The 288,358-nt window shown below is 42.9% G+C and overlaps 1 protein-coding gene across 2 annotated transcripts; it reads right to left on the reverse strand.

Moving 5' to 3' along the window:
- Positions 1-26,399: 26,399 nt before the first annotated feature.
- On the reverse strand, positions 26,400-221,541 carry LOC121285910 (oxysterol-binding protein 2-like). Of its 2 annotated transcripts, XM_041202852.1 has the most exons (14): positions 221,331-221,541; positions 142,594-142,844; positions 99,380-99,578; positions 84,484-84,531; positions 73,335-73,452; positions 71,904-71,970; positions 69,787-69,951; positions 52,343-52,588; positions 44,262-44,382; positions 40,506-40,609; positions 40,138-40,233; positions 37,887-38,071; positions 35,356-35,576; positions 26,400-33,628 (listed from the first exon to the last, which is right to left on the reverse strand). In XM_041202852.1, exons 1-14 carry the CDS (start codon positions 221,407-221,409, stop codon positions 33,486-33,488), a joined length of 2,043 nt encoding a protein of 680 aa, XP_041058786.1. In that variant the 5' UTR covers positions 221,410-221,541; the 3' UTR covers positions 26,400-33,485. The 2 variants fall into 2 exon arrangements, with proteins under 2 accessions (XP_041058786.1, XP_041058785.1); XM_041202851.1 differs by lacking the exons at positions 84,484-84,531; positions 142,594-142,844; positions 221,331-221,541 and adding an exon at positions 120,700-120,820.
- Between the last annotated feature and the right edge of the window lie 66,817 nt (positions 221,542-288,358).

Here is a 288,358-nt window from a genome sequence, read left to right on the forward strand (position 1 = left end):
GCCTGAATAAAAACAGGAAAGCAGAGCAGAGGACAGACTTACCTAAAGGAAGGCATAAATGACAGAAAATAAATAGTTATAGAACAGGAGTATAAAAAGATAGCTTAAAATAAAGAAAGAGGAACTGCTATTAAGAATGAATTCGACGGTATGTACAGTAATGCACAGAATGTTTATAATAAAGTGGGAAAATGGAAGCAATGACATGAAGCATTGAAGCAGAGATAGTTAGGATTACTGAGGCATGACTACAGAAAAATCAGGACTGGGAATTAAATATGGCAGGGAGTAACATATTTAGAAAAGATAGAGTGGGAAAAAGTGGAGGTGCACTAGCTGTACTTAATAACAATATCATAATTGTAGCAGAAAAAGGTGACCCAGCCATCAGTAAGACAGAAATAGAATCCACTTGGATAGAGATAAAAGAATGAAGATCAGTCACATTAATAATCAATCATTCCACATAACAGTAGAAGGGAGATGAAGGAGGAAATATGCAAATAAAAGGGAAATAAGTAAAAAAGCATAGAATTATAATTGTGTAGAATAACAAAATACCCCAAGGTTACTTGCCCAGAAGGGATAAGTAAAGGGGATAAGGGAATGGAGTTTCTACAATGTGTACAGGACCCCTTCCTAACCTAATATGTAAGAAATCCAACAAGGTAGGTTGCACTATTGGATCTAGTAATGGGAATAACCCAGGCTAGATACAAAAGTAGAAGTAGGGGAACATTTAGGCAATATTGATCATAATATGTAAAATAGTATATTGGCATGGATGGAGGATTGGCTAACTAATAGAAGACAGAGAGTTGGAATAAGGGGACATTTTCAGGATGGAAACCTGTAACTAGTGGAGTGTCACAGGGGTCAGTGCTGAGGCCTCAATTATTTACAATATATTAGTGACTTAAATGAGGGAAGTGAATGTACTATCGTCAAGTTTGCAGATGACACAAAAATAGGTGGGAAGGCAAGTGGTGAAAATGATATAGTCAACAGAGGGATATAGACAGGTTAAGTGAGTGGGCAGAAACTTGGCAGATGGAATATAATGTGGGAAAATGTGAGGTTATGCACTTTGGCAGGAAGAGTAGAGGAGCTGAATATTATTTAAATGGAGAATGTCTGAAGAAAGCTGCAGCACAGAGGGATTTGGGAGTCCTTGTGCATGAATTACAAAAAGCTAGCATACAGATTCAGCAGATGATAGGGAAGGCAATGGAATGTTGGCCTTTATTTCAAAGGGAATGGAGTATAAAAATAGGGAAGTCTTGCAAAAACTATACAAGGCACTAGTTAGACCACATCTAGAATACTGAGATAAGGGGAACAAAATTGTTCAAAGGCTTTGGAGGCAGTCCAGAGAAGGTGTTCAATTGGTTGATCCCGAGGATGGAGGGATTTTCTTATGAGGAGAGGTTGAGTTGGTTGGGCCTGTACGCTTTGAAGTTTAGAAGAATGAGAGGCAGCCTTATTGAAACATATGAGATTCTTAGGGGGCTTTTCAGGGAAGATGCTGATAGGTTGTTTCCCCTTTTGGGGGAGTCTAGGACCAGAGGGCATAATTTCAGAGTAAGGGGGCACCCATTTAAAGCAGAGATGAGGAGGAATTTCTCCTCTCAGAGGGTAGTTAATCTGTGGAATTCTTTACCGCAGAGGGCTGTAGAGGTTGGGTCGTTAAGTACATTCAAAGCTGAGATAGACAGATTTTTAATCAATAAGGGAATCAAGGGTTATGGGGAAAAGGCAGGAAAGTGGAGTTGAGGATTATCAGATCAGCCATGATCTCATTGAATGGCGGAGTAGACTTAATGGTCCAAATGGCCTACTTCTGCTCCTACATCTTATGGTCTTATAATGGCTTTTAGATAATGATTGCAAAGGATGCAAGTATGACAGAGACCAGAACAGTGCAGGGTAGATTGGAGAAAAGCTGATTTTGTGGGGCTGAGAATAGAATGTTGGAAAATACAATGGTTAACAATATTAACAAGCAGTGATGTAGCATAGCAATGGGAAACATTGAAAACAGTGTTCAAAAGAGTCCAGGAAAAATATACTCTGCTAAAGAAACAAGGACAGACTGAACATGAATGAGACACCATGGATGAATAAAGACAAAAGGGAAAAATTGAGGGTAAGGAAAGAGGTGTATGCTAAATACATGGACTGTAGAGAGGGAGGAGATTAAAATAGAATTTGAAAGAAAACAGTGTGGAAGGCAAAAGGGAATTATAAAATTAAATGATCAAGGAAGATAAAACAAATAGTAAAACATTCCATGGACACATTAATCAGAAAAGGAAAATTGGGGTGTGAATGGGGCGTTAAAGGATGGACAGAATAAAATCACAGACAGCAATAGCTGTTAACTACTGCTAAGTACCTGCATGTAAATAATTATATTAGTTGTTGACAATAAATTAGCCACTATGAACCATATCAGTGTTGATCTCAAACTATTTGATCTTTCCTTCAAAAAGTGAGAAAGGACACTGGATGGGACAGGGAGATGTGAGCAATGGTTGGGAGGTTTGTGGTGGCTGGTGGGTGCTGTAGCTTGAGTCTACAATCTTCTGACTCAGAGGGAATGGGTAAAACTGAGCCACAGCTGACACCTAAAGCAGAAGTAATTTAACCCATGTTCCCTTCTAAAAATTAAGGTTCAAAAGACTTGTGTAACTTCTGATTATAAAGATCACTCCGAGCATTTCCCTTATGTTGAAGTTAATTGTCTGAAGGGATCACTGACATAAGCCTGCTGGCTGGTACTCTCACACTGTGTTCTGCAGCCATATTCTGCCATAGGGTGGCAAGTCAAGATCCTTCTTATTCTTACTGAATAACAGAGCAGGCTCAAGGGGCCGAATGGTCTACTCCTGCTCCTATTTTGTATGTTTGTATGTTCATATCCTCCGCATACACGGTCCCAGAATTTGCCGCGGAGTGAAATTGCTCAAGGTAGTAAAAACGTCCAGTAACGATTGGATGCATCCTCAGTCACTGTGGGAAGACTGGATAGAGTAAAGGCTTAAGCCAAAATCTTCCAAACTTCCTTGGAGTGGTCCAAAAGGACAAGAGGATTGCAAATGTTACACCCCTGCTCAAAAAAATGGTGGGGATAAACATGATAATTACAGGCAAATCAGCCTAACGGCAATGGTGAGCAAGCTTTCAGAAACAATAAACTGGGGTATAATTCATTGAGCACTTGGAAATATATGTGTTGACAAATCCATGCTGGCTGTCATTTATTACGGGGAAATCGTGTCCTACTAACTTGATTGGATTATTTGATTAAATAACAGAGGGGGCTGGGTGAAGGTAATGTGGTTGATGTAGTGTCTATGGACTTACAAAAGGTGTTTGATAAAATATCGCGTAATAAATGATTTAGCAAAATTGAAGTCTTTGAGACGAAAGAGGCAGCGGCAGTTTGGATACAAAACTGAGAAAGCGGAAAGTAGAGTTTGAACGATTGTTTTTTTGCACACTTGTAGGAAGTTTGGCGGTCTTCCCTCAAGAGTTAGTACCGGGTCCACTGCTCTTTTTCGGATATGCAATTCTGAGGCTATGATCCCAGAAAGGGAAGCATAAAAATAATTTACAGGATCGTATCTCAACATGTTGCCCTCTCCTCCCTCACCTAATTTGCCTGAGTTTCCTTAACCCTCCTGTAGCTCGCTCTTTGAACTGCCCCTGTAAATTCTCACAGCTCTACAGTGAAGGCGCTTTATGAAAGCGCCCTAATATGATCGGATATCAGGAACTCTAGAAAGTTTGACCATGTTAAAATCGGGCAGGTTTTACAACCCAGCAGGTTGTTAGGAATAACATGACTTGCGCCACAAAGACACCAAGCAAATGCTCACAAGGCTCTCGTAATTCAGATTAAAAGGGGATGCTAATTTGCAGAAAGTGCTTTCACCCACTTCCCAAATCATAGCCCAGCATCTCCACATACCCCCAGCCTCTGAAAGGCTCTTTCACCCACTTCTCCAACTGTGCGTCGTTGGACAAAAAAATCAACCTTTAATCCCAGGGATCGCAAAGCCACAGATATCGAAATCAGTGGGAAAAGCAGGGACTTTAAACCGCTCGAAGCTCTCGCCAGGGCATTTCCTGAAGCGATCGATCCCCTGACACAACTGCTGGCAACAAAACAACCTGCATTGGTATAGCGCCTTTAACCTAGTGAACACTTACGAAGCGTGAGGACTCATTGGTTCACAATCACTTTTTGCTGTAGGCTTTGGGAAGTCGAGTCAAACTGCAAAAAAATTCAAACTATTCAAACGGGGAAATGATACTTGTTCATTAATCTAGATCTGCTTTGCTTGTGGAACAATCAGTTTACACGCTTCTTATTAAAGGCCGAATAGCTGGAATTGGCTCCATTCATTTCTTTTTGGCAGAAACCGCCCTTTTCAAAATATTGCCAAGTATCTGCAATAATTCTTACTTTAAGCCCTTGCGCCACTCTGCTGCTCCTTTGCTGATCCCTCACACCAGCTGGGGTTGCTTGCGCGGATGATTGACAACTCCCAGCGGTTGCCGAGCAACCAGGCCACGCCGGAAGTCCCTTCCCCACCCCATTGATAGGCCCAGTCTCGGTTGCCTAGCGACAGGAGGACGCCGGAAGCAGCGGGCGGGAATTTTAGCGCCGAGTGAAGCTGAGCAAAGAGAGCATCACAAATGCAGCACCAGGGCTCAAACCAATTAGTCCCACTCCTCCCTGTTCTTACCTCATAGCCCCTCAATTTTTTTCTTTTTTTAACTCTATGTATTCAGTTCCCTTTTAAAGGTTCCTATTGAATCTGCTTCCATCTTCTGCGATAAAATATTATTCGCCCCTACCCCTAGTTTGTTTCGCCATTTTTCTTAAATCTATATTAAAAACAGAAAACGCTGGAAATACTGAGCCAGTGAGGCGAGAGAAAGAGTTAAGATTTCAGGTCAATAACCTTTGATTAGGGGTTCTGGTGCTACCTGACCTACAAATTCAAGATAATTTATACTGGAAAAATCCGATGGGCAAAAGTAGCCTAGACAAGGAGTTCATAGAATGTTTTCAGGATAGTTTCTTCAAACAGCACATTCTCAAGCCAACCAGGGAGTTGGCTGTATTAGATCTGGTATTGTGTAATGAGATAGGATCAATTAATGACCTCGTCGTGAAGGCGCCCCTAGGTAGCAGCGATCATAATATGATTGAATTTTACATTCAATTTGAGGGAGAGGAGTGGGTCCAAATCTAGTATTTTAAACTTAGAGATGTAGTGGCAAACATTTAAAGGGCTATTTCAGAATCCACAAAATAGATACATTCCAACAAGAAAGGAAAATTCCAAGGTGAGGACCCATCATCTGTGAATAACTAAAAAAGTTAAAGATAGTATCAAACTTAAAGAAAAAGCATATAATAGCACAAGGATGGTTGGCAGGTCAGAAGATTGGACAGAATATAAGAAACAGCAAAGAATGACTAAAAGATTAATAAGAGGGAAAAATTAGAATGCGAAAGAAAGCTAGCCAGAAATATAAAAACAGATAGTAAGAGTTTCTCTAGATATTTTAAAAAGAAAGTAGTTAACAAAGTGAGCGTTGGTCCAAAAGAAAGTGAGTCTGGGGAATTAATAATGGAAAAGGAGGCGATGGGGCATTGGTATTGTCACTGGACTAATAACCCAAAGACCCAGGGTAATGTCCTGGGGACAAGGGTTCGAAACCCACCATGGCAGATGGTGGAATTTGAATTCAATAAAAATCTGGAATTAAAAAATCTATTGATGACCATGAAACCATTGTCGATCGCTGTAAAAACCCATGTGGTTCACTAATGTTCTTTAGGGAAGGAAATCTGTCATCCTTACCTGGTCTGGTCTACATGTGACTCCAGACTCACAGCAATGTGCTTGAGTTTTAAATGGCCTAGCAAGCTGCTACAAAGCAGTAACAAACCGCTACAAAGACACAAAAAAGGAATGAAACCGGACAGATTACCCGGCATTGACATCGACCCAAACACCAGAAACAACAACGGCAATTGCAGCCCGGTCGACCCTGCAAAGTCCTCCTTACTAACATCTGGGGGCTAGTGCCAACATTGGGAGAGCTGTTTCACAGTCAAGCAACAGCCTGACATAGTCATCCTCACGGAATCATACCTTACAGATAATGTCTCAGAATCCTCCATCACCATCACCATCCCTGGCTATGTCCTATCCCATGGGCAGGACAGACCCAGCAGAGGTGCAGCACAGTGGTATACAGTCAGGAGGGAGTTATTGTGGGAACATGGACTCCATGAAGTCTCATGGCATCAGGTCAAACATGGGCAAGGAAACCTCCTGCTGATTACCATGTACCGTCCTCCCTCAGCTGATGAATCAGTGCTCCTCTGTGTTGAACACCTCTTGGAGGAAGCATTGAGGATGGAAAGGGTACAGAATGTACTCTGGTTGGGGGACTTCAATGTCCATCACCAAGAGTGGCTCGGTAGCACTACTACTGACCGAGCTGGCTGAGTCCTAAATGACATAGCTGCTAGACTGAGTCTGCAGCAGGTGGTGAGGGAACCAACAAGGGGGAAAAACATACTTGACCTCATCCTCACCAACCTGCCTGCTGCAGATGCACTTGTCCATGACAGTATCAGTAGGAGTAGTTACCGCACAGTCATTGTGGAGACAACGTCCTGCCTTCAGATTAAGGGTACCCTCCATCGTGTTGTGTGGCACTACCACCGTGCTAAATGGGATAGATTTTGAACAGATCTAGCAACTTAAGACTGGGCATCGATGAGGTGCTGTGGGCCATCAGCAGCAGCAGAATTGCGCTCGAACACAATCTGTAACCTCATGGCACGGCATATCCTCCACTCTACCATTACCATCATTGTAGCCTTAGTTCAAACATGGACAAAAGAGCTGAACTCCCGAGGTGAGATGAGAGTGACTGCCCTTGACATCAAGGCAGCATTTGACCGAGTATGGCATCAATGAGCCCTAACAAAACTGGAATCAATGGGAATTAGGGGAAAACTCTCCACTGGTTGGAGTCATACCTAGCACAAAGGAAGATGGTTGTGGTTGTTGGAGGTCAGTCATCTCAGCTCCAGGTTATCACTGCAGCAGTCCCTGAGGGTATTGTCCTAGGCCCAACCATCTTCAGCTGCTTCATCAATGACCTTCCTTCCATCATAAGGTTAGAAGTAGGGATGTTCGCTGATGATTGCACAATGTTCAGCGCCATTCGTGACTCCTCAGAAACTGAAGCAGTCCATGTCCAAATGCAGCTAGACCTGGCCAATATCCAGGCTTGGACAGACAAGTGGAAAGTAACATTCGTGCCACACAAGTGTCAGGCAATGACTATCTCCAATAAGAGAGAATCCAACCATTGCCCCTTGATGTTCAATGGCATTACCATCACTGAATCTCCCACTATCAACATCCTAGGGGTTACCATTGACCAGAAACTGGACTAGCCATATAAATACTGTGGCTACAAGAGCAGGTCAGAGGCTAGGAATTGTGAGACGAGTAACTCACCTGCTGACTCCCCAAAGCCTGTCCACCATCTACAAGGCACCAGTCAGGAGTGTGATGGAATACTCCCCACTTGTCTGGATGAGAACAGCTCCTACAACACTGAAGAAGCTGGACACCATCCCGAATAAAGCAGCCCGCTTGATTGGCATTACATCTACAAACAGTCACTCCTTCCACCACCAACGCACAGTATCAGCAGTGTGTATCATCTACAAGATGCACTGCAGAAATTCACCAAGGCTCTTTAGACAGCACCTTCTAAACCCACGACCAATACCATTTAGAAGGACAAGGGCAGCAGATAGATGGGAGCACCACCACCTGGAAGTCCCCCTCCAAGTCACTCACCAAGCTAACTTGGAAATATATTGCAGTTCCTTCACTGTCACTGGGTCAAAATCCTGGAACTCCCTTCCTAACAGCACTATGGTGTACCTACAAACATAGCCTGCAGTGGTTCGGGAAGGCAGTTCACCACCGCCTTCTCAAGGACAACTAGGGATGGGTAATAAATGCTGGCCCAGCCAGCAAAGCCCACATCCCATGAATGAATAAAAAAGTCAATTTAGTATCTAAGCTGTCAAAGCCCTTTACTCTAATAGGCTTCAGTTTTGCTAACCGGGCTGATATGTGGCACTTTATTAAACATAATGAAAGTCAATTTATGTGCCAGCTTCACTTCAATGTCTTAGAAGTATAAGACACTAGTTTGGCCTCAGCTTGAGTATTGCATCCAATTCTGAGTGCTGCACTTTAGGAAGATGTGAAGATATTGGAGAGAGTGAAGAAAAGATTCACAAGAATGGTTCTAGGGTTGAAGAACTTCAGTTATGAAGATAGTTTGGAGAAGGTGGGGCTGTTTTCCTTAGAGAAGTTTGAGAACAGATTTGATAGAGGTATCAAAATTATTTGGTTTCTGGACAGCATGGACAGGGAGAAACTATTCACACTCATGAAATAATCAAAAATGAGATTAAGATACAGATTTTAAGTAATTGGTAAAAGGAGCAAAAGCAACATAAGGAAAGCCTTTTCACACAGCAAGTGGTTAAGGTCTAGAATGCACTGCCTGAGAGTGTGGCGGAGGCAGGTTCAATCGAGGTATTTAAAAGGGAATTAGACAGTTATCTGAAAAGGAAGAATGTTAAGGGTTACAGGGAGATTTGGGGCAATGTCACAAGGTGATTGGCTCATTCGGACATATTGCAGACATATTGGGCCTAATGGCCTCCTTCTGCACTGTTACAAATTGGTGATTCTATAAAATTATATAGAATTTTCAGCACAGAAACAAACTATTGAGCCCAACTGGGCCCATGTTGGCTGTTATTTATTAGTTCATATTCAACCCAAGAGACAGCTAATTTTGTCGTGCACTATAGTCGTTAGAAGTTTCAACACAATATGCTTACTGGACTGTTATGACCAGGTTTATTTGTTTCTCTTTTATTTTTGAATAGGGTGTAACATTTGCAAATTTTTAGTCCTCTGGTGCCATTAACTACTGTAGTAATTATGGTTTTATTTAGTGTGTAATGCACCTTTAAGAATAACATGTGTTAAGGAAGGTCACATGATCTGTAGTAACCAATAGGAGAGTAGCATGGGCTACCTCAGCAGTGTAGAGACAGAGTTGGAGTTGAAAGCAAATGTGCAGTTGCTGCTGAGTATATTGTAAATAAACTTAATGTTTTCACCCAAGAAGTGTCTGCAGAATTACTCTATCATTAATAACAGAACTTGGCCACCCTATAATAAACTGGCAATGAAGATGGGATAGGATTGAACAGAAGAAATCAAGTTAGAAAGAAATCCGCACTGTACCTCACCCAGTGATTGTAAGTAGCAAGCTGTGTTAGAATTGAAGAAGTTATCCTCTCTCAAAATGCCACAATTTGGGAGAATTAATCCTCTCAAACCAGCCACAGACGATTGGTCTCAATACATAGAAAATCTCAAGTTCTTTTTTCAAACGGGGGAAGAGAAGAGGCGAGTGATCCTCTTGAGTACTTGTGGGAGCAAAACCTATAGCTTGATTCGAAGTTAGGTGGCACCCAGTGCCCCAGATTCTAAGAATTTCGATGAATTGGTGGACCTCGTGAAGTACATCTTCAACCAAAGCCCTCAGTCATGAAACAGATGTTCAGGTTTAATTTGTGAAATAGAGCTCTGGGTGAGACAGTTGCATTCTACGTGGCAAATTTGAAGCAGCTAAGGGAACATTGTGAGTTTGGTACGACACTGAACGATATGCTCAAAGAGCGTTTAGTGTGTGGTGTGAAAGAGGACTCTATCCAGAAAATATTATTGTCTGAAGTGAATCTGGGTTTCAAGAAGGCGCTAGAGATAGTGCTGGCCATGGAAAGCACAGTAAGAGATTCACAAGCAATACAGGGTGCACAAAATGGCACCATCCTCCACATCGGGTGGGAAATCTCAGACAAAAGAGGCGTGAAAAAGTGAGACTCTACTGAGAAGCAAGAAACAGCCCCCGCTAGCTGGAGAATAAAGAAAAATAACTTAGCAGCGAAATTGAAGAATAATTTTGATAGAGGTGGAAACAATCAATCCTTTAGCAATTGGCAGTTTAAAAAAGTCGAATGCTACTATTGCCATAGAAATGGACATATGATGAGGCAGTGCAAGGAAAGATTCAAGCAGGCTTGTAAACAAAAGAAGAAGCCCAATTAAATCTACAATGTCGAAGAGCCTGAAACAATAAATTCTGACATTTACTCATTGTTTAATCTGAAAGTTGGAAAGACAGAACCAATATTTGTCACAGTGAAAGTAAGTGGCAAACCTGTTAGAATGGAAGTGGATATGGGAGCATCCACTACAGTAACTGGGGAACATACCTTCAGATACTCGAATAATGGTGAACATCAATTAAGTTATTAAAAAACAGATGCCAAGCTAAAAACATATATGAGATAAAAACAAAAAAACAGCGGATGCTGGAAATCCAAAACAAAAACAGAATTACCTAGAAAAACTCAGCAGGTCTGGCAGCATCGGCGGAGAAGAAAAGAGTTGATGTTTCGAGTCCTCATGACCCTTCGACAGAACTTGAGTTCGAGTCCAAGAAAGAGTTGAAATATAAGCTGGTTTAAGGTGTGTGTGGGGGGGGCGGAGAGAGATAGAGAAGTGGGGGGGGGGGGTATGGTTGTAGGGACAAACAAGCAGTGATAGAAGCAGATCATCAAAAGATGTCAACAACAATAGAACAAAAGAACACATAGGTGTTAAAGTTGGTGATGTTATCTAAACGAATGTGCTAATTAAGAATGGATGGTAGGGCACTCAAGGTATAGCTCTAGTGGGGGTGGGGAGAGCATAAAAGATTTTAAGATATTTAAAAATACTGGAAATAGGTGGGAAAAGAAAAATCTATATAATTTATTGGAAAAAAAAGGAAGGGGGAAACAGAAAGGGGGTGGGGATGAGGGAGGGAGCTCACGACCTAAAGTTGTTGAATTCAATATTCAGTCTGGAAGGCTGTAAAGTGCCTAGTCGGAAGATGAGGTGTTGTTCCTCCAGTTTGCGTTGGGCTTCACTGGAACAATGCAGCAAGCCAAGGACAGACAAGTGGGCAAGAGAGCAGGGTGCAAAGAACTTAAGTTTCATACCCTTATGCCCTCACCTCAATGAATTTCGGGCTTGGCATGATGCTGAACACTTCTTCTGCCGTCTTTGTCTCCGGGCTCACTTCTTTGGGCGGAGTCCTCTCCCAGTTCAACGGATCCTCTTACCCATCTCCAATATTCTCCCTCCACCTGGACCCCTCCCTCTGGATTCTTACCTTCTCTTGATCTTTTCATTGAGAACTGTCGGCGCGACATTAGTCGTCTCAATTTCTCTGCTCCTCTCACCCATTCTAACCTGTCTCTCTCTGAACTTACTGCACTCCATTCTCTCAGGTCCAACCCTGACATTGTCATCAAACCCGCTGACAAGGGTGGTGCTGTTGTTGTCTGGCGCACTGACCTCTACCTCGCGGAGGCTGAGCGTCAACTCGCAGACACTTCCTCCTACCTCTCCCTGGACCATGACCCCACCACTGAACATCAAGCCATTGTTTCCAGGACTGTCACTGACCTCATCTCCTCTGGGGATCTTCCTCCCACAGCTTCCAACCTGATAGTCGCCCAACCTCGGACGGCCCGCTTCTATCTCCTACCCAAAATCCACAAACAGAACTGCCCCGGTAGACCGATCGTCTCAGCTTGCTCCTGCCCCACAGAACTCATTTCTCGTTATCTTGACTCCCTTCTCTCTCCCCTTGTCCGGTCCCTTCCCACCTACATCCGTGATTCCTCTGACACCTTACGTCACATCAACAATTTCCAGTTCCCTGGCCCCAACCGCTTCCTCTTCACCATGGACGTCCAATCCCTCTACACCTCCATCCCCCACCAGGATGGTCTGAGGGCCCTTAGCTTCTTCCTCGAACAGAGGCCCGAACAATCCCCATCCACCACTACTCTCCTCTGTCTGGCTGAACTTGTTCTCACGCTGAACAATTTCTCCTTCAACTCCTCTCACTTCCTCCAAATAAAAGGTGTGGCTATGGGTACCCACGTGGGCCCCAGCTATGCCTGTCTCTTTATGGGGTATGTGGAACATTCCTTGTTGCAGTCCTACTCCGGCCCCCTTCCACAACTCTTTCTCTGGTACATCGATGATTACTTCAGTGCCACTTCATGCTCTTGTCGGGACTTGGAAAAATTTATTAATTTTGCTTCCAATCTCCACCCCTCCATCATTTTCACGTGGTCCATCTCTGACACTTCCCTTCCCTTCCTTGACCTCTCTGTCTCAATCTCTGGTGATAGACTGTCCACCAATATCCATTACAAACCCACCGACTCCCACAGCTACCTCGACTACAGCTCCTCACACCACGCTTCCTGTAAGGACTCCATCCCGTTCTCTCAGTTCCTTCACCTCCGTCGCATCTGTTCTGATGATGCCACCTTAAAAAACAGTTCCTCTGACATGTCCACCTTCTTCCTTAACCGAGGTTTTCCACCCACGGTCGTTGACAGGGCCCTCAACCGTGTCCGGCCCATCTCCCGCGCATCCACCCTCACGCCTTCTCCTCCCTCCCAGAAACATGATAGGGTCCCCCTTGTCCTCACTTATCACCCCACCAGCCTCCGCATTCAAAGGATCATCCGCCGCCATTTCCGCCAACTCCAGCATGATGCCACCACCAAACACATCTTCCCTTCACCCCCCTTATCGGCATTCCGTAGGGATCGCTCCCTCTGGGACACCCTGGTCCACTCCTCCATCACCCCCTACTCCTCAACCCCCTCCTATGGCACCACCCCATGCCCACGCAAAAGATGCAACACCTGCCCCTTCACTTCCTCTCCTCACCGTCCAAGGGCCCAAACACTCCTTTCAAATGAAGTAGCATTTCACTTGCATTTCCCCCAACTTAGTCTACTGCATTCGTTGCTCCCAATGTGGTCTCCTCTACATTGGAGAGACCAAACGTAAACTGGGCGATCGCTTTGCAGAACACCTGCGGTCTGTCCTCAAGAATGACCCAAACCTCCCTGTTGCTTGCCATTTTAACACTCCACCCTGCTCTCTTGCCCACATGTCTGTCCTTGGCTTGCTGCATTGTTCCAGTGAAGCCCAACGCAAACTGGAGGAACAACACCTCATCTTCCGACTAGGCACTTTACAGCCATCCGGACTGAATATTGAATTCAACAACTTTAGGTCGTGAGCTCCCTCCCCCATCCCCACCCCCTTTCTGTTTCCCCCTTCCTTTTTTTTCCAATAAATTATATAGATTTTTCTTTTCCCACCTATTTCCAGTATTTTTAAATATCTTAAAATCTTTTATGCTCTCCCCACCCCCACTAGAGCTATACCTTGAGTGCCCTACCATCCATTCTTAATTAGCACATTCGTTTAGATAACATCACCAACTTTAACACCTATGTGTTCTTTTGTTCTATTGTTGTTGACATCTTTTGATGATCTGCTTCTATCACTGCTTGTTTGTCCCTACAACCACACCCCCCCTCCACTTTTCTCTCTCTCTCTCTCCGCCCCCCCCACACACCTTAAACCAGCTTATATTTCAACTCTTTCTTGGACTCGAACTCAAGTTCTGTCGAAGGGTCATGAGGACTCGAAACGTCAACTCTTTTCTTCTCCGCCGATGCTGCCAGACCTGCTGAGTTTTTCCAGGTAATTCTGTTTTTGTTTTTAAAAACATATATGGGTGCAGACATTCAAGTAAAAGGCATAAGCAGAGTAACTGTCCATTATGGAAGCCAATCCGCAAAGCTGTCAGTGTTGGTATTGAGAGGCAGGGGACCAAGCCTTCTAGGGTGAAATTGGCTAAGGGAAATCAACTTTGATTGGCCACTGTGATTCCAAAAGGAAGCTGGAAGTGTTCCTGTTTTGAAAAAGGAGTGTGTAATATCTCAACAACCTGAAGAAATGCAGTCAGTTTGTCCTAAGCCAAAACTTGGAAGAACAGCAGAAGAAACTTGAAGAGACCCTGATTGATGACAGAGTTCGAGACGAGGTGAGCAACCTTCACAGGGAAAAAGAAAACCTGTTGAAAGACCTTCACACACAACAAAATTCCCTCGGGTCAAAGTTTGTACCTCTGGAAAAGTGTGAAGAGAAACAGAAAGAATTCAGCACTTCTCTGAACAAACTGAAGAATGAGTTGGCAGAGAAGACACAACAATGTTTAATTTTCCAGGAGGCAGCAAACAAATACAAAAAAGAGACGGAAGCTGAAGAATCAGCTAACTGAAGCCAAAGAGACTTTGGGAGCAAAAATCGCAGAATTTTCCAAGAAGCAGACAGATAATGAAATTTTGGGAGACGCAGCCACTGAGCTCAGACAAGTTGAGCTTGCAACTGAGAGAAATCTGGCCAACAGTGAAGTCAAAAAGAAAGCTGAGATTAAAGTCTGTACTAGAAAAAAGAAAAGTGCACATTCCAAGCTGGGTGTGGGGGTGGGGGGGGGAAGTGGCTGGGAATGGTAATCTATTTGGGTCACTGGGTAGATTCACGTGGTTGAGGAGAAAGTGACAGCTATAAGAGAGGCGCCTACGCCAAAGAACACCTCCAAGCTCAAACCATTCCTAGGAATGATCAACTATCATGGGCGGTTCTTACCCAATTTGCCTACAGTGCTGGCTCCCTGCATTCTCTACTCAAAAAGAATCAACGTTAGTCTTGGAGGCATCCCAGAAAGAAGCTTTTATGAAGGTGAAACAATTGTTGCACTTGTCCAATCTGTTAGTGCATTATGACCAGACAAAAGAATTGATGCTGACATGTGACACATCTCCCTACAGAGTGGAAGCAGCACTCTCTCATGGGATGGACAACGGCACGGAACGGCCAATAGGTTACCTATGAAGAACATTCATCACAGCGGAAAAGGGTACTCACAGATAGAGAAAGAAGGCCTGTCCATTATCTTTGGTGTCAAGAAATTTCACCAGTACGTACATGGCCGTCATTTTACAATCATTTCAGACCACAAACTAGGATTGTTTAGTGAGGACAAAGCTATACCAGCCTCAGCAAGAATACAACAAAGGGCTTTAATTCTGGCAGCAAACGAATACACTTTCGTACATAGGCCTGGCAATCAAATCGCAAATGCCAATCCCTTACTCGTTTGTCTTTACAAGAAAATGATGAGCATGTCCCAGTTCCACAGGAACTTGTTTTACTATTAAATTTCTTAGATTCCTTGCCGGTTTGTGCTCGACAGATCAGAGACTGGACAAGTCAAGACACAGTCCTACCTCAAGTACGAGAACAAATGCTACATAGTTGGTCACAGGAGCCCATCTCTACATCAGAGTTTTGCCATACACGGACTACCAGAAGTTGTCATTTCCAATAATGGCACAACATTTACGAGTGCTGAGTTTCAATGGTTTATCTTATTGTGGGGAGCACGAGTGACAGTTTCTTCAAAGGGAAGGGAGCCACTTTGAATTGAACTACACAGTGCCCATCCAGGAATTTCCCGAATGAAGACCATAGCATGCAGCTATCTATGGTGGCCTGAGTTGGATGGTGAAATAGAGAGTTTAGTAAAGCACTGTGTGCAATGTCAGCAACTGCAAAGATTGCCACTGACAGCTCCATTACGTCCATGGGAGTGGCCAGGTAAACCCTGGATGCGGTTACATATTGAATACATTGACCATTCCTGGGAACAATGTTTCTGCTCATTGTCAATGCCCATTAAAAATGGTTGGACGTATATGAGGTGAAGTCACCAATGTCGGCTGCTACAACTGAGAAACTACGTCAGAGTTTTGCCATACACGGACTACCAGAAGTCGCCATTTCCAACAATGGCACAACATTTACGAGTGCTGAGTTTCAATGGTTTATCAGCCTCAACTTTATCACTCGTGAAAACTGCACCGTACCACCCTTCCTCAAATGGACTGGCCAACAGGGCAGTTCAAACGTTCAAGCAGGCATGAGAAAGCTAACTGGCGATTCCTTGGCAACCAAACTAGCATGCTTTCTATTTCATTACAGGACTAACCATCACACAACAACAGGTGCCACACTTGCGGAGTTATTTTTGAAACGTTGTCTCAGGGACGAGAATAAAAGTACATAAGGGAGGCATGTAAATGGTTGGCTGTGGTCATCGTAGAAAAGTTTCCTGGTCCAGATGAGATGCATGCTGGCTTGCTGAGGGAAGTAAGGGTGGAAATAACTAAAGGCTCTGACCACAACTTTCAAACCCCTTTGGATAAGGTAGTTGTTGGAGGCTGGCTGAGTTGTACTATTAGTGATAGGGTTGATCTGCAGACACTTCTTGGGTGGAAACATTAAGTTTATTTACAATATACTCAGCAGCAACTACTCGTGTGCTTTCAACTCCAACTCTATCTCTACACTGCTGAGGTAGCCCGTGTTACTCTGTTATTGGTTACTACAGATCATGTGATCTTCCTTAACAAGTATTATTCTAAAGGTACATTACACACTAAATAAAACCATAATTACTACATCCCCCCTACCTTTAACTCGGCTACATAAATTATATTTATAAGTACATATTTTTCCAGACAATATAATATTTACACTGGGTAAGGAATTTACAAGTTCAGTCTTTTAGATGGTTTTCTGATACATGTGGAATGTCGCAGCTCCACAACTTCAGATTCTTTGTCAGGAACCTCCTTTTCTGGAGTTGCCTGAACATCAGGTGCTTGGGTGGGCACTTGCAGTTCGGTATCCTCAACTCTTACAGGAACATCAGACATGTCAGTCCTGGGTTAAGTTTCCTCAGCAGGAAACACAGACCCGGTCATAGCCACTGGTGGAACCAAATCTTGGTGATTTGTCTCTCTCTTCCTTAAACGGTCCACATGTTTACAGATGATCCGGCTTTCCACCTCCACATGGTAAGATAGAGATCCAGTTACTGCATTTATTTCACCTGATAACCACTTTGGTCCTTCCCTGAAGTTCTTCACGTATACCGGCTCTCCCACGGTAAATTTTCTCTCGAGACTATGCCAGTCGTGTCTAGTTTTCTGGCTTCCCTGACTCCTTTCCACCTTCCCTTTTAAATTCGGCATTATTAAGTATAATGTAGAATATACAGTCGCCCTACAACAACTATCTTATCCAAGTGGGTTTGAAAGGTGTGGTCAGAGCCTTCAGCTATTTCCACCCTTACTTCTCTCAGCAAGCCAGCATGCATCTCATCTGGACCAGGAGACTTTTCTACGATGACCACAGCCAACCAATTACATGCCTCCCTTATGTACTTTTATCCAATTCTTTTCTTTAGTGAAAGAAGATGTAAAGTTCTCATTCAGCACCTCTGGCATGACCTCTGTCTCCACAACATTTTCTTTCTCTGGCTATCCTCTTACCCTTTATACATTTATAAAACACTTCAGTGTTTCTCTTTATGTTACCCACTGATCAATTCTCATACATTACGGCCAGGATTTTGCCCTTTTTGGGCAGGCTCGGCGGGGGTGAGTGGGAGCAGTCGGAAAGCCGACTGCAGCCCATGATCAAGGCTGGACTGCGATTTCATGCTGGTGAGCCAATTAAGGCCCGTTCAGCTATAACACGGGCTGGAGAACGTCCGAGAAGGGGCGGGCGGGGGCAGGGGCCAGTTGTCTGCCGGGTCCACTAGTGACCATCTCAAAAACGGCGCAAGCAGCCCCAGGGAGGCTGCCCACGTTGGAGTTGCAGCAGTGACATGGCTGCAAACAAGGATATAGAGACCAGGTGGGAGGGCAGGTCGGCTGGGCACTCGGACCCCCCCTGTTTTTCCGATGAGTGCCTCGCTGCCCTCCTGGAGGGGGTGGCTGCCAGGAGGGACACCCTTGTCCCCAGAGATGGGAGGAGGAGGCCACCACGCCTCACAAAGAGGGCATGAGAGGAGTTAGCAGCCTGGGTGAGCAGCCGCATCTTCATGCAGCGCACATGGGTGCAGTGCCGGAAGTGTTTCATTGACCTGTTCGTGGTGCTCAGGAAGGGTGAGTACCATCTTGGCATGGGTTAGTGTGTTGAATTGTTTTAGGCTGACCGACTCCCTGTGGAGCTCAGGGGTGTTAGAGTCTGAGTCAATCACGCTGGAGCTGGCCAAGGAGCTGAGCCCTGACTACTTGGACTGAGAGCCTTGCTGCTCGAGGGCCACGAATCTGTCCTGCAAGTTGGTCCTCAGGTGGGATTGGCTGGGCTGCAATAGTTTAAATTCAGAGTCACAGAATCACAGTGCAGAAGAGGCCCCCTCGGCCCATCGAGTCTGCACCGACACGTGAGAAACACCTGACCGACCTACCTAATCCCATTTACCAGCACTTGACCCATAGCCTTGAATGTTATGATGTGCCAAGTGCTCATCCAGGTACTTTATAAATATTGAGTTATTTTAGTTTGAAGGGGGTATATGCAGGCTGTAAAAAGGTGTAAGTAAGGTAAAGATAGGGTAAGTTTGTTTTTAATTAGTCTAAGAACAAGGGTAAAGAAACTAGTTTAGTCAATTCTGGGAAGAAAGCATTTCTGAAGGGACTGGTTGAAACAGCACAGAGATCAAAGGGAAGGAATGCATTGAAGGAAATACTGATGCCTAGGTGAGGTACCCAGAAGACAGCAGGGTAGCTGGTCAGGTCTCCTAGAAGACAGCAGGGTAGCTGGGCAGAACTCCCAGAAGACAGTGTGAACAAGGCCAGACAGGGAGAACCAGTTGCTGTCAGCCTCAGGGGTTGCCCCAAGGGAAAAAAGACACTGTGTGTAAAAATTACTGGAATTCTATAGATTTTGAAAACTATAAGGCTAGTTGCTGAACAGAAAAGGGGACGGTTAGCTGAGGGTAGTTAAAGTAAGATCTTGTGGAACTGTTTTAAAGTACTGTTTATTGGTGAAGCCATTCTTGAGTTGAAATGTAATTGTGATTTTTTTGTTTCACTCTTTTAATCAATGTTTACTCTGTTATAAAATCATCACAAGTAGTCGGAGACATCATTTCCTAATTTCAGAACCTCTTCTCATACTATCCAATTGCAAAAACCATTTTGGCAACTGTTTCAAGTTTCCCTCTGGGATTTGGGCAACTTGGTCTTTAACATCAGCCATGCCATAACATGGGTGAGAAACTACGTTGGGTAGAGAAGCAAAGAGATCTGAGAATACAGATACATCAACCACTAAAAGCAGCCACTCAAGTTGATAAATCCCTTTCAACCCAGTATAATTCTGCAGAACCTGCACTATACCTCATCCAAGGCACTGGAACATTTGCAGTCCTTCATTATTTAAGTTATCAATTTTAATGGTAGATAATGCCAATCTGCTGAGTGACTTTGGAAAGACATAAATAAAAGAGCAAAGATGATGATATGGTGCACTGGAGCACTAATGGGAAAGAAAATAATCTGAGTTCCCCCTTCTGAAGTTGCACTGTGATCCGTGCTGGGAGTAAACATGCACTGAAGTCAAATGAGGATGGGATCAGGATGTTTTGATGTCCATTGTAGTCAATTAGCTTTGTCAGTAGTAACTGATTAGACTTGAATATGAAGCATGACCACTTGATGGGTGTGATGTTGGTCTTACATCACACCTTCATCCACCATTCAGTTCTTAATCCCAACCATTTTCTTGCAGGGAAAGAAGGGAAAAGCTTAAAGGGGTCTTTTTTGGATACTTCCTTACACGTCCTGGCGGCAACAGGCAGATAGGCATATAGATAATCTGATCTGAACTGTGTAGAATGTATGCTGACTGGTTTTGTTGTGAGTGATGAAAAAGTTACATTTTCCACCTACCTGTTGAAGCAACAGTGCTTTCTGGTATGTCAGGAATGTTGCTGCTGTCACTGCTTTGGTATAAGGGTGGCGTTTTTTGTCCTTTGTCTGGTGCATGGGGAGTTTGTACCATGGCCTCATCCATTGCCTATTTTATCCACCGCTTTTTGCAAGATCTATAGTACTGCAGGTAGAGGTACTGCAGGAATAATCAATGTTCCTCTGTCCTTTCAGGAGAAGACATCCCATAATAATATTGAGAGGTTGCGGACTGGGTGAGGACCCCCACACCTCCTTATCCTCTCTCGGTATGAGCAGGAGGCCTTGGAGCTTGAGAGGCGCCATGGACAATAAATGGGCAATAAATGGTGGCCCAGCCAGCGATGGCCACATTCCATGAATGGAGTTTTAAAAATGCACCTCGGTCATTCGGCCGCAGTGAGCTGGGGTGTCAGACGAAGGTAAGAGTGCAGTGCACTGAGTTGAGAATTTTAGATGGTGCAAACATTCTTGTGTAGTCTCTTCGTTGATGGGAACCTTGAAACTGCATTCCCCATTGATCATTGAAAGACGATGGCACCATGATGCAGATCTCCATGGTCTCACCAGGGTGCCAGGCATGCACAGTGACAGTGTCATGATTTAAACTAATGACATGTCCTTCTTCGCCTTTAGATCTACCACCAAGCAGCAAAGCACAGGACCTCCAGGAGCAACCCCTGACCCCGGACGACAACCATGCTTCCCAAGCACCTGTAGCATGCCCACACTCTGAACCTCATTAGTTCAGTGGTTATTCGGTGCACATTGGTGAGGGTACTTCACATTCATTTGAGGTGCAGGCGAAGGCACAGAGTGCCCAGGATGCCAGCAGTCAGAGGACTACTGGAAACTAGGACGATGCTCAATTGAAGGCTGATGATGAGCCTTTGGAGTCCTCCATTAGGCAACAGATGCTGGATGTCCAGCGGGGTGTGCGGATGGATCTGGTGGAGATCCAAGAGTTTATACGTGCTATGGTCTCTGTTATGGAGGAGTTGGTGCGGAGCGTGAGCACTGTGTTGACCCTCATGGCCGAGCACAATGCCTCCTCCGTGGAGAGAGTGGTGACTGTCATGGAGGGGCAGCTCCAGGAACAGCGTCAGGGGTTCCTGGGGTTGCGCTTGGATCTGCAAGCCCTCACACAGGCACTGAGCTCAGGTGGTCAGTGTCCATGTGTGAGGTGGATGGGGCACCCAGTATCCCAGCTAAGTGCCTGTCCATCAAAGGTGAGCAGGGAGGTCCACAGTAACCTCACATTGTCAAACAAGCTGCTTGTCATCTCTGGGGGCTCCTCTCAGGGTGCTTTGGATGATGGCAGCATCCGCCCTTCCGTCAGTGATCGTGGCACCTGATGAGGCTGCGATAACTGGGGAGATGCCAGCAGTGGCACTGGCCACTCCCTCCTAGGCGGGGCCAGCACAGGCTCCACTGGCCAGAGGACGACCGCTAAGGTCATCAAGGCCAACAGGACACCAGAGTCAGCATGCTGTCTCCAATGCCGGTGCCAGTGAGGTGGGAAGAACCTCGACGTAGCACTCGTAAACATAAGGTTAAAGAACCTTAAGCTCTTGGTCACGGGTGATCTTTTGTTCCTCCATTTTGTTTTTCTTTTTTCAATGGTGTGACCACCAACACCAGACATTGTTCTGTTCAAGACTATGTGAGTTGCAACATAAAATTATGTTTTCTTTTGTGTTATTGGCCTGAGTATGCTTCATTTATTTTGTAGGTGCAGGATAAGCCAGTTTGTCATGCTGGACGTGCGTGGCTTGAAACCTTATCGCACTGAGTGTATCTTGGGGGCCAAGGAAAGGGTCATTTCTGTGATCCAGGATGGAGGCGGCAGCCCTGGCATGAGGCGGTACTCTTATTTGGCAGCCTGGCTGAAGAAGCATTGGTTCAAGGTGTCCCTGCCTCCTGGAGATTACCGAGGTCTGCCTCCACGCTCTCAGCGTTCTCCTCACCATGGTCCTCTTCTGACTCACTACTGGATTCATCCTCTGTGGCCTCTGGAGATACCTCAAGATCCTCTTCTTCCAATGGGACCACCCTTGCTGGTGCCAGATTGTGGAGAGCGCAACATGCAACCACAATCAGTGACACCCACTCTGGGGGGTATTGCAGTGCACCCCTTGAACGGCCCAGGCATTGGAGGCACATCCTGAGAAGGCCTATGGTTCTATCACTGCCCTTGTGCAGGCATGTATCCTATTGTACTGCTGCTCAGCCTCTGTTCTTGGCTGGCAGAGAGGGTTCATAAGCTACCTTTTCAATGGATGTCCCTTGTCATCCGGCAGCCTTCCATCCAGCCAGGCTGGAGCACTGAAGAACCTTAACATCTGGGAATATCTCAGGATGTAAGCATCATGGGAGCTGCCAGGGTACCTTGCACAGACTTGCAGAATCTGCATCCCGTGGTCACACATTATCTGCACGTTCATGAGTGGAATCCCTTCCTGTTGACAAAGGCACCCGGTTGTGGCCTTGTACAGTTGATGACATGCTGAATGCGGGGGAACCCAGGAATCACTGCAAAGCCTCTGGCTTGCTCAGCCTGGCTGGCCTCGTCCATAAGGAAATGAATGAAAGTCAATACCCGCCTGAACAGAGCTATTGAAGTAGCTGTATCGCCACCTGTAAACCCTGGTAGCAGGATACTGGCATTTTCTATGGCCCCTTTCGCCTTGGGCTACCTGCTGGTCCTGTGCCCCTTGCCCTGCACCTCTTCTCCCACAGGTCCTTCCCCTGGGAGCTGCAATGGGACACATGGCCTCCTCTCCCTTCTGTCCCTCTCTTCATCTTCAGAGGAGGTGCCTCCAGCAGAGACCACAATCCCCATTACCAGGGTAACAGGATGCTGTCTGATACCTGGAATTGTCCACATGGTCCAAATCCTCAGGGGGCCTGGAAGACACCAATGAGTCCTGAAACGCTAAGAATGAAGCCCCGATCAGAGATTAAGCTGACAAGTACCAATAAACCACCAGCAGCAAGTTATCTCCAAAACTCCTCACTACTCACACTGACAATGCCGCTGACCCTTCTTATCCCGCCTGTGGGTGAGGTTTTGAAAATTGTGAGCTGCCCGCCTGTCCATGTGATGGGTGAAGAATCACACACGCAACGTTAGATCACCGTCAATTGGGTTCTCGGGCCTTAACTGGCCTCTTAATTAATGGCAGGTGCAGCTCCAACTCCCATGCACACCCACTGAGTGAAACATAGCGTGAGTGCGCAATGGCATTGGGACACTTGCCTGACGTCATTGCGTGTCATTTTATACTTGTTCGGGTCAGGCATGTACCTGTCCAACGAGTGAAAAATTCTGCCCTAAGTTCCCTACTTTCATTCTCCTTTGCACTTTCTGTATTCTGCTTGAATCTCCATTGGACCTGACATTTACCATAAATCAATTCTGATGAAGGGTCATTGATCTGAATTGTTAACTGTTTCTCGCTCTACAGGTGCTGCCTGACCTAAGCCTTTCCAGCATCTGCGGTATTTTGCTTTTGTATTATTATTTCTAGCATTTTGTTTTTGTTTCAGATTTCCAGCATTTTTGCTTTTGGATTCATCTTAACACTTTTGTTCTTTTAAAATTTAATCTCCGTTTCTTCAGTCATCCAGGGGGTTTTGGATGACTGAAGATGACGCTCCTTTGCACCTCACAAGGTTGTGTCTATACTGTACCCAAACTCTCTCCTCCTTGATGGCATCACATTGCTCAATTGCTGATTTGTTACTTCTGTTAGTCTGTTAATAAATCTCAGATATGAATGGACAGATTTCAACAAAGCTTGGTACACAGATAAACTATGGACCAAGGAACAACTGATTAGTTTTTGGTGAAGGTGTGGATTCGGATCCTGAAATTTTTTTAAAGGATCTATTAACATTGGGAGATAGGATGAACTGACTTTTTCTTAGAATGTTGAGTTGTCTCAGCTGCTGTGGTGGAATTTGTCACAGCTGTCAAAATGTGAGCAGAGATTTCAGAACAGGTTGTTGGATGTGGATTGGCCTGAATCCTCTTCAGTGAGATGGAAGCTGTTAATGAAAATATTTTATCAGCTTTGTAGCTATAGATCATGAACCAGGCGGGGAAAAGCTTCAAGGAAGAGCTGTGTAATAATAACAATGGTGCTGTCAGACCGGCTGAGTTTTTCCAGCATTTTCTGTTTTTATTTCAGATTTCCAGTATCCGCAGTATTTTGCTTTTATAATAATAATGTTGAGTTAACACTGCATGGTGGAGGTATGTACTCTACTGAGTGCCCTCTTCACTTGTTAATCTTTGCTTCCACTCCAGATGGGCCATTTTCAACTCACTGAAATTAATCCTACTTCAGTTACCTTCACCTTAAATTGTTTCCATAACTTCTTTAAACCTAACAAGATTGTGATCCCAGAGAACTAACGAGAGGAGGGTATACAATTGTGTGGTAGTGAACACTCAGCAATAACTCTAGATCCCATGTCGCAGCTTCAAAGTAATAAAATGTCAAAATATCATGTTAATTACCTTAGCTATACTAACTTGGGCCACTGACAGATCTAGCTGTTTAAAACTGGCTATCCATGAGGTGATGTTTGGCACCAGTATTATTGTACGCCATCACAATCTGTAAGCTTGTGGTTTAGCCAATCCCTCATTCTTCCATCATCAAAGAGGGCAACCAAACCTGTTTGAATAGAACATGAAAGAGGGGTTGCCAGGGGCAGTATATGGTTTATTTTAGAATGAGGCACCAAGACCATGGATCTACTCCACAGAGCTACCTACATGGAAGGCATCAAACCAACAGGTACAGACAGAGCAAAGCACTCCTTAATGATTGCAGCAATCTTTGCCACTCCCAGTCAAGAATAGTGGTGGACAATCAGACAACTAATGGAAGGATTAGCCTCTATGAACATTGCCATCAGTCATGGGGGTGCCCAGCACTAGCCAATTTTGAAACAAGGATGAGGTGTTTGGAAGTATCGAGTGGATGATCTCACTAGGCCTCATCCCAAGGTCCACATCATATATACCAGTGTCTAGCCAATTTGGTTCACTCCATGTGACATTAAGAAGCAGCTCAATTACTGGAGGCAGCAAAGACTATGGGTTTTGGCAATGTTTGGCTGTAGTGCATCCCAGAACTAGTCACCCCCTAGGCAAGTTATTTGAGTGCAGCCATGCAATGGCATCTAACCACCAATGTGGAAAATCGCTCAGGTATTTCCTATAGACAAAAAGGACAAATCTAAACTGAGCAACTACTGTTGTATCAGCTTCCCTAATCAATCATCAACCAACTGACAGAAGGGACAATCAATAATGCCATCAAGAGACATCTGCTCAACAATACCAGCTTATTGATGCTCAGGTTCCCTCAGGTCACTCTGCTCCAAACCTCATCACAGGCTTCATCCATGAATATAAGAACTGAATGCCAGGAAACAGAGAGTAGACACCCTGGATATCAAGGTAATATTAAAATGGGTATGGCAGCTTGGGGCCTGAGCAAAAGTGATCAAATATGGAAAAGCCATCCAATGGCTGGAGTCATATCTGCCAAAAATGATACTGGTGTTGACAATGAGAATAAAATCAATTTTAAAAAATGGCACTACCTCCATATTACATACATGTCGTAAACTTACTGTTGCAGCCCAGGGCCTCATTGCAGAAATGGTTCTGCAATCAGGAGAATTTCTTCCTCAATGTCTAAACTCACACCATTAACAGTGGGCATTTGCTTTTGATAGCAGAGGGCAGCTTGGGCCCAAAATTAGTCAATACCTTCAGTACAGAAGATAACTAGACAAGAAAGTGAGCCCAAAACAAATAGGTAAAAGTGAAAAATGTTATTAGCCTCACTATATTCAGCATTCCATTGCACAAAGCACAACATGCATTGGTAGACACATTACACCTTTTCAGATGGGTTTTTGAGCTAAAGTACCAGGGCTAACACTGACAGATTTTTGTCAGTAACAGCAGTGTGCAGAGCTACCATTCGGTGACTCTATTTTAATGGTTTGAATGACTCAATAGGGCAATCCCGCCATCCTACAAAGCAAAGCTGCTCTGGATTGATATAAACCATAACTTATACTGCCACAGTAAAAGCCAGCTCCCAGGCTGCTCTGCTACTGGTAATAGGCAATGGGGCAGTAGGATAATTGCAAACCTGAGGGGTGTAATCTATTTAAAAAAAACCTAAAGCACAGCAGATGGTGATTAATCTAGAAACTGGGATGGCAATCAATCTAGAACACAGCGGTCAGAAAATCAATCTAGAACACAGCAGGGTGCTCTTACTGGATAATGTGGTGGCAGTCAATCATCATTGTTTGGATTTTCACAACTGTATTCTGAAGCATTCCACCAATGGGCTGAGATAGCATTACTTACTCAACCAATGTCCAAACACTGAAAATTCAGATTGCTGTAATTAGAAACTAAATTATGAGTGGAACATTACAAAGCACCAACATCACATGGATCTTTATTTCTGAATTTATTTTATTTCCACTTTTTTGGCATTTTCATCTTTAATCTCACAAGAAGGGTGTGTTCTGTTGTCCTGTCAGTTCAACATGGATTTTGATTGGTGCTGGTTAGATTAGAGATTGAACTGTGGTGGAATATGCAAATGGGCAGGTGAGTGCACCCAAAAGCTCAAATTTTATGCAAATAATTGATTAATGTATGTAAATATAATCCTTTAAGCAATTCAAATGTACATAGAAAATAAGGAGCTTTGGCTACTTGCATAATTAAGCAGGTTATACAAGTACATGGGAAGAACATGATTAACACATTGAGCACTGGACATACCTTTGCACCACTGAAAATACACACTATTCTGTTGTGTAGTCTCAGCAAGCTAGATTTGCTGCACATTTTCTATCATTGAATATTACAAAGTAGAATTAGAGAAAGGCATAACCATCACTGAGCTTTTCTGTACTAACAATGAGAATAAACTCAATTTCAAAAATTGCAGTCTCTCCATATTGCATACATGTCATAATATTTACTGTTATACTGTTGAGTTCAGCCCCTGGTGGTGATCTTCAGTAGGTGATCCAAGTGTTCCATAATAAAGGAACACTGGTAATTCTTGCACAGTCCACCAGAGATTGTGATTTTTGTCCCTTATTCAAGTCTTACCATGGTGGGAACAACTTCCCGATACTAGCCCACCGAAATGAGTCTTGAAATGCGAGTCAAGAGGGAGCTGGAAATTGCATCTATTCATCAAATGGTAGAATGTGGGCCCCACTGTATCCGTGCAGAGCGCAATCCAGTTGCTTGTACGTTCAACAAGTTGCCCAATTGACAAACATTTACAATGAGACTCGGGGACAGGTGTTGGATATACCAACATCCAGATAAAATGGTCAATTAGGTCCAGTATTGAGATTATGGCATCATGCTTTAGCACCTTTAGATAGTAGACTTTCATATCCTCTACAGGGTACCCACATCTAACCTCTTTTTTTACTACCAGGTCCTCTTGCTACATTTTATTTGTTATCAGAGGGGAAGTGAGCACACAATTAATGTATAGGTCCTCAATGCACAGTTTAAGTGAAACCATCCCCACCGAAATGGACTTCAAATCTAAAACAACAGTAGTAATGGGGGTAGTCTTAGCACTCATGAGAAGGCAAAAGTTCAAGGTACCTTTCATCAGTTCTCAGGGGGGATAAGAGGTAATCAGCATTGTCCCATGATATGGTCTACTTCATTTTAATGTGGCTCAATTGGCTTATTACAATATTTAGAGAACCAGACATCTCAATAGCCTGTCCATTTCTGTTTTGAGGAATTAGACAGCCCTAACACTGTGCTACTCAATCCAGGTACAGATAATTTAGCTGAAAGACCTGTGCTTAACCCTGAAGAGGAATCCAAACATCAACTTCAAAGTGAAGCAACAACCTATTGGATTGATTCAACCCTCTTCCCTCCTCCCAAGAAAAATATTTCCTGTGTTTGTGGTTCATAACCTTTGCTGACAGGAACTTTGAAGAGACAATGCTGAGGAGTAAGGCTCTAAACCATAAATGGTATCATCAGTGTCAATGTGCAAGTTTTCAGAGAGATATTGTCCCAGAAAAGCTTCTCAACTTTGCATGGTTTGGTTGAGGGGTTTACTGCATTTTCATATAAATCTACCAGAACTAACTCAGGTGTCAGCGTCCTGGTGTAAGTCCGCAGTTTGCCCCATTCAGTTTTGAAACAGCGTTTCATCCAAGGATGGATTGTTTACCATCTAGTGGGGCAAAAGTGGACTCTTCACAAAATGTATCTAAATAGGAAAGTGTGGTAAGCAATTCTGTAGAGGACTGTTCTCTGTCCTCAATATCAAAGGGTGTAAATTTAAAATATCAGTCTGAAATCATCTCAGCAAGGAGAAAATATTGGAGACATCTGTGCCATCCAAATGGGTTTGAGGGAAGGGTGCAGCGAATGAAAAAGCAGAGCTAAAAGATAATGGAGATAAACACACACACACCTACTGACCAATCATAGAGCAGCATGGATGGGATGTGGGGATTTTGCAGGTCAGACCATGCTGTCCTCCTAGCTGAAGGGTACAGTGAGAGGAATCATAAGGGAACTGAAAATGGAAGGGAATAAGAACAGGAGATCTGGGGGAGAGGGCACCCCGACATATTGCAGTTGTCAACGATCAAATGAATTCAAAAATTCAATTTCTTCCCAGAGATTCGAGTTGTCATCAGACTAAAAATCTTAGCTTTCTCTTCATCTCTCATTTCCCCTTAAAGTACTATGGATTCACTCAGGGCAGACCGTGTTGTTTTGACATTATTGATATGCAAATCTTAACAATATTATAAATATATGATATGATAATAGTCAATCTCTTAAATGTAAACTGCAGATCTCTACAACCTCAGTTTTATGTTCTAAACAGTTTAAATAATGTAAATATATATACATGATCTATTTGGGTATTTTTGTCCCCACAAGATATTCACAACTGCTGGTGGCAAGCTAATGCTTCCAACGTTCTACAAATCTATTGGAAGTAACAAGCTACGTTTGTGCTGTGGCAAGTTAGATTCAGAGTCAAATACTGTATAACAGAGAACAAATCCTACTACTCAAAGGGGTGTAGCGCTATGGTTACAGTGGAATCCATATATACATATTGGCCAATTACTGAATCTGGGTATGCTCCCGTCGGTAAACGACGGGATCATGAGACCTCACTTTTCACAAACCGAGGAAGGTTGATTCAGGGGGTTCATTTGTTTAAGGTTGGTGCTTCTGTGAAAACTTGCGGAAATGAGGAAGAGTTTTCCCAGTTACAAGGGCAGCCATGCAGTCCTCTGCCCCAGGCCTGCTACTGCCTCTGAATGAAGTTCTCAACAGTGACTGGGATGAGTGGGCTCAGGGGTGGAAGACCAATTCCCTTTCTGATTTCCTCTCTTCCCCCGGGTGGAAACATCTGGTCTCCGTTCAGCCCCTCTTCCTGTTAGCCCAGCTAATGGATTAGAGTTACTGTGTGGAAACCCACAAGTACATCAGGACATAAATGCATTGTGCATCTTTAAAAGGAAATGTTATTATGAAGAAGCGTTTTCATTGCATTTATACGTGAATGTAAGTGTATATCAGGATTCAACTGTATACATAATGCAGAGAGGGCACAAGCACCTGGTTCAATAGGGAAAACAGCCCTGGGAGTTGCTTCTCAGGGTCTTATTGCTCATTCTGATTCACTGAGGAACTGGTTCGTGAAAACTACCCAATTGTTGTCAGCAGGGATTACCAACGCATTAATACATGCTCTGAGCGGTCTGTTATTTCTTCCTCAGCTCGTTTCCATTACAAACCAGCAGGTAACTCTCCAATTATCCATCTTTATCTATCTCTAGTCTGTGCAAATTATGTCCAAAATCAAAGCATCAACTAAGTTACAGAGCTCCTTTGGATGTGTGTGGAGAGGTCAGGGTTAAGTTACTTCATAAGGAGTATTTGGAAGGACCTATAACTGCTCAAGTTCAAATGTCATACAATTGGACCAGGGGCTAACCTCTTGCTTCTGTTAAGTTAATTAAATTCTCCAGCTGAGAGCTTCCAATCAGAACGAACAACAAATTACCACTAATAAAGTGCCTTCAATGTAGAAAAACATGTCCTAAAGTGCTTCGAAGAGTACAACAAATGAATGCTAAGCAGGGGAGGCAGGGTGGTGGCATTTGGGGTTCAGGGACAGAGGGTGAGTTAGGTGCTCAAAGGCATAGTCAAGTAGCTAAGTTTATAGGTGCTTAAAGGAGAGGGAAGAGGTGGGAAGTGGGAAAAGTGTTGCAGAAGGTAGGGCCGAAACATTGAGATAGTGCCACCACTGATGGTAGAGTCCCACATATGTCTTTCTGGGTCTGAATTAGTCTTCAGTCATTGGCAGATTCTCAGCCTGCCTGATCTTTTAAATGTAGAAGGAAAATTAATGGTGGGACACATGATTAGAGATATAGATTTGCAATAATTAAATTTAAACTGTTCATCATTATTCTTCATTGAAGTCTGTTGCCCAGGACTCAATCCTAAATGTTACACAGAGGCAGTCACAGACTCATCAGTCACCCACTGTTGCTCCGTCAAAAGCTTCTGAACTGCTGGTTGCAAGGAGACATCTTATGTACACAGCTTTATGTGTGGCTTTATAATCAGGGATTTCATACCACAAGAACCCTGTTCATGATATCACTGCAGCAGCACTTCATGATGTCACCAGTGCTACTTCCCCCAAAAGTCCTAAAGTAAAAAACACAGCAACATTGGAATCACGAGATTAATTAGGGTAATTCAGGCAAGATCATCGGCTACAGGAATTTATGATTCAGTTCATACTCTTAATCTTCTCTATTTCTGGGTTCTTCCTGCATCCTATTCCCAGACTTCTCTCCACGGCTGCTCAGCCAGCTCCGAATAGGTACTCAACAGGATTTCTTCAAGCACCTTCCTGGGAAGATTCTGCCATCCCTGCACATGACGGAGATTAGGAGCTGAGCAGTGCAGGGGAGTTAATTTGCCACCTCTTGTCCTCTGGCCAATGTAATTGTGATCCAACAAGGACTCATTAGTAGGAGCTTTACAGGATTGTACCACTGTTTAATTATAAGATTCAGTAAGCAGGAACCTTCTCTAGGTTGATACTGCAGCATTGTAACATGCCATCCTTTAACTGAGATATTAGGCTGAGGGCCTCAGTGTGCCTATTTGGGTGAACATTAAGGGAGGGCAGTGGGGATGGCAATCTTGAAGGATGAGATCCAATGGGATGAAGAGAACTCTTCATCTGAACCTTATGTTATCTTTTCTAGTCACACGCTGTTGGATATCTTCAATAGCAGTACACACTACCCAGCTGGTATCTTCTGAATGGGTGCCAATCCAATGAGGCATGTGTACACAGCCTTACTCTCCACTGCCGGTCTTTGTATCATACTGTTTCCTCAGGAACAAACCATAGGCTATCCTGTTTGGGAGCTAAACAAATGCAGACATTCCATGTCTCCTGACAGTGATCCCTCCAACGCAACAGAGACCGCTTTCAGCTTCTGCTGCAGAACTCTTGTCTGACACTCAGTACCCCCCAGGTTTATGTAGCATTGGTGTTTTATTTAGTGGAGTTGGTTGTAAATTGGGAAATGTGCCAGGTGGGGGAACTGAGGAAATGATCCCTGCACTGGGACACTGGTGACTGCTCAGCATTCTGTGACGTCTGAGAATCAGTCACTCTCAGGAAATAAGAGCTCTACTTCCAATCCCACTTTGTGTCAGCACGACGCTCCACGGTTTTGGGTTTCCTCTAATCCTGTGGGATTATGGCACCAAAAGTCTGCAGCAGGTGGCAGTGGGAATTCTGTGTGACCCATAAGCAGTGACATCTAATGGCCAGAGGGTGCTATAGTCAGTTTTCATTCTTTTTTAAATATGCATCAGTTCTCCCCCTCCCTCCCGGCCTTGAACTGATAAATCTCATCAAACCGTAATATAAACATTGATTTTCAGAAAAATAACCCATGGCTGGGTCAGGCCTGCAAGTTCTACCACACCTCATGTTCATGCAGTAAAACCAGCAGCATAAGCTGATTTCCAAGATGATACTCAGTGATATCCACTCCACTGTACCGGGGGAAACATTTTCCCAAAAGGATAGCCTGATCAGCCTCATAACCATCCTGAGAACACTGTATGCACCATGCTACATAGCTGGCTTTTCAAAGGAGCTTGTCACTGCCGTTTTGATTTACGTGCCTGCTTTTGGTGGGCACATTCTTTGACTCTCGCTCAGGAACCATTTTGACAATTAAAGGGCAGGTATCACTAACAAGGTGCGAGACAGAAAGCCAACAGGTGTTCAGCGAACAAACCCAAGAGTGTGCTATGCTGTTCTGTAAATCTTGGCAGCCATGCCTGGTCCATCCATATAGATTAGAAAGGAGTGACAGAAAGTTGCCAGGCTGTACTACCCTCAAAAAAAAATCTGAATCAGCAATAGTTCAGCATAGCAGGAGCAGATAGCAACCTGTAGTGTCAGTGTTCTTGCAGATTGTGTTGGGGTGAGTGTGTGTGGCAGAAAGTGGGGCTAATCTGCTAAAGATGGTGAGTCAGAGAATAACATCGATGATGCATCATAAGTTAGGCCAAGTGATTTGGTGTAACAAACCATGCAAATCTCTACACTGTTTGGAATGTGATTTGCTACCTGGCTACTGTAATTATACAATGATGTCCCAGAAGCATGAAAATGTTAGGGTCTAAGGGGATCTAAAACATGACTTACTCAAACTAAACTAAGATATGGGACAGCATTCTTCAAACCCTGGCTGTCATGATCTACACTTCACCCTCCAGAAGCATAACTCACAGACTTTGTAAAGATAGCTTAAATTCTTATTTCAATTGCAGTAAAGCTTTGTTGAAGGCCCCTCCCTACTTGGCTGCTAGTTCTTTTGATGGCTGAGCCTTTTGATTCTGCAGCTTTACCATCTCTTGATTCCGAGACCATCAAGGACCCGGTGTCGACAGCCCATTTGATACTGAACAAACCCCACCTGCCTTCCAACACAGAATGACACTGGCAAACACCTCCGCCAGTAATCTGTGCTGTTCATTTTGATTAAATAATAAAATCTAAATCCAGCTATACTGAAAGAAAAAGCTCTGGTCAGGGAAACGTTGTGACAACTAATGATCATCTCGTTCATACCCAAAGATACGGATCACATGTAACATTTGGGATATGGGGTGGGGTGAGGGGGATTTGATTGTTAAAATACTGGTGCTCATGCCCAATCCCCAAGCAACCCACAGCTTTTACTTCCTGGACATCTCAGGCTAACTGTTCTTGGGCCTTCTGAGGTGTGTATCCTTGTCTAGGGTGATGGGGGCATGGTGTTCCTTCGCATTGACGTTGTCTGTACCAGAAAGCTGCCCAGTGTTTCCACTGTTTTGAGTTCCACAGTGGAGGCTCGCGGCACTCCTTTCCTCTCCCACAGGTGGCCAGGGAGACGCTCAAGTCCATCGGGCCAGAGTCAATGGCACTCAGAAGATATCTGGGCAGATCTTCCAGTCCTGTGTCTCCTTACATTCCCAGTAGCCACCTTTGTAAACGTACACCTCCTCTCCAGTGATGGGGTCCTCTTTCTTCTCAAACCATACTGGTTCGTAGGGTTCATATTCCCTGCCTGTAAAAAAAAATAACTTGTATTTTCATTGTGTCTTTCAGAAACTCAGGATGTTCAAAAGCTCTTCACAGCCAATGAAGTACTTTTGAAGTATTGGCATCATTGTAACATAGGAAACACAGCAGCCAACATGTGCACAACAAGGTCCCACAAACAGCAACAACCAGATTTTTTGCTAGTGTTGTTTAATGTATAAATATATATGGCTAGAACACCAGGTGGAACACCCATTGCTCACCATGGTGGTGAGATCTTTCATGACCGCCTGATGAGGCAGACAGGGCTTGGTTTAACATAGCTGATGTGATGGCACTCCAACAGTGCAGCACTCCCTCAGTACTGCATGAAAGTACCACCCAAGGCTATGTGATCAAGTCCCAGGAATGTGTCTTGAGTCCACAACCTCCCGACTCAAAGAGGCAAGAGGGCTACGAATTGAACCAGGGCTAATGCAACAAATCAAAGTTCCTTTGTGCACCTTTGGCAATAAGTCTGCTCCCAATTTCCATGTATCCAACTAATTTATTCTTAAAACTTAAGAGTGAGCCCGCATTTACCACGTCAGATGGTAGCTTGTTCCACACTCTCACTACTCTCTGAGTGAAGAAGTTCCCCCTAATGTTCCCCCTAAACCTTTCTCCTTTCATCCTAAAGTCATGTCCTCTCGTGTTTATTTCTCCTAATCTAAGTGGAGTCTACTCGCATTTACTCATAATTTTGTAAACTTCTATCATATCTCCCCTCATTCTTCTACGCTCCAAGGAATAAAGTCCTAACCTATTTAATCTTTCCCTGTAACTCAACTCCTTAAGATCCGGCAACATGCTAGTAAATCTTCTCTGTACTCTCTCAATCTTACTGATATCCTTCCTGTAGTTAGGCGACCAGAACTGCACACAATACTCCAAAGTTGGCCTCACCAATGTCTTATACAATCTCACCATACCATCCCAACTCTTATACTCAACACTTTGATTTATGAAGGCCAGTATGCCAAAAGCTTTCTTTACAACCTTGTCTACCTGTGACGTCACTTTCAGGGAACTATGTATCTGAACTCCCAGATCCCTTTGCTCCTCCGCACTCCTCAGTGCCCTAGCATTTACTGTGTATGTCCTACCTTGGTTTGACCTTCCAAAATGTAACACCTCACACTTTTCCACATTAAATTCCATCTGCCATTTTCTGGCCCATTTTTCCAGTTGGTCCAGATCTCTCTGCAAGCTTTGAAAGCCTTCCTCGCTGTCCACAATGCCTCCAATCTTAGTGTCCTCAGCAAACTTGCTGATCCAATTCACCACATTATCATCCAAATCCAAATCATTGATATCATTATGGGCTAGGTGCAGGTCAATGGGACTAGCGAATATTTCGGCACAGACTAGAAGGGCCGAATGGCCTGTTTTCTGTGCTGTAGTGTTCTATGGTTCTAATATTGTGAGCACACTCAATTTCCTCAGAGTGATTTTTCCCTTTTCCCAAACACTCTGTTCATCCCTGAGGTTTTACTGGGTTTATGAATTGTCTTCCTTGTCTGTAAGGCGTATTGCACTTTAAGCCTGAGGTGTGCTGGGAGATGTTAGTTTCATTAGAGAGGTTCACACATTAAGGTTAAACTGGGTTCAAGCCCTGGTGTCAGAGGTACAAGTTCAGAGTTCTGTGTCACCTCGCCACCCAGTTCCACTCCTAGTTGCAGCTGAGCCACAACAAGCGCAGTTGATGCTCACCTTCCTCTGCAGCTGTGGCTGCCTCCGCCTCCCTCAAGCGCCGCACGGCTCTCTGCTTCTCCTCCAGTCGCTGCTTTTCCACGTTCGCCTCCTCCCACTCGCCGTTCTCCATCAGACGTTGATCTGGTCGCAAGCGGCTGTCAGTCGGTGCCATTCCACTCTCCATTTCATTCAGGGTCAACGCTAGTTCAGAGAAGTAGTACATGTTTTCTGCATTGTCACTGCAACAAAAGAACAAGCTGTTACTGTACATTCTAGTAGAGTAAACAATATATTGGCCTTGGAAAGGGGTGAAGCATAGGGTCATTAGAACAGTACTAGGGCTTAAAGGGTTAAATCACGAGGGGAGGATCTTTAATTTGGCTCGCAGTTCTTTGAGTGTAGAAGGTTGAATGGTGATCTAACTGAGGTCTTTAAAATGATTAGCAGATTTGATAAATGTAGATTCAGAAAAGTACTCTTTCCTTGTGTGGAAGAAGTCCTCAAAATGAGGGCATGATCTTAAAATTTGAGCAAGGAAATTCAGGATTAAAAGCAGGAAACACTTCAAACAAGGGTAATGGAAATCTGGAACCCACTGGGTCAATTTTAAATTTTCAGGACTGAGCTCAATAGATTTTTTTTGGGTTCAATTATCAAGGGAGACAGAGGAAAGGTGGGTTAATGGAGTTGAAGTACAGATCAGAAGCGATCAAACTAAATGGCTGAACAAGCTTGGGGGGCTGAATGGCATATTCCGTTTCTATGTTCCAAGGGCCCATCTAGGCCTCAGGCCCCACGCAGTGCATGCTATTGATGTAGTTGGAGTTGTCTTGCATGTTCTTAAAAATAGCAATGACTTGGCTTGTGTATGAAGCACAGTGACACAAACAACTTGTACTGACTGTATATAGCATCTTTAATACAAAAAATGGTCCAGGGTGCTTTACAGAAGGGACGAAAGAATTAAAGGAATGAACAGCAAGCCATGTGTGAGAGATAGGTGGTGCAATTTAAAAGCTGGGTTGAAAATGGTATAGCAACGGTAAGATTTAGGGAGGGAATTCCGATATGCAGGTCAAGTAGGTAGAAACAGCTATGTAAAATCTGACAGCTCAGGAGGCAGCCATCATATCTGTATTGGCTCTCTGAAAGAGCACACCGTCATTAGTTAGGGGTTTGTCTGAGAATGGAGATCCTAGAAATGGTGCAGTCAGAACTTGATAAGATTGGTGGCTCTGCCACGAATGGCGGAGCCACAGGAGGGCAGGATGGACAGAGTTGAAGGAGTGAGGGTTGCTGGAGGGGACAGAAGATGGAGGAGGCTGTAAAAATAGGGAGGGCAAGGATATGGAGTGACAGTCAAATTCAATCCCTTAGGTACAGGGAGACAGTGAGAAAGGTTGAGCAGGACTTAGGGGATACTAGGGTAGAGCCAGCTGAGTTTTGAACAAGGTCACGGATAATGAAGGCTAGGAGGCTGGAAAGTAAGATACTGGAGAAAAGTAGGAATAAAAGTTTCATTGGCACTGTGGTGGCAGGAATAAGTGGTCCAAACGTTGAGTAGGACGTGGACTTTGAAGATTTGGGTGACTGCCTCACCCAGATGCACCGATTCACACTGCAATCCGTTTTCTCTGGACCCTCATCCACGTCCAGGTAGTGACCGGCCAGAGACCCCAGATTGGAATTATCACAGCCAGATCTGGTGGTGGGGTTGTGGGATGTGGTGGGGGATGCAAGGACAGCAATGGAGGTCAGTTTGTAGGGGTCTAGTTAGGGAGAGCAATCTGGAATGACTTTTCCCTCTTAGCAAAGGCTAAATGTTGTATTTCAACTATTATGTTGACTGAAATCATCTAATTCAGCATGAGAAATTGACTGTGGGATCATCTGATCTGCATGGCTCCTCACACACTGGATCTTTGTCCACAAGTCTGTTTGAGGATCCGACAAGAAAGCAGTTTCATATTGCTTTCCCTGTTCCTGTTGGATCCCTCATATAATTCTGTAACCAACAATGAGATTATCATTTCTTGTGTGGCTGAATACTGCACCAGGCATGACCAAGATGGTGACAACTAACTTTCACACCTCCACGGAAATGTAGCTGTACGTGAAAGGAATGTTATGAAAGGGCTAATTGTGTCTGCTGGGAAGAGGTTCTCTAGGGGCTAAGTAAAATTAGGAAAAAGTGAGACAAGGCCCCTTCAGATGGAAACAGGTTGCATAACGTCAAGTTGGAACTGGTTGGAAGCGAGTGCAGGGATTAATTCTCCCAAGTTGTAATGGATCGCTTTACAGTAATGAAAAGGGGATAAATCTCTGCTAGGAGCAGGTTGTCACTGTAAGTAGGTAGAAACAGGTGTGTAAAATCTGACAGCACAGGAGGTAGCCCATCATGTCTGGCACTTTGAAAGAGCACACCATCACTAGTTAGGGGTTGTCTGGGATTGGAATTAGTAGAAATGGTGCAGTCAGAACTTGATAAGATGATGGTTGGCAGATCTGCGCTGCGCAGTGCGTTTGCAAAGTCAGTGGCCGATACTCACGGAAGTGCATACTTCCTCCACAGCACTTTGGGAGGGAGAGTTTGGTAGACAGTTTTCTGTTTGCCCTCACAGCTGGTCCCGTCTTGACTGCTCTCCACAACCTTTGCAAACTCCATCTTTTCATCCCATGTTCCTGACAGGATGTAGCTGGCTTTGCTTTCGGAGTCTGTCACCACTCCTGTTACCTGATTGCACCAAGAAAAAAATGTCCTCTTATCATGTTACACAAGACTTCTTTAAACTTAGAGAGAGGATGCTTTCCCTGCATCAGTCTAGTCATCTCAACACTCCCTAATCATAAGGTTTCATCATATTTTGATGCTGGACCACCTATAGGATGAAAGCTGACGGCAGGTGGCAACTCCATAGGCCCAAATTACCACAAATTCTGCCTAACTTTATACATAGGGCTTACTCACCCAGTTCTAACTGTGCCACCACTGCATCGTATGCACAAATTTCCTTCTGTGCCACCTTGGATAGCAATTTGCTCATAGAGTTCCTCCCGTGCCATCACAATAAATGCCTAGGAACCTCAGTGAGCTTGAATTGTGACTAGGCCATTCGGCCCATTAAGCACATTTTAAGTTCAACATGGGCACTCTCTGAATCAAGAGTGATGAAGTGAAGTAGCTGAGGTGAATAAAATAATCTATTTAGGAGGAACCTAGATTAGTACATGAGAGAGAAAAGAATAAGATATTGCGATAAAGTTAGATTTTGTGTGGGAGGAGGTTCATGTGAAGCGTAAACACCAACACAGCCCAGTTAGGCTGAATGGCCTGTCTCCGTGCTGCAAATTCAATGTAATTCTATATTCAGTCTTAGTGTACCCTGCAGGCCCTGAAATTCTGTGGAGGTCATCCAGGGTCTCCTGGGATAACTCCACTGGCAGACTGAAGAAGTCATTGGGGAAATGGTGTAAACGACTGTCTTTATGGGGATGCACTGGTCTTCCCCCCGCAGAACACGCCTGAATTTTCAGGGCCCTGTTTTACTTGAGACTCAAAATTTTAAACCCCTGGTTGTGTGCACATGGCCCAAGTCAATTGGCAGTTAGAAACCTAACAACAATCGTAAGTGAATAGAGCTTTTCTTCCTTTTCATCAGTTAAGTTGCAGACAAGTGTAGCTCCCTTTCAGGACTAGCTACCCTCAGTACATCTGTAAGCAGAACCCACTTGAGCCAGGAATTGGGGCTTTTATATTATCCTCGAGTAAACAATTAAATATATAAGTAATTTGGATAACCATCGCCTGTTACTGAAACAAGTTCCCTTGTTTTCACTCAACTACCTCTAGGTATTTACACAGAACAGGTTGTGGAAATAGGTTCAACAGTGACTTTCAAAAGGAAATTTGGATAAAAATTTTAAAGGGAAAAAAATTTGCAGGGCTACAGGGGAAAGAGCAAGGGAGAGAGACTAATTATATAGCTCCTTCAAAGAGCCAGCACAGGCACGGTGGGCTGAATGGCCTCCTTTTGAGCTGTATGATTCTCTGAACAGTTTTCAGCTAGAGACTGAGCAAGATGATTGTAGAAACACACTCTGGGAGGCTTCTTAGTCACACAAAACTAACTTTATTCATACAAGAGCTTCCATGGTTGCTTGTATCCAGCCAGCCCCTCATACAGCCATTTTTCCCCCTAGGAAACCCCTCCCCAGAATTTCTTCCCGTGCGTTAGCCACACATTGGTTGAACAAAGCACGTGAGCCCCACTCAGCTGAACTGATGTTAAAGTGACAGTCATCACAATGATTTCCTAGGATCAGACATCCTCTCCATATTCAATCAAGAACACTTACTCACTCTCCCGGAAATAACAAACTGACTCCAAATGGAGTGGGGAGAGGCAGAGAAATTTACAATAGAATGAATAGCTGGAAGGAAGGTTAGAATCTACACAAAGAAAGCCCAAAGACCAGAAGTGAAAACCAAGCTTGCACAGAGACAACCATCCCTGTTCCCAGCAAGCACTGTGGCAGGATCACACGCACAAAGAAAACCTTTATACAGAAACATATGGTTCACAACATTCAGTAAGGCACCTTTAATGGTCACACATCATTTGTGGTGACAATCACCAAGACTCTTTGTGAACTTTGTACATGGGGAATGAATTATTCTAAAATAAGTTGGAACCAAGGGAAAGGACAAAAAAAGAAAACCGCTCTCAGTTACCATCAAAGTAAAGGCTCCCAGCTGTTAGCTGATGTTTCCCTAGGGGCAGAATATGAGGTGCCACTCACCTTCCTGGCGCATTCCCTTGAGAAGTAGCTGTAGGGACTGAATTTGAGTTGACACTTGTCCTTCGTTTTGTTATTTATGATTTCGATCTCTCCTGACTGAAGGACAGAGAGCACAATTATACATAGGATCTATGACAAACTTTTAACAAAAATATTAAGTATGGTTGATTGAAGTCCAGTAGTTGAGTGAGAACTGGATCTGATTTACAAAGCTGTCTGAGAGCATTTTTAATGATTAGCATTGCAGATTACAAAGAAAACTTGTACTAGTCCAGTCCATAATGAGGCGCCGCTTTGGGAGTCTCATTTACTTATTTAATAAACTGGACTAATGGTAGTCTAAGCATTGTACACAGCTCTATACTAACCTGGTCAATCCACAGCTTGCCCACGATGATGTTGTGCACTGTGGAAGTGACCTTCCTCCACACATAGTGGTTGCCCCCACTGTTGAATTGTAAGTGAATAGCACCTGTGGGACAAGAGGCAGTTGAAATCAGTGCAGACAGGACACAGGTTCTCATTTACTCGGGGTTAAGCCATGCATTCTGTACTCTTAGACTCTAACCTCTGTTATACCAGCTGGAATCAAGTAGCATGCAGATCATCATTTAAAAGAGAAGAGACAGGTTCACTTTATAGATGTAACTTCATCAGATATGGCACATTCGTAACTTCTACAGGAATACAAGTACAAGCCAGGATACAAGCACAGAAAAAGCCAGCTTGTCTATCAAACCTGCCCCACAGCCATGATGCTTGGAGCATTGTGACTAGACCCTTCCTCCCTACCCCTAATTTTTCCGCAGGTATGCAATATCCTGGAAGAGGCAAAACCCAAGGGCCAATGAAAAGTTAGGGCTTGTCCTTTCCAGCGTGAGGGACTTCTTAATGGAAAGGTAAGTCTTAATTACTACTAAGCAACCTTTCTGGCTCTGCAAATGAACTTTTACAAGTGTGGATGCTCATTCCTTCAGATTTTAATTATTGTTGGAAATTTAAAAATATAAACTAACTGAAATATTTCTCCAATACTTTCTTCAGTTTCTTTTGTATCTCTCTCTCAATGCAAACTTTCTTCCCCTCTCTTTATTTTGCTTTAATGATTTGACATTGAATTCACTATTATAATCTGAATATCGTTCAATCTGATTGGTTAATAAGATACACAGGTGCTTGCCCTATTCATAGAGGCCCTGTAGAGAGCACTGTGTCCTTTCAGTGGTTGGTTGAGGTGTACCTCCAGTGTAAATGCCCACGAAAAGCCGATGCACAAATGCAAATGTAACAAAGCGGCTGGCACTAGTTGTTCACTGTTGACCGCGTACAAAAGTTTTGGAAAAGACAGAGGGCAAGTCAGAAATGATTTCAAAATGGAAGGAATGTAAATGTTAGTGGGAGAACCCTGTAGGAACATGAAAAAGAAGATAAAAATTGCTGTAAATGCACAGCTAATCGTTCAGTGTCTGTATAGAGAAAAAAGTGCTTAACTTTTCAACTAGAATCTTCATTAGACATTGGTTCAGAATTCTGGTATTCACGCAAAATATTGGCCAGAATCAGTTTTTCCCTCCAAAGAGGCCACCTGATCTAGTGTTCCTGCAGCTTCTGTCTTTATTTCAGATTACCAGCATCCACTGTAGTTTGTACACCCCCAGGTTTTTTTTTAGCTTTGACTTTAAGTTTTCAACATATGGAGGTTTTTTTTCATCCCTACAGGCAAATGGAGGGAGTGAAATCTGTTTGCAATTGTAGAGTGTAATGTCCAGTGTATTCTGAACTTTCAGACAATACTTTTAAAAAACTTGACACAAACAAGCAATCAAAATGGCTGCTGAAAATCATGTGACCGTTGGCATTTAAGCTACAGTCAGTATATATACTCGGGCGAATATCTAATTGAATACAGACATTCATATACATCTGGAAAATTCACACATCTCTTTGTTTAAGGATGGGTCAACACAAAAACAACTGTGGAATTTCCAGGCTGCCTGACTCCATGCTTTACACTGAACAAAAGGGAACATTGAAATTCAATTCTTGGCAGATGGAAGTGTCATGAAGCTATTAATGTATATATTTTGGAAAATATTTTTCTTTTAAAATAGAGGTTTAGTCTGCGGGTGCGTCTTAGTTGGATTAAAGCCAGCTAGTCTGGGTGCTTTGATGTGTACTAGTTTTGATATGTAAGAGAGATAGCGTGCATCTGCATTTTTTGAATAAAGCATTCAAGAAGTGGGATGAAAACTGACGCCTTTCTAGTAGTCACCAAGCCATACGTTTATATTATTAATTAAATTGGTATTATGAAAGAGGTTTCATTGTTAAAAGGTGAAGTTCAAAGAGGCTGGTGAGGCAATGAGAAGTTGAATTCAATCAGTGGTGTTAGGTATAACTTCAGCAGGTTTTGGGCGTGTAAAGCAGAGGCAATGTGAGATCAAAAGGCAGCTGCAAGCCTCCAACTAGCACCACAGCAACCAAAGTGAAAGAACCTCATTTTGAACTCGTAAGGTGAAAATGCTTTTCCTGTTGTTTGGTTAAGTCTATGGGTTGCTGTTGCCTTAATGGAAATTAGTTTGGGAATTTGCTAAAAGTTATGATAGTAATAATTTGTAGCCATGTGTATATATATTTTAACCAGTGTAAATTAATAAAATGTTTAATTTAGTTTAATGTAAAACCTCGAGAACTGGGGGTCTGATTCCTGAATTTAGAGTCACATCTCAAGCATAACACTTAAAATTATAGGTTATGGCAGTTGTTTAAAGTTTCCCTCTGGGATTTTTAAATAACTCAGCTTTACCAACTGCATCAGTCATAACAGAAGTGAAGAATCAAAGAAACCACAGTCCTGCCACAGGAGGCCAAAGATTGTTAACCAGAGACTGAGACATCTGTAATCTGTAAAAGTGCATGACATTTATCCGTATCTAATCTTTGAGTGTGAGAGAACGAGTGTGTTTGATGTGGCTTTTAAGTCAGGGTAAGTGTGTGAGGATAAATAACCTTTTTCATTTTTTAAACTCACAAAAAGCTTTCTGCTGAAATTATTTAATCGGAACACACACTAAAAGGGGTGATAAAACGCACACCTCTTTCCATACAAAACATCACAGGAAGTAAGAATGGCATACATTCTCTCCGTGACAGGAGGAAATGAAATCTGTTTGGGAATCTGGAGGGAGTTAACAGATAAAGTCAACGCTCAGGTCAAAGGACTCAAGAGTGTTTGGGAGGAATAGGACATACCCAGAGAAATTCTATGCTCCACAGGAAGACCTGCATCCTGCTTATTATTACAAGAAGGATTTTTGACAAAGCAGTCATCCTATTTGTATTTCACTAATGCATGCGGTATGTGGGACTGAGAGTTTATCTGACTGGAGTTGCACTAAATCATTGCCTTGCATGGAAAGGATTTTCAGAGCCCTGAATGACAAGGATGGGAGGAAATGAAAGATCAGGATTCTATGTACTATGATTGTAGGTGAAAGTGTGGGACAAATGGAAGAGTGAGCGACAGCTTTGTGGAGATAGTAATCCCTCTGGAAAGCACAAAGGGCAAGGAGGAAGATGACTTGATACTCAGACCCCCATGTTGACTGCCAGAAAATGGCAGACAGCAATCTGCTGGTTGCAGAGGATGGAAACTGAATGCAGTGATGGATGCCTGGTGACTCAGAGGGTATTTTTGTAATTTTGTGACTATCCCTTTAAACCAAGTCCAATTTTCTGTGTTTCAAGAGAAGGGGTTTCCTTAGCAGGCTGTCACATGAATTGGGAACAGTGAAGATGATAGTAATGAGATAGAAATGTAACTATTTCATGGTAAAACTCAACACTTGACTGTCACATGCAGACAAGCACCATCCTACAGTGGGAATGTCGATCCCTGATTCACATTGCCTTTTCCAGGGGAAGAGCTATAACTGAGCAAAATATAGTCAGAAACACAGACCTCCCGTTGATGACCTCACATAGTCTAACGGAGCCTTGAGCTGTGCTTCTTTGAACGAGATGACTCTTTTTATGCTTTGTTGTTGTTAATGCAACATGTGCTCTCAGTGATCCCATTATTCTCAATTGCAGGAATATTACAGGTGAGGTAGTGAGAGCCTTACCTAGTGGCATGATGGAGAGGTACTTCCCACGAAATTTGCTGGCGATGGTGATTTCCTGCCACAGGGTCCAGCCGTATTTAGAATAGACGTGGTGGGCAGCAGCGGGCGGATGATGGCTGACCTGCAAAAGAAAGACAAATAACATAACCAGGTCCAGTCAGCACGATGTGCTACAGTACTGTAAGCAGGTCATTGAGAGTTACACAACTCATGTGGAATGTAACATGAGGCACTTGGCTGGGCATTGACTGTGGAGCAGTAAGCACGTTCTGATACGGCTATGCTGCTAAAAATTTTTAAATTTCTTTTATTCATTTACGGATTGTGAGCTTTGCTGGCTGGGCCAGCATTTTATTATCTAATCCTAGGTTGCGCTTGAGAAAGTGCGAAGAGCAGTGGGAAACCAGGGGATTGGGAAGCCTACAAAGACCAACAGAGGACAACTAAAAAAGAAATAAGGAGGGAGAAGATTAAATATGAGGATAAACTAGCCAGTAATTTAAAGGAGATTGCAAGAGTTTTTAGATATGTAAAGGGTAAGAGAGAGGCAAAATTGGACATTGGGCCGTTGGAAAATGACGCTGGAGAAGTAGTAGTGGGGAACAAAGAAATGGCGGAGGAACTGAATAGGTACTTCACGGTGGAAGACACGACTAACATCCCCAAACTTCAAGAGAGTCGGGGGGGCAGAGGTGAGTATGGTGGACATTACCAAGAAGGTGCTAGGAAAACTGAAAGGTCTGAAGGTGGATAAATCACCTGGACCAGATGGATTACATCCCAAAGTTCTGAAGGAGATAGCTGAAGAGATGGTGGAGGCGTTAGTGGTGATCTTTCAAGAATCACTCGAGTCAGGGAGGGTCCCAGAGGACTGGAAAATCGCTAATGTAACCCCCCTTTTTAAGAAGGGAGTGGGCAAAATACAGGAAATTACAGGCCGATTAGCCTGACCTCGGTCGTTGGTAAAATTTGAGAGTCCATTATCAAGGATGAGATTTCAGAATACTTGGAAGTGCATGATAAAATAGGGCAAAGTCAGCATGGTTGAATTCTTTGAGGAGGTAACGAGTAGGTTAGATAAAGGAGAGCCAATGGATGTTATCTACTTGGACTTCCAGAAGGCCTTTGACAAGGTGCCGCACAGGAGGCTGCTCAGTAAGATAAGAGCCCATGATGTTAGAGGCAAGGTACTAGCATGGATAGAAGATTGGTTGTCTGGCAGGAGGCAGAGAGTGGGGATAAGGGGGTCCTTCTCAGGATGACAGCCGGTGACTAGTGGAGTTCTGCAGGGGTCAGTGTTGGGACCACAACTTTGCACTTGATACATTCATGATCTAGCTGAAGGAACTGAGGGCATTCTGGCTAAGTTTGCAGATGATGCAAAGATAGGTGGAGAGACAGGTAGTATTGAGGAGGCGGGGAGGCTGCAGAATGATTTAGACAGGTTGGGAGAATGGGCAAAGAAGTGGCAGATGGAATACAACGTGGGGAAGTGTGAGGTCATGCACTTTGGTATGAAGAATAGAGGCATAGACTATTTTCTAAATGGGGAGAGAATTCAGAAATCTGGAGTGCAAAGGGACTCCTAGTCCAGGATTCTCTTAAGGTTAACATGCAGGTTGAGTCGGTAGTTGGGAAGGCAAATGCAATGTTGAGATTTATTTCGAAAGGACTAGAATATAAAAGCAGGGATGTGCTACTGAGGCTTTATAAGGCTCTGGTCAGACCACATTTAGAATATTGTGAGCAATTTTGGGCCCCGTATCTCAGGAAGAATGTTCTGGCCCTGGAGAGGGTCCAGAGGAGGTTCATGGGAATGATCCCAGGAATGAAAGGCTTAACATATGAGGAACGTTTGAGGACTCTGGGTCTATACTTGTTGGAGTTTAGAAGGATGAAGGGTGATCTGATTGAAACTTACAGAATACTGAAAGGCCTGGATAGAGTGGACGTGGAGAAGATGTTTCCATTGGCAGGAGAGACAAGGACCTGAGGGCACAGCCTCAGAGTAAAGGGAAGACCTTTTAGAACAGAGATGAGGAGAAACTTCTTTAGCCAGAGAGTGGTGAATCTATGGAATTCATTGCCACAGAGGGCTGTGGAGGCCAGGTCATTGAGTGTATTTAAGACTGAGATAGATAGGTTCTTGATTGGTCAGGGGATCAAAGGTTATGGGGAGAAGGCAGGAGAATGGGGTTGAGAAACTTATCAGCCACGATTGAATGGTTGAGCAGACTCGATGCGCCGAATGGCCTAATTTCTGCCCCTATGTCTTATGGTGTTGAGCTACCTTCTTGAATCGCTGCAGTCCATGTGGTGTAGTACTCACAATACTGTTAGGAGGAGAGTTCCAGGATTTTGACCCAACGACAGTGAAGGAACGGCAATATATTTCCAAGTCAGGGTGGTGAGTGACTTGAAGGGGAACTTCCAGGTGGTGGTGTTCCCATCTATCTGCTGCCCTTGTCCTTCTGGATGGCAGTGGAGCAATTTAAATCTAACCCATCCATCAGGAAACTGGTGAGATCGGCTGGAATGCCCAGCCCATTCTAACTTCCACTGCAGTCAGTGCAGTACAACATAGGGCAGGAGTGTAAAACTCTGTCCCACCCTCTCCTGTGGAATTCCTGTCCAGTGAGTTAGGTTGAAATGACCCCCCTAGGTTTGAAGGCAATTTGGACTTCGATAAGTAGGATCTTTGTGGTGAGAGCAGCCAATGCCAGGGAATGGGAAACCTTCAGTTTTTTACCAAGTCTCAGGATCAAACACTCCCAAGGTCAGGCACTGCCTGGGTCGGTGAACAGTAAAGCCTCTTCTCCCTACTGCTCAACTCCAATATTAGAAGATGATCCTCTTTCTGGTTTGTGGATAGTTCTGCGCTTTCACTGGAGTGTTGTCTGGATGGGTTGAACTCATTTCATGTCAAGGTTTACAGCCTTACTGGATACGTCTAAATGGCTCATGGCACTTCAACCAGAAACAACAAATACACCCTTGGAACATAGCTGCAATAGAATATAATGGTTCGGGGCATCAAAAAAACTGAGAAAGAAAAATGAAGCGCCAGGGATAGAAGGACTAAGAACCCAATTCATCAGAGATAGAGGGAGAGAAACATTGAGGGATTGAGAGATGGCGGAAGTAACACTGAGAGAGACTGGAAATAGAGAGATAGACACTGAGAAGGATTGGAGTTGGAGGGATAGGCACACTGAGGGACTGATGGAGGGAGAGGCACATAGGGATTGGAGCTGGAGGAATAGATAGTGAACTGGGGTTGGAGGGATGGACATATGGAATGCCTGAAGTCTGACGGACACAGAGGAGTGAATGTACCCTGATGGAATAGAGGGATAAACATGCTGACAATTCTCACAAGCTGGGGAGCTGGGTTCTTTCTCAGAATGGATGAAGTTGAAAATAACTTGCCCTAGTGAGTGAAAGAGATAGTTTGACATCCATGGGGTTAGAGCTAGATGTATTTTCAGATATATTAATCTAAAATAACCCAAAGTAGAAAATAGCATGATGGAATATTTTCCTAACATATTCTAATTTATGCATGAACAGACATTTAGAGTACTCTAAGATGCACATTCATTAGCTGTAGTCATTAGTGACAATAATTATATGCCTTCAATAGGTCTTATTTATAGATATGAAGATTCTGATTCCAATCTTCAGCATAATAGTGCAGTAGGGAATATGCAACATCAATTTCTTAATACTCAAGGGTCTAGCAGCCTTTTAAGTCTTGCTGATGTGTGTAATAGTGTTACAACTGGGTCAATAAATGATTAGAAACAGTCCCATTATTTTGGTTATTAAGTAACGAGTGGGACTATGAGCTAGATTTATTGATTATCCATTGTCAATGTTTGGAATATCTAACCTTAAGTCTCCCACTGAGTGGTGCAGTGGGTTAGTCACTGTTCTTTTACTTCAGGCCTATCTTCAATTGCAAATTCAAATAGTGCAAATTTCTCATAAGGATCTCATTTGTGAAATAATCCTGGACAGGCCCAATGCAGGACTTGGTAGGCAAGGACCTGCAGTGTAAAATTGCCCTAGGATTGAACACTGCTTCACAATATCACACATAGGTGCCATACTTCACAATATCACACAGAAGTATCATGCTCAGAAGACATGAAGGAAGTGCCTGACTAGCTACGACTCATGCAAAAGGTAATTTCTAGCCTTCAAAAAACTGCAAGGCTTTGTTATTTCTAAGAGGCGCCAATGCCCCCCGTGACTGCAGAAATCAAATTCCAAGGAAATGCACAAAGACCCTTCACACTTCTAAGGCAGAGCTCTGGTCAACGGAGACAATACATCTGCGAGGACAAAGGGGGCCCTGAAACTGCTGAAACTTACTAATGGACGCAACATTAACCATCTCAGGAATCCAGACCAGGAATATACATCCTTTACCCAAACCAAGGGGAAGAAGTGGGAGTTATGTCACATGACCTGACCCCCCTCACTCACCCACCCAGCTAGAACTTATAATATTGCCTTGTGGAGCTGAATCCAGGCAGTCTGCCACCTTCCATTAATAAAGCAGCAGCAGAAACAGAGCTCTGTCTAGGTTTAAATTGCCTGGCCCTCAGTAAGGCTGATTCATCTCTATGTGCTTCTCCCACTGTGGAAGTCAGCACTACTGGAAAAGTGGATTACCCCCACATCAGTTTTATCTGGTTAACTCTCTGAAGGAATACACCATTGGGCTTGATTCTGGACTCTGATGAAACAATAATTCTTATTCAGTATGTGGTCTTTGCCCTGTGCCTCTTTCTTTCCCTTATCCGTCTTTTATTGTGTGAATGTACCAGGGGCTACATAGCAAATTCTCTTCCCACATTTTGAGTTTGTGTGTAAAATAAACTAACCCTCTGATTTTACCCTATCTCGAGTTTGCTGTGGGATTATTAATAGTGGATTGAATCACTGAAAACTGAGGAAAAACTGGGGAAAGTGGCGAGGACAAAGGTGCCCTGAAACCGCTTTAACTTATTAATGGATGCAACATTAACTGTTTCAAGAATCCAGACCAGGAATACACATCCTTTATCCAGATCAAGGGTAAGAAGGCACATAACGACTCTCTCCCACCACCCTTCCAAAATTTAATAGGACCTGTAATATTGTCTTGTGCAGCTGAAAAGGGGGGAATAAAAAAAAACCTTTCTGTTTACGGATGGGTGGTGAGAGGAGAAATCAAATCAATTTTAAATTAAAACCCCTCTTCTCTGTAACAGAGGCCAGAGGATGGTTGCTGTGGACAACAGAAATAACTGTCTCAGAGTATGATAGGGGATGGTCTTTTAAGGCTGGGAGTGAATAGAGGGAGTTTTTTCTTTCGTCTCTGTCCAAACTATAACTAGTTTGAGAGTGCTTGGTGCGATACTGTATGCTTGAAATGGGATTGTCTCATGCCCTGAAAGTAAATTCCCTCAATTTGAGGATGATCAAAAACATTTTAAAATAAAAGTTAAACAAAAATATCCAAACATTTTGACAAGATCTGTCTCTTCCCTCGAGTGAATTTCAGACTGAATAGGTTGATGTTAAAAGCTCTGCTCGTACTTAAAAGGCTGCATTCAGAATCACTGAACTGATTAGTAATCAAGTTTTTTCTCCAACAATACTACAATTCACCTCATCACTTCTCTTAGACACATCACAAAATGCTTCATATACAAAGACTTCTAATGGAATAATTGGCTGTTGTTACAGGTAAATGTGACAGCCATTTTGCACAAAGCAAGATCCCACAAAAAGCAATGAGACGAATGGCGGCTTAATCAGATTTTGGTGATGTAAGCTGTTGGAGTAATGTTGACCAGGACACGAAGACAACTTTCTGCATTTTTTCAAATGCTAGCAGGGGTTTCTGCTTTCCACCTGACCCACTGGAATAGCACCTCAGTTTAATATCTAGGTCGATGGGTGGCACTTTCAAACAATGCACATTCCTCTGGATTCTGAACTTAGATTAGCTACTCAAGTTCTGGAGTATATCCTGAGCACACACCTCTCTGATTAGTAAGCAGCAGTGTTAGCAACTGAACCAGTGTAATAAGTCTGCAAGATTCAGGTGAAGGGTCAAGCTCATAGTCAAATGGTTAAAGAGCAGAAGAGATGTCGTGGTTTAGGGATACCCAGTCTGTGTTTTTAGATGCCTGCAGATGGCAAGAGGAGGGGAAGACTGAGGAAAGCAGGGAGATCCACAATTTTAGTTGCGAGAAAAAAAAGATAGAATAACAGAAGGTACAGTTTGCCAAAATCAGGAGTCATAAATATAAGAAATATAATAAATCCAATATGAAATTCAAGAGAAGAATTTTTACGCAGAGAGTGACGAGTGCGGAACTCACCACTACATGAAGTAGATGCATTTAAGAGGAAGATAGCTAAGTGCATGAGGGAGAAAGGAATAGAAGGCTATGCTGATAGGATTAGTGAAGTAGGCTGGGAGGAGGCTAGTATGCAGCATAAACACTGGACTAGCTGGGCTCTGTGGCCTGTTTCTGTGCTCTAAATTCAAGTAGTTCTTAATTCTGTCTGAAGCTCTTTATCAGTAGTATTTAATCCAGAAGAGTAGCCATTTAGGGGATTACTTTCTTCCTGGAACACGAAGTCTGTGTTAAATGAAAGTTGATCTTTAATCACTTTCTTTAGGACATTGACAGGTTTACACTTTACTCAGGGCCCTTTCTGTGAAGTTAGATAACTGAATGGCTGATCAGAACATACCTGTGACAATGCTGCAAAATCAGAGAATTACAACAATTATGAGGAAACGGAAACAGTCTTCACCCAATCCAACCTCTGCTTCTTCCTCCAGCCCTCCATCCCAGCCCGATTCCTACGGCCCTCTGAATCTGGCCACTCATGCATCCCCTCTCTTTTTGTGTATCCACAGAGGCCGAGACTACTGTTGCTTTGGCCCAACATGCTAGAACTCTACCTCTAAAGCTCTTCATGGAATTCTAACAGAATTACAACACAGAAAGACCACAGTGAAGCTAAGGGCTGACACAAAGGTACCCAGCAAGAGACTAAAGGAGGGGGTTCAAGTCATACATTGGCTGGTGCTGTTTCAAACAGGTGCCTGCTCAAGTTTGGGAGCAGCACACATACACTGGATCAGGAATGATTCATAGTGGTGGAGGCTGAAACACACCTCTACAACTGCCCTACATTTGGGCTCATTTCTCTCCTTTGTTTCCAACTCCCATTACATATTGTCTAAGGGTTACCGAATGAAATGGTCAAATCAGAGCCTACTCAATGGCTCCACACTGACAACATTTCAGAATGTTGTCACTGGATAGATGAGGAAAATTGGCCGATTTTCCCCCTGAACCCAAGGCTATCAAAGCCTCTAGTATAGTTTCTGACTGTGATCAAGTATCATGCATCTACCAGGATGGTAGGAAGTGTCCAGAAATTCCTATTTTATCCCAGACCAAGGGTTGGATCTGGAATCTCTGAGTCCTATGGTTTAGTGCCAGCCCAGGTGGCGCATCAAGGAGCCCTAGCAAAACTGGAGTTAAAGGGGAGCAATAATGTGTACCATCTACAAGATGTACTGCAGGAACTCACCAAGGCTACCATCTAGGAAGACAAAGGCAGCAGATCCATGGGAACACCACCACTTGGAAGTTCCCCTCCAAGCCACTCACCACCCTCATTTGGAAATATATCGCTGTTCCTTCAATGTCGCTGGGTCAAAATCCTGGAACTTCCTTTCTGACGGCACTGTGGATGTACTTACACCACATGGCTGTAGCGGTTCAGGAAGGCAGCTCACCACCACCTTCTCAAGGGCAATTAAGGATGGGCAATAAATACTGGCCTAGCCAGTGATGTCCACATCCCAGGCACAAATAAAAAAATCCTCTGAACCCCGAATGTCTTTCCCACAACTCAGTTTAGAATAGTGAGGCCATAACATGGAAACTTCCCATCACAAAGTTATAGGCTATATAACTGGTCAATGTTTATGATACATCATTTTAATTGTTGGACTGCGTGCGCAGACAATGACCAAAATCCCCTCTGAAACCCCTTACCTGCTCACACAGCGAGCGGAAGCCGCTCTCCTCTAGCCGGTCCAGCTCAAACGTCTCCCCAAGCAGAGGGTTAAAAGGCTTTGCTGTGCGATGGGTGGTTGTTGAATAAGAAGACACAGTGAATGCAGCCACATAGCACATCTGCTCTGCAGGATTGTCGCATCTAGCTGCCTTGTCCAATAATTCGTGATACTCTAAGTCCTCAGTTAGTCTCTGAAGCATTGATAAAGGTTCATTGAAGTTTACCTGGAATCAATGAGAGTATAAGCCAAGTTCAATAAAATTAGTGGTTGTTTAAACCTTTAGAAGATGAAATTGCACTGTGTGGTTATTGCTTTATCTCTTACTTTAATGGTATTGACAGTATTTAAAAGTATTAACTCTCGTAGGTCAGCTAAACTAGCAGCTAATGGAATTGTAATACCAACATGTTAAGCACTCATATGCTAACATTGCATCAGCATGGTTACACTGTATTAATGATGGAATCTCGCCAACAGAATTCCTTCAACAGGAAGGTCCTGAATTTCCTTGAGGATTCTCCTGATCATTGGCTGTAATTACAATGGAAGACTGGAGGAAACTCTGGAGAAAGGGTCTGTTTATAATCATTTCTGCCTGGGTTCCACTGATTTCCTGGAGGTCAAGATGACTTCCACATAAATTCTGGACCAGGACTCCACACCAGGACCAGCTATTCCAGTAGTGTATGGTTTCACATTTGCACTGAGACTGGAGAAGGTCCTCACATCCTGATAGGGATGTCCGCTTCCAGACTGATGCTAGCCTAGTCTGACGCCATAGAAGATATGAACCTTAGGTGAATGCTTCTCCCAAAGAGCGGCACCTCAGAGAGTACAACACTCCCTCAGTACTGCTTCAGGAATCAGCCTATATTACGTACTTCAGTCTTGGTGTGGATTCAGTCCAAAACTTTCTTACCCAAAGGTGAGAGTGCTACCAGCTGAGCCCAGACAGTGAGTGTTGATAGCTGTTCAGCTACGAAGGGACATCATAACAGATTCAGTTTGTCTACACATGATCTCTCCCATATAAGTTGAACAATAGAGGGAATCATGGTCAATTATTTTCTCTGCCTAGTCAATGGGCATTGTCACCAATTATATAGTCCCTTACTGCCAGCCAGCTGAGATCAACATTGCCAAGAACTGGACCTTCCTCATCTGCCTGGCTGTTTTACATTGGATAGAATGTTCATCAACCCATTTGACAAAAATAAAGTCACCAGCAGAGACACAAGAGTTGCTGATATTTGGGATGCTCATGCTTGGATAATATATCCCTTACTTCCATTTGTTCAGTTAAATGAAATCAGTGCAGTGGGAATCACCCTGGGTGCAGTGTCTCTCTTGTTTTGCTGAGGTTTCAGTCATAGGATCTACCTTTGGATATGGTGGTCAGTTTTCACACTGGGGCACTTACTGCTCAACCACAGCAGGCATTTTGCTTAGGCTTGTTCAGATATTTACTCTGGTTTAAGAAAATTCTAGGCTAATGCTTCTGAATCTTCTAGATAAATCTTCTCTGACTGGATCCCCGAATGATATTCCATGTGATATGAGATTACCACATATCAGCATAATATTATTCAAACTGAAAACATTATTTTCACAACTGGAACCAATTTACACTATTTGAATTAAGTGTTGCATACAATTTAATAAAGGCCAATTTCTGCCCTTAACCCGTTGGCACAGCATAAGAGGTCTCCCTTTTGAGAAAGAGTTGAGGAGTTTTTTCTCTCAGAGGGTCAATAGTCTGTGGAATTCTCTTCCTCAGAGAGTAGTGGAGGTTGGGTCATTGAATTTATTCAAGGCTGAGTTAGATTTTTGATAGACAAGGAAGTCAAGGGTTAGGGGGCGGACAGGAAAGCGGAGTTGAGACCACAACCAGATCAGCCATGATCTTACTGAATTACGGCGCATAAGTCTCATATTCCATGGGCGTGCAACCTAGAAAGTAGCTGAAGCTTTTAAATCTAGCTACTGAGGTTGATTTGACAGCTTTATGGAAAGGAAGAAAGGATTTGTATTTATATAGTACCTTTCAAGATCTCAAAGGGCTGTACAGTCAATGAAGTACTTAAGTGTAGTAATCTTGTAACATAGGAAAAATGCAGCCAATTTGTGCGCAGCAAGTTCCCACAGAAAGTAATGTGATAACGACCAGAGAATCTGTTTTAATGATGCTGGTTGTGGGATAAATATTGGCCAGGACATCAGAGATAACTCACTTCTTTTCAAGTAGTGCGATAGTATATTTTACATCCACCCGAGAGAGCAGACAGAGCCTCGGTTTAACATCTTATTCAAAAGGTGGCATCTCTAATGGTGCAGCACACCCTCAGTATTGCATTGGGTGTGTCAGACTAGATTATGTGCTTAAGTCTTCTATAATTAAATTTGATCTTGAACCCACGTGCTTCTAGACCCTTGTGTTTTATTTGATGACTTCCTGAATCTTACTGCACTATCCTATGCTGCTTTTTAATCTCCTTAAATCATTCCATTTTCTCTGAACTCCAGTGTCCTTTCTTTGCAAATGCAGCAGGTGGTGCTGTTCTATGCCTTGGACATTAATAGTAGTGAACAGGATGGGGCTAAACAATGATACCGACAGAAAATGCATCGATAACATGACAAACTCCTAATGAGACCAGCAAGATGGCTGGAGGCGACGTATTTTGTATTTTACCTAATAAGCATTTTCAAAGCTTCATGTCCTTCATTAAAGGCATGGTGGACACTGACCCACAGCAATGCTATTTATTAATATAACTGTCTCAGGATTATAAAAAAGGATCTGTAATCAAAAGGATCCATTGTATTCAAAGGTTAGTTTGTGTGGAAGTGTATATTTTACCATGCCTAGTGTCTGTGTGAGACTGCATATGAGGTCTGTGCATGAGGGCGTCAGTCTGCATGGGTATATGTATGTGTGAGGCTGCCTGACTGAGAATGCCCAGGGCTGAGAGAGTAAGGGGTGGTGCAAGGCTATGGGTTTGTGGCAGATTAATCCCATTTTACCTCCTTTTCCTAAAGTGAATGGTTCTTCTCTGCACAGCCTCCATTCCTGCCTGAGAACATTAACAGTTAAATTTCTTTCAGACTTCAGCACTATTGCTCGGAGACAGCCCGAGGTCTGTGGGGTTAGTAAACAGCAATACAATATCACAGTGTTGATGTTCCATTTGTTCATGCAAGTATTTAATTTGTACCTTTTAATTTTAAAAAAAGCTGCTGGTGATGAGGGGTACTGACAATGCTGTGGGTTATAATAGGCAGAGCTGACTGATCAAGGAGTCTGCAGATGGTTTCAAAGCCACACATCCAACTCATACATAAAGTTTAGCCAACATCATTGAAACAGATTCTCTGGTCATTATCACATTACTTTCTGTGGGAACTTGCTGCGCACAAATTGCCTGCATTTTTCCTACATTACAAAATTACTACACGTAAAAAGTACTTCATTGACTGTACAGCCCTTTGAGATCTTGAAAGGTACTATATAAATGCAAGTCCTTTCTTCCTTTCCATAAGGCTGTCAAATCAACCTCAGTAGCTAGATTTATGGCTATCATGGTTGAACGCCCATGGAATATGAGACTTATTGCTCCGCCATTCAGTAAGATCATGGCTGATGTCAGGTTCAGCATGTGCACTGAAGTTTTAATTACCCTAATTTTATATATTTTATTTTTTCCCCCGTTTTTGATTTGCCAGCCAAGAGGTAGATGGGCATTCTACGTCAGTAACTACTGACCCATGTTGTCCATTCCAGGTATTAACATGAGCGAGTGTGGGATAGCATCTAGAGAGTAGTGATTATAATATAAGATTTAAGATCCTGATTGAGATATGTATATATATATATATATATATATACATAATATATATATATAATATATATATATAATACAAGGACCTAAGTAGTTAATTGGAAAAAAGCTAACTATGAGGAATAAGGATGGAGGTAAGTGAGGTAAGCTGGAGAAAAATATTGACAAGGAGATAAATCAACATTTGGCAATATTTAAAGGGGAGATGAATAGTGCTCAAGAGAAATATATTCTACTAAATAATAAGGACAAACTGGCCAAAATGAGTTGCCATGGATAAATAGGGAGATGAGGATAACACTGAACCTAAAGAAAGAGGCATGAGCCAACACAGTGTTGTTAGAGAACTCCCTCCCGAACAGCAGCACTGTGGGTGTACCTACCTACACTACATGGACTGCAGCAGTTCACCTGCTCAAGGGCAGTTAGGGATGGGCAATAAAAATGCTGGCCTTGCCAGCAATGCCCACATCCTGTGAAAGAATAAAAAAAAACAATAAAAAGAGTGGTGGACAGAAGGGAATATGATGAGTTTAGAATGGAGATTAGAAAGAGAACTAATTAGGAAGGGGAAATAATGTGATGAAAATAAAGATATAAAAACAGTGACATATTCTACAGGTACATAAACAACATAAGGATAATTAAAGTAGAGAAATTGCCAATTAGCAAGATAAATTTTACAGGAAATGTTGCTGAAATGGCAGAGATATTTCGTCTAATTTTTCACTGAACAGCTACCAAAAAGCGAATGACAACAGCAAAAGGAGAGAGGCATTACAACAGCAATGGTAGAAAGAATGGAGATGCTAAATTTAATAGTATAAATCAAAAACAGAAAATGCTGAAACTGCTCAGCAGGTCAAGTAGCATCCATGGAGTGAGAAACAGATCCTGTAATTTTAGTTCTCCCACTCTGACCTCTCTATCCTCCTGCAGCATTTCAATGAAGCTCAGTCCAAGCTTGAGAAACAGCACCTCTTCTTTCAGTTAAGTAAAAAGACCAGCATAAAGTAGTCGGGCCAAGCAGCCTGTTTCTCTGCTGTAGATTCTATAAAACGGTAAAATAATGGAACTGGTTATCAGGAGTAAACTTGATTACCAGTACATCAATGACCTGGTAAACAGTGGTTTACATGGATTCACAAGAGGAATAAACATCAACTTCTTTCAGGGAGTGACAAATGGAGTGGACTGTGGAAAATCCTGTGCTTTGACAAAGTTCCAATAAAAGGCTCTAAGTCTCAAAAACTCAAAGCTTTGGGAAGAAATAAGGTTTAGGCTTTCTTTTTATTCTTTCGTTGGATGTGGGCATAGCTGGCAAAACCAGCATTTGTTTCCCAGCCCTAGATACCCTTGAGGTGGTGGTGAGCCATCTTCTTGAGACATTGCAGTCCATCTGGCGTAGGTATATCCACAATGCTGTCTGTCTCATTTATTCCTTTTTGCCTTTTCTGCAGTAGTTTGGTACAACTGAGTGGCTTGCTAGGCCATTTCAGAGGGTAGTTATGAATGTATCGCCCACATTGCTGCGGGTTTAGGGTCACATGTAGGCCAGACCAGGCAAGGACAGCATAATTCTGTGACGAACTTGGTACTTCGCAAAAAAATAAATTGTATTTGTGAGATATCTCTTTAAACAAACATGAAACTAAAGAGAGTTTGGGAAAGAGGGTTAATTGGATTTCCTGGCTATGGCATAGGTTCTGAGATGTCAGACTCTGGCTGACATTGCTATGGAGATGAAGCCATGTTAAAAAAACTAGAGAAACAGAAAGTAAGTGGGTTTTGGGTTACAGCTAGTGGTCACCAACAGAACACACAGGCTCTTGTGTGGAAAGAAAGCAAATCTCTCAGGAAGAGGTCAATTTTTCTGTGTGTAAGAAAAGGAGATAGGAGCTCTTGGAGGCACTTTGCAAGCTGGCTAAACAGGTATAAAACCTGGAAAGTTGTGTGAATACCTCAGACGCTAAAGAGCTCGGTATTTTGCCCTGAAGTGGCCAAACAAGTGGTTGGTTGGTTGGTTGAAAAGGGACTCTGGAAAGCTACATCATCAGGGCTGCCATGACCCAAGGAAACGAAGGTTCAGTGTGCCTCGCTGATGATAATCATACGTTTGAAACTTGGGGGTGAAAACTGTTATCGAATAGGACTTCTGGCATACCTTGCATGAATAAAGGACAGCATATTGTAGAACTGTGCAGCTACATAATGCCTTACATGCTGAAGGGAACTCCTCATACTTCTGAGAGATGTAGCTTTGTGGTCTTGAACATTTACAGTTAAATTTATTGTTTCTATTGAAATACCTTTTGTTTGTTAATACATGCTTAATTTTAGGTTGTTTTTGGGTTTGGCAATTACAGTAAAAGTTTTAATAAGTAAAATATTGCTCATTGGTTCTTTTTGTCAGAGTTATTTGGGGATTCCTTTCTTTTCAGGTTGTTGGTCTCTATGAGGATTTAACACTTTCCTCAAGGACAATAGTGAATCATATGGCTTTTTACAACAATCGATGATAGTTTCATGGTCACCATTACAGAAATTAGCTTTATATTCCAGATTTATTAATTTATTAATCCCATCTGCTGTGATGGGATAGAGTTTTCCTTCTGGAAAGGGCTGTTCTTACTCAGGGACATAAGATTGTTAAGGGTATAGAAAGTAACCTGTGATATTACTTTAAAGTAAACATGGGGGTATGGGCGTCACCAGCAATGCCAACATTTATTGCCCACCCCTAATTGGTCCTGAGAAATTTTAGTGAGCTGCATTCTTGAACTTCCGCACTTCTGCGGGCAAGGTACTCCCACTGTGCTGTTAGGTAGGGATTTCCAGAATTTTGGGACAACAACAATGACAAAAAAATGTGAGGAGAACAAGGGGACGCAGGAGACAACTTGCTAAAAGGTAACTTTGGCATTGATATCAAGAAATTCTTTACACACACAGTGAACAACATGTGAAGTGCATTTCCAGGTAGAGTAGTGGAGCCAACATCTAAGAATTATTTAAGAAATAGTCAGATGCTACAAGGGGTGCATGTTGGAATCTCTCTGGATGGACAAATTAAGGGGGTCTTTCCTCATCCTCAAAGATCTTATGATTCTACCTCTAGATTTCTGTTAGATCCTGTTCCTTGAGTTGACCAATAGAAAGTGCACGATTGGTAGCATTGATTCACTCGCTTTTTATCATAATCCATCATCCACAACGACTGCAGGCAAGATGATCGTTGATCTGATGTGAAGTTGAAATTATGGCTCAAAACTCCTCCTTCCATTCTGCCAATAACAGGTTAAATAACAACTGCACCCCCCCACCCCCAACCAAAGCATCCTATGGGACAGTGGACAGTGCAGTTTTAAGTGAAACCACATCTTGGAAGGCAAACCTGTCAAAGCTGAAGCTTTCTCTCCCAAACTGGCAGTATCCCAGGAGCTGAGACATTAATTATTCTATCGCTTCACGCTTGCTATAAATAGCTGCCCCACTTCACCTCAGTTTCCAGTACATTTTCACCTGCGCCTCTTCTGGAAGTGCGATAATACATACATTCCCATAAATACTTTGTTTTTTTTTCATCATTGTCACTGCAAGTCTTATCAAAGGAAGGCTTCATTAAGTACACAATATGCACATCACTCAGGAATAATAACAGCAGGTTAAGTTTTTTGTGACAGAGAAAAAACATACACAGGCTGCTCCTGCCTCCGTCCCAGAGTCTGATGCATTTGCCGAGGGATTCTCATTAACAGACGCCGCCAGCTGCTGCATCTCACTAAATTCCAAAGGATTGGGAGATTCTAGCAAATTATAGCAGAGGCACAATACAAAGTGACATTTTGCCTGCAACCATTGTATTGTCTGAGGCCGAACTGATTATTTTTAAACACTGACAAGCTGATTAAACACGTAAAATGAAACAGCAGGAGCTTAGGCCTGTGAGGTCTACACTGGACATCAGTTTGAGGGGCTGAATGAGGTGGATTTCCTTCAAGAAACCATGGCCATCCTTCAGTGAAAACTGCGGTGTTCAAGAGGTTTGAATGGAGAAGTGTGGATATTTGAGGTTTGCAGGGTTGGAGGAGCTTATATCAAATGGGGGTGGAGGGGAGGGGTGAGGCTACAGAGGATTTGAAAACAAGAATGATAATTTTATAACTGAGGCACTCTGCCAGATCAACGTACAGCTGTGAAGGAGGGATGATGGGTGAAAGTGACTTGCTGCAAGTTAGGATAGAGGCAGCAGAGTTCCAGAATAGTCGAATCTAGAGATAAAAGACACGCCTGAGGGTTTCAGCATCTGATCATTCAAGAATGCAGTATGGGATAGGCAAACAGATAGTCTTGGGTGAAGCCCCAGGTTTGCTTTTCACTGGGGAAAGGATGTGGTGTTTGTTTTCTGCCATAACTGGTAGAGAAAGAGTTGCTGAGTAGGCATTCCTGAAAAGGCCTTGAACATCATAGCTACATAATATTTTTAATGATTTGATTTCACTCTGATTCTTGACAGAAGACATTTTCCATAAGTTGTAGACTTAACCAATAAGCAGGAACAAAGCTGTGCTCAAAGCTCGAAGTATATTACCCCATTGTGAATGGAGTTAATGTGCTTCAAATCACAATTAGGATTGCTCTTTCAAGGACAATCAGTTGTGAAAAATCCTCCTGAGAACCTTCAACCCCTGAATATATAAAGATTAGAAAATCAAAGCAATTTTACTTTGATTTCTTTGACTGCCTTGTTCAGTCAGCAAATGACTATCTAGGGTCATGTTATGCTTTGATAATCACCAGCTTCTCCAATAATGGCACACAAAAAGCCATTAATTCATCAGTAATACTCCTGAAAATCTACCCAAAATGTTTCATGAGTTCTTTCAATGTTTGGCTCTCTTCAATACCCCTGCTTCTGGTGAAATCTGCTCTGCCATGGCTCATTCCCTTGTAGTGCCAGTGGTGCATGTCATGCTCGGTCCTTTTGGCCTTGTTTCATTGCCCTGGCTTCATTGCTCTGGCTTTGCCTACTGTGCATGCACCACCAACAATCAGCACCTACAAAAGACATCTGAATGTCTGGCTAGTTCGACATGTTTCTGTGATTTGCATTCCAACTCCATTACAGCCAAGATCTAAACATTCATTCATTGAAAAATAAGTGATTTTGCAGTGAAACATAATTTATTTCCACATTAAGATGGATGTGAGGAAAATTTTCCTTTGAGACTAAAGTGAACATGGGAGGAATGTAGTCTTCTCAGTACTGAGAAAGAAATGCTGCTAGAAAAGGCCACCCCATGTAATTATCATCTAATTACAGTATTCTAATTACAGTATTAAAGGAATACAGATCAGGGGAGAAAGGTAGACAGAGAAAGAGAGAGAAATGAAAGCCAACCAAGAGAAAGACAACGGGTGAAAGAGAATGGCCGGCAAAGAGAAAGAAAGAATATGAGGAAGAGATGGTGCGAAAAAATTGAGTGAGAGACATAGAAAGATAATAAGAGAAAGAAAATGAGGGATATAGATAGATGTTAGCAAAGTAGACAGAAACAAGAGGGTATCATTTAATCCAGGTCACAAGGGCTTTACCCGCTGACTGGAGAGACAGTGAGAGCCCCATGTAGCCTCCTTTGGTGTAGGCCTACATATTAAGTGCCATCAGGTACCTAAGTGGACAGTGGCAGGCTTCCTCAGGACCAAGAACTGGGATTCCTGCCCCCCACCCCAGGCACTGCACCCACCAGAGGCCCAGCGAGGGACCCCAGGCCACAGGTGAGTGAGGATGGGAAGCGGTTGCAGGAGTGGGAAGGAAAGGAGGCAACAGTAATGGCAGGAGATTGGATCTCAACAGGTTTGTCACACCAAGTAGTGGAAATCTGGAACTTGCTCCCTTAAAAGGTTGTAGATGCTGGGTCACTTTTTAAGACAGAAATGGATTGATTTTTTTTGGGTAAGGGTATAAAGGGATATGAAGAAGAGACAGGTACATGGAGTTGAGGTAATCATCACAGAAGAAGACAGAGCATTGCTGATATGGTGCTGAGCCACTGAACATCTGGGTTGGGGGCTGGGCCATTTCTAGCATTTGGAAAGAGCCCACAGAAAAAGTTGTGCTGGTGTCCCAAGTGGAGATTCATCTGTGCATATAGGTACATGTACTTAGAGCTATAATTTTTGTCTGAATGTACTGCAGTGTTATAACTTTGTGCTACTGGCTCACACTGATCTCAAGCATGCTTCAAAGTATAAAGGGTCCAGAAGAAATGTTATTGCACCAAATACGTCAACAACTGTGTAAATTGCAATTATTTTGAAACATATTTTTCCCTCCGCACATCTGACTCTAGCCTTCTTTAGCTGAGACAAGGATCTCGCCAATTTGGTAGACAACTCCAGTTTAAGGATTTGAATTTGCTGCTGAATGGATAAAAGGTGCCACATTTGGTGCAGAGCCCTTAAGACCAAGAAGGTTCTAGGTTCAATCTTTGATGAAGTGTTGGGTTAGCTGGGGCAACAGGAAGCACCACAATTATTTTTAGTATCAGAGGGTTGGGTGGTGGGGTAATTCAGCGAGGCTGCCTGTTCTTATCATCAAGTGACATCTTCTAGCGAATACATGTGTGGGGATATCGTATAAGGGCAGAATCAGACTTAGGTGCAATGTTAAAAAGACTTCTCAAACACATGGCTGGACTTTTAAATTAGTTCAGGGTCCAGGTTAGAGACAGACAGGGTGCAATTTGGCATCGACTTCCTCCGTGCCAGTTTCCCACATGATTCCGAACCCAAGCGATTTTCAGAGAGGGTGGCTCGGGGTCACATCCACTACTTGAGGCTAATTACGGTTAATTACAGGACCTAGGATCTAGGGCAGCATGTGGGTGGGGTTCCAATGAATCCCACGCCTCCTGAATAATGGTCGCAACTGTGGCTACTGGTCATTCCCTGGAAGGGATTGCCCCTCTGGGGTCATTGTCAGGCATTGCACCTTTTAAAACATACAAATAAACTTATCTTCGCTTATCCCTTGCAGGCCCCATCTTCAGTGGGGTTGCTGACCACTAAGTATTGGGGTGGGGGGGCTCCCGTTTACCTTCCAATGTTGGGAGCCCAGCTGCTGTCACTGATTTGATGGCAAGTCCATTTCCTGTCCTTTGATTAGCCAAAGATTTGAAAATCCTGGTGAGCGTGCATAAAGCGTACGGGGTCTGGACCTGGAACTAGTCCCCATCTCTGGTTCCCAAACCATGGCTGAAAATCCAGCCTGCAATATCCAAAGGTTCACACATAGAAATTGGCCACCTGAGCAAAATGCTGTCATGGAACCCCACCCTAGCAAGAATCAGTACCCTCCAGGAACAAGGGATCACAGTGAAAATGAGCAGATAAAAATCAGAATTTAAAATCCTCCCCTCAATGGTTCTGAAGGAGATAAATCAACTCAAGACCCCTGTCTCCACCCCATCCAATCAAACAATCCAACATTTCCTCTACTGAAGTTAATGAGAGGTTAGTCAGCATTCAACCAATATAGGAATGATGAGAAAGAGACAAGACATTCCTAACAACTCTGGGCTCTTCAGTCTGCATGTTATGTGAATTATGACTCACTAGGTCATCGTTTAGTTATAAATTTCATTCACAGACTCTTTAATTTGTAGAATTCTGCCTCAGGAAGTAAGAGAACTCAATGAATCTTGCTTTGATAAGACTCCAACAATTAATTTTTCAAGGTTATTTTGTTACTACAGACGCTGAAGTGTCAATCTCTGGTCTGCGACCAAAGTCTTAAATGGAGGTATAACAGAGCAGCTGTTCTGCTCAAAGATCACAAAAGCACTTTTACTTCCTCAGCCACCCTTTCACACTCACGCATGTCAGTCTGCCCATGCTAGCAAATACCTGATGCTGTAGAGAACATAATAAAGGGACCCTGTAAAAATGAGAAGGATTTACCAACACCACCTCAAAGGAATTAATACAAAAATAAATTGTCTTCACATTTCTTGAGAGTTTGTCTGGAAGCCTGGCCCCAAAAAGAGCAATGAGTCAATTGGTGCTCAATAATTAATGGTTGCTTTGTGCGGCTAAAGCTCTCTTAAAGGTGGCTGGAACAATGACAATACCCACTGCCTCCTGTCCATCTGTTACACTGCTGAGAGGTAGGACATTGTGATGAGTGATCTCCCACTGTGCCTTCACAGAGAGGTTTGGAGTGGAGATCGGGAACTTCCTTCATAGGAAGTTATGGAAACCTGGAGGAAAATTCAACTTAAAGAAAGAGTCTTGCGTTTACATAGTGCCTTTCAGAACTTCAGGATGCCCCAAATTGCTTTACAGCCAATTAAGTGCTTCTGAAGTATTGTCATGTAGGAAATGTGGTAGCCAATTTATGCACAGCAAAGTCCCACAAATAGTAATGAGATAAATGACCAGAAAATCTGCTATAGTGATGTTCATTGAGGACACCAGGGAGAGCTCCCATGTGACGTCTTTGATAGTTCCATGGGCACTTCAATGTCCACCTATGTAGAACATAAGAAATTAAGAGCAGGACTGGACCATGCTCTGCCATTCAATAAGATCATGGCTTACCTTCAGCCTCAATTCTAATTTCCTACATATTCCCCATATCTCTTGATTCTCTGAGACAACAATGTTTTATCTATAATTTTCTATTTATTCATTTATGGGATGTGGGCCAGCACTTATTGCCCATCCCTAATTTCCCTCAAGGTGGTGGGGAGCTGCGTTCTTGAACCATTGCAGTCCATTTCAGCCTTAAATATATTCAACGATGGGGTATCCACAACCCTCTGGTGTAGAAAGTTCCAAAGATTCACAACTCTCTGAATGAAGAAAATTTTCCTCATCTCAGTCTTAAATGATGTGCCCCCTATTCTAACACTGTGCCACCATGTTCTAGATTCTCCAGCCAGGGGAAACAATGTCTCAATATCTACCCTGTCGAGCCCCTTCAGAATTTTCTATATTTCAATGAGATCACCTCTCATTCTTTTAAACTCTAGAGAATATAGGCCCAATTTACACAGCCTCTATCATAGGACAACTTTCTCGTCCCAGGGATCAAACTAGTGAACCTTCACTGTAATGCCTCCAATGCATTTTATCCTTTCTTAAATATGGAGATCAAAACTGATGTGGAAGTCCTGCTGTTGTCTCACCAAAGCTCCATACCATTGCAGCTGACTCCTTATGCTTGTTCTCCAATCACCTTGCAATAAAGGCCAACATGCCATTTGACTTCCTAATTGCTTCCTGTACCTGCATGCTGACTATTTGTGCTCCTTGTATGAGGACACCCACGTCCCTCTGAGCATCAACATTTACAAGTTTCATACCTTTTAAAAAACATTCTACATCTCCTGATTCTCACAACCAAAGTGAATAATCTCTTATGTCCCCACATTGTACTCCATCTACTACCTTGTTGCCCACTCACTTAACAGCCAGAATTTCCTAGCCCCTCATGCTAGTGGGATCTTCTGGTCCCACCAATGTGAATCAGGATTTCAATGGCTCAGCAGCCCCGCCATGGGGGAACCCGCCGCATAGGGGCTGGAAAATTCCGGCCAGCCTGTCTATCTCTCTTTGCGGCTTCTTTGTGGCCTCCTCAGGGCTTGCTTCCCATATATCTTTGTGTTGTCAGCAAACTTAGATGCATTACTCTCAGTCTCTTCATCTAAGTCATTAATATAGATTGTAATATAGATGAGGCCACAGCACTGATCCTTCCAGCATTCCACTAGTTCCAACATCCCAACTTGTAAATGCCCTATTTATCCCTACTGTCTGCTTCCTATCAGTTAACCAATCCTCTATCCATGTTAATATATTACCTCCAACTCCATGAGCTCTTATCTTGTGTATTAACTTTTGTTTGGCACCTTACTGAATGCCTTTTTGAAATCCAAATGTTCTACTTCTACTAATTCCCCTTTATCTATCCTATATTCTCAAAAAAAACTCTCATAGTTGAACACGCTTTCTCTTTCGCAAAACCATGTTGACTTTGTCTGATCATACTATGATTCCCCAAGTGCAATGTTAAGACTTCCTTAATGATAAATTCCAGCATTTTCCAAATGACTGATTTAAAGCTAATTGGTCTGTAGTTCCTGGTTTTCTCTCTCTCCCTCCTTTCTTGAACAGCAGTGTTACATTTGCTAACTTCCAAGCTGTTGGGACCATTCCAGAACCTAAGGAATTTTGGAAAATCATAGCCAGCACATCCACTACCTTTGCAACTATTTCTCACTGAACCCTAGGGTGTAGGCCATCAGGTCCCAGGGATTTGTCAGCTTTTCGTCCCTTAAATTTCTCCAATACTTTTTCTCTGCTGATATCAATTACCTTAATTTCTTCACTCTTATTAACTCCTGGGTTACCCTCTATTTCTGGTATGTAACTGTATCTTTTGCTGTGAAGCAGGCAAAATAGTTCTTCAGTGAGTCTGCTATTTCCTCATTGCCCACGATAACTTCTCTTGTCTCTGTTTCTAAGGGACTAATGTTTACTTTAGCTACTTTCTGCCTTTTAATATACTTGTAAAAGCTCTTACAATCTTTTTCTATTCCAGGCTAGTTTACTCTCATAGTCTATTTTTTCCCTTTTTATCAACTTTTTGGAGTGGCCCTTTACTGGTTTCTAAACATTCCCAATCCTCAGAATGGCTATTATTCTTTGCAGCATTGTAAGTTGCTTCTTTCAATTCATTCTATCTTTAAGACTTGGGTTAGCCATGGATGGATCTTTCTTGCTGAATTTTTTTATCAGTGAAGTGTATTTATTTTGAATTGGTTCTTTAAATGTTTCCCACTGTTTATTTACCACAACTCCCTTTAGTCTATTTACCCAATCAACCTTAGCCAATGTTCATCTCATACCTATGTAATTGGCTTTCTTAAGTTTAAGACTCTTGTGATGGAAGTATGTCACTTTCAAACTTAATATGGAATTCAATTGTATTATGATCACTATTTCCCAGTGATCTTTTACTATGAGATCACTAATTAACCTTGCCTCATTACACAATAATAGATCTAAAATAGTTTTACCCCAAGTTGGTTCCATAACATATTCCTCCAGGAAACTGTCACAAAAGCTGTCTACAAACCTATCTTCCAGACCACCCTTGTCAATTTGATTCGCCCAATCCATATGAAGATTAAAGTCCCCCATAATTATTACATTGCCCTTGTTACAAGCTCCAATAATTTCTCATTTAATGCTTTGTTCAATGAGCCTATAAACTAACCCCACCAGCATTTGCTGACTCTTGCTATTTCTAATGTCCATCCATACTAATTCTACTTTCTGAACTTCTGAGCCAAGATGCTTTTTCACAACTGTGCTTTTATCACCCTTCTCTATCAAGGCTATCCCTCCTCAATTTCCATTCAGCTTGTCTTTCCAAAATGTTGTGTAACCTGGAGTGTTTATTTCCCAATCTTAGTCATCTTGTAACCATGTCTCTCTAATGGCGATTAGATCTAAACTATTTATCTCTATTTCTGCCATTGGTTAATCTACCTTATTGCGGATGCTTCGCACAGATAAGGAGCTTTTAATTTTATTACTACTATTCCCTGCATGGACCTTACTCGCTGATGCACTATTACTGTGAAACTCTCTGTCCCTTCCTGTCCCACTCTGCTTTTCTTTACCCACATTGCTACAATGTTCTGTTGCTTCAGCTCTTCTCTTTGGATTTCTGATTCTCCCAGTATCTGAACCCTCTCCCACCTTTGTTGGTTTAAAGCTCTATCCACTCTTGTAATATGCCTTTAAGGGGTAGCAGCATGACATCACTAGAAGAGAAATGTGTCATGTGATCAAGTCTTAGTTTTACTTCTGTCTTGAGCAGAACACCTACACACAGCTGATGTCTTCAAGCTTTATACCTAAGTATAACTGTTCTCATGTGCCTAGTCTTAATAAATGAACCCATATCATGTTTACCAAATCCCTTATGAGCGATTAGGTATATCATTATAACAAGACAACATCCTCAGCCCCACTTGTATGGTTCACCAGGGGACACTGGTCCCAGCCCGAGGTTGGGGGGGCAGTGGTGGTGTGTGGGGGTGTGTGTGCGTGTGCGTGTCAGGGTGAAGGGGTGCAGTTGGAGCCTTGGTTTTACATCCCATCCATAAGATGGCGCTCTGGCAGTGCTGTACTTCTTCAGCAACATACTCAAGTGTCGGCCTAAATTATATGCTCATATCTCTGGAGTAGGACTTGAAACCATCATTCAGATTCAGAACCCTGTTACACACCTCTCAGTGGCTGGGGTTAAATACTGAATGTTATTAGTGGAAGCCTAGGAGTTGGGGGATGGCCGAAGACTTGGAGAGGCCAAGGCAGAGGCAGGAATCCCTCCTCAAGCTCCTTTATAAGGACCGTAGAAAACAAGGACAACAACTTGCTTTTCTATAGCACCTTTAACATAGTTAAACATCCCAAGGTGCTTCACAGAATGTGAATTTGATACCAAGTCACATTAAAGATTATTAAGAAAGGTGATCAAAGGCTTGGGTCCAAAAGGTAGATTTTAAGGAATGTCTTAAAGGGGGAAAGAGTGAGAGAGGGACATAGAAAGGAGGAGAGGTTTAGGGATGGAATTCTAGAGCTCAGGATAAAAGGCAATTCAGAAATTGCTCAATTTCACAAGTGGCTTCCATGTAATGGCTGGTGTACAGTATATCATAGCAGCAGTGATGGCCTTTTCTCAGTTTTAATCCCTAGTGGGACTCTTTAATGAAACAGTCCACATATCATTTGAGGCTCTCTGAATTGCTGTCTGCTGCTGAACCAGAATTTAGATGCTTTATGCAGTAATGTAAAAAGTTGTTCCCATACACATACATCCTATGTATAACATCACATGTGGCATGTGGATAATTCTTCTTCCTTCACACAAGTCTTAATGATGAGTAAGCACAACACTAGTCGGTGTTGATAAACTGCAATCAGGTGGACAAATTCAAGAAGTTTAAGCTAATCAAGACAGTGCCAGACAGTCTTTACTATGATCTGTAGAACATTTTTTCTCCCCAATAGGTGCAGACTCATATCGGGACATAATTACACAGGTGCAGGCTGCCCTTGGGCTCTGTGGCTAAGAGACCATTGTTCAAGAGTCAGCCAAAGCAACAGGTGTCAGCAGACTACTTAACTGTGTAGGGCATCATGGCTGAGTCCAATTTGGTCCTCACCTGACATCCCAACAGTCAAACTTCCAAATATGAGTAATGAACACTGGTTAAGTCCATCTCACATAACAAAGTCGGAATTAATCTGGACCTTCTCCTCTGTATCACTTAGGCTGGGATTTTCCGGCCCTGTCACGGCGGAACCTGCCGCAGGTGAGGCGACTCCCCAGCCAGAAGTCCATTGACTTGCGGTAGGACCGGAAGATCCCGACGGCGGGTGGGTGCGGAAAATCCCACCGTTAGTGTTAATAGATGACGGTTCTACCCACTGGGCTACAAGCAGATACAAGGACAGAGAGCTGGGATTAAACTACACACAGGCAAAGGTATAAGTTACTTACAGGCATGGGAATCTTAGATAGCTCCTTCCCAATGCAGTTTTTCATAATGCTCCAGAGGTTAAGGCTGTAATTGGGCTTGTCTGGGATTTGAGTCCGTCTCTTTCTGTTTGGCTTTACCTCTCTGCTTGCTGCACTGAAGGAAGCTTGGTGTTGACACTCAAGAACCTGCAGGAAGGATAGCACAATGACCAATATGAGGTAAAGTATGTAGGTGGGAGTGCATCTGAGAAAGGAGAATTACTGCTAATTATAAGCAAAATGCTGGCTCAGGAATAGAAAGTAATATTCTGTGAGAAAATATAAGAGCAAGTAATTTTACGGATATAAGTACTGTTTTACAGAGAGCAGTGAATATCACATTATTACTTGTTAAACACAAAGTGACATTACCCACTACTGCGGGTTATGGGTCAAGGGGCTCGGCACTATAATGAAAGTAATGAGTTATATTTCAACTTATGAAGTTTTAACTATTTTAAAATTTGATCTGCTTATTTGGAGAGAGTCCTGATTATTAATAAAGATTATTGATTACAACTCAAACACCTAGAAGCCAACCAAAATCACTGAATAAAATTAATGAGATTAACACTACAGAGTCAGCAACTCACTGACATTTGTATCACAAGGGCCATAATTCCATGAGACAGTTACATTGGGATATATTACAGTGACAAGCATGTTAGGCTGCTGGGCCTGGTACACTGAGGACGTGGGCTGTGGAACAATGACTGCTATAGAAGTAAGGACATGTTACACTGAGGCTTGTGTTACTGTATATCCTGGCTCCGGGGAGTTTACTGATCATTCCCTGATCATTCCCTGATATTACTCTGCTGGTAAACCCAGGCATGTATCTCCTTGTCTGTTTGATGTGCTGGTAAATTCGGTGCTTATTGTGACCAACGGTTACAGCAACATCTGGTGTCACATTTTACAATGGCACTCAATTTACCAGCACATCAAACAGACTAGGACATACACTGATGTCATTTTAAATGGGAAGAACATTTTAAGACAAGCTTGATTGAGAGAAAATCAGGTCATAATTTTGTATTTCATTAATTTAAGGTAACTGTTACTGTAGTGCAATTTTAAATGGGAGTAACATAATTCTGAAGCTATGCTCACTGTACCGATTGATAAACATTTGGATTATAGAGATCCAGCTTCAGGGACTCAGACTCAAAGGTTCTGCAATCTAACCGATGACATTCAAGTTAAAAAATCCCTGTGGATTTCACACTGTGCAGCGTGCAGGGTGTAAAATGAATGGGAACTATCTAACCTCAAAGCCCCTTAATCAGAAGGATTTTGGAACAATTCTGCATCCTTTCTAGCGGATGAAGTGTGCTGGGTGTGAAATGCATAGAGATTTTAAAAAGGTGCAAATTGATATGAGAGAAGTCTGCTGTTAGTCATTGGGATCTCAAATGGGGAAATGGTTTCCGTACAATTGAATGGGGAAACCCGTACGGGAAAGGGGAAAAAAATGGTTAAGAAAGAAAAGGACAAAATTACCCAAATCCATGCCTGTGGCTTCATGGAGCTTCCTGGTTATGGAGTGAAAATAAATGATGGGAAGGTCACAGTGAGGAGTGTTTTCTGCAAGCAGTTGTTGAACTGACAGTGCACTAAAGACCTTGTTACAACTACATGATATCTTCTTGTTGTAAAGGGAACCACATTCAGTCAGGGTCATTTCCCTTGCCTGGCATTCAGAATTCCAATGAATGACACTAGTCTTATAATTTCACCGATTTGCAGTTCTTTAATCTCCATGCAGTTCATGCCCTAAACGATTCATCTGCCAGAGATCCACTGACCAAAGGCTCAAACCTGCCCTCATCTAATGTTTCACAACCAACTAAGGACCGCCCTCTTTTATCAATGTCAACGAAGGGTAAAATTGAATGAGGCTTAAAACCCTCCCCATTGATGCAGTATGCATGTTGGGAATCTGGAAGTATGCGCTAATATGATTTTATAGTTTTTCATTTCAATAAGCTCCCAGCTGGCGAAGTTTCCCACCCGAAGCGTGAAGTTGGAAGGTTTTCCCTTGTAATGTTTTCAGGCTGGCAGGGACTGTTGCAGTGAAGTGACACCCTGTTACTCACATGGTCCTCCAGGTTCCAGGTTTCAGTCTGATCGCTGCTGGTTCCGCTGATATTACTTCCTGTACGCCTGCACATAAACACAAAAGACGAGAGATCTAAACATGAAAACACCAGCAGTTCTACAAGGGCTGAGCTTTAAAAAGCCTTTGTTCTTGGCGTGTGGGTGATGCTGGCAAAGCAACATTTGCTGCCTATCACTAGTTGCACTGAAAGCATTAAAAATTGACACCATAGTGTGAAACTGGAATCACGTATTGACCAGACAGGTTAGGGGTGGCAAGTTCCCTTCCTCGATCAGTTGGGTTCTGGGGTCACTTCAGAGATTTGAGCCCTTCAGCTGACACTGAAGTGCCGTATGGAGGGTGCAACGTTAAACTGAGGCCCCATCTGTCCTCTCAGGTGAATATCCCATGGGGTTATTTCAACCATAAGAACAGATCAACCAGTCAGTATCTCATTGCTTTTTGTGGGATCTTGCTGTGCCTAAATTGGCTGCTGCATTTCCTGCATTACAAGAGTGCTTACACTTCAAGAGTGCTTTTTTGGCTGTAAAGTGCTTTGGGACACTCTGGGCTTGTGAAAAGTGCTAATATAAATGCAAGCTTTTCCTTTTAAAGTGAATGTTGAAAACATCCCCCCTGAAAGATGATTAAATCATGCAGCAGTCCCCCCCATTACTCAAATGAAAACCCATCAATAGATTCAAAACAGAACTAAGCTGCTCAAGTGGCCAAGTGCACAAAGGCATTGTCTGAGGCAGTTCTGGGTACATGGAACAAAAGGTTCAGAAGTTCCAATTTGAGTCAGTGCAGTATCTGGTCCAACTGGCTCTGGGTTTAGAATAAAACCAGCTGGCATCTCTGCTTTGAATCATATTGAAGGGTTTGGTTTGATTACTGGTGGGTGTAGTGTTGGTTTTGGCTGTGATGCCCTCCATGACCAAATAGCCTAGGGACACTCTCTATTTAAGTTTACCCAGGAAGAAGGGCCACTTGGGATGAGATTGTCGAGAAGAATTGCCACTGTGACCCTCAGGCATACAGCACATTATCCAACAGAATGTTGGGCCCAGTAGAGCAACTCATCCTGTTCCTGATGCTTTGGTTACCCTATGTCAGCTTAATACCATTGGAAGCCTTGAGTTTAGCAGAGTTTAGTGTCAAGCTTACCACACAGCCCTAGGAGGTGATCTAACCACTAAAGAGATTGGTCTGCATTCATTCTGGCATGTTTGTGTGTGTGTGGAATGGTGTGCGTGTGCGAGGAGGTGCGTGCGCGTGCATCGGGGTGTGCCTGGGCGTTTGCTCATGTGCGCATTTGCACGTGAGTGTGTGCACTGCTGTGCATGTTCACTCTTGACAGTGCAATGCTTCACTCATTTGCACTAGCCGACTCTACCCACTCCATCAGTTTCCCAATACGATCACTTGCCTGTGCTTTGTGGTATCCGTGGTTACTGTGATGAATTCTGGTGCATTCTCCATGGCGTCGAAATATTCAGTCTCCTCATCTTCATCACTTGTCTCCCCTTTCACGTGTCGTGCTCTTGCTGCATTTAAATACACTTACATTAGAACATTTTCATTGTGGTGGTAAACGCACACACTGCAGTTTTCTTTCTCCTTGTAAAGCAGGTGTGCTGCTTAAAGTGAGGGATGTCAGTGTCAGGAAGCAAACAGTTTAAAACTCCCTCCACACTGCTCCATCGATTGCTGCGCAGTAAAATTGAGCAGCTGCTACAAAACCCCTGGTTATATATACCCCTGGGTATATTTTCTCTGTGCAAAGTGAAACAAAAAGGTCCTGAAACCCTGCATCAGCGTGACATTTCAATCTCCCGCATTGCTCATCCTCACAGCCTTTCCGAATGGCAGTGCCAATTTATTGCCAAGCTGTGAGCAGTGGTTTTTTCCCTAATCTTGTGCCCTGTTAGTATCTCAACAGATCAGGAACAGCAGACATTTCTTATTAGTTCACAAGTAGGGCTGGAACATATGCTGGAATTAGGAGATTGTCACTTCAAATAAAAGTTAATGGTGTGGATTGAATGTGAGGGGCAATGCATCAGGTTGGTTAGCATAACAGCTACCCATTCTGTCTGATGAAAAGCAGTTCCAACTGATTAAAGTTGAGTTGTCACATAACGTTACAAGAACCTCATTATACTTAATGAGTTATATAACATCACCCACACAGCACTATCTACAGGAATGTTGTTAATGCTGTTTTAATTAAGTTATAAATACATTTGTATGTTATATACATCAGATGATTTCCAACATTACTAATACAGGTTAACTGGTCATTATCAGATTGCTCTTTTTGGGAGCTTGCTATATGCAAATTGGCTGTTGTAATTCACTACATTACACTTATTCAAAAAACTGTTACTGTTGCTGTATGTGCACAGGACTGGCCCATTCCTCACTCCTGCGTGGTGGCGATCGCCTGAGCCATCTTTCACTTTATCTGGAGGTCGAAAATGGATCATGTTTGCAGGGACACAATGAATAAGCCTCTACATAAAGGGGGGAAAAAAACGTGCCCAACATCGCCCTCATACTGATGGCCACCTTTGTGTGCGGCTGCATCAAGCTGTGCATAGATCCTTGGTACGCAAACACCAAGTGTCACTCCGTGCTGAGGTTCTACCTGTCCCAGGTGTTGCAAAGGATGGGTCTGGCCATGCTACCGTGGAACGCTCCAAGTAGTTGGACCATGCCATACCATCTGTCCCCTGTGGAAAGATTTATGCAGAGAAACACCTTTGACCACAAGTCCATCAGGCAGTGGTCAGCATGTAATGTCCTAATGGCCCTGTGGGAAAAGAAGATGGTGGATCCTATCGGATGGTTCCCCAGGCAGGCTGTCAAAACTTTCCAACAAGCACCAAGATGTAGCTTGGCTGGTGCCAAGAAAGGCTTTCCCTGTCAGATCCTTCCTACATGCGAGGAGTCTCATCCCCTCTATATGTTGCCCTTGAGGTGCCTGTGGTGGGGAGGAGACTGTTGTTCACCTCCTTGTGGAATGTGCCTTTGCAAAGAAGATCTGGAGAGAGACGCAGTGGTGTTTGCTGAGGTTCACCCCAGCCAGTTCCGTGACACAGGATTCTGTGCTCTACGGGCTGTTCCAAGGGACGCACACCAAGACAAACATCAACTCCAGCTGGAGGATCATCAACTTGGTGAAAGACGCCCTTTGGGCTGCCCGAAACTTGTTGGTCTTCTAGTGCAAAGAGTTGTCCCTGACCGAATGTTGCAGACTGGCACATTTCAAGGTCCAGGACCACGTGCTGAGGGATGCATTAAAGCTTGGGGCAGCCACCACAAAGACGCAATGGGAAAAGTCGCTGTCTGAGACCTTTCTGCCATAGTGCACCAAGGGGCTGGGAATTGTGCAGACCCCTCGGGCTGTATGACTCACAAGGAATGTATACAGTGAAAACTAAATGTATCATAATTGTATTGAAGCACCTCAGAGTGCAACATGATCTATGTAGATAACTGGAATTCCATTGCATTGTTTGACTGTCTATAATGACCATGTTGAAATGTCTGTAATATTCACTGATTGTATTGAAGCACCTCATGATCTAAGTGGAAAGGCTGAATATAATTGCACTTTTTGTGATGGCCATTTAGAAATTTTTTGTAATGTTCATTCAGATATTTTATGAATAAAGTGTATTTTTCAAAAAAAAAGCTCTTCCATTGATTGCGGCTCACCCGTGGATTCTACCACAGGGTACTTGGATATAGCCTGGAGAGTATCAGCAGCTACTGCATGATGGTATTCCAGTTGAGGTCTCCAAAGCTGGTATTTAAGTATACTTACATACACTTGTACACATCATTTGGGAGGAAAAAGAACTCCCCTCCCCCTCTCACCCCGCCCCCACAACCGGCTTCAGAAGTGCAACAATTTTTTAAAATTCATTCATGGGATGTGGGCAGTGCTGGCTAGGCCAGCATTTATGGCTCATCCCTAATTGCCCTTGAGAAGGTGGTGGCAAGCTGCCTTCTTGAACCATTGCAGTTCTGGTGTAGGTAATTGAAGCTATCTTCAAGAAGGAAGATAAATTATGCTGTGGAAGCTATTGAGCTATTTTCCTCATTGATAACAGGTGTGATGACCTTTGACCTGGAAATTCGTAATTTCTTTATAAGGTCTGTGGAATTTGTAATTGTTTTTAAAAATGTTTGAAAAGGCCTTTTAAGAGTTTGCATCAATTGTAAAAGAATCAATTGCAATTTTCTTGTATAATAAGAAATATTGGTCCATGTGTCCTGGCGGCACTTGACCTGGATGAGCTACCAATGGAGGTTAAGTTACAAAAACAGCCATGTAACCAGACACAGAAGACAAACAAAGAAGCTCCTGCAAAAAAAAGACAGGAGCTCTTTGAGGCACTGTGTGAGCTAGCTAAAAAGGTCTAAAACCTGGAAAGCTGAGATACCAGCTTGGAGGCATGAAAGAACTCCATTAGTTCAGCCACAATTTTCTGCACGAGCTTGGCACGTTTTTCTACCTGATTTTTTGGGGCCACACAGCTGTGCAATCCTTTGAATTGGATCGGGGAAATTGTTCCGGTGTTTCACCAGAAGTGGACAAACCGTGAACTGGTGTATTAATGGTCGATTGGTGGAAAAGGAATTAGGACTGTCATGATGCAAGGGAAAGAGGGTTCGTAGAAGAGTGCCTTGTTGATGATAATCGTAATAATGAGATGAAAGCTGTTGTTGGGTAGGACTCCTGACCCACCGTGCATGAATAAAGAACAGTATATTGTGGACCTGTTATCTACATAGTGACACATGTCTGCAAGGAGTGCATAAGACATATCCTTGTTATATCCATGATGTAAATTTACCTATTTATTTGAAGTATCATTCGCCTGATAATTCATGTCTAATTTGTGTTGTTCTGATTTGTGTTGAAGTAAAGTTGCAAGAAGTGGAATCTTGTTGGCAATTTCTTCATTGGGGAGTAACTTGGTAAATTTTGTTATTTTGGTTTATGGCTTCCCCATGGATATCATAACAGAGGGAAAATCCTGATAAGCATTCTCCTGAATCACCTACTTCCTTTAGTTGTGCAAATCCTCCCAGCGACAGTGAGGCTTCAGACCTTTCTGAGGAGCCTCCAACATGATCTTTGTTGCTGGACAAATCCAAGGAAAACAACAGAAACTCTTCATTGTATTTACTGACGTGACCAAAGATTTTGACTCAGTAAATTGCGACTCTGTGGATTGTGCTCCTAAGATTTGGATATCTAGGAAACTTCATCACAATCCTGCAAATTGCTCAATGATGATATGACTGCAACTGTCTTGAATGGGAAATCTGACGAGAAGCCTTCAAAATCCAGACTGGTGTTAAGCAAGGCTGTGTGATAGGCCCCATTCTATTTACAATCTACTCGGCAGTGGCTATTCACCTCACCAAATATCAACTGCCCTCTGGTGTCAGTATTAAATATTGTCTAGATGGAAAACTCTTTAACCTCAGCTTGAGGATGTGCTCAGCCAAATATTGCACCACCCACATATGTTGAAGGAGAGACTCAGGAATATGTTAGGCACTTTACTTATCTTGGCTGCCATCTCACTCAAAAGGTCATTGATGAGGAGATCTGACACCAGACCAGCTGTGCCAGCTCAGCCTTCTACAACCATGTCAGTGAGTGTTTGACAATAAAGACCTCCTCAAGTCAAAACAAATCCTTGTGTGCACAGCAGTTGTCGTCACTACACTTCTGTACTGAAGTGAGACCTGGACTATATGTGACACATAAGAGTGCTAGAGAAATCCCATCAGCAATGTCTCTGCTGCATCCTCTGGATTCAATGGGAGAAACAGAGAAAAGGCTTCAAAGTCACTCTGTAGCTCTCCTTGAAGCACGGCAGCATTGACATTAAGCTTGCTACCAACTGTTAAGAATGGTGCCAACTTGTTCATCAAGCTGCATCACACTTTCAGTCACAGCATTTTAATGTTGAGGCAGAGCGACAGAAGAGAGGGAATGAAAAGGAAGCAAATGCTGCATTCCAGATCCCACTGCCTCATGGGACATCCTTTTCCATTGCCCGAAGATATGTGGGCCAAGATTTAGCCTGTTCAGTCACACGATGATCCATGGCAGAAACTCACAACCATGAGCAGACGTCACCCTTGAATCGAGGGATTGCCAGCATGTGAGCATTCAACTTTGAAGCTAGCCCCTTCTTTTCTGTAGCCTCCTCCAGCCCCTACAACCCACATTAGTGCCACAAAATTGATGAATGTAAGGGTCATCTGAGGAGCCCTGGGGATTGTGACCCTCCAGGAAAGATATCTTGATTATCTAGGATTTGTGTTGGGGTGAGGACACCTGATTTTCACCACTTCCCATGCCACCCCAATTGGCCACTTTCCATGTAATGGCAATGGATTGGATCATGCCTTTGGAGGGTGGCCAAACCATCCTGTCCTTACCCAATGTTTATAAACACACACTTCCCAATATGGACGAATAAACTTTCACAGCACTCCAATGTAAAGGGCTTCCCATGCTGCTCTTCAAAGAGCAGACCTTTGTTTGAGACTTATCTAAAAGACAGCACCTCCAGCAGTATCGCATTGAAGCTCCAGCTTAGATGATGTGCTCAAATCAGGGAGTAGTTCTTGAACCCACAACCATCTGACTCAGGGACAAGAAAGCTCCAAATTGGTTAAGACTGCCTGGAAGTGACTTCTTGGGGAGTTGCATGACTTCCACTCTCAGTTTCCATTCAGTCCTCTACAAGGTGGGAGATTTCTTAAATGTTTCCCCCTCAAGCCATGAAAGGGTGGAAGGAAGGTTATATCTAGAGCATTTGTTGACTCCTCCAGTGAGCCATGCAGCTGGAGGAAGTGCAGACAACACAGACACACATGTGATCAAACTCCATCAGACCAAGAGGGCAATGAATAAAAGGAAGGATTAAGATAAATAACTAAACATATGAATAGGAGAACTCAAAGCAATGACAGCTTGTCTCAGCCTGTGATTTGTGATAAGGAGTCTGTCTCTCTACCACTTTCACTGTGAGTCTCTCTCTCACACACACACACGCACACACAATCTGTCTATTACACATTATATAATCATCATTTCACAGTGATAACTGATCATTAAGCATCAAGCACATTACAGACTACTCAGGTTGGAGCATGTTGCTAAGAAGGATATGAGAACATAAGAACACATGAAATAGGGTTAGGGGTAGGCAATGCAGCCCCTCTCTCGTGCTCTATTATTCAATAAAGTCACGGTTTATTTATCTCAACTCCACCTTCCTGTCTTATCCCCACATCCCTCAATTTGTCCAAAAATCTATCAATAGTGTTGAATACACTCAGTGGCTGAGCATCCACAGCCCTCTGGAGTACTGAATTTCAAACATTCACAACCCTTTGAGTGAAGAAATTTTCCTCATCTCCATCCAAAATGGCCAAACTCTTACCCTGAGACTACGACTCCTATTCACAGGCTCCCCAGCTAAGGGAAACAGCCTCTCAGCACCTACACCGTCAAGCCCTTTCAGGGTCTTAGGTGTTTCAATAAGATCACCTCTCAGCCTTCTAAGCTCCAGGGAATATTATTTGGAGTGATCAGGGTCAAACTGAACTGATTAAAATATGAGTTTTATATATAACATTTTCCTTAGGGCATTCAATTCCTGTCTGCAACGGATACTTTCTGTTGCCACAATTTTTGGTCACATTTTTGCATCAACATTCACTATTGTGAACTGCTATGTCAACAAGTCTCACTCAGTTTTGCTATGTGATGGAGATGTGGTGAGGTTTAGGGAGGGAATTTCAAAGCACAGTCCCTGAGCAGCTGGTGACATGGCTGCCAGTGCTGGGGTGAAAGGCAGTATGTGCACAAGAGGCAAGTCAGAGGGGTGGAAAGTCTTGGAGTGAGGATTGTAGGGGTGGCAAGATCATAGAAATAGAGGTAGGCTAGGCTATGGAGGGAGTTATTGAGGGGTCATGGGCCATTATTGGTCAGCCAAGATGAGGTGGTGTTACAGTGTGAGATACAGGCATCAAGTCTTACAGAGGGTGGATGATAGCAGGCCACCAGGAGAGCATTAGAGTAACTGTATCTGGAGGTGACAAAGGCAATAAGAGGCAAGGGTGGGTGATGTTCAGGGGATGGAACTGGACAGTGTTTACGAAGAGTATATGCGATTGGAAAGTCAGGGCAGAATAGGATGCTGAGATTGAGAACTGTCCAGTTCAGCCTGAGACAGTGACCAGCAATTAAAAATACTATCTAACCATTTCAACCTCACTTCTGATCTGCAGTCTGAAGTTTTCAAGAAATTTCCAGCCAACAAACTTCCATTACTAAATAATAATTAAACTCTGACTGACCCCACCATCTGCTTACATAATGACAATTAATTCCTGTGGACTTCAAGAGACATATCTTTACCTCAGTAGTAGATTTACAGAACATTCATGGGACAGCACATCATTCAAATTATAGCACATATTCTCAAAAATGATGCTACAAGTTGAGTATCCTTTATCCTTGGGACTGATTGTGTTTCAGTTTTCAGATATTTTCAGTTTTCGGATCTCCCGGTTAGCTTTAGTCTACAACTATTAGGTTTTTTCTCCATTTGCCAACTCTCACACACCCTATTTCTTATTTGTTAACACTTATTACACCTAACATATTACATTGCTTTGTTAACAATCAAATTAACTGCATAGCTGTTCAAAAAAAGTTCCATTTTTGGATGTACAGATAAACGATATTCGACCTGTACTGGATATATTATGTAATAAGACAACTAAGAGGGTAATTGTAATTTTTTTGGTGTGATTCAGGACAATGGAAATGAAAACTGGCAAAAGTGTACAGGGATGGTTGAACTGATGTCATATATTTTATACCAAAACAAAATTACCCTCTATAATGATATGATGCTCCTGAAAATAATATAAACATATGACAGGCTAATAAATTTTCCCATCAATAATTAACATGTAATTAATAAAATAAAGCTTTGATAATCTTATACTATTTCATAATAGTTCAGTAAAATCTCAATCGTGCAATATGTCTATTGGTTTGTAACTCTTGGATCAGATTTTGGATTGTGCATTTTCAAGTATATTAGAGACGGTCTGTGTAACACTGAAAATGTTTTGCTGTCACAACCCAAAGCTTCTGCCTCCATCCTGAATGATGATGAGTTACTCTGTATTCCAGACATGTATTGGCAACCTCCTGTAGGCAAGATGTGGAATCAGATGTCTTCGAGTCATTTAAAGCACAGTATTCCCAGAGGAGGGGGAAGGTCCTTCTGCAACATTTCACTGTCCACCTTCAATCTTTATGCCAACAAGGACATTTTCAACTGACTGTCAAATACCATTGACAAAGTTTGATCACCTGCCTCAGTGGATCCATACTCTTGCTCACAAGCAAAGAGACACCCAAGGATTTTCTAGAAAGTAAGTTGCTGATCACCATTTAGGCTCCTCCTTCTTTCACAGTCAGGCTCTTCAAAAACAGGTAATGCTTTGTTGACTGCTGCTCTGCGTTATGGACATGTTAAGACTCCTTGGTCACTTCCAATTTTATCCTTCCAATATCATTCACAGTTTGTGTCTGTCACCCATTTTTGCTTCTCATGTGTAGTAGTACATACCCATTAAATCCAGCCCCAACCTGTTGGGGGCCGGGGGGGGGGGGGGGGGGGGGGGGTGAGTGTTGAGGTGGGGGGGCATTTCTGATGCAAGTACTCCCCCACGCCAGGTGTGTGTGCAGTGCAACGCAGAAAATGATGTTCCCATCTCTTCCTAATGGGCTCCAAAGTCACAGAATGACTAATTTTAAGGATTCTACCCTTCTGAGCATCGGAAGAGGAGTAGGCTATTCGGCCATTCAATCCCTCAAGCTTGTTCTGCCAATCAGTTAGATCATGGCTGCTCTATATCTCAACTCCATTCACTCATCTTAAGCTTCATATCTCTTGATCGCTTGACCTAACAAGATCTAACAACCTCAGTTTTAAATTTTCAATTGACCTAGTTTCAGAAACTGTTTGGGGTGGGAAGGATGTGCAGAGTTCTAGATTTCCACTAAGAAATGCTTCCTGGAATCGGCCCAATTGGCCCAGTTCTAATTTTAAGGCTATGCTCTCTTGTTATGGACTATTTCTCTATAACTCCTCTACAATATTCTTTAATCACCTTAAATACCTCAATTAGAACAATCCTTAATCTTCTAAACTCAAGGAAATACAGCCTTTGTCTATACAACCTGTCCTCATAATTTAATGCCTTTAGCTCCGATATCATTCAGAATACTGAACAGTAGTGGCCAGCTCATTGGTTCTCCACGAGGTCGTAGTTGAAAACAAAACACAAGATTTACTAGCACTTACGTCAACATTCCTCAACTATGCCAAAGAAACAAGGTGTTGTTGTTGTACTTCAAGAGGCCAGTATAGAATGCAAACAGTGAAGTGTAATGCACCATTTCTTGTGTGAGAAAGTGAAAGAGAGAGAGACAGACAGACATATAGACAGAGGGAGAAAGAGACATACACAAAGATGAGAGGCAGAGAGAGAGAGAGAGAGAAAAAGAGAGAGAGAGACAGAGTCACGGAGACGGAAAGAGAGAGAAAGAGACAAGACGAGAGAGAAAGACAAGGGGCGAGAGAGAGAGAGAGAGACAGGGGGCGAGAGAGAGACAGGGGTGAGAGAGAGACGGGGGGAGAGAGAGAGACGGGGGGAGAGAGAGAGACGGGGGGAGAGAGAGAGACGGGGGGAGAGAGAGAGACGGGGGGAGAGAGAGAGACGGGGGAGAGAGAGACGGGGGAGAGAGAGACGGGGGAGAGAGAGACGGGGGAGAGAGAGACGGGGGAGAGAGAGACGGGGGAGAGAGAGACGGGGGAGAGAGAGACGGGGGAGAGAGAGACGGGGGAGAGAGAGACGGGGGAGAGAGAGACGGGGGAGAGAGAGACGGGGGAGAGAGAGACGGGGGGAGGGAGAGACGGGGGGAGGGAGAGACGGGGGGAGAGAGGGAGGGACGGGGGAGAGAGGGAGGGACGGGGGAGAGAGGGAGGGACGGGGGAGAGAGGGAGGGACGGGGGGAGAGAGGGAGGGACGGGGGAGAGAGGGAGGGACGGGGGAGAGAGGGAGGGACGGGGGGAGAGAGGGAGGGAGACATGGGGGAGGGAGAGACAGACAGGGGAGAGAGAGAGAGAGAGAGAGAGAGGGAGAGAGAGAGCAAGATATGAGATGGAGAGAGAGAGGCATGAGATAGTGTGTGCGTGCACGTGTGTGGGTCATTTCTCTCAAACAGTATCACCACACAGAGAGGAGTCTGCCCTTTTTACAATACATTAAACACAAAAGTTATTATTTGTTGTGGAGAATTTACCAACCACCTACTGTTACGTCATCAGGAAATCAAACGGCAGTAATCTAACAAGGAGTTTACATATCATTAAAAATCACAAGGCTATTTCTTTGCACTCAATCCACCCTCAAACCATCTGTAGCAAAGATATTCAAGTTGCTAAGAATCATCATTGCTGATTTCGAGAGATAATATGGTACTAATTACCACAAGGTTCTATGCCTGGCATATTTTAGAATTCAATTCAAGAGATATGAACTGAACTTCAGTAGTGTCAACCCGGGTGATGGAGAGGAGGATAAAAATTGTATTTTATAGTAATTATCAATGTCAAACACTGCTGCAAGGTGATCTACACAAAACTATCCCTAATGGGGTGTCAAACTGGCAGTCTAACTCAGAGAGAACTTAGTTGTTGGTCCAAAGTGTAACAACATCATATTTTAATCAAAAAGCATTTTGATTATTTACAGCCAAAATGTGACCCTGTAAATGTATCAAAATACATCAACTTGCACATGGCAAGAATGGAGTAAGGCTCAAAGCTTCAAACAAAAAGACTGGTCAAATATTTCATCATGACAATGCCCAGCTTTCTAAACTGATATGAAACGAATTATACATGAGCCACAGCCTCAACACTCCTGTAATTTGGCATAATTACTCGACTCCTTCCTTCACAGCAGAGCTGTCACCGTACATTCTGCTTACAGCATGACAGATATTCGAATAAATCTTGACGCATAGTGTGTTAAGTGGGAATCAATGTTTCCCACCCTGCAGACTGTAAGGAATGAGCAACTTCAGTTCCAGTTTTGTGTGTTACACGGTGCTGAAACTAATTACGAATTTACAACAGTGACAGAGGAAAAAACTGGCTGATCTATCAAGCCTCCCCAGTACTCATTTAAAATAAAAGCAAAATACTGCCGACACTGGAAATCTGAAATTACAGAAAATGCTGGAAAAGCTCAGCCAGTCTGGCAGCATCTGTGGAGAGAGAAACAGAGTTAATATTTCGAGACTGTATGGCTCTTCTTCATCCCCAATACTCATGCCTGCAGCGTCACGACTAGACACTTTCTAACTCCCCACCACCCACCAGGCAATCAAAACAAGTCCCGGAAATCACCCTAGCTATTTGTACATTAACTGTTAATCCACCTACCTTTAATATGGTGCGATCTCTGTCCCAGCCAAGAACTGGTCCAGCTCCCTTTTGAAGGCATACAAAAGAAATACTTTCATTTGTATCTTATCTTTCACAACCTTGAGACATCCTAAAGTGCTTCATAACCCATTAAGTACTTTTAAGCGTGTTAACTGTTTGGATATAGGAAACACAGCCACCAATGTGCACACGGCAAGCTTTCACAAGCAGGAATGTGATAACAATGGTCAAGGGATAAACATTGGCCACGACACCAGGAAAAACTCTCCTGCATTTGTTTGAAATAGTGCCATGGGATCTTTTACATCCACCTAAGAGGGCAGGTGTAGTCTTGGCTAGACATTGCATCTGAAATACAACACCTCTGTCAGGGCTCCCTCAGCACTGCACTGGAGAGTCAGCCTGGGTTATGTGCTCAAGCTTCTGAAATGGGACTTGAACCCACAGCTTCTGACTCAGGGGTAACTGAGCTGCCAATTGAGCTGCACCTACTTTAAAAAAAAGCAGCAACCTGAAGGCAAACAGGATTTTGCAGCCGGAACAGGTCAGAGGCACATGGGGACACAACACAGTAGGAGACCAGAAAATCGCAAGCAATCCATCAGGATCCTTTTAACACCTACTCCTTCCAATAATCATTAACCAGCGGTATTGTAATAACAACTTATATTTTATAGAACCTTTAGCATTGAAGAAAATGTCCCGACAGACACCAAATAAAGAGAAAGATATTAGGAAGGGCAACCAAAATGAACAAGTAGACAACATAAAGGCATGGTACAGTGGGACATTGTTTCAGTTATAGCGAATGTTAACAAAGTCACAACTTACCTCCTTCAATTTTGTCGTGTTTGTTTTCTTCCCAAAATTAAGTTTTTTTGGATAAACAACAATAATAAGGAATGACTCAAACAGTGATATCTGTGGAACATTTGGCTAATTTCTTTTTTACTTCCACTCCTCAGACTGACAGAATCCATATACAAATTGAACCAGTTCAGCTAGTCAGCTGTGACTACAGGATAGGAAAACAGATTAAACTGGTAAATAAGGAGTTATCTCTCTAAAGCTCATAGTCGTTCTCCCATTCTCTCAAAATCGGCTGTGGATGATACTCAGCAAATAACCCGAAGAATAACTATACCTGAGCCTTGGGTTTGTGGACTTAACTAATCAATAGGAGCATTTCTCTCAATCTGCTCACCGCTTGCACCATAGGTACATGTGGCTACTGCCTCTGATGAGAGAACAGCAGCACAGATGTGGCGGAAATGCTCTGGAGTGTTACTTCAACAGCGCAGGTGAAAGTGCACTAAGACCGGGACACATCTAAGCCTCTTCAACCCTCTGCAATGCCTCCAGGAACTCCCATCAGTGCCATGTTGAGGGTTGGAGCTTAGGCAATGGATTCTTGCCTTTTCTCGAATTCCTTAATTTTCTCTCTGTTACACAGTTAGCTCACAGTGAAGGACGTGGCTGATCACGTGAGGCTGATACCAATGGACAGGCACTGGCTGCTCGTCAATGTCAATATACCACCCGTGACATCCCTGTCCTTGCAGGAATCAGAAGGTGAGTCATGCAGATGCTTTCTAATGAACATCGTTACCATGTAACTCTTGTTGTCACTGAGAGCAACAACAGGACTCTGCCGAGCCATGACACTTCAATGTGCGAATTGTCCTCATCCAGTCTGCGTGTCAGATCAGCTAAACCAAGAGCTGCTGTCAGGGGTACTGAACCACACCTACAGCATTGCTCAAGAGCATAGAATTCATACTTCTCCTTAAAACAAAGTGGTGTGATGCTGAAAATCTGAAACCACCCCCCCGCCCACCCCAACGCAGGAAATGCTGGAGATACTCAGCAGGTCAGGCAGCTTCTGCAGATGGAGAAACGGACTTAACGTTTCAGGTCGATGGCCCTCCATTTAAGAAAGGCAACATTTTTGAGCAAAAGCGATAAACTTCCACACCATACAGCAATCCTTTTCCAGTGGCAGAAAAGCCATCTATGCCAACTGCATTCTGTATCCGTCCGCTATGAAATAGAGCGGGGCATCCCTGCGGCTGATTCTTCCTCTGTCTCCTCTTCATGCAGGGGCCATTGTCCGCTCCTATACCCATCTTCAATAGCATAGCTAAGACTATGTGGGGAAAAGCGGGTGGGAACTAACTGACATCCTACGCCTGTGGTATCATCAGTCCCCCCTCCAGCCCTACCCACCAGTAAATGGTATAGAATTACGCTGTATAGGAAAGTCACCGTTTACAGCCTGCTCTGTACTATTAGTTGATCTTACACAGGGTAGCAGTGGGGTTATCACTGATATCAGTTTGCCGGAACCAGGAAGGGCAAAAATCAGTCAGGGTTAGCACTCTTGGGGGTAGATTTTCTGATAGTCACTAATTTTACTGAAAAGGTAGATGTGCTTATAGGGATAGGTTTCCTACTTTAGGCCTGTGTCTACTACAATTAGCAAACAGTGGAAAATAAGCCTCTTGGTCACAAACCACTTACTCCTGCTGTAAAGGGTATTGGGGAGGACAAAGTGGAGAAAACTAGAAAGAGTTATTAGTAACGCTGGTCTGTGTTGATTCCCTAATGGCTTACTAGGCAAAGCAATGATTCCTGACCCGAGCCTCTGATAGTTTAGCAACTAGACAACAATACTGTGTACAAAATTTTCTTCATCAGCTGCTGGTGCCAGTTACCCCTTCTGGCAGCTTTGCTTTATATTGTTCTCAGGCAAAGTAGGCAAGTGAAGACCGATCTATTTTTAAGCTTGCACAGGAGAATTCAGTCCCACCCCTAGTTAACTGCTCATACGTCTCGGTACTATTGGTGGGATGCTGCCCACCAACGTTACTGCCTTCAAACCAACGCTTACCAACTCTGGTTGGACATATTCCTCTCCTGCCTTTGCTTACCTGACAGAACCCATGCTCACGGCACATCACCTTCCTACACCAATTGGAAAGTGAACAAATGCTTCATTAGTGCAATTAGATCATACTTGGCCTTTGATCAAACTGCCTTTTCTTCAACATCGCCAATCATTTTTATAATGAACCAAGTGTTCAAAGAACATGTTGAACAAAAACCCCAGTACTTTTTCTTCAGGTTTGCTTGCGGCAGTGTCAGGAGATTAATCTTCAATTGCTGGAGACTCCAGGACAATCCTGTGGGGTTGGCAACACCAAATTCACTGCATGAAGCACTTTGAGGTAATTCAGCTTGTAAGGCATTAGGTAAATGACATGGTTATTACACTTGGCAGAAAAAAAGACAATGTCTGGGGTTTTCCATGCCAGGCATGTTTGTTGGTGTGAGCAGACAATATGGCATGATTGGCTTCATGATGGCATGAAACCAGTTTGCGATCATCTGCTCAGCGTGCCGATGGTGGGCTGCATTTCCCGCCATTGGATGTCGGGAACCTCTCGGAATACACCTGCACATCCTATAAGGCCAGCCTGCCGGACTCATCCACCGATTCCCCCCCACCCCACTGAATCGTCTGCCCATGTAGGCAGGAAAACACACTGATGTGTTTCACAGTGGCGCATAAGCAACGTGCACCTGGTGGGCTGCACTTCGCTCGGGACTTCAAGATTTGTTTGTCTACCTTGCTTCGGTCAGCACTCGCAATCATCAGTGCCAGCCTTCACAGACAGCACCATATCATTTTTAGGGGGGCTCATGGGTAGGTTGCTACCTACCAGATCAGCCATGTACGGGTGGCTTTTCAATGGCCGCAGGGCAAGGTCTTGCTGGGGGAAAGGGGGAGAAGTGGCCTCAAGCAAGGGAAGAGGCTGCAGGATGAAAGCTGTACTGGGAAACGAAGGTATCCCAGGGTGTGTGGAGGGGGAAAGGTTGATCTGTGGCAAGTGGCCTCAAGGTGGTGAGGCTGAGGAGGCAGTCCAGAGGAGATGAGGACATGAGAGGGTACATGTGTGAGAATGGGTGGTGATGTCCATTGAGCTGACAGTTAATGTGTGATGGGCTTGAGTGTGTGAGTTTAGAGTGATGAGATGTTTGTCAAACCCTGGCTGCACGGATGAGATCATTCATCCTCTATCTGCATTGAATGGCCAACCTCTTCTGTGCAGCATTGGCACTGACCACCGTTGCCACCGCCTGCCATACTGGATTAGTCATGCTGCTGCCCGTCCTGCAGACAGAGCGAGGGTAGAGGACAATGCGTCGGACCTCCATGGTATCCAAATGGCATTCCAGGGACATATCATTAAACCTGGGGGCTACCGTCTTTTTGCCTTTCGTGGACATCTTCCCTGCAGTAGTCATGGGCTGGAAGCACTGAGATGTGTGCGCGCGGCTGAACTTTAAATGTGGAGCCTGGTGTGATGAAGCGGCAACATGATGATGTGGTGTGCAAATGAGAGCCCGCCCGCCATGGAAGCAGCGTATTTCCCAGGAACGCATAACTAATGAGGCACGTTTGGGACGATGCGGTATAGAAACCCGTCATCGCAGCCGGTGGGTAAAATATCGCTTTACCTGCCCCCTACTGCACTTAGTGCAAATCTGGGACGATTCCACCCAAAGTTACTATATTAAATGCCATACATTGAAAAGCGCTGAACCTAAGATTAACAGCTCTCTGAATGGGTCTATCATTAAATGGGTTCCATCTGTCCAAGGTGCTGCTGATTGTAATGGAGTCAATAGTAATACAGGAATAATAACACTCTAACCAACATGACATTGATCAAACAGCAAATTGATTATACAAAGTCTCCTCAGTGGTTTATGGGCCAATCTGCAATAGACGTTAGTGTGGCCTATTCAGGGAGAAGTCATGAGCGCCGGCGTAGTTTAAAGAGTGTGATTTATGGAATGAATGAATCAGACCAACAAGCTCACACAGTAACCGAAGGGAAAGAATTCTCTCATTCTCGGACACCCCTTTATTCTCCACCAAATGTTTCCCCCAGTTCCAAAGGTGTTGCTTCCATGTTTGAGTATGAGGGGAAAATTTCCTCACTGATGCACCCATCACAGGTTTGGCGAGGAGGGTGCCACTTCCTGATAAATTCCCCCATCCTGTGCTGAAAGGTGGAATCTTCCCTGTGGTTCCATGAGTACCAGTCACACTCCAGTTTTTCATTTTTGGCCTTTATCCACTAGGTGACCGGGTCAAGTCCTGACCAGTTGTTGCTGTGAGGGAACCAAAGATCAAACCCGATTCTTCCTTCACTGAACTTCTGAACACAGATACTTCCAACAGACGTGCCCTGGGTAGCAATCAGTTGGAGGAATCCTGGCTGCTCTTCCTCTCAGGAAAACAACACCAAGACCTATTGTAGCGTCCCATGTCATTGTCAAACGGAGCTCCACCAACTCAGCAGACCAAGGCTGCTTTGCTTCTGTGACTCATTGGCTAATCTAGCTAAGCATCCGATGAATGGTATTGAACAAGAGACAGACTTTAACCATGAGCTCAATACGAGGAGAAAGATGACAGTAGGAACCGTTCGCTGTGTCTGCTGATATCACTGCGTCAGCCAATAAGGTGGAAGCAGGGCAGGGCTTACAAAAGGACTTGGGGCAGTCAATTCTACAGCAAACAGTCTATTTAAAGCACGTAATCTATAGCAAATAGTCTATTTATCCCATGCATTACAGAGGAGTCTATTTAAACGGTGCATGACAGCAAACATAGTCTATTTAAGAAGAGTCTGTGTGAACTACAGCAAACAGAACTCATGAGTGAAACTGCAGCAACGTCTCCTGATAAAAATGCAGGTTTATTTCTTCAGTAAAGTGCAGTGAATGGAGGATATTTATTTAATACAAGTTATGTGCATAGAGTCAATGCCAGTCAGTTACAGCAGGCATATTGACAAGGGAATCTCCGAATCAAGTCCAATCTGGTCAAGAATAGTGGTGTCACGATAAACAGCCGAAAATATAATGATTTGATTTGCATGGTTATGTTGCATGAATTTGTAAGCTAACATTAGAATGTAACTATCCTGAGATTCTGGTGATGTGTGCAGTGGGGTCAGAAGTGTTTCAATTCTCCAAGGTTATCTGTTCTAGTTGCATGGATTTGAGGCGTATTTGACGCTAGGACCCTGGTTCTGCGTTATTAAAAACAGAAAATGCTGGAAGTACTCAGCAGGTCAGGCAACACCCGTGGAGAGAGAAAAACAGAGTTAAGACTTCAGATCGATGGCCTTTCATCAGAACAGGGAAAAGTTAGAGATGTGATAGGTTTTGAGCAAGGGGTGGGTGGGACAAGGACAAAAGGAAGGTCTGTGATAGGGTGGAAGACACGAGGAGATTGAATGATAAGTTTTTACATTTCTGTTGTTTCACCTCAGGCAGTCAACACGAGGTTTGAGTGTACCTAATCTATACAGGTATTGTAATAGCTCTAAGTGCTCTGGAAAGAATGCAGAGGAGGTTTACAAGAATGTTGCCAGGGTTAGGAAAGTGTAGCTACGAGGAGAGATTGGATAGGTTGGGGTTATTTTCCTTAGAACAAAGAAGGCTGAGGGGTGACTTGATTGAGGCGTACAAAATTATGAGGGGAATAGGTAGAGTGGACAGGATGAAATTGTTTCCCTTGATGGAGAATTCTAGAACCAAGGGATATAGATTCAAAATAAGTGGCAGAAGGTGTAGGGGGGACATGAGGAAGAACCTTTTTATGCAGAGGATAGTGGGTGTCTGGAATTCGCTGCCCAAGTTGGCGGTAGAGGCAGAAACTTTAAACTCTTTTAAAAAGTACCTGGATCTGCACCTAAAATGCTGTAAGCTGCAGGGCTATGGGCCGGGTGCAGGAAGGTGGGATTAGAAAGGGCACCTGGGTGTCCTGGCTAGCATGGACAAGATGGGCTGAATGGCCTCCTTCTGTGCTATAACTTTTCTATGGTTCCAAGGGTTAGTTCTACAGGGCTAAAGGGAATTGTGATAGGACAGGGAAATACAAAGATGTGCCTGGAGCAGGTGTTGCTGCTTTATGAAAGCTAAAATAAAAGAAAAACCTAAAAACACAAGAAAAGGTTGGGGGTGGGGGGGGGGAGGAGAAGGCCTTCTCAATTTCCCTGCTCCTTTTACTCACTCTAACCTGTCTCTCTCTGAACTTGCTGCACTCCGTTCTCTCAGGTTGAGCCTTGGCCCTGTAAGATTCATTTTTCTGTCATTTGATCTCTCCTTTCTTCCATCCTGTCATTGTCCCACAAACTCCTAGCTCAAAACCTATCACATCTGTAACTTTTCCTGATTCTGATGGAAGGTCACAGACCTGAAACGCTAACTCTGTTCATCTCTCCACAGATAGTGCCCAACCTGCTGCATTTTCTGTTTTTATTTCAGATTTCCAGCATCTGCAGTGTTCTGCTTTTCGTTTTCTGTGGATTCTTTCACAGGCCAGTTCTCTTATTTCCACTGCACACACCACAGGAATCTCAGAATAGTTACATTCTAACAATAGCATGCAAATTCATCTAAGATAACCATACACATCAAATCATTATATTCTCCAAAGCGCTATCTAATCAAGCATACTTGTATTACTGCAGCCTAAGTGTGGCTAAGTACTGGAAATATGACATAGATGGATACTATAGCTGAATCAAGCTGTTCCATGGCTTCCAAAGATGAAGTGATTTATGAAAATCTTTGGAACTGGAGATTATAGACAGACTGTGAACTAGTTTGTCATTCATTCTAACAGGTAACTTATAGTTTCTGTTCCAAAAATAGAATTTTTAAGAGGCTTTGAGAGTTAAGTGAAAAGTAAATGAGGACAGTGATGTAAGGGCTTGTGGGCAAATGGGATTGTGATGCTGTAATACCAGGGTTTGTATTCTAACCATAAGTGTGAATATTAAGTTCCTTATCAATTATATCATTCATCGCTGTCTCTTTCGCACTGTACAATGCCAGCGCCTGACACGCACTGTACAACGCCAGCACCTGATGCGCACTGTACAACGCCAGCACCTGGCATGCACTGTACAACGCCAGCAACTGGCATGCACTGTACAATATCGCTGTGTGACATGCTCTATACACACTCTGTTAATCATATGGTTCAATCATATGAGTCTCCTGACCACTTTATGCTGAACATGGGATTTCTGTGTCTGCACTAAAACAGCTGGGAACGTTTCTGTTCTGAATATATTACAGGAGTTTTGAGGCTGTGGCCCATACAAGGTTCAGATTAATGAAGCCAGTTTCATTTTCATACTCTTTTTCAATCACTACCGCAAACAGAATGCACTTGCAATGTTCAAGCAGATTTGGTGTTCAATTTTTAAATGTCAAGAATGCTTTGTATTGAATGTGGTATTTTTAAAGCCACTCACTATGGCAACGGCTGCAGTTGTTTTAATGCTCAGAGCTCAAATCCTAGGAAAGATCCACGGCTGTGGTAATGGAAGCCTCTCTTGGGGTCAGTGCAGCAATTGGAAAGAAGCAAAGATAAGCTAGCAATAAAATCAAAGCAAAACACCGCGGATGCTGGACATCTGAAATGTTTCCATTTAATGAAAAGTCATCGACCTGAAACACTAACTGTTTCTCTCCATAGATGCTGATAAGTTTACCAGAATTTTGTTTTTATTTCAGCTAGCACTTCTCCTTCTAAGTGTTAAAAGCAGGATTAAGGTAGGGGCTAGAAAAAGAAAATGTTAGCCTTTAAGTATTCCGTTAACCAGTGTAATTTACTTCACAGTGAGTTCCAAATTATGAATTTAACAGGGTTACCTATGTAATATTTTCAGTGGCAGATAATAGTTAGAGACTTGAAGTGACATGTGCAGAGGTACTGTTAGATATAATGACCATTTGCACTATTTCTAGTGAAATGAACAATCTGAATTTTTGTGATGCTTTTAAGGTGGAAAAATATCCTAAACATAATCAGACAAGTGTGTTACCTGAGTCATAGAAGAAGATATTAGGAGGTGACTAAAAACTTTGCCAAAGCTGTGAGTTTTAAGGACGATTTTAAAATGAGGTGGTAAAATGATGGGTTTGCAGGAAATTCCAGAGTGTGAGGCCTAGCCAGCTGAAGGCATGTCCAGCATGTGGGCAAAGGATGGGGGATACACTAGAGATCAGAATCAGAGGAACGCAGAGCTTTCAAAAGATTCTAGAGCTGGAGGAGAGTACAGAGATAGGGAAGAACAAGGCTATGAAAGGATGAAATAGGCAGTCTTGTAATGGGGAGATTATGGGGTTGGAAACTCAGTTTGGGATCAAAGAGAACAATAAGGTTGTGAATGGACTGGGTAAACCTGAAAAAGCTGCTGGGAAAGAAGATAGAATTAGCAGGGTAGGGGGCATGTGACGGGGAAAGACGACAGTGGCTTCAGTTTTCCAATGTTTCACTGAAGGAAACTGCAGCTCATTCAGGCTTGTTTATCAGGCAGACAGTTTGACACACAGAGACAGTGGAAGGGCCAAGAGAATTGCTGGAGAAGTACAGCAGGGTGTTATATAACCTGAATGCAGAAAATGTCTTTAGATTACGTCTCCAAGTGGTAGTACGTAAATGATGAAGAGGAGGATTCCGAAGATAGATTCAGGGGTGGGAACAGAAACCACTGCTGGAAATGCTCAAGAGCACGTACGTCGTTTGTGATTTTGGTGAGGGTTAGATCAGTCCGTCGCAGGGACAGAAATTCAATAGGTGTTGTTCTAACATGGGCGTTGCGTTGATCACTGGACTTGGGGTTAGGAAGCATCCATCTATTTCATGGTTTGACAAAGGAAAGGAAGGTGGGAGATAAAATGGAAGTTTACATGGACAAAGGGGTCAAGAATGGGTTTTTTGAGGAGGAAGGTGATGATGGGAGTTTTGAAAGTGACTGGGACAGTACCGGAAGAAAAGGAACCATTTACAATGCCAGCTAGCAATGGGACCTGGAACCGAAGTTAAATGGTCAGCAGTTTCGTGGGAGCATTTTTTTCCCACATGGTCAAGGGAACAGGAAATGGTTCTCAAGGACAAGATGAATTTGAAAAGGGCATGAAGGGAGATAAGAGTGAATTGAGTGAAAGATGTGATTTCAGGACGAGCACAGGGTGGAGCTTGCATGTGGCTTGTTCAGTTAGACAGGGGAAGGGTGGGATGCAGCAGGAAAAGTCAAGCACTGGATGTAAATTGCACTCATTTCCTCACAGAGATTTTATCCTTATCCTCCGCCTCCTTCAAATACCACACCGAAGAGGGCATTGGCAACCATGGACTTCCGTAGGATTGGTCCATGGTTGTGTTTGGTAAAGTACTACAGTGATTTGCCATTGCATTCTGCAGTATGGCTGACCAGGAAACTCTCCCACTCTTATCACCTGCCATCAGGATTTACAGGCTGATAATCAACCTTTTTGGCCACTTTTTGAATGCACCTTCCATGGCCATCAAGTCCTGACATGGGACTTGAACCCAGAGCTTCTGGCCCAGAGGTAGGGAAATAACCACTGCACCATAAGATCTCCTTTATCCTTATATAGTACATATCATAATTGACATGGATGATGATACATTATATTGCAAACTATAATTCCTTCCACAAGGGCAAACTTTAGTAATGCTACTGTTTCAATTCTGCTTCGACATTTGGCTCTAATCGCATGACTGTGATAAATGGTGGCACGATGTAATTTTGCTAATAATGGCCGAGTTGATACATCATATTCTGTCCACTATAAATGCAGATTTATCACTCATCAATGACTTTGACCAACTGAATCCGTGTGGAGTGTAGTAGCTACAGTTTCCAATTTGTCTTGATGCATCCAATGTTTTTTTGGTTTCTACACCTGGTATTTTCTCAGGAATAGCAATGCCAGCCACTCCTGTAATTCAAAATATACCTTCTCTTGCACAATACTTAGGTAAAGAACAATGAGTCCTCGGGTTTAGAATAGAGATGCAGATACTGGAAATCTGAAATAGAAGCAGAAAATGCTATGGCAACATGCAGAGAGAGGAACAGAGTTGATGGTTCAGGTTGACGGGTTCTGATGAATGGTCATTGACCTGAAACATTAACTGTGCCTCTCCAATCACAGGTGTTGCCAGATCTGCTGAAAATGTCAGGGTTTTAAAAAAATCTCTCACTCATGTCCTGGATGTTTCATGTGCCGCAATACAATTCTGCTTCATTTGGAAAGTGGATGGAGTAGATAACCCATCAGACCAAGAGTATGGCTTTAAACCAAAACAGATAAGGTGTTAGTAAAGGCCCCGCCACATATACTGTACACACTCATCGTGGCCAGTCATATATTGTGGGCAAGTAGCACTAACCATTTACCATTCTCACAGGAGTCAATGACAAAGTCAATTTTGGCATATTAAGGGCTCCAACTATTTTGGACAATTCAGTAAGTACTTCCTCTGTACTCACCAATTTGCTCTGATTTCAGGTTTTCAAGTAGTTACAATCAGCTGCTCACATCTCATTAAACCGTGATTACCCTAGTGTTGAGATGCTGAATGCAGCTGCTGACATTCAGAGGCAGTTACTAAGTGAAGACTTCCTGCTATTTTTAAAGAAATATTAGCTAGAATCATAGAATCCTACAACTCAGAATTAGGCCATTCAGGCCACCATTTTGTGCTGGCTCTTGGAAAGAACTATCCAACTAGCGCTACTCACCTACTGTTTCCACACAGCCCGAGACTCTGTTCCCGTTCAAGTAGTTATCCAATTCCCTTTTGAAAGTTATTATTGAATCTGTTTCCACCACACTTTCAGGAAGCACTTTCCAGGTTACAATAACTCACTGACAGAAACAACACTCTCCCATTTCACCTCTGGATCTTTTGACAATTATTTTAAACTGTGTCCTCAAGTTACTGACTTTTCTGGAAACAGTTTCTCATTTACTCTATAAAAACTCTTCATGATTTTGAATACTTCTATTCAGTCCCCCTTTACCTTCTGTGCTCTGAGAACAACACCAGCTCCTCTAGTCTCTTCACATGGCTGAAGTTTCTCATCCCTAGGAACAGTCTACTAAGTTTCCTCAGCAACCCCTCCAAAGCCTTGACATCCTCCCTGCAGCGTACAGCTAGAATTGGAGAAAACACTCCAGCTGAGGCCCACCCTGTGATTTATAAAGGTGCAACATAGCCTCCTTGTGCTTTGGTACTCCATGCCTTTATTTATTAAGCCAAAGATCCATCTAAATAATGCCAGCACACCTGGACGCAGTCTTTTGCTCTTCTTTTGAAATCTTTTATGCCCACCTCAGAGGGCAGACTTGGTTTAATATCTCCATGAAAGGAAGTGCTTGCAACAACGCAGCACTCATTCAGTGCCGCACTGGAGTGTCATCCTTGATTAGTGTGCTCACCTCTCTGGAGTTGAACCTGAACCCACAACTTTCTGACTCGGAGGTGAGAATGCCGCCCATGGTGCCACAGCTGACACCTCACCCGATTACTCTGGCTTTTGTTTTTACCAGTCGCTGTGTATAGTGGGTAAATTGTGTTAATAAAGATGCTTGCGCTCTAAGTGAAATTGTTAATCATACATAAGAAATGGAAACAGGAGTAGGTCATTCAGACCTTCAGGTCTGCTCAGCCATCCAGCAAGTTCATTGATGATCACCTATCTCAGCCATACCTTCCCACATCAACACCATATCTCTTGATTTCCTTAGTCTCCATCAGTTTCTAATCTGAATATACTCAAGGTCTGAGCATCACAGCTCTCTGCTGTTGAGAATACCAAGGGCTCACAACCTCACTATTCTTTTCAATATATAAAAAAGACATAACTCACTCTCTCTGTGAGTATAGGTATTAGAGTAGAACATTACTATCTAAATTGTGAAACTTGATGTTCCAAACTTGCCTAGTTCTTCTGCTGATGAAGAGTCATATGGACTCGAAACGTTAACTGTGTTCCTCTCCACAGATGCTGTCAGACCTGCTGAGTTTTTCCAGCTATTTTTGTTTTTGCCTGGTTCTAAGTTGCTGGCACAATGTTAAACACAAGAGCTTCTCTGCTAGCTACAAAGGAGGCAGCGAGGAGATTCCCTCTCGGGTACACAGGCTTCTCAAAGAAATACAATGCAAGCCCCTTCAAACTTATACTTAAACAAAGAGCTGAATTTCCCTCTTCAAGATTAAATGCAGGCAAACTTTGGCAAGAGCTTACAATGCTTGCCGCAGAATGTGAAATCTGGGGCTGCTTAGCTCCTGGAATTTTAACTTCTTTTCTCCAGCCTGATCTCTGAACTTGTGTGTTTCCCTGTATGTTTTCAACTTCTCACAGGCTGTTTCCACATAATAAAAAAAATCAATATAAACATGCCTTTTTTGGTACGGTGCAGGTACAGACAACACTACACCTAAGTCTGTGTAAAATCAGCTACAGTATCAGTTGTAGCTACAGCTCAGCTTCTCTGCACATTATGCTACAAGGGGTGGTAAGTTTTCTATCATAAAAGCAAAATACCATGGATGCTGGAGATCTGAAATAAAAAGAAATGTTGGAAAAACTCAGCAGATCTGGCAGCACCTGTGGAGAGAGAAACAGAGTTAACGGTTAGAGTCCAATATGACTCTTCTTTGGAACTGGTAGTTTTCTATGCTGGGGGCTGATCTATATTGTTGGGAGGAATGTACTCTGCACCTAATGCTACAACTAACTTGCGAGTCCTTGACAGTGCAGCAAGGAAACCTGATCATGGATGTAATCCATGCTGTATTTGATTTTGAACCACCTGAAGATAACATTTGGGGGAAAAAAATAAGTTAGAAACAATCTAGCTCCCTCTTAAATTGCCTCAAATTACGGTGGAGAATTGTTTGCTGATTCAGTTACAGAACACTCTAATCACAACATTGAGTTTGAATTGACCCTGAAATTCCGTAGGGATTCTCTTGGTCACCCAGCTCATCTTCGGCAGAAACCAAGAAACTGTATTCAAAGTCAGTGTTCAGTTGTTTACACCAACTCTCCAGTGGTTTCACAAGTTTCCTGGTACAGCCGGAGAATTCCCATCAAATTACAGGGTCGTAAACTCAGGAAGCCTTTAGTTGTTTGAAGGGCTTTAGCTAACTATCACATTCCAGAACTAATGGAAATAATGACCCAGATCAAACTACAACCACAATAACACAGTTAACAAATTTCCCTCACTGTTTAAATGATTCTTTATTAAGCCTGCATGTGAGATACTACAGTATGTCACCTGATGCCAATAGTCTTGATCAAACATGTTGTCGTGGCTGATGCAGGCAATCTGATTGATATCCTAGGAACTGCAGAAACTGTGTCTGGGAAGCGGCTTTATAAGATTTTTTAAACAAAAATCCCGGAAATGGAGATATTGTAAAGGCTAATGTTTAAATTAGTGGAAATATTTACAATAGCCACCCTGCTAATTACTGTACAAAACAAGACATCAAATTATTTGTGGATGTGGCCATAATAAAATGACTCATTGATTATCCATGAGAGTCAATCACCACAAATCTGAGAACCGATCATCAAGGAAGATTGCAGGATTGAAAAGTGGGGTTTGGCAGATATCAGGGTTTGACATATTGTGAAGGGAGCCATGTGTGAATAGGGCCCTCTCTTCAAGGCCTTGGTAATTAAACATCAATTTATAAGGTCCGTGGTGGATGGCTGGGGTCTCTTTGGCTGCCTTCTCTTCTGTGGTCTTGTTTGTGCCTGGGTTGTCCCATTAAAGGAGCATGCAGTGTCCACTGGTAACCTCAAGCCTTTCGCAACCAGTGGGCCTCACAGGGTATACAGGATACAATTGAGACTTTCAGTCACATTATGATTAAATTATCATTTGTGCAATATCCCTTTATTTAGGATTGTTACTTTATCACACTTGCGGCAGTGTCTACCTTATAGGCTTAACAACCATGGCTTACCTTTACTAGTGCTGGAAATCTCTGTGGAGCTTGTTGGCAATGCGGGTGCTCCACGGCAGGCACGTTCCAAGCTGTTGTGCTGCTTGGCTAGTTGCTCGATGGTCTCCTCCAGGCGGATGCGCTGTTCACGCTCATACTGCAAAGCACGCTGCCATTTGCGACTGTGTGTCTCTGCTAAATCCAGAAAGTCACGGCATGCCTGGAAACAAAGTACCAGAAACCAATAACAGATCAGCAAAGAGGAGGATAAATTCTGCACACCCTGCACCCATTTCCGAAGTCACCCCCCAGCTACTGAAGAGGTTTCACGCAGAGCCAGTGAACATCGCAAGTTAATAAGCATAGTGCCAATGGTTTTCTGTTTGTTGACTGCAATGGATGGGCCATCACAGGCCTGCAATTTGTCAACAGATGCTGGGTGCGTGTGAGACAGAACTGGCAGTGTGAGCTCTTGGCAAATATACCCTATTGTGCTTTCAGGTCCAAATGCGTATCTACACGAACAGGAACTCACCCATGTCCTTTAAGAATACAGAGGGGCACGGGAATTGGACAGCAGCGCTGGCCGTCTCCCACCATATATTTCACAGGAGATCATTTGAATCTCTAGAGCAATGGTGTGAATGTTTATTTACACGATTTCCTTGGGGATTCTACCAGTTTCCCACTAAAATTACAGTGTGAGATTGTGAGAATCTTGGCAAGTTGCCAGGCCTAGATACAGAGGGTTTATTTGTTTTCCGAATTTGCATAACATCACATTTACTGTCCATCCCCTAGTTGTTGAGAAGATAGTGCTGGGCCGACTCTTTCAACCGCTGTGGTCCTTGTAGCCATGCCGCTTGCACACTGCTGTTAGGTAAGGAATTCCAAGAGATTGATTTATGTCCAAGTCAGACTTATTTTAAAATTCACTCCTGGCAGCCCATCCCCTCCTAATGTATCCTTCTTTGCCTCAGTGATAATTCTTTTTGGTCTGTGAAGCACCTTGAGACATTTCTCTGCATTCAAAGATGAAGCTGAGCATCATCAGTCTACATGTAGAAGCTGACCTCAAGACTGTAGACGATGCTACAAAGGAACAAAATGTAATTGGGGAAGGGGAAAGGCCCGAAGCCAACAACAATACAATTTGCTCATCTCAGTATGCCCTCCCTCTGCATTGTTGTGTATCTCTAGTCACGGTGTGAAAAGAGAAGAAAATCACATTCCGGGTCAACTGCATGGGGCACCTTACAGCCCTGGAAAGAATTGAACTGACATCAGAGCACTTCAAGGACACTGCTAGACTGAGCTATCTGTTCAGTCATCAAATGGATGGTTAGTCACAGTCACAGTGGAGAAGGAAATCCATGAAAGCCTACTAATGTTCTGTCACCAGCTGTCAATAGCCAACCTAATAAGTATTGCACGAAAATTCTGAGGCATAGATCTGAACAGGTCTTGGATGTGGGGCAGAAACCTTTTCCAGTCACACTCTGCTCTAATTTTGTATTGGACCCTAAAGGCTTCAATCACCCTCACTTTCAGAAGGCATAATTTTTAAAAAATTCATTCATGGAATGCACGCATCGCTGGCTGGGCCAGCATTTATTCCCCATCCCTAATTGCCCTGGAGAAGGTGGTGGTGAGTTGGGTGGTGTAGGTACACCCACAGTGCTGTAAGGGAGGTAGTTCCAGTATTTTGACCCAGCAACAGTGAAGGAACGGCAATATAGTTCCAAGTCAGATGGTGAGTGGCCTGGAGGGAAACTTCCAGGTGGTGGTGGTGTTCCCATCTATCTGCTGCCCTTGTCATTCTAGATGGAAATGGTTGTGGGTATGGAAGGTGCTGTCCAAGGAGCCTTAGTGAATTCCTGCAGTGCGTCTTGTAGATGGTATGCACTGCTTCCACTGTGCATCGATGGTGGAGGGACAGAATGTTTGTGAACGGGATACCAATCATACGGGCTTCTTTGTCCTTGATGATGTTGAATTTCAAGTGTTGTTGGTGCTGCACTCATCCAAGCAAGTGGAGAGTATTCCAACACACTCTTGACTTGTGCCTTGTAGCTAGTGGACAGTATTTGTGGAGTCAGGTGGTGAGTTACTCATTGCAGGATTCCTAGCCTCTGACCTGCTCCTGTAGCCACAGTATTTATATGGCTAGTCCAGTTCCGTTTCTGGTCAATGGTAACTTGCAGGATGTTGATAGTGGGTGATTCGGTGATGGTAATGCCACTGAATGTCAAGTGATGGTTAGTTCTCTTTGTTGTAGATGGTCATTGCCTGGCACTTGTGTGGCATGAATGTTACTTGCCACTTGTCAGCCCAAGCTGGATATTGTCCAGGTCTTGCTGCATTTGGACATGGACTGCTGCAGTATCTGAGGCATCGCAAATGGTGCTGAACGTTGTGCAATCGTCAGCGAACATACCCATTTCCGACCTTATGATGGAAGGAAGGTCATTGATGAAGCAGCTGAAGATGGTTGGGCCGAGGACACTGCCCTGAGGAATAAGTTCTTTGCCTCGGCAATTTTAGAACATGATTCTGTCATTTTACTTATTCAAAATAACAGGCAATGTCATTGTAAGATGCAAAACGATCTAAAGTTAACTCATTCTCCCTCACTCCCCAGTGGAATCTGAAACAGCAGATCTGAATCTGAAACACAGGGCATCTCAAAGAGCTTTACAGCCAATTATTATTTTTTTGAACTGTAATCTCTGTTAGATAGACACAGCAGCTAATTTCCATGCAGCAAGATTCTACAGACAACAATGAGGTAAATACACAATTACAAAAACAAAGTACAGCGGTGGTTGGAAATATGAAATAAAAATACGAAATGGGGCAGTTCTGGCAGAATCTGTATGAGAAAGAAACAGAGTTAACATTCCATGATGAAAGGTCAAACTGAAATGTTAACTCTGTTTTCCTCTCCACAGATGCAGCCAGACCTGCTAAATATCCAATTAATCTGTTTGTCTTAGTGTTTCTTGAAAGACAGATGTTGCTAGAAAATCAGTAGAACAGTTCGTGTCCTTTTCCTGGAGTGTCTTCTAGTTCGTCCTGCCCATTTTCCTGGATTCACACCTGCTTCCTCCTCCCACCCTTTCCTTGATGGTTTCTTTCTCCACCCAGATGTCAAAGCCGAGACTGGGAACTTACTCTGCACACGTTCACTTGTGCAAACCTCCTTTCAACCATTCTGAAGGAATATTTTGAGACAATTGCCTCACCTTTGTTTGCACTCAGGAAAGTATATCCTTTTTTCTACATTGTATCCCTGTTCCTCACCCATGAATCACTACAGTTGGATAGGTAAAACCAACCATACAAACAAATGAATTAGGATCAGGAGTAGGCCATTCGGCCCCTCGAGCCTACTCTGCCATTCAATAAGCTCATGGCTGATCTGACTGTGGCCTCAACGCCACTATCCTGTCTGCCCCCTCGTTAGTGAAGAATCTATCTATCTCTGCCTTAAAAATATTCAATGACCCTGCCTCTGCCGCTCTCTGGGGAAGACCCTCAGAAAACATTTCTCCTCATCTCAGTTGCAAATGGGAGACCCCTTATTTTTAAATAGTGTCACCTGGCTCTAGTCTCTCCTACAAGGGGAAACATCCTTTAAGCATCCACCCTGTCAAGTCCTCTCAGGATCCTAAAAGTTTCAGTAAGATCACCTCTCAATCCTCTAAACTTCAATGAATATAGGCTCAACCTGTCCAACCTTTCCTCATAAGATACACTCCCCAATCCCAGAAATCAGTCGAGTAAACCTTCTCTGAACTGTCTCTAATGCAATTAAGTCCTTTCTTAAATAAGGAGGCCATGACTGTACACAGTACTCCAGGTGTGGTCTCAATGCCCTGTACAATTATAGCAAAACAGCCCTACTTTTATGTCCATTCCCCTTGTGATAAACAGCAACATTCTAATTGCTTTCCAAATCACTTGCCGCATCTGCATACTAACTTTTTTGATATTATCAAGTGAAGTTTTTTCTCCGGCTTTCTTTGTTTTGACAAGGTATTTTGTTCATTTATTTTTCCTCGAATATCCCTCTGCCAGAACAGCTGTGAAATCAGGCAACGCAAGGTAGGAAAAGAGCAGATCTTACAGATAACTCAACAACTGCCACTTCCACACCATGGGACAGCTACAACCAGTAATTCTACAGACCATGAATCAGGGTTAGTATAGCAGGTAGTGCCAGACATTGTGTCAGCCCTTCATAGCCAAGTTAAACTGTTACACAATACATTGAGGGGGGGCGTGGGGGGTTGGGAGACAGATGTTGAGTTAGAGTCAGCACACAATCCAAATGGCAGTAGTTTTTAAATTGTGTTCCTTAGTGTAGGTGTGGGTGAAGCTGCTTCATAAGCAAACAACTTGCATTTATATAGTGTTTTTAATGTAATAAAACATCCCATGGCACTTTACAAACAAAGTTGGACACCAAGCAGCATAAGCAGATACTATAGGCCATAAGCTTGGTCAAGGAGGTTTTGTTTTAAGGAGCGTCTCACTAATGAAAAGAGAGAGATGGGGGTTGAAATGTTTAAGGAGGGAATTTCCACAGGTTAGGGTCTTGGCAGCTGAAGGCATGATGCCATCAATGGTGGAGTGATTAAAATCAGGAATGCTCAAGAGGCGAGAACTGTTAGAGTGCAGAGATCTCAGATGATGCAAGGTGAGAGGAGGTTACACAGATAGAGGAAGATGAGGACATTGCTTAACCAGGAGCCAAAGCGCTAGGGAAATGGGTGAGCAGCAATGGTCCTACGAATTTCTTTTTTGGAGTGCGTGGGTGGTTTATTTAATTGCATGATCTCTTTAAAATTTATGCCTGGCTGTGCACATGTGTGCAGTGACTTTCAGGTTGCTGTGCAACTGCGCAGGAGACATTGGTGAGCAGGAGCTGATGCGAACTAGGACATGGGCAGCAGAGCTTTGGATAAGCTCAAGTTTGCAGAGCATGGAACAAGGGAGGCTGCAAAGAATGTCTTAGAATAGTCAAGTCTGGAGGTAACAAAGGCATGGATGAGGATTTCAGCAGCAGATTCAGGTGATGTTATGGAATTGGAAATAGGCAGTCTTAGTGATGGCATGTTTATATGGTTGAAAGCTTACCTTGGGGTTAAATAAAACACCAAGGTTGTGAACTCATTTAGCCTCATACAATGACCGGAAAGAGGGATTGAGGTGGTGGCTAGGAAGCAGAGTTCATGACAGGGATCAACGACAATGGTTTCTGACTTCTGAATATTTAGTTGGAGGGAATTAAGCTGTGGCTTAGTTGGCAGTACACCCACTTCTGAGTCAGCAAGTTGTGGGTTCAAGTCCTGCGCCAGGATTTGAGCACAAAATTAAAGCTGACACTCCACTGCAATACTGAGGGGAGTGCTACACTATTGGAGCTGCCAACTTTCAGATGAGACCATGAAAGCTGTCTGTCCTCTTGGGTGAATATAAAAGATCCCATGGCACTATTTTGAAGAGGATCAGAGGAGTTATCCCTGGTATCCCTCGATCAACATCACAAAAACGGACTACCTGGTCATCATCACACTGCTGTTTGCGGGAGTTTGCCATCAGCAAATTAGCTGCTGTGTTTCCCATGTTCCAACAGTAAGTACACTTCAAAATACTACAATTGGCTGTAATGAGCTTTGGGACAGTGTTTGTGAAACGTGCCATAAAGTGCAAACCTTTCCTTAAACCTCTGCTCACCCAGTATAGGGGGGTTCTCGTCTATGAAAAGGAACATGACCTTTTAAACACTTTCATTCTTATCAAAGGTCTAAAATGTAGTGGGTTCACCATAAAGAAGCAACTAAAAGAACACTTTTTTTGAAGGATTTGTTACTTTCAAAGTAGTTGCATTTAGAGGCCTGATTTTGAGCAGTATTCCACTCAAGACTCTTAACCTTTATGGTATACGTCCTGTTACTGTTCTTCATTGCAAAATGTATTATTTGACAGTTTCCTGCATTAAGCAGCAGCTGTCATCCATCTGCCAATTCCTTTAACTCATGACCTTTTTTAATCTCCTATATCAAGGGTCAGTGTAGGGACCACAACTTTTCACTTTATACATTAATGTTCTAGATGAAGGAACTGAGGACATTCTGGCTAAGTTTACAGATGATGCAAAGATAGGTGGAGGGACAGGTAGTATTGAGGAGGTGGGGAGGCTGCAGAAGGATTTAGACAGGTTAGGAGAACGGGCAAGGAAGTGGCAGATGGAATACAATGTGGGGAAGTGTGAGGTCATGCACTTTGGTAGGAAGAATAGAGGCATAGACTATTTTCTAAATGGGGAGAGAATTCAGAAATCTGGAGTGCAAAGGGACTTGGGAGTCCTAGTCCAGGATTCTCTGAAGGTTAACTTGCAGGTTGAGTTGGGAGTTAGGAAGGCAAATGCAATGTTGGCATTTATTTCGAGAGGACTAGAATATAAAAGCAGGAATTTGCTGCTGAGGCTTTATAAGGCTCTGGTCAGATCACGTTTAGAATATTGTGAGCAATTATGGGCTCCGTATCTCAGGAATGAAAGGCTTAACATATGAGGTACGTTTGAGGACTCTGGGTCTATACTTGATGGAGTTTCGAAGGATGAGGGGGGGGGATCTGATTGAAACTTACAGAATACTGAAAGGCCTGGATAGAGTGGACATGGGGAAGATGTTTCCATTAGTAGGAGAGACTAGGACCTGAGGGCACAGCCTCAGAGTAAAGGGAAGACCTTTTAGAACAGAGATGAGGAGAAACTTCTTTAGCCAGAGAGTGGAGAATGTATGGAATTCATTGCCACAGAAGGCTGTGGAGGCCAGGTCATTGATTGTATTTAAGATCAAGATAGATAGGTTCTTGATTGGTAAGGGGATCAAAGGTTATAGGGAGAAGGCGGGAGAATGGGGTTGAGAACCTTATCAGCCATGATTGAATGGTGGAGCAGACTCGATGGGCCAAATGGCCTAATTTCTGCTCCTATGTCTTATGGTCTTATTCTTCTTTGTCAAGCATCCTGACTTAATATCAACAAACTTCAACATAATTTCTCTAAATAATTGTATTACTTGGAAAAGATACTCCAGAACAGATTTGGAGTATCACAATCTGCTTTCTATTAACTCCCAATCTTTGCTTTCTATTCCTTAAACATTCTTCTATCCATGAGGCCACATCACCTTTAATACCAATGTGTCTTAATTTTTGTAACAAACTAAATGCCGCAACCTAAAAAAAAACTTTGCACAGCTTGCCTGGAACTAAACTCTGTACTGAGAGGCAGACAACCAGGTAGGAAGAGCTCTGAAATTTCACCAGTATCCAAAGTTGAACTTCAAACTCTATAATCCACACTATTCAACTTTGAACTAGTGTACCACACAGACAAGATTCCAACAGTCCTAAGAGCATAGGAATCATTGCGCTCCACGCAATTTTTGATAATCTACTTGTACCTTTAACCTGAAATCCCACCCTTGACATTTTTGTGTATCCTGTACACCCTTAAAAGGGTATAATTAATACTGATTCAACTACTTTAGCTGGGAGCCCTTTCTATAAACCCAAGACTGTTCAGAGATGGATCTTTGCAGCATCACTTGAGTTTTCTTTTCTTGAAAAACCCTGGTGAAAGATCAAGGCTCACTATCAGAGACTATCTAACAGAGTAGGAGAGGGGCAGATCAAGATCACTGGTTGGTAAAAATGGGTGTTAAAAACCCATAACCTGTGCAGAAAGGAAACAGGGAGGGAGGTAAAACGTTCCACAGTCTTGCAGTGCTGGGAAAGGATGAGTTAGAGCCAGAGACAATAAGGCTCAGCACATGGTTCAGCAAGCTTTCCCAGAGAGTGACTGCATTGCGCAGGCCAGGAAAGTCCTAGGATTGATTCCAAAATTTCAGTTAGCTAGTCTCAACTATGATAGTGGGAAATGATGGCAATGATCTTGGCATTCCTGCCTGTTAATAGAATCCAAGCCGGTTGATGAAGTCAAAGCCAAGAAGCAGAGCTTTCTTTACTGAGAGAGTTTATTTACTTTGTTCAGACTCACAGCTCTCCTATCATACCAGTGTCCCAGCTGTCCCCTATTTATATGTGCTCCCAATTAAACAATGCCCTTCATCTGTGAATCCTAACAATATATTCAACATATTGTTAACACTAGCTTTTGAAAATCACCAACTTTTCTGTTTCTGATCACCATTCAGAGACTCCTACAGGAAGCATTTATGTGGTAGATATCTGTTCATAAGCAATGCAATGACATTGACACATTCTTCAGCATTTATGCACACAGTATCATGTTACCATGGCAGTGTTATGCTCCAGCTGTCAGCATCTTTAGCTAGTGAAAATGGTTGCATAGGGCAGCTGGCAAGAAACTCCAATAGACTACTTGGCATCAGTCCGGCTGGTTCATGGAGAAACTATTGCTTGCTTTTTGCCCTTTTGGTTTTTATCAAACCACCCTTATGATATAGGTTAGCTGGGAAACTCAGAGCACCACAGTAGTAAATGAATTCTATTGGTTCTACTGGTATTGAAAGAGGAGTATACTTCCAGAAATGCTTTCAGTAAATGGTTGGGGAATTCACCTTTATCAGCAAGACTTGTGGAATTTTCAGCACCAGTGACAGTGCCATGTGAATCACAGTCTCTCTGGGATGGATTTCTTTGATTACAATTTGTAAAAGACTTGCAACCAGGTTTGTACAACGACAAACACTTCACCTTCTGCCTAAGAGGAATGCTGCAATTTTCTGTAAAAAGCTATTTAACATAGTTGTAATTATTATATCCAATTCCCTTAATGAATCAGAATGAGGGCTTTACAAATGCTAACATCACAAGCAGCTATGTCAAGCTGGGTCTGCATAAATTCTGGTCCTTGATAGAAGACAGAGAGACGTTAATTAGATTCAGATTGCAAAAATATTCCATCAGCAACAATAAACAAATCTTCCTCTACACGACCCAATAGCGTTCCCAAGTCAGCTGTGGTACTTTTTCAATTCGTTCATGTGGGTGTCATTGGCCAGCATTTAAGAGTCAACCATATTTTGTTGTGTGGTCTGGAGTTACATATAGGCCAGACCAAGTAAGGACAGCAGTTTACCTTCCCTAAAGGGCATTAGTGAACCAGATTATTTACAACAATTGACAATGGTTTCACTAGCATTAGACTTTTAATTCCAGATTTTAATTCCACCATCTGCTGTGGCGGGACTTGAACCCGGGTCCCCAGAGCAATACCGTGGATTACTAACCCAGCGGCAATATCACTACTTCATCGCCTCCCCTGCACGTGATTAATATGGAATAAAGTTCCCTCTATTCTTCCCAAAAAATCCAAGATTGCATCTAATCTGTGCTATAGCCAAAGGGACACCTCCTTCTAATCTGCCCTAACAATGTAACAAAATCGAATTTCTGAAGAGAATCCCTGTCTGCACTAGTATGCTATTTCCATTTCCTAAAGCCTTCTAAATGAAACTGGGCATTTAGCACAAATTCATGTTAAAATTATTAACAGTGATAACAAACTAGCTCACATCACTGTCTAACTTCCGTTGCAAATTAGAATTCATAGATAGGTCCTCTGATAAAAACCCGTGGTCACATTTCTACCTACCTTGGATCAGAATCTTGAGTAAGTTTTTCCCCTTTTTGTCTGTCTTCCATATAGTTGGGTCAGTATTTGTAACTATTTCACTCACTATGTTTAACATGTCATGGGTTGCCGACAAGCACAGTCTTATAATGTCAGGACTGTCAAACCACAAACTGACAGATAATATGCATGTGCTTTTGTGCCTAAATGGAACCACTTAAATGTCCTTCACCATAGGGAACAGGCAGAGGATAAACTGTGCACAAAAAAATCTCCAGGAACATCATGGATACTGTTAACCACTCCCACGTAACCTGGTTGAATGGAGCTAGCAACCTGAAGCTGGAATCCACGGGAGAAAACAATGTGCTGCATTCATGCCCAAACATACAAGGGCCTTTGACACTGTGTTGATGTCTGAATTTTCCGAGGCTAAATAAAGTCCTGATAACTGCTTTCTCAAGAGCTGTACATGCAATAACAGAAATGGCAAATTTCCACATATTTATAACAGAGTCCATTTAAATAATTAATTCAATAACATAACCTAAACAGGAAACATTGATCAAAACTATCGACTTAACATAAAATCAATCAGCTTTGCACAATACGCTACCATCTCTAGGCGATATGTAGTGGTATAAAAACAAAAATTGTTGAAAAAACTCAGCAGGTCTGACAGCATCTGTGAAGAGAAAGACAAAGTTAATGTTTCGAGTCCTTATGACTCTTCTTCAATGTTGTGGTAACTTGGTTGCAGTGAGTGCAATAAAGCAAGTGCACATTAAACTCAAATTAACTGAGCAATTTCATGCTCTTATCAGAAATTTCAAATGAAAGGAATGGAGGGGAAAGAGTCTGCTCCATCAGATGTCTACATAGTGAGGGGAAGTCAGCCACAATTTGCAGGGAGTAGTAAGGGGTATAGTTTATTGGAACGCTATATGATGTAAATGAAAGGGAAGGTGTTTAGTCCATTGGAATTGTGTGCCTGAATCACGTCTGCTTAGAGAAAGTCAGAATCTACACACGGGGTCAGCATTTTGCATCACAATGTGTGAATAACAATTTCAAATTGATTGACTGGCAAGCCAGTATCAGATCGCATTGAGAGTCATAGGACTCTCATTGAATTGCAGAGCACATCAATCGAGCTAGTCACAGTGTTACATCCTTGTACTGCTGCTTTGACCCTCAATAACAATACAGACAGTTTATGGATGTTTACCGAGGTCACTTTCATGCAAGCAAGTTTAAAAAACATAGCAACTTTGTTTGAACATGCAGTGGATGGTAGATTTTTCACTGGATTTATCACGGTACCACCCTACAGCCGAAGATGGTTAAAATCATATTGTGACACAGCCTTGCCTGCGACTGCACCCTTACTTTCTTGCTGAGCATTTATCAACTGTTGTCAAAATGGTTATTAAACAAGGAGACACAAACTCGTGTCGGGCTATTACCATGTCCCTGGTGTAACATAATTCTTGCCAATCTCTCATTTAGACCCAAATAATCACTAATTCATGATTTAATGAATTTAACCCCAGGCAACAGCTAACCTATCAAAATGGACCCCACTGTGTAATTGTAACTCAGCTCAGAAGGCATCATTCATGATATTCAGAAGCAAAAGCCCACAGTGGTGTCAGCAGTGACTGGAAGACCCACAGCATACTAATAAATCACCGTCCCCAATTCAGTGGCAGGAAACTCAGGGCTGCTGCGAGCTTCCCAAATTCTTAATGTAGATCATAACTTACATGCTCAGCTTGCATGTCATGCTACAGTACATGACAACTTGCATTTAGATATTGCTTTTCATGTAGTAAAAACATTCCAAGCTATTTCATTGAGATGTAATCAGAGAATAATGGACACAGAACCAAGGAGGAGTCATTAGGGCAGGCGACCAAATGCTTGGCCAAAAGTTTTAAGCAGTTTTAAAAGAAGGAGAAAGAGGTGGAGCGGCAAATGGGTTTGAGGGGGAACTTTCAGAACCTGGAATCATAGAACGGTTACACAGCACAGAAGGAGGCCATTCAGCTCATCGAGTCTGTGTCAGTTCTCTGCAAGAGAAATTCAGCTGGCTCCGACTCACCGTCTTTTCCCAATAGCCCTTAAGGTCTAGACCATTGAAGGTATGGCCATCAATGATCAGGCAAAGAAACTGGAGGGTGCAAATGAGTCAGAGGAATGTTGACAAATAACAGATTCTATATCCTCTCCCCAAGTGCAAATTGATGGCCCAAGTACAGCACTACTGCAGTTCAGGGATAATCAAACTGGCATGGCAACGATCTTGTGTATGTCCACATATACACAGTAGAATTAAGTTATCCAAAGTGAGTTTAGGAACAAATTAATTTTAATTTTTCTGCCTTGCACGTACAGCCTGGACAAATTATTGACAAGACAAACATGCACCAACTTTCACAACAAATCAGCAGATATCAGATCTTCAAAAATAAAACTCTTGCAATATTGAGCCAATTTACAACATCTATTACATATCTACAACCTGAATTCAAACTATGAAAATGTAAGGTTGGGTTGATCTTCACATAAAGTGATCAACACTTGGAGTTCTCAGAAAGAGTGGGACAAGAACCCTGGAATCACTTACGAAACTGAATACTGCAATGAAGGGGTTGTAGGGTCTGTTTGGATGGATGAATTAAGATAGGCTGAATGGCTTTTCCTATTGGTTAGATCTTGTGTATCTATATCTACATACACATGTATACTGTACACCTTGTGTATCTATATCTACATACACATGTATACTGTACACCTTGTATATCTATATCTACATACACATGTATACTGCACACCTAGGTACTAGCATAACTCCTAAATATACATAAATATGATGTACATCTAGGGCAAATGTGCTGTCTGGCGCTTTCACCATAATTTTAGCAAACTGCAATAACTGATATTTTATAGCTGGCTTGTGTAAACACCCTGCAGCCTCGAGTTGTGGGTGGGCTCTCTAACATGCAGGTGGAATTGCAACATGCCTGTTTTTTTACTACCTCTCTCTCCATTTTTAAAGAGACTCCAAGCTGACCATTTAGGATTGTTCCTTTGGCCACCTCCCCAACTTCTCATCAGGTTAAGTTTATGAATAAAAGTGCCCTAATTGGTCTCCCTCATGGTTTGGGACTCCGAGCTACTGTCCGCATGGAAGTCAGGGTGAAACAAGGGGATGGATGTATGTCAAAAAGAGGAAACAGTGGGCTCCAGCCTCCACCCATCTGTCACCTATGCCAGGATCTGACATTGATCAGGTGGGCAGCGCCAGACCCAAATGCAGGTGAAATTGCGTGAAAAACGTCAAGCGTGTGTCCCGACATCATCATGCACACAAGCAATACTGAGGTCAGTGGGCACGTGCGGGAGTTGGAGCCCTGCCCGCTGAGAATTAACGGGGCAATTAAGGCCATTAAAAACATTAATGTCTAGGATTTTAAGCTGCCCGTGTGATTTCACGCTTGGGCAAAATGGGCAGCCTTGCTTTAGATGAAACCTCATCCAAGGGCGGGATGAAATGCCCGGGGTGAAATATAATAAAAAGTGATGTCTGGTGACTGAGTTCTGCTGTCAGATACTTGAATGGGCTGTTTAGACACAGTTTGCTGCCTTTTTTTCTTCTCATTTAGTCTGTCCAGGTCTGCAGCTCCCTGAGGCAGCCTCGCAGCAGCTGTCTGCCTTCAAGGAGTTCGCTAGAAGTGCCCACCCACACCCTCACTTTTGATGGTGCCCACCCTCTTTCCCACCTGCCCACCCACCCCCCCACCACCACTGGCAGCGCTGGGGCATTCTTATTTGGCCAGTCAGCATGAAATTGTTTTCGGGGGCCGATCCCGGGCTGAAGCGCATTGTGAGTCTGCTTCCAGGCCCCACCGACTCGGCCAAGCGTGAAGTTCAGGCCCAAGTACTCTAGGAGGAGAGTCTGCATCACAATGGGAACAACATTTTGCCGAAGCCCCATAGCACAAGATTAAATGGTTGGTAATAAATAAACCACACCACGCATCAACCCCTCCCACCCAAGCCTCCCCACACCACGCATCCACCCCTCCCACCAAGCCTCCCCACACCACGCATCAACCCCTCCCACCCAAGCCTCCCCACACCACGCATCAACCCTTCCCACCAAGCCTCCCCACACCACGCATCAACCCCTCCCACCCAAGCCTCCCCACACCACGCATCAACCCCTCCCACCAAGCCTCCCCACACCACGCATCAACCCCTCCCACTCAAGCCTCCCCACACCACGCATCAACCCCTCCCACCCAAGCCTCCACACACCACGCATCAACGCCTCTCACCCAGGCCACCCCACACTATGCATCACCCCCAGGCCACCCCACACTATGCATTACCCCCAGGCTTCCCCACACTGCGCATCACCCCCAGGCTTCCCCAAACTGCGCATCACCCCTCAGGCTTCCCCACTCCATGCATTACTCCTAGACTTCCCCACACTGCGCATCACTCCCAGGCCAGCCCACACTGCGCATCATCCCCAGGCCACCCCACACTATGCATTACCCCTAGGCTTCCCCACACTGCGCATCACTCCCAGGCCACCCCACACTAAGCATTACCCCCAGGCCACCCCACACTATGCATTACCCCCAGGCCACCCCACACTATGCATTACCCCAAGGCCACCCCACTCCACGCATCACCCCCAGGCCACCCCACACTGTGCATTACCCCCAAGCTTCCCCACTCCATGCATTGCCCCCAGGCTTCCCCACACCATGCATTATCCCCAGCCTTCTCTATAATCACATGTCACCCATAACCCTCCCCATATCACATGTCACTCACACATTACTCCCAGATAATGCCTGCTAAACTGAAGGTGGCCCACTTAAAATCTTCCCAAACATGGGCTTTGCCGTCTCTGTAATAGGAAGCAAGAGCACCTGCAGTAGTGAAGGCAATTACAAGATCCTAAAATGGTTAGTTTGAACCTGCCTTGGAATACTATTGCAAAAGTAAAGCTGAAGTAACTATTAATCTCCAACCCAGAGGATAACTTATACACAAGGCGGGACAGGTCAATATAGATCTCACGTGAGATCACCAATACAAGACAGGGATCCGAGGCTTGCTGCAGTGCACAAATACAACTCATTTGTTATTTAGTTTCAAGAGTGGTGCCTAATGAAAAGATAGAGGTGCAGTCCCAGCCTGGTGACCTAACAGGAGCTTTGCTCACTCTGTTGAGGATCAACCAGGCACCTCACTACATGCAATCCTTCCATTTTTTTCCAGTCCAAGTGAAGGCTGAATTACAATCATTAGAGAGGCTGAAATATTGTGAGGATATCGCCCTTCCCCACAGCCTTGAAAAGCAGATATGCTCATCTAGTTCCCTTATGAATTCGATAATTAGACTCAATCCCTATATCATACTTGTGATTAAAAACAATGTCTAAATCATGCAAAGCAACAGTGGATTATGTCTTGGCCAGTATTTATCCCTCAACCAACATCACTAAGGCTGGTGATCTGGTCATTTAATTCATTGCTGTTCCTGGGACCTCACTGTGTGCAAATTGGCTGTCCCATTTCTTTTAACATTTCAAAAGTAATGGGTGGCTGTCAAACACTTTGGGACATCCTGAGGTCCTGAAAGCACCTTACAAATGCAGATCCTTCTTTCTATTACTGAGCATGATGTCAGTCACACCTTGAGACTCAGGACAAGAAAACGTAGAGAAGGGAAAGACCGTGAGGCCCATCAAGGTCTGTTCCTTTCACAGTCTACAATCCCACCTGTCACTGAGGGGGTTATTCTCAATGTCAGTGCCTGGGTGACAATGTGGTGGAGAGGAGTGGATGGACTGTCTGGTACTGAAACCAGTTCAGCTGGGCAGCCACTACACTGTAGCACGTACGTTGCCACCCAGGCATGAAGCTGATAATTACCCACCATTAATTCATTTGTTTGCCCTGGCCCTCATCCCATTGCCTAACAAAGTCTAAATCCAGCTCTTTTTTTTTTACACAATAAATTAGGGTTACTAATTCTGGTTTGACATATTCCTGGAGATTTCACCACATGACCTGCCTCCCCCAAAAGCTCTGCACAGTCAATCTGCATTTTTTCACATCTCCAATATTTTTATAACTCAAACAAAAGTATTCAAAGAAAACAAGAAGGAAAATCAGGTTTTAAACATCAATGATTTTTCTCCTGGGTTGCTTGCAGCAGTGTCCAGAAGATTAATCTTTAATCCCTGGAGACTCCAGAGCAATCCTGAAGAGTTGGTGACCCTAAGATGATGTTTACTCTGCTGCGGTTCTTTAACACGAGTCTCGCTCCTCCTTTCACCCATGCCTCACTTGTCTGCCAAGCTCCAGGCTTGTTAGTTAATTGGTGTACTGTGTTTCTGGCATTCCCATCACATCTGGGAGGTGTTAAACATCGACTTCACTGTAGCACTGCATGAAGCAAGGTAATGTAGGCATGAACCAGACGAGGTGCAAACATGTACTGCAAAACCTATACCACAATCTATTTGCTAAGGTGAGGCAGAATATAAAACAGCTGACAGAGGTAAAATCAAAAATAACAATATTTGAAGTCATAGAATTTTCCATAATGCTCCCCACAGATTCAATTTCTTTCACAGGTCTGATTACAGTACTGTCCAATTTTCCATAGCCTCTGACCATACAGACTCCCTCATTAACAGAAAAATCATATCAAATGTTCCCTATATCACCCAGTGCTTCACCAGGCTCTAAGCAGACAGCTGCACAGAGGGGGAGATTTGGGCATTGATGGACCTATCTGATCCACAGTACTTGACCAAAACACATTTCAACACACCCTCCCCACGCTGCGCTTTCAATAATGTTTACCTGAGACACGGAATCCTAAAGCCCACCTTACATACAGGGAGAACAGGGGCACACTGTACTCACCTTATCCTGTTGCTGCGTTCTCTGTCACTTCAAAGTGGGAAAGGCTGGCTCAAGATTCAGCGGCAGAAAAATCATGTGACCAAGTGCTCTAATTAAGCAGAAGTGCTGCCGTGTGACAGAGAGGAAGGATATTTCAGTCTCCTGTAAGCCATCTGTCGTGTCATTAGAAGTCTCTGGCTGTAGCAAACTGTCAGCGCGTGGGTGACGGCACCACAAGAGAGAGATGGAAAGAAAGAGAGATAGAGCATTTTCAGCCTGAGGCTCTACTACTAGTGGCGACTTCAATTGCCTTAAAGCCCCGTTGTTTCCAATAAGCTGCTGGAAACCCATTTGCTGATCCCCCTCGCTCTCACTCATGTATTCATCCCTCTAATTCCCCACTGCAGCAACAATACATGAACTTAAGTCTGATCTGCACTTGTGGGATCCAAAGGTGACATGTTCCTAGCTGCAATTAAACAAAGTAGAGTAAAATTACAGGTGCTTCATAGTTAAATACCAGAACAGTGTAAGATGCTCCCTTTTATATATCAAAAAGAGCCCAAAAGTTGGGCCCTTGCATTTAAGGGGGACAAGAACTTGTTCAAGGCTGTGACTCTCACATTGGATTTTTCTGAATAAACACATACCTCGTGATTTTTTTGCACTGAAAATATTAATTTTCTTTAAATGAAATTCTATAAAAATACAGAATATGTTCTATATCGGAAGGCATTGATTTAACTTAATCATGGAACAGCCACTTTTCTGCTCTCTGTGTTGCCAAAATACCTGCTTAACCCAACAGCACGACTGTTTAACCTGAATTCTGCTATCAGGGGAAGGGTGCTGGGTTTCGGCAGTCAGTGCAGGTCTGAGCTTTCCTACAGTCTAAAGCGGCAGCTTAAACGTTGCATCAGATTACGTGGAGTTTACAGATACCGAAAGGAAGGGCCTATTCTATTAATGTAACAAGAGAAATTACGTTTATATAGCACTTTTCATGAGCTCAGCTTGTCCCAAAGCACTGCACAATGAAGTACTTTTGAAGTGCAGTCACTCATGAAATATAAAGGACAGCCAATTTGTGCATAGCAAGCTCCCACAAACTGTTTCTGCTGCATATTCTATAATTCTAGGAATGTGAAAATGCCCAGATTTTACTGTTGTTGGTTGAGGCGTAAATATTGGCCAAAACACCAGGAAGAACTCCCTCACCCTGCTTCAAAATACTATTATGGAGTCCTTCACATCCAAAAAAAACAGCTTCTTCAGTGCTGCACTGGAGTGATGGCCTAAGCTTCGTGCTCAAGACTCTGGAGTGCAACTTGAACCCATAACCTTGTGACGCAGAGACAAGAAGTGCTACCAACTGAGCCTGAGTTGGCAGTTTTCAGTGCACTTAAGTGATATAATATCTTTCAAGCATTGAGGTCATTCCTTGCCAGGTGGTTTAAGTTGAGTAGCGGATACAGTGACCCTAGGTTTTTAGCAATCTTTGCTCCCGACAGATGCTCAGGGGGATCGTGGTACTGGGATCTGCCTGTGGGCCTTTCAGTCTGTGATCTTAACATCCAGGGAGACTCTGGTTGTTATGTAACATGGAGACAGAGGTTGTTCTTGTGTATGTGAATGTAGCAGCTAATTTGTGCACCAGCCCCACAAACAGCAATGAACTTTGCTAGTGGTTGGTTGTAGGATGAATATCAACCATAAGAAATAATCAAAAATCTGTCTGAAAAGGCAGTTTGGGTTCTTAATTTAATGACTCATCTGAAAAATAAGTCAGCACCAACAAAACAGTACTTCCTCAATATTTTAACATTAGTCTAGATTATGTGCTCAAATCCTGAAATTGGGCTTGAGCCCATGACCAAATGAGTGAAGAAATAAGAATGCTGATATTTGAGTCAAACTGACAACTAGTAATGTTTCAGATAGAAGGGCACAAATCCATCCATTCTCCCCTTCCAACCTCCCACTAGGTTTGAGAACTAATAACTATATATAGCCTTTCCTACCAGGAATCCACACAGTCATCTTTAAAACCTACCTGGGTTTTCAGTTCCACCACTCTTCCATAATTCCAGCATTCTTTAAAACAAAAATAATTTAAGTTCCCCATTTTATTTTGATGCCGTGAAGTTCCTTCAGTCTTTACTGAGTCAGTGGCACTCATGCCTAAGTCAGTAGGTTATGGGTTCAAATCCCAGACCACATTTTAGTGCAGGACAGGGGTAGTGCTGCACTGTCAGACCTGCCATCCTTTGGATGAGATGTTAAACTGAGGCTCCATATGCCCTCTCAAGCAGGCATAAAAAAGCCTATGGCACTGTTCAAAGAACAGCATGGGAGTTCACCTATTGCCCTGGTCAACACTTGTCCCTCAACCAACAACAATCACACTGCTGTTGGGAGGAGCTTGCTGTGCACAAAATTGGTGGCTGCATTTCCTACATTACAATATTGACTACACTTAAAAAGAACACTTTACTGGCTGTAAGTCGCTTTGGGACATCCTGAGGTTGTGAAAGAAACTATATCAAATGCAAGTTTTTCTTTTTCTTCTTTGTGGATCATGCACTGAAACTGCTGAGGTGACATAAATATTAATGCACAAAAGATTGCCCAGCAATGACATCACCAAGTCACCCTATATAAGATCACCAGCAATACTGACAGCCCAATTTGATGCAATGTAAGGGTCTGAATCTGAACCATTGATAACTCCAAGCTCATGTAAAAGACAGAATTGAGATTTGGCACGGATTGTGCGCCCCCCCCCTCTCTCTTGAAAACATTTAAGAATGCTTCAACATTCAGAGAAACAGAATTTGCCTTTTTAGTGAAAGACGCGATGGGTGAGCATCCAAGAGAGTAAGATTGAGTAACAATTTGTTCCAATGAAGGAACAAGCTTCAAACACGAACCTCAGATTTTTTCTCATTCAGATTCTGATCACTCTGTGTGTATTTCCAGCATTTTCCCTTTCCTGGTGGGTGGTTCTCTTTCTGATAAATAATGCCTTGTTGTATTTTTCTATATTTTGGAGGCACTCACACAGCTCCAAACAAATGACTACTTGTCACCTGAACTATTAGGTACAGCAGCTGAAAACGCAGACAGCTGTTAGATAATTGCCTCAGCTTCCAATAATGCTTAGAGAATTAACCCCATTTGACACACAATGGCAGACCTATCACCATCTAAGATTTACATCTTCAATCGGCCAATATAATGGGTGAATCTATTGATTTTTCAAAACAAATACTTTAATATAGTTGGTGCTCGGAAGGTACCACATATGGAGAGTCAGTGTGAGCTGATAGAAATACAGCAATTTAAACCACTGGGATCAGGGGTCAACTCTAGCATATGTTGCCATTCCTTGTGATAACCAATGAGGCAATACTAATCCCATACTACATCATTGCAGGGGATGCACACTCTGCCACTTTGCTGCTGTTCCTTCATCAATGCTGGATCAAAATCCTGCAACTTCCACTTAACAGTACTGTGGGAGCATCTTCACCACACAGACTGCAGCTGCTCCAGCAAGTAGCTAACCCTCTCAAGGCCAATTAGGGATGGGTAATAAATGCTGGCCTTGCTAGCGACACCACACATCCCATGTCTTCTGGGAGGCGGGGACTGAATTAGAATAGGGGGAATGAAAAATTGCACTAAAATCTTAACATTTTTATTAAATGTCATCACTTATTTCAGGCAAAGAGAGATGAAAACTTGCTGACAGACCTCAGCAACTGCTGTTCTACACCTGGCACCAAGGAGCTGGGTGTGAGTCACTTGCAGATCAATTCACCTCATTAACTTTCCTTACCTGATTGGAACGCCCACTCCTGCTTGCATCCATCCCCTTATGGGCAAGACCATGAATCACAGAATGCAGGGAATAGCAGTCTCAAACCTATATCCATTCTTTCTAGGATGCAGTACAACACACTCCAGCACTTTAATGTATATATACCCTCTTCATGATTAAAGAAATGGAGAGGAGCTTGTCTTATGTGCTATATCATGATCCCAATACGAAAGAGGGTGTAGCAGGTTTTCCTGTTTTGCTTACTTAAACATGATGTCACATAGCCCCTCCTGTTTCTGCCCGAGTAGGACTAACAGGCAGGCCAATGCCATTTACCCAGGGAAGCTAATATTCTGTATGCAGATAAAACAAATGCTTCCTATGTCAAGAGATTATCACGCAGTTGGTTATATTTCATTCCAAATTGAGTGCACGGATCTCATAATGCAACAAATTACAAATCTTCAGTCACCATCTCAAGCTCCGATTTCACTTTCAGTTCTGACAGTCTCCAGAATCATGTTTAGCTCTATTTATACAAGTTCACTACAATATTGCCTAATTATCAAATTTCTTTTCAAAGTTGCAATAGTCTTTGACACAATTAAAAAATTGTACTACTAAAGTGAAAAGCTCTCGATGTGTTGTGATACACATCTCATGAAGGAAAAACAAATCAATTCAATGATAAAATTTATTTCCTTAGTCATCAAATTGCAGTACTTCAGTGCTATGGAACTCAGTACTTCCCTCCATTCTCTGCCAACTGCCAGCATGAAGCAGGTTAGCAGGATAGGTCCCCTTCATAGTCCTTCTATAAGCATTAACACCTTAAATATAACATGGTTGGATCTCACTTACCTCTACTGTGCCCCAACAATACATTTTCACCATAATGACAAAAAAGCACCCTGAGAATGATGCTCCCAATTGCATATCACCCACCTGCATGGGCTCCAGAGTGAGATTACTGATCTGATGACATGCTGTAGGCTGATCTGTCCCATGCATTCCTTTGGGAGCTGGGTTGAAAGTGCCTTCAACTCATTTTAAATACGTACACTCCTTGCAGCTTTGCAATGTCCAAGTTGGATCTGGACCAAGAACGAGGAATGAAATGACAACTTTAATCCAACAAACAGAGAGCCTAGGGAAAACTAAAACTATAAACAAAGGCAGCTGCTGCCTGCAGTTGCTCTGAGTGTACAAAGACAGATGTTTCATTGAAGCGCTGCACAAAATGGATTCCAATACTATGTCAGTTACAGACTTTCCTTCACTAAAAGAGTTATGTCAAAACACAGAGCAGCAAAGTATGAAATACCAGCTAGAAACTTTCAGTGGGGGTGCAGTTAGTACAGCCATTCCACTGATGTCAAGTTAAGCTCAAATTTTACGTCAATCTCACTAGCATATGGCTGAACATAAAGTGGGTGTAAATCAACATAATTGGGCAGTGTGGTTTGAATATATTTGGAACATAACAATGGGGCCTCAAGGTGGATTATAAAAGGGATAAATAAATTTCCTTCAAGGGATTAAGAAGACATCAGCCATGCAGCAAGGCCTAAGCCTTATCACCAAGTATCCATCTTTCCACTTGAACCCTGTCCCTCAGCAGCGTACAATGAACTCATTGTGACATGAACCTGCGTGCTGCCCATTCATGGCTTTATTTTGTCAGGGACATTCTAAATCTGACAAGTTTACCAGCCCTATGTATAAGGGCATCAGTTATCTGCTAAGATTAGGCCCTTACTGCCCCTTAACTAATCCTGTACAGGTTCCCAATGGATACCTGGAAGGATCCAGGCCCATACAGATTGAGGTGCATGGTGACAACCATTTCTAGATTTAAAGGTCTGCCGTGTGTGAATTGGAGCTCCAAATCATCGTAAAATACTCAGGCATATTATAATTAGACACAAAAATGACTTGCACCCAATTTTCTTCTACAGATACCTCTGATCTCAGCAAGTAATTCAAATGAACCAAGCCCTTCTCATTCACTCTACTGTACTGAATTCCAATGCTACTACTTAAGTTACAAGGAAATTACAGAAAGGTGCGAGAATTATAGGGTAGTTATAATGGGGGACTTTAATTATCTAAATGTATACTGCAAAAGTAGTGGTGTAAAGGGCAGAGAAGGGCAGGAGATCACGGAAATTTTCTACAGCAGTATGTTTCCAGTCTAATAAGAGGGGGCATTTCGCTGGATCTGGTTCTTGGGAATGAGGTGGGCCAGGTGGATCAAATATCAGTCGGGGAGCATTCAGGGGACAGTGATCTTTGTATCATAAGGGTGAGGTTGGCTTCGGAAATGGACAAAGAACAATCTAGAGTAAGAATAATAACCAGGGGAAAGCTGACTTCAACGGGGTAAGAACAGATCTGGATCAGACAAATTGAATTCAGTGGTTGGCAGGAGAAACAGTAGCTGAACGTTCAAAGAAGAGATGGTTCAGGCACAGTCAAGGTATATTCCCTTGAAAGGGAAAGGTAGGGCAAACAAATCCGGGTCTCCCTGGATGTCAAAAGAGATCGAGATTAAGAAGAAGAAAATGTGTGCTTATGATAGATTTCAGGTGGATAGTAAATATTAGGTGAAGGCAGATTGTGGAGTTGAGGCCACAATCAGATCAGCAATGATCTTATTGACTGGCAGAGCAGGCTCAAGGGGCAAAATGGCCTACTTCTGCTCCTAATTCATGTACTCGTATGTAGAACCTGGCTGAATATAGAAGGTTCAGAGGGGAAGTGAAAAAGCAAATAAGAGAAGCAAAGAAGGAGTATGAAAAGAGATTAGTCACTAACATTACAGGGAATCCCAAAGTCTTCTACAGACATATGTATAGTGTAAGGGGTGGTAAAAGGAGGACCGGAGCCGATTAGGGATCAAAAAGGGGATTTACACATGGAGAAAGAGGGAATGAATACTTTGTATCTGTCTTTAACAAGAAAGAAGATGGAGCCCTGGCCACAGTGCCAGAGAAGGTAAGTAATACACTAGAAGGATTTAACATTGATAAGGAGGTGGTATTAGATAGGTTGCTTACACTTAAAAGTTGATAAAGCACCAGGACTGGAAGGGATGCATCCAAAGGTACTAAGGCACTGGCCATAATTTTTTGTCTTCCTTAGACTCAGGCATGCTGCCATAAGACTGGAGAATTGAAAATGTTACACACTTGTTCAAAAAAGGGTGTAAAGATAAGCCAAGCAACTCCAGGCCAGTCAGTTTAACTTTGGTGGTGGGGAAGCTTCTAGAAACAATGTTGAGGGACAAAATTGATAGTCACATGGACAAATGAGGGTTAATTAATTAAGGGGAGCCAGAATGGGTTTAAGGCAATTCTGCTCCAAGCAGACAAGTTCTTGGCGAATCAAAAAAAGTGTGATTAGAATTCGAGTGTGACTCAGACAGTGGGGTGTAAGTGCTGTTGGAATGGATACAGGATACAGCTTCAAATGGTTGGAATGGTTATTAGGTTGGGTGCTTTATAAGCAGGGCACAAAATAAAACAAAAAACAATATCTGGCTCAGATTGAAAGTGCATTATCAGCTCTCAGTTTCAAGATGTTTGAGAATCTTCACAGCCTGGGTTAACATATCAGTGTTTCACTTCCAAATACTGGCTTCAAACAACTCATTGAAAGCAATTCTCTGGTGACGACAGTGTAGCTACATTTTAATTAACCTCTGTTCTAAAATGTTATTCAGTAGAACACTGAATATCAAGCGATTTATTTACCACTGCGTGCTATCTTTAGAGCACAGGTTAACACAATAAGTTCCTATCTGTGCTATTTTAGCAAGGTCGTTAACTAATATATACAACAAAAAGGATTTGATTGGAAAAAAAACAGGTCAACAACTGGGTTAAATTGCACAGACAGGAATTTAATATGAATGCATCATCAGCTAGTCACCTCCAGTTCCTTCATCAGCTACCCTGTCCTTCAGAAACTGTATTCACAGGTCAAAATCTGCAGTATAAAGATACCACCAAGGTTAAAACAAGTAGAGTAGACAAACTAAAAATGGGAAGGTGCCAAGATTGGACATTAAAAGTTTGAAGATTGCCGGAGGAAAGATAATGGAGTTCCACAGCTTTGAGGCCTTGGGGAAGGAGCAGTTAGATCATGGGGCTGTGCCATGTTACCACACACTACCACTTGAAGATTTGATTATTCCCTCCAAACACCTCTGTTAAAATGGACCAACACTGACTCTTACTTAGCTGTCATAAGGGAATCCGTAAATCTTCTCCTTTCGTTTGTGGTCCCCCGACTTTCCTGTACAGGATCCCTGATAGTTAATCTCTCTGTAGCAATTCACAGTAACCATACAGAAGGGACAGAGTCTCAATGTCATCCAGCTCCCTGTTATTGACTATACCATGACCAAAATTAATCCACCTCTGTGTTAGGTTTGGTCCGTCCTCCCAGAAGTGGTCTGTGTTACCATCAGGGAAGAAATGTTTTGGTTGTTATATGTAGTGACATCATAAATGGATTCCAAAATGAACATTTTTATGATGTCATCACACATGGTGATCAGAATGACCCCTCCCCCTCTAAACCTCCACTAATGTAGATCCAACACCTCAGTGTCTAGCTCTGTGATTCTTCCCTTGATTATGCCATTAGCACTCACTGATAAAACAAAATACAAATCCTAACAGGTTGTTAATATCAATAATATCACTAACAGCAACTTATTTTAAAAAATACACGCTGATGTAATTTTATTCCACTTCAGGGCTAGGGAAAATTTGGAATCGCCTCACATGCGCCTCTACCCTCTCCTCTGAGATAAATCCTGCTGGGAGCTGCACAGTGTAAAAATTGACATGTTCTGCTGGAAACTGAAAGAGATCCTCACATTGAGACTGATAGATTAGGAAATGCCGTTTGCATGGTAGCCAATGACATCAGTGGTTTCATTCCCAATCCTCCTGTCTGATGTTTGACAATTATCAAGGGAGGAGCTGTTGAACAACACAAGGTAAATTTTCGTCTCCGAGCCTGACTGTATGACAGGGTGAATTGGAAGCTACAGGCACCAGCAATCAGGCCCGGATCAAAAAGGGCAGGGGCAGGAGTGGGGCTGTCAATTAGAAAACTAACTCATTAACACCAAGAGGAGCTTTAAGGTGGTCTCAGGACCCTTGTAGTCACAGTGCAGACTCCAATCGTCAGCTTCTTAGGCCCCCCCCATCAAATGCACATACAGATGACAGTGGGATGGGGAGTGCCAGGAGCAAACCCTTCCACTTCATCTGCCATCCTTAACACTAGGCCAGTTTGCACTTCTAGCTCAGACCCAGTTCCGTGCATCCAGGATCCCCCAAGCCAGGGTAGTGGGGATAGAAACCTGGCATAAACAGGCTCTTTCCCCCATTTCCCATTACTATGCAGAAATCTAAAAAGTAAACCAATTCTTACACTTTCTCAGTCAATGCATGAGACCCACAAACAAAGTAAGCTACATTTCTGCCTGTGCATTTATTAGTAGAAAACGATTCAACAGTTTGATGGGCCGAGGGGCTTAGATCAGACCCCTAATGTGTTTGTAAGACAGTAACCATGTCAGGGCTGGACTTCAAGTCGTTGAAGTATTGCAGGTCTGAGTCAGATTCACTTGCTTGTATACCAGGTCATTACTGGACACAGTAGGTAGCGGCTGTCTCTATGAGATGGCTTTTGATACCAATGGCCTTTGGAGGTCTCTTATGTAGGACAGCTTCAAACCTGGTAATCTCTCTCACTGTGCTTTCTAAAAGCAGCTCAGTTGTAGTCGGAAATTCCTCTGGTTCTTCTGATGTACAGTCCATTTAGAAATTAGTGACTGGATTTCCAAAATCCCATTGCATATAAAATGGTCACAAACAAAGCCAGGGCCGCAAAGACACTCATATTTAGTGTGTTTACAAACTGTCTGAATACAGTAAATTGAATAAATTACAGATTAGTCACACAGAGACAGCAGGCCCCACAAAATCCCACAACAAAACACAAAACTCAGTTGCAGAGGTCAATGAGGTAAAATAACCTGACAGCTGGAGTAAGCACATTCCATCTGTCCCCAGGAATCATTACTTCAAGTGTTTCCACTCACTGAAAAATAGTGAACGATTTAAAGGGGCAACCACTCCAACAAAATAATTAAAACACATATGAATGTCTTAATAAAATATGCTCCATAGAATTCACTTCACTTTAGCTCCTTTCTAAGCCATCCCGCAATGCCTCACCCTCTCTCAAATGCACCCCCAGTGAACCCTTCTCTCAAATGCACCCACAACGTCCACTGCTCTCAAACTTACACCCACCATCCCCTTCTCTCAAAGGCACCCACAGCACCTCGCTCGCTGGGGAACTTACCCACGGCCTAATTTCTGGAAACTCCGTCCCTATTGCCTCATCCTCCAGAAACTCCACGCCCATTGCCTCACCCATTCAAAAACCAACCCCACTACATCATCCACACTACAACCCACACGTCATTGCTGCACCCTCCTACAACCCACCCACCACTGTCGCGCCCTCTCTACAACCCACCCCCCACTACCGCACCCTCTCTATAACCCACCCCCCACTGCCGCACCCTCTCCATAACCCACCGCCCACTACTGCACTCTCTATATAACCCACCCCCCCAACTGCTGTACCCTCTTTATAACCCATCCTCACTGCTGCACCCTCTCTATAACCCATCCCCACTATTGCACCCTCTCTATAACCCACCCCCCACTGCTGCACCCTCTCTCTAACCCACCACCCCTGCTGCACCCTCGCTGTAACCCACCTCCCACTGCCGCACCCTCTCTCTAACCCACCCTCATTGCCGCACCCTCTCTCTAACCCACCCTCACAACTGCACCCTCTCTATTACCCACCCTCACTACTGCACCCTCTCTATTACCCACCCTCACTACTGCACCCTCTCCATAACCACCCCCCCGCTGCACCCTCTCTATAACCCACCCCCCACTGCTGCACCCTCCATATAACCCACTCCCCACTGCTGCACCGTCTATACAACCCACCTCCCCCCACTGCTTTAACCTATCTCCTACTGTCATACCACCTCTGTAACCTAATCTGCTGTAACCCCATCTCTGAACCGTTATTGTCACACCATTCCTATAAGCTTAAGATCATTTTGATAATCTGCACTTTATAACCTAACTGTCACTGTCCCCCCTCAACCAAGGAATTGGTAACTGGTTGTCTTTACCACCTGAGCATTAAATATTGTCCGGCTAGAGCTCAGAAAAAAAAACGAGCTCTGGAAGCTAATGGAAGCACACGCTTTGTCCGCCTCTTATGCCACTTGGCACGGGAAGAGAAAAGAAGAAAAAAGAAGAGCGGCTCAGTGAAGAAGACTTGGGATGGAAGATCAAATGCCCTCTTACAGAACCCTCTGGATTCTCCTTCAATTGTAACATCTCTATAACCTGTCTTCCATGATCACCCCTCTCCATTATCGACTCCTCACTGTAACAGTCTCACTATAATCTACCCCTCAGTGCAACACCCTCTCCATAAGATATAACCACTGCAATGCACTATAAAAACACGCTTACTGTAATCTATAACTTACACTCACTGTAACACCCCGTCTACAGCCCAGTTGCATAGACATACTGAATCCAGACCATAAATTCTCCATTACCCATTCCTCTCAGCAAGAATCTCTCTCAAACCATTTCTCACAAACTTATTCACTGAAATACAACATGTGGATTTCTTATGTTCTTATGTTAAGATAACAGACACTGTGGGCAAGATTTTTCCATGTGCTTTGTGGCCACGGATGATGGTACCAAATGAGGGTCCCCAGCTGCACGTGCCACAGCGAAACTGGTGGTACAATCTTCCAGGAGGCAGCCTCCTAATTAGCTTCCTCTGTTTTTGCCATCCTGTCAAGGATGATGGACCGGCTCCCCAGAGGGCCTGCAGCTCTGGAGACTTGGCAACCCTGATGGAGGAGGTAGGCGCCTCTGAGGCAGGTCAGGGACTGCGAGGGCACCTCAACATGGAGGCACATTCACTGGCCAAGACAGAAAGACTGCACTGAAGACGCCTGAACCTACTAGGGACAGCTGGATGGAGGGAAGACCTCTACACAGGATTAGACAGCAATAGCAGCCTTTCATCCACATGGCCCCGTCAGTGGGGTATTGAGCTGTTATTTATTTGCTCATGGGATGTGGGCATTGTTGGCTAGACCAGCATTTAGTGCCCAACCATAATAGCCCCTGAGAAGGTGGTGGTGCAATAAATGCACCACACCACCTTCACCATTCCATTACAATAACATTTGGATTCAATCACCATTTGTCATCAGTGTAAAGGTAACAAAAGCAGCCCGGTACACCAATCGGTATAAAAAAAGTGTATCCTGCAACTCTTCCAGCAGTGCCACAAGAGATCTGACATTGTCCGAGTCTGTTTCTCGGACAGGCTGAGACAATAATGAAGGTTAAAATAGTTCAACATGCCATATTGTGAGCTCATTTCAAAGTGTAGCATAATACACCAATGATATACAAACACCCAACTCAGTGGGAAGTTTTCCTACAGAGTGGAGGAAAAAAGTGTTTGCAGTAAAATGACTCCCCGCCCTTAGCCTGCAAGTTCCAGAAACAATTTTTAGAGGTTTCAATGAGAAAGAAGTCTTGCATCAGGTTGCCCACCCTCCTGCCGATTGTGTCACGAAACCAAAATTAAAGTCACAGGAGGGAAAATAAAGAATACCACCCAAAACAGGAAACTTCCCTCTATGGGTAAATCTATTAGAATCCCTGCATTATAAGTCAGGCTATACTCTCCAGTGCTCTTTATCCATGCTGTCTGCTGTGTCACCTTTGTGCTTCCTCTGACTCCAAACTTGACCTTAGGTATGAAATGAACGGCAAAAGCCTTTTACTAGTGGATATAATTCCAAAATAGAACCAGAAGAACAACATGGACTTAGAATGATGCTATCTGGCTCTGTTTTGATTGGTAGTCTACAACCAGATAGAGCCCAAGCCTGAATGCTGACACACCATGCATAGGCTAAATTATTAAGTAGGTTTATTAAGAATGATATAGAAACAAAACAGAACTACAGATTAGACTGCAATCAATTATTTAGCTTTCTTGCCAGTCATCTCTTCTCCAAGTCCAATTTAACAAATTGATATGAGGCCCCTAAGAGTCCTTTTATCAGAATTCTACATCTGGGTTTAGAAAGCGCGTAGTTTATACTGTAATGTGGGGCTGAACGTGTGAATCTTGGGAACGAAAGTAATTATCAGCATCTGCCACAACTAAACAAAGGCGATCATACAAGGGTTAAAGCAAAGGAGGAGGCCATTCAGCCTGTCATCTCCGTGCTGGCTATCTACAAGAGAAGCTCCACTCTCCTGCCCTTTAGGTGTAGCTCCACAAATATTTTCTCTTCGGATAATTCTCCAATTCCCTTTTGAAAGCCAGGATTGAAGCTGCCTCCAGCACACACCCAAGCAGCATATTCCAGACCCTAGCCACATACTGTGTTAAAAACGTTTCCCCTCATGTCACCTTTGGTTCTTTTGCCATTCGATTTAAATTGGTACCCTCTGATTCTTGACCCTCCCATCAATGGAAACAGTTTCTTCCTATCTATTCTCTCCAGATCCCTAAAGGTTTTAAGCATCTCTATCAAATCTTCTCTCAACCTTAAATAGAAATAGAAAATGCTGGAAATACACAGAAGGTCAGGTGGCATCTGTGGAAACAGAGCTAATTTAATGCTCTCCCTCATAGTGGGTTTGGTGGTGGGGGGCATTTAAACAGGAGTGAGGGTAGTGGGTGGAAATCCTGCTGCCTTCCCGCGTCCACCCAAATAAGTCTGTGGTGGGAAGGCCCATGGGTGGCCTTCCCATCCCATCGCCAATTGAGGTCCTAAAGTGGCCAATTTCTCATCATGCCCTAGGAACACAGGAACTGCCATCTTTAACAAATTTGCACATACACCCCCAAGATCCTGCACCTCTTTTAGAATTATACCCTTTATTTTATATTGCTTCACCTCATTCCTCCTGCCAATGTATTACTTCAAACTTCTCTGCATTAAAGTTCATTTTCTACGTGCCTGCCCATTCCACCAGCCTGTCTATGTCCACTTGAAGTCTATCACTATCTCCTCACATTACTTTCAAGTTTTGTGTCATCTGCAAATTTTGAATTGTACCCTGTACAGCAAAGTCTAGGTCATTAATATAGATCAAGGGAAGCAATACTCCGACATCCACCCCTGTGGAACACCAAAATGTGCTTTCCTCCAGTCTGAAAAACAATTGTTCACCATTAATCTCGGAGTCCTGTCATTCAGCCAACTTCACATCCAAGCTATCCATCCAATTGGAATCTTAGCCGCCAGTCTCTGCTCATACTCTCTCTTTGGCTTCTCATTACTTTTTTCACTTCCACTCTGAACTCTCTGTATTCAGCCTGGCTCTCACTTTTTCGGCTTCATCTTATTCTCCCTCATCATCTGGAATCTTCTGGCTTTTTTTGTCCTACCTTCCCCTCTCGAGGGAATATACCTCGATTGTCCCTGAACTATCTCTGCTTTAAAGGAAAGTTACAGTTTTGCCTGCCAATCTTTGATTCCAATTTATCTGGGCCTGATCCATTCTCACTCTCACTGAAATTAGCCCTCTCCCAAATATTTTTATTCTGATTTGCTCCATGTTCTTTTCCATAGTAAATCTACAACAAGAGAATCTACCCTTCACATCCAATGGCATTACCATTGTTGAATCCCCCACTATCAACTTCCTGAGGGTTACCATCGACCAGAAACTGAACTGGACTAGCCATATAAACACTGTAGCTACAAGAGCAGATCAGAGGCTGGGAATTCTGTGGAGAATAACTCACTCCCTACTTCCCAAAACCTGTCCACCATTTACAAGGCATAGAAAGGTGTATGATGGAATACCTCCACTTGCATAGATGACTGCAGCTCCAACAGCAGTCAAGAAGCTCCCCACCAACCAGAACAAAGCAGCTCACTTGATTGGCACCTCATCCACCACCTTCAACATTCACACCCTCCACTACCAATGCACAGTGGCAGTAGCGTGGTACAAGATGCACTGCAGAAACTCACCAAAGCTCCATCAATAGCACCTTCTAAACTGTGACCTCTACCACCTGGAAGGGCAAGGGCAGCAAATGCATGGGAACACCACCACCTGAAAGTTTCCCTCCAACGTCGTACCATCCTGACTTGGAACTATATTGCTGTTCCTTCACTGTTGCTGGGTTAAATCCTGGAACTCCCTTCTCAATAACTCTGTGGGTGTAACTACATCACATGGACTGCAGCCGTTCAAAATGGTGGCTCACCATCACCTTCTAAAGGGCAATTAGGGATGGGCAATAAATGCTGGCCTTGCCAACGACGCCCACATTCCACGAATGAATAAATAAAAAAAACCCTAAACTTTATGGAAGTATGATCACCGTCCCCTAAATGTTCTCCTGATTACTTGCGCACTTGATCCAACTCATTCCCTAAAACCAGATCCAGCAATGTCGTCTTCTTCATTGAGCTAGAAACATAGTGATCTAGAAAATTCTCCTGAACACACTTAGATAACACTTACCCATCTCTGACCTTTTCACAATTACTATCTCAGTCTACATTAGAATAATTCAAGTTCCCCATTATAGCTATTTTACGGTTTTTGCACCACACTGTAATTTCCTTGCAAATTTCTTCTTCTATATTTTCTCAATAGTTGGTGACACATAGAACACATCAAGTAATATAATGTTACCCTTTTGTTTCTTAGCTCTAACTAGATAGAAGGGTCAAGGACAGAATCTATGATGTCCTCTTTCTCTAGCACTGTAATATTCTCCTTAATCAATGCTGTCACCCCTCCTCCTTTCTTTCCTTCCCTATCTTTCCTAAACACCTTGTATCCAGCAATATTAGTGTCCAGCCCTGCACTTTTTTGAGCCAAATCTGTTATCGCCACAACATTATACTCTCCACTGGCTACCTGCTTACCACACTCTGCATACATTTCATATGCATGCACTCAAACCTAATTTAGGTATTACTGCATTCCCGCTTACTCTGACCCCACTTAATGCCTCATTATTTCTTATTCAAGTGCTTTGTCACTCCCAATCCTTTGTGCACCTTGCTTTTCCTTTCTAATGTCACATCCTGGTTCCCATCCCGTGCCAAGTTAGGTAAAACTTCCTCGATAGCACAGAAAACTGTCCAAGAAGGACATTGGTCCTGGCCCTGTTGAGGTGCAACCCATCTGGGCCGTACAGTTCCCATCTTCCCCGGAACCGGTCCCAATGGCTTAGGAACCTAAACCCTTTCAGGAGTAATCCAAATTTATTACCTTTGAGATCCTGCTTGCTAGATTCCTCTTAGCTCCCTAAATCCTGCCTACAGAACCTCATCACTCTTTCTAGCTATGATGGTGGTATTAATATGAATCATTACCTCTGGCTGTTTACAATTTCCCCTCAAAGTGCTCTGCTCAGCAATGACATCCTTGGCTCTGACACCAGGGATACAACATACCAGCCTGGATTCACACTTGCAGCCACCTGTCTGTTCCCCTATCGAACCCCCTATTACTATTGTCTTTCCAATCTTCTTCACGCCTCCTGTCCAGCTCAGCCAGCCATGGTGCTATGGACTTGGCTCTCGTTGCACTTCCCTGAGGAGCCGTCACTTTTACTAGTATTCAGAAACTGAACACTGGTTAGCGAGCAAGTTGCACTCAGGGGTCTCCTGCACTATCTATCTGGTCTTCCTTGACTGCCTGAATGGTGCCCATTTTCTCTCTCTGTCTCCACATCCTTAAACTGCAGGGTAATCACATCCAGAAAAGTGTTTTCCACAAAACTCTTTCTCACAGATGTACCACAGTGACTGTAGTTGCTGCTCAGACTCTGAAAGCTAGGCTTGAACTGCTGTGGCAGACAATAATTTTTGTGTAAGTGGCTGTTAAGTACATGAGAAGTGTTCTGGAGTTCCCACAGGGAACAGGATGTGCACTCCCCAGAACTGAGATGCCCTGCCATACCTCTATTTATTGGACTCCTAACAGGCTTAACAGAAATAAACTCAAGGCTTAAATAAATGCTCACCGATCAGTTGCATCCCTTGTGCTGAGGTCACTTTATTTTATACGAAGATTAGCTTAAAATGTTTTTATTTAGCTCTTATTATCTACATTCCTCAGAATTTGCTAGTTACTGAAAATCTAAGAACTCTTAAATTGTTATTTAATTTTTAACTTTATCCTGTAGATCTGATTAACTAATTGCGCACATAGTAGCTTTTATACTAATTAATTGGTCTAGGCTTAATTTTAACTTAATTTAAATTAATTAACTATAGAGTAAGTTAAAGGTTTACCAGTATACTCACCCAATACGACTCCTTGAGCTGCGCCGTCACTTTGCAATTCTTTTCCTCCCATTCGGATCAGGCTCAACAGTCAGAAAGACAGTCCTGGTCTTGCCTTTTACACTGCTCCAGTTTGCTCCAGCCTTCACTTTTTATGCTGCTCCACTCCAGGTCTCGTTTTACACTGCTCCATTCCGTGCTTGGCCTCAACTTTTATACTCCTCTGCTCCTAGTCTCGCCTTTTGTGTTTCATTCTTTTATAGGTGCATTTTATGTTCTGAGTATTGATGCATAGTGCTTGTAACAGCCACAGAATGCTAATGCTGACACAATTGACTGGATTTTGCTTCAAGAATAACAGTGAGGTTAATAGCACTCACCATTATTCTGGAGTAACTTGGACAGCAACTTCCAGAGTCTGCACCTGCACAGTCAAACATGGAAAATGGGAGTTGCAGTCCAACATACCCTGCTCACCCACAGGCTAAACTATAACAATATCTCACCTACAAACTCAGCATTCAAATCAATGTAAGAGCACAAAGTTGCTGCACTTTAGCCAATAAACACAACAAGAAAAGTTGGAGCTGGTGTATTCATATGTGAAATTTTAATAGTGTGAAAAATCATAGGCCAGGATTTTTCCCGCATCGGGCGGGCTCGGGAACCGGTTTAGGCCTGCCCAGTGTGAAACACGCATGGCAGTGCTCAGCGCTGCCGGGGGAGTGCTGGGGGGGGGGGGGGGGGGCTAGAGCACAAGTTCACCCATGCGTACGGGTGCATGCTGGAAAAGCTCCCTGTGGCACAGAGCTGCCTCAGGGATATGAAGAGTTTTGATCATTAAAAATAAAGGCTTTTAAAATGTTATAAAACATGTCCCCTTATGTGACGCTGTCACATGAGCAGGGACATGTTATTAATGAAATGTTAAGATTTTTTATTTTATTTATATTTGCTGTTGGAAACCTCATCCTGCCCTGGATGAAGTTTCCTAAAAAATGCAAAGGCTGCTTGGTCTTTTTGGCTGCCCATCAACCATAAGCTTGGACGGGCAGCGAAAAATTTCTTTCAATTGTAACTTTAATGGCCCTAATAGGCCTTTTAATTGCCAGTGGGCATGCTGCTGACTCCCGCACATGCCCGCCGACCGAAATATCACGCCAGTGCACAATGACTTCGGGATGCTTACCTAATGTCATCACACATCATTATACGCTCAGTTGGTACGGGCATGCACCCGCCCGAAGAGCGTTATATTCTGGCCATAATTACTTGCAAACAACCTCTCTGGCACTGAAATTTAATTTTTCATATGTGGAGTCTCATTCCTCCATAATTTTCTTAGTGTTGGAGATTTATAAAAATTTCTATTGTAAATATTCTTTACCTCTCTATTATGTTTTCTGTATATGATTTAAATCTAGCTTATACTTTCTGATTTAGCCACTGCATGTCTTAGCGAGGATTGCTTGAGGCATTGTGTTGTTCGCCATGGATTCCCTGTGTAGAGCATGGATCTAGATCAAATGCTCAATGATAATATGTTGCCATTGAATATCCTGTAAATAGTCTGCGGGCAGCTGTCAGTGTAGTGAATGGCAAATGTTGTTCCAAAATCCAGGCCAATGTGCTGTCATAAAAACACTCCTTATCAGATTGATAGCAAGATCAAACAATCTGGACTGCGCTCTCACAGACAGGATAACTTGCTTCTCAGCCAATGACCTCTGGTGTGTAAGTGTAATGATATAATACCTAATTGCCCATAAGGGATTTGGTAAACACATTGTGGGTTCATTTATTTAGACTAGGCACATGAGAACATTTATACATAGGTGTAAAGCTTGAAGTCATCAGAGTTATGTGTGTGCTCTGCTCAAAGCAAAAGTGAAGCTAAGACCGGTTACATGACACATTTCCCTTTTAGTGATGTCATGCTGCTATCCCTTAAAAGGCATATTACAACAACTGCAAGAGAACAAAACTTGCTTTGTAACACAAACCATTGCAGAAAATAATGCCTATTCCCTATTTCTGTAATCAAAAATAAAGAAATCATTAATGCCACAGTTTTGTAAATTAAAAGGATGAATCTCACTCTTTGCTAACCAAGATCCTAACTACATAAGTTTCTTCTGTGCCTTCCCTATTCCTAACTACTTTCTGCAACACCTTTCATTCAATTCTCATCCCTTTTATACTTCAAGTGGCTTTATTTTTCCATTGAGTGTAAGGTCACCATTCCCTGCTTTTTCCCACTGGGGACCTATGAATAGAGTCCTCAGTGGGCAATGGCAGTGACCATTTTGCCACTGTGTTGAAACCTTGTTATCCTTAATCATTTAATTCTTTCCTCAGCGATCACTTTACTGCCATTCCAATACTATTGCCCCCATCACTGTTCTGAAGCAGAACTGGCTAAACACATGAAGATCACACAGCACGTGGTGAAACGACATGCGAGAGAAAAGCCTGCATATATTTAAGTTATATCAGTGCCCACTTGAAACCACATTCTAAATAAGTGAGGGAGTTGAGTGTTTATTGTAAATGGTGTCTGGGAGTGGACCACTGTAGTATTGTTCTTGAATTGGCTGATCTAGACTTTCCTCAACATGTTACAGGCTTATAAGACATGGCAACATTGACTTAATGGGAGAGGAATATTTTCTAAGCTTAAAACCAAGACTGTAAACATTAAGGCATCACCAAGGAGACTGCGAATCTTGGACATCTCGTCCAAAGTATTTGGCTCCTCAAATACTGCCTTTTGCACTTATTAAGGTTGATTTTCGCTGAATCAGGGCACTTCACTTGCCCCTTACTGATTATATTCTTTATAACCTAGGCTCAGGCAGTAAAGCTCATTCCGCACCATCTAATTCAGTCTGCTGACAATTACTGTATAGTGTGCATGGTGAATCAATGATTTCTAACCATGGCAGCACACAGCATAGCTGAGTCTCATTAAAGGCTGATTCATGCCCAGGAGATCCATAAGGGCTGGCATTCATCCAACCTAATCAGTCTATTTTTAATATGCTCTGCCTGTACCTTCTAGCTATTTTTAATATGTTCTCAAAACCTTTGTTTCCTCCCGTTAACCTAGTGTTATCCTTTTTTATTGCCTTAGAGGATTTCAGGTGAACACGGCTCAGTAAATACAGGCCAGAGCAGCCCCAGTCTATAAAAAAGCAAAATACTGCTGGAAATCAGGAATAAAAACAGAAAATTCTGGAAACACTCACCAAGTCAAGCAGCATCTGTGGAGAGAGAAACAGTGAGTCTGTGACCTTCCATCAGAAATGCAAAAAGTTAGAAATACAATAGGTTTTGAGCAGGTGAAAGGATGACGGTGGGAAAAAGAACATAAGGGAAGGTCTGTGACAGGCCGGAAGACAGGAGAGATTAAATGGCAAAAGATTTGATGGTGCAATGCCAAAGGGAGTGGCTTTGGGATAAGTCAAGAAACAAAAGATGCGTCTAGAGGAGGCGTGAATGGCAGAATGAGGAACAGCGGTGTCCAAAAGCAAAGAAAAGGAAACGAAAGAAACAAGAGGGGATAAAAGTCAAAGCAGCAAAGAAACAAAAAAATGGGAGCAGCCCCAGTCTATGGTTGTCACCAAAGCACCCAGCAATCTTTGAGATATGGAGGGTCTTTTTTCAGTGAAACAACTGCAAATTTCTAAAATATAAACCTGATACCGGTAATCTGTTTCTTTCTGTTAAACAGAAGTCTAATTCCATTGGAATGCAGTATCTGTGGTGCCATGCTCATAGTGGTAATGAGCATCATCTCCCAACATCTCATGACCATACACCCTATGCCTGGCTGCTGTGAGCTTTAGTTCATCCAAAACTCTGCTGCCCATGTCTTAACTCACAGCAAGTCCCATTCCACTATCAACCTTGTGCTCACTGACCTACATTGGCTACCGGTCAAGCATAGCCTTGACTTTAAAATTCTCATCCATGTTTTCAAATCTGTCTATGGCCTTGCCCCTCCCCATCTCTATAATCTCCTCCAACCCCACAACCCTCAGATATCTGCACTCCTGCAATTCTGGCCTCTTGTTTTATGAAGAAAGTTTGAACAGGTTGGGCCTATATCCATTGGAGTTTAGAAGAACGAGAGGTGATCTTATTAAAACATATAAGATCCTGAGGGGACTGGATAGGGTGGATACCCAGAGGATGTTTCCTCTTGTGGGGGAGGCTAAAACTAGGGGACATAGTTTAAAAATAAGGAGATCTCCCTTTTAAGACCCCATTGGTGGCTGTGCCTTCAATTGTCCAAGCCCCAAGCTCTGGAATTCCCTCTTAACACCCTTCCACCCCTCTACTTAATTTTCCTCCTTTAAGACACTCCTTAAAACCTATCATTTTGATCAAATTTTTGGTCTTCTGGCCAAATATCTCCTTATGTGGCTCCTGCAAAATGCCTTGGGATATTCCATTACATTAAAGGTGCCATATAAATATAAGTTTTTATTGTTAAACTTTGTAGACTAAGCCACATTTGATGCTGTAGCCAAGTAAAAACCAACTCTACTCTTCCCTGGTGTCCATCTACCTAAAAGAAGTCTTCATTGAGACAAGGGATGCTAGGGTGAACCAGCTGAAATACCAATGTTGATTCCTCAATCTCAGGGAAAAGGGGTCACCCTTCTGTGCCCTCACAGAGGTGAAGGCTGGAGAAACTGACTTTACCAGATTCAGCGAGGTCATCTGATTTGATCAATGCAATTCCCCAGCCACATGCCTCCACAGTGTGCAGTACATGTGCAGATAGTGCTATGCCAGCACAAGGCTGGAATATGGAGTGTAGCAGCTCTTAAAGGGCTTCTGAGAAGGGTCACTGGACTTATTCCCAGGACGAAGGCGTTGTTTTATGAAGAAAGTTTGAACAGGTTGGGCCTATACCCATTGGAGTTTAGAAGAATGAGAGGTGATCTTATTGAAACATATAAGATGCCGAGGGGACTTGATAAAGTGGATACCTGAAGGATGTCTTCCTTCCTAGGAGACATAGTTTAAAAATAAGAGGTCTCTCTTTTAAGACAGGGATAAGGAGAAAATCAGAATGAAGACAGCAATGTTGAGACTCCTGCTACTACGGCCAATTTCATGATGAACTCATACAGAACGGGTTGGATGAGACTTCAAACCGAAGCTCCGTCTGTCCTCTCAAGTGGATATAAAAGATTTCCTGGCGCTCTTTTGTCGAAAAGCAGGGGAGTTATCCCAAGTGTCCTGGGCAACATTCATCATTCATTTGTGCACTCCCCAAGGACACAATCAACCCGGCCAACACAATGAAAAGAATCCAATAAAAAAGATTCACTTAGTTTGAACTCCAGCTCCAAATAAACCCGTTCTATTTTCAGACATCTCTCATGCTGCTGTGAGTAATCAGTAGCAATTCGTGGGTGAGATTAACAGCCGTGTAACACAGTGCACAAAATGTACGAAATGTCTACAAAACATTTCCACCTCAAAAAACACAAATATAATTAGATACGTATTTGCTGCAGGTTATCATTAAATATCACTGTATTAATCACACCAATCAAATCCTGGGAGATCAAACATCATTATATGGTTATTACAGTAATAAGCTCTAGGGCACTTACATCATTATGAAAGGCATAGTAAGTAGCATCTCAGTCATTAATAAGGGGCTAAACCATTGTAAATAGGGTCCAGGATGCTCCACTTGGGTTAGGGCAGTTCCCCAGTGGAACTCCCAGAAGTACTTATGTTGGGAATGAGCCACTAATCTCATGTTCGCGCAAATTCATCAACTTTCCCAGACTCACCAATTCCCTGAAATAAAAACAGAAAATGCTGGAAAAGCTCAGCAGGTCTGGCAGCAAATGTAGGGGGAGAAGCAGAGTTAACATTTCGAGTCCAATATAACTCATTTTTGGAAGAGCAGTGGCATAGTGGTATCGTCGTTGAAGTAGTAACCCAGAGACCCAGGGTAATGCTCTGGTGGGCCCAGGTTTGAATCTGGAATTAAAAGCCTAATCGATGATTGCTGTTAAAACCCATCTGGTTCACTAATCCCCTTTAGGGAAGGAAATCTGCCATCCTTACCTGGTCTGGCCTACATATGACTCCAGATCCACAGCAATATGGTTGGCTTTAAATGCCTCAGCAAGCCGCTAAGTTGTACCAAACCACTACAAAGTCAATAAGGAATTAAGCCAGGCGGACCACTTGGCATCGACTTAGGGACCGGAAATGACAACAGCAAACTCAGCCCTGTTGACCCTGCAAAGTCCTCCTTACTTTTGGGGGCTTGAGCCAAAATTGCGAGGGCTGTCTTACAGATTATAACCTATGTCAATAGTCTGACGTAGTCATACTCATGGAAGCGTACCTTACGGATAATGTCCCAGACACCACCATCACCATCTCTGGGTATGTTGTGTCCCACCGGACAGACCCAGCAGAGGTGTTGGCACAGTGGAATGCAGTCGGGAGGGAGTTGCGCTGCGAGTCCTCAACATTGACTCCAGACCCCGTTAAGTCTCATGGGCAAGGAAGCGTTCTGCTGATTACCACATACCGTCCTCCCTCACCTGATGAATCGGTGCTCTTCCGCATTGAACACCACTTGGAGAAAGCACTGAGGGTGGCAAGGGCACAGAATGTACTCTGGGCGGAGGGCTTCAACGTCCATCACCAAGAGTGGCTCAGTAGCACAACTACAGACCAAGCTGACCGAATCCTAAAGGGCATGGCTGATAGACTGGGTGGGTCTGTGGCAGGCGATGAGGGAACCAACAAAACAAAAAACATACATGACCTCATCCTCACCAATCTGCCTACCACAGATGCATCTGTACATGACAGTATCCGTAGGAATGACCACCACACAGTCCTTGTGGAGACGAAGTCCTGTCTTCACACTGGGAATACCCTCCATTGTGTTGTGCAGGCCACTGTGCTAAATGGGATGGATTTCAAACAGCTCTAGCAACACAAGACTGGGCATCCATGAGGCGCTGTGGGCCATCAGCAGCAGCAGAATTGTACTCAACTGCAATCTGTAACTTCATGGCCGGGCATGTCCCTCATTCTACCATTACCGTTCAACGAAGAGTGCAGGAGGGCATTCCAGGAGCAAGCAACAGGCATACCTAAAAATGAGGTTTCAACCTGGTGAAGCTACAACTCAGGACTAACTGCATGCTAAACAACATAAGCAGCAAGTGATAGACAGAGCTAAGCGATCCCACAACCAACAGATCAGATCTAAGCTCTGTAGTCCTGCCACATCCAGTTAGGAATGGTGGTGGACAACTAAACAACTCACTGGAGGAGGAGGCTTCACAAATATCCCCATCCTCAATGATGAGGGATCCCAGCTCATCAGTGAAAAATACAAAGCTGAAGCATTTGCAACAATCTTCAGCTGAGTGGATGATCCATCTTGGCCTCCTCTGGAGGTCCCCAGCATCACAGATGCCAGTCTACAGCCAATTTGATTCACTCCATGCAATATCAAGAAATAGCTGAAGGCACTGGATATTGCAAAGGCAACGGGGCCTGACAATATTCCAGCAAAAGTGCTGAAGACTTGTGCTCCAGAACTTCCCATAGCCCCAGCCAAGCTGTTCCAGTATAGCTACAGCACTGGCATCTACCTGACAATGTGGAAAATTGCCCAGATATGTCCTGTCCACAAAAAAACAGGACAAATCCAACCCGGCCCCATGAGTCTACTCTTCATCATCAGTAAAGTGGTGGAAGGGGTCATCAACAGTACTATTAAGTGTCACTTTCTTAGCAATAACCTACTCACTGACGCTCAGTTTGGGTTCCACCAGGGTCACTCAGCTCCTGACATCATTCCAGCCTTGGTTCAAAGATGTTCAAAAGAGCTGAACTCCAGAGGTGAGGTGAGAGTGACTGCCCTTGACAACAAGGCAGCATTTAACCAAGTGTGGCATCAAGGAGCCCAAGCAAAACTAGAGTCAGTGGGAATCAGCTGGTAAACTCTCCGTTGGTGTGAGTCACATCTAGCACAAAGGAAGATGGCAATGATTGTTGGACATCAATCATTTCAGTTCCAGGACATCACTGCAGGAGTTCCTCAGGGTAATTAATGTTCTAGGCCCAACCATCTTCAGCTGCTTCATCAATGACCTTCCTTCCATTGTAAGGTCAGAAGCGGGAGTATTCGCTGATGATTGCACAATGTTCAGCACCATTCACGACTTCTCAGATACTGAAGCAGTCCATGTCCAAATGCGACAAGACCTGGGCAATATCCAGACTTGGGCTGACAAGTAACATTCGCAGCACACAAGTGCCAGGCAATGACCATCTCCAACAAGAGGGAATTTAACCATATCCTCTTGACATTGAATGGCATTACCATTGCTGAATTCCCCATGATCAACATCCTGGGGGTTTCATTAGCCAGAAACTGAACTGGATTAATCAGATAAATATTGCGACTTCAAGATCAGGTCAGAGGCCAGGCATCCTGTGGTGAGTAACTTGCCTCCTGACTTTCCAAAGCCTGTCCACCATCTACAAGGCACAAGCCAGGATTGTGATGGAATATTCCCCACTTGCCCGGATGAGTGCAATTCCAGCAACACTCAAGAAGCTTGACACCATCCAGGACAAAGCAGCCGTTTAATTGGCACCCCATCCACAAACTTTCATTCCCTCCACCACCTATGCATAGTTGCAGCAGTGTGCACCATCTACAAGATGCACTGCAGGAACACACCAAGCGTCCTCAGACAGCACCTTACAAACCCATGAGCACTACCATCTAGAAGGACAAGGGCAGCAGATGCATGGGAACACCACCACCTGGGTGTTCCCCTCCAAGCCACTCACCACGCTGACTTGGAAATATAGAGCCGTTCCTTCACTGTCGCTGGGTCCAAATCCTGGAACTTCCTCCCTAACAGCACTGTGGGTGTGCACCACATGGACCTCAGCAGTTCAAGAAGTCAGCTCACCACCACTTTCTCAAGGGCAATTAGGGATTGGCAATAAGTACTGGCCTAGCCTGCAATGCCCACATCCCATGAATGAAGAAGTGTCATATTGGACTCGAAATGTTAACTCTGTTTCTCTCTCCACAGATGCTGCCAGGCCAGCTGAGTTTTCCAGCACTTTGTTGTTATTTCCAATTTCCAGCATCTACAGTATTTTGCTTTAATTTTAGTTATCACTTCCCCGTTTGCCCACTCACCCAAAACTGTGCACCCTCTTACCGTTTGTAATGTTCACAGTACAGGTTAAGGAGTATATTATCCCATTACACTTGACAATGTTTCCTTTATATAAATCAGTATTTCATCTGTGATCAACTGTGATTATGGGTTAAAAAAAAGTGTCTGAACTGGTAACATGCAAGCAATGCCTTTACTTACATTGATCATAGCATTGGAGGTGATGCGGAAAAGGGTCGCTCGCTCATTGACTGCTTTAATCTTTTCTCCACTTTCAGCTGATAATTTCAGGCTCTCGAGTTCACTCAGGGATCTCTGAAGGGCTGCCCCGTGCTTAGCGATGAGGTCATTGCACTGGCTCAAGTCATCAAGCTTGTTGGCCAGGGTCCTCAGGGTGGCATGCAGCTCACTCTTATCAGATTGCGAGGTTGGCTCCTCGTCACCAGAGTCATCTGTGGAAGGAGCAACAGTTTCCATGTTACAGCACCATCCTTACCACTCAAGACGAATGCAAAACAGCAACAAGAAAGACCAATCAGATAAGGTCAGAGCAGGAGTGCATTTGAGGGGCTGTTGATATCAAAGTCTCATTGCTACAGGCTTCACTCTTTTAAGTCACTACTAAGAAGCTTCTTCAAAAAGACACAGAAGCAAAATCACTGGCTGTTTTGTGGATCAGCTCCCAGGCTATCTACGGAGTGAAAGGCCAACTGCAATTCAAGGATAACATTTATTTTTTGACATTCTGTCCCTTTAAGGGTATTTGGAAAATCACTGAATCATGCAGCACAGAAGGTGGCCTTTTGGCTTATCATGCCTATGCTGGCTCTTCGAAGGAGCTATCCAATTAATCCCATTCCTTGCTCTTTCCCCCAAGTCCTGAATTTTTTTCCCCTTCTAATGTTAATCCAATTCCCTTTTGAAATTTACTATTGAATTTGCTTCCACAACCCTTTCTGCTTGTGACTTCCAAATCATTACCGTTAACTGGATACCAGTTGGGTTTAATTGAATGCAGCGAAGGTCATTAATTCGGGTTTTATTTGGGCACAGGTAAAGAGACACTCACTGAAACTGGGTGTGGTGGAATTAGTAGGTATAGGCTGAAGGTATTTCACTCTGTAAATAAATGCAAGACTGAGTAAAGATTGGTTCCAGTATCATCCTTCAACTGACTTTCTGAAATATAACAACAAAAATTTGCTGCGTAAAAGTTTTTTTCTCCTAATCTCCCCTGGCTCTTTAATTAACAAATTTAAATCTGTGTATCCGCTGGTTACTGACCCTGCTCCCAGTGCAAATAGTTTCTCCTTAATTACTTGATCAAAATTCTTCATGACTTTGAATTTCTCCATAACCTTCTCTGCTTGAAGCAGAACAAGTCCAGCTTCTCTAGTCTTTCCTAGCCACTGAACTCCTTCACTTCACCACCACCTACATCACCCCCCCACTCCCCGCCCCCACCCCATTCTAGTAAATCTCCTCTGCACCTTCTACTTTGTTTTGGCGGCAGAATGTGGTCTGCTGACTGAGGCTAAATGCTTTCCCAGTCTAGGTGCCTGGAACTCAGTTGGTTTGATTTATTTTCAGCTTGTAATGAAAAACAAAAATCTGAATTTACCCGACCTTTCTTCATCTTACAGTGGCTGGCCCCTATTGCAGATTGATCCAGACACTGTTGAAATGAGCATGTGTATGTATGCGTGTGCACACAGTACATTGAGGAACATGGAAACAATCACAAGGTGAGAGTGACTACACAAACCAGTTACAACACTGCTGCTAAACAGGACAAAGGCAAATTTACAGCTTTAACAGTGACATTAGGACTCTCAAAGAATTTCTGAAGCCCTGTCTGAAGCAGAGTCGGCAGATATTTACAGCTGCTTGTCACAGCCCACAGCTGGCTGTGCCATACACATATGTTTGTTTTGGCAACATCAGATACTCACTGCATTAGAGACCAGCTGCTCTACAATGAAGGTGGTCAGGTCAAGAGCTTTTCTTTTGGTTGCATTCAGAATTTAAATCACATTTACTGTGTTGGGTTTGTGTGTGAAAGAGAGGGGGAGAGGGAGGACTACTGTCTAGTAACAATTCACATCTACACACTAGGTTTACCTTCACCTTTGAACAAACCCATGACATTGTTTTAAAATAAATAGGCTAATCCAGAGAGCTGTAATATTCCATAGGCAAAAAATACCACAATGTTCTCCCATTCTGTAAAAAGGTGTGCATTTATATAGAGCTTGTCATGACTACTGGGCATCTCAAAGTGCTTTACAGCCAATGAAATATTTTGAAGTGTAGTCACTGTTGTAATGTAAGAAACACGGTAGCAAATTTATGCTCAGCAAATTCCCACAAAAAGCAATATCATAATGACCAGATAATCATTTTTGTGATATTGGTTGAGGGACAAATATTGGCCAGAACACAGGGATAACTACCAGCGATTCTTAAAAATAGTGTGATAGGATCTGTTGGATCCACCAGACAGGGCAGGCAGGTCTTCCCTTTAACGTCTCATCTGAAAGAAGGCACTTCCGACAGTGCAGCACTCCCTCAGTGCTACACTGGAACGTCAGCCTTGACTTTTGTGCTCAAGTCTCTGGAGTTGGACTTGAACCCACACTTCTTGATTCTGAGGCAAATGTGCTACCAACTGAGCCCAGTCCTGGCCTCCAGCCAGTAACAGAAAGGTCCCGCCTGTGCTAACCTGCAAGTCAACACGCAACTAATTCTCATGAGCTTCCATGCACCTTGGGTTGCCATTGCATCCAGCGACAGGCTATGCTGGGCACACAATAACACAACTGCTTTGATATGATTGTTGGGGAAGTTTGCGCTTCACTGGTGGGAATTTTCTGAGAATGCTGCAGTTTAAAAGTTAATTAAATGTTACTGATGGCGCATGTCTAGTCACAAGCCTACCATAGGGCCGGCAAACAATCTAGAACAACATTTGCATTTATATAGCACCTTTAATGTAATAAAGTATCCCAAGGCACTTATTACATCATTATGAATTTCATAACCCAGCAGTTCAGTAGTTGGGTAATCTTTCAGCACAAGTGTTAGTACCAGTCACTAACTTCATCAGAGTTTAAGTTTATAGAGAGAGAATACAGAATGCTGTGACACAGAGGGATCTGGGTGTCCTTGTATATGAATCACAAAACCTTAACGTGCAGCTACAGCAAATAATTAGGAAGGCAAATGGAAGGTTAGGCTTTATTGCAAAGGGGATAGAGTATAAAAGTAGGGAAGTCTTGCTACAACTGTACAGGGCATTGGTGAGATGACAATAATGCGTACAGTTTTGGTCTCCTTACCTGAGGAGGGATATACTTGCATTGGGGACAGTTCAGAGAAGGCTCACCAGGCTGATTCCTGGGATGAGGTGGTTGTCTTAAGAGGAAAGATTGAGCAAGTTGGGCCCATACTCTTTGTACTTTTGATGATTGAGGGGTGTTCTTACTGAAATACAAAATTCGGAGGGGGCTTGACAGGGTAGATGCCGAGACAATGTTTCACCCCCATGGGGGAATTTAGAACTTGGGGGCATAGTTTCAAAATAAGGCATCTCCCATTTAAGATGGAGATGAGGAGGAATTTCTTCCCTCAGAGGGTCATTAGTCTATGGAATTCTCGACCCTAGAGATTAGAGGAGGCTGGGTCATTGAATATAGTCAAGGCTGAGCTAGACAGATTTTTGATCTACAAGGGAATCAAGGGTTATGGGGACAGGCAGGAAAGTGGAGTTAAGGCCACAATCAGATTAGCCAAGGCCTCACTGAGTGGCAGAGCAGGCTTGTGGGGCCAAAGGGCCTACTCCTGCTCTGATTTCCTAAGTCATGTTCAATATAGCACTAATAAAGTGACACATCAGCCAACACAGCAACCTCAAACCACGGATATCAGCAATTACTCCAGCAACCTGTGGCTTTTATTGACCTGCAGGCTTCTCACTCCCTTCCTTTCCTAGCTTTGGAGTTTGCTGGTCCTGGACTGTTAGGTCCTGCTAAAGTTACACTATCCTTTGAGGAATGCAGGGCATGCAGCAGGTGGTCTGAGTGGACTCAGCCAATCTTCTCTCTCCCTTTGCTGAAATATCTGCCCTTCCCATGTTACCTCATGCTGTCCTAGAACAGGAACCTGCCACCTGAACAACTGCATTGGGTAAACCAGTGACCTATTTGTGCAATACAAGGCATGAAGGTATCGCACTCCATCAATATCTGTTAGCAACTTCCATACCATGGTTATAAAATTGATGAGATGTCAGCACATGCTCACTCATCCAGAAAAAATAATTCCACGAACCATGGTTTAATATATCAAGGCACCTGATTACTTGAAAGCTGAGTCTGTGGACATTAACACTTCAGTCATTTCAATATTTGCTGACAAAACTCATTTATATTTGCAACTTTCAAAATTATTACATAGAATTAAAAAAGACTTGCATTTACAAAGCACTTTTCATGACCACTGGATGTCTGAAAGCGGTCCACAACCAATGAAATACTTTTGCAGTATAGTCAATGTTTGTCATAACTTAGGAAGCATGGCAGCCAATTTGAGCACAGCAAACTCCCACAAGCAGCAATGCAGTAATCACCAGGTATTGTGTTTTTGTCATGTTGGTTGAAGGATAAATTTTGGCCGCGGGATCTTTTACATCTACCTGGGCAGGCAGCTGGGAGCTCGATTTAACATCTTGTTCAAAAGACAGCACCCCCAACAGTGCAGTACACCCTCAGTGCTACACTGGAATGTCAGCATGATTTCAGTGCTCAAGCCATGGAATAACCCTTGACATTGTGATTTAGAGGTGAGAGTGCTACCGACTGAACCATGGCTAACAGTCAATGACTTGGAATATACAGCACAGAAACAGGCCATTCAGCCCGGCAAGTCTGAGCTGGTACTTGCACTCCACGAGTTTCCTCTCATTCCATCTATCTCAATCTTTCAGCATATAATTCTATTCCATTTTCTCTCATGTACCTTTTGGAAGCATCCAAGCTATGTGCCTCAACCTCTTCTTGTGATAATGAACTCCACGTTCTAATGAAGAAATTTCTCCTTATTTCCCTTATTAAATATTTATCAATAAATACCTTGTATTTATGGCCCCTAGTTTTGGAGTCTCCCATGAGTGAAAACATTTTCTCCATATCTACCCTGCCCAACCCATTCAAAATTTTAAAGCCCCCTATCAGGTCACCTTTAAGTTCTAATTTTTTAAAGCAAGTCCCAACCCTGTTCAGCTTTTCCCCCAACAGCTGAAATCTTTCAGTTCTGTTATCATCCTTGTAAATTCTAATGGCACATTCTCCATTGCTTCGAGTTCTTTTTATAGTATGGAGGCCAGAGCTGTGCACTGGGGCCTGAACCAGTCCTATACAAGTTTAACATAACCTCAGTACTTTTGAATTCTATACTCCTAAATAAATCTCAGTGTTTTGTAAGCAGTTTAATTGCTTTGCTGACCTGCATTACTGCTTTTAATGATTTGACCAACCTTACCCCTTAATCCCTTCGCTTTCCGCCCTATTCATTTTCTTATTTTCCAGGGTGCAGATGATGTTTGTTTTTCCTACTAAAGTGCACTTCCTCAGCTTTACTGTGTTAAAGTTAATTTAACACTTAAGTCCCCAGTCTACAAGTGTGCTAAAGTTTTCTTGTATTATTGTGTTCTTCAGTGTTAGTTATACCACCACCACCACCAACCGGCAGCCGCCCCCCGTCCCACCAAAGTTAGTTTTTTAAAAATTTTTTCATGGGATGTTGGCATCACTGGCAAAGCCAGCATTTGTTGCCTAGTCCTAATTGCCCTTGAGAAGTTGATGGTGGGCTATGTTCTTGAATCGCTGTAGTCGATCTGGTGCGGGTACACCCACAATACTAATAGAAAGCGAGTTCCAGGATTTTGACCCAGCGGCAGTGAAGCTACAACGAGATAGTTCCAAGTCAGGATGGTGAGTGGCTTGGAGGAGAACTTGCAGATGTGGTGTTCCCATGCATCTGCTGCCCTTGTTCTTCTAGATGGTAGAGGTCACGGGATTAGAAGGTGCTGTCAAAGGAACTTTGGTGAGTTGCTGCAGTTGCTTACAGATAGTACAAACTGCTGCCACTGTGCATTAGTGGTGGAGAGATTGAATGTTCAAGTTGGTGGTTGGGGTGCCAAACTAGCAGACTGCTTTTTCCTGTATGGTTGGCAGCTTCTTCAGTGTTGTTGAAGCTGCACTCATCCAGGCAAACGGAGACTATTCCATCACACTTCTAACTTGAGCCTTGTAGATGGTGGAGAGGCTTAGGGGAGTCAGGAGGTGAGTTATTCACTGTAGAATTCCCAACCTCTGACCTGCTCTTGTAGCAAAAGTATTTACATGACTGGTCAAATTCAGTTTCTGGTCAATGTTAACTGCTAGGATGTTGATAGTAGGGGATTTAGCAATGGTAACCACTAGGATGTTGATAGTAGGGGATTTAGCAATGGTAATGCTATTGAATAGCAAGGGGGGGGGAATGATAAGTTTGTCTCTTGTTGCAGATGGTCATTGCCTGACATTTGTGTAGCTTCAAAGTTACTTGCTACTTGTCAGCCCAAGCCTGGATATTGTCCAAGTCTTGCTGCATTTGGACATGGACTGCCTCAGTATCTGAGTCCTCATGAATGGTGAACATTGTGCAGTCATCAACGAACATCCCCACTTCTTACCTTATGATGGAGGGAAGGTCATTGACGAAACAGCTGAAGGTGGTTTGGCCTAGGTATCATCTAGTTATTCCTAATTCCAAATCATTAATGTAAATTATGCATAGCAGTGGTCCCAGTACCAATTCTTGTCAAATGCTGCTTTTTACCTTCCTTCAACCTGAATACCTATTCTTTACCCTGGCTCTTTGCTTTTTTAAAGACAATTTGCTATCCACTCAACTATTTGTTCCCCTGACACCACATGACCTATTCTTTGTCATGACCTAACTATATGGCTCCTTTTCAAAGGCCTTTTGACTGGTGATTTTAAACAGCCATCTGTCATTCTAACATGGAGAAATTTAAGTTAACCAGTGCCAAATCTCTCTCTCCCTCTACACGCTGACACCCACTTGCATGAATTCACTGGCTGTTCCTGATAGATACCGGTAGTGGGTGCAGGCTAGGCATGTGCAATCATCAGGAAAAATTCACTCATCTCTGGTGCTCTACCGCTTGTGTGTTTCTCAAGTGAGCTGCTGTTCGAGGGTTGCCAATCCTCCAGGATTGTTCTAGCATCTCCAAAAATTAAAGGTTTATTTCTGTTGTCTATCACTGTTGTCAGATACATGGAAAAAAAATTGCCAAGACAATGCAAGCAAAAACGTCTGTTTTTGTCCATTTTTTTGAATGTTTCTTTCTTAGTTATAAAAAATATTCGAGATGGGAAGATGAGTGAGCTGGTTGCAAACAAGGGGTCTGTGATAAAACTTCAAAGAATATTTCTAACTAGAGTTGGCAAGTCCATGTTGCACAGACACTGTAAACATGGGGTCAAAAGAAATAACTCCCTGCCATCTGATATCATACAGCTTAGGAATGGCCCACCCATCAGCAGGCAATCATTCTGGGTGTAACCAGAAGAAGGGAATATTCACTGCTTAACAGGAAGCAGGAAAGAGTGAATGGTTTTGTCAATGTTCAGACAGGGGAATGTGCATTTTTTTGAGTTGTCTGCTACTTGTGTGACAGGCACAGTTTCATCTGTCAAGTTAATCAACAGAAGCAACATGAAAGCTCGTACTGCGACCTTGCCACGCTGCAACCAGGGTCAAGCATCTTGTCAAATGAAAATTCAGAAAGATTAAAATTTTCTTTTTTGAAAATTTCAAGAGGTCATGATGACAAATGACAGGCTGCAGAATCAATGAGTTCAAGTGGCTGGGAAAAATACAGTGGTCTGAATCTTAAAAGGCAAGAAATACATTCAACTGTCACTGTGGTAAATTGGAGTGCTATGTACTTTTAAGGGAATGTAGCTAACTGACTACGTGATGGTATCGACCAATCGCTATTCAACGCGGGCTACTTGGGTAGCAGGAAATCTAGAACTGGAGGTGAATGAAGCAGCACACATTGTGTTAGTGTCCTGTTCTTAGTTCCAATAAACTACCAGTGTTTGTTCAGTTAATTGGTCTCTGCCTATATTGTTTCAAATACCAACTAATGTGTTAATATCAAGGACGCAGCTCGTGTTCGTTTGACAAAGCAAACGTGATAACCTAAAACATAAAAGCCACCCTCGGTGAGCCAAGGTTTAGAAATGCAGTTGAAAAACAAAATACTGTGAATACTGGAAGTCAAAATCAAAAACCAGAAAACGCTGGAAATACTTGGCAGGTCAGGCATTCTGGTGAAGTGTCACGATCTGAAACATTAACTCTCGCTCAACAGATGCTGCCAGACCTGCCGAGTATTTCCATCATGTTCTGCTTTCATTTTCAAAAATACCAGAGATGATTGACACTGCAGTACAGAAATAGTTAGCGTCCCATACACACTGGTCCCTACTATTATTAAATAAATGTTACCCTGAACATGGGATCACTGTGTTTGTTGTTGAAAATTAGCACCTCGAAATCCAAGTAACCAGCAATGCAGTGATGACAGACAGTGACTCCATTCCAGCATTTACAACACTTACATTCTCAAGGCTTATTAGAACCTTTGATTGCTAAGTTAAGCCAGCTCGTTGCAAAATTTACTGAAAGAAACATGACAGTACGGTTCCTGCACAAGTCAACAGGGACATATTTAATTGCGGCTGCTGTGTTTCAGCACCAGTTCCACTTACTCAGTTATAGCTGGATCAGCTCCAGTCCATAGAGGAGCCAGGATTTCACATTCCTTCTTTCTTGGGGGGTGAGCAGCACAAGATGCATCTATCTGAAAACACTCACGTTCTGCTCTTTCTACCCAATAATCCTCTTAACATGGTCTAAAAGGTCATGGGATAGCTCATCGATACAGGATAAGGGAGGGATCCTGTTGCAAATTTGCATGTGTTTGCAAATTTACAACTTTAAAATGGACGTTTGCCAAGTGGTGACTGTGCTGGAACTAAAATTGAACGACAGGGGGAGTGAACTTCTTTCTGCTTGGAGGAAACTCCAAGCTCCACTCTAAGCACAGAAGTGTATGTTTGATATTTTTCTTCCCTTGCCATTTGTAAATCAATGCTGCATTGGCCACAGTCTGATAAAACCTTTCAATTACAAAAGAACTGGAGGCCGGAGTGTAAGGCACGCAGAGAACAAAAAGGGTAATCCACAGCCTGCAAGGGGCATTGAGATCAGGGCCAATCATCTTGTGGCATCAATATTCAGTATTTTTGGAACTCTCTCCAGCAGTGGATTGCATCACAAAGGCAACTCCCACACTCACGTTCAGGCTTTAAACAGAACCAAATCTGGACTGGATTTCATTTCATTATGTGTTATTGAGGATTATTGCTAGATAGCAGTGGACACAGAGCAGTGAGCTACAGGCTAGAACAATTGTTCTATAATTATGTAGGTACAACATGAAACCTATTTGTGTCACTCTGTGCACTATAGGCAGTTAGCAGGAACCCAATATCAGTGGAGAACTGAACCAAAATAACTTTATGAATTTGGTAAATTTTAAAATTTATTTTTTAGTGGCTATGGTTGGAAATTAACTCCTAATTCCTGATATTTATATGAATTTTACATCAATTTGCAGGAGTGAAGGGGGACCCAGAAGGGGATGAGCAAATCTAACATTATCTGAGGTCTTGAGGAACTCATCCAAAGCCTAATGCTTGTCTCACCCCCAGCTTAATTAGTGAACTTGACCAACCTGTCTCTAACCCAGAGTCTAAGTCTAAGGTTTACTAGACCAATACCTGGAATGGGCGGGATATCTTATGAGGAAAAGTTGGACAGGTTTGGCTTGTATCCACTGGAGTTTAGAAGAGTAAGAGGAAACTTTATTGAAACATATACTCTGAGGGGTCTTGATAGGGTGGATGTGGAGAGGGTATTTCCTCTGGTGGAAGAATCTAGAACTAGGGGTCACTGTTTAAAAATAAGAAATCGCCCATTTAAGACAGAGATAAGGAGAAACCTATTCTTTCAGAGCATCGTGGGTCTTTGGAACTCTCTTCCCTAAAAGGCAGGGGAACCCCAGACTCCAAGTATTTTTAAGGTAAAGGAAGAAAGATTCTTGAGAAGTAAGGGGTTGAAAGGTTATCAGGATTGGGAAGGAATGTGCAGTTGAGGTTACAATCAGATCAGCCATGATCTTATTGAATGACCCAGCAGGCTCGAGGGGCTGTATGGCCTGCTCTTGTTCCAAATTCACATGTTTGTATGTATGATAAGTAGCACGGGAATATCACCTGCAGGCTGCAGAGGTCAGATTCCAGGGAGATTAATGATTTTTCATGTAGGACGGTGCAGTGAATCTCCTAGGGAGGTCAAGACATGTTCTGTCATATTATAAGGATGAACAAGTGAATGTATGTGCTACTTCAACAGAAACAGATACCATAATAGTCCTCCACTACCTTTAAGTTATACCAAAAAGGCAGAAAATTCTTCCAACAAAATACTGGAAAGATCAAAGTCATTGGCTTCAGTCCCTGCCACAAACTCCATTCTCTAGCAATTGACTCCGCCTATTCTTCCGGCAAATGTCCAAGGCTGAATCTAACTGTTGACACCAGTACTCCAAGTCTGGTTTACCAAGGTTTGATACAGGTTTAGCATTGCTTTTCTACATGACAATTCTATCCCTCTTGAAATAAACCCCATTTTTGTGTTTACAGTTTTTTTTAAATGACCTTATTAACATACTGTTAGGAATTTGTGTATTTGTACTTCCAGATTCCTTTTCTCCTGAGGCTTTTATTTTCCAAGTACTATGTGACCTCTTTAATTTTCTTACCACAGTATAATACCTCATACCTGTGTTGAAATGAATTTGCCAATTAGATGCCCTTTCCACAAGTTTAATGTCTTCAAATAATTTGTTGCGATCTTCCGCAGTATTGACTATTCATCCCCATTTGGTGTCATTGGGAATTTTAGAAATTGTCTTTTTGATTCCAAAGTCTAAATCATTAATGAAAATTATGAACAACAATGATGGTTGTGGGGACTCAACTTTCAACCTGCTGGTATGTGGATTGACTCTTTATCTGCATAGATCCTTTATCTGCACTCAGCTTTCTGTCTTGCAGCCAACCAGCTATCCAATATTCTACTTGTCAACTGACTCTAACTCTGACCTTATTCATTAATCTATTATGTATTGAAGGACTATTAGAAATCTAGATCAATCACATCTGCTGCATTCCCCTAGTACACTCCTTCTGTTACCTCTTTAAATAATTCAGCAAGGCTGGTCAAGCACGACTTTCCCTTTTGAAATCCATGCTGACTCGTCATTATTATGAAGGAAGTTATGTTAAACCTGTATAAAACACTGGTTCAGCCTGAACTGGAGTATTGTGTCCAGTTCTGGGCACCGCACTTCAGAAAAGATGTGAAGGCCTTTAGAAGGGATACAGAAAAGATTCACAAGAATGGTTCCAGGGATAAGCAACTTCAGTTACGAAGATAGGTTGGAGAAGTTGGGGCTACTCTCCTTGGAGAAGAGAAGGTTGAAAGATTTTACAGAGTTATTCAAAATCATGAGGGGTCTGGACAAAGCAGATAGGGAGAAACTGTTCCCATTGGTGAAGGATCAAGAAGCAGAGGACACAAGATTTAAGATAATTGTCAAAAGAAGCAATTGTGACATGAGGAAAACATTTTTCAAGAAGCGAGTGGTTAGGATCTGAGACGCATTGCCTGAGAGTGTGGTGGGGGCACGGTCAATCATGGGGAGAAGGCAGGGATACGGCACTAGGTGAACTGCTCCTTCAGAGAGCCAGCACAGTCATGATAGGCCAAAAGGCCTCCTTCTGTCCTGTAACCATTCTGATTTGACAATTAAGTTTTTGGCTTTTAGATTTTTTTTTCATTTCCTCCTTTAGACAGAATTCCATTAATTTTCCTACCATCGATGTTAAGCTGACTGGTCCATAGCTCCCTGGGCATATTCTAACTCCCTTCTGAAATATAGGTATAGAGTTATCTATCCTCCAGTCCACTGGCACTATACCTTCAAACAAATTATATTCCAACGAATGTGTAAAGAGCACCTCTGCAATCTCTTCAAGATTCTTTTAATATGCACAGATGCAATCTACCCAGGCTAGGGCTGAGATTTTCTGGCCCAGCCTAATGTCCATTGATTTTCAGCAGGACCAGAAGATCCCGGTGCCGGGAAGGGCTGGAAAATCCCAGTCTAGGGGTTTCATCCTCCCCAAAAGATGGATTTAGGGGATTAATTGATTAGTTTATATAAAATGAAAAGAAATATTAAATTATAAATTATTAAATTAAATGTTTATACAATTTCTAATCTCATCATCATTTAGGGGGTTAACTAATTAGTTTATTTAAAATGAAAAGAAATATTAAATGTGTTTACGTAATTTCTAAACTCATTTTCCAATGTCTTGCCCGCCTGATCCATCTCCCTGGTAAATATTCATGCAAAGTAATTATTTAATATTTCTATCAGTTCACTGTCGCTGCTTGTGATTTTATCCTGCCCATCCCTATTCCCATCCTGACTTTCCTATTTTTATTAACTTGCGCGTAAAATATTTCACCGTTTTGCTTTGATGCCTTTGACAATTTAACTTCATAATTCCTCTTCGCCTTCTAAATTAATTTCTGATTTATAACCTCTTCATATTCTCCCTCATCATGTTCTCTCCTGTTCTCCAAATTCTTAGGGTATGCCTCTTTACATACCCTCAATCCTTTATGTCTTTATTCATTCATGGTGTCTCATGAGTGTAAAATTTGTTCTTGTTTTTTAGTGGAGCACTGTTTTAAATGATTCCCATTCCTTTTCTACGTACCAAAATTGTTGTCCATTTCATTTTTCCTAGTGTTACTTTCAGCTGCTCAATAACAACTTTTTTTCAATCCATTCCCTGGGTCTTTGACATTTTGATTAAGTGGTTGGGACATATATATTCAGCTAGAGACATTTCGAATTAGAACTACACAAGCTGTTAAATATGGATCCATTATTATCTCTTCCTAGAAGCCTCCCTATGCTGGTGCATGTGTGCATGGTAGCCTCAAGTGGACAAAGTGCACAATGCAATTTTAATACACTACATTTATGCTCTTTGCAATTATTATAATTGAAACTGCATTATATTATGATCACTAGTACCTAGATGTTCCCCTACTTGTACTTCTCTCATCTCCTCTGGTTCATTTCCCATTACTAGATGCAGCAGCAAATTCTTCCTCTTTGGGTTTGTTGCTGGGTTAGAAAGGAGTCCTGCATACATTGAAGGAATTCCATTCTCTATTTTTTAATCTTTCTCTTCTGACCAATTTATTTTGGGATATTTGTAATCCTCCACAGTTATCATTCTATGTTTTGTTTTACTGATTTCCCTGATTTGTTTGCATATTTCTTTCTCCACCTCCCTTCTATTATTAGGTGGGTTGATTGTTTATTTGTGTGACTGATCTTCATTCTTTTATCTCTCTCCACATAGGTTCTATTTCTGTTTTACTGAGGGCTGTGTAACTTTTCTCTATTATTATGTTATCGCATTAAGTACAGATGCTCCACCTCCACTTTTTCACTTTCTATCTTTCCTAAATATGTGTTGCAGTATTTCATTCCTAGTCTTGTTTTTTCCTGTAGCTGTGTTTCAGTAATTCCAGCTCTATTTAGTTCCTTGGATCAGGCTATTGCGTCTAGTTCCGTTGTGCAGTTTAACTCATTTTTAACAGCAATTCCTCTCACTATTCTTAACCATCATTTTACACCCTTCTTCTTAACTATTTATTTCCTGGCCATTTATGTTCTCCCTCAGTTTAATCTGCTCTCCTTTCCTGTATGGTTTATTTCATTTCTGGCAAATCATAGAATGGTTACAACGCAGAAGGAGGCCATTCAGTCCATTATGTCCATGCTGGGTCTTGGCAAGAATAATTCATCTAGTCCCATTTCTGCTCCTTTTCCCAAAGCCCCTGCAATTTTTTTTTCTTCAGGTAATTATCCAATTCCCTTTAGAAGGCCACAATTGAACCTGTCTCTACTACAATCTCAGGCAATGCATTTCAGATCCTAACCACTCACTGTCTAAAAAGGTCTTTCCTCATGTGCACGTTGGTTCTTTAGTCAATCACCTTAAATCAATGTCTTCTGGTTCTCCACCCTTCCGCCAGTGGGAACAATTTCTCCCTGTCTACTCTGTCTACATCCCTCAACACCTCAACCAAATCTCATCTTAGCCTTCTTTTCTCTAAGGAGAACAACCCCACTTGTCCAATCTATCCACATAACTGAAGTTCTTCCTCCCTGCAGCCATTCTGATAAATCTTTTCTGCACACTCATTCAAGTGTGGTGCTCAGGATTGGAAACAATACTCCAGTTGAGGCTCAATCTTTGTTTTATAAAGGTTCACCAGAACTGTGTTGCTTTCATACTCTATACCTCTATTTATAAAGCCCAGGATACTGTATGCCTATTAAAGGCTTTCTCAACCTGCCCTACAACCTTCAGATCCCTCTGCTCCTGCACCCGCTTTAAAATTGCACCCTTTATTTTACACTACCTTTCCTCATCCTCGTTCTTCCTACCAAAATGCATCACTTCACACTTCTTTTCATTAAATTTCATCTGCCATGCATCCACTCATTCCAGCAGCCTGTCTCTATCCTCTTGATGTCAGTCACTCTCCTCCGCACAGTTCACAATACTTCCAAGTTTTGTGTTAGGTGGAAACTTTGAAATTGTGCCTTGTATATTGAGTCTAGATCATTAATATATATTAGTGATCCTAATAATTCCATGGATGTTGGCAATTAAGTCAACCTGTGATGCTTCAAAAAATCCCTCCAAAAACATGGCTGACTTAAATGTCGAGTATAAAAGTAAACTGCTGATGTGGCTGTGTGTGGTCACCAGTTTGCAATGTCACCAACATCTGATGTAAAGAGAAGGCATGTGTTAAATTCCTGTGCAGCTTTGCAACATAGCACCTTAGCCTACTTGATCCCTTGCACCCAGCTATAAGGTGCCAGTTAGTAAAACATGCATTTGTGGGTTGAAAAATTGAGGCCAACTATTAATGCGAGTGTAGCATGTTGAGGCTGTAAAGGAGGTCAATACCGAATATATACAAAAATCATGATTTTTGGGGCTATAAAAATGGGGTCATCTTATCTGCTGGGTCGACTTATACACCATGATTTATGGTAGCCCTTGGGGAACCTCACTGTATAACTTTCTGCAGTCCAAAAAATAGCTATTCAGCACTGCTCTCTGTTTCCTGTCACTCAGTCAACTTCACATCCATGCTGCTATCGTTCCTTTTATTCCATGCGTTTCAACTGTCTGACAAGCCTTATATGTGGCACTTTAGTAAAAGGCTTTTGGAAATCCATATACACCGCATAAACCGCATCACCCTCATCAACCTTCTCTATTATCGCACCAAAAGAACTCAATCAAGTTAGCGAAACACAATTTGCTTTTAACACACACGTGCTGACTTTCCTTACTTAATTCACACTTGTCCAAGTGACCTTATTTTGTGTTGGATTATTACTTCAAAATGGTTTCCCAATACCGAGGTTAAAATGTCTGACCTGTAGTTGCTGGATTTATCCTTGAGCCTTTTTTGCACTTCTCCAGCCCATATCTAAGGAGAATTGGACGATCATGGACAGAACATCTGCATTTTCCACCCTCGTTTCCCTCAGCATCCTCAGAGATTCCTTGTAGATCCCTTCCAGCATCTTATTAGTTTAAGACCTTTACCTTCTCTCTATTTACTTTTCTGCTAGGACACAGGCACAATTGCAGTTCTTATGGAGCCCGCCCTATAGGTGCAACTCTAAGGCTGTCTATTTGCAACTCCATTAGATCATCTCAGCTCAACTGGTGCAGAAACCCTCATCCATGCCTTTGGTGCAAACAGATTTGACAATTCCGGTGGGCCTCCTAAGTTTTACTTTGTCGCACAAACAACTTGTCCAAATGGCATTGTGTAAGGCAGATGGCCTGTTGCCCTCTTCGTGTGCAGCCCAAGGCAGCAGTGAACCAAAAGCTAAGAGTAAAACAATAAAAGTAACCTTCTTTTGCAGCTTCCTCCAGCATCAAGGCACCAAACACAACCTGGTCAAAGATCAATATTAAAAAGATAAAAGACACTGGGTACAGACTGGGATTGGGGCCAGACTTGGCTGAAGTGTTGGCTCTTTATTCTCAGAAACCTCCCTAATCCACCTGATCTACTGCAGTATTTCAAGCATCTAAATACCTGAGAAAGATTTTCTGTTGTTTGACATTTCCGTTAGTCTCAATGGAGATGTCCTGGATGCAGAGCAAGATTATGGTGGATTAGTATGTCATTCATTCACATCTGGGTACCACAGCAAACTTAAGACTAGAACACTGCACAACTCCATTTATCAACAACTAACATTTACTTTCAATAACAAACTGGAGTATCTATAATCTGAAGAGTCTTTGAAAGAGTTTTTGAATTGATGGATACGACATTTGTCTGCAGGTGAAATGGTGCCAGGTAGCTGCTTCAGGAGAACTGATCAAACAGAATCAACATGGCTGAGAATTATTTATGGGATGGGGAGAAATGGAGTGGGGTTGGGCTGAGATAGGTGGGGATGGGCCAGAAGGACTCATAGGTGCAGGTTCTACCTAGAATGTTCTCAACGCTCATAGACTGTCTCTCCCTCTCTTGTTTTTCAATCAGATGCTTTTAATGATTTATTTTTGGTCTTAAGATGAAAGCTATCAGTATTACATGTCAACAGCAGGGCCTAGACAGATCAACAGCAAACGAGAAGTTGAGTATTACAAACTGCTCAGCTGGATGTAGCTGTCACAGCACAGAACCAATACCCCAATTAGTGTCCTTCTCTCAGATACGACTGAGCAGGTGCAACACGGCAGCCCCAGGAGAAGTTGCTCTGTTGTTGATGATAGGGGAATTCTAAATAATCTGATGCTGTTGAGCTTACTGCAGAGGCTTTTCTGATTTCAATTCGCTCAGTTCTCCTGACCTTTGAATTTGCCTATCAGGAACATACTGTCAGAGGTATTTGCGAATCCCTTCCACTGAACTGTGACTGCAGCATGCGCAGTTTACACTGGATCCACCGCAGCAACTCACCAAGGATATTTAATTAGCAGCACCTCCTAAACCTGGAACATCCACCATCTAGGGAAGCAGGTACATGGGATCACCATCACTTCCAAGCGCCATAATATCCTGATTTGCGGGTATCATCGCTGGGGTAAATTGTAGAAACTCCTGAACAAACAACATTGTGGCAGCACCTTCACCACAGACTTCAGCGGTTGTTAACCTGTACTCTAATTTATTTATCCTTTTTTTTGGCATTCCAACCTTGTTATCTGGATTAAAATTGTTGGTTGCTAAAAACAAAAAGGTTGCCAGAAATCAGGGAGTCAAATGGTTGCCATGGAAATGCAGACCTTGTAGAGGGAGGTTTATTTATAGAAAAGCGAAGCAGTGATCCATGCAGATTAAACTGCTCACTGTAAATAGGTTGCAATACAATTGTTGTAAGTCAGAGTGAGTGAAGACTATCATCTGAGCATTTTAGGGGTACCTCAGGGTTTGGCTGTGAGGGGCTGAAGTGGGGCTCACTTCAGCACTGATAGACAAGAGCTCTGTAGTAAGCTGCTCCAGTTATCTGACCATTACCGTGAGCAGTTAATCAGATCTGTCGACGCCCACTCACTTGGAGCAAGACTCATTTCTGCATAAAAATATGACCTAAAACTCTCAGTTCCATGGATTTACATTTTGTCTCACTCTCAAACCTTGTGATAAATAGTGTGCCAACAATCCCTTTCGCCACATATTTTGACAGAACGTATGCTGGCCACAACATTTTCCAGCAATCAAACTGCAAATACGTGTCAGCCTTGGCTCAGTTGGTAACACTCCCGACTTTGAGTCAGAGAAGTTATGGGTTCCAAGTCCCACTCCAGAGACCAAAGTACAAAATCTAGGCTGACTCTCCAGGGCCTTACTGAGAAAGGGCTGTGCTGTCAAAGGTGCTGTCTTTTGCATGAGACATTAAACTAAGTATACTCTCGCAATTAGATGTAAAAGTGCCAATGGCACTATTTGAAAATGAGCAGAGAAGCTCCTCCTGGTGTGCTGGCTGATGGTTACCCTTCAACCTACATCATTAAAAACAGATTACCTGGTCATCATCACATTGCTGTTTGTGGAAGCTAGATGCATGCAATTTTTTTTCATTCTTGGGATGTGAGCATTCCTGATCAGGTTATCACCTTTTGTGCATCCCAGTGCAGGGGAGGTGATGGTATAGTGTCAATGTCATTGGACAAGCAATCCAAATGCCCAAGCTAATGCTCTGGGTGTCCAAATGCCACCAAGGCAGCTGGTGGAATTTAAATTCTATTACCTAATTTAAAAATCTGGAATTAAAAGCTTGTCTCAGTAATGGTGACAATGAAACTATCATCGATTGTCATAAATACCAATCTGGTTCACTAATGTCCATAGGGAAAGCAATTGGCCATCCTTACCTGGTCTGGCCTACATGTAACTCAACGTAGTTGACTCTTAAGGGCTGTTACAAATGGCCAATGACGCCCACATCACTTGAAAAAATAAAAAGAAATTGCCATGGAACAGCTGTTGGTAAATCGCAGCATTGTTAGGAAGGGAGATCCAAGGTTTTGACTTAGTAACAATGAAGGAATGATGATACAGTTCCAAGTCAGGGTGGTGTATGACTCGGAGGAGGTGCGTGCCCATGCAGCTTCTAGGTGGGATTGGCCCAATGGCCTCCTTCTGTGCCATCATGGCTCTATGACTCTTGAAGGAGCTTTGGTGAGTTGCTGCAGTGCATCTTGTAGGTAATGCACACAGCTGGTAGCAGATAGATGAGAAACTGTTTGGTCCAAAACCAAAACCACTCCAACCTCAGTGATAGAGCTTCAGTATGCAGATGATGCTTCTGTACATTATCAGTTGGAAACTGAGCTCCAGGTCATTGGTTGACTCCTTCTCTGAAGCACGAGAAAATAGGCCACTCACTAAATACCTGAAAAACTAACTCTTCACTCCAGTTCCCAAAGCAAAACACCTCCCCCTGTCAATTAAGATCAACCTGGAAACTGTGAACCACTTGCCATGTCTCCTCTAGACATAGACAACAAAATTCATCATCGTCTTCAATGTACCAGCTCAGCCTTCGGCTGATTGAGGAAAAGAGTATTTGAGGACCTGGATCTCAAACCCAAGACTAAGGTCATGGTTTACCAGGAAGCAATGATCCTTGTGCTCTTACGTGCTTCGGAGACTTGGGCAACCTACCTCAAGGTACAGGAGAAGTACCACCAGCGGTGCCTTCATAAGACCCTCCATGTCCATTGGGGAGAAAGGCGGTCGAACAGCAGCGACCTCTTCTAAGCCAACTTGCTCAGCACTGAGTAGCTAATTACTCAAAATTAGCTCCACTGGGTGGGACATGCCTGACTCGAGACTCCTGAAGCAACTGTTCTACTTGGAACTTGCGCGTGACAGGAGACTCCCAGGAGGACAGCAGAAATACTTAAGGGGTACCCTCAAAGCATCCCTAATGAGGTCAATCAGCCCCGCCAACTCATGGGAGACCCTGGTTTCTGACCGACCAAAATGGAGAAGGTTCATTCAGGAAGGCACCGACATCAAGATGTCAGGAATGTGCAGAAGTGAAGTTGAGACATTGGAGGGAGCACACAAGCCTCCAAACAACTCATCTACCCAACCCTTCAAGCACCACCTGCCCTGTGTGTGGCAGAGTCTGCAGATTGTACATTGGACTTATCAGCCATCAGGGAACCCATCGAACCAGAGTGAACGCAAGTCATCTCAAATGAGGACTGCCTAAGGAGAAGGGGAGACATTGCTGTCACTGTGCCCTGGTGGTGGAACAAGTGAATGATTAAGGTGGTGGGTGAGGCATCAATCAAGCAGGTAGCTTTGTTTTGGGTGGCACCAAGCTTCTTGAATGTTGTTAGAGCTGCACTCATCCAGGCATGTGGACAGCATTCCATCACACTTCTGACTTGTGCTTTGTAGATGGTGGACAGACATTGGGGAATCAGGAGATGAGTTACTCAGCACAGAATTCCCAGCCTCTGACTGGCTCTTGTAGCCACAGTATTTATATGGCTGGTCCGGTTCAGTTTCTGGTCAATGGTAACCCCAGGATGTTAATAGTGGGGGATTCAGCGATGGTAATGCCAATGAATGTCTTTTGGGAGATGGCTGGGTTCTGTTTTATTAGACATAGTCATTGCCTGCCACTTGAATGATGCGAATGTTGTCAATGTATCAGCAATTACATTGTCAAGGTCCAATAACAATCTTGTTGACTGGCAATTACATTGTATAGCAATTACATTGTTAAGACAACTGCTTGTTAAAACAGGCAATGGGCATTGGTTCACTTATAACTGGGTACAATTTGTTAATTTGTCCCTTTATTCTTTTAAAATACTTATAAATGGGTACAACTATAACACTGTTATGGTACTGGGCTTGTAACCCCAAGATCAAGAGTTCAGATCTCACAAGGGTAAATTATATAAGCTTGGCCTAAATAGCCAAGTGGTTATGGTACTGGGTTTGTAACCCGCAGATCAAGAGTTCAAATCTCACAATGGCAAACTATGAAACAATGTAACTTCATCTGAAACAGATGGAAACAGGTTTACTCAAAAAGAGTATCAAGAGTTCATATCTCACAATGGCAAACAATGTAACTTCATCTGAAACAGATGGAAACGGGTTTGTACTCGAAAGAGTTACATTTTGCTTGGCCTGAATAGCCAAGTGGTTATGGTACTGGGTTTGTAACCCCAAGATCAAGAGTTCAAATCTCACAATGGCAAACTATGAAACAATGTGACTTCATCTGAAACAGATGGAAACAGGTTTGTACTCGAAAGAGTATCAAGAGTTCAAATCTCACAATGGCAAAACTATGAAATGGAAGAGACATTGAACAAATATTTAGCTTGGCCTAAATAGCCAAGTGGTTATGGTACTGGGTTTGTAACCCTAAGATCAAGAGTTCAAATCTCACAATGGTAAAATCATGAAACAATGTAACTTTATGCTTGGCCTGAATAGCCAAGTGGTTATGGTACTGGGTTTGTAACCCCAAGATCAAGAGTTCAAATCTCACAATGGCAAACTATGAAACAATGTAACTTCATCTGAAACAGATGGAAACAGGTTTACTCAAAAGAGTATCAGGAGTTCAAATCTCACAATGGCAAACGATGAAGTTGTTGTGCTATTTTTGGCTTGGCTTAAATAGCCAAGTGGTTATGGTACTGGGTTTGTAACCCTAAGATCAAGAGTTCAAATCTCACAATGGCAAACTATGAAACAATGTAACTTCATCTGAATAGGAACAGATGGAAATGTGTTTGTACTCGAAAGAGTTATAACACTCCAGTGTGGCAAGGAATGGGAGAGTCTGTTACACTGCAGAGCTGTCTTGAGAATAAACCTCCCTGAAGTAAAAGTCTAGCTTTGGGCTCATTCTTCCATGGCAAACACTTATTGTGAGTAACAAATGGCACTTGCCGCTTCTCAGCCCAAACATGAATGTTTTCCAAGTCTTGCTGCATGTGGGCATAGACTGGTTCAATATCTGAGGAGTTTGAAAAGGTACTGAGCATTGTGGAGTCATCAGCAAATATTGCCACTTCTGACCGTAATGTTGGAGGGTAGGTTGTTGACGAAGCAGCTAAAAAGAGAGCCCCGAGGAACTCCTCCAGTGATATTCTGGAGCTGAGATGATTGGTCTCCAACTACAACAATCTTCTGCTGTAGGTTTTACTCCAAACATTGGAGAGCTTTCCTCCTGATTCCCACTGACTACAATTTTACTTGGGCTCCTTAATGCCACACTCAGTCAAATTCTGCCGTGATGTCAAGGGCTGACACTCTCACCTCAATTCTGGAATTCAACCATGTGTGGAACAAGGCTGTAATGAGGTCTGGATACAAGCAGGCCAAGTTCTGGTATGATAGCCAAGTGGTTATGGTACTGGGCTTGTAACCCCAAGATCAAGAGTTCAAATCTCACAATGGCAAACTATGAAACAATGTAACTTCATCTGAATAGGAACAGATGAAAAAAAAACCATGTTTGTACTTGAAAGAGTTACAAGCAGGCCAGTCTGGCAGAATCCAAACCAAACACTGCTGAACACATTATTGCTGTTTAATTGTCACTTGATAGCACAGTCAGTGATGCCTTCCATCATTTTTGCTGATGATTAAGAAAAGACTAATGGGCAGTAATTGGATTTGTCCTGCTTTTTGTTGACAGGACAGAAGTGTGCAATTTTCCGTATTGTCAGGGAGCTGCCAGTGTTGTAGTATTGATACATTACAATGTGAACTACACATCAAATATACTTCATTGGCTGAAAAATGCTTTGGGATGTCTCGAGGCTGTGTAAGACATAGTACAAATACAATTCTTTCAGGTCTTTCTATCTGTTCCCATCATTTTATGATAATCTTGCAATAATTATACCACAATTGCTAAATTCCCATATAAGTATCATCAGGAAAGACATGTGTATGGCACTCATCATCTTTAGTGGTGTGTGGGGCACAAACTTACCAAAAGAAAACTCAACAGCTTATAACAGAATGAATAACAACCAAAAATTTATAGTGAGTTAAAAAGCTGAAGGCTCAGGTGATGATTAGAATTTCAGTTCTGGGCCTCCTGTTTTCATCTACAGTCCCCAAATGTATTTTGAAGATTAAAACCTTTAATAATCATACAACTTATGTTTAACAAAGAATTTGATTGTCCAGACTTCAGCTAAAAGTTCTTGCTAATTTATAGCTTACAGTTCAGCTTCATCCTCTCCACCCTGAAATCTACTCTCCCTCCATCTAGCAATAAAATAATCAGCATGTAAAGAACTGTTGGTGAAAAGTCTTGTCCAGGAATTGTCCAGGAAGCTGTTGTGTCAGATTCAAAAACCCTCACTTCAACCGATATCTAAACGAGGAGGTACACAGGAGTGCCTACACTGACCACTGAGAACGGACAGAGACTCCAGCACTGACCACTGAGATTGGAGAGACTCCAGCACTGACCACTGAGATTGGAGAGATTCTAGCACTGACCACTTGAGAGAATGGACAAAGAGACTCCAGCACTGACCACCGGGAATGGACAAAGAGGCTCCAGCACTGACCACTGGGAATGGACAAAGAGACTCCAGCACTGACCACTGGGAATGGACAAAGAGACTCCAGCACTGACCACTGGGAATGGGCAAAGAGACTCCAGCACTGACCACTCGGAATGGGCAAAGAGACTCCAGCACTGACCACTGGGAATGGGCAAAGAGACTCCAGCACTGACCACTGGGAATGGGCAGAGACTCCAGCACTGACCACTCGGAATGGGCAGAGACTCCAGCATTGACTACTGGGAATGGGCAGAGACTCCAGCACTGACCACTGGGAATGGGCAGAGACTCCAGCACTGACCACTGGGAATGGGCAGAGACTCCAGCACTGACCACTGGGAATGGGCAAAGAGACTCCAGCACTGACCACTGGGAATGGGCAAAGAGACTCCAGCACTGACCACTGGAAATGGGCAGAGACTCCAGCACTGACCACTGGGAATGGGCAGAGACTCCAGCACTGACCACTGGGAATGGGCAGAGACTCCAGCACTGACCACTGGGAATGGGCAGAGACTCCAGCACTGACCACTGGGAATGGGCAGAGACTCCAGCACTGACCACTGGGAATGGGCAGAGACTCCAGCACTGACCACTGGGAATGGGCAGAGACTCCAGCACTGACCACTGGGAATGGGCAGAGACTCCAGCACTGACCACTGGGAATGGGCAGAGACTCCAGCACTGACCACTGGGAATGGGCAGAGACTCCAGCACTGACCACTGGGAATGGGCAAAGAGACTCCAGCACTGACCACTGGGAATGGGCAAAGAGACTCCAGCACTGACCACTGAGAATGGACAGAGACTCCCCAGCAATGACCACTGAGAATGGACAGAGACTCCCCAGCAATGACCACTGAGAATGGACAGAGACTCCCCAGCAATGACCACTGAGAATGGACAGAGACTTCCCAGCACTGACCACTGTGAGAATGGACAGAGAGATTCCAGCACTGACCACTGAGAGAATGGACAATGACTCCAGCACTGACCACTGAGAAAACGGACAGAGAGACTCCAGCATTAACCACTGTGAATACCACCTGAGCCATTAGTAATGAGTCCTGTGCCCTGCGATCTATTTGAATGAACAGATTATCCCTCCCGGAAGATCTTGTTACTAAACTGATTTCCCAACCTAAACGCACTCCCATATTCAGTCAACGCTACACCAAACCCAAGTGGTTGCAAACCCTATTAAATGATGGGTGCAATCAGCTAACAGTTGGTGGATATTGCCATGCTTTTGAATCTTATTGCAACCCTTGTAATAAAATCAGTGCTGCCAATTAAACCTTACGCAGACTGTGCCACAATTCATTAGCTCCATCTCCACATCAACCCAGCTGAGATCCATGTATATTTATACTGCATTTAAACAGCGAGTTATGCTTATGTCATTTGGGGAACTGATTGAAGCAACACACTTAAATACACAAATGTGATGGTAAAACCATTAAGTCTCCAGGTGTAAAGCTGTGGAGGAAGGTCCAATGTGTTCACCAGGCCTTTGCCACCAATTGTTTTTGGTACTAGAATGGAAATTGGCTGGTTACAACTTACAACAAATTCAATTTGTATAATACCTTTAATGTACGTTAATGTAACAAAATGTCCCAAGGCACTTCGTAGCAGCACTTCCCAAAAAAAGGTGACCCCAAACCACACAAGATATTAAGACAGATGATCATAAGCTTGGTCAAAGAGTTAGGTTTTAAGGAGCATCTTAAAAGAAGAGAGTGGTGGAGAGGTTTAGGGAGGGAATTCTACAGCTTACAGCCTGTATGCCTCTCAAGGATATAACTGAAATACCAGCACCATTTCCTCTCACATCTCACAAGGTGCATGGTTTTAAAGTTAGTCTCATTTGAGGGATGGGGGAAGCAGTGGGAGGAATGAGGTTGAGGTCAGGTCAAGAGATGTGCAAGTTGCACAATTGGGCCAGGCATACAGGACTAGATAACCCTTTCCTGCCCTTGGCTTTCTGTTGTTTGTATGACTCTGGAATCTGGAACTTTGTCACAGAATTCAAGTAATAAGTGGAACTGAACTCATACATTCCAAACTGGTTTAATGCTGTCCTGATCTGGGGCACATTGATCCCAGGTATACCCTGTAAATTCATTCAGATGCCAAATATGTTTGCCCGAATCTTCTTCCAATTTCTCCACTGCCGTTTCTTTGCAGTTTAATCCCAGCAGATTATCAAAAACCTAAGAATTTATCAGTTAATTCATTCAAAAATGTTGTCTTCTGCTATTACTGACTGATCCTAGAGTTAATCCATGAGGATAAATCGCTTCCAACTTACACAGTAAGTGGAGAAGCCCTACATATCAGCACAGTGACTTTCCAAAAAGTACAGAAAACTCCAGAGATAGTTTCAATGAGATGTCGCACCTAAACAAGATGGGGAAGAGCTTTTGGTCTATCTCAGCTCAACTCCTCATCATCTGCTCTGAAAGAATCTCAAAGCAGTTTGCTCCAATATAATTGCAAATGCCTGCTCTTTTAACAAAAAAGCAGTATTGAAACAAAGTCCTTTAAATTGCTTGTATTCACTGACTGAAAAAGCATGCAATCCTTTCTTGGCTGATTTGAGCGCAGAGAATTGGCACTACATCCTCTGGTAACTTTTTTTCTCTACTGTAGAATGGCTGGTAAAGACCATAAAAAAGTTAGTTGCTACTGCATTTAGTTGATAAATCTTCCTTCTTTATAATGCTGAGAAATTAATTGCAAGCTTTTTTTTTTAAGATACCAGGTTTCATTCCAGGAGTCCAGCTTTATCTGACTAACTCGTACCTAGGGATTAAGAGTCATTAATACAGGATTATTTTGTCCTGTACGAAAGTGCTTCACAGCAGATTATCAAGTTGCAGATGAAGGGAAGGGCATTTTAATCATCTGTGCAAATAAAGTGGATGAATCTCTCTTGGCCTTTTAATGTGTCCATTTCCTTGGCTGCCTCCCTCCACAACATTCAATTGTGGCTTCAATGCCTGCTCTCTGATGACATGCATAGCGAGGATAAAACATTGTATTGATTCATAGCATCGTCAAACTCAGTCGGATTCTTCACCTTGAATTATCATCTTGACTGCAAAGTCACTGTGGTGCACTGTCCTGATGATTTGAGTCAATCATAATCTTAGCCAGAACACACAGACCAGCATTTACATTGTGCTTTTCACAAGCTCAGGATATTCCAAAGAGCTTTACAGCCAATTAATTACTTTTTGAAGTGTAATCACTGTTGTGATGTAGGAAACGCAGCAGCCAATTTGTGCCCAGCAAGCGCTCACAAATAGCAATGTGGTAATGACCATTTAATATTTTTTGTGATGTTGGTTGGGGGATAAGTATTGGCCAGGATATCAGAAGATCTCACCTGCTCTTCCATGAAATAGTGCCATCCACCTCAGAAAGCAGACAAGGCCTCACTTTAATGTCTCTTCTAAAAGAAAACACCTCTGACAGTGCAGTACTCCCTCAGTACCGTAATGGAGTGTTGCCTAGTTATCTCAAGTCTCTGGAGTAGGACTTGTACCCACAATGCTCTGTCTCTGAGGTGAGAGTGCTACCCACTGAACCACAGTTGACAGTGAGTGTGCAGACTGGGATTAATATCCAAGGATAAGAATGACAATCCTCCTTGTCTCAACTCAGTAACTATGAGCTGGTGTCTCCTTGGAGGAGGAGGGCAATGATTTCAATCAGACAGAGGTTGAGAAAGTTTACATTAGAGATGTGGGGAGGGACCTTGTATTTCTCTTTAATTGACCCAACTTCACACATACTCATAATCACACCCTTGCTAAAGGTCACACTCTCCTCTCAAGAGCCATTACCGCCAATTAAACAATTGTGAAGTCTCAAATTTACAGATCCAAGCACTGATGCAGCACATTGATCTCCCACCTCAAATACACATTATAGAGAATACTCAGCAAATACGTACTGTGCTAATCCTACTTGCTATGGGCACCATGGACTAAGGTGTACAGCAGCTGGATTTCATTGAAGTATAATGGTGCATGTGCTAATGTCCACCTCAGCCAGTGACTAACACCCAGTAGTACAATTATGGAATAAAACCAGAAAATGCTGGAAATATCCAACAGGTCTGACAGCACCTGTGAAGGGGGAAAGAATTAACTAAAGGTTTATGTTTTGTTAACTTTGTTTCTCTTTGCAATTCCTGCTGGACCTGCTGAGCATTTCCAGCCTTTTCTGGTTTTATTTCAGATTTTCAGCATCTGCAGCACCTTGCTTTTGCAGAACAATTATGGAGTCTGAACTTCCAAACATGGGTTGTGCCTGAGATTTCTGTGACAACATAGTGGCCTGGATCTAACCAGGGCAGGGCAGCACACTGTGTGCGCTGCAAGCTTCCTAATGCCTCCTTCAGTTTGGAAAATATTTTTGAGACACAACTGCTCGATGTGTGAGCTGATAATGGGGCATCTGGAACTCTCACTGTATTGCCTCAACCAATGAGATTTAAAGGTGACAAAACAACAGACAATGGAGAGGAAAAGTGAATTTGAGTCAAATCAAGTACAGAAAGAGAAAAAAGAGAGGGAAAGATTGAATTGGGTGTGTAAGAAAAAGAGGGGGACAGAAATGAAAAGCAAAGGAAAAATTTGAAGTTTCACATTTTTGAAATCTCCAACAAGAGTGGGTTACATGCAGGCGTGAGGTTGACCAGTTTAACTTGTTCCTGTTCTGGGCCAGAGAGGTTGATTGGCATTGCATTAACAATTAACATGTTGGTTAAAATAAATACTTGTGCTCTTAATTATCTGATTTAACTGCCTGCAGAAAATTTAATGGACAATTGATGTGCAAATCCAGTGTGTTCTTCAAAACAATGGGAAGGTGTCGTTCAAGCAAAGTAAATGGCGGACTCTGTTTCTCTTCCACACATGCTGCTAGACCTGTCCAGCATGTTCGGTTTTTATTTTCAATGATGGGAGTGGTGGAAATCGAGCAGCAAGTTCTGAAATTTTGCCATTCATGGTGTATTTCTTAATCCCCTGAATTTGATGGCTGATTCCTATTTTCATAACTGCAAGCATCGTTTCCACTAGGCTACTATTCCAGCAAGATCCAGCCCAATGAAACATCAGAGGTAGTAGCGAGAGCAATTTAATTTAACAGCTTATTATTGCACAATCTTCAAATAGCTGAATGACGTTTTGCCAAAGATTTCAACTGACAACAATGTTTAATCCTTAATCCAGTTTGCACACTACATTTGAGGGAACGTTTGTACTGAGTTTATCTGACAATTTATGTTCCCACAGCACTCTTATTATAGAATCATAGAACTGTTACAGCACAGAAGGAGGTCATTTGGCCCACCCTGTCAGCACTGGTTCTCTGCAAGAGCAACTCAGCTAGTCCCACTCCCCTGGCCTTTTTCTGTAGCCATGCAATTGTTTTCTCCTTAAATAATTATCCAACTCTCTTTTGAAAGCTTTGATTGAATCTGCCTTCAGCACACTCTCAGGCAGTGCATTCCAGATCCTAACCATTTGCTGCATAAAAAAGTTATTCTTCATGTTGCCTCTGGTTGTTTGGCGACTCACCTTAAATCGGTGTCCTCTGGTTCTCAATCTTTCCACTAATGGGAACAGTTTCTCCCTGTCTACTCTGTCCTGACCCCTCATGATTTTGAATACCTCTATCAAATCTTTCAATCTTTGCAACTGCAGTCCCTCATCCCTGGAACCATTCTTGTAAATCTTTTTTGCACCCTCTCCAATACCGTCACATCCTTCTTCATGTGACTTTATAAAGCAGAAAAAAAAGATATCTTCGCCATTTCCCTATAGAAATCCTTTTCCGTTTGTTTTACAACAATCTTCCCTGTATGTTTGCTGCCAGGCACACTGAGTAATGCTTCCCTTTTGACCATTATTACAGCTCATTAAATTTCTCCTGTAAGAGAGAAATAATTTGTTGTTGGTTTGGGAATTGTTCGAGTGAAAAGAGCTGACGAAGATCAGAAGCTTTGTCTTCCAATTATTTATAATTGGCTCATTTGGTAGTACTGCGATGACTGAGGCAATGAGAGTTAAAGCCCTCGTCATTCAAGAGTCTGTGCATGCCCCGTGGTCAACGAGTGGCTCGATTCCCTTCCGCTAAAAATAGCAGGTCAATAAAGAACAGGAACATTTGGTTACAACTGGCAACAAAATAGGTATCTTCGAAAAATAATGGCACTCCTCCCAGCTTGGAAAGTACAGCAAAAAGGGAAGCAATATACAGCTGAAGAACGAGCTCAATCAGAGGAGCAGTCAAGCAAGGAGCTGTCCCAGGAGGAAATAAATTCAACTTTAACAAAAGATCAAGGACATGTGCAAAAAGGATGAGGTTGAAAAGGAAAGGTTGGAATCCAGGAAGAGATCAGAGAAATGCAAGATAAAGTGAATTGCGCATACAAGAGGTGACAAGGCTCCCCAATGGGCCAATTGTTCAGTGCACCGTTCAGTGCTGTACAGGCCAGGGAGGATAGACTATGGAAAGTAAATCCCTGCTTTGTACAGAGCTGGGCTGTAGACAGTAAAAGAATCCTGCTAGGGTCCCCATGCATGACTGCTATCTGCTGACCAATGTGAGAAATTAAGCATGTGTGTGGCCGTGCATGTATTGTGTCTGCGCCTGTGCCCACAACTCAGCTCTGATGTTTACAATGGGCAAAAGCCTTGACACTGAGCTAACTCATGAAGGACAGCTGCAGCTTCCAAGGGTGCATTTACACTATAAATCAAAGCGTTTGAACAATCCATCCCAGAATGACAAACCTTGAGCAAGTACACCCAGTACAATAATAAAAGCAAAATACGGCAGATGCTGGAAATCTGTTTCTTTTCAAAGTGCTGGAAAACCTCATCAGGTCTGGCAGCATCTGTGGAGAGACAAACAGGGTTAACATTTTGAGTTTGTGACTCATCTTCAGAGCTGAGTTCACGAAACGTTAACTCTGTTTCTCTCTCCAGATCTGCAGAGTTTTCCCAGCACTGTTTTTATTACATCTAGAACCACTCAGCAAATTCCAAGATAACATGGATCTAACAATCAATGTACAGAACCATCACACAATAGTATCAAGATTGTGAGCTTCTAGTAAACATATGCAATGCCATTACAGGGCCAGTGTTAGCATCATGAGCTCCAACTGGGGAACCCAGTAGCAACCTAAAGTAATTGCCCTTCTCATTCTTCCTTCCTCACTCCATCTATTTTCTGTTCAGCAGCTTCCTATGAGCATGGCCAATTGGGAAATGAGTATGGAAGCACTGCACAATGTGTTTTCCACCATCAGAATTCAGTACTGGAAACATACAGATTAATTATATTTGACAAGCTTTTACTGTTGGTGGCATTGAGGCACTAAGGACATGTTCCTGTCAAATGATAGGGTTTATTTATTAGATGCAAAATGTTCTCTTGAAGTGAAGATAAGTAATTGTTCAAATTACATATTAAGCCCATAAATAATGTGATTACGCTGATGATAACCCAGCCAAGATCACAAATTAGCAACCTCCTCAGGTTAATTATTTGTGACAGCCTGTTTGTGTCATTAGAGAGGTGGATTTAGGCTGATGAAGCAACTTTCAAAACTCTTCACTAAGTTCATCTACATACAAAAGTATGGAAAGAGGAAAGCCCAGTCTGCCTTCAAACATGTTTCTGTCGTGTTACAGTTAGTTCTATTGAAAGGTCACAAGCCCAAAACATTAACTCTGTTTCCCTCTCCACAGATGCTGCAAGATCAGCATTTTCTCTTTTTATTACAGTCACTGCTTAAACACCCTCCACCTCCAGAGGCGTCTGCAGACTTGACCTCAGTGAAATTACTCCCCAAGCCCCAACAGGATCAAAACAAAGATGAGGCCATCAAGCTGATATTATGACAAGAAATTCCAATTTAAATCAAATGATACCCAGTGAACAACACAAATTATCTAATTAGTTTTAATGAAATAAAAAGAAAAATATATGTTTGAACTTTATTGCAGGGGGGGATGGAGTATAAAAGTAGGGAAGTCTTGCTACAGCTGTACAGGGCATTGGTGAGACCACACCAGGAATACTGTGTGCAGTTTTGGACTTCTTACTTGGGCAGGGGTATACTTGCATTGGAAGCAGGGCAGAGAAGGTTTACTAGGCTGATTCCTGGGGTGAAGGGGTTGTCTTATGAGCAAGCTGGGCCTATACTCATTGGAGTTTAGAAGAATGAGGGGTAACCTCACTGAAACATTTAAGATAATATAATAAGATATAAGGAGGCTTGACAGGGTAGATGCTGGGCAGGGCCAGGGAGGGAAATTGTGGATACTGGTGCTTCTTCTGTTTCTTGGCCTCTTATGCCCCCCATCCCAAATCTTAAGCTTCCCCCTCATATCCTTCATGTGTCCAAAATTGGGAACCATAATCATAACGAGGTTGAACTGTTGTATATGTTTAGCAAAAATTCTTGGCTTTTGTACTCTCTGCCTCTATTTATAGAGCCAATCAAAAACTCAGATTTCATATGATACACTTTAGAACCACAGCTTTGTCAGACAATTGCACACAACTTAGTCATTCGTATTATGCAACCAGCTCTGCTTCTTTGAACCTGGCCCTATGCAATAGCCGCACAGCAACACCCAAAAGACACGAACCTCACAAGCACCGCAAATAAAAATCCTATGTACAACTGAGAATATTTTGAACTAATAGCAACATATTCTATTAGCAAGTGACTCTTGGTTTCACTTCCAAGTTTAAAAATGGCAAAACCTTCCAGTAAGTTAGCACAAACCAATAATATGCTGTTTCTATCTACACAAGTGGGCTTTGTTAACAGAAAAATTACACTTTACATTGGGTAATAAATATTTTCTAATTTTAAGTTGAAACTAGCCACATTTACAAATGCAAAGCACGGAGCATACAATAGGAGAGCAAAGTACTGCAGATGCTGGAAATTTGAAAGAAAGCACAAAATGCTGGAAGTACTCAGCAGGCCAGGTAGCATCTGTGGAGAGAGAAACAGAGTCAATGCTTCAAGTCCACGATCTGCACTAGTTCTGACAAAGGGTCACTGCCTTTGGTTTCTCTCTGCACAGATGCCACCAGATGTGGTGCGCATTTCCAAAACTTGCTGTTTCTATTGGAGCAAAAAGAACCCCTTTTGCCAGCCCTCCAAAAAGTAATTGGATTTCTTGAGAATCTTTCATTCCCCTACAGAAGAAACCCAGTAGCAGCGGCCTGAGATCTGGTTTGGCAAAACGTTAAAATTAAATTACAGAAAAAAAAATTAAGCTACAAGGAAGGCATAAACAACTTGCTGAGCAAAAACAAAAGTAATTGCCAAAGCAATAAATTAGTAATTAAAAAAATGATTCATTAATAAAAATAACCATTGAAAAGTGCCAAGCAGCAGAGCTAAGTAATAAAACCTTTTGTTTTGCCTTTTCGCTTGAGAAGCAGAACTAGAGAGAGACAAGTTGGGCCCCAAGTCCTGGTCATTAGGCAAAGAGGAGGTGACAGGGGCTGAGCTAAGCAGTTGGGTTTCACTAAAGCTGACTTTGCTTTTGTCTCTGGTGGAGCACTCTCCGAGCTGTGCTCGGCAGAATTCATAAAAAGTGGGGGTCTTTTAGCCTGGATTTTCCTCCTCTCAGTCTGGTTTTTGAGGAGAGAAGAGGAGAAGGGGGCAGGGGATAACAACAATCATTGGCTGAGTAATCTGTCAATCAGGATGGTCTACACATGAGATTGGCTGCTTTGGACACTGCAGTGTCCAAGCTATTCAGGCAATGAACGTGGGATCTTCTAGAACACAGGCCCCGGTGTTTTGCGCCTTCTGCACCCCCTATTCTGGGCCCTGATGCTGGGCGGATGTTTCCTATCGTGGAGGAATCTAGAACTACAGGACACAGTTTCAAACTAAGGGGTCTACCATTTAAGATGGAGATGTGGAGGAATTTCTTCTCTCAGAGGGTCCTTTGTCTTTGTAATTCTCTCCTGCAAAGAGCAGTGAAGGCTGGGTCATTGAATATATTCAGGGCTGAGATAGACATATTTTTGATCGACACCGGAGTCAAGGTTTATTTGCTGGGGTGGGATTGCAGATAGGGAAGTGGAGTTAAGGTCAAAATCAGGTTAGCCATGACCTTGTTGAATGGCTTGTTGAGCCGAATGGTCTATTCCTGCTCCTATTTCTTATGATTTTATCAGGGCTTCTGCTGACAACAAAATTTTTCCCATTCAAATTTCACATTTCTTTCTGAGCTGCAGATTCCTAGATATTTCAACGAGAGTTAATATCTTCTTGAGGGAATAAATGAAATTACTTGCAAGATTTAACAATGATTGAATCAATAAAACACGAGTCAAAAGCAGCAATCCCATAGAACTTTCAAACTCCTTTTTATCATCATGTCTGGCCAAGTATTGAGTGAGAATTTTTAACCACCTGAAAAAAATTATTTCACTTAGGAGAATTACATTCACGTTTGGCCAAATATAAACACTGAAAAAGGGGGAAGAAACAAAGCCTGAGAAATCCAACCATGCCCATCTATTCTATAGTAACATTCCTCAAATGGATCTGCTCATGTCTGTATTGGTAGGAGTGACCACTGCACAGTCCTGGTGGAGATAAAGTCCCATTGAGGAAACCCTCCATCGTGTTGTATGACACTACTACAATGCTAAGCGGGATAGATTTCAAACATATCTAACAACTCAAAACTGGGCATCATGACATGCTATAGGCCAGCAGCAGCAGCAGAATTGTACACAACCACAATCTGTAACCTCTTTGCCCGGCATATTCCTCACTCTACCATTACTACCAAGCAAGGGGATCAACCCTGGTTCAATGAAGAGTGTAGAAGGGCATGCCAGGAACAGCACCAGGCATACCTAAAAATGAGGTGTCAACCTGGTGAAATTACAACCCAGGTGTACTTGCATGCCAAACAGCAAAAGCAGCATGCAATAAACAGAGATAAGCGATCCCACAATCAACGGGTCGAAACTCTACAGTCTTGCCACATCCAGTCATGAATGGTGGTGGACAATTAAACAACTAACTGGACCATGGAACCATAGAAAATTTATGGCGCAGAGAAAAGCCTTTCAGCTCATTGTGCTGACTCCGGTCATATAAAGAGGAAAAAGAAACCGCTCATTTTTAATCCTACTTTCCAGGACATGGACCATAGCCTTGCAGGTTACAGCACTTCAGGTGCAGATCCAGGCATCTTTTAGATAAGTTGAGCGTTTCAGCCTCAACCACCAATTGAGGCAGTGAATTCCAGACGTCCACCACCCTCTGAGTGAAAAGGATTTTCCTCATGTCCCCTCTAATCCTTCTACCAATCACCTTAAATCAATGCCCCTTGGCAATTGACCCTTCAGCTAGGGGAAACAGGTCTTTCCTATCTACCCTATTTAGGCCCCTCATAATTTTGTACACCTCAATTAGGTCACCCCCTCAGCCTCCTCGGTTCTAAGGAAAACAGCCTTAGCCTATCCAATCTTTTCTCATAGTTGCAATTTTCAAGCCCTGGCAACATTCTTGTAAATCCCCTCTGTACTCTCTCCAAAGCAATTATGTCCTTATTGTAATGTGGTGACCAGAACTGTACACAAAATTCCAGCTGTGGCCTAACCAGCATTTTATACAGTTCCAGCATTACATCTCTGCTTTTGTATTCAATACCTTGCCCAATAAAGGAAAGCATTCCATATGCTTTCTTGACCAGCTTATCCACCTGTCCTGCCACATTTGGAGACATTTTAACTTGTCCTGTATGCTTTTGGATAACCAGGGGGCTCTAGATTTTGCAGTACCACCCTTTTATTTTGTGGAGACATGTCTACACTGTGCCCGTAAAATCTCGCTTTTGAATGCCTCCCACTGATTTGACACCATTTTCCCTTCTAGTGATTGTATCCAGTCCACTTTCACCAGTTCACCTCTCAGCTTTGAAAAATTTGTCTTTTCCCAATTTAGAACTTTTACTCCTGTTTCAGCTTTTGTCCATTTCATAAATGATGCTAATTCTAACTGTATACTGGTCACTATCTCCGAAACTGTCACCAACTGTTATCTCATCCAGTTGCCCAGCTTCATTTCCTAAAACTAAATCTAGAATTGCACTCCCTTTTGTTGGGCATGTTACGTGATGGCTGAAAATATTCTCTTGAATGCAGTTCAAGAATTTTGTGCCCTCTCTGCCCTTCACACTGTTCGTATTCCAATTGATATCAGGGTAGTTGAAGGCCCCAACTATTACTGCCCTACTGTTTTTGCACTCAGGAATCTGTCTACATATGCAGGCAATTACCATCCCATCAGTCTACTCTTGATTATCAGCAATGGATGGAAGGGGTCACCAACAGTGCTGTCAAGCAGCATTCACTCAAGAATAACCTGCTCACTAATGCTCAGTTTGGGTTCCACCAGGGCTACTCAACTCCTAACCTCGTTACAGCCTTGGTCCAAATTTGGATAAAAGAGCTGTAGTGACTGTCCTTGACATCAAGGGAGCATTTGATTGAGTGTGGCATCAAGGAGTCCCAGCAAAATTGGAGTCAATATGAACAAGGGGTAAAAATCTCCACTGGTTGGAGACATACCTAGCCCAAAGGAAGATGGATGTGGTTTTTGCCGGTCAATTACTTCAGTCGCAGGACATCACTGCAGGAATTCCTCAGGATAGTGTCCTAGGTCCAACCTTCTTCAGCTGCTTTATCAATGACCTTCCCTCCATCATAAGGTCAGAAGGTAGGATATTCGCTGATGATTGCACAATGTTCAGCACATTTGCGACTCATCAGATACTGAAGCTATCCATGCCCATGTGAAGCAAGACCTGGGCAACAGTCATGATGATCTAAGTGGCAAGTAACATTCATGCCTCACAACTGCCAGGCAATGGACCATCTCCAACAAGAGACAATCCAACCATCTCCCCTTAACGATCAATGGCATTACCATCGCTGAATGCTCTATTATCAACATACTTGGGGCTACCTAGGATGAACATATTACAGACCCCCAGAAAGTCAGCGGGAAATTGAGGAGCAAATATGTGCACAATTTGCAGAGGCGTGTAAAAACAAAAACAATAACAATAACAATAGGGTAATTACATTAGGTGATTTCAACTTTCCCAACATTAATTGGGATAGACATAGTTTTAAGGGCTTGGACGGGGTGGATTTCTTGAAATGTGTACAGGAGAACTTTTTAGGTCAATATATAGAGGGTTCAACAAGGGACGGCGCAGTGCTGGACCTAATTCTGGGGAATGAAGCCGGACAGGTGGCTGAGGTGGTGGTGGGGGAGCACTTTAGTGATAGCGACCACAACATGGTACAATTTAAGCTTGTTATGGACAAAGAAATAGACAAGTTGCAAAAAATGTTTTGGATTGTGGGGGAGGGGGGGCACGATTTTTAAAGTAAGGCAGGATCTGGCCAAGATAGACTGGGAACAGCTACTTGTGGGGAAATCTACAGAAGAGCCGGGGGGGGGGCCTTCAAATAGGAAAGGGGGGGGGGGGGCGACGACAGGCTCAACATGTTCCCTCTAGGGTGATAGGAAGAAGTAACAAGCCCAGAGAACTATGGATGACCAGAGATATTCAGGATACGATGAGAAGGAAAAGAGAGGTTTTTAACAGGTACAAGGGGAGCAAATCAGCGGAGGCATTAATGGAGTGAAGAAAGTGCAGGGTGGAGCTTAAGAAAGCAATTAGGAGAGCAAAGAGGAGATATGAGAAAACTCTGGCTGGTAAAAGTAGGGAAAATCCCAAAATATTCTATAAGTATATCAATGGGAAGAGGATAACCAAGGAAAGAGTAGGGTCCATTGGGGATCAAGGGGGCAATCTATGGGTGGAGGCAGAGGACATCAGTAGAGTGTTGAATGAATACTTCACATCTGCATTCACCCAAGAGAATGAGGATGAAGGTATGGAACTTGGGGAGAGAGACTATGAGGTTCTTGAGCAAATTGATTTAGGGAGTGACAAGGTATTGGAGGTGTTGGCAGGCTTAAAAGTGGACAAATCTCCACGTCTGGATGATTTGTGTCCCAGGCTGCTAAGGGAGGCAAGGGAGGAGATCGCAGGGGCTCTGACACAAATTTTTAATCCCTCTCTGGCCATAGGGGAGGTGCCAGAGGACTGGAGAACAGCTAATGCGGTTCCGCTATTTAAGAAGGGTTGTAGAGGTAAGGCAGGGAACTACAGACCAGTGAGTCTCACGTCAGTGATAGGGAAACTATTGGAGAAAATTCTGAAGGAGAGAATCTATCTTCATTTGGAGAGGCAAGATTTGATCAGGGATAGTCAGCATGGCTTTGTCAGAGGGAGGTCATGCCTAACAAATTTGATTGAATTTTTTGAGGAGGTGACCAGGTCTATAGATGAGGGTAGTGTAGTTGATGTAGTTTATATGGATTTCAGCAAAGCCCTTGACAAGGTCCCACATGGGAGACTTATAAAGAATGCAAAGGCACATGGGATACAGGGTAATTTGATAAGGTGGATTCAAAATTGGCTTAGTTGTAGGAGACAGAGGGTGATGACAGAAAGCTGCTTTAGTGACTGGAAGCCAGTGTCCAGCGGCGTACCACAGGGATCTGTGCTGGGTCACCTATTATTTGTCATTTATATAAACAACATAGATGACTATGTGGGGGGGTAGGATTAGTAAATTTGCGGATGACACAAAGATTAGCCAGGTGGTTAACAATGAGGTTGAGTGTCTTGGGCCACAGGAACATATAGATGGAATGGTCAAATGGGCAGATAAGTGGCAAATGGAATTTAACCTTGAAAAGTGTGAGGTGATACACTTTGGAAGTAATAATTTGACAAGGAAGTATTCAATGAACGGCATGGCACTAAGAAGTTCTGAGGAACAAAGGGACCTTGGCATGTGTGTCCATAGATCTCTGAAGGCGGAGGGGCACGTTAGTGGGGTAGTGAAAACGGTATATGGGACACTTGCCTTTATCAATCGAGGCATAGATTACAAAAGTAGGGAGGTCATGTTGGAGTTGTACAGAACCTTAGTGAGGCCACAGCTGGAGTACTGTGTGCAGTTCTGGGTTGCCACATTATAGGAAGGATGTGATTGCACTGGAGGGGGTGCAGAGGAGATTCACCAGGACGTTGCCTGGGATGAAACATTTAAGTTATGAAGAGAGGCTGGATAGACTTGGGTTGTTTTCGTTGGAGCAGAGAAGACTGAGGGGCAACCTGATCGAGGTGTACAAGATTATGAGGGGCATGGACAGGGTGGATAGGGAGCAGCTGTTCCCCTTAGTTGAAGGGTCAGGCACGAGGGGATACAAGTTCAAGGTGAGGAGCAGGAGATTTAGGGGGGATGTGAGGAAAAACTGTTTTACCCAGAAGGTGGTGACGGTCTGGAATGTGTTGCCTGGGAGGGTGGTGGAGGCGAGTTGCCTCACATCCTTTAAAAAGTACCTGGATGAGCACTTGGCATGTCATAACATTCAAGGCTATGGGCCAAGTGCTGGTAAATGGGATTAAGTAGGTAGGTCAGGTGTTTCTCACGTGTTGGTGCAGACTCAATGGCCTCTTCTGCACTGTGTGATTCTGTGAACTGGACTAGCCATATAAATATTGTGGCAAGTCAGTGGCAGGGAATCCTGCAGAGTGTAACTCAATTCCTGACTGCCCAAAGCCTGTGCACCAACTACAAGGCACAAGTCAGGAGTGTGGTTGAATTCTCCCCTTGCCTGGATGAGTGCAGTTCCAACAACACTCAAGAAACTATACAGCACAAAGCAGCCTGTTTGAATAGCATTCCAACCACCACCAATGCGCAGTGGCAGTAGTGTGTACCTTCTACAAGATAAGCTGCAATAACTCACCAAGGCTGCTCCAATAGCACCTGGAAGGACATGATGCATGGGAACACCACCTGCAGGTTCCCCTCCAAGCCACACACCATCCTGACTTGGAACTATATCACTGTTCCTTCACTGCCAGTGGGTCAAATTCCTGAAACTCTCCCTAACAGTACTGTGCATGGACCTACACATGGGCTGCAGCTGTTCAAGATTCCATGCAAGAATAAAAAAAAAAATCACTGATCCCTCACTCATCAAAAATCACTCAGTCTAGGAACCATCATGTCCTTTAGGGTAGTAACTTCTTTTTTATTCATTATTCATTTACTCAATGGAGGGAATGAAGCTGTCTCAATTCTGTTACAGGTCTCAATGAAAGGCAAATAATAAAAGATGAAAGTTGCTGGGAGTTGAGTGGTTTTCCATAAGCAAAAGGTGAAGAATTGGTTCAGGCCTGTCTCAGGGACTTACTGATTTAAGCTGAAGCAGATCAACCAAACTTGTACTCCACATGCAGAAATTAGTGTGATAGGAGCTCATGTTATATATTACAACAGATTAAATCTGGGAATAAGCAAGGGGCCAACCCTACTTCTTTTATGTGCCTTCGCTATTATGGACTTTCCTCCATCTATTTAACCCCATGATGGTTAACCATTGAATCAGACAAACTTACAGCACAGAAAAAGGCCATTCAGCCCATCTTGCCTGTGCTAATTCATAGAAAGAACAGCCATGCTTAATCTCACATCCTCGCTATTGTCCTTAACTCATAAATTCCTCAAAAACCTAACTCTTTTAAACATTTATGGAATCAGTTACAGCCTCTTTTCAGGTAGTGTTTCAGATCCCAAAAATATGAATGGAAAGGTTTCTCCTAATTTCCACTTTAGAACTTTTCCCAATGATTTTGAATCTATGACCTCTGTTTATTGAGTCACTCACCATAGGAAATAGTTTATCTACCTACTCTATCAAAACTTCTCATCTTGAAAATCTCTAAATCATGTCTTAACCTTCTCCATTTGAAGAAGTCCTAATTTTTCCAAAACTTTCTCATAACTGGAGTCCCTTAACCCTGGTAAAATTCCGATAAACCTCCTAAGTATTCTTTCTTTACACCTTTACACCTTCCCTGAAAAGTGGTTCACAGGGATTGCCCACAATATTCCAGCTGAGGCCTGATCAATGATTTAGTAAGTTCCAGAGAGTGGGCTATATTCTATTCCTTTATTTATAAACAATAAAAACTTGTATTTACATAAATCCTTTAATATGGTTAAACCTTCCAAGCCTTTATTTCTAAGAAAATACCTTGTCAACTTACCTCACCATCATCTCTCATGACACCTCCACTATCTCGAAATTGTCAGTCTGTTTATCAAACGTCCAGTGCTGGATGGGCAGAATTTCATCTAACGAAATATTGGGAAGACTGAAACCATTGTTTTTAGTCCCTGCTTCAAATTCCACACTATAGTCACTGACTCCATTTCTCTCCCTGACCATTGCTGAAGCTGAACAAATGGTTTGCAAATTTGATGTCATTTTTGACCCTGAGATGAGCTTCCGCCCACATATCCATGCCACCTCTAATACTGCCCATTTCCATCTCCGTAACATCCCCTGACTTTGGCTCTCCCTCAGCTCACCTGCTGCTGAAACCCTCTGCCACGCCTGTATGACCTCCACACTCGACTATTTTTGACACACTCCTGGCTGGCCTCTATAGGTGACCCACCCTCTATAAACTCAAGATCATCCTAAACTCTGCTGTCTGTGTCCTACCTTGCACCAAGTCCCGTTCATCCTTCACCTCTGTGCTCACTGACTTTAGTCCCACTTTAGCTGAAAACTTGATTTTAAAATTCCCATCCTAGTTTTCAAATCCCGCCACGGTCTCACCCCTCCCTATTTCTATCATCTCCACCGCACAACCTTTCATGCTGTGCTCTAATTCTGGCCTCTTCGGCATCCCCAAAATTTAATTGCTCCATCAATGGTTGCTGCGTCTTCAGTTGCCTGCGGCCTACACTCTGAAATTCCCTCATCTCTGTTTCCTCCTTTAAAATGCTTTTTAAAACTGACCTCTTTGATCAAGCTTTCGGTGATCAGCCCCGATATCTCCTTATGAGGCTCGGCGTCATATGCTGTTTTATAATGATCCTGATTTGCCTTAATCCAAACCTTTGAAAAACAAAACTTTATTCAGCCCCTGATCACAGTTTACCCACCAAGAATGTTAGGCTGTTTGGGCTTGCAGTTTCCTGGTTTATCCCTCTCCCCTTTCTTGAATAGTGGTACAACTAACCCTCATTTAGCACTCTTAATGTGTTCCTAAAAAATCGATGTGCTGAATGAAAACGTACGAAACAAAATAATTTTCCCATCAGAAAACATGTAATAAGGGTGAGTTATGTTCCTGACCTGTAATTTTTACATTAAAAACACATTGGCTGCCTTGAACTTTGAACCTAACGGGCCCAAAATTTCTATTACTAATTCAAAAAAACTTACTAACTCTTATCACCTCTCTCAACCCTCCCGTTCGCCGTTCTCACCACTCCTCCTGCTCGGTGCTTTCTCCCCGGACCTTCCTGCTCATTACCTCCCTCTTACGACTCTCTGTCCTGTTCGCTGCTTTTCGACCTTCTCACTCACCGTTTCCCTCTCCACCCTGCTCGCTGCTTCCCTCTTTTGATCCTCTCTTTCTCTCTCAGCCACTCGCTCACTGCAAGGTGGCGAGTGAGCATGAGCGGGAATTCGGGAGAGGGAATTGGTGAGCTGGAGGGTCGGGAGAGGGAAGCAGCGAACTGGCAGTTTGTTTCTTTAACAAGCTGAGCATATGTTGTAATCGTGCTAAAAAGAAAACAGAGGCAGCGCTATTCGGGGAATATCACTAATTTACAAGCCGCGCTAAACAAAAACACACTAGTACAAATCACTTTAAACGGGGATACTTGTATAACTACAAGCAACCCTAAAACACTCCAGCACCGCTCCTGTATCCAACATGAACTGAAAGACTGTGACCAATGCCTCTGCTATTTCCACCTTTGCTTCTTTCAGCATTCCATAAGATGCATTCCATCTAGGTACTTACCAACTTTCAGAAATACTAATCTTTTTGGTGGGTCTTCTCTAACTATTTCAATACTGTTGATAATTTCCCTCCCCTCCTCTTGAGTAATATTCACATCATCCACTTCTTTTATGATGACAAATACAAAGTACCCAATTAATACTTCTGCTATGTGAGCTGACTCTTCAGGAAGATTCCTTTTTGGGTTCTTAATAGACCCAACTTTTCCCTGGCTGTTTACACTTTATATGTTTATAAAATATTCGAAGATTCAATTTAATATTGCCTGTTAATCTTTCCCTGTAACCTGTCTTGAGCTCCTGTACAATTTTTCCAATTCCCTCCTGTACTTTCCATAATCTTACTGGTTATTGATTGATTCTTGTCCCTGATTTTTGTTATAAACGTTTTTTCATATTCATTCATGAGATGTGTGCATCAGTGGCCAGGTCAGCATTTTTTGCCCTTCCTCAATTGCCCTTGAGAAGGTGGTGGTGAGGTGCCTTCTTGAACTGTTGTAATCCCTGTGGTGTAGGTAGGGAGGGAATTCCAGGATTCTCAACCAGCGGCAATGAAGGAACGGTGATATATTTCCAAGCCAAGGTTGTGTGGGGCTTGGAGGAAGAACTTGCAGGTGGCGGTGTTCCCATGTGCTTGCTGCCCTTGTCCTTCTAGATAGTAGAGGTCTTGGGTTTGGAAGGTGCTGCCTAAGGAGCCTTGGTGAATTCCTGCAGTGCATTTTGTAAATGGCACACACTGCTGCTACTGTGCATCGGTGGTGGAGGGAGCAAATGTTTGTGGATGGGGTACCAATCAAGCAAGCTGCTTTATCCTGGACGATGTCAAGCTTCTTGAGTGTTGTTGGAGCTGCACTCATTCAGGCAAATGGGGAGTAATCCATCACACTCCTGACTTGTGCCTTGTCGATGGTGGACAGGCTTTGGGGAATCCGTTGATGAGTTACTCGTCGCACAATTTCTAGCGTCTGACCTGCCCTTGCAGCCATAGTATTTATATGCCAGTCCAGTTCAATTTCTGGTCAATTGTAACCCCCAGGATGTTGACAGTTGGGGTTTCAGCAATGGTAATCCATTGAATGTCAAGGGGTGATGGTTAGATTCTCTCTTTTTGGAGATGGTCATTGCCTGGCACTTGTGTGGCGTGAATGTTACTTGCCATTTATCAGCCCAAGTCTGGATATTGTCCAGGTCTTGCTGGATTTGGACATGGGCTACTTCAATATCTGAGAAGTCATGAATGGTGAACATTGTGCAATCACCAGCTAACATCCCCACTTCTGACCTTATGATGGAAGGAAGGTCATTGATGAAGCAGCTAAAGATGGATGAGCCAAGGATACTGCCCTGAAGAACTCCAATGGTGATGTCCTGGAACTGAGATGATTGCCCTCCAACAACCACAACCATCTTCCTTTGTGCTAGGTATGACTCCAACCAACAGAGATTTCCACTGACCCCAGTTTTGCTAGGGCTCCTTGATGCCACACTCAGTCAAATCCTGCCCTGATGTCAAGGGCACTCACTCTCACTTCACCTCGGGAGTTCAGCTCTTTTGTCCATGTCTGAACCAAGGCTGTAATGAGGTCAGAAGCTGAGTGACCCTGGTGGAACCCAAACCAAGCATCAGTGAGTAGGTTACTGCTAAACAAGTGCCAGTTGACAGCACTGTTGATGATCCCTTCCATCACTTTACTGATGATCGAGAATAGACTGATGGAGTGGTAATTGGACAGATTGCATTTGTCCTGCTTTTTGTGTACAGGACGTACCTAGACAATTTTCCATTGTCAGGTAGATGCCAGTGTTGTAGCTGTACTGGAACAGCTTGGCTAGGGGCGCAGCAAGTTCTGGAGCACAAGTCTTCAGTACTATTGCCGGAAATATTGAACATTGCAGAATCGCTTAGCTCTGCCTATCACTTGCTGCTTATGCTGTTTGGCATGCAAGTAGCCCTGTGTTGTAGCTTTACCAGGTTGACATCTCATTTTTAGGTGTGCCCGGTGCTGCTCCTGGCATTCTGTCCTGCACTCTTCACTGAACCAGGATTGATCCCTGGCTTGATGGTAATGGTAGAGTGGGGGATATACCAGGCCATGAGGTACAGACTGCGGTTGAGTACAATTCTGCTGCTGCTGATGGCCCCACAGCGCCTCATGGATGCCCAGTCTTGAGTTGCTGGATCTGTTCAAAATCTATCCCAATTAACACAGTGGTAGTGCCACACAACACGATGGAGAGCATCCTCAATGGGAAGACAGGACTTCATCTCCACAAAGGCTGCGCGGTGGTTACTCCTACTGATACTGTCATGGAGAGATGCATCTGCAGCAGGCAGGTTGGTGAGGATGAGGTCAAGTATGTTTTTCCCTCACCACCTGCTGCAAACTCAGTCTAGCAGCTATGTCATTTGGGACTTGGCAGCTAGGTCAGTAGTGGTGCTACCGAGCCACTCTTGGTGATGGACATTGAAGTCCTCCATACAGAATAGATTCTGCGCCATTACCATCCTCAGTGCTTCCTCTAAGTGGTGTTCAACATGGAGGAACACTGATTCATCAGCTGAGGGAGGGCAGTATGTGGTAATCAGCAGGAGGTTTCCTTGCCTGTGTTTGACTTGATGCCATGAGACTTCATGGGGTCCGGAGTTGATGCCCAACTCTCTGCCGACTGTATACCACTGTACTGCCACCTTTGCTGATGGTGATGGTGGTGTCTGGATCATGATCTGTAAGGTATGATTCCATGAGTATGACTATGTCAGGCTGCTGCTGACATCTCTCTCAATTTTGGTACGGGCCAAAGATGAGGAGGACTTTGCAGGGTTGACAGAGCTGCCATCGTTGTTTCCGGTGCCTAATTCAAGGCCGGGTGGTCTGCCTGGTTTCATTCCTTTTTTGTCTATTTAGCTGTTTGATACAACTGAATGGTGTTTAAGAGTCAACCACATTACTGCAGATCTGGACCAGGTGAGGACAGCAGAATCCCTAAAGGACATTAGCGAACCAGATGGGTTTTTACAACATTTCGTTAAGACTTTTAATTCTAGATTTTTACTGAATTCAAATTCCATCTGCCACGATGGGATTAGAACCTGGGTTTCTGGATTAGCAGTCCAGTGACAACACCACTAAGACATTGGCTCCCCATGTGGTGTAGGTACACCCACAGTACTGTTAGGGAGGGAGTTCCAGGATTTTAACCTCATGACAGTGAAGGAATGGTGATATATTTCCAAGTCAGAATGGTGAGTGACTTGGAGAGGAACTTCCAGGTGATGGCATTCCCATCTTTTTGCTGCCCTTGTCCTTCTAGATGGCTGCAATCGTGAGTTTGGAAAGTGCTAAGGAAACTTGGTGAGTTCCTGCAGTGCATCCTTTTTCCTCTTTTATTTTAACTTTATTTTCCTTTCCTATCAGGGGGACAGTAGCTTTGGATGCTGAACCTTTTCCATATGAAGGAATATGCTTAGTTTGTACTTGAATATCTCTTCTGAATGTCCCCTATCACTCAGTTACTGCCTTACCTTGCAATTGCTTTTTCCAATCTCTCTGTGCTCTGTTCCTTCACTGAAATTAGCTCTTCCCCAGTTGAGCATTTTTAAGGTTTGATATTTTCTGGTCATTTTCCACAATTACTTTAAACTGAATAATATAGTGACCACTGTTAGCTAGATGATAAAAATAAAAAAACCGCGGATGCTCGAAATCCAAAACAAAAACAGAATTACCTGGAAAAACTCAGCAGGTCTGGCAGCATCGGCGGAGAAGAAAAGAGTTGACGTTTCAAGTCCTCATGACACTTCGACAGAGCTTGAGTTCGAGTCCAAGAAAGAGTTGAAATATAAGCTGGTTTAAGGGGGGTGTGTGTGTGTGTGTGTGTTTGGGGGGGGGGCGGTTAGAGAGAGAGAGAGAAGTGAAGGAGGTTAGTGTGGTTGTAGGGACAAACAAACAGTGATAGAAGCAGATCATCAAAAGATGTCACCAACAATAGAACAAAAGAACACATAGGTGTTAAAGTCGGTGATATTATCTAAACGAATGTGCTAATTAAGAATGGATGGTAGGGCACTCAAGGTATAGCTCTAGTGGGGGTGGGGAGAGCACAAAAGATTTAAAAATATTGAAAAATAATGGAAATAGGTGGGAAAAGAAAAATCTATATAATTTATTGGAAAAAAACAAAAGGAAGGGGGAAACAGAAAGGGGGTGGGGATGGGGGAGGGAGCTCAAGACCTAAAGTTGTTGAATTCAATATTCAGTCCGGAAGGCTGTAAAGTGCCTAGTCGGAAGATGAAGTGTTGTTCCTCCAGTTTGCGTTGGGCTTCACTGGAACAATGCAGCAAGCCAAGGACAGACATGTGGGCAAGAGAGCAGGGTGGAGTGTTAAAATGGCAAGCGACAGGGAGGTTTGGGTCATTCTTGCGGACAGACCGCAGGTGTTCTGCAAAGCGGTCGCCCAGTTTACGTTTGGTCTCTCCAATGTAGAGGAGACCACATTGGGAGCAACGAATGCAGTAGACTAATTTGGGGGAAATGCAAGTGAAATGCTGCTTCAATTGAAAGGAGTGTTTGGGCCCTTGGACGGTGAGGAGAGAGGAAGTGAAGGGGCAGGTGTTGCATCTTTTGCGTGGGCATGGGGTGGTGCCATAGGAGGGGGTTGAGGAGTAGGGGGTGATGGAGGAGTGGACCAGGGTGTCCCGGAGGGAGCGATCCCTACGGAATGCCGATAGGGGGGGTGAAGGGAAGATGTGTTTGGTGGTGGCATCATGCTGGAGTTGGCGGAAATGGCGGAGGATGATCCTTTGAATGCGGAGGCTGGTGGGGTGATAAGTGAGGACAAGGGGGACTCTATCATGTTTCTGGGAGGGAGGAGAAGGCGTGAGGGTGGATGCGCGGGAGATGGGCCGGACACGGTTGAGGGCCCTGTCAACGACCGTGGGTGGAAAACCTCGGTTAAGGAAGGAGGACATGTCAGAGGAACTGTTTTTGAAGGTAGCATCATCGGAACAGATGCGACGGAGGCGAAGGAACTGAGAGAATGGGATGGAGTCCTTACAGGAAGTGGGGTGTGAGGAGCTGTAGTCGAGGTAGCTGTGGGAGTCGGTGGGTGTGTAATGGATATTGGTGGACAGTCTATCACCAGAGACTGAGACAGAGAGGTCAAGGAAGGGAAGGGAAGTGTCAGAGATGGACCACGTGAAAATGATGGAGGGGTGGAGATTGGAAGCAAAATTAATAAATTTTTCCAAGTCCCGATGAGAGCATGAAGCGGCACCGAAGTAATCATCGATGTACCGGAGAAAGAGTTGTGGAAGGGGGCCGGAGTAGGACTGGAACAAGGAATGTTCCACATACCCCATAAAGAAACAGGCATAGCTGGATTACCAGCATCCGCAGTTTTTTTGTTTTTATCTCTGTGTTTAATTGACTGCCACTGCTCTTCAAGAAATGCCTACCTCCTTGAAGAAGTTCTGTTCTTCTCTGCGACAAGATTTCCATACCTCTCTTTTGCCTTGCTCACCTTCATTGCTTTCCATTTCCCTCCTGGTGTTTGACAAGGTGTTTACTAAAACCCGCTTTCACAGCCATATCTCCTTCTCAGTGACCGTCTCCGTCTCCGACTTACCCCACGTGGATTTCAACTGAAATTCCACCCCTCATGTTTCGAACCCACCCAGGATTACAGGTATCTCCGGGACATAAAACGTTTCTCGGACTGCTGTTCCCGTCACATTCTGAAATCCACACTCAGTGCCATGCGCCGCCATATGAACACACTCGACCTCTCCCTCCAGCAGCACCGCCGTACCCTTTTTCAAAGCTGCGCGTGCCCCCAGTTTCATTTTATTCTTCGGCTCATCCGACGCCTCAACAAGAAACTATTTCTCTTTCTTTCAAGTGCTAAGGAACGCAAGCTCCAACAACTCATCGACACCAATACCCATCTAGGACCCTCCACCCCTGCCTGTCCCTGCGTCCCCACCCCATCTTGCAATCCCAGTCCCAGCCGTGTATTCACTATACCCCCTGACCTTCCCCTCTCCGATGCTGAACATTCAGTGCTCAGCAAAGGACTTGGTTTCATACCCTTACGCCCTCACCTCAATGAATTTCGGGCTCGGCATGATGCTGAACTCTTCTTCCGCCGTCTTCGTCTCCGGGCTCACTTCTTTGGGCAGGAGTCCTCTCCCCATTCAACGGATCCTTTCACCCACCTCCAATATTCTCCCTCCACCTGGACCCCTCCCTCTGGATTCTTACCTTCTCTTGATCTTTTCATTGAGAACTGTCGGCGCGACATTAGTCGTCTCAATTTCTCTGCTCCTCTCACCCATTCTAACCTGTCTCTCTCTGAACTTACTGCACTCCATTCTCTCAGGTCCAACCCTGACATTGTCATCAAACCCGCTGACAAAGGTGGTATTGTTGTTGTCTGGCGCACTGACCTCTATCTCGCTGAGCATCAACTCGCAGACACTTCCTCCTACCTCTCCCTGGACCATGACCCCACCACTGAACATCAAGCCATTGTTTCCAGGACTGTCACTGACCTCATCTCCTCTGGGGATCTTCCTCCCACAGCTTCCAACCTGATAGTCGCCCAACCTCGGACGGCCCGCTTCTATCTCCTACCCAAAATCCACAAACAGAACTGCCCCGGTAGACCGATCGTCTCAGCTTGCTCCTGCCCCACAGAACTCATTTCTCGTTATCTTGACTCCCTTCTCTCTCCCCTTGTCCAACCCCTTCCCACCTACATCCGTGATTCCTCTGACACCTTATGTCACATCAACAGTTTCCAGTTCCCTGGCCCCAACCGCTTCCTCTTCACCATGGACGTCCAATCCCTCTACACCTCCATCCCCCACCAGGATGGTCTGAGGGCCCTTAGCTTCTTCCTCGAACAGAGGCCCGAATAATCCCCATCCACCACTACTCTCCTCCGTCTGGCTGAACTTGTTCTCACACTGAACAATTTCTCCTTCAACTCCTCTCACTTCCTCCAAATAAAAGGTGTGGCTATGGGTACCCGCATGGGCCCCAGCTATGCCTGTCTCTTTATGGGGTATGTGGAACATTCCTTGTTCCAGTCCTACTCCGGCCCCCTTACACAACTCTTTCTCCGGTACATTGATGATTACTTCGGTGCTGCTTCACACTCTCGGCGGGACTTGGAAAAATTTATTAATTTTGCTTCCAATCTCCACCCCTCCATCATTTTCATGTGGTTCATCTCTGACACTTCCCTTCCCTTCCTTGACCTCTCTGTCTCGATCTCTGGTGATAGACTGTCCACCAATATCCATTACAAACCCACCGACTCCCACAGCTACCTCGACTACAGCTCCTCACACCCCATTTCCTGTAAGGACTCCATCCCATTCTCTCAGTTCCTTCGCCTCCGTCGCATCTGTTCCGATGATGCTACCTTCAAAAACCGTTCCTCTGACATGTCCTCCTTCTTCCTTAACCGAGGTTTTCCACCCACGGTCGTTGACAGGGCCCTCAACCGTGTCCGGCCCATCTCCCGCGCATCCGCCCTCACGCCTTCTCCTCCCTTCCAGAAACATGATAGGGCCCCCCTTGTCCTCACTTATCACCCCACCAGCCTCCGCATTCAAAGGATCATCCTCCGCCATTTCCGCCAACTCCAGCATGATGCCACCACCAAACACATCTTCCCTTCACCCCCCACCCCCTATCGGCATTCCGTAGGGATCGCTCCCTCCGGGACACCCTGGTCCACTCCTCCATCACCCCCTACTCCTCAACCCCCTCCTATGGCACCACCCCATGCCCACGCAAAAGATGCAACACCTGCCCCTTCACTTCCTCTCTCCTCACCGTCCAAGGGCCCAAACACTCCTTTCAAGTGAAGCAGCATTTCACTTGCATTTCCCCCAACTTAGTCTACTGCATTCGTTGCTCCCAATGTGGTCTCCTCTACATTGGAAAGACCAAACGTAAACTGGGCGACCGTTTTGCAGAACACCTGCGGTCTGTCCGCAAGAATGACCCAAACCTCCCTGTCGCTTGCCATTTTAACACTCCACCCTGCTCTCTTGCCCACATGTCTGTCCTTGGCTTGCTGCATTGTTCCAGTGAAGCCCAACGCAAACTGGAGGAACAACACCTCATCTTCCGACTAGGCACTTTACAGCCTTCCAGACTGAATACTGAATTCAACAACTTTAGGTCTTGAGCTCCCTCCCCCATCCCCACCCCCTTTCTGTTTCCCCCTTCCTTTTGTTTTTTTCCAATAAATTATATAGATTTTTCTTTTCCCACCTATTTCCATTATTTTTCAATATTTTTAAATCTTTTATGCTCTCCCCACCCCCACTAGAGCTATACCTTGAGTGCCCTACCATCCATTCTTAATTAGCACATTCGTTTAGATAATATCACCAACTTTAACACCTGTATGTTCTTTTGTTGTATTGTTGGTGACATCTTTTGATGATCTGCTTCTATCACTGCTTGTTTGTCCCTACAACCACACCAACCCCCTCCACTTCTCTCTCTCTCTCTCCGCACACCCCCCCACACACCTTAAACCAGCTTATATTTCAACTCTTTCTTGGACTCAAACTCAAGTTCTGTCGAAGTGTCATGAGGACTCGAAACGTCAACTCTTTTCTTCTCCGCTGATGCTGCCAGACCTGCTGAGTTTTTCCAGGTAATTCTGTTTTTGTTTTAGCTAGATGATATCCCATTGTAACACACCACATGCCTGAACTCATTTCCCAGAACATTGCCTCCATCCTTGTTGGACTAGAGACATATTGATCAAGAAAATTTTCCTATGCATGTATCAGAAGTTTCTCTCCTTCATTACCCTTAGCACTATCTTCTTCCCAGTCTAATGAGAGGTTAAATAAGAGGCACAGAATAATGAATAAGTACAAGTCGATGGAGAAGACGTACAAATAGTCACTGACTTTACCAACCTGAGAAGGAATGTGAATGATCAATTGAATAATGGTAAAGAAACCCAACGCAGAATCTGAATGGCCAAACAAGCAATGACTGCACTAACTGATGTTTGGAAAGGTTAATCTAACAGGAAAACAACGAAGCTTAGACTTCTTAAAGTATTGGTGTTTCCTCTTGCCATGTATGGCGCAGAATGTTGGACCAAGAAGAGGGAACTTTTGTGCTCCTGAAGGATGCTAAGGGTGAAATGGACTGATAGATATACAAACGAGTATGTATTTTTTAACATTCTTATTTCATGGGATATGTACGTCGCTGGCCCATCCCTAATTGCCCTTGAGCAGAGTAGCTTGCTGGGTCATTTCAGAGGGCATTTAAGAGTCAACCACGTTGCTGTGGATCTGCAGTCACATGTAGGCCAGACCAGGTAAGGTAGAAGCATTGCCTTGACCAATCAAAGTCAAGCTGCCTGGCTTAAATTTCATGCCATGCTTGGTAGTTAACTGTCAGTCACTATTAACTGGTGTATTCTTCATGGCAATGCATCTAACAGAGTCCACTTGCCAACCAATCAGCACTCTCTTCTCATACCGTATAAAGTTGTTGTTTCCCCTGACATTGGTATTCTTGCGATTGTCCTGTTGAGTGCAAGACAAAAAGCTTCAACAAAATGACTTTTTTCAGCAATGCTAGAGTGCTGATTGTTTGGCGAGTGGATTCTGATCAGAATCCATTTGCCAACCAATCAGAATTCTCTTCTCATGCAGTATAAATTGTTGATCCCTTTACAATTTGACATTCTTGCGAATTGCCCTGATGAATGCAAGACGACAACATGTCTTTATTCAACAATACTCAGATTCTGTATGACCAAATGACTACATTTGTTCTATTTGGAACCATATCATCTGTACTCAGTACTGCCCCACCCCCCACCCTTTTTTACTGTTTCTGAATATGGGGCAACCAGGAATACTAAGAACCCACTTCCTTGTTTGAGCCACACGGTACCTCTGTTAATGCAAGCACATTATAATTCCATGTAGCATTTTGGAACCTGCTGCTCACCAACCTTGCGTTAAATTATGGGCGGTGATGTACATACAATACCTCCTTTGTCACTTTTGCTGTTTTCCTCAATCTGACTCCTGCAGTTCTACTGCTGTTTATATCTCTGACCTCTGGCCACATTTCTGATATATTTTGTTTCTCATCCTCCTGCCAAAATATATTAAACCCTATCCAGCAGAACTAATGAACCTTTTGACAAGAATACTAGTCCTGACTTTGTTCTAGTGCAACCGGTCCATCTTGCATTAATATTTCCTAATTCCCATATTATTCAAATAAATGTCTAGAATATTAATATCTTCATCACTCAATTTTGATCTTCTGCTCCACACAGAGATCATCAGCCCCCAAAACCCCATGCCACAGAAACCAAGTCCCTGAGGTGCCTCCGATTATTTCATACAACAATGACCCCGATCTCTTATCCATTCCAAGGCAGACATTTGCAAGTTGACTGGGTAATTCCCGCTCAATCACGCCTGGAGACCACACTGCTGTAAGTGACGGGAATTAATTTTGTCCTCATAAAATTTTTATGATGTGACTATGTTCTGCTCACAAAATTTTGCTGGAGAAAATCCAGCAGTTCAAGGCGGCGGCTTACCATCACGTTCTCAAAGGCAATTATGGATGGGCAACAAATGCTGGCCTTGCCAGTGAAGCTCGCATTCCACAAAAGGATGAAAAAACCTCCCCACTTTTATCAGGAGACCTTGGGCAAAATTTTCCCCCCGTTGGCGGGGGTGGGGGGTTGGTGGGAGAGGGAGGAAGAGTGTGAGGGTGGGCGGTCCTTCAATCAGTGCTCCCGATTGGGGGCGCACTGACATTTTTAGTAGGCGGGCAAATTAAGGCCCGCCCAGCGTCACGTCTGCAGGGAAGCCCTATGCTCTTCCTGTGCGAGTGGGGGGAGGAAACCTTAAAATCGGAAGTGCGCTCCTTCGCGCATGCACACGAAGGAGTGCTCCGATCTCCCTGAGACTAAGTGCTGCCTCAGGGAGATCGGTTCCCAAAGTAAGAAATTTACTACAATGAAAATTTCATTCACTATCCATGTCCCCTTATGTGGCAATATCACATGAGTTGGGACATGGACATAACATTAATTAAAAGTGTCTCTTAATTTTTTGATTCAGCAATGAAACCTCATTCCACCCGTGGATGAGGTTTCATGCTTTTTCAGGTGGCCGTCAGCGCTCCCACCCTGCCCGTCAACCTTAAGGTTGGACGGGCAGGTCCATTAATGAGCTTAATAGTTTTCTGAATGGCCTAAATAGGTCTTTGACAGGTTGGCGGGCAGGCATCCGAGTTGGATGCGCGCCGGCCGAACTGACAATCTAAATGACGCTGGGTGACGTCAGGCGTGTGTCCCGGCATCACCCAGCATCATTTTACGCATCGGCGAGCAGGCCCCGCACCAGCTCGCCGACCAGGAGATGCTGGCCATTGCTGCAGTTTCAGTTATATGTTCTGTTTGCTGTAGTTCATAGAAAGTCTTTTTAAATAGACTCTGTTTATTGAATGTATAGGCTTCACTGTAATGCACTTTGTCGAGTAAATAGACTTTTATTTAAAAATAGACTGTAAGATGCAAGCCCTGCGTAACTTCCAACTCACTGGCTGACACAGTGGTGTCAATCAACACATTGATAATGTGGATTCACACTGCTCATATATTTCAATGTACTTTGTTGTTGTGGGAATAGCACACACACAGTTAAAACATCTTTGTTCTGAACAGGGATGTTGTTAAAGGGCAAGAAGCTGAAAATGCAGAACGGTTACCTATCTGTGTCTTAAGCGTTTGGGACATTTGTTTGGTCACTGATTATCGTAATAAAGTGCTTAGGTGGATCAAGTGACCATGGTAACAGAATCATTGGGAGAGATTGATGAACATAAGTGTGTCTTCTTGGCTCCACATTATCTGAAGTCTGCATTGTGTTTTTTTTAAATGTATTGCGGTTGGTGTTACTTTGCATAGAATGCACAGATCAAAAGCTAAATTTGGTATAAATGTTTAGAGCAAGCCACTGCTGTAGTCAGGCTGGGACTGTGTAGCTTGGTGCCTGAGTTCTTTAGCCATTTGGGAACTCAATAATAAACAGTCATCAAAATGGAATCATGTTGCAATGACTTGGCTGAGCACTCATGTTGGATTGTGTAACATGGCCATGATAAAGAAAAGGATCTGATTCTGCGGTTGCTACAACTGATGTGTGTGTTTTAAGTCACGAAAGAAAATAGAACACAGTCCAAAGGCAACATTTCTCCAGAGCTCTTTCAAGGGGGTTATTCCTCTTTAATGATTTGAAGGCAGAGCTTATACACAGGTGGTACCTTTCACATCTTCAAGAAGTCTAGAAGTGCTTCACAGCTGATTAATTGCTTTTTCAGCGCAGCCATTGCCATAAGACATAGGAGCAGAAATTAGGCCATTTGGCCCATCGAGTCTGCGCTGCCATTCAATCATGGCTGATAAGTTTCTCAACCCCATTCTCCCGCCTTCTCCCCGTAATCTTTGATCCCCTGACCAATCAAGAACCTATCTATCTCGGTCTTAAATACACCCAATGACCTGGCCTCCACAGCCTTCTGTGGCAATGAATTCCATACATTCACCACTCTCTAGCTAAAGAAGTTTCACCTCATCTCTGTTCTAAAAGGTCTTCCCTTTACTCTGAGGCTATGCCCTCGGGTCCTAGTCTCTCCTACTAATGGAAACATCTTCCCCACGTCCACTCTATCCAGGCCTTTCAGTATTCTGTAAGTTTCAATCAGATCCCCCTTCATCCTTCTAAATTCCATCAAGTATAGACCCAAAGTCCTCAAATGTTCCTCATATGTTAAGCCTTTCATTCCTGGGATCATTCTCGTGAACCTCCTCTGGACCCTCTCCAGGGCCAGAACATCCTTCCTGAGATATGGGGCCCAAAATTGCTCACAATATTCTAAATGTGGTCTGACCAGAGCCTTATAAAGCCTCAGCAGCACATCCCTGCTTTTATATTCTAGTCCTCTCGAAATAAATGCCAACATTGCATTTGCCTTCCTAACTACCGACTCAACCTGCATGTTAACCTTAAGAGAATCCTGGATTAGGACTCCCAAGTCCCTTTGCACTCCAGATTTCTGAATTCTCTCCCTATTTAGAAAATAGTCTATGCCTCTATTCTTTCTACTAAAGCGCATGACCTCACACTTCCCCACGTTGTATTCCATCTGCCACTTCTTTGCCCATTCTAACCTGTCCAAATTCTTCTGCAGCCTCCCCGCCTCCTCAATACTACCTGTCCCTCCACCTATCTTTGTATCATCTGCAAACTTAGCCAGGATGCCCTCAGTTCCTTCATCTAGATCATTAATGTATAAAGTGAAAAGTGTGGTCCCAACACTGAACCCTGCAGAACTCCACTAGTCACCGGCCGCCATCCTGAGAAGGACCCTCTTATCCCCACTCTCTGCATCCTGCCAATCTTCTATTCATGCTAGTACCTTGCCTCTAACACCATGGGCTCTTATCTTACTGAGCAGCCTCCTGTGCGGCACCTTGTCAAAGGCCTTCTGGAAGTCCAAGTAGATAACATCCATTGGCTCTCCTTTGTCTAACCTACTCATTACCTCCTCAAAGAATTCTAACAGAATTGTCAGGCATGACCTCTCCTTGATGAAACCATGCTGACTTTGCCTGATTTTACCATGCACTTCCAAGTATTCTGAAATCTCATCCTTAATAATGGACTCTAAAATCTTACCAACGACCGAGGTCAGGCTAATCGGCCTGTAATTTCCTGTATTCACTGTAGCTATTGAGCCAATTTGTGCATAATCTCCCACACGCAGCAGAGAGATAAATGACCAATTAATCTAGTTTCTGATGCTGTTGAGAGACAAATTATTAGCCAGGACTCTGGAAGGACTTCACTGATTTTCTTGGAATAATGCTCATAGATATTTCACACCCACCTGAGCAGACAGGTAAGGTTCAATTGAAAAGGCACCTCTGACACAGCAGAATGGGTCCTTAGAATTTACAGCTGAGGTGAAAATTCCACTAGCTGCTAAGCTGACACAAAAGTCTGACTTTGGCCTTTTTCACTTAGGCCCTCTAGTTTTGTGCTTGCTGTCCAAATCAGATAATCTGCTCACATTTACATCAGATGGACCTCCCAGCATTTTCCAGAACCTGGATCACATTCCCTGTCAATCTCCTTTCCTCAAAGTAAATACAGATGAAGTTTGTGAGCTGCTTGTTACAAGTCCAGAACTAAGGGGCATTGTTTCAAAATTAGGGGTCACCCCTATAAGACAGATATGAGGGAATTTTTTTCTCTCAGAGAGTTGTGCGACTTTGGAACTTTTTGCCTCAGACGGAAATGGGGGCAGTGTTACTGAATTTTTTTTAGGCGGAGGTAGATTCTTATTAGACAAGGGAATCAAAGGTTATCAGGGGTTAGATGGGAATGTGGAACTTGAAAGACAGACAGAACAGTCATGATCTTATTGAATGGCGGAGCAAGCTCGAGGGGCCGACTTCTGCTCCTATTTCGTATGTTCGTATGTTTGTAAATTAGAGGTCCAGAGGTGCTGCTTTGTGGAATCCTGCAGCTTTCACCACAAATGATGGACATCTTACAATAACAGTTCTTCTCTGCACCCTCTGAGTGATGCTTCTTACCCTGACACCAGGAAAGCAACAAATGGTACAGGTCTCATGTCAACAGCAGCAAAACTACATGTTTTCCCCCTGATATTGAATCCACAATTATTGCTACATTCCTACTCTTTGCAGTATCCACCGTGTAGTCCTTTGCTTCACAATGGCAGGTTTGGGACTTCTTAATATAAGGTGCTTATTTATATAATGGCTGCTGGGTCAAACCTATTATAATTTTTTTTAAATTTATCTTTTCATCGGCATCGCTGACAAGGCCAGCATTTGTTGCCCATCCCTAATTGCCCTTGAACTGAGTGGCTTGCTAGGCCACTTCAGGGGGCAGTTAAGAGTCAACCACATTGCTGTACCTCTGGCATCACATTTAGGGAAGACCAAGTAAAAAGGTCAAATCCAATGTGGTTAATTACTGCCCAATTATTTTAAACCCTTTCACACAAAGCACTAGTTAACCTTTGCTGCGTTCCTCGATATCATATGCAGTGAAGCTAACTGGCTTCTGTGATACTGGGAGGCGGATCAAACACTCGTTTTTAGGTATGCCTCATGCTGCTCCTGACATGCTCTTCTACAGTTCTCATTAAGCCAGGACTTGTCTCTTTATTTTATTGATAACAGTAGAGTGAGGGATACACCAGGCCATGAGGTTACAGATTGCAGTTGAATACAATTCTACTGTTGCTGATTCCCCACAGCACCTTATAAATGGCCAGCTTTGAGCTGACAGGCCTATTCTGAATCTATCTCATTTAGCACAGTGGTAGTGTCACACAACACAATGCAGCGTGTTTTCAATATGAAGACTGCACTTAGTCTCCACGAGGGTTGTGTGGTGTTCATTCCTGCCAATGCTGTCATGGACAGATGCATCTGCAATAGGCAACAGGTAGATTTGAGGGGACAAGGTCAGGTAGGTTTTTCCCTCGTGTTGGTTCTCGTACCACTTGCCACAGGGCTAGTCTGACAGATGTGTTCTTTAGGATGTCAGCTCAGTCAGTCAGTGGTGGTGCTATCAAACCACACATGGTGCTACCCAGAGTACATTCTGTGCCCCTACTACTGTCAATGCTTCTTCCAAGTGATGCTCAACATGGAGGAGTATTGATTCATTGGACAACAATGGTTCAAAGTGGCGGCTCACCACCACCTTCTGAAGGGTAATTGGGGATGAGCAATAAATGCTGGCCTTGCCAGCAAAGCTCACATCCCATGAAAGAATAAAGAAAAACTGAGGGAGGGGAGTAAGTGGTAATCAGCAAAAGTTTTACTTGCCCATGTTTGACCGTATGCTTTGAGACTTCATGAGACCCAGAGTCAATGTTGAGGATCCCCAGGGTTGCCAGTGGGACAGTCATCTGGGACATTGGTTGAGAGGCCATGATTCTGTGAATATGACTATGTCAGGCTTTTGCTTGAACTGTCTGTGATACAGCTCTCGCAATTTTGACATCGGTGCCCAAATTGTTTGAAGGTTTTCAAGGTGAGAGCGGTAACACTGAGAAAGACAATTTTACGGTTGCACTTGGTAAAACCTGCTCTAAAAAAGAACAGTTGTTATTTTAATAGAGTTCCATTAAAAACTGGTAGGCCTCGACATTTTGAGAATGTGCTCTGCCCATCATCTGGAGGAATGGACGGAACAGATGAAAGAGGTGGTTATAAACAGGAGGGGTTGGGAATATGGGCGGGATCTTACTGGTCAGGCTATTGTGTTTATAATAGGTCAGTAGATGTTAACATTCTTGCTGCTGACCGGTCGACTGTGCAGAATGAGGATTTTTGGGGGAGGGAGAGGATTGCTCTTTTACAGATTTAGTCCAAACTCAGGAAGATCGGGTGGTTGAGCTTCGAAGAAATTAATGGGAATGTTAACTGGAATGTCACTCTTGCTGGTAGTTCATTAATTTTGCTGTTCCATGCCAAGATGGAAGACAAAAAAGCCTGATTTTCCACCTACCCTTTGTTTGGGCAGGGCTAACAATATAGTCCAGGTCTTGGGAGTTGACATATTGGTATTAATTATTAACCCCCATTCTGAGATTTCACAGTGTGGAAACAAATTAACATAGCCTTGTCCCCTGTTTCCTCAAATTTTATCATTTTTCTGTGTGACCTACTCATTTTTCGTGTGGTTCATTGAATATTTTTTGTGAAGTCTCACACATGCAGTAACTTAAAGGGGCCAACCTTTGCTCGGCATACACGGGGAATTTTGGGGTTGCTGTACAGCTCAGAGGGAACATTGGTCTTGTCTAGAAACTCAGCAATACGGGTAATTTTGTATTTTTCTTATCATTCTTATTTAAGAAGATAAAGATTTTGATTAATTTTTAGGCATATTAAGGAGAAGGATATCTGGATTACAGAAATTCACTCCCTCGTTGATCATAGAATACCATTAAGCCTGCTTTTTAAAAATTCTTTCATGGGATCTGAGTATCGCTGGCATGACCAACCTCTATTTGTCACCCGTAATTGCCCTTGAGAAGGTGATGGTAAGATGCCTTTTTGAAACACTGCAGACCATGTGTTGTGGGTACATGAACAGTGCTGTAAGGAATTCCTGGATTTTCAGCCAGCAGTGAGGAAGGAATGGCGATGTATTCTTCCAAGTTGAGGTGCTGTGCGAGTTAGAGGGGAACTTGGCAGGTGCTGCCATGCTGTGCCAATGGTGGAGGGGGTGAATATTTATGGTGGTGGGTCGAGCAGGTTGTACTGTCCTGGATGGTGACAAGCTTCTTGAATGTTTTTGGAACTGCACACACAGTCAGAGTTCTTCAACACACTCCTGAACTGAGCCTTGTACATAATAGACAGGCTTTGGGGAATCAAGAAGTGAGTTTATCTGTTACTGTGAAATGTCTTCCCAAACTCAGGAGAAAACTACCTGCAGAGTAATGGATGATTTTCAGAACCCAAAATGGAACAATTTACAACACAGTTTGGAGCAACAAACCCCTTTAATGAGAATATTCAAATTAAACTGCCACACTACGTCCAAACAAAGCTATCAGAAAAACTCAGTACAGCTAGCTCCCTCAGAGCCTCGTTCTATGACATGCAGCTGAAGACATTTTGGACACACTGTTTAATTCTATTGCTTCCCATGTCGCACTGAAAGTGTTGGTGCCAATTAGCACCACCTACTGACACCAAGCTGGATTTTCAGCAAAACACAAAGAAAACGAAGTACAGAGCGAGAACAAACACTGACCAAGACATGCACGGGAATTTATTACCAAAGATCCATCCACATCATTACAGAATTGATCCTCAACGCCGGCAAAAGCTAAAAAATAGATACGTTTGTTAAACTGTACGAACAATTTTTACACAGGAAAACAAACTTACTGTGTTCCAGAGAGTTGGTGGAATATTCATAAAATGATAAGGAGCCTCAGAAAGAAAAATGTTGAAACTTCAGATGGCAATAGCACAGTGTGCGAGAGAGCACTGGAAATAAAAGAACGATGTAAAACACAGCACCCAATGTTATTCATATCAATGACACTTCACCCTGCATCATTTACACTGGATGCACTGCGCCACCGATGCTGGCCACACTGTGCCCTGCGCCACCGACGCTGGCCACGCTGCACCCCCGACGCTGGCCACGCTGCGCCCTGCGCCACCGACGCTGGCCACGCTGTGCCCTGCGCCACCGACGCTGGCCACGCTGCGCCCTGCGCCACCCACGCTGCGCCACCGACGCTGGCCACGCTGCACCCTGCTCCACCGACGCTGGCCACGCTGCACCCTGCACCACCCATGCTGCGCCACCGACGCTGGCCACGCTGCACCCTGCTCCACCGACGCTGGCCACGCTGCGCCCTGCGCCACCGACGCTGGCCACGCTGCGCCACCGACGCTGGCCACGCTGCGTCCTGTGCCACCGACGCTGGCCACGCTGTGCCCTGCGCCACCGACGCTGGCCACGCTGCAACCTGCGCCACCGACGCTGGCCACGCTGCGCCCTGCGTTATTCATAAGGGACACATGGCGTCCTATGTTAGTATGCAATACACACAGCACCCTGTGTTTTCTACATAGGACAAACTGGAACCTTTGTTATTAATACTTTATAAACTGCACCTTGAGTTATTTTTAATGGACACACTGCACCCTAAGTTAGGAACGTAGGAGCAGGAGTAGGCCATTTATCCCCTTGAGCCTGCTCCACCATTAAACTAGATCATGTCTGATCTTCTAAATCAATGCCATCTCCCTGTACTATCCCATATCCCTTGATGTCATTAGAATCTAGAAATCTATCAACCTCTGCTTTGAATATACTCAATGACTGAGCCTCAACAGCCCTCTGGGGTAGCGAATTCCAAAGATTCACCACCCTCTAACCGAAGAATTTCCTCCTCATCTCGGTCCCAATTGGCCTATTTCTTATTCTGAGACTGTTTCCCCTGGTTCTAGACCACCGAAATATGGGAAACATCCCTCTTGTGTCCGTCCCGTCGAGCCCTATGGGAATTTTGTACATTTCAATGAGATCACCTCTCATTCTTCTAAGTCCTAGAGAATACAAGCCCCGTCTCTTCAACCTTTCCTCACAGGACAAACCTGCCATTGCAGGAATTGGTCTGGTGAACCTTCACTGCATTCCATGACCAATATAATTTCCCTTAGGTAAGGGGACCAATTCTGCAAACAATACTCCAGGTGCAGTCTCGCCAAGTCTTTATACAACTGCAGCAAGACTTCTTTACCCCTATACTCAAATCCCCTTGCAATATAGGTGAAGATACCATTTGCCTTCCTAATTGCTTGTTGTACTTGCATATTCGTTTTCAGTGGCTTATGAATAAGAACACCCAGCTGCCTTTGGACATCAATGCTTCCCAATTTCTCCCCATTTAAGAAATACTCTATTTCTGTTTTCCCTACCAAAGAGGATAACTTCACATTTTTCAACATTGTATTCCATCTGCCATGTTCTTGCCCACTCACATAGCCAACTTAAATCCCCTTGAAGCCTCTTTGCTTCCTCCGCAGAACTCACAATCCCACCTAGTTTTGTGCCATCAGCAAACTTGGAAATAATACATTTGTTCCCACATCCAAATCATTGATATAGATTGTGAACAGCTGGGGCTCAAGCACTGACCCTTGCAGTACCCCACTAGTCTCAGCCTGCCAATCTGAGAATGATCTGTTTATCCCTATTCTTTGTTTTCTGCCCATTCACCAATTCTCAATCTGTGCCAGTATATTACTCCCAATCCCATGAGCTCTAATTTTGCTTACTAACCTCCTGCGTGGGGCTTTATCAAAAGACTCCTGAAAATCTAAAAACACATCCACTGCATCTCCCTTATCTATCCTGCTAGCGACTTCCTCAAAAAACTCCAATAGGTTTGTCAAATATGATTTCCCTTTTATAAGTTCGTATTGACTCTATCCGATCTCACCATTATTTCCTAACTGTCCAGTTGTCACATTGTTTAGAATAGATTCCAGATCTTCCCTACTACTGATGTCAGTCTAACAGGTCTGTAGTTCCCTGTTTTCTCTCTCCCTCCCTTCTTAAACAGTGGGGTTACATTTGCTACCTTCCAATCTGCAGGCACCATTCCAGAATCTATAGAATTTTAAAAGATGCTCACCAATGCATCCACTGTCTCTACAGCCACCTTTTTCAACACTCTAGGATGTAGGTCATCAGGTGCAAGTGATTTCTCAACTTTCAGTCCCATTAATTTCTCCAGGACTACTTTTTTTTTTTACTGATACTAGTTTCTTCCAGGCCCTCAATTTCACTAGTCTCTTGGCTCCCCAACATTTCAGGGAGATTTATGTATCTTCCTCCATGAAAACAGACACAAGTATTTGTTTAGTTTCTCTGCCATTTCCTTATTACCGACTATACATTCTTTATTCTCTGCCTGTAATGGACCCATGTTTGTCTTGACTAACATTTTCCTTTTTACATATCTATAGAAGCTTTTACAGTCAACTTTGATGTTCCTTGCTAGTTTACTTTCATATTCCATTTTTTCTTTATCAATTTCTTGGTTCTCTTTTGCCGAATTTTAAAATGCTCCCAATTCCTGACTCAGCATTGAGTTCAACAACTTCAGGTCATGAACACTCGCCTCCATCCCCACCCTCTTTTTTCTAATAATTATTTATATAATTTAAAAAAATATATTTTTCTTTTCCCACCTATTTCTATTATTATTTTAACATTAATTTCCATCCATTGTTTTATCTCTACCTTTTAGCTTACTTCAATCCCTTCCCCCCACCCCCACTAAGGCCATCTGTCTTGCTCATCCTGCTTTCTACCCTTAATGTCACCATCAGCATATCCTTTAGCTAATATCACCACCGTCAGCACCCCTTTGTCCTTTTGTCTATGACATCTTTGGTAATCACTCCTTTGCCTCCTCCCTCTATCCAGCTCCACCTTTCCCACCCCACTTAAACAGCTTATATTTCACCTCATTTCAATTTCTCTTCAGTTCTGGTGAAGAGTCATACCGACTCGAAATGTTAATTCTGTCTTCCTCTCCACAGATGCTGTCAGGCCTGCTGAGTTTTTCCAGCTATTTTTGTTTTTGTTTCAGATTTCCAGCACCCGGAGTATTTTGCTTTTATCTCACGGTTACTACATTTTTTGGCAACTTTATATGCCTCTTCCTTTGGTCTAATAGAATCCTTAACTTCTCTTGTTAGCCTTTGTAGGATTACTATTCCTGCTGGCTTTTTACGTTTTAAAGGAGTGCAAATTTGTTGCAATCCATGTAGCAATCCTTTAAACGATAGCCATTGCCTGTCTACCATCATACCTTTTAACGTAGTTCCCCAATCTACCTCAACCAACTTGCCCCTCAAACCTTCTAGTTTCAGATTGGACTAAATTACTTTAAAACCTAATGTAAAATTCTATCATATTATGGTCACTTTTCCCTAAAGGCTCCACAGAACCATAGTGCTGAGGGAGCACTGCACTGCCAGAGGGTCAGTGTGGCGCTCCCTCAGTGATGTTCTGCTTTTTATTTCAGCCACCTCTGCTCATACTCTCTTAAGCAGAACCTCCTTCCTAGTCCTACCTATGTCATTAGTACCAATGTGGATCAAGACCACTGGATCCCTCTCCCTTCCACTGCAAGTTCCTCTACATCCCAGAGCAGATGTCCCGATCCCTGGCTCCAGGCAGGCAATACAGTCTTCCGGACTCTCGTTCTTGGCTGCAGAGAACTGTGTCTTTCCCCCTCACTACAGTGCATGTACTACCACTATGGTCCTGTTAGCTCCCCCAACTTGAATGGCTTCCTGTACCATGCTGCCATGGTCAGTTTGCTGCAGCCCCCACTCTCATCTGTACAGGCTGCAAGCATGTTGAACCTGTTGGACAATTGCAAGGGCTGAAGCTCCTCCACTACTCCCTTCACAATTCCCCTAATGTCCGCACTTGCAGTCACACCCTCCTGCCCCTGTCAAAAACAGGATACCCCATCCTAAGGAGTTCACTGCCGTCTGAAACAAAGTGTCCAAGTAACATTCCCCCTCCCTGATGTGTCACAGTGTCTGCAATGACTGATCTGAAGCTCCTCAAGCTGCAGACACTTACTGCAGATGTGTTTGCCCTGGATCACACTGATACCCAGGAGCGCCCACATGCTGCAGCTGCAGCACATCGCCTGCCCTACCATCCTTATTGCAACTTAATTAATGAATTATTTTCTTAACTGATTTGGAATTAAATTTATGCCTCCTCTCACTGCCACATATTGTACTAATTTAAATCTAAGTAATCCAATAAATGCTATCAGTTAAGAATAAAAGAAATAATGGACTCACTAGTTTCTTACTTCCCTTCTGCTAGTATCTCTAACTTAATTATAAGTAGTTACTTCAGGGTTATTTAAAAGTTGACATTTTTTCTAAATTTCGGCTCTTTACAGACAGTCCCTAATAGCAGTTACCAACCAATCGACTTATGGCTTTCCTGTGAGGTCACTGAATTTTCTTTCCTCACTCTATAAACTCAGCGTACAATGGAAACTGAAGCTACTCTTTGTATCACTGCTGCTCTTGGTGTTTCTTGCCTCTCAGATTGTTTTATTTACACTAGACACACTGCACCCTGCATTATTTATGCTAGACTCACTGCAGCTTATGTTAATTATACCAGACAATGCAAACCCTGTGTTATTTGGACTGGACATACTTCACCCTGCGTTATTTATACCAGACACACTACACCTGGTGTTACTTGGACTGGACACACTACGCCCTGGGTTATTGTGTTATTTATGCAAGACCCACTGCATCCTGTGTTATTTATACTGGACACACTACACACTGTTATTTATACTAGACAGACTTCACCTGTGTTCTGTATAGTAGACACACTGTACCGTGTGTTACTTATACCAGTGACAGTGCACCCTGTGTTTGTTATAATAGACACGCAGCGCCCCGCGTTATTCGCGCTGTGCCCCGCGTTATTCACGCTGGACACGCTGCGCCCCGCATTATTCACGCTGGACACGCTGCGCCCCGCATTATTCACGCTGGACACGCTGCGCCCCGCATTATTCACGCTGGACACACTGCGCCCCGCGTTATTCACGCTGGACACGCTGCGCCCCGCGTTATTCACGCTGGACACGCTGCGCCTTGTGTTACTTATGCAACACCCGCTGCATCCTGTGTTACTTATACTAGACAGACTTCACCTGTGTTCTGTATAGTAGACACACTCTGCCTTGTGTTATTTATACCAGTGACACTGCAACCTATGTTAATTCTGCAAGCAACACTGTACCATGTGTTGTTTACCCTTGACACACTGCACCCTGCGTTATTTACGCTGGACGCACTGCACCCTGCGTTATTTACGCTGGACGCACTGCACCCTGCGTTATTTACGCTGGACGCACTGCACCCTGCGTTATTTACGCTGGACGCACTGCACCCTGCGTTATTTACCCTGGACGCACTGCACCCTGCGTTATGTATCCTGGACACACTGCACCCTGCGTAATGTATCCTGGACACACTGCACCCTGCGTTATGTATCCTGGACACACTGCACCCTGCGTTATGTATCCTGGACACACTGCACCCTGCGTTATGTATCCTGGACGCACTGCACCATGCGTTATGTATCTTGGACACACTGAACCCTGCGTTACGTATCCTGGACACACTGCACCCTGCGTTACGTATCCTGGACACACTGCACCATGCGTTACGTATCCTGGACACAATGCACCCTGCGTTACATATCCTGGACACACTGCACCCTGCGTTACGTATCCTGGACACACTGCGCCCTGCGTTACGTATACTGGACACACTGTACCCTGCGTTATTTATCCTGGACACACTGTACCCTGCGTTATTTATCCTGGACACACTGCACCCTGCGTTATTTATCCTGGACACACTGCATCCTGCTTTATTTATCCTGGACACACTGCATCCTGCGTTATTTATCCTGGACACACTGCATCCTGCGTTATTTATCCTGGACAGACTACACCATGTAAATTAGACAGGTCACACTGCGCCGTGTTACTTATGCAAGACCCACTGCATCCTGTGTTATTTATACTTGACAGACTTCACCTGTGTTCTGTATAGTAGACACACTGTGCCTTGTGTTATTTATACCAATGACACTGCACCCTGTGTTTGTTATAATAGACACACTGCACCCTGTGCTAATTATGCAAGCGGCACTGAACCCTGTGTTATTTATCCTGGACGCGCTGCATCCTGTGTTATTCATCCTGGACATGCTGCACCCTGTGTTATTCATCCTGGACATGCTGCACCCTGTGTTATTCATCCTGGACGTGCTGCACCCTGTGTTATTCATCCCGGACACACGGCACGCTGTGATATTCATCCCGGACACACGGCACGCTGTGACATTCATCCCGGACACACGGTACGCTGTGATATTCATCCCGGACACACGGCACGCTGTGATATTCATCCCGGACACACGGCACGCTGTGATATTCATCCCGGACACACGGCACGCTGTGATATTCATCCCGGACACACTGCATCCTTTGTTATTTGCACCAAACATACTGTGCCCCGTGTTATATATCCTGGGCACACTACGTCCTGTGTTATTTATCCTGGACTCACTGACCTCTCCTTTGAAGATCTTCCCAGTTTCTTCCCACCGTCATCCATGATTCCTATGGTGCCCTACATTATATCAACAATTTCCAGTTTCCTGGCCCAACTACCTCCTCTTCACCGTGGATGTCCAATCCCTCTATATCCCCATCCCCCAGCAGGATGGTCTGAGGGCTCTTCGCTTCTTCCTTGAACAGAGGCCTGAACAATCCACATCCACCACCACTCTCATCCGTCTGGCTGGACTTGTTCTCTCGCTGAACAAATTTCCCCTCAAACTTGTCTCACTTCCTCCAAATAAAAGGTGTGGCTATTGAAACCCGCATGGGCCCTTGTTATGCCTGTCTTTTTGTGGGATATGTGGAACATTCCTTGTTCCAGTCCGACTCAGGACCCCTCCCACAGCTCTTTTTTTTTTTGTTACATCGACTGTTTTGGTGCCACTTCATAATCTCATCTGGACCTGGAAAAATTTTATCAATTTTCCTTCCAATTTTCACCCCTTTATCACCTTCACATGGTCCATCTCCAACACCTCCCTTCCTTTCCTCGACCTCTCTGTCTCCATCTCCGGTCCACCCATATTCATTACAAGCCCACCGACTCCCACAGCTACTTCAACTACAGCTCCTCACACCCTGCTTCCTGTAATGGCTCCATCCCATTCTCTCAGTTCCTTCACTCCATTCCGAGGATGCTACTTTCCAAAATGGTGCTCCTAACATGTCTTCCTTAACCAAGGTTTCCCACCCACTGTGTTTGACAGGGCCTTCAACCATGTCCAACCCATCTCCCACACCTTTGCCCTCCCAACTTTCCCTCCCTCCCAGAACCATGATAGGTTCCCCCTTGTCCTCACGTTTCACCCCACCACCCTCCACATTCAAAGGACCATCCTCTGCCATTTTCGCCAACTCCAGCATGTTGCCACCACCAAACACATCTTCCCCTCATCCACCCTGTTGGCATTCCGTTGGGACCATTTCCTCTGGGTCACCCTGGTCGACTCCTCCGTCACTCCCACCTTCCCACGTAATCACGGAAGGTGGAACACCTGCTCCTTTACCTCCTCACCGTCCAAGGGCCCAAACAATCTTTTCAGGTGAAGCAGCGCTTCACTTGCACCTCCTTCATTTTGGTCTCCCAATGCATTCGCTGCTCCCAATGCAGCCTCCTCTACATTGGAGAGACCAAATCAGACTGGGTGACTGCTTTGCAGAACACCTGTGGTCTGTCTGCAAGCATGACGTGGAACTTCCTGTCGCTTGCCATTTCAGCATGCTTCTCTCAAGCCCACATGTCCGTCCTTGGCCTGCTGCAATGTTCCAGTGAAGCCCAACGCAAACTGGAGGAACAGCACCTCATCTTCCGATTAGGCACTTCACAGCCTTCCGGACTTAACATTGAGTTCAACAACTTCAGATCATGAACTCTCCCCTCTATCTTTATCCCTTTTTAATCCCCTTTTCTTAAATTTTTATATTTTTTATCCACTTTTCATTTTTATTCATATATTCATTGTTTTATCACCTTTTCATCCCTTTTTCCATCCTTTTTTCCCAACCACCGCTCCTCCCCCCACCCCACCCCCAAAAGGGCCATCTGTTACTTGTTCCATATTGTGCTTTCACAGAGTGCTTATCCTTGTTCTGCTATTAGCACATTCTGCTTTCTTACCTTTGCCCCTAACAGCACCTTTTTTTAGCCCTTATCACTACCATTAAACACTCCCTTTCTCCTTTTGTCCATGACATCTTTGTCAATCTCTCCTTGGCCCCCACTCCAGCTTCATCTGCTCCATCCCCCCTTAAACAGTATAAATTTCATCCCATTTCTTCTTCTCTTTAGCTCTGAAGAAGGGTCATACAGACTCGAAATGTTAACTCTGTTTCTCTCTCCACAGATGCTGTCAGACCTGCTGAGTTTTTCCAGCATTTTCTGTTGCCATTTCAGATTTCCAGCATCCGCAGTATTTTGCTTTTATCTCAGTGAAATTCATGTGGGATTGCCCACTGGTTAGCCAAATGAACAGACCAAGTTTCAAATCTCAATGAACCCAGCAGCGTTGATGTAAAATTCACCAAAGGTGAATCAGTCCAGAGACCCTAAAAGGGACAAAAATCAAATTACAATCCACTAACCTCCTAGAAATGTGTAGAAGTGATTCAGTGTGAACTATTTAGTCTATGGGTTATAGAGATAGACAGTGAAGAATTAAAATTGATCAGAGCAGACCAGACTAGCAATCAGGATAATTTTTATAGTAAGCACAGCTTCACTATTACCAATACCTGGAGGCTAACATCAATATAAAAGAACCAAACCCTCTGGACGATACCTAATCGGAACTAATACTAGACTAGTCTTTTCCAATAATTGTTTGTTTGTAACCAACACCTGAAAGGAAAAATCAATGTTACAACATGCTATCCAGAACCTAACTCAGTTTAGAACTTTTTGGTTGCCAAAACCACAATAGAGCATAACTGATTCAAGTAGATTAAGTGTGAATAGGTGTGCATGAGTTATTTTTAAATTTTCTTAATGTCTGGACGTCTTTTAATGCAACGCTCACTATAATTCAAGTTTCATTCCCTGTGAGGTGAAGGTGTCATAACAATCTGATGTGTGTATATACATATAAACATATATATGAACACATGAATTAGGAGCAGGAGTAGGCCATTCGGCCCTTCGAGCCTGCTCCGCCATTTAATGAGATCACGGCTGATCTGATTTTAACCGCAACTCTATGTTCCTGGCTACCCCCGATAACCTTTCACCTCTGCCTTAAAAACATTCAAAGGCTCTGCTTCCACCGTCTTTTCAGGACGAGAGTAACAAAGACTCAGAACCTGGAGAAAAAAAATTCTCATCCGTCTTGAATGGGCGACCCCCAGTGATCCCTAATTCTAGATTCTCCCACAAGAGAAAACATCCTTTCCATAACCACCCTGTCAAGACCCCTCAAGATTTTATATGTTACAATCAAGTCACTCCTTACTCTTCTAAACTCCGGCAGATTCAAGCCTAGTCTGTCCAGCCTTTCCAGCATGTGTAATATAAATCTTTAATTTCATCAGCTGGTCAGATATATATATTGAACTTCTTTAAAAGCGCTTTTAAAGCAAGTAAAGGCACTGATTTCAGAGGGCAGCCACCTGGAAGTACAAGCTGGTCAGTTTCTGGAACTTTACAAAGTGGAGAACAATTAGGACCTGTCAAGGCAAACCTCCTACTGAATTTCACGCCTGTTGATGTTAAGAATTACCTCAAAGATGAACTGGCTATCACCATTTGCATTTCTATAAAGCTACCTTCCTGCAGAAACAGAAAGTCTATCAGGACAATGCCTATATAGTTGTTTATATCCTTCCTAGTTCATCACAAGGAAGAATGGTACATTCAGAAGCGATGGCTGGCACATTTAGAAAAAAAAAATTACCGAGTCCTTATAACAATAGCCAAGGTCTGTCCAGACATTAGCTAATCAATTATCCCTTGTAGAATACTCACCGTTGAGAGAGATCATGTGACAAGAATCACCAGTTTAAAAATGTATTTTATTACAACATTCTAGTTGTTTTTGGCAGTCTGAAGAAGTCATCTGCAAATAGACAAGTAACACCATCGCTCTCCCCATCTCTCAAGTTCAAAGCCCTATTTCTGTTACATTGTGGAATCCATCATAAAGATCGGGACTTTCATTCAAAAGAAAACTCAGGTGCAACAGCATCGATTTTTGAGAAAGATGGATTATGGTTTAAAAGGAACTATCTATAGAAATTGCAGTTTACATTGGCCTCAACAACACTAGAATTTCAAGACCCCGTGCAAAAGCTGCCTCAGCCTCGAACAACAGTGAAGGACTCATAAACAAAGAACTATCTTATTTTTATTTAACCTTTTATCACTGAATCTTACTTTGGCCAAAAGTTGAACACCTCTGTTGTATAATTGTAATTTTATATGTTTGTGAGTGAATGTGTGTGTGTTGCAAAGCAACGAACATGTGCTTAATTATCCAAGCTAATATATTACCCCTAACCCAATGTGATCTTATCTTGTATTAATCTTTTATGCAGCACCTTATCAAAGGCCTTCTGAAAGTCCAGATATACTACAGTTACAGGATCCCCATTATCCACTTTACACCTCTCTGAACTAAGTTTCATCTGCCATGGGTCTGCCCAATTCACCAACCTATCTAAGCCCTCTTGAAATTTATCACCATTCTCCTCACAGTTCACAATACTTCCAATTTTTGTTTTGTCCACAAATTCTGAAATTGCACCCTGTACCCTCAAGTCTAATTCATTTATATACATCAAGAAAAGCAGAGGTCATAACCCTGTCACTTGGGGAGCCCTACTGTACACCCTCCTCCAGTCCAAAAAACAACTATTCACCATTACTGTTTCCTATCACTCAACCAATTTCATATCCACGCTGCTACTGTCCCTTTTATCCCATGAGCTCTAACTTTGTTGGCAAGTCTGTTAAGAGGCATTTGTTCAAATGTCTTTTGGAAGTCTATGTTCACCATACCAACATCAACCAGTTGTTACCTCAGCAAAAATACTCAAATAAATGATTTAAACACAATTTTCCCTTCACAAATCTATGCTGGTTTTCCTTAATTAATCCACATTTATCCAAAAGACTTAATTTTATCCCAAATTATCATTTCTAAAAATGTTCCCACCACCAACATTAAATTTGCTGGCATGATCCTTGGAACCTTTTTTTGTTTACACTACCTTTCTCTTTGTGGGAATGTGTCTTGATTGAATACAACTTTCTCCCCTCCAAAGGCAGCCTATTCCGTTAGTTTTGCCAGCCAATCCTTGATTTTAATTTACTGGGCCAGATCTATCCTCACCCCACTGAAGTTGGCTCTCTCCCTCTCCCTCTTTGTTCCTCTCCCTCTTTCCCACAAGTTGGTGGACTATAGAATATGTCCAGCAGTGTAATGGTCCCTCAATTGATTCTCAGCTGTAACTAAATAGATTCTGTCCTTGAACCCTATAGTTCATCCTCTCTCTCTTCAGTACCGTAATGTTCTCCTTAGTCAATAATGCTACCCCCACCTCCTTTCTTTCCTGCCCTTGTATCCCAGAATATTCAGTACCCAGTTTCCTGCCCTTTTGAGAGCCAGGTCTCCATTATCACCACGCCAACACATTTCCACGTATATATCTGCATCTGCAGCTTATCTAACCTACTTACCACACTGCACTTTCACCTACATGCACAGTAAACTTAATTTAGAGCATATTACATTGCCTCTTACTCTGGCCTCATCTAATACCATACTAGTTCCTATTCTAGTGCCATCGGTCTTTCCCAATTCTCAATCCACCTTGGTTTTTCTGTCGAATATTACCTCCTGGTTCCCACGCCTCAACCAAGTCAGTTTAAACCCTCCCTAATAAAACTAGCATATTGCTTTGCAAGGGCATTGCCTCTGGTTCTGTTCAGGTGCAACCCATCCAGCTTGAGCATGTCCCAACTGCCCTAGAACCAGTCCCAACGTTCCAGGAATATAAAACCATCCATCAGGCATAATCTCTCCAGCTATGCACTCATGTGCTCTATCTTCCTACTTCTGTACTCACCAGAATATGGTACTGGGAGTATTCAGGAGATTACCTCCTTTGGGGTCCAGCTTGCTAGTTTCTTCCCTAAATTCAATCTGGAGGATGACCTCCCTCTTTCTACCTATGTTCTTGGTTCCAATATGGATCATGACCATGCAGTGACATTCTTGACCCTGGCACCAGGAAAGCAACATACCATCGTGGATTCATGTGTGCAGCTGCAAAAATACCCATCTGATTCCTTAACTACTTAACCCCCATCACTATTGCTTTCCTAATCTTTCTCCTGTTCCCCTGTACAGCTGAGCCAGCTATGGTGTTGTTGACTTGACTCTGGCCACACACTCCACTGGAATCATCGCCCTCAGCAGTATTCAGAATGGAATCATGATTGGAGAGCAAGATGGACTCAGGGGACTCCTGTACAACCTGTTGGTCACCCATTCACTCGCTGCCTGCATATCCTTGAGCTGCGGGGTGACCACAACAATAAAAGTGCTACCTACAAAACTCTCATTCTTATGGATGCGCTGCAGATATGCCAGCTAATGTTCAAGCTCTGAAAGCTGGAGCTCTTCCAGCTGACAACAGCTCCTGCACACATGGTTGTCCAGAACATGAGAAGCATCCCTGAGTTCCCACAGGGAATAGGATGCGCACTCCATGGTTCCGAGCTGCCTTGTTATGCCTCTACAAATAATAGGCTTAAATAGATAAAGGCTCACAAGCTACTCACGAATCAGCTGCTTCTCCTATGCTGAAGCCAGCTTATTTTATAAGGAGGTTAACTGAAATATTTTTACTTAACTCTTATCTAAAAATCTTAGATTTGAATTTACTGAAAAATTTAGACATTTAAATTACTATCCTATATTATTTAATTTCAACTTTATCCCCTTGATCTGATTGATCACATTTTAATTATATGATAAATTATCAAGTTGACTTTAACTTTTAGGTTTTATACTCATTCAAGCAAAATTTGACACTGAGCCACATAAGGCGGTACTGGGACAGATGATCCAAGGATTGGTCAGAAAAATAGGTTTTAATAAACGGCTGAAGGAACAAGTAAGGTCGAAGGAAGTAGAAATTTAAGGAGGGAATTCCAGAGCTTAGGGCCTTTGCAGCATGAGGCATGGTTACCAATGATGGTACAATGAAAGTCAGGAATGCTCAATTAGCCTGAATTAGACAAGTGCAAATATCTCAGAGGGCTGTGGAGCTAGAGAAGATTATAGAGATTGGGGGCGGGGCAGGGGGGTGGTTGGAGACACCAGCCAACAGCGTGCTGGAATAGTCAAGCCTGCAGGTAACAAAGGCAACGGATGAGTGTTTCAGCAGTAGATGAGCTGAGGCAGGGGCAGTGTTAGACGATGTTACGAGGTGAAAGTAGGCGGTCCTAGTGGTGACAGAGATATGTGGTCAGAAGCTCATCCAAGGGGGTCAACTATAGCATTAAAGTTCCAGACACACAATGATTCAGCCTCAGGCAGTTGCCAGAGAGAGTAATGGTGTTGGTAGCTAGGGGTAGGGACTGAAGACAATGGTTTCTGTCTTGCCAACATATAGTTGGAGGAAATTCCTGTTCATTCAATACTGAATGTCGGTCGAGCCATTTGCCAATTTAGAGGCAGGCACAGGGTGGAGTTGAGTGGTGTTAGCATTTATGTAAAAACTAATGCGATGTTTTTACATGATGTCACAAGAGGCAGCAAGTAGGTGAGAAATAGGAGCAAACCAAGACTAGAGCCTTGGGAAGCACCACAGGTAACAGTGAGAAGAGAAGCTGTTGGAAGTGATATTCTGGCAACGATCAAACAGATAAGATTGGAACTGGGTAAGAACAGTCCCGAGTGAACAACACTGAAGAGGCGTCGGGGAAGATGATGGAATCAACAATGTCAAGGGTTGCAGACAGGTTGAGAAGGACAAAGGGGGCTTACCTTTGTTACAGTCTCATAGAATGTTATTTGTGACTTGAATAAGAGATGTTTTGGTATTGTAATAGGGGCAGAAAACTGATGGGAGGGATTCAAACACTGAGTTCCAGGATGACATGGATTTGGAAGGCAACAACTTGTTAAAGGACTTTGGAGATGAAAGGGAGGTTGGAGATGGGGCAGTAGTTTGCAAGGATGGTGGGGTCAAAGCTTGGCTTTTTTGGAGAGGGGTGACGATGGTAGATTTAAAGGAGAGGGGGACAGTACCTGAGGAGAGAACTGTGAACCATGTCAGGTAATACAGGGACTAGGAGGAAAAGTTGGATAGTCAGCAGTTCAGCGGGAAGCAGGACATAGGTCTGTAGGACAAGATGAGCTTGGAGAGGCCATGAGGGGAGATTGGAGAGAAACTGGAGAAAGCTGGAGTTCAGGGATAGGGGCAGGGAAAGCTTTAGTGGAAGTTTGGTCCAGTGAGCTAGTTGAAGGAAGTGGCAGATGCTAGTGGTTGGATGGTCTCAATCTTAGTGACAAAGTTGTCCTTTTAGGAGTGAAAGTTAAAAAAAAATACTTCTACACAGAAAGGGTGCTGGAAGGTTATAACTTCCTTCTGCAAATGAAAATTGATGCTAGATCAATCATTAATTTTAAATCCAAGACTGACAGATTTTTGTTAAAAAAAAGAGGTATTAAAGGATATGGGTGTATGGAATTCCTAATAATTGGCTGCAGATCAGACATGACCTCATTGATTGGTGGAACAGGCTGGAAGAGCTAAATGGCCTCCACCAGTTCTTATGTTCCTACAGCAGCCAGTCCATGTGTTCTATTGTGACCCCCAAGCCTGAATATTCAACCACAGAATGGAGGAAGTTATCACAGCTGAGCCCAACCTTGCCCTCATTCAATCATACACCTCCAATAGTGTAACTAAATTGTGCGACACATCACAGATATATATTTTATAAACAATATATTAAAGTGTGTGCATTACACACACACACTCTAGCCACCTAAATCAGCAAACTCAGCACACGTCAGCAATCAAACCCAAGGTCCGCATGACCCACCTACTCACTGCTCTCTTTAGCTAAACGATCAGGCACTCTTTGATTGGTTTTAACATTGTTGTTTTTTTAGGGATTTCTTTTTAAGTGGTGATGCATATGCCAGCAGATCTCTGTTGCTTCTGATGAGAAGGCAATGCACTTTCTTTTTTAAAACCAATAAAGGTGTTACCAAAGCATGGCAGGGAAAATATTATGGGGAAATTATATAAGTAAACTGTAACAAATAAAAAAATCTGTGCAATATGCAACACTTAATATATTACAAGGAAAAATATTTGCATTTTTATACCGCATTTCGTGATTACCGGGTGTCTCAAAGCACTTTACAGCCAATGAAGTATCTTCTGAAGTGTAGACACTGTTGTAAAGTAGGAAACACTGTAGCCAATATACACAGCAAACTCTTATAAACAGCAATGTGATAGTGATCAGATAATCTGTTTTTCTGAGTTGCTGACTGAAGAATAAATATTAGCCAGGGTACCTGGGTTAATTCACCTGCTTTTTTCCCCAACATAGGATCCTTGACATCCACCTGAGCAGGTAGATGGGGCCTTGGTTTAACATTTCATCTGAAAGACAGTGCAATGCTCCCCCAACACTGCACTGGAGAGTCAGTCTTGAATTTTGTGCTCAAGCCCTTTAGAGGGACTTGAACTCTGAACCTTGTGTCACGCCCAGAAGATATGAAGGAAAATATATATATATTATGTGTCTATATTATCCTGGCCACTTTATAAAACTATGATTTTTTTTTAAAAATGGACAAAGGCTTTACACTGACTGAAGCCTGACTAGATATGGCTTGCACAAAAAGGATTTCTAGCCTTCAAAAAACAGCAAGGATCTCGTTATCTCTAAAGAGGCACTAACGCCCCCATGACTACAGAAATGAAATTCTAAGGAAATGCACAAAGACCCTTCACACTTTTAAGGCAGAGCTCTGGCCAACGAAGATGATACATCTGCGAGGACAAAGGGGACCCTGAAACTGCTGTAACTTATTAATGGATGCAACATTAACCATCTCAAGAATCCAGAGCAGGAAAAATATCCTTTATCCAAACCAAGGGGAAGAAGTGGGAGTTATGTCACATGACCTGAACCCCCCACCCCCCACAAAACAAATCCCCAATCTGCTAGAAACTGTAATATTGCCATATGGAGCTGAATCCAGGCAGTCTGCCATCTTCCATCTACAAAGCTGTGGCAGAAACAGAGCTCTGTCAAGGTTTAATTTGCCTGGCTCTCATCTACAGTGTCTCTACCAGAACATCTGAACTTCTATACCAGTGCCTACTGCAAGACATTCATCTCTATGTGCTCCTCCCATCGTGCAAAAGTGGATCACCCCACATTAGTTTCAGCCGGCTAACCTCTCAGAAGGAATAAACCATTGGACTTTTGATTCTGGACTCGACTCACTTGAAACAATAATTCTTATTATGTCTGTGGTCTTTGCCCTGTACTTCTTTCTTTTCCTTATCTGTCTTTTATTGTATGAATGTATCAGGGGCTACATCCCACATTTTTGAGTGTGTTTAAAATAAACTAACCTTCTGATTTTACCCTATCTCAAATTTGTTGTGGGGTTATTAAGAGAGGATTGAATCACTGCAAAAACTGAAGGGCTGAGGAAAATACGTCACCACTTATAAAGGGGAAATCAAAAACACCTTTCTGTTTATGGTCAGGTGGTAAGAGGAGAAATCAGGGCTGTTTTAAATTAAACCCCCTTCAGTCTGTAACACTTGTGGTTCGGAGGTGGATTTGCTGTCAATTGAGCCACAGTTGATATATGATGCAGATAGATATATAAAATATGTATTACCTTAAACACGTAGCACTGTTCAGCAATGCTGTAGGCATCAATTTGATGTTGGTATCTGCTTTGTGATACAAGTCAGCAGCAGCAAGTTATACTGTCGGCTCTCCATTGCTGCCTGCCCAGATGAACTGGATGTCTGTGTGTATATCTTTGCAAATGTGAAGCTTTTCACTCACCAGCATTAAAGTTTGAATATCAGCAATGAACCAGTAGGTATTTGGCCCACATTACTTCATTCATACAAGAATAGAATACATAACCAAAACTAGGTGTCCAATTTAGGCCATTAGTCCCCGATGTTTATGCACAGTGCCCATGTTTGGCTGCACAAGTGGCTGAGAGGAATGGGTACAACAGACTAGATTTTCCATTCAGTACTATTTTAACATTAGTGTTAACCCATTTATTGGAACATGTTAAAAGTGACATTAAATGGGTGCTCATTAGGTAGCTTAGGGTGCTCTATCAGTTCAGAGCCTGCACAGGACAAGCAGCATGCGTCAGGCAACACACATCAGTCTCGGGAGCTAAGGAGCCAAGCACCTGTCCTGAGAACCAAGGGAACAGACCAGTTACTTGTCGCGGTGATGAAGATGCCCATTGCCCAGCTCAGGGAGACTCCAATCCTAATCAATAGATGTGTCATTTCAAAATGGGGTGACCTCAGTAACTGTGACTGAGGAAAGAGCAGTGGAAGGTAAATTCTGAAAAGAGTGGCCTCTTGGAGAGAAAAAAGCCTATTACTCACCTCTGCAATTAAACACTATAGCCTCATGTCGCGATCTAACTATGTGATACTTCACGCAAAAATCAAATGCATGGCTAACAGCATGGATACATTCACCGGATCAACCGCACGATTCTTCAGTTAATCCTTGCCCCATTTTCACAGTTTAGTATTATCATTCCATGATTGGAATTTGCAAAAGCACAGACAAAAATCCTTCTTCCATCAGCTCAAGAGGGAATGGCACTCACTCATTGCAATGCATTATTATAAAGTGATCAATAATGGGTTATTAAACCAAATGGGGAGGAGGGTAGATACAATGATGGTTCTGGGGTTTCGAATCAATCACGTGAATTCAAAGCTGAATCAGGGCAGCGATTATATTACTGAATTTTATTCCGATCCAGCCAGGGTACGCTACAATTATAGTCATGTGCGACTTGCTGACCGTGTAGGGTTTTTTTTTTAAAATAGATGAGCACAGCGGCGATTGCTATTCACAAACCAGGATTTTGTGTTAAAGAGAAGCACCGCAAGGCCACTAACCCCTCTTCAATTTACTCAGGCAGCCCGAGTGACAGAACGAACGTGCGGATCCCGTCTCCCAGCAACCTCTCCCCTTCATCCCCCTCGGCTGTGTCGCTCGGTGAAGCAGGGCAGAGCTCTAGATTAACACGGAGATGAGCATGGTGTCCTCGATCAGCAGCTGCCCTTCCTCAGCATTCAGCGCTCTCAATCCAGCAGGCATTCTCGCACATGCTTCTTTTTAACTCAATGCACCACTACGGGCTTGCAGGCTTTCATACCACAATGCAGTGCTGCTTACTCTAGAGCACGGGCCAATGCTTAACTCCTCATGTCCCAAAGTGAACATCGCGCTAACTACACCAGGCACTCCTTTCAGTTCCGATAAACAGGGTTGCCAAACCTCTAAGCCTTGGCCTGGAGTCTCCAGGAATTGAAGTTCAATCTCCAGGACAACTGCTATGTGCATCCCTGGAGAACAATCATTAGGACATTTAAAAAATGTTTATTTTGTCACTTCCTTTGACCATTTCTCTTTAACAGATATAAACATATTGAAAATAGGGGAGAAAGGGCTGTCTTCCCATCAGTCAAGCATCATAAAATTGGGTAATAAATCTTTTGCTTTCTAATTGGTGTAGGAAGTCAGTACCTTACAAGGATGGATGTGTTGGCCAACTAATGGCTGCAGCATTGGGGCAAGTATTATGATGAAACCTCCAAGAGGTTTAATCACAGTTAGCAAGCCTATAGACTTCTCATTTTTCTCTTAAAGAGCTTCACAGAATCCTTGAAGCGCGTCACAAGCTGTAAACTAATCACGTTCAGAATAGTTCATACGTAGCATACAGAGAGCGAGTTACACGCAGGAACCCAATCCTCCTCCTTTAGGTACCATAGCGTAAGAGAGCGTTGCCAACCATAGACTTCCATTGGATTGGTCAATACTTTTGCTTGGCAAAGTACTGCAGTGGTTTGCCATTACCTTTCGCAGAATGGGTGATCAGGAAACTCTCCCACTCTAACTGCCTGCCATCAGGTGTATTGGAAGGCTTTTCAGGTGGATAATCAACCTGTTTGTCCACATTATGAAAGTGCCTTTTGTGGCCATCAAGTCCTGAAGTTCAATGTGAACCAGGAGCTTCTGGCCTAAAAGGTAGGATGTGACCACTGCAGACTGTGCTACAAAACCTCCCAAAATTTAATCATGGGGTTCAAATGGTTCAATATAGACTAATGGATATACGAGAGTGATGTAAGGCATTAATCTAATTGAGAGATTTAGATGGTATACACTGACTAATGAATACCTAGGAGTGACTTAGGGGCATTATATAGGTTATACAATGGAGACCTGGGAGTGATTTACAGGTGGGAATGAGATCTCAGCGAGGCATTAGAATAATTATAAGTATGTAGGGTACAAAAGCAAAGAGATAATGCTCAACCTGTCGGAATTATTGGCTGCACCAAAGGGAATTGTGTCCGGTTTGGATAATTACATTTAGGAAGGATATCAAGGCCAGGGTGAGAGCGTAGGAGATTCACCAAGGCACAGGGATAAGAGGGCTTGTTGATGAGACGAAATGAGAGAAACCAAGACTATGTTCATTAGAGTGGGTAAGGCTAAAAAAAGTCTGGCAGAGGCACTCAATAGTATGAGGATTTTGATAAAATAAACCAAGACTGATTAGTCAGTGAATCAGTAAATGGAAAGCATAAATTAAAGATCACGAAAGGAACAAAGGAAGGTTAGGTGATTCCTTTTACTCAGAGGGTTATTCTACAGAAAATGGTGGAACAAAATGGCCTTTAAAAAGGAAGTGGATAAATATTTTAGAAATTTAAATTAAAAGGATCTGGAGAAAGGGCAGAAAATTATACTAGGTGAAAAACCTTTGGACAGTAATGCCTCATGACACAGGTGCTGCCCAAAGACATATGTGGTGCTCCAAAAGGATGCAAGTGAGTCAACTGCTGTGTCTTAGATTACTGTGGGGTGACAATGTGAAAATATAACTCTACTAGCATTATAATACTGAAAGAAAATAGAAATTTGGTTGCAGTTGCTTCCTCAAATATCAGAGGCTGAACAATAACTTGTCAAAATCAATGCAGTGGGACAGCAGAGAGATTCATACCAAGTACAACAATGCAGGAACACTGACCTTCCCAGTCCGATCAGTTTACTTTGAAGGCCAGCTGCAGTCAACTTTCTCAACCCCAGGCAACAATAATACAACTCTGACATTGATGCATTAAAAGGGAAGCAAGAGAAGCATGAGCAAGAAAATAGAACATGTTAAAAAGAAAAACTTGTATATTTATGTAGTGCCTATCATGACCAGAAAACATCCCAAAGTGCTTTGCAACCAATGAAATGCTTTTGAAGTGTAGTCACTATTGTAATGCAGGAAATGCAGCAGCCAATTTGCACACAGCAAATTCCCACAAGCAGCAATGTGATATTGACCAGATAATCTGTTCAAGTGATGTTGAAAGAGGGATAAATATTGGAAATCGGTGATCACTACCCCTGCTATTCTTCAAAATAGTACCATGGGATCTTTTACATCCACCTGAGTGGGCAGATGAGGCCCCAGTTTAACATCTCTGTTGAAAGACAGCGCCCTCAACAGTGTAGCCTCTCAGTGCTGTACTGAGTATCAGTCTTGACTTTCACACTCAAATCCTGAATTGGGACTTGAATCCACAACCATCTTCTGACTCAGAGGTGAGAGTGCTACCAGCTAAGCCACAGCTGACACCTGGCTGTTAATGACATGAGATGAAGAGCTGTGGGAGGTGGCAGCTATTGAACTAAGTGGCCTGTTTTATTGTAGGTTTAGAGCAAGGATTTGGGAAATGATAGCAATGGTTGATTTCTTAGCGTGTGGCAGCACAGACACATCACTCCCAAGTTTACATCAAGTATCATGAAGACATGCCAATGGTACCTTAGTTAGTCTGAGACAACAATAGCAATTTGCATTCATAAGATGCTAGGGAACTGAAAATAGACAGCACAATGGGCTTATTCCACCTTTATGTGAGTTCATTTGAAATGCTGAGAAGAATCATTGATTCAACTTGATTTCTTTCCTAATCTGTCACATTGATAGTTATACAGTTGTAAATTTATTATGTTAGTGTTATTGTCAGAAGGGGCACAGTCAGCTTTCCAATGCAATCTCATTTCTTTCAGCACCTGCTTAAAGTTGCCTCTGCATTTTCTCCAGTAAAACAGCATTTACACCATGGAGCACCTGGGTATATATGCATATGCACGTGCAATGCCTCTGTTTCCTGATCCTTGACAGTGATGTCCCTTAACCGGGCCAGAAGAGCTTTCAACAAAGTATTTTTGTTCATTTCAAAAGTCTAGCAGTAACTAGTCATCCCATTGGCCAACATATCAATACTTTGTGACAATGAACATGCTCCACATTCACTGTACATGGATAGTTACAAGTTTGTTTAGAGCTTGAATCATAGAAGGGGAGGCCAGAGGAAACCATCAGTGGAAGCCATCTGGCCTATCGTGTCCATGCCAGATGTGTGCAAAAGCAACTCGGTTAGTCACACTTTTTCGTCCTTTCCCCACATCCCTGCAGAACTTCTCTCTTCAGTTGTTTACCCAATTCCAACTTGAAAGCCACAAAGTGAATCTGCCTAGAATCATAGAATGCTTAAAGCACAAAAGGAGGCTATTCTGTAATGTTTGTGCTGGCCTTCTGAAGACGCAGTTCACCCAGTGCCACCCCCTGCATTTTCCCTGTAGCCCTGCAAGTTTTTCTTTTTCAGAATATAATCTAGTTCCCTTTTGAAAGCAGCAATTGAACCTGCTTCCACCACGTACTCAGGCAGTGCATTCCAGACCCTAACCACTTACTGTGTAAAAAAGTTTTTTCCTCACGTCACCATCCTTTTTTTGCCATTTACCTTAAATCTGTGCCCTCTGGTTCACGATCTTTCCACCAGTCGGAAAAGTTTCTCTCTGTCTACTCTGTTTAGACCCCTCATGATTTTGAATACCTGTATCAAATCTCCTCTCAAATTTCTCTTCTCCAAGGAAAACAATCCCAACTTCTCCAATCTATGTAACTGAAGGTCCTCATCCCTGGAACCATTCTCATGAATCTTTTCTGCACCTTCCCTAATAACTTCACATCCTTCCTCAAGCATGGTGCCCACAATTGGATGCAATATTCTAGCTAAGGCTGAACCAGTGTTTTAGACAGTTTTAACATAACTTCCTTGCTTTTGTACTCTATGCCCCTAATGACAAAGCCCAGAATGCTACATGCTTTATTAATCACTTTCTCAACCTGTCCTTCCACCTTCAATAATTCATGTACATATGCACCCCGTCCCTCTGCTCATGTGCCCCCTTTAGAATTGTACCCTTTATTTTATATTATCTCTCTGCATTCTTTATACCAAAATGAATCTCCAGACTTTGAAATTGTGTCCTGTACACCAAGGTCTAAGTCATTAAAATGTAGCAGGAAGAGCAGGGGTCCTAACACTGATTCCTGGGGAACTCCAATATAAACCTTCCTCCAGTCTGCAAAAACAACCATTCAACCCTACTCTCTGTTTCCTGTCATTCAGCCAATTTCTTATCCATGTTGCCAATGTCACTTTTATTCCATGAGCTCCAACTTTGCTCACAAGTCTGCTGTGCAGCACTTTATCAAGTGCCTTTTGGAAGTCCATATACAGCACATTAACAGCAATACCCTCATCAACCCTCTCTATTGCCTCCATCACACTCTCAGACAGTGCATTCCAGATTTTAATCATTCGCTGTATAAAAAGATTTTCCTCATATCACTGTTGGGTTTTTGCTATTCACCTGAAATCAGTCGTCTGGTTCTCGACCTTTCCGCTTTGATAAAGTGAGGAATAATGGGAGCTGTTTTAAAAGATAAAACCTGACTCCTGTGCAGTTGTCCTGACTGAGCAGAATTGAGTGACTTCTCGCAGAAGTGCACCATGAAACTTCCCAGTCTTTCTGCCTCATCTTGCCGAACCTGTCTGCTGAACAAAACCCTGATTACTCTGGCCTTCCATGGGGGGAGGAAAGAAGCCCATTCATGGGTCTTCTCTTCTGAGGCAGGAGGTTGAATATATCCCCATGGGAGAGGCAAATTGAGAATAATTTACGAATAAACACTTCCCTAACAGTTATACATAGAAGTTACAAGATGGAAACAAGCTATTTGGCCCAACCAATTCATGTTGGCATTTAACTTTCTTTATGAACAAATAGTCCTCATCACAACTATGCACTTGATGCCTTATCCCTTTACCCCCTTTTCATTCATTCACCTATCCAATCTAGTCTTGAATACTGATAGTTCCTGCCTCAAGCACTAAACCTCATGGTAAATTTCACAGTCTGTGTGAAGAAGTTTCCCTTGTTATCTGTTTGAAACATTAATCCTGCATCTACAGTTTCTTGTTCTAAACCCCTCAACTAGAGTCTGCTCCTATTGATCCTCTCCCACCCTTTTATAACATTAATCAGTTTTGTTGTTCTAATTTTAAAAGCTCTATTTTTTCACGTCTTAATTTCCCATACTAGAAAGCGTCCAAGTGAATCTGCACTTTCTCCTCTGCAAAGCTTCAAGATCCTTCCAATTATGTGGAATCCAATACTGCCCACAGTCCTCAACTCAGGCCTTTTAAAAGTTTTATATAGGCTTCTATGACCTCTCCGCTTCAATATTTTATAACTTGTTAAAACCTAGGCCCCTTTTCACATAGAATGTTACAGTTTGCTTTCAGAATTTTTTGATAAATTAGGGTTTGTTCCATCCTTTGCTACTCCATGAAAAATTAAAGAAATGTTCTGACAAAACATCAATGCATCCCAACTCTTTGCTAATTGGATAGCTATTGGGCTACAACTTATGGTAAACAAGGACAGACATGCAGCCTGATTGCTCTTCTTTGACTATGTAACCAGTGACCAATTTACTAAGCAGCCTCACTGACAAGCTCGTCCATGATGAGTATGATTTATTTCTCTACTCCTCTGACAGGATGGAACAAACCCCAATTTAGCAAAAAATTCTGAAAGCAAACTGTAACATTCTATGTGAATAGGAGCTTAGGTTTTAACAGGTTGTAAAATATTGAAGCGGAGAGGTCATAGAAGCCTACAAAAAACTTTAAAAAAGCCTGAGTTGAGGACTGTGGGCAGTATTGGACTGCAGGTTCACGTCAAGTTTTGCCTTTCAAAGGTGCTGAGAATCATCACCACCAAGCCCTAACCATACAACTATAAAGTAGAATTGTGAACCTAAACAGTTTGGTGAATTTATTTTGTCTCATTCTGATCTAATGCAAATATATATTTACAGTGATTTATAAAAGTTATGTTAAATCACTGTTAGGGCTCAACTGGAGTATCGTGTCTAATTCTAGCCAACACATTTTAGGAAGGATGCCAAGGCCTAGGAGTTGAAGCACAAGAGACTTACCAGAATGGTTCAAGACACAAGGGACTTCAGTTATATGGAAAAATAGAAGAGTTCAAAATTATGAGGGGTTTGATAGAGTAGATAGGGAGAAACTATTTTCATTGGTAGGAGGGTCCACAACCACAGGGCAGAATTTGAGGTAATTGGCAAACGAACAAGCAGGGAAATGAGGAGAATGATTTTTACAATCTGGGACGCACTGCCTAAAAGGATGGGGGATGTAGATTCAGTGGTAGCTTTCAAACGTGAATCAGGTAAATACTTGAAAAGGAAAATATTGCAGGGCTTAGGGGGAAAGCGCAGTGCAGTGGAACTAATTAGTTAGGTCTTTCAAAGAACTGGCACTGACAATTGGCCTGGATTTTCCAGACCCATCATGGCGGGATGGGAGATTTGGCCCAACCAAAGTCCGTTAACTTTCGACGGGAGTGGAAAATCCCACCCAATGGTCTGAATCACCTCCTCCTGGGCTGCACAATTCTATGAAATCCATTGCTTAAGTCAAAAATAAAGCCATGATAGAAAAACCTCATCTTATATCAAAGTGAATGCTTGGATCCCTTATGGCAACCATGGCAGGAACACTCGGCAGTCAGTTTACTCAATTCTAAAGATAAAATTAAAAGCATTGTAAGCAATCAGATTTTTTGCTTCAGTTTCAAATGGCTTTTAGTGATGCACTGGAAATTTTAGATCGAAGTTGATGAAAAGTGCAGAGGGAGGGAGATAATTAAGAGTTACAGCATTTACCTCTGTCAACAGTGGACATCGATACTCTGCTTCTTTTATAGGTGAAAGACAAAACGTGCATGTCTCTAATAAAAGCCTCGGATGGGTTTCACATACGTTAGAGGTGGAAGCGAATGACCTGTAAGTCTGAAGGTTCCTGGCCAATAAATCCAGGTGAGCTTCATCTAGTATTCAAAATAATATCCTGTAATAAGATTTTGGAACCAAAATAATTTAGCGGGAAGAAAGAAAGACCTCGCATTTATAAAGTGCCCTTCTGGACCTCCAGGACATCTCAAAGTGCTTTACGGGCAATGAAGTTTTTTTTGAAGCGTAGTTAATATAATGTTGGAAACAGGGCAAGGCTCTAGAAACAGGGCAAGGCTCTAGAAACAGCAATGTGACAAGGACCAGGAAATGTTTTAGCGATGTTGCTTGAGAGATTAATATTGGCAGGACACTGCTTGAACACCACTGCTCTTCTTCAAAATAGTCCCTGGGATCTTTTACATTCACCTATCAGGATAGAGGACGACTCACTTTAACGTTTCACCCGAAAGAAAAAGTAGGAAGAGTGAATACACCTGTGGACTGGTAAGTCTGGGACAATAATAGATATAGCTGGAAAAATCAGTACGGAGGATTCTTCAAACTCCAGGGAACTGGGATAGTCCCAGGAAATTCAGGCACTGAGCACAACCAGCACATTCACCAGGGAAAAAAGGTTTTTTTGCTTTCCCATGGAAACTTTTATTATCCCTTAACTTTAATATAACACCAGAGGCATGTCAATGTAGCGCTGTGCTTATCTGAGTCCACTCATGGTGGAGAAACATGCTCTTTCAGTCATTCTTCCCTCTAGAGCATTAGCTTTAATAGGAGTGGTACACACGGGGGTATTCACAGCGAACGCTACTAGGCCAGTGCAAGTCAATTGTGCTGAGAGTATGTGAACCAGTACTAAGAACAGACATGCATTTACCTAACTCCTTTCATGACCTCAAAAATCCCAAAGGGCTTCACAGCCAATGAAGTATACTGTATTAATCTCAAAAATATGGCACATTTTAAGCACAGCAAGATCCCACAAATGCGGTAATGACCAACTAATCTGTTTTTCGAGATGTCAGTTGAGTGATAAATACAGTGCAGGACCCCTGGGAGGAATCCCCTTCTATTCAAAATTGTGTCATGGGATCTTGTGTCCACCTGAAAAAGCAGATGAGGCCTTAGTTTAATATCTCATTTGAAAGACACTCTTCCAACAATCCTGAATCCCCTCAGTACTGCATTGGGAGTGTCAGCCTAGATTATGTGCTCAAACCTCTGGAGTATGGCTCAAACCCATAACTTTTTGATCAGAAGCAAAAGTGCTAACAACTGAGCCACAGCTGACACTTCTAGAACAAGCTAAGAGCTGCTGGTACTGTATAATTTTCACACCGACACACTTTTACACTAGTTACTGATTTATACTTATGCTAGATTTGGAACTCTGTGGTGCAGGAGAATAACTAGAATCCTGTTGCGTGCTATTTTTTAGACTATCCTGTATACATTGCACCATACAGTAGATTATTGGTTGTATGTGTTACACTATATACATGCACATATGTTTTAAAATATTGCAATGTATATCTTTCTGATTACACCACTTTTTGTGGACACTTTTCCAATGCTCAAACCCAGGTTAATTTAATTCAGTAAAATGATTATGCCAAGGATTCACTTAACATCCTATGCTTATATTGCACAGAATGTGAGCACATATCAGCAATCCAGTTGGATTAAAACAGGGACATTCTTCTCTCTACAGTAGTTAAATTCTCCATAGTTCCCAGTTTTTAACACTCTCTACAAATAATTTATCAGGGAAATATTGCTGAAACTTTAAAGTGCATCACAGCTTGTATCTTAACAATATTTTTTACAACCCTTTCTCATTAAGATATACCATCTGGATTGGAAGCTGACGGCATGAGGTGCTTCAGTGTGTCAAAGCTCTTGCATGTGCTGCCACAGGAGTACTGGCCATGTATGTATGCACAATCTCCCATGCCAAAGGTGTGGATCTCATTGTCACTGTTATAGGGAGAAGTCCCAGTGCTCCACAATTCCTCCCAGAACAGAGGCCAAGTTCGGTGCTCGATGTGCAGGGGATTGCGAGTGTGTTGCCACTCCTTGCTACCATCAAGTGCACTGGGACTTCAGCGCACAGGATCAATGCACCCCCAGGCTAGTTCTGTTATTGGTTCATTTGCCTCCTTTAGTTCAGTTTTCTCCTTCTTCAGGCAAGGAAGGGAAGCATCATAAAAGCCAAAAATATCATGTTGCTGAAACAAAAATCAACTGCTCAGTCTGGATAATCTCATCGGAATAATTTCTGTAACATGAAGATCCTCCAGTGTTCCATTACCCAACCAGAAAGATCTCTCCCGTTCTCTTTAAAAAGAAACGGGCTGGCAAACTGTACATTTTCTTGTACCCTGCCCAAAGATTGTGGTGCAAGAAGCCTTCATCTTTCATAAACCACTCCTGGGAGGGCCTGGATCTAAATGGCCTTGTCCCTCAGATGAGAATCAGAGCTCCGCTCTAGCAGGGACACCTATCAAACCTCTTGTTCTTTTTCCAGAAGGCATGCAGTGAATATGCTGCTAAATGCACTGGATCAGTTGCATTCTTTTAAGTCAATGTCAAACCTATAGGGCTGATATACCTAGAAGTGGAGAGACCAGCCACAATACAGTTTTGAGGGGAGGATGGTAATCTCACTGAGACCACAGGCAGACAGAACTCATGTCTGAGCACACAAGCATCTTCCAACATTTGCTGAATTGCTGACCACAAACAGATCCGAAACTCAATGTTTAATGATCTATATGAAATTGTGAAATGCTACTTTTTAGCAGTTTAGCAGGGACTTTTAGCAGTTGTGTTACTTTGTGAACTTGCTTTCCCCCTCAGCCCCTCCTGTAAATGTGGGATCATTGATCTGCAGACTAGTTGACTGTAACGATTTCTCAGAACTCTCCGTACTGCAGCCATCTTCAATTATCCTCTCTCCTCCACATGGACTCATTGATAAATAAGGTAAGAAACTGGTGAGAATTTGTTCTGCAACTTATGCTGCAGTAATGTGAAATAAGGAAGGACTGAAAACAGATGGAACCATAAAACCAAAATGATTTCTATGACAAAAGGAAACCATTTGAAAAGAATTTGCATTTATATAATTCTTTCAATATAGTAAAACATCCAAAGGTACATCACAGGAGCGTAATTTTTGGCTGACTGACACTAAATCTAAGTAGCAAACATTAGAACAGGTGACCAAAAGCTAGGTCAAAGACTTATGTTTTTAAAGGGATATTTGAAAAGGAAGAAAGAGAGATTTTTACAAATATTTTTTCAAGGACTGTGAGCATCGTAGGCAAGGCTAACATTTATTGACCATCCCTAATCGTCCTCAAGAAGTGGTTGTGAGCTACATTCCTGTACTGTAGGTACACCCAGCAACAGTGAAGAAACAGCAAAATAGTTCCAAGTCAGGATGGCTAATAACTTGAAGGAGAACTTGCAGGTGGTGACGTTGCCATGCATGTGCTGTTCTTATCCTTCTAGGTGGTCGAGGTAATGGGTTTGGAAGGTGCTGTTGAATGAGCCACAATCGATACCCACCCCCAAATATACGTTATCCAATTAGTGCCCCAAACCCCTTCAATCAGCATTGAAATTCAATCTCCTTTCACTAGCTTCCTAGAGCCTGTAATCAATACCTCATTTCTTACTGATTGGAGTCAGAGATATGATCCATACCTCCTGATCAGTCACCTTATTTCCAAACTACAATTAGCAGGCCCCAGTTCACTAATCTGCACGCCATTAGCAAGTTCCTGTACAGTCAGCAAGCCACTCATTTCAACCAGCAACTTCAAACCCAATCAATAGTCACAGGCTCCAGCCCTGGTTTGGCACCCATACACTCCAATAAACAACTTCAGTTCTTACCTGCTCTCATGAGACCAGCCCCACATTGTGCTAAGCTCTGCCACGCCTCCGCCACTCAATCCGTGACCCCGTCACGCCTCCGCCACTCAATCCGTGACCCCGTCACGCCTCCGCCACTCAATCCGTGACCCTGCTAGGCCTCCTTTAATCAGCCAATTTCCAGCTCCATCTGCCTTAATCAGCAACGTCAAGTCGTTATCCTAACCCCACCAGCAAGTGACCCCCCCCTCCCCCACATTGACCCCCATTTCCCACCAGCCTACACCTACCCATGTCAGCGAATATTAAATTAATTCAAATCAGGTTCAAGTATTAATGTCAGTCCATGCATCCAAAAAAAGCCAAGTAATGACAGCCTTAGTCCACAACTCTCTCCATTAGAGACAGACAATTGGTTGTACAGCTTGAGGGGCACCACTTCGCAACAAGCACAGGGCAAGACCGAGGAGGCAGATCTCCATGAACTACCACAGCCGGTACAAGGATTGAACCCATGCTGTTGACATCATTCTGCACCACACTCTAGCCATCTAGCCAACTGAACTAACCAACCCCCTCTAATGACTAGGTTCAGACATACTGTATTCTAATTTCCAGTGGGTGTTATTTAATCAGAGTGTTCCTTTTCAACCTCTGTCTCTGATTCATCCTTTAGCTTTCACATTTATGATGTTCAAATACTTGCTCTCCCCATTGAAAATGTTTAAAAATTAAAAATAGAAACAAATTATAAATAACTGCTAAGGTTTCCCGGTCCCTAATTTAGCCAGGAATGATGCAGTCCCAATCACTCAAAAATACGAAATAGGAATAGAACACACTAAACTGATATTGACCACACCTTGCACTGACTTTTTTTTTTACTATTTTATCCATTGCCCTCTTGTCCTGAGGTTTCACTAAGGTGTTAATGTCTTGTCAATTACATTGTTAATGTTTGTTAATATCATATAAATTACATTGTTAAAGTTAAGAGAAACAGTTGATGTGTATTAATTTTCTTTGAGCGCATATAAATTGGGGATAATTAATTTAATTAGCTAAGTTTCCTTTGGAAGTTTTCTTTTTGTTACAGTACCCCTTCAAGGGGCTGTCAACCCTGTTAATTTGTTAATTGGTTTATTTTTTATTTGGTCCAAAAAAGAGCATATAAATAGGGGATAGCTGGGACACTGGGTTGTGTGAGAGGGAAGCTGTGAGGTTGAATGAATCAATAAACTCTCTCAACAAAAAAGCTCTAAGTAATGGTTTCAGGTTCAACTGGCTTAGATCCTATTAACATAAGCCACATGTCAGCCTCATTAAAGAGAGCACATGGACAACCCTTTCATTAGCATTAATGCTGTCCAAACCAAACATTACGAGTTGTGGAAAAGCAATCAGGTGAAATTGATGGTACAGTAAAATCAGGCTGGGTGCGAAATGGTCATCCAACCTGTTTCCCAGTTAAAATTACACTGCCCCCCCCCCCCCCACCCCCAGATGTTTCTCCACTGGTGGGAAGGTTCGGGGGAGTGACCGCTGGTCTCAGATGCTCGTTTGTAGATGGTTGGCTAGTGCCTGGAATTAGCCTGACCACCTGTATCTTAATACAGAGATGATACCATCAACTACTGAATGGTAACAAAGGGATTAGGGAATGAAACTTTATTCCATGATGTGTTGCCAACATTGAATGTGAACCTGCTGCCAAATATGAAGATGGGCGACTCTGCACCTCCAACAGCTCAATAACCCGAATTTTCACAGATCCCTTCATTTCCAATGGAGGCATCAGCAAATACAGACCTCAATTTTATTGGCTCCCAAAGATACCTAACAATACTTGGCAGCACTGTACAAAAGGAATCCCAGAATAGTATTGCTGGTCTTCACTCCACAATTGCACAGGTACAAACTCAAGTAACCATCAGAGTTAAAAATTTCACTCCATCAGAAAAATGCTTCAGATGGTCAGGCTCTAAAAGGTTAAAGCTGGTGCAGGGGAAATTCCAATGGATACAGGAGATCCCTTAATTCAAGGGCATCCAAGATAAAAGCTGTCCTTGAATTGTTCGCTATTGATTCTGATTAACCAAAATGGAAGAATTATCCATTCACAAAGACATTCATCATTTTCATGACCCAGAATTGAATTCCCACTTGTATATGAAAATACAATAGCCTACATTTTCCTTCAAGTGGAAGGAATGACCCAGTCCATCAGAAACATGCCCACTTTGCATCACAATATACTTTCTAGGGCTGGCATCAGCTGTGAAGAAGATGCCTGCCACACACACTGAACGCTTCATTCAAATGACTTTTGGGGACATGCCCATCCATCCTAGTGTGCGGAATATCAAATATTAACTATACCCATTCCAAATGACTGTCCAGGGCTGCTTGGGGGTGGCAAGCTCATGAACAACACACAGCAAGATGAAGGTTATTATATTTTAGCTGGTTACTAGCCACTTTTCTTCGCTTTCTTCTTCCCTTTGTTGGCACTCGTGAACCTTAGTGCCAAGTGTTACAAATTATTTTTTCACCTACTTTTGACACCAATAGGAATTCCTCTGTCTGCCATGTTTGGGAAGAGGGCCTATGGGAGGATGTCAGACAGATCAGGCTTAATGAGAGGTGTTCTGTGCCAACTGCTGGCATCTGCCCACCTGCATCTACAGACCAAGAATAGCCAAACTTCACTTTGGCAGATCATTACTGTATGTGGAAGGTTCTCCTTCCAAAGAAAGCTGGAATAGCAGACTCAATGGTACCATAAAGACACATTATACCTGGCTAAAGGCCTCAAGAGTCAGAAGATTGAGAGTTCAAAACCCAGTCCAGAGATTTATCACATAGTCCAGGCTGAGACTCCAGTGCCGTACTGAGGGATTGTTGAATGGTTGGAGGTACCACTTTTTGGTCCAAATGGTAAACCGAAGCCATGTTTGCCCTCACAGGTGGACACAAAAGGTTGCACGGCACTATTCTGAGAAGTTCAGGGGAGTTATCCCTGATGCCCTGGTCAATATTTATCTCTCATCCAACACGACTGAAAAACAAATTTTCTGGTACTTATCACATTACTGTTGTGGGAGTTGGCCGTGCACAACTTGGCTGCCATGTCTCCTACTTTATAATAGTGACTATAGTTCAAAAGAACTTTGTTAATTGTAAAGTGCCCTGGGATGTTCTGAAGTCCTGAAAAATGCTTATATAAGCGCAAGCCTTTCTTTCTATGTCGACTGCTGCCTAGGAAGCTGCCCAATCATAGTATGCTATGCACTCACTGGCACCACATGAAAAAAGACAAGCTGGGCGATAAAGGCAGCATAGCCTGATTAGCTGATCTCACCAAGGTACCAACAATGGTATCTGCAGGCTCTGACATATCTATCTGGCAACATCCATGGTGAATTGAAAGGAGGACAGTCAAAAATTAAATGGAAGGAAAGCTAACGTGGAGACGTGAAATGCAGCCTGCATCCCCTTAACATCTGATGGAATGGAGGTGGTGTCAGAGAAGTACCTTCACAGGCTGTTAATACAAAGCCAAATGCAGAGCTTTGCCATTTGTTGCAAGGGCAGCTGTTACTAAAATGCAGCATAGGACTTGTTGAAAAGGTAGAAAAACCTCAATAGTTCATAACTGCCCTAATAAGCATTTCCTAATATCAAACACACACAGGCATTAAACTATTTCTGCAAAGCAAGTAGTTTGGAGGAGGTCACACACACAACCAATTCAGGGTCTGGTAACAGTCATTACTCACTTAATAGTTCATGGGAACAGACAAGAAATGCATTGGACATAAGGCCAAATAGTAAGGAGACACTACAAAATAAAAGCTGAATAAAGATATATGGAAAGATAAGGAAGTAAAGCCATGACATCCAAAATAATCTCATTCACAGGAAACAATGAACAAGAGATCAATAGCATTGTGTGAACACAATGATTTAATTACATAATGAATGTCAATGAATGATGCAGTGACATCATAGGCTAATGTACCTGTATAAGCATAGGTAGAATGCATTGATGTGATAGCATCACAACAGTAAGTTAGGATGAACAGTCAAGACAACATGCTGAATAACTCTTAATTTTTAAAAAATTCATTCATGGGGTGTGGGCATCACTGGCTAGACCAGCATTTATTGCCCATCCTAATTGCCCTCGTTCGGAGGCATTTAAGCGTCCACCACATTGCTGTGGGTCTGGAGTCACATATAGGCCAGGCCAGGTAAGGACGGCAGATTTCCTTCCCTGAAGGACATTAGTGAGCCAGATGGAAACAAAAATACCTGGAAAAACTCAGCAGGTCTGGCAGCATCTGAGGAGAGGAGCACAATTAACGTTTCGAGTCCGAATGACCCTTCAACATAACTAAGTAAAAATAGAAGAGAGGTGAAATATAAGCTGGTTTAAGGCAGGGTGGGACAAGTACAGCTGAATAGAGGGCCAGTGATAGGTGGAGATAACCAAAAGATGTCACAGACAAAAGGACAAAGAGGTGTTGAAGGTGGTGATATTATCTAAGGAATGTGCTAATTAAGGGTAGAAAGCAGGACAAGCCAGATGGGTTTTTATGTGGGGTTGGTGTCTTAGAGTGGTGAACAGGAACACACTCTTTGCAATCGTGTAGCACCAACTCCACATTAGTCACCATCTAACAGCAGGGCGAGATGCTGCACCATTCCATGTTTCACTGCAGATTCTATTTCATGCCTCACAATGGGTTTCCTTTCTCTTCATTTCTGCCCTCCATTTCTTTCTCCTCTTTCTCTTTGGCTTTAGGAAAGGCTGACAATAGGTTGAAATGTCTTTTGAGCCTTTCACGGGCTCCAAATACTAGGCCTCCACTCCTCCACTTTAGCCGGATACAGACAAATAAAAATTCCTTTTCAGATGAAATTTAAGCCCACCATTCAGCTCCCTCCCAATGTGTCTGAAGCTGTATCTTAAGTTATGAAGTTATAAACAATTGTTCTAATGAGCTTACCAAGGAAAAGTTATAGCCCTATACATTTACACCAGTTCATAACAATTCAACTAGTACACAAAGCATCACCCCAATCATATCATTCTTGAAGTATTTACACACAACTCATCAGAAATCTTAAATTTCACTCAAAATACATTCATTTTCAAAATTAATGAGCACAGGATTTTCCATATACAAATTGTAGAACCAGGGTACAGTGTGTTACTTCCTTACTCCTGAAGACAATGTCCCTGTGTGTGTGGTTCCTGATGTTAACAGCCTCTTATATAGTAGGAACAACAGGTACACATGCTGCAAGAACTCGCAGATAGGGAAAAATAGGAAGCTATGTCTCTGGGTGTGATTTGGAGTGCTGGACAGAATGTTAATCTCCCTGATGCCAAGCTGCCGAAGGTCTCACCCCATCAGTTAATCTTCAAGACCCATCTTTAGATTATTGAAAAGTTTTCATTATCAGGATTACCATTTCAGCAGGTCATGCCTGGTTCATTCATATAAATGTTGGTGGAAAACAGATATTAGTCTGTGATGCTGACACAACTAAAGCAGAAGGTGAAGGAGCATGTGGAAGGTGTGGGAGGTTTGGTGAACCGATGATTTTTGCCCAAGTGGGGACCAACAAGATTGGAAATATACGAGGAACTAGGAAGAAAGCTAAAAAAAATCTCAAAGGCTAGTATTCTTGAAAATACTATCCACTGAGCTAATCAGGGAAAGGAATATTGTGTAACTCAACCGAAAAAAGCAACGTAAAAGGACAGGATTCACACTTGTAGGCCATTGGAACCAGGGTTGGAATAAGAAATAGTTTTACACAAGGACTTAACACCAGCCAAACCAAACTGGTGCCAATGTTCTGGGATTAAGAATAGCCAGAACTGTGGGTGAGACAAGGGAGGGGAGGTGAAATGAGAAGTCCTACCTTAAAATATATTTTTTATCCCACCTTTTTTTTTATCCTTTTTTCCTCCATTCCCCCGCACTGTCCCCCACCCCAAAAAGGGCCATCTGTCACTTGTTCCATGTTGTTCTTCCACAGAGTGCTGACCCTTGTTCTGCTATTAACACATTCTGCTTTCTTACCTTTATGCCACTGTCAGCACCTTTTTTTAGTCTTCATTACTCCATTAACACTCCCTTTGTCTTGTGTCCATGACATCTTTGTCAGTCTCTCCTTAGCCCCACCTACCTATGACTTTCTATCTTGCTTTATCTGTTCCACCGCCCTCCCTCCCCACTAAACAGTATAAATTCCAGCATATTTCCACTTCTCTTTAGCTTTGAAGAAGTCGTGCGGATTTGAAACGTTAACTCTGTTTTGCTCTCCACAGATGCTGTCAGACCTGTTTTTCCAGCATTTTCAGTTTTTATTGAAATATACGGATTAGGGGGTCGAAGAATGAGTATAGTGAAAAGGGCAAAGAAAACTTTGTGCACTAAGCCATATTTCAGATCAGACCTTTGAGAGCACTTCTGTGAGAAAATCCATCTGCTAAGAGCTTGAGACATAACAATGGTGTCAGTCTTGATAGAAACTTGGCTCCAGCCAGGACAGGACTGAGAACTAGTATTTCAGCTTATAAAAACTGAGCAAGATAAAAATGAAAAAAAAAGAGGTAACAGTTGAGCACTCTGTACTTATTTCAGGAAAGAATGTCTCCAGTGGTTTCATTGATCTCCCAATAAGGCACCTGCCCCAAGAAAATTTCACATGTCTATTTATGAATGAATTACTTTAATAATTCAACCTAATATAAAAGTATCAGACATCCTGAGATTAATTATCGTTCAAACTGATGCTTGCGGAAATCTTATATATAAATCCAGAGACAATGAATGGGTCCCTCAATCATTCCCTAGACATAGTACCCCAGGTTATTTTCATGCATTAGGTCACACTTTGGATCACAAGCAGTGACAGGGCTTGCTTATGGGAGCTGACTTTTGTGAGAACAGGAACAACTTACATCTACCTGGAACCTTTTAACATAATAAAACATCCTAAAGCAAATCACAGGAACAATATCACACATTTCACACTCAGCCACATGAGGAGATTGAGGACAGCTGATCAAAAGGTTTTTCAAAGGGGTAGATTTTAAGGAGTGTTGTAAAGGAGGAGAGATAGAGAGGCAGAGAGAGTTAGGAAGGAAATTCCAGAGCTTATGGCTTAGGCAGCTGAAGGTTCGGTCCCCAAGGATGGAGCATTTAAAATTCAGGATGCACAAAGAGGCCAGAATTAATGCAGAATGGAGATTTCGGAAGGTTGTAGTAGGGCTGGTGGTGGTCACAGAAATAGTGAAAGGCAAGGCCACAGAGTAATAAAGAGCTTGCTGGAAATGTATCTTACATGAGGGGACAAAATGTAATAAGCCCATGTTTGCTGATACACAAAGCTTGGAGGAAAATAGGCTGTGTGCAGGACTCAAAGTGGTTTAAAATTATATAAACTGGTTACGTGTTTGGCAAGAAGGTGGCAGGTGGAGTATAACATGGGGAAGTGTGAAATTATCTTTGTAGCAAGAATGGAAAAGCAGGATAGCTTTTAAAAGTTGAGAGACAAGTAAACGTTGGTATTCAGAGAGATTTGGGTGTCCTTGTACACAAATCACAGGAAGTAAAATGTAGGCAAAGCAAGCAATTAGGAATGAAAATTATATGTTACCCTTTATTCCATGGGGGTTGGGAGTAAGGAAGTCTTACTGCAGTCATAGAATGGTTAAAGCAAAGACGACCAGCATTTGGCCCATTGTGTTCATGCTTGATCCTTGCTAGAGTGACTCAGCTAATCTCACCAACCCACCCCCACATACCTTCCCCATAGCCCTGCAGTATTCTCCCTTCAGCTGTTTATCTAATTTCCTTTTGAAAGTCATGAGTGAACCTGCATCCACCATACTCTCACGCAGTGCAGTCCAGATCCTAACCACTCCCTTCGTAAAAGTTTTTCACGTTGCTTCTTTCTCCAATTCCCTTAAATTGGTATCCTCCAATTCCTTCCACCAATAGGATTAGTTTCTCTCTATCTACTCTGTCTAGACTAGACCCCTCAACAAATTTTGAACATCTCTATCAAATCTCCTCTCAACCTTCTCTTCTGCAAGGAGAATGAACCCAACTTCTCCAATCTATCCACAAAAGTAGTCTCTTACTCCTGGAATCATTCTTGTAAATCTTTTCTATGCCCTCTCTAAAGCCTTCACATCCTTCCGAAAATGCGGTAGCCAGAATTGAACGGAATAGGCCTGTTGAGGCCAAACCTTTTTTTATATATAAAGCTTCATCATAACCTCTCTGCTTCATCCTTTTGTTTATAAAGCCCAGGATCCTGTATGTTTTTTTTAGCCATTTTCACAACCTGCCCTACCACTTTTAATGATTTATACAAATATACCCAGATCTCTCTATTCCACACTCTCCTTTAGAATTGTGTCCTTTATTTTATATAGCCTCTGTTCATTCTTCTTACCAAAATGTATTACTTCACACTTCTCTGCATTAAATTTCATCTGCCATGCATCCACCCAATCCACCAGCCTATGTATGTCCTCTTGAAGCTCATCACTTCCTCCTCATAGTTCACAATGCTTCCAAGTTTTGAAATTGTGCCCTGCATACCTAGTCAAGGTCATTAATGGGATCATTAATCTCAACATAATGTCTCAACATACTGAGTGGATTAAATAAAAACACAAAATGCTGGAAAAACTCAGCAGGTCTGGCAACATCTGGGTGAAAGAAACAGAGTTAATATTTCAAGTCTGTATGACACTTCTTCAGAGCAAAGTAGATGTTGGGAAGGAGACACGAACCATATTCTTCCAAAAATGTTGGCTGTGGAAATTATACCAAATGACTTGAAGGTGACAAAAGTTCAAAGAAGAAAGCAGTCATTTAGTCTTACGTAATAGGTAACATCTGTAAAGTTGAATTAGTGAACATTTAGAAAGTGATGATCTAATCACAGACAGTTGGCATGGACAGGTTGTACTTGACTAACTTACTGGAATTTTTTTGAGTACAAAGGGAATGCAATGGATGACGCATGTATGACTTCTCAGAGGCACTTTTAAGGTTCCATGTGTGATTCTTGTTACAAAAATTACAATTTGGAGCGGGTGAAATTCATTTTGAGTGGTATACAATATAGCACATTGGGAACCATTTTACTGCTTAATTTTCTTCAGTCTGACCCATGAGAATTTGATGCTTCTACATTTCCTTGAAGTTAACTACATTTGCAGAATAGAAGTTGTGGCTTATTGAGTTCCATGAATCTTTTATAAGGCTCTGCGTTAAATTATTTCGTTTATTAACTTACTGCCGAGAGAAACCAAACTTATAACTTCAAGCACTCTGGTAACAAGAAGTAAATGAGTTTGTTGTCAAGGCACTGTGGAGTGAACTGCATGTGGCATAAGGCATCATGTCACTGGTACCATAAACTAAACTCCCCTAATGGTACAGTAGTAACCATGTTTATACATCCAGCTTGTTTATTTCCTTGCTAGTCTCCAAAAGATCCTTCCCACTACAATCCCACATAATTGATGCATTTTGCATTGCATTTGCATCGCATTCACACTTCCCCCATAATCGAGGCTTTCACTGCCAGTCCACAACATTTGATAGTCTTCCTCGCTATGGCAACAGATATAATGTCAAATCTGTATTTGCATTAATCTGCAGACTTATAAGGAATGCCTTTACCTCTGTAGGGAGTTCATGAGTAAGTTCAGGCTTAGAATTTTTTATCCATTCTGCTGACGTTTTGATGAAAAAAGGCTAAGTTGGTTGGAGGTGGCGGCGGGGGGGGTTCCCACAGCCTTCCCAACCTTCCCAACCCAGTGGGTGAATCTAGTGGCCATAATTGCAGACATATTAAATTTTTGTGAGAGAACAATGGCTTCCCCGACATCAGTTTAATAAGGGTCAACGGGGTCACATGTTTGGCCACAGGGTTGCAAGGTGGGCTGAGTGGGCCAACGAGAGAGTTTTGAAAGAGAATGTGCCTGTGCAAACATTCTCGTGATGTTGTCATACAGAGACCCCATCAGCGGCAAAAACAATTAAGTAAAAAGAAATGTACCATCTTCAGGCAGCATGGCAATCGCCATCTCCCAAAACAGTGGCAGATTCCTCGCCCCTGGTCTGCTGCAGCAAACCACATCCCAAGATTGGCAGAACTGTCTGGCATGAGCCAAGATGTCCAATCCACATATGCAGAGGATCCTGGGACCAGAGATACTGCTGGGGTCACTGAGGCATATCGGAGGGCAGGTGAAAGACCTGTTCTGCTTAAGATGCATCCCATCAAAAAACCTAGCCTCCAGCTCTGCTAACATGTCTGATTTCAGCAGATTGGCAATTGGGAACCACAAATGGCCTCCTGATACATAGCAATACATAGGCGTTACAACACAGAATCAAGTCATTTTCCCAATCAGCCTGTTGAAGGGTCATGAGGACTTGAAACGTCAACTCTTTTCTTCTCCGCCGATGCTGCCAAACCTGCTGAGTTTTTCCAGGTAATTCTGTTTTTGTTCCCAATCAGCCTGTTTGGCACTTATCCTCCACATGAGCAAATAATCTGAATCACATATAATTGACCCTCCCATGTCCCTTTAACCCATAAACCTGAAAAAGAATTTTACAGCCTCACAATTCTCTTGTTGTAAATATCTTTCTGTTCTAAGTCTCATACGTTTAATCTTGTATTTATGGAACTACATTCTAGATCCATCCACTACCTTGGTGTTTCTGGCTATCCTGTCCCACATTACCCCATAATCTGAATTGTTTTAATGAAAAGTGCATCAAGTCTATATTTGTAATTGTATTACCTTGTACTAGACTGCATTCTAGTGAATGTGTGTGTACCCTATCTAAAGCCTCCTCCCTGTAGGATGAAGCTCATAATACTCTAACTGAAACCTTAAGGTTTCACATTCGTTACAATTCATACTTCATAATAAGACCTAGAAATACATTGAGATAAAAGCAAAATACTGCGGATGCTGGAAATCTAGAACAAAAACAAAAATACCTGGAAAAACTCAGCATTTGAGGAGCGGGATACAGTTGATGTTTCGAGTCCGTATGACCCTTCATCAGAACTAAGACATATAGAAAAGAGATGAAATATAGGCTGGTAGAAGGGGGCAGGACAGGAGAGCTCGATAGGAGGCCAATGATAGGTGGAGGCCAAGAAGAGACTGCCAAAGATATCATAGACAAAAGGACAATGGGGTGTTGACGGTGGTGATATTATCTAAAGGATATGCTAATGGGGACATTAAAGGAAGCAAGCTAGTGGCAGATGGCCCTAGTGCAGGTGGGTTGGGGGGGAAGGGATCGAAATGGGCTAAAAGGTAGAGGTGAAACAATAGATCAAAATAAGTTTAAAAATAGGAGGGGAAAAAAAGTTGTAAAAAATTATTATTGGAACAAAGGGGATCGGAAATGGAGGAGAGAGTTCATGATCTGAAATTGCTGAACTCAATATTAAGTCCAGAAGACTGTAAGGTGCCTAGTCGGAAGAGGAGCTGCTGTTCCTCCAGTTTGCACTGAGCTTCACTGGAACAATGCAGCAGGCCAAGGATGGACATGTGGGCATGAGAGCAGGGTGGTGTGTTGAAATGGCAAGCGAAAGGGAGGTCTGGGTCATGCTTGCGGACAGACCGAAGGTGTTCTGCAAAGCGGTCACCCAGTCTGCATTTGGTCTCTCCAATGTAGAGCAGACTGCATTGGGAGCAGCGAATGCAGTAGACTAAATTGAGGGAAGTGCAAGTGAAGCGCTGCTTCACTTGAAAGGAGTGTTTGGGCCCTTGGACGGTGAGGAGGGGGGAAGTAAAGGGGCAGGTGTTGCACTTTCTGCTGTTGCATAGGAAGGTGCCGTGGGAGGGGGTTGAGGTGTAAGGGGTGATGTAGGAGTGGACCAGGGTGTCCGCCAAGGGGGTGAAGGGAAGATGTGTTTGGTGATGGCATCATGCTGGAGTTGGCGGAAATGGCGGAGGATAATCCTTTGAACACGGAGGCTGGTGAGGTGATAAGTGAGGACATGGGGGACCCTATCATGGTTCTGGGAGGGAGAGGAAGGTGTGAGGGCAGATGCGCGGGAGATGGGCCAAACACGGTTGAGGGCCCTGTCAACCACCGTGCGTGGAAAACCTCGGTTAAGGAAGAGGGGAGACATGTCACCCCCCCCCAGGTGGCTTTCCGCAAGGATCGTTCCCTCCTGGTCCACCCTGGTCCACACCTCCATCACCCCTTACACCTCAACCCCCTCCCACGGCACCTTGCTATTCAGCCGCAGAAGCTGCAACACCTGCCCTTTTACTTCCCCCCTCCTCACCATCCAAGGGCCCAAACACTCCTTTCAAGTGAAGCAGCGCTTCACTTGCACTTCCCTCAATTTAGTCTACTGCATTCGCTGCTCCCAATACAGTCTCCTCTTCATTGGAGAGACCAAACGCAGACTGGGTGACCGCTTTGCAGAACACCTTCGGTTTGTCCACAAGCATGACCCAGACCTCCCTGTCGCTTGCCATTTCAACACACCACCCTGCTCTCGTGCCCACATGTCCATCCTTGGCCTGTTACATTGTTCCAGTGAAGCTCAATGCAAACTGGAGGAACAGTTCCTCTTCCGACTAGGCACTTTACAGTCTTTGGGACTTAATACTGAGTTCAACAATTTCAGATCATGAACTCTCTCCTCCATCCCCACCCCCTTTCCGATCCCCCTTTTTCCAATAATTTATCATTTTTACAACTATATTTTTTCTTTTCCCTCCTATTTTTAAATTTATTTTGATCTATTGTTTCATCTCCACCTTTTAGCCTATTTCGATCCCTTCCCCCACCACCCCCCCGCCCCCTCTCCCACACCACCACCCACACTAGGGCCATCTGTCACTAGCTTGCTTCCCTTAATGTCCCTATTAGCACATTCTTTAGATAATATCACTGCCGTCAACTCCCCTTTGTCCTTTTGTCTATGACATCTTTGGCAGTCTCTTCTTGGCCTCCACGTATCACTAGCCCCCTACCCAGCCCTAACTGACCCACCCCCTTCTACCAGCTTATATTTCATCTCATTTCTATATGTCTTAGTTCTGATGAAGGGTCATACGGGCTCGAAACGTCAATTGTATCCCTCTCCGCAGATGCTGTCAGACCTGCTGAGTTTTTCCAGGTATTTTTGTTTTTGTCCTAGAAATATATTATTTGCTTCTTAGTGCCTCATTATCCTGAGGTGTTGTCCTTCTGTGAAGATAAAACTCCAAATACCATTGTTCTTCCGTAGCCTACTTTCATTCAGGGTATAATCGCTGCTGCATTTTTTAACTAAACTTGTCACCTCATACTTAGTAAAATTGAATCCCGTCTGCCACTTTTCAGCTTTATGCCCATTTAACCAATATCCCTTTCAGCTTACTTTGGTTTTCTGAATAGTAAAATACTCCTCCTATTTTGGTATCATCTACAAATTTTGATACCACTCCCTCTAGGCTTAAATGTAAATAATTGATATATATTGAACCAAGGTGGTCCAACAACGAATCACCACTGTCCAATTCTAACACTATGGGCAGGATTTTTCAGTCGGCATGCGGGGGCAGGCCCGACACACCGATGCGTAAAATGACGAGCGACGATGTCAGATGCACGTCCCGACAACGTCACGCAGTCTCGGATGTTTCGCTCGGTGGGCGCAGGCTGGAGTCGGCTGCACACTGCCAATATGTAAACGGCCTATTAAGGCCATTAAGGAAGTAATTACTGTAATTGTTAATGCTGCCCGTCCAACCTTAAGGTTAGCGGGCAGGTGAAAAGGCCAAGCGGCCTTCGTGTTTTATTAATTAAGCTTTTATTAATTAAATTTGTAAAATTTCCTAAATATAAAAACATGTCCCACCTCATGTGACACAGTCACATGAGGGGACATGTTTAAATAAATTTTTAATCCATTTATTCGTTAATTACAATTACGATCCAATCTCCCTGAGGCAACTCCATGCCTCGGAGATTAAAGCGCTCTTTCGTGCACATGCATGGAAGAACGACGGCTCCGTCACTCTCTCCTCCCCCACCCACACAGGTGAGCACTATGGCTCGCTTCTTACGCTGGGCAGGCCTTAATTGGCCTGCCCACATAAAATGGCGGCGCTGAGCCGATTGCGGCTGGCGATTAGCTCTGCGTCTGTCCCCGCCCACTCCAGCCGAGCCCTCCCGCCGACTGAAAAATTCAGGCCTATGAAAAGATACCAGCAACTCCCATCTTCTAATTCCTCCCTCCTAACCAATACTTATTCCAGTTCCTTACCCCAAAACTAAACCTCTTAATTTTCTCCAGTAATTATCTACCTTGTCAAAAGTTTACCTAAAGTTCATATACATTACATCAAATGCATTTTCCCCACTTTCCACATCTGTTACCTCCTCAAAGAATGCTATGAGTCTGTCAACCACAATGGTCCCATTTCAAATCCTTTTAACCATATCTTTTTTTTCTGGATGTGGACACTACTGGCAAGGATAGCATTTTCTGCCCATCCCTAATTGTGGCTTACCACACCTTTTCAGAGAGCAATTAAGAGTCAACCACATTCTGCAGTCACATGTAGGCCAGACCAGGTAAGGACAGCAGATTTCATTCCCTAAAGGACATTAGTGAACCAGATGGGTTTTTACAACAATCAACAATGGTTTCTTGGTCACTATAACTGAGGCTAGCTTTTCAATTTCAGATTGTTAACTGAATTTAATTTCCACCAACTGCCATGGTAGGATTTGAACCCATGCCCCCAGAACATTAGCCTGGGCCTCTGGGATTACTATTCCAGTGACGCTGTGCCACTATCTCCCCCCTAGATTTATCTATCTAGATATTTGGTAATTGTATCCTTAATTAAAGATTTTAAAATTTTCCTTGCCACAATGTTAACTGGTCTCAGTTGCAAAGATAACACTGGCATCCCGGTGTTTGGCCAGGCAGCCGCTTAAATTCACCATTAGGACATTTCTTAGCGAATTTTACCACCATCAACACCCCTTTGTCCTTTTGTCTATGACATCTTTTGGCAATCTCCACCTATCACTGGCCCTATATCCAGCTCTACCTGTCCCACCCCCCCTTAAACCAGCTTATGTTGCACCTCTTTTCTATTTTTCCATAGTTCTGATGGAGTCATACGGACTTGAAACGTTAACTGCCGAGTTTTTCTTGGCATTTTTGTTTTTGTTCTTGATTTCCAGCATCCGCTGTATTTTGCTTTTATCTTAAATTCTATGATATTCTTGCCTCACAGTTGGTGTGGTCTAAGATCAATATTCTGAAATCACACCATGCTGGAGTCAGAGGTTGCTTTGATGGTCCTCTAATATAATGCTCATTGATTTTTTCTTCTTCCATTGAGAAACCTGGTTGAAGAACAAAGGCCTTAACACAGGATATCATGAAGAATGGAAAGAGCAAAAGAGAGGTATGCCCAAAGTAGTGATTAAGCTGTTAACTGTATCTTAATTGAGTGTTTGCTTATGTTCAGGTGGCGGGTATTAACTGGGGAGTCATTTGTCCTGAGAGGTGAAGGTGAGCACAATAGAGCAGATGAAAACTGTGAAACAAAAACAGAATTACCTGGAAAAACTCAGCAGGTCTGGCAGCATCGGCGGAGAAGAAAAGAGTTGACGTTTCAAGTCCTCATGACCCTTCGACAGAACTAGAAAACTGTGGTTGTTGGGTTTGAAGTTACATGTTTGTAATGTTTATCTCTGTAAACAGAAGCTTATAGAATGTGTGAGATTAGGCTCCAGTTCTGCTCTCCATCTGTTGTCTTTTTAGAATAGAACAAAGAAATGCCACACTTGGTGCTTATAAGCCTGAAGATTGCAGCAGGGTGAGAGGTCTAAGGGAAGAGATGAGCTATAGTTTTGAGATCCTGGAAAAGAATGAGGTAGAGCAGGAGATGGTGTGTTCAGTCTGGGTTTGAACAGGGTGGTGTAGCAGTGAAAGGGAGTTCACAGGGAGGTGTATTAGAGTGAACAACAGAGGAAGAAACAGAGAAGCAACAGCTTTTGGAGTATTAATGAAATAGAAACAAGTTATGAATCCCACATTAATAATGAAATTATATAAATCACCATCTCTAACATACCCCTGAATGAAATATGCTGGAATATTCTGTCTCAGTATACATTGTCAATGTTAACAGAATTCAGTGTAATAAGACTTCCTGCGTTACAGAATCAAGTGTTCTCTCTTTATTCAAAATATTACTGGGCTGCAATACAAACAAGCACTTCACCTCTTTTTGCCTGACCCTGCACCAAATTCTTTCGGCTACCACAATTTCCAATTTCTCTGTCACTAAATGATTACAGTGCTGAAATAATTGAAGAACTAAATACAACCACTTAATCATTTACCCCTTTCTGCCAATCCAGCTGCCATTTTGTTGTTGAGCTCATTTTCACAGTCCATTTCATTAATATGTGTTACACTTTTCTAGCACAGGAAGAGATTCTTCCTGATATCTGCATATTCTACCATAAGCCAAACACTTCCAGAAGAGCAAGAAAACATGAGGGATATCAATGGTTTTGAACGTAGCATCAGTCAAGGCCTGGAAGCAATTTCACCTTAGTTTCTTACCATTTAAGCACAGCTTCTCACAGTAGACACTGTCTTCATCCCAGCAGCATCAAACCATCATCATGAAACATTCGATCATTGTGTTCTAGTGACCCTTCTAACTTCCCCATTCCCAATTCTGACCAATTTTCTATTCCACTCCTATTTTTTTCAGCTTACTGATTTGCTGAGAGCCTATTCCTTAATGTGATTGCCTGATAGGAAATACATATCTTCTAATCATTGATTTCACTTGAAGCTCAATTCCCATTTCCTGGGCATGGCATTAACTGCCTACTATTGGTACTAAATTAGGATATACAGGACAAAAGGATGGCTGGTGTGAGAACTACAAAGAAAAAAGGAGCAGCCTCTTTATGATGCATCTGTTGTCTGATAATGATTATAAGAGGTCACTGCAACTAGGCCATATTGCATTTTGAGAATGTGAGAGCGCCTACAGCAGAAATTAAGCATGTGTTGTGTTTCTGGAACTCAGTAAACTCTGCATTACTAAAAACTAGGCTAACAACTAACAGCTCCCTGCTTGAACTGACAGAACCATGCTTCCTATTTATTAATATTCTGACATTTGTGCTTATTAAGTACAGGAGACAACTGTTTCAAATGGCGAAGAGAGACATATAACAATAAAGATATCCAACCAGATCCCCCAGGGAAACCAATCTGAAAATAATTAGCATATCTTTCATTCAAAGCAAATACCTTGGACAGTTAGAAAGTGTTCATAATTCACAATTAATTAAACATTTTATATGGGGTTGCGGGGAGGATTGTTCTTTCATATTGTTTCTTTTCCCCCTCTTATACCACAAATTTCTTGCATTCTATTAAATGCAGCAATATACTGCAGTCAAACACCAGCTGCCAAATCATGTGAGGGTGACCTGGGAGTGCACTTCTCGTTCAAACACTTTCATAAAGGTTAACATTTTTTATTCATGAATTTCAGGGCAAGATATTAAGTATGGTCTATACAGCAGCTGCTATATCTTCTGGCACTGACCAGCACCGATTGACTGCTTAGTTTAACTGTAGAGAAGTTCTTTGCTTTAACTGTAGATTTCATCCAGTCAAAAATTATCCCATAACGTGTAATTGAAATTATTCCAAAGATTCTATAATCCTGTCAGTAGATACTAATTTTATAATTCTATTACTGATGTAACATTAATTTACAAATTACTGAATAATTCACTTTTTTAGTGCAAAAAAATGTTGAACCTTCAGGAATAAACTATGTAAAAATGACAGTCAAATAAATAATGATGCCAGTGGACTGGGTGCTGCCTCATCCATTATGGTGGGAACGAGACCACCTTTCAGTAACTTATCATTACCACAGAGCACTGATCCATGGTACAGGCAGTTTACTAGTTCTGCAAAAACTAGACTTCAAAACTGGGGAAATACAAGTGCCTGTTGATTGTGTGGTCTCTATTGCCAGGTATAAACTGACTAGAAACAGTGGTATTGGCATCCAAGCTATCACTGTATATTGTTGTCAGGGAACCCATAGTGGGAGCTAGTACATGACCTTCTTGGCAAAAGAGGACAAACTAATTACAGGAATACACAGGCTATCATCCAACACTGGTCAGTGTATTCCAGAGGTGGTTTATTCTAAATGTGTTGCCATCAAACCGTTCTGGGTACAAGCAAGACTAATTTGAAACCATTGAGTCTATCACAATGGCTTGGTAGCTTTTTATTCTCATCTCCATGAAATGGTTTACATCACTGCGGGATGGAGGAAGGGCAATTCTAGATAATTTACAAAAAATGTAGGGAAAAAGGTACAGAATTTTGACCATAAGCTTCTGCTGGTTCATCTATTCATCTATACTGTATACTTCTCTACTCTGGAATGCACCTTGCGGGGAAGAGAATTGTCAAGATAGGTTTGGTCCGTTAGGCTTGTATATACTGCCTTTATTAAGTTTTATCCTTATGTCTAAAATTGTCAGCTTTTGGCAGACAGGCTGTTTAATCTCCAGGAAGCATCCCTTTTGGCTAATAAATGAATTAGATAATTTTTTTAATAGTTATTAAAAGCTGAATTTATGTACCCTGGGAACTGAAGCTGAGCTGCTGCCACATGAGCAAATGTTGCATTCTTAGCCTAGAGTCCCAAAGGTTTTGAGCAGCAAAAGTTCCAGGCAATGGGTATTGACTTATTCATTACCGGCATTATTGGATATTTTTTGTAATATTCAATTTTAATCTGATATTAAGAAAATATGTACTTTTAGTCAAATGTCAAAACAGCAGTGTCACTTTTAACATTATTAACTAGCCACCTCCTAGAGGAACCTGCCTTTATATTCTACAAGTTTTCACTGCTTGAGGACAGCATCAGATAGAGACCCTCAAGAAATTCTGGAGAAATCGGAGAAATTCAAGTGGTACACAGGGGGATGTTTGGTAGAAATCTTAGTTTAAACTGCAGAGGATTGGTTTTTTTTTTAAAAATTATTCATTCACAGGATGTGGATATTGGTAAGGTCAGCGTTTCATGCGCTATCACCAATTGCCCCTGCAAAAATGTTGGTGAACCACCTTCCTCAACTGCTGCAGTGCACGTGGTGAAGGTATTCCCACAGTGCTGTTAGGGAGTAAGTCCAGGACATTTGCACAGTGATGAAGAAATGGTGATCTATTTCCAAGTTAGGATGGCATATGACTTGGAAGGGAACTTGCAAATGGCGGTGCTCCAATCTGCCTGCTGCCCTCGTCTTTCTAGGTGGTAGGGGTGGTGGGTGTAGATGGTGTTGTCGAAGCAGCCTTGGCATGTTGCTGCAGCGCATCTTGTAGATTGTACAGACTACAGCAACTGTGTGCCAGTGGTGGAGGGAGTAAATATTTAAGATGGCGGATTGGTTGCTTTGTCCGCAATGCACTTCTTGAACGTTGTTGGAGCTGCACTCATCCAGGCAAGTGGAGAATATTTCATCACACTCCTGAGTTTGCCTTGTAGGTGGTGGAAAGTCTTTGGGAAGTAAGGAGGTGAGTTACCTAACCTCTGACCTGCTCTTGTAGCCAGAGTATTTATATGACTGATCTAGTTAATTTTCTGGTCAATAGTGACCCCCCCCCCCCCCCCCTCACCCCCAACTCTGCCCAGGATATTGATGGTGGGGGAATTCAACAATGGTAATGACAATGAATATCAAGGGCAGGTATATAGACGCTTATTGGAGATGGTCGTTGTCTGGCACTTGTGTTATGTGAATATTATTTGCCACTAATTAGCTTGAGCCTGAATTTTGTCCAGATCTTGCTACACCTGAACATGGACTGCTGCATTATGTGCCATAGTGATTGCTGCCCAGGGCAGCCACTAGATCAGGGTGAAGTCAACACTTTGTGATCATCACTGTATCCTAAAAGCTGAATGTGAACTTTTAATTATATTAAATAATCATCTAATTCTTATGCTTCATCTGAGAATTTATAATCATTTTAGCCAGTGCAAGTCTTGTGATATTGCTAGATGTAAGCTGAAATGAAGCGTGAATCCTACATACATTCAACTGCATAGTATTACTGCAAAATACAAACACTGAATGGAAAAACAGTTTAAAAATCTTAGTAAAAATGATAGTTACTCCACCACTGAATTACCACTCACGGATAAAATAACCCATTAACAGTTTAAATCAAACCATGTGAAGCAATAGAAAATAAAATGAGTACTAGATTGAGTTAGAAAGAGGACTAGATCTGTCAGCTAGTGTGATTAGGACAAAGGCAATCGGTGCCAATTATCACAAAAGAAAAATACTGTGGATGCTGGAAATCTGGAATAAAGCGTCAATTACCAATTGAATTTACTCAAGATTGAAAAGAATATAAAAGAGGGACAGGCAAATGGGACTCTACTGAGAAGAAGCAACTGTTTTGGATCTCAAAAATATATATTTCAGGTGAGTAAAGACACAGTAGATTCAGTATATGATAGACTTTGTAATATTCCAAAATTTCATAATGAGACAGATGTTAGTTGGTTAGTAAAAGCATTGCAATTGCTAGCAGGTGAGTAGAAACAGGACTGAATGACATGGACAGAAAAAGTGGCACTGTTCTTTAATGTGAAGCTCTTACTGCATTCTCCTACATGGATTCTGAATTGGGTTTGGACTGTAATGCAGCAAGTGCGCAGGCTTTTTTTTTAAAGTGATCTCATTCCAGAAATTTACAGGAAAAGTTAAAAGGTGACAGGGAATGCCTAATTGTACCATAAAGAATTGTAGAACATGTGGAAACTGGTTAGAAGTGGAAGATATATTGGTTTCACTGAATATAAATTACTAGTATTTTTAGAATTCAGATGATTGCACAGCAAATATAAGCTCCAAATGAAATGCCCATCATCACACAAGCTTCAGGGAATCAGAGAATGGATGGGAGAACAGATTGCTGACTTTCTTGGCCAGAGAAAGATGCATCAAACCAGGTGATTGGGAACAGGGCCAAGACTAGGAACAGTGCACAATGTTACTGCAAAAATTTGCAACTTGAACATAATGCAAAACAAACATACCCAGAACTCATGAACAGCCCAAGCCTACTGCACCCATTCAAGAAAAAACTGTGCCTCAAGGCCCAAGTTGTAATAAAAGCTTCGGAATCACTTCAAACATGCTTCCGTAACCAAAATGTCCAGTTTTTATTAATTTCTATTGCAATAATCTCTAAGAAGCTTAATTTCGTCTTTTGTGTCAAACATTTTTTTCCATTCACTATTTTTAATTCTCTTTAAAAATCAATTGTATTCAAGATCTGAATACTGCCTCACCTCTGGAAAGGGTCTAACAGTTTATTCTGTCTCCATCTCAATCTTAAACAAAAACAGAATTACCTGGAAAAACTCAGCAGATCTGGCAGCATCGGCGGAGAAGAAAAGAGTTGACGTTTCGAGTCCTCATGACCCTTCGAGAGAACTTGAGTCAAGTTCCGTCGAAGGGTCATGAGGACTCGAAACGTCAACTCTTTTCTTCTCCGCCGATGCTGCCAGACCTGCTGAGTTTTTCCAGGTAATTCTGTTTTTGTTTTGGATTTCCAGCATCCGCAGTTTTTTTGTTTTTTTTTTGTTTTTACCTCCATCTTAATCTTTCTCATCTCTTCTGACTTTATCAAATGTTGCTCTCATCCCTTCCAATCACTAAATATGGTTTCCTATACCCTCCTCCTCATCCTCCCACCTGTACCCTCCATGTTGCAATCAAAACCCGTCTGCCTCCTAATCCAATTCATTTTAGCCCAGGACCTTATACCTGTGCAACTCCTCCCTTCCATCCTTCTTCTAGTCCTGACACAATCTGCAGATATATAAAATCTAACCCTAGCAACCCCTAACCAACAACTGTGGATTGACCCAGTTTTTCTCTTCTCTTTCCAACTGCGAAAGAATCCTACATCAAAAGCTGTAGTATAAGGGTATTTGACACAGCAAAAGTTAATGTGGGAGTGGAGAACAGTACCACCCACAGTGTGATGTAAAGGGACCTGGGGCAGTCTAAGAGTGTGCAGAAATCTGTGTAGAAGTAAGCACGGAGATAGCTCCTAGTTTGGGCTATACTTTTACATATGTAAATAGTTATGAGTTACCAATAAACGCATTCAATCTTACACACCTCTGAACCTCTTCATGAGATTTACTGAACAAATATTCACAACACAAGCTTTGGCTCTTTGCCCAAGTTTCTCGATTTTATAGAAGTTCAAAATAGTCCATAATTAGTCACTAATTCAAAAGCTTACATAGACGAACAATTTGGAAAAGGCAAGGTCACATCTATACAGTATAGGACACCCTCCACTATGTATCTGACCCAACTTACATCTGATCTGGATAAAGTAATAGAAAGAGCCTGTCCAGCGCTTTCTAGTGGCCAATTACAAAATGCCATACGGTAGTGACTTCTACAATCAGCAGCTCAGAGCTTGTTTCCAAAACCTGATCAAGTTCTAAGGAAAGGGATGGTCATTTCTCACGTGATTGCATGATGTTGTTTGTTTCTTCTCAATAGCTCCTAACTCTTTCTCTGGCTAAGTCCACCTCGACTTAAAAATTGCTCCCTCACTCGGAAGGCTCACAACCCTCTCTTGCATCCCTGGGAAAAAGTGCAGAGAAAACGGCTTCCCTTCTGATCGATGATGAGCCGCCTTCCACATCTAACCTTCATTCTGGGGCGTTCGCGGGCTTCACTGTCTATGCTTTCTCCATTCGGTCACAGTTAGTACTTTTTTTTCACGGGGGTTCTTCTGCTGTTCCTCCCGGGCTGCACTCTCCTGAAATCAAGGTTCTTCCATCCAGAATTTTAACACTCTGAAATTCTTTACCAGAAACAAGACAGACAAAGGTAAACTTAACCTCAAAGCCTGACCGAATCCCTAATTCCTGATCAGCTCAGCCTTGGACATGTCCTGCGCCGCGGGACTTGGCTTTTTCGTTTTAGTTTCTCAATTTAAAAAAAAACGTACCTGTATCACAACAGCACATTGAAATAAACTGGTTAGGAGAAACACCATCAGTTAACTTCACAGGTAGAGCAAAAAGCTAGGGACAGCTGAGCTGAGACATCTCAGCACAAGCTGAGGCATCGTCATTTCCCGCATCGGGGGAAAGAGAAACCCGCACAGCGTCAATTTTAATCCCTCGCCCCAAGGCAGCCAAGCCTGGCTGTCTTTCACTTTTACCCTCGCTCTGTCCCGCTGACCTTGCCAGCCGCTGAATAGGCACGCTGCAGTCTGCTGAAGTTGGAGGCAGAGGTGACCAAGGAATTGGAGGCACATATCGCTCGCTGCGCACCGAGGGCCCGCACGAAGCTGTGCGAAGGAGCTCAACCCGAGTTACCGTGATGTCGAGAGACGGCAGCCTGCCATTCCCACTGGAGTGCCATAACCTCCAGCGGAGAAACAAAAAGGACGCGGCAGGAGCAAGGCACGGACACCGCGGGCTTATGTCTTCCAAGCAATATTTGGTTCTCCTCTCCCCACCCCCCCGCCCCCAGCGCTGTTCCGGCCTCGGGGGGCAGCTGAACGCTGGAATTCCCGGCCCCTGCCCTCCCCTCCCCTCCCTCCTTCACTCACTGTGTAGGAAGCTGCCAGGAAAGGCCCGTGGGGCTGACCATTCTCCCATCCCCCTCACTGCCTGGCCTCCCGTCCCAGGTACGGCTCAGACACAACTATGTCCCTGTCCAATAGTTTGTGCTCTTGTGCTTTCAAATCAAGGGCCACAACTGCACCAGCACAAGATTACTGCTTCCCCTCATTTCATGCATCCTCACTGTTAAGTGCCCGGTTCATCATTCACAAATCTGCAATGCAACAAACTGCAGGCTTCTCAAACTCCTGCCGAACACAAAGGAAGCCAGCTGAGACGCTCCCTGACCATTATTTCCTGACTATCTCACCTTGCCTATCCTTTTCTACTTTGGTGCTGGTGTGCCACACTGTGGCCCCGAGCAGCTCGGCTCTGTCGAATTGGAAGCGGCGTCCTACCGGGTATAACTCTGCTGCTCTGATGGACAGATGTGCAGGGGGGATTGACGGTGATAGCAAGGGCACACGCCGGGCCCTTTAAGAACCCATCGCATGGTCAGCGGCAGGGTTTTTTTTTTGTGTCGGCAAATTGAGATTCTCCGCTCAAAAAAACAGTAATCCAATTAAAGAGATCTTTTGAGACACAACTATTTCTGGCTCTCTGAACAAACTGGCATTCAGCGAGGGTCCCTGCAGTGTGCTCTGAGCAGAGAGGAATGGGATTCACCGCTTTCTGTTTAATTTCTTGAAATGGTAATTTACGTTTAATTGCCTTTGTTTCTGTGATTCTGCTGTGAACTCGCTTTGCCTGATCACAAACGGTTAAATACACATTCCAGCAAATCGCATCTGACTCCTCGTCTGCCAGTCGATGACTGTAGCTGACAGTCTGTGCTGAGCCGTCCTCTAGCCCCATTTATTATAAGCAACCCTTAAATCTGTCCCGACCTAGCAATATACAGACACTATCCCCCACGCCATCCACCCACCCCCCCCCCCCACCCCTCCCCTCCAGTACTTCCTGCTGCTCGGCCACAATCTCCCTCTTGCGTGCCCGGCACATTTCACATGGCTCAGGGCTCTTCCATCCCCTTCAAATGTCCACTGACGTTTGTTTCGGGTCGAGTGAGAAATCAGTCAGAATTCCCACCGTTAATATACTGGGGATAAAGCAAATCCATCACATTTCCCCCCGACTGAGCCAGCAGGCAGCGTAATGTGTTTCAGAGAGCGAGGTGGAGATGGCGCGGGTAGGAAGCAGAGGCAGGCACAATGCCCCTCACTTTATACAGGCTATTCGCACTGCTTCTACTTCTTACATTTCCCAAAGATCGGCGGGAGACACTGCCAACCCTTCACAAAGAAATAAGATCAGTTCCGAATTATCGATTCAAATTACAGAGAAAGTGGGAAAAGGGCATTTTTTTCGCATAATTGCTTTCGACATCTGTTGCGAGACAAGCTGATAAAGTGAGACAGATGAAAGAGATGAGGAAGATGCATAGAGATTGACAGAGCTGTAGATACTGAGACCATCGAACAAAAATGGCAAGGGATTGAGAAAGAAACCGAAACTCAGGCAACAAAGTGACGGGAAAAGATACATAGAAAAAAGTGATACATTAATGCAACGAAACTCAGCAAACTGAATTTGTATCAACGCTCTCACCTCAGAACAGGGAACCTCAGCTAGCTGCTGGTGAACAGCATTGCTCCGCTTCCAAAACAGACTGAACAAAATCACTCTACAGTACCTCCTGGAGTGCGCAGGACTGTTCACATTTTACACATCACCTCCAATAAAAACACACACATCCAATAATAACACTGCACTCATACTCTAACATTGTTAAAGCTTGGATGAAAACACCAGAGAGCAGGCTAATATCTCACACTGCCCTAATATCCAAATAACACACTTTTAAATAATATCTTCTTTCTACGATGTTTATATAAACGCCCTTTGGCTCTCAAAAGAGTGCATTTTCTAACAAAAGTCCAAACCAGATGCTTCTTTCACAAGGCACATTCAATCTCTTCCTATGACTCACAGCACATCACTGAAAATTCCTGCATTCTTCCCGACGCCTCTCGCAGACTTCCTGCTATTTCTTACAGAACTGCTGGATGAACGAGCAGCCACAAGCTCCTACTCACAAACACTCAGCCGACTGCCGTACTCTCCGGAGCAGCGGCTTAGATTCTCCAGCCCACAATTCAGCTTTCCATGTGCCGGGGCCTGGAATGTGGTGCCTCACATGCAGAGAACAATCTCTCCTCTCCCGTTCTGTCCGAGACACAGGCTGAGAAGAAGATGGCCCCGCTCCCCTCACCCCAATCCCCGCTCTTACATCTTCAGGCTGTCCAGTAACAAGACGAGTTGGACAGCAAGGAGCAATTCTCATTTCAGCCACCGGCTGATGTTAAATGCAAATAAGTCATCAACAGCAACCACTCGCACAAAATAGTTAAGATATCGAAACACCCCGGGAAAGGGTCTAAGAAGCCTATAGGAGCTAAAGGAGAGTAAAAGGGTTCTGGGAGAGAGTAATGGGTAGAGAAATTTACACGTGTGAACTGGAAGAATGGGGAGAAACAGAAAGTCACAGAAGGAGGCCATTTGGCCCATCGTGTATGCACTGGCTCTCCGAATGTGCAATTCCCAGTGCCATTCTCCTCGTAAACCTGCATATTCTTTGCTTTCAGATAACAGTCTAATTCCCTTTCCAATGCTTCAATTGAACCTGCCTCCACCATACTCTCAGGCAGAGCATGCCAGAGCCTAACCACTCGTTGTGTGAAAAAAGTTTTTCCTCATGTCACTTTTGATTCTCCCTATTTCCTCTGTCCATAGGTCTTCAGTCCATCTTCAAATCTGAAATTTCTCATCCCTGGAGCCATTCTATACAAATCTCTACTAAGGATGATTATAGAAAAAGTACAGCTTCAGGATCATGGGAGACAAGATGCTCAAATAGGAACCTCTGGCATTAACAAGGTCGTTTTTCATTTATAAAAATAAAAACAAAAAACTGCGGATGCTGGAAATCCAAAACAAAAACAGAATTACCTGGAAAACTCAGCAGGTCTAGCAGCATCAGCGCAGAAGAACAAAGTTGACATTTTGAGTCCTCATGACCCTTCAACAGAACTAAATAAAAATAGGAGAGGGGTGAAATATAAGCTGGTTTAAGGTGGGGGTGGGTGGGGGGGAGAGAAGTGGGGTGGTGTGGTTGTAGGGACAAGCAAGCAGTGATAGGAGCAGATAATCAAAAGATGTCACAGACAAAAGAACAAAGGTGTTGAAGATGGTGATATTATCTAAAAGAATGTGCTAATTAAGAATGGATGGCAGGACACGCAAGGTACAGCTCTAGTAGGGGTGGGGTGAAAATAAGACTAAAAGGGCATAAAAGGTATAGATTTAAAATAATGGAAATAGGTGGGAAAAGAAAAATCTGTATAAATTATTGGAAAAAAACAAAAGGGAGGGGGAAGAAACGGAACGATGGTCGGGATGGAGGAGGGAGTTCAAGATCTAAAGTTGTTGAATTCAATATTCAGTCCGGAAGGCTGTAAAGGGCCTCGTCGGAAGATGAGGTGCTGTTCCTCCAGTTTGCGTTGAGCTTCACTGGAACAATGCAGCAAGCCAAGGACAGAGATGTGGGCAAGAGAGCAGGGCGGAGTGTTAAAATGGCAAGCGACAGGGAGGTCTGAGTCATTCTTGCGGACAGACCGAAGGTGTTCTGCAAAGCGGTCACCCAGTCTGCGTTTGCTCTCTCCAATGTAGAGGAGACCGCAATGGGAGCAACAAATGCAGTAGACTAAGTTGGGGGAAATGCAAGTGTAATATTGCTTCACTTGAAAAGAGTGTTTGGGCCCTTGGACGGTGCGGAGAGAGGAAGTAAAGGGGCAGGTGTTGCATATTTTGCGTATGCATGGGGAGGTGCCGTGGACGGTTGAGGAGTAGGGGGTGATGGAGGAGTGGACCAGGGTGTCCCGGAGGGAACAATCCCTAAGGAATGCCACCGGGGGGGGGGGGGGGGGGGGTGAAGGGAAGATGTGTTTGTGGTGGCATCATGCTGGAGTTGGCGGAAATGGCGGAGGATGATCCTTTGAATGCGGAGGCTGGTGGGGTGATAAGTGAGGACAAGGGGGACCCTATCATGTTTCTGGGAGGGAGGAGAAGGCGTGAGGGCGGATGCGCGGGAGATGGGCCGGACACGGTTGAGGGCCCTGTCAACCTCGGTTAAGGAAGAAGGAGGACATGTCAGAGGAACTGTTTTTGAAGGTAGCATCATCAGAACAGATGCAACGGAGGCGAAGGAACTGAGAGAATGGGATGGAGTCCTTACAGGAAGTGGGGTGTGAGGAGCTGTAGTCAAGGTAGCTGTGGGAGTCGGTAGGCTTGTAATGGATATTGGTGGACAGTCTATCACCAGAAATTAAAACAGAGAGGTCAAGGATGGGAAGGGAAGTGTCAGAGATGGACCATGTGAAAATGATGGAGGGGTGGAGATTGGAAGCAAAATTAATAAATTTTTCCAGGTCCCGACGAGAGCATGAAGCAGCACCGAAGTAATCATCGGTGTGCCGGAGAAAGAGCTGTGGGAGGGGGCCGGAGTAGGACTGGAACATAGCCCACAAAGAGACAGGCATAGCTGGGGCCCATGCGGGTACCCACAGCTACACCTTTTATTTGGAGGAAGTGAAAGTTAAAGGAGAAATTGTTCAGTGTGAGAACAAGTTCAGCCAGACGGAGGAGAGTAGTGTTGGATGGGGATTGTTCGGGCCTCTGTTTGAGGAAGAAGCTGAGAGCCCTCAGACCATCCTGGTGGGGGATGGAGGTGTAGAGGGATTGGACGTCCATGGTGAAGAGAAGGCGGTTGGGGCCAGGGTACTGGAAATTGTTGATGTGACGTAAGGTGTCAGAGGAATCACAGATGTAGGTGGGAAGGGACTAGACAAGGGGAGAGAGAAGGGAGTCAAGATAACGAGAAATGAGTTCTGTGGGGCAGGAACAGGCTGACACGATCGGTCTGCCGGGACAGTCCTGTTTGTGGATTTTGGGTAGGAGATAGAAGCGGGCCATCCGAGGTTGGGCGACTATCAGGTTGGAAGCTGTGGGAGGAAGACCTCCAGAGAAGATGAGGTCAGTGACAGTCCTGCAAACAATGGCTTGATGTTCAGTGGTGGGGTCATGGTCCAGGGAGAGGTAGGAGGAAGTGTCTGCGAGTTGACGCTCAGCCTCCGCGAGGTAGAGGTCAGTGCGCCAGACAACAACAGCACCACCCTTGTCAGCGGGTTATCAGGTTGGAAACTGTGGGAGGAAGATCTCCAGAGGAGATGAGATCAGTGACAGGCCTGGATACAATGGCTTGATGTGATCAGGTTGGAAGCTGTACTTCCCTTCCCATCCTTGACCTCTCTGTCTCAATTTCTGGTAATAGACTCTCCACCAATATCCATTACAAGCCTACCGACTCCCACAGTTACCTCGACTACAGCTCCTCACACCCCACTTCCTGTAAGGACTCCATCCCATTCTCTCAGTTCCTTCACCTCCGTCGCATCTGTTCTGATGATGCTACATTCAAAAACAGTTCCTCTGACATGTCCTCCTTCTTCCTTATACGAGGTTTTCCACCCATGGTCGTTGACAGAGCCCTTAACCGTGTCCGGCCCAACTCCCGCGCATCCGCCCTCATGCCTTCTCCTCCCTCCCAGAAACATGATAGGGTCCCCCTCGTCCTCACTTATCACCCCACCAGCCTCCGCATTCAAAGGATCATCCTCCGCCATTTCCGCCAACTCCAGCATGATGCCACCACCAAACACATCTTCCCTTCAACCCCCTGGTGGCATTCCATAGGGATCGTTCACTCCAGTACACCCTGGTCCACTCCTCCATCACCCCCTACTCCTCAACCCCCACCTACGGCACCTTCCTATGCATACGCAAAAGATGCAACACCTGCCCCTTCACTTCCTCTCTCCTCACCGTCCAAGGGCCCAAACACTCCTTTCAAGTGAAGCAGTATTTCACTTGCATTTCCCGAACTTAGTCTACTGCATTCGTTGCTCCCATTGCGGTCTCCTCTACATTGGAGAGAGCAAACGCAGACTGGGTGACCGCTTTGCAGAACACCTTCGGTCTGTCTGCAAGAACGACCCAGACCTCCCTGTCGCTTGCCATTTTAACACTCCACCCTGCTGTCTTGCCCACATCTCTGTCCTTGGCTTGCTGCATTGTTCCAGTGAAGCTCAACGCAAACTGGAGGAACAGCACCTCATCTTCCGATGAGGCACTTTACAGCCTTCCGGACTGAATATTGAATTCAACAACTTTAGATCTTGAACTCCCTCCTCCATCCCGACCACCTTTTCATTTCTCCCCCCTCCCTTTTGTTTTTTCCAATTATTTATATAGATTTTTCTTTTCCCACCTATTTCCATTATTTTAAATCTATACCTTTTATGCCCTTTTAGTCTTATTTCACCCCACCCCCACTAGAGCTGTACCTTGCGTGTCCTGCCATCCATTCTTAATTAGCACATTCTTTTAGATAATATCACCACCTTCAACACCTCTTTGTTCTTTTGTCTGTGACATCTTTTGATTATCTGCTCCTATCACTGCTTGCTTGTCCCTACAACCACCCCCCCCCCAACTCCCCTAAACCAGCTTATATTTCACCCCTCTCCTATTTTTACTTAGTTCTGTTGAAGGGTCATGAGGACTCGAAACGTCAACTTTGTTCTTTTTCGCTGATGCTGCCAGATTAATTCTGTTCTCATTTTTCTTTTATATTTTATATATATATGATTTCCAGTAAAGGGAAAACTCAGAGAGTGCGATACACAATACAGATCAATCCTCATTTCCATGCAGCAACATCTAGTCAATGAACAAATTATTTTTCACCATTCAAAGAAACTCTTAAGGAAATTGAGGTGGGTTTTCAATTTGTTGCCAAACCAAAAACTGTGCTAAAAACTGTTAGAGTTGCATTTCCACTGAGATTAACAGAACTGAAAATTGGGCATTTTCAAAGTGCTGATCTACAAATGCCAGTTTCATGCCCAGGGAGCAAATATACCAAGTTCGGATCCTGCCCGGCTCAAAAATCAGAATTGTACTGCAGATTTTTTTCCCCGTTCATGTCTTCCATGTACAATGGATATCTTGGACAGGAAAAGATAAATTTAATGTTATTGCACAGACAGACTGGCTTGAGTTGAGTGTTTCATTGACCAGGTTCAGGGTAGTATATCTGCTGTGTCTTGGCAAAGATCACCAAATTAATGTTTCAGCTCCCCAAAACCAGTTGACAAATTTGTTCACCTACAAAAACAGCAGCTTGTTTTCATATGCTGTTGAAAGCTAAAACAATAGTCAGTAGTTTGGCTTTACATGCGACAAGCATCAACTGTAAACAGAAAATATAAAGCAATTCCCAAACTAATCTCCACTAAGGCAACAGCAACCCATAGACTTTAAGCAAACACCAAGCAAAGCATTTCCATCCTACAAATTCAAAATGAGATTCCTTTCACTTTGGCTCTTTTGCAGTCACAGTGGTAGGCTTGCAGGCTTTGATGTTATATTGCCTCTCCTCCGCACACACAAAACCGCTGTCTGTTATATCCAGCACACCTCACTGAATGTAAATTCTCATTGTATCACCAGCCCCTTTGAACTACACTTCTTCTAACAATAAAACCCCTTTCATAGTACCAAATTTATTAGTAATATAAACATTGCTTGGTCTCTGCTAGCTAGGTGCTAGATTTCACTTCCCTTCTTGAATGCTCTATTCAACAAAATGCAAGTGCACTCTACCTCTCTTACATCTCAAAACTACCATACATCAAAGCATCCAGACTAGCTGACTTTAATCCAATTAAGACACACCCACAGACTAAATCTCTATTTTTTAAAAAATAATTTCCAACATTATATACATTAATAGCTTCATGTCACACCCCTCCCTATCAAAAAAATGAACAGTCATAATTCTAAAAGCCGGCTTCATTTTTAATAACCCATATCACATTATCTCCTATACTCATTACACTATTACATTACCAGATGCATGCATTAGCATAATAACATATACGCACAAGTCCTTGGTATCAACAGAAATCACTCCAGTTCAGTATCCAGGTCTTTTTTTAATGTCCAATTTTCCTTTAGGCTTCAAATTCTTGATAACACATCTGGAAACAGATTTTCCCTTCTGGCAATATGTATAATGTGTAGATTAGATGGTAGTAATAATATACTCCATCTGAAAAGCCTCGCATTTTTGTATCAAAATTTGTCCAACAACTTCAAAAGATTATGGTCTGTATAAACAATTCTTTCTGATGAAATGTTTGCAATAGAAATTTCAAAATGCTGCAATGCTAACACCAACTCAGTCTCTTTTTCGATCAGTGAATATCTTCTCTGCTGTACATTTGGCTTCTGTGAAAAATACCCTATTGGTTTTTCAATTCCAGTGCCATCTTCTTGTAACAGTACAGCCCCAATTTTTATATTGCTTGCATCAACAGCCAACTTGAATTGCTTGTCAAACTGGGTACTGCCAAAAGCTGTATCATAGTTAACAGTTTTCAAACTATCGAATGATTTCTGATATTCCAGTGTCCATTGAAGCCTCTTGTTCTTTTTTAATCGTTCAGTCTGTGGAGCAACCACTCGGCTAAAATTTGGTACAAATTTCCAGTAAAACTCACTCATGCCCAGAAATCTCAAAACTTCTTGTTTTGTTGTAGGCACTGGGAAATCCACAATAGCCTTGACTTTTGCACCTCTCGCAGCCACCTTACCATGTCCAATGGTATGGCCTAGATACATTGCTTGGGCTTTTGCAAATTCACTTTTAGCCAAGTTCATCACCAAATTGGCTTCTTGTAGTCAAAAATTGCTTAAACCTGCAATGACTTTGTTTGTCAGTCTTTAAATGTCGTAGGTGCATTCTTCATACCAAATGGCATGACTTTAACCTGATATAGTCCACTTGGCATTACGAAAGCTGATTTCTCATTTGCTCTCTCTGACAACGGTACCTGCCAATATCCTTTAAGCAAGACAATCTTTGTGATAAATTTCGATTATTATCCCATTTTCTCAATCAATGTAGTCTTCCAAGCACGCTTTTGTCACCGCAGTCACCTTTCGATAGTCCACACACAGTCTTTCTGTTCCATCAGGTTTTGGTATCACTACAATAAGCAAACTCCAGTGACGGCAACTAGACTCAATGATATCATTTTGAAGTATGAAATCAGTTTCTTTTTGCACTTTTAATTACTTTGCTGGATTTAATCTATAAGGATGTTGCCTTATTGAAGATGAAATTTCCATACATACATCATGTATAGCTAAATGTGTCTTTACCAACTTATTTCCACTAATAGGTTTGTGTGACTGCAATAGCTTTTCCAAATCACTTTGACGCTTGTTTGGAAGGTAATTCAATATTTCATTTAAATTTTTAAGCACCCCCTCATTATCCAATTCGAGAAAATCAATTTCAGAGTCCTGCACTTATACCTCTTTCTTATCATCCACCATCACTAATACCTCCTTTTGTTCCTCTTCTCTGTCAAAGTACTTTTTGTGCATATTTACATGACACACCCTCTGCTTCTTTCTTCTAGCTGAAGTATTTATTAAATGATTTACTTTACTCAAATTCTTTTCAATCCTGTAAGGCCCACTTAATCTTGCATTCAATGAATCCTCTAGTACTGGCAACAAAACTAGTACTTTCTCTCCAGAAACAAAACTGCGAGTTTTAGCTTTCTTATCTGCTTTCGCTTTCATCACTTGCTGTGATGTCTTTAAATGTTCCCTAGCCAACTCACATGCCCTGTTCAATCTTTCCCTGAAATTTGATACCTAATCCAGGAGAATAGTTTCTGAATTTTGACCCACCAATTTCTCATGAATCAATTTCAGTGGTCCTCTTACCTCATGACCATAAACTAGTTCAAAAAGGCTAAAACCAGTCAATGCATTAGGAGCATCTCTAATAGCGATTCACAAAAATGGAATTCCTGTATCCCAATCCTGTGCATAATCCTGACAGAATGCTCTCATCATAGTTCTTAAAGTTTGATGCCATCTTTCCAAAGCTTCTTGTGACTCCAGATGATAAGTCACACAAACCTATTATCCCCAAATTATTCATTACTTCTTCAAATGGCTGTGACATGAAATTTGATCCCTGATCTTATTGTATTTTTTTAAGTAAACCATACCTTGTAAAAAATGTAATTAACTCCTCCATAATCTTCATAGTTGTAATATTTCTTAAAGGCATTGCTTCAGGAAACAAAGTAGACACATCCATTATTGTCAGTAAGCACTGATTTAAACTTTTAGTCTTAGAGAGGGGTCCTACACCATCAATCATGACCCCGGTAAAAGGTCCTTCAAATGCTGGTATTGGGATTAAAGATGCCAGCTTGTGGTTTTCCTGTTATTTGACATGTATAACAGGGTCTACAGAATTTGACTACATCCCAGTACAATCCTGGCCAAAAAAACCTCTATCTTTTCCTGTGTTTTCATAATTCCTAAATGTACCCCCATTGGAATTTCATGAACAATCCTCAGAATCGCATTTCATTTGCTGAGATGTAATCCGACTGCCACTTTCTCATTAAAATATCTTCCCGAAGATAACATACTGGAATATATTTTGCCTCAGTTACTGAATAAGCTTTCTGATAAAACTGTTTTAATTGCAAATCATTTTTCTGTAACTCCACTAACCTCTTTGAGTTAAACATTTCCACTGAACTGTCCTGTAATCCTTCCTCCTGAACAATGTTATCAAACACAATGCCAGCTAATTGGATTTTGACACTTTCTTCTTGCCTTTGAACTGCCTGCTTATCTTGTTTTTCTTGTTCTTCCTTAGGAGCCATTACAACACAATCAGAAAACAATCCAGGATATTCCTTCTGTAACCCCTCTGTTGAAAACACTTCTACAGGCTGCTCAACTACCATAGGCATCACCCACATTTGCGATCCAGCTATATCATGACCCAGAATAATTTGAACCTTTGCAATGGGCAATTTTTCCACGACTCCAACTAAACTTCACCATTTGCTTTTTACATTTACCTTCCACAACGGAATAGATTTAGTATCTCCATGAACCCCACTTATTATTTCAGGCTCCTGCAATACTCCCTTTGAACAACAAATATCACTATCCCATTTCATTAAGGATTGATTGGCCCCTGTGTTTATTAAAATTTTAGCATCTTTACCTACTCCACCCTGTACACATGGAAAGATTTTCCCATCACACACAAAATCTTTAAACATTTCTGCAACCTGCTCCTCCGAATTTTCGAATAAACTGTGAACACGTTCCCACTTCTTTACCTTTCATTGATTCTCCCTGTTTTACCTGTATATAAACCACAGGTTTCTCCTGTGCCTGAACCTCCGAATCCACAGTACTTTTACTTCCAGAGCTTTTCTGTACCCCAACAATTCCAACAGATTTTTCCTGCAATCTCCAACACACTGACTTCATATGCCCCTTTATTACAATGAAAACATCTCAATTTTCAAATGTCACTTCTACCTTCAGCACCTTTCTTTTTGTTCTAAGAAAAAACTTCCTGAGAACTTCCAGCTATTCCTTCTCTTTCCTGACTACCTACCTTCCTTTCACCTTCCCACTTTTTATCCTTTTCCAATTTGAAAGAGTGACAAAGAAAAAGGTTTAGCTCTATGAACTAACTCATAATCATCAGCTATCTCTGCTGTCTGTCTTACAGAATCAGTCCTCTGTTCCTCCATGTGAGTTCTCACTACAGATGGGATTGAATCTTTAAATTCTTCCGAAAGAATTACTTCCCTAAGAGCTGCATAGATTGTCTCTATTTTTAACACCCGTACCCACCAGCCAAAATTACTTTGTTTTACTCTTTCAAACTCAAGATAGGTTTTCCCAGGTTGTTTTCTCATATTCCTAAATTTCTGCCTGTATACTTCAGAAACCAACTTAAATGCACTCAAAATAGCCTTTATCACCACATTATAATTAACCGACATTTCTTCTGATAGCAAAGCATATACCTCATGGGCCCCACCTAACAACTTAGACTGTAATAATAACATTCAGTTTTCCTGTGGCCATTTAATCTGTTTAGCTAGCTTCTCAAATGAAATACAGAATCCTTCAATACCTTTTTGCTCAAAATTTAGAAGAGCTTGTTCGGGTTTCTCTTTCCTCCTCTATTTTCACAATTTCTATACATGGCTACAAATTACTACTATCATAACGTTTAACAAATTCCCAAATTAATCTCCACTAAGGCAACAGCAACCCATCAGACACCAGGCAAAGCATTTTCATCTTACAAATTCAAAATGAGATTCCTTTCACTTTGGCTCCTTTGCAGACACAGTGGTAGGTTTAAAGGTTTAATGTTACATGCCTCTCCTCCGTACACACAAAATATATCTAATATATCCAGCACATCTCTTTGAATGTAAATTCTTATTGTATCACCAGCCCCTTTGAACTACACCTCTTCTGACAATAAAACCCTTTCATGGTACCCAAATTTACTAGTAATATAAACATTGCTTGGTCTCTGCTAGCTAGGTGCTAGATTTCACTTCCCTTCTTGAATGCTCTATTCAACAAAATGAAAATGCACTCTACCTCTCTTACATCTCAAAACTACCATACATCAAAGCAACCAGACTAGCTGACTTTAATCCAATTAAGACACAACCACAGACTAAATCTCTATTTTTTAAAAAATAATTTCCTACATTATAACATTAATAGCTTCATGACACAGGGGTGATGGATGAAAGGAATTGTGCAGGATAGAATACAGGCAGCAGAGTTCTGGAAGAGTTGAAGTTTTCAGAAAGTTGAGGATTTTTGAAAAAAATTCATTCATGGGATGTGAGCATTGCTGGTAAGGCAGCATTTGTTGTTCATCCCTCATTGCCTCTGAGAAGGTGGTGGTGAGCCGCCGCCTTGAGCTGCTGCAGTCCATGTGTTGTAGGAACACCCACAGTGCTGTTAGAAAGGGAGTTCCAAGATTTTGACCGAATGACAGTGATGTCACGGCGATATAGTTTCAAATCAGAATGGTGTGGGGCTTGGAGGGGAACTTGCAGATAGTGCTGTTACCACAACTGCTGCCCTTGTTCTTCTAGATGGTAGAGGTGGCAAGTTTGGAAGGTGTTGTTGAAGGAGGTTTGGTGAGTTGCTGCAGTGCATCTTGTAGATAGTACACAGTGCTGCCACTGTGCACTGGGGGTGGAGGGAGTGAATGTTTAAAATGTTGGATGGGGTGCCAATCAAGTAGGCTGCTCTGTCCTGGATGGTGTCGAGCTTCTTGAGGGTTGTTGGAGCTTCACTCATCCAGGCACGTGGGGAGTACTCCATCACGTTCCTGACTTGTGCGTTATAGATCATGGACAGGCTTTGGGGAGTTAGGAGGTGAGTTACTCACTGCAGAATTCCCAGCCCCGACCTGCTCTTTTGGAGGATGGGAAGTTGGTCAGGAATGAATTAGAATAATCAAGTCGGGAGGTAGCAAAGGTATAGATGAGGATTTCAGCAGAAACTGGGCAGGGTTGAGGATCGAGGTTGATAATGTTACAGAGGTAGAAGTGTAAGATCTTTGTGATGGACAGGACACTGGATTGGTAGTTCAGATCAAAGTCAAAATAGGACTCTGTGAGATGTTATCAGGATGGAGCCACAGTGAGGATATGGCATTTGTAGATGGGGTAGAGGATAATGGCATTAATTTTCCCAATGATTAGCTGGAGGAAACCACAGCTCATTTAAAATTTAATGTTGATCAAATAGTCTGACAGCAATGTAGCAAGGAGATATCAAGAAAGGTGGTGCAGAGTGATAAAGCTGGGTATCAGCAGCGTACATATGGAAACTGACCTATGGTTGCACATGATGGAACCAATGAATGTCTACCAGGAAGAGGAGAGACTAACAATAGCGTCCAAGGAAGCTTACCGGAGGAGGAGAGTAAAGGAGAGAATTCCCACTAGCAGAGCTATAATGGGTAGAGACACTTAGACCAAGGAGGAGAGAGACTAACCATTTAGTGCCTGGGGACTCAAAGGTGACAGCACAGGGGTGAGAAGTGGCATCATTGCTAGAACTTCCTAAGTAGCTGAAAGCTTAAGCATTTATCTGAACAATATTTAAACACAAGGCTAGTGGATAAAATATTGACTTGGCATTTATGTGAAATTCTCTTCCATCAGCTGGGCTTGCTTTTATTCACAGAAAAGATCCAGATGTTCATTTCCATGGGTTCAGTTGGATTGCTTTATTTAGTAAACAAATACTAATTCTATACTATAGGAAATGACACACTTAAAAGTTGTGTGTTTGTGTGATATTCTTAATTAAATCACATCAAATTACTCCTACTACAATCACCAATGACTGGCCTAAAATGAGCAGGACTTCACCCTGGAGTTCAAAGAGCTCAAAATGCTCTTTCTGGCAATTATGATCTACTCTTGGATCCTGCAGAAAAGAGATCCAAGGCTGTTCATTCTTTCCTGATAGATATAACCTCGCAATTCTAATATCATCCTTGCAAATCTTTTCTAGTACCCTCTACCATGCCTCTATATCCTTTGAATAATCAGGCAGCCAGAAATCTAAAGGTGTAAGTGGTCCAACCAAGGTTCATAACTTCAGTACTATTCAATCTATAATTCAATTCTATTCTTGAATTTATAAATGTTCTAGTTAAGGAACACTGCTGTGTCAAAGCTATTGTCTCTGTTGAAGCCTGGAAGCATTCCCAGACAGGATCTCTTGCTATGGCAGTCAGCAGAAACATACTTCAGATCAAAATAGCAAAGTAAAATTGAAAACTTTATTAGGAAAATATCTTGATAAAAAATTAAATTAAAATAAAGAGGAGGATTTTTGCACAAAATTGATTTCTTAACTGGTATCCTTCACTCTTCTGAACTTGGCTTACTGCTCACAGGCTGTTCCTTCGGCTTCATTCCTTCAGTCACTTCACCTACTTGGAACTCTTTCCATTTCCTTTTAAGGTTTTATAATTAAATTGTTACTAAGACAGCTATAAGGATCATACGATCGTGTTGTTTTATCACAGAAGATAGTCAGTCACAACCTACAGCTCAGAAATAACAAGTGTTTTAAGAGAGTTTGTACCCAAGATATGGAGATGAAATGACTGGGTTTCTTTCTCTTTGCAAGTGCATTTTCTAATATTATTTTCTAAATTAAAGGATACAAACATTATGTCTTCTCTGCTAATGTATAATCCTATTGAAGAAGTCTCCTCTTTTGGTAAATATTGTTTGAAAAATTGTGTGAGTTAAACATCTGCAAGAAATTATGCAGAAAACTTCTGCATATATGAAATATCAAAAATCATGACACAGGATGTGTGACGTGCAAACTGTAACAGATTTGACATCTATGTATGCATGCTATTTTTATTATAATGAATACCAAATGTCCATGTTTTGCCTACAGGTAGGCTCGAATCTACAGCATAGCTATAACATTTAACCACCAACTTGACCTTTGATTTATTTAAAGTCGTTGTTCAAGTATATTCTCTTAAAAAATGTCTAAATAGATCTTGGGATAAACATGAGTCTAATTATTCTTGCTGAAAGTATGTGTAGATCGGTAGTTGTTTTGCTCCTCCTGTTATCTAAATAGCCTACCTCAGTTTTCTCAAGATCAGAGAAACAAAAGGAAATAACTAGATTTTTTCTATTTTTGTATACTGATATTTTTAAAAAGTATTTGACAAAAAAATGTACAATTCTGGGCACCTGCACATCCCAGATTTGTTTTGCTCTATCATTGGCAGCTGTGTCTTCAACTGCCTGGGCTCTGATCTCTGGACTTTCCTCCCTAAGTATATCCCCCTCTCTTACCTCTTCTCCTTTATGAAGCTACTTAAAATTCACATATTTGATAAAACTTTTAATTATCTGCCCTTCATGTAGCTTGGTGTCAAATTTTGTTTGATAGCAATCCTGTGAGGCATCTTGGGACGTTTTACTATGTTAAAGATGCTATGTAAATGCAAATTGTTGTTGCTGCTGTGGCTGCACCAGGGGAGATGCAGGAACATTGAAGAGTATGAAATTAGGAATTATGAGAGGGGAAATTGGGGATTTGTAAAATAATTGTTTAATATAAAGATCATTGGTTTGATGGTGGCTAGGCTAAATCACAAGGAAGACACTGCGATCAACTTGTGGACATGTAGATTCAACAAATCCTAGGCAGGGAAAACAAATCTCTGCACAGGTTAGAATTTGAAAATGTAATTAAACGTGAAACTGAATTTAGGTCAGAATGGCTGACAGAAACATGGCAATGTGCCACTTTCACTATATTAGCCGTATGACTGCATGGCCTAGAATGGTCAATTATTAAATAACATATCACCACTATTTGGAGTTAGGCATAAATTGGATTTGGCAAAATTGAATCTTTGTGTGATCCTACTTCACACAATAAAATCCAGAATCCAGAGATAGATAGACAGGTTCTGCCATTCTCTGTGACATATAGTATGTTGCATAAAACCCAAATAGGCTAACATTCCCTGTAACATGCAACATCTTAAAATCCAGGATCACTGCAATTCAAACCATGAGGTACACAGGATCAGTTACCCTGTGTAACATGCAGTGTTACTGCATAATACCAGCTAATCTGCTGTGTTGTTTCATATGGTAAACTAGAGAATATGATCATTTTAATGCCAATCTCTACTGTCCATGCATAACTGTTTCTCTTTCTGTATTTCCTCTTCAGCTCCAGTGTGTTATTTTTCTCATCAGCTTCACATGATCATCTTCAGTACTTCTCCTTCTTTTAGTATGAATTAATGGTGTAGTGGTGGAAGAAGCTACAATGGCAGAAGGCTGCATTTTACAGATTGAGATTGTGGGAAAAAGCAGCTCCCTTTCCAATCCCACTCTATTATCTCATAATGCAGTTTATCCCTTCACCTTCCCAATATCCAATGATTTTGTTTCCTCTAGACTTGATTATTCCAATGCATTCTTGGCTGTTCTCTCATCTTCCACCCTCCATCTCATCCTAACCTTTGCTGCCCGCATCCTAAATTGCACCAGGTCCTGTTCACCCATCACTTCTGTGTTTGCTGACTTATGTTATCTCCTGGTCAAGCAACACTTCTGTTTTAAAATTCTTATGTTTATTATCCAAATCACTCCCTGGCCTCACCCCTCCCATTCTTGGTAACTTCCTCCAGCCCTAAACCCTCTGAAATATCTCTGCTCCTCCAATTCTGGTCTCTTATGCATCACCGATTTCAATCGCTCCACCATTGGTAGACAAGCCTTCAGCTTCCGAGGGGCTAAGCTTTGAAATTTTCTCCCTAAACCTCTCTGTCTCTCACCTTACTTTCCTCCTTTAAGGTGATCCTTAAAACTTATTGCTTTGACCAAGCTTTCTGTTCTAACATCCCTTTGTGTGGCTTGGTACTATGCAGCAATATTGTTCTGGCAGTCCTATAGAGCACCTTAGACCATTGTATTATGTTGAAAGTGCTATTTAAATACAAGTTGTTATTAGCCATTCCCCTTCCTCAAACCCTCCAGTCCCATCAATATCCATAGCTTGTCTTTGAACTACCTGCTCAACTGCTATATCCTACCTTGTCCCCTGCTCTGCTACAATCCACCTCACTTTTAACAGTCCATTCATTCCTCAAAGGCAAGTGGCAAGATGACATGAAGCTCCACACCCTCAAGCAATTTTTCTTACCCTCTCTTCTTTCAGAATTCAACATGTTGTTTTGAAAAGGAAATAAAATTAGAATGTGGAAAGAAACCAACCACCTCTTTTTCTCTTGTGTATTAGAAATGTTTGAAATTAAAATCTGTGTTGCAGGGCTATACACAGTGACTTTTTCTAGCCCTCAGCAAAATATTAGTGAAATAAGATGCTTTAACATTCAACTGTTTATTAAAAATTCAAATAACATTAAATTTAAAAAGATGTATCATCATGCTGTCTCTCTCTCTCTCATTAATCAGATATCAGTGTTGTCTTTCTCTGCCAAACTATAAGCAAGATAACTCGGTGTCTTCAAAATTCAAGTGGATTTTTTTGTAAAATTGAGCTAGTATTACCAAGAAGAATCTTTCTCTCCCCTTTTCTTCAAATCCTTCCCTCTGCTTAATACATTTTTTGAAGCCTATAGAACATTGAACAAAAGCTGCAGCATGGTGCGTAGTCAGAATTTTTATCTCCTCTCTCTTTTGCCCACAAACACTTAAAATGTATATGGGGCAGAAATTTTCGCTCAGCGGGCGGGCACGCCCCCGACCCGCTTGAGCGTGAAATGACATGCATTGACGTCAGCCGAGTGTGCTGACGTCAACGTGCAGTCGCACAATAGCTCGGTCGGTGGAGCCGGCAGCGTGCCCGCTGACAATTTTTTTTTTAATTCATTCATGGGATGCGGGCATTGCTGACTAGGCCAGCATTTATTTCCCATCCCTAATTGCCTTTGTCAGAGGGCATTTAAGAGTCAACCACATTGCTGTGGGTCTGGAGTCACATGTAGGCCAGACCAGGTAAAGACGGCAGATTTCCTTCCCTAAAGGACATTCGTGAACCAAATGGGTTTTTATGACAATCAGCCATGTTCTTCATGGTTGTCATCAGACTTTTTAATTCCAGGTTTATTATTGAATTCAAATTTCACCGTCTGCCATGGTGGGATTCAAACCCAGGGCCCCAGAGCATTACCCTGGTCTCTAGAATACTAGTCAGCGATAACACCACTATGCCACCGCCTCCCACCAGCCTTAAAAGGCCTGTTAAGGCCATAAAGTGATCAACTGAATTAAATTTTTCGCTGCCCATCCAACCTAATGGTTGGGGGGGCAGGTGAAAAGGCCAAGTGACCTTTGCATTTTTTTGGAAACCTCATCCACGGGCAGAATGAGGTTTCTAAAAGCAAAAAAAACTGTAATTTTTCATTAATAACATGTCCCTGCTCATGTGACAGAGTCACATGAGGGGACATGTTTCATTACATTTTTATTTATTTATTTTTTAAATATCTCTTCATCTCCCTGAGGCAGCTCCATGCCTCAGGGAGATTATTGAACGCTCACTCGCCTGCATGCGTGAAGTTCGTGCTTGGCCTGCTCACCCTCCTCCTCCAGCCGCACAGGCAGCACTCAGTGCTGCTGTTCGCATTTCACACTGGGCAGGCCTTAATTGGTCTGCCAGCGTGAAATAGCGGTCCAGTTCCGATCGTAGGGGGTGGTCAGCTTCCCAACTGCCCCACCGAGCACCCACGCCAAGGGAAAAATTCTGCCCATAAATTTTGCCTCAGTTTCTGAAATATATCTCCTTGCCTTTCAAAATTATTTGAAGAAAATCAACTGAGTAAAAAGCACCAGATGCAAAAGAAAACAAGTGAAGGGGACACTAGGTCTAACACATACTCTGCCACAATGTGTTAATCCAACATTAATATAGTAATGCAGCACTTCCTCAAACCTTTTCCCTGCCTGGCTGGTGCTGTGTAACTACAAAGCTCAAAAATAATACCTTTTTACCAAAAGCTTCCATTGCACTGGGGAGGCTTCAGACCAATCCACATCCAACTACCTGTTCTGAAAACTCTGCTCACATTTTCACTGCTGTGACAAATTCCACCGCAGCAGCTGAGACAATCCATAACATTCTAAACCAATCAACATTCTAAAAAAAAACCACAACATTCTAAAGCAATCAACAACATTCCAAACAAAACAACAATATTCTAAAAAAATGTCAATTTGCCCCATCTCCCAATGTTAACAGATCCTTTAAAAAAAATCCAGGATCAGGATTTCGCCAAAAACTAATCAGCTTTTCCTTGGCCATACCCTGTGTACCAAGTTTCATTGAAATCCTTCTATTAGTTTTTGAGATATATTGTTTCCAGACAAACAGGGCAGAAACATTACCTCCGCCCATCTTCAGTATATCTATCCGAATGGTAACTAAATATATAGTGTAGGTCTTTAAAATGTCATTTGAAGATTTATTATGAGTAATGACAATTTCACTTTCCAAAAAATAAAAATGGAAGGTAAAAAACAATTTTGTTAAGTATTTTGAGTGATTTATGGAAATCCAGTGGCTGGGCTGCACAATCTCCAGATAATATACTGTAACCATAAAATAGCAGCTATTGAATGTCACAATAGAATGTTTTAACATTAAAGTACTTATTCAACACACTGCCTGCAGGTACTGCATGTAATCATAAATGTTTGAAGTACACTATGTACACCATGCGTGGAATTTAACATATAATAGACATGTCAGTCATTCTCCCAAAGCACTTTGCGTGGTGAGTCAACAAGTAAAGTTTTCATATGAGGCAGGGATAATTGGACCACATGTAGCCATATTTCAGTCCTTTCAAATGCAAGCATTCTGTTCTTACCTATAATAAAAATTATTTTAGATCTCCATGCATTTCCTGCTGATTTGGTGTAAAAAGAGCAAATCGGGGTATTTTATGCATTATAGTGTAGCTTTGTTCCAATAAACTTCTGCACATTGATGAACCTCTTTCAGTTCACGAGAATGGTATGGTATGGCCATGCCAATAACTCTCCCCACCAAAAAATGCAGCGAAACAGCAAAAGTGCAGGGCAGTCTCATACTTTTGTGTGTTTCCGCTGGGGAAACTGATCAATTAAATGGCCTGGCAAACGAGACATTTGCGACCTGCATAAGTCAACAGCACATGCAGGTTGAGAGACGTGGCAAATATCTCTTGTTTTTGCTTCTTGTTTCAGGCATACAAGAGTTTTAGACAATTATTACATAACAGCCACCAACAGAGTCATTCCTGCCTTACAGCGGTTTCCTGGGGGGCGTCCTGCTGCAGCTGGTGACAGTTTGCTTGGTATCATGATGCAGGTTTTTCAGCCTCGCATAGTTATAACTGTTGGGTCCACACACACGGGTGCAGAAGAATAGTGAGCCCTAATTGATCCCCTAAGGTGGCAATGTGTCTCTCTGGCATTCTTCCTCTGAGTTCTCTCTTCCACAACCTGCATATAAAACATAGCATGGCCTCAAGGGATATTGCTTCTATATACAGAGTGCATCATAAATTATGCTTAATTAAACAAAAACAGAGAGTAGGTAGCTCAATCTTTTGGAAGCTCTCAATACACTTGTGTCCATCGAATTTACATGGAACCTTTAACATAGTAAGACATAGCAAGGTGCTTCACAGGAGCAATATCAAACAAAATTTGACATGGAGCCACAGAAGTGAATATGAAGATGGATAACCAAATGCTTGGTCAAAGGGGTAGGCATTAAGGAGCTTAAAGGAAGAGAGGGAAGTAGAGAGATGGACATGGTTAGAGAGGGACTTCAAAGCTTAGGGCTTTAGCAGCTGAAGGCACAACCATCAAATGTGGAGCGATTAAAGTTGGGGATGTGCAAGAGGCCAAATTTGGGGGAGCACAAAGATCTCGGCAGATTGTGGGGCTGAAGGACATTTCAGAGATGGGGAGGGATGAGGCCATGATGGGATTTGAAACAAGGATGAGAATTTTAAAATTGAGGTGCTGCATAACCAGGAGCTAATATAAATCAGCGAACAGAAGGGTGATGGTTGAATGGAATTAGGTACAAGGTTAGGATTTGGGCCGCAGAATTTTGGATGAGCTTAGTTTATGAAGGGTGAAATTATGTGCACTGAAATAGTCAAGCCTAAAGGTAAAAAACATGAATGAGAATTTCAGCAACTGAGAGGAGGCAGAAATGGAGTGGGGCGATGTTACCAAAGTGGAAGAGGCAGCCTTAGTGATAGTGCGTTAACTGATCTGAGACTCAAATACAACGCTAAAGCTGCAAACAATTGGTTCAGTCCCATACAGTTGCCAAGAAGTGGAATGCAGTTAGTGAACAGAGCCTGGAGTTTGTGGAAGGGACTGAAGACAATGGCTTCAGTCTTCCCAATATTTAGCTGGAGAAAATTTCTGCTCATCCAGCAATGGATTTCAGGACAAGGAGTCTGACATTTAGTGAAAGTGGGGTGGCCAATTGAGGCAAAGTTGGGTGTCGTCAGCTTCCCAGCAGAAGTAACTGAATACCAACAGCGGTGATAACAGATAACGTCAAAATTGTGTGTCTATTCTCAGTCCAATCATGCCGCTCTACAAGGATAAGATGCAAGACTAAATTCTGTGCCTGGTGTAAGGACCACACAGAACCCAGAAATAGCACTGCAATGGAAGCAATAATAGTTATTCAAGAAGCCTCTGAATGTGAAGCACATTGAATACTTCCAACACTAATTCAATAAAAGAACTCATCACAAATCAACTCAAAATGTAAAACTCTTAAATTAACTCCACTCACTACCAGGCAACAATGAAATCTACAAACTATACTTTAACTTCTGCTGGCTAACTATTCTATACTGCAGCTCTCCTCTTCCCATACGAATCCTTTTCTCTGGATGATTTCATGGGTTGATCAGATGACACAAGGATTATTGGTCAAACTCAATGAAGAGTGCAGGAGGGCATGCCAGGAGCAGCACCAGGCATACCTAAAAATCAGGTGTCAATATCAGGTGAATCTACACAGGACTACTTGCGTGCCAAACAGCATAAGCAGCAAGCAATAGACAGAGCTAAGCAATTCCACAACCAACAGATCAGATCGAAACTTTGCAGTCCTGTCACATCCAGTCGTGAATGGTGGTGGACAATTAAACAACTCACAGAGACGAGGCTCCACAAATATCCCCATCCTCAATGATGGAGGAGCTCAGCAAATCAGTGCAAAAGATAAGGCTGAAGCATTTGCAAAAATCTTCAGCCAGAAGTGCCGAGTAGATGATCCATCTCGGCCTCCTCCAGAAATCCACAGCATCATTGGTGCCAGCTTTCAACCAGATCGATTCACTCCACGAGATATCAAGAAACAGCTGAAGGCACTGGATACTGCAAAGGCTATGGGCCCTTACAATATTCCAGCAACAGCACTAAAGACTTGTACTCCAGAACTTGCCACACCCCTAGCCAAGCTATTCCAGTACAGCCATAACACCGGCACTTACCCAAAAATGAGGAAATTAGCTCGTGTATGTCCAGTACACAAAAAGCAGGACAAATCCAACACAATTACTGCCTACAATCTATCATCAGTAAAGTGATGGAAGGGGTCATCAACAGTGCTATCATGCGGCACTTGCTTAGCTATAACCTGCTCACTGACGCTCAGTTTGGCAGGACCACTCGGCTCCTGACTTCATTGCAGCCTTGGTTCAAACATGGACAAAAGAGCTGAACTCCAGAGTTGAGGTGAGAGTGACTGCCCTTGACATCAAGGCAGCATTTGACCGAGTGTGGCCTCAAGGAGCCCTTGCAAAACTGGAATCAATAGGAATCGGGGGAAAACTCTCCACTGGTGGGAGTCAGTCCTAGCACAAAGAAAGATGGTTGGAGTTGCTGGAGGTCAGTCATATCAGTTCCAGGACATCACTGCAAGAGTTCCTCAGGGTAGTGTCCTAGGCCCAACCATCTTCAGCTGCTTCATCAATGACCTTCCTTCCATCATAAGGTCAGAAGTGGGGATGTTCGCTGATGATTCCAATGTTCAGTACCATTCGTGATTCCTCAGATATGGAAGCAGTCCATGTCCAAATGCAGCAAGACCTGGACAATATCCAGGCTTGGGTTGACAAGTGGCAAGGAACATTCACACCACACAAGTGCCAGGCAATGACCATCTCCAACAAGAGAGAATCTAACCATCGCTCCTTGACATTCAATAGCATTACCATAGCTGAATAACCCACCATCAACAATGTGGGGGGTTACCATTAACCAGGCACTGAACTGGACTAACAATATAAATACAGTAGCTACAGGAGCAGGCCAGAGGCTAGGAATCCTACAGCAAGTAACTCGCCTCCTGAGGCCCCAAAGCCTGTCCACCATCTACAAGGCACAAGTCAGGAGTGTGATAGAATACTCTTCACTTGCATGGATGAGTGCAGCTCTCAAAACACTCAAGAAGCTTGGCACCATCCAAGGCAAACCAGCCACTTGATTGGCACCGCATCCACAAACATGCACTCCCTTATCACCAACACACAGTAGCAGCAGTGTGTACCATCTACAAGATGCATTGCTGGAACTCATCAAGCCTCCTTTGACAGCACCTTACAAACCCACAACCACTACCGTCTAGAAGCACTATCGCAGCAGATACATGGGAACACCATCACCTGGAAGTTCCCCTCCAAACCACTCACCATCCTGATTTAGAAATATATCACTGTTCCTTTACTGTCACTGGGTCAAAACCCTGGCCCTCCCTAACAGCACTGTGGGTGTACCCAAACCACACGGACTACAGCGGTTCAAGAAGGCAGCTCCGCACTACCTTCTCAAGGGCAATTAGGGATGGGCTTACAATGCTGGCCCAGCCAGCGATGCTCACAGCCCTTGAATGAATAAAAAAAATTCTACCTGTGACTACCTCAGTGTAATTGCTCATTCTGAATGGGTGAAGCTAGCTGTTACAATAAAATTATACAGACATTTAGGTTTTCAGGGTGCTGTAGTTATCAATTTTAGTGGGCAGTACCTTGTTGATGCTGCCTGTGACTCAGACTCTCAAATCAGGGAGAAAATATAGCATGTTTCATTCTGCTCCAAGCATCATTAATATTTAAATAAGCTCTAAATAAGGTTATAAAGTCTCCAGATCACAAAGTCCCCCATCTCCAATTCAAGTATATTAAAGGTTGTAGAAGTAGATGGAATTAAAATATAAATCAGTCATTGATGAAATAGGCTTGAGGGGCTGAAAGGCCTTCTCCTGTTACTATGTATTCCAGACATGAGTTTATATAATTTAGTTTCTTATATAGTATATGGATATTAATTTATTTGAAATTCTAGTTGGTGTCACAGTTAGTATTCAGCCTGAGAAATACAACTGCTGCAGGTGAGATCCTGGGCTTTCAACTGATTAGACCAAACTTTTGTTCCATGAAAACACATTCTGTTTGCAAAACTCATTAAGGATGGATGCTCTTCAATCGAGGACTATTTGCTACAATGATTGCCTCTGCTCTGCAGGTGCCACTTCACCCAAATGGAGAACAATAACTTTTTGAAAAATGGATTGGTTTTCAAATCCCTCCGGGCCTTTCCCCTCGCAATCTCTGAAACAAGTCAAGCCCCATAAAACTTCGAGATATCGGGGCTCAAATTGTTCTGGCTTCTTCAGCATCCCCAATTTTAACTGCTCCCCAGTTGGTGGCCATACCATCCGAAATTCTGGAATTCCTTCTTTAAACCTCTCCACCTTAAAGAAGCTCCTTAAACCTGCCTCTTTGACCAAACCTTTTTACCATTAGCCCTTGCGGAGGGATTGCAGCTTGGTGTACAGGTAAAAATATGACCTCTGTGTTGAAAGCATGGATCCAGCTTAGCTTTATAGAATTGTTATGTGGCTTTGTGTTAAATTTTGCTTCATAACATTCCTGTAAGGCATCTTGGGATGTTTTATTACATTGAAAGCACTACATAAGTTCCAGTAGAACTTGTGCAAACTAATGCCAAATTGCCTTTAATCTCATTATTTAAGTTTGATTATCCATATTCACCAACCTCTGCATCCCTTCTACTATATTCACCAACCTGTCTACACCCTCTCCCTCTCCCTCATAGTCACCAACCTCTCTACCTACCTCTTCCATATATACCAAATTCTTTACACCACTCAGCCATATTCCATATCAGAGAGTGAGCTGGATCTCAAATGAAAAATTAAGAAAATTCAGACTCTGACACAACTCTAAAATAGAATGGTCAGAGGGAATTTGATCATTATTTGAAAAGGAAAAAAAATGCAGAATTATGGGGAAAAGGCAGGTGAGTGCGGTAGGGGAATTGCTCCTTCAGAGGGCCTGCACAGACATGACAAGCTGAATGGCCTCCTTCTGTGCTGTAACTATTCGATGATTCTACGAATTGATCGTTTGATGTGAATTGAAGGGAATTAGCATCTAATGAATCCCTTTAAGCTGACAAAAACTTAGACCATTCTCTTGCCTGAGACTTCTGCCAATGTCTGCTTTCATTAAATGTTCAACTAAGTTTACTTTATTGCTCTCTCTTGAACATTTCCCCCAACTAAGCAGACAGCTGAGGATGATCCTGTGACCTGCACCACAGCACTGTGCCAGGTTAGTGAGAAGAGGAAATAAACTTGTATTTATATAGTACCTTTCACAACCACCAGATATCTCAAAGTGCTTTACAGCCAATCAAGCATTTTTGAAGTATTGTCACTGCTGTGATGTTGGAAATGTAGCTGCACATAGGAAACTTCTACAAACAGCAATGTGATAATGACCAGATAATTTTGTGATGTTGATTGAGAGCTAAATATTGGCCAGGACACCTGGGATAATTGCCCTGCTCTTCATCAAAATAGTGTCTTGGGACCTTTTACATCCACCCAGGCAAGCATGGAGCCTTGGTTTAACATCTCATCCAAAAGACAGTGCAGCACTTTAGTGGTGTTAGCCTTGGTTTTTGCGCTCAAGCCCTGGAGTGGGACTTGAACCCAGAACCTTGTGAGAGTCAGGAGTGAGAGCGCAACCAACCAAATCACGGTTGAGACATGAAATATTCTTAACTTGCAGCTTGGTGTACAGGTAAAAATATGACCTCTGTGTTGAAAGCATGGATCCAGCTTAGCTTTATAGAATTGTTAGTAATTGACAATGTCTGTTTAAAGGTGGAGACATAGATGACATATGACAGCACAAGGAATCAGACTGCAAGGGGAAATAATGTAGGGTAGAGCTCAGCAGACTAATCTGTTCCTTTTATATTTCTGTAGTTGCACAGATGGAATGTATTACAAAGCAAATAACACTATCATCTTGATTTTTAATCTTTTTTTGACAGGTGCAGGCTAGCAATATAAGAAAGCTTGATTTATTTTTAATTTGACTTACCTAGTACACAACATACTGAAATTTGACCATTAAGTTCAATGCCAATAGAATTATAGATACCATTCAATCCATCATCCCAGTGCCAGCTCTTTGAAACAGCTATCCAGTTAGTTCTATTCGCCCTGTCTTTCCCCATAGCCCTACAAATTTTTTCTCTTCAAAAACGTGTCCAATCCTCTTTTGATAATTACTAGTGCATCAACTTCCATCACCCTTTCAGGCAGAGCATTTCAGATCATAATAAATCACTGTATAAAAATAAACTCTCCATGTTGTCTTTGGCTCCTTTGCCAATTACCTTAAATCTGTGTCCCCTGGTTACTGGCCCTTCTGACTTGTAGGTGAAAATCCTCCCAACTGAGCCAGGGTTGACAACATACACAGAATGCTCAGACCCAGGTTTGAGTCAATGAGCAGGAAAGGGTGAGGTTAAATTGGCAAATATACAAAAGCCGACTTCAACTTGCCATGAACGTGCCTGCTCCTGTTTTAAGTGCAGTGGGTTTGGGGCACCTGAGAAACCCACTCTAGGGAGGCAGACAAGCCTGTAATTTTAAAATGTAAGACTCCATTCCTAATACTTAGGCAGCCATTTGAGTTTAACACTAGCCAGCCAAGTTTCCCAGCACTCAGAAAAATCGGTACCTAAAGGAGACAGGAGTACTCAGATCCAGAAGCTGAGTGCTTCTTTGTAGCACTGCTTGTGGCCCAAGAGGAGCAGGCGTGCTCCATCTTGTCCCTCATGAAAATTTTCTGCCAACTCCTCTAACGCGCACACTCTTCCCCCATCCTCCTTCTTTTCTGATTACCAATCCAAACTCCCATTCACTCACCAATGCTGCAATCTCTCCCGGTCCTAAATCCCTCTGGATAGCTGATCTGATACTCCCCACTAACTCCTGCCATGCTGTTGAGAGGTTACAGGTTTCTAAGAACCAGTCGTGTCCCGGATCTGGAGAGATTCTATTCCTGAGCAAAACACTGATGCCTTCAAACGATTATTCTACCAATTATCTCACTCCATCCCTGCACATCAATCATAGAATCCTACAGCACAGGAGGAGGTTATTCAGCCATCGTGCCCAACTCATGCACACAGTCACTCGATGACCACGGGGGCAGGCTGGGAATTAGTCATGTAGAGAATTGTGCCACTGCACAATATGCCAACATACAGTAAAGTCAGAGATTGTGGTAGATTTCCAGCTTGCCACCTGGGCATATCCTGCCATTGCCGAACAGCAATTATAGAAACCATTGAATTTTCACTTTCATTCAATTCATTAATACATGGTGGATTTGCAAAGCCAGTTTCACACTCAGGCAGAAATTTGAAAATCTGCCCCAAGAGTTCTAAAGAAGCGTTTTCATTTGAAATATTGATCTATTTTCTTTCACATCCTGAATGACCAGCATTATCTGTTTGCATCCGACATAACATTTTATGTTCCGCTTGTATACAACATAAACACCAACATGAGTGGCATATTCATGTGCTATTAATTCTACCTAATTCTATAGTTTCCTGTCCTACCAAATTTTATCAAATTAAATACAAGTGCAACATTATCCAATAATATTTATGAAAATTATTTATTTCCGAATTTTAAAATTAGTTTAAAAAAAGAGGTTTGATATATGTAAAGTCTGTAATTCCATGGACTTCTGCAATTGCTCCCCCACCGCCCCATGCAAAACCTCAGAGTTGTCAGATCTCATGGGATCAAGTGCAATGATTCTGAAAGCTGTAAAGAGCATTCAGTGCTCAAAGGCATGGTGGTACAACTTTGTTCAAAGCGAGTTTAAACAATGTCATATCCTCAGCCTATATACAGAAAATACATTGAATGCCAGACAAGCTTAACCACCTGGGGCACAAGGTAAAGGTTAGGTTGTTAGGAGTAAGAAAGGCTACCTCACAGAGTTGTTTCACCCCAAAGGGTAATAAACTTGTGGCACAATGACTATGGAAGGTCAGATTAACTGGGTTCAAGGGACAATTAGATGTGCTTCTTGGGTGAGGCAGAGTGAGGGTGAGAAGGTGAGTAGAGGGGTTGATGAATGTAAAAGGGATTGGCTTAATGGCAATTGTCTATTGTTAATGGTTTGTTGTGGCATTGGGAATGCATGAACTGAGAAAATCTACATTCATCAGGATTACATTTTTTAAGAAGAATGGACTGCTTTATATTTATTTTTGCAACTTTCATTCCATTCTCATGTTATTAACAATTTCACAGATAACCACTGATTATTAAAAAAGAGAAGAGGCAGAAGATGAATAGAACATATCGGATGATGTGGAATAATTGTGAATAATATCTCATTTCTCCTGAAAGGATATTGTTCAAAAATATTTTTAAGTACCATCTCTGCTGTTTTTTAAAAAAAAGACAAATTAGGTTTCTTTTCTTCTCTATCTCCCTGTGGAATAACATTGTGCAGGCGAGGGGGACAAATAGTTATTTCTTAGGGTTCTTTTGATCCAGTTGCAAGGAGATCACTTCTCTCCTTCCCCGGGGACACACTTGACTTTCCATTTGTCACTTTCTCCAATGACACGGACAAAGTTAAGAACTCGTCACCTGGGAAACTGTAGTCAGGAATCTTGGAAATCATAGCACTTACAGAATGGAATGAAGGCCATTCAGCCCTGGCACTTGTGCTGTTACTGACTCTTTGAAGGAAGTTATGCACTCCAATCCAATTTTTCCTTCATTGTACTCTTCTGCATTTGTCCTTTCCAAATATTTATCCATACCTCTAAAATATTAGTCTTTACTTCAATAGCCAGTTCTGATTTTAAAAATCTTGTGCACAGGAACAATTGTTTTAATTTTCCTTTTCACTCCTCCAATAATAATCCTCCATCTCTGCCTCCTCGCTAGTTTCACAACCAGTGGAATTAAATCTTTCACTGTTTACCCTAAAAACTCTCCACAATCAAAAACAAAACCTTTATTAGATAGGCTCTGGACCTTTACTGATCAAGTGAAAAAGACCACAAATTCTCGTGAATTTTGACTACACCTTTATTATTCTAATACTCTTTCAATAATGGGATACCTGAGACTGACTGCAATGCTTGGACTGTGTACAAGACATTGACTGGGGCAAAGTCAAATAATTTCCTTGCTTTTATATTCAATGCTCCTATGTATAAAACCCAGACTCCTATGAAGGTCTTTCCTGCCTGCACACCACACTGTCAACATCTATCTTTTTGCACCTTTAGATCTCTGTTCCTCCTTTCTTACCATTTAGAGTGAACTGCTTTTTCCCAAAATGTATTACTCTGCAGGGCTGATTTTAAAATTCACTGTTGCCAATTTGAATCTTTTTCTTTGGAGTTAGAACTTGGAGATCCTTTAGACAAAATGGCAACATACTAGGTCTGTGTAGGGTGGGGAGAGCAGAGAGTGGATTTTGGAATTATATACCTTCAATGGTTCACAGGCAATGAGGCAGATAACACATGAAAATAAGAATGAATACCACTGTCTGCAACATATCCCAATTAATGAAATTCCCACTTGCCCTTTTTTACTGTGTCACCTTGTATATGTAAACCACAGTCCTAGAGGTCTCTGTAATTAGAGACTGGAACGTGTCGGAAGGCTGAAACCTTATTAATTCACAAGCAGATCATCTATGGTATTATACAGTGGTGGTCAAGATCAAGTGGAACTTCACAGTTAGTGAACTGGAGGATTGATGCTTGAGCCAAGGCAGAAGTAGGAGTTAGGATGGGTTGGGAGGAAAGGAAGAGGGGAGTAAAAGGAAAAGGAAGGAGGGAAGAGAGGAAAAATGGCGAGGGAGCAAGAAGCAGGAATGGAGAGGAGGGGGGAGCAAAGTAACAGGCAAGAAACCGAGAGATATGGGGTGATTGGAAAATACCTTTGAGGGGAGGGGATGAAAATTAGGCCTCTGTTTAGGGTGGGAAGAAACTACTTCAATAGGTACAAGGGGTTTGAAACTTATCTCAGGCGAGGTTGGAGAAAGGTAGATCAGATGAGGAGGGTGGTGATTTAAAGAAGTATTTCAATGGGGGTGTTAGCCTAATTTTCCCCCCAAAAATAAAAGTCTCTGATTTTTTTCACGAATGAGGCGGTTCTAACACTGCAGAGGTTTTCATATTTTAAAGCACTATGCAGTTTCTCGATTTTGTTACTTTTAATAAGCCCTGATATTTAAAATCTGGAGAAGTCAGTTATTTATTTATTTTTAAATCATTCATCTGGGTTCTAACCATCAATAAAATAATTCTTTGAACAGGCCATAAATTGCCTAAAGCTGGTGGAATTTGATCCAATAATTTCACCCACCTCAGATGAAACTCCCCTCTCTCCAATCCCCCCTTTTGAAGACATGTTTTTCTGAACTGGACATTCTCTCCCAGTTCATGGCCTGAGCAATCTAAATGTTAATCTTAAATGGGCTTTGCTATATATAAATTTGTAGTTACTCTAAGGCTTGCTGTTCTCTCATTGACCATATGATACATAATAAGCATTTTCCACACTATCCCCATGATGCTCAATGCTGACCTGAAGCAGTTTGGTAGGGTCCATGACAGAGCCTGGTCGCACGACTGAAATTACTGCATGAGATAGTATATGAAACATGACACGGCTGTTCAGCTAAGGCAGGAACAACTGGAGATATAGGCCTCGGGCAAGAAGAACAAGGAGGGAGGATGGTGCATGGACCAGAGGAAGATGATGAAAGGAATCAGGAGGAATCTCGTTATCAAGCACGGACCCTTTGGTCAGTGTGGGCTGGAGGCGGGGGATAGGGTAAGGGAGAGACATACTCAGTACACGATTTAATTTTACATCATGTACTTTATATGTTCTGGGTGACAATGAGACATCCAAGACATACAGTACCAGTCAGCAGTGAATTGTTCCCTTTTATGCCATGTGTATTGTGCACTCAAGTCAACTCATTACTCTACATAGATTTTAATATTTACTTCTATACCCATGAGTTAGTTGTTGGTTTAATGAGCAGGGATCTTCAGTTA

This window comes from Carcharodon carcharias, chromosome 13, assembly GCF_017639515.1.
Source record: "Carcharodon carcharias isolate sCarCar2 chromosome 13, sCarCar2.pri, whole genome shotgun sequence".
Taxonomy (NCBI): Eukaryota; Metazoa; Chordata; class Chondrichthyes; order Lamniformes; family Lamnidae; genus Carcharodon; species Carcharodon carcharias.

What these genes read in the sequence shown, in the direction of transcription:
- LOC121285910 (XM_041202852.1), bottom strand. Translation starts at nt 221,409, where the DNA reads ATGAAGGGGAGAGGTTGCTGGGAGACGGGATCCGCACGTTCGTTCTGT. An exon ending in CCTGAGTAAATTGAAGAGGG is followed by an intron (nt 142,845 to 221,330) that starts GTTAGTGGCCTT and finishes CTCCTTCCACAG; the next exon opens with ATGACTCTGGTGACGAGGAG. An exon ending in GATTTCCAGCACTAGTAAAG is followed by an intron (nt 84,532 to 99,379) that starts GTAAGCCATGGT and finishes TGCCTTCAAAAG; the next exon opens with GGAGCTGGACCAGTTCTTGG.